General features: G+C 36.5%; 10 protein-coding genes across 18 annotated transcripts; 3 read left to right on the forward strand and 7 right to left on the reverse strand.

The window, feature by feature from the left end:
* The first annotated feature begins 37,953 nt into the window (after window positions 1-37,953).
* Window positions 37,954-115,065, forward strand: col5a1 (procollagen, type V, alpha 1). Of its 2 annotated transcripts, none has more exons than XM_046868453.1 (66): window positions 37,954-38,413; window positions 59,497-59,655; window positions 63,799-64,012; window positions 65,039-65,201; window positions 69,326-69,457; window positions 74,035-74,166; window positions 74,300-74,791; window positions 75,121-75,594; window positions 76,221-76,277; window positions 79,004-79,045; window positions 79,646-79,708; window positions 79,882-79,956; window positions 83,734-83,823; window positions 84,080-84,136; window positions 84,221-84,274; window positions 84,363-84,416; window positions 85,413-85,466; window positions 87,330-87,383; window positions 87,538-87,591; window positions 87,747-87,791; window positions 88,970-89,023; window positions 89,237-89,281; window positions 89,717-89,770; window positions 91,635-91,679; window positions 91,769-91,822; window positions 92,238-92,282; window positions 92,384-92,437; window positions 93,173-93,217; window positions 93,365-93,418; window positions 94,225-94,332; window positions 94,722-94,775; window positions 94,859-94,912; window positions 95,024-95,068; window positions 95,172-95,225; window positions 96,483-96,527; window positions 97,005-97,058; window positions 97,154-97,207; window positions 97,418-97,471; window positions 98,190-98,297; window positions 98,825-98,914; window positions 99,109-99,162; window positions 99,534-99,641; window positions 99,890-99,997; window positions 100,132-100,185; window positions 100,272-100,325; window positions 100,548-100,655; window positions 100,780-100,833; window positions 101,181-101,288; window positions 101,600-101,653; window positions 101,927-102,034; window positions 102,269-102,322; window positions 102,410-102,463; window positions 102,556-102,609; window positions 102,752-102,805; window positions 102,917-103,024; window positions 104,011-104,064; window positions 104,154-104,207; window positions 104,787-104,894; window positions 105,312-105,365; window positions 105,496-105,531; window positions 105,624-105,677; window positions 105,876-106,137; window positions 106,459-106,571; window positions 107,845-107,913; window positions 109,579-109,812; window positions 112,419-115,065. In XM_046868453.1, exons 1-66 carry the CDS (start codon window positions 38,302-38,304, stop codon window positions 112,563-112,565), a joined length of 6,066 nt encoding a protein of 2,021 aa, XP_046724409.1. In that variant the 5' UTR covers window positions 37,954-38,301; the 3' UTR covers window positions 112,566-115,065. The 2 variants fall into 2 exon arrangements, with proteins under 2 accessions (XP_046724409.1, XP_046724410.1); XM_046868454.1 differs by lacking the exon at window positions 107,845-107,913 and adding an exon at window positions 107,979-108,047.
* Window positions 115,066-120,382: 5,317 nt separating this feature from the next.
* Window positions 120,383-135,057, reverse strand: fpgs (folylpolyglutamate synthase). The gene is made up of 15 exons (XM_046868478.1): window positions 134,475-135,057; window positions 133,460-133,588; window positions 133,173-133,226; window positions 132,001-132,065; window positions 130,007-130,121; window positions 129,443-129,520; window positions 128,833-128,894; window positions 128,447-128,549; window positions 126,384-126,461; window positions 126,013-126,157; window positions 123,505-123,585; window positions 122,981-123,131; window positions 122,365-122,440; window positions 121,598-121,664; window positions 120,383-121,480 (listed from the first exon to the last, which is right to left on the reverse strand). The coding sequence occupies exons 1-15, from the start codon at window positions 134,655-134,657 to the stop codon at window positions 121,095-121,097; spliced, it is 1,773 nt and encodes a 590-aa protein (XP_046724434.1). The 5' UTR covers window positions 134,658-135,057; the 3' UTR covers window positions 120,383-121,094.
* Window positions 135,058-138,312: 3,255 nt separating this feature from the next.
* On the reverse strand, window positions 138,313-182,877 carry slc4a4b (solute carrier family 4 member 4b). Of its 6 annotated transcripts, none has more exons than XM_046867493.1 (28): window positions 182,515-182,877; window positions 168,880-168,950; window positions 166,631-166,804; window positions 163,847-163,982; window positions 161,643-161,803; window positions 161,088-161,267; window positions 159,984-160,079; window positions 156,396-156,472; window positions 154,109-154,266; window positions 151,578-151,665; window positions 151,160-151,314; window positions 150,901-151,032; window positions 150,545-150,719; window positions 147,101-147,234; window positions 146,475-146,743; window positions 146,151-146,206; window positions 145,784-145,969; window positions 145,031-145,144; window positions 144,463-144,624; window positions 143,874-144,052; window positions 143,265-143,337; window positions 142,845-142,913; window positions 142,620-142,727; window positions 142,307-142,372; window positions 142,033-142,194; window positions 141,792-141,885; window positions 141,340-141,410; window positions 138,313-141,257 (listed from the first exon to the last, which is right to left on the reverse strand). In XM_046867493.1, the coding sequence occupies exons 1-27, from the start codon at window positions 182,529-182,531 to the stop codon at window positions 141,376-141,378; spliced, it is 3,327 nt and encodes a 1,108-aa protein (XP_046723449.1). In that variant the 5' UTR covers window positions 182,532-182,877; the 3' UTR covers window positions 138,313-141,257; window positions 141,340-141,375. The 6 variants fall into 6 exon arrangements, with proteins under 6 accessions (XP_046723449.1, XP_046723448.1, XP_046723453.1 ...); XM_046867492.1 differs by having other exon boundaries at window positions 145,784-145,972; XM_046867497.1 differs by lacking the exon at window positions 159,984-160,079.
* A 5,748-nt stretch (window positions 182,878-188,625) lies between these two features.
* dck (deoxycytidine kinase) lies at window positions 188,626-195,342 on the reverse strand. Its single transcript, XM_046867873.1, has 7 exons — window positions 195,116-195,342; window positions 194,526-194,641; window positions 192,181-192,374; window positions 190,876-191,023; window positions 190,206-190,321; window positions 189,271-189,370; window positions 188,626-188,812 (listed from the first exon to the last, which is right to left on the reverse strand). Exons 1-7 carry the CDS (start codon window positions 195,204-195,206, stop codon window positions 188,786-188,788), a joined length of 792 nt encoding a protein of 263 aa, XP_046723829.1. The 5' UTR covers window positions 195,207-195,342; the 3' UTR covers window positions 188,626-188,785.
* A 139-nt stretch (window positions 195,343-195,481) lies between these two features.
* Window positions 195,482-203,916, reverse strand: mob1bb (MOB kinase activator 1Bb). The gene is made up of 6 exons (XM_046867874.1): window positions 203,761-203,916; window positions 201,811-201,977; window positions 198,497-198,590; window positions 197,690-197,823; window positions 197,237-197,400; window positions 195,482-196,569 (listed from the first exon to the last, which is right to left on the reverse strand). Exons 1-6 carry the CDS (start codon window positions 203,772-203,774, stop codon window positions 196,492-196,494), a joined length of 651 nt encoding a protein of 216 aa, XP_046723830.1. The 5' UTR covers window positions 203,775-203,916; the 3' UTR covers window positions 195,482-196,491.
* Window positions 203,917-206,848: 2,932 nt separating this feature from the next.
* On the forward strand, window positions 206,849-216,678 carry cacfd1 (calcium channel flower domain containing 1). Of its 2 annotated transcripts, none has more exons than XM_046868402.1 (5): window positions 206,849-207,499; window positions 215,201-215,273; window positions 215,415-215,540; window positions 215,734-215,841; window positions 216,147-216,678. In XM_046868402.1, exons 1-5 carry the CDS (start codon window positions 207,388-207,390, stop codon window positions 216,235-216,237), a joined length of 510 nt encoding a protein of 169 aa, XP_046724358.1. In that variant the 5' UTR covers window positions 206,849-207,387; the 3' UTR covers window positions 216,238-216,678. The 2 variants fall into 2 exon arrangements, with proteins under 2 accessions (XP_046724358.1, XP_046724359.1); XM_046868403.1 differs by having other exon boundaries at window positions 216,025-216,164.
* A 2,432-nt stretch (window positions 216,679-219,110) lies between these two features.
* Window positions 219,111-225,602, reverse strand: rexo4 (REX4 homolog, 3'-5' exonuclease). The gene is made up of 8 exons (XM_046868716.1): window positions 225,114-225,602; window positions 224,116-224,414; window positions 223,026-223,190; window positions 222,500-222,693; window positions 221,351-221,439; window positions 221,124-221,198; window positions 220,957-221,031; window positions 219,111-219,653 (listed from the first exon to the last, which is right to left on the reverse strand). The coding sequence occupies exons 1-8, from the start codon at window positions 225,324-225,326 to the stop codon at window positions 219,522-219,524; spliced, it is 1,242 nt and encodes a 413-aa protein (XP_046724672.1). The 5' UTR covers window positions 225,327-225,602; the 3' UTR covers window positions 219,111-219,521.
* A 3,035-nt stretch (window positions 225,603-228,637) lies between these two features.
* prodha (proline dehydrogenase (oxidase) 1a) lies at window positions 228,638-251,363 on the reverse strand. Of its 2 annotated transcripts, XM_046867797.1 has the most exons (15): window positions 250,936-251,363; window positions 250,407-250,615; window positions 248,775-248,816; window positions 247,118-247,152; window positions 236,625-236,774; window positions 236,482-236,546; window positions 236,301-236,417; window positions 236,102-236,181; window positions 234,788-234,869; window positions 234,590-234,682; window positions 234,015-234,161; window positions 232,158-232,333; window positions 230,330-230,428; window positions 230,135-230,223; window positions 228,638-229,602 (listed from the first exon to the last, which is right to left on the reverse strand). In XM_046867797.1, exons 1-15 carry the CDS (start codon window positions 251,269-251,271, stop codon window positions 229,412-229,414), a joined length of 1,911 nt encoding a protein of 636 aa, XP_046723753.1. In that variant the 5' UTR covers window positions 251,272-251,363; the 3' UTR covers window positions 228,638-229,411. The 2 variants fall into 2 exon arrangements, with proteins under 2 accessions (XP_046723753.1, XP_046723754.1); XM_046867798.1 differs by lacking the exon at window positions 248,775-248,816 and having other exon boundaries at window positions 250,936-251,360.
* Window positions 251,364-253,680: 2,317 nt separating this feature from the next.
* c15h5orf15 (chromosome 15 C5orf15 homolog) lies at window positions 253,681-260,843 on the forward strand. The gene is made up of 3 exons (XM_046868633.1): window positions 253,681-253,847; window positions 258,151-258,785; window positions 259,506-260,843. The coding sequence occupies exons 1-3, from the start codon at window positions 253,751-253,753 to the stop codon at window positions 259,635-259,637; spliced, it is 864 nt and encodes a 287-aa protein (XP_046724589.1). The 5' UTR covers window positions 253,681-253,750; the 3' UTR covers window positions 259,638-260,843.
* A 5,347-nt stretch (window positions 260,844-266,190) lies between these two features.
* On the reverse strand, window positions 266,191-276,202 carry vdac1 (voltage-dependent anion channel 1). The gene is made up of 9 exons (XM_046868288.1): window positions 276,069-276,202; window positions 272,544-272,613; window positions 270,793-270,842; window positions 270,267-270,419; window positions 269,510-269,562; window positions 269,005-269,232; window positions 267,834-267,984; window positions 266,776-266,833; window positions 266,191-266,339 (listed from the first exon to the last, which is right to left on the reverse strand). Exons 2-9 carry the CDS (start codon window positions 272,608-272,610, stop codon window positions 266,248-266,250), a joined length of 852 nt encoding a protein of 283 aa, XP_046724244.1. The 5' UTR covers window positions 272,611-272,613; window positions 276,069-276,202; the 3' UTR covers window positions 266,191-266,247.
* Window positions 276,203-287,500: the final 11,298 nt, after the last annotated feature.

A 287,500-nucleotide genomic window follows, 5' to 3' on the forward strand; every position in this document is an offset into this window, starting at 1 on the left:
CTTTTTACTTTCACTCATTACATTCTTACACAAATATATGTACTTTCTACTTCTTACATTTTAAAATCAGGTTCATTACATTAGTTTCAACATGTTTCCTGTCAGTCTACCACTGGTGTTTCATTTACTGGCTCTCACACACCACAGATGATATCTAGTTTACAAAGTGAACAACGAGCAAGGCAAGACAGAAGACAACAAGAAGTATTGGTTAACGTGGATGAGAAAAAAGGGAGCCTGCGATGTTAACATGACTGAGAACAGAGACATTCCTGATCACCCGTTCATCATCTTTTATCTGCTTGTGTTCTATATGGTGGATGTTCACCCTGGATACATTCATCAGGCAACAAAATTAGTTTTTTATTAATATATATTAGAGCTGTCAAAATTCAAACGCAAATTCATTTTAACGGCACAAAATTTTATTAACGCGCAAATAACGCAGCGCAAATTTCTGCTTGACAATTTTTATCAAAAAAACATAAAAACAAATAAATAACTAAATATAACAGAGGCAAAAATAGAACCTTTAGCACACCATACATTTATTCAGAACGTCCTTTTAAATATAAAATAAATAAATAAACTCTACCAAAAAATAATTGTAATCTGTGAACATTTGTTTTACTGATGCACCAAGTCTCAAATCAAACACCAAAATCTGCCAATTGTGCCAATTCGCACAATTAACCCTCTGGAGGGTCGACAAACGCACCGGCGCATTTTGTGGCATTGTTCCTCATAAACGAACTTAAATATTTTTTGATCGTACAGATAAAACAGAGCAATACATCATTAGAATCTGTAAAGGGTCACTCTTTTATTTGTATACACTCATAACAACAAAACACTGTGCTTTTGTAAAAAAAAAAAAACAGACAGGGGGCGATCTCTGCCATCTCTGTCAACTCCCATCACAAACGCATAAATAAAACAACCTAAAACTCAATGAATACTTGCCTCACAGACATAATAAATATATGTATAGAAAACTCAATATGTCTTTTACATAAACCAGTTCACATCAAAAACAAATATTCTTTGATTGTGTAATCAGTATGAAAGTTTGAAGAGGTATAGTTTCTCCAGTATCACCTCATTAACCATCCGTGTGGAAACATAGCAAACGTTCCCATTTGGTGTCATGATGATTTACGTAATTTAAACCACCATAATTACTTTTACATTTTTACAAGATTATTTTGTCTTAATGCTCTATGTTGAGTTTGGTTTTACTAATACAGTCATGGCTAAAAATGTTGGCACCCCTGAAATCTTCCCAGAAATTCAAGTATTTCTCACAGAGAAGTATTGCATTAACACGTTTTGTTATACACATGTTTATTCCCTTTGTGTGTATTGGAACAAAACAAAAAAATGGAGGGAAAAAAGCCAATTTGACATAATCTCACACAAAACTCCAAAAATGGGCTGGACAAAATTATTGGCACCCTTTTAAAATTGTTCTCTTTCACAGCATGTGATGTTCCTTTAAACTCACCTGGGGCAAGTAACAGGTGTGGGCAATATAAAAATCACACCTGAAAGCAGATAAAAAAAAGAGAAGTTTACTTATTCTTATGGACAACAGAAAGAGCAGAAGAGAACTGTGTAAGGACTTGAGAACCAAAATTGTGAAAAAATATCAACAATCTCAAGGTTTCGAGTCCATCTCCAGAGATCTAGATTTGCCTTTGTCCACAGTGTGCAACATTATCAAGAAGTTTGCAACCCATGGCACTGTAGCTAATCTCCCTGGGCGTGGACGGAAGAAAAAATTGATGAAAGGTTGCAACACAAGATAGTGCGGATGGTGGATAAACAGCCGCAAACAAGTTCCAAAGAGTGTGTGCAGGGTATCATGAAATCTGAGGATTACCAAAGGATTTTGGGGCGCAGTGTAGGGCCCAGAGTCAGAAAGCTGGGTTTGCGTCCTAGATCTTGGGTCTTCCAGCAGGACAATGACCCCAAGCATACTTCAAAAAGCACCCAGAAATGAATGGCAACAAAGTGCTGGAGAGTTCTGAAGTGGAAATTCCATTGAACACCTGTGGACAGATCTTAAAATTGCTGTTGGGAAAAGGCACCCTTCCAATATGAGAGACCTGGAGCAGTTTGCAAAGGAAGAGTGGTCCAAAATTCCGGGTGAGAGGTGTAAGAAACTTATTGATGGTTATAGGAAGCGACTGATTTTAGTTATTTTTTCCAAAGGGTGTGCAACCAAATATTAAGTTAAGGGTGCCAATAATTTTGTCCAGCCCATTTTGGAGTTTTGTGTGACATTATGTCAAATTAGCTTTTTTCCCTCCCTTTTTTGTGTTCCAATACACACAAAAGGAATAAACATGTGTATAGCAAAACATGTGTTAATGCAATACTTTTCTGTGAGAAATACTTCAGAAGAATTTCAGGGGTGCCAATAATTTTGGCCATGACTGTAATAAACATACAATTGCATAAAGCATAAATATTTCTTCATGTCCATGTTGTGTAAAGTATTAAAAACAAAGTACAGTACATTTATTAAAAATAGAAATGTGCGATTAAGTTGTGATTGAATATTTTAATTGATTGACAGCCCTAATATTAATATGAAGTGATGTCCAGTTACTAGCGTGACACTCAAACATGTAGTAATAATGGCTACTTTTTACTTAAGAACATGTTAGAGCCCAAACTTCTGTACTTTATCTTGATTAAACAAGTATAGTTAGTTTTTTAACTGATTATTGGTAAAAGTTTGTCATATAATATCAATCATTGTTAGTTAAGTGGACACTAGCATAAAGCGTGAATATGTAACAGATCACAGTGATACATTTGTCAGGACTATGGTCACATTTCCCAACATCCATTGCACTAAAAGGGGCCATGTCACATGTTTACACACCTGAATCTCATTGTCTGTTAATTAATACTATATAATATACTATACTATACTAATACTATAATAATGCTCACCATTCGCTGCACCTCTTATCTCTTTTTTGTCTCTCCATAGTTTTTGTTCATGCTTATTTTTGCAACCTTGTTCCAAGTTTTAGGTTTTGCTCTTTTCTATTTTGTTTATTTTGTGTTTAATTTCATTTTTTGTTTTGTGTGCACTTTATTAGATATTTTTGTATCTATATCTGCTTCACTTGTATTGCATGACAGAACAAGGCTGATAGCATGGATGCAGCAACAATGTTTTATAGAGAGTGCAAGTGGCCAGAAATAGCTTAGCCAGCTGGATAGACTCCTGAACCAACTCCTGTCAAGGCCTTATATCAAGTGTCACCTCAATAAAAGTGTATAGTGAAGACACCCTGATCTTGGCGGGCATAAGTGGAAATCACAATTTCTCCCTGCTCTGAGGAGAGCATTGCTTAATCGTCCTGTCTAGCTGAAGATGTCAACCTACCACCCAGCTGTGAAGAAACAGCTGAGTCTTCATATCTGACTGAAGATGTGACACAGCCTTCTGCCCAGCTTTGTCATGAATCCCTTTATATGACCCCACCCTGATCTGCACTACACTTTCCAACCCCACTTCAGACTACACTATTCAATTCAATAAATTTTATTTGTATAGCACTTTTAACAATAGACATTGTCTCAAAGCAACTTTACACAGATAATGTGATAAGAAAGAATTAGTAAGATTGTTATTTATAAGTAAAAGTTTGTCCCTAATGAGCAGCCGGTGGCGACTGTGGCAAGGAAAAACTCCCTGAGATAGCATAAGAAAGAAACGTTGAGAGAAACCAGACTAAGGAGGAACTCATCCTCATCTGGAAGGCACCGAATGTCCATTTATTGCAACTAAACAATGTTCATGTGTGCAGTTGACATTAAGTTCACTCTATATCCATCCTGTGTTCCTCTGCAATTTCATGGGTCCTCAGGCCATTGATGTCATCGGCTGATCTGAGGACATTACCCCATCATCTTTCTAAACTGAGGACATCTCTTTGTCATCCTGCTCAGCTGAGAAGGTCATATTTCTTCACCCTGTTGAAGGCATTGCTACCACCTACAGCCTCATGGAGAGTATCACCCCCCACCTCGGCCTCTCAAAACGTCCCGTCCACACAACAATGTTTGTGACACAACAATCAGACTTTATGGCCAGATACATACTATCCACTGCAGAAAGGGAACCCCTAGGTGGATCTATGCTGTGAAAGCAAACAACTTGAGGGACCATCTGCTGGGGAGGAGACTTTATTGGTTTTCAGAGGGACCTTTGCTGGGGAGGCTGCCTTGTAGAGTTTCTGAAGGGAGCTCTGCAGGAGAGGATAGCCAGTCAACCTCATGCTGGAACCTTTGCTGTGGAATCCACTGAGGAAGACTCTGGATTGAGCACTGCAGGGGAGGCTTGTTAGTGTCCTGAGGGAAATGTGCTAGGGAGGATGCCTCATTTGTCTCTAGAGGGAGATATACAATAGGGAAGCCTAAGCATAAAAGTCTCTAGGTTACGTACACTGAGGAAAATAAATATTTGAACACCCTGCTATTTTGCAAGTTCTCCCACTTAGAAATCATGGAGGGGTCTGAAATTGTCATCGTGGGTGCATGTCCACTGTGAGAGACATAATCTAAAAAAAAAAATCCAGAAATCACAATATATGATTTTTAAACTATTTGTATAATACAGCTGCAAATAAGTATTTGAACACCTGTCTATCAGCTAGAATTCTGACCCTCAAAGACCTGTTAGTCTGCCTTTAAAATGTCCACCTCAACTACATTTATTATCCTAAATTAGATGCACCTGTTTGAGGTCGTTAGATGCATAAAGACACCTGTCCACCCCATACAATCAGTAAAAATCAAACTACTAACATGGCCAAGACCAAAAAGCTGTCCAAAGACACTAGAGACAAAATTGTACACCTCCACAAGGCTGGAAAGGGCTATGGGGAAATTGCCAAGCAGCTTGGTGAAAAAAGGTCCACTGTTGAAGCAATCATTAGAAAATGGAAGAAGCTAAACATGACTGTCAATCTCCCTCGGACTGGGGCTCCATGCAAGATCTCACCTGGTTTGGTTTCAATGATCCTAAGGAAGGTGAGAAATCAGCCCAGAACTACACGGGAGGAGCTGGTCAACGACCTGAAAAGAGCTGGGACCACCGTTTCCAAGGTTACTGTTGGTAATACACTAAGACGTCATGGTTTGAAATCATGCATGGCACGGAAGGTTCCCCTGCTTAAACCAGCACATGTCCAGGCACGTCTTAAGTTTGCCAATGACCATTTGGATGATCCAGAGGAGTCATGGGAGAAAGTCATGTGGTCAGATGAGACCAAAATAGAACTTTTGGGTCATAATTCCACTAAGCGTGTTTGGAGGAAGAAGAATGATGAGTACCATCCCAAGAACACCATCCCTACTGTGAAGCATGGGGGTGGTAGCATCATGCTTTGGGGGTGTTTTTCTGCACATGGGACAGGGCGACTGCACTGTATTAAGGAGAGGATGACAGGGGCCATGTACTGCAAGATTTTGGGGAACAACCTCCTTCCCTCAGTTAGAGCATTGAAGATGGGTCGAGGCTGGGTCTTCCAACATGACAATGACCAAGCACACAGCCAGGATAACCAAGGAGTGGCTCTGTAAGAAGCATATCAAGGTTCTGGCATGGCCTAGCCAGTCTCCAGACCTAAACCCAATAGAGAATCTTTGGAGGGAGCTCAAACTCCGTGTTTCTCAGCGACAGGCCAGAAACCTGACTGATCTAGAGAAGATCTGTGTGGAGGAGTGGGCCAAAATCCCTTCTGCAGTGTGTGCAAACCTGGTAAAAAACTACAGGAAACATTTGACCTCTGTAATTGCAAACAAAGGCTACTGTACCAAATATTAACATTGACTTTCTCAGGTGTTCAAATACTTATTTGCAGCTGTATCATACAAATAAATAGTTAAAAAATCATACATTGTGATTTCTGGATTTTTATTTTTTTCGATTATGTCTCTCACAGTGGACATGCACCTACGATGACAATTTCAGACGCCTCCATGATTTCTAAGTGGGAGAACATGCAAAATATCAGGGTGTTCAAATACTTATTTTCCTCACTGTATGTAACCCTAGTTCACTGAGAGAGAACTAGTCACCCTCCAACACAACGGCTAGGTCCCAACAAGGCACTCTAAGTAGCACCAGGGGTCTCAGCCTCCGGGTGCGGCTGAGAAAACGCATCAAAAAGGGTCTATGCCCAGAGATTGGGGGCATGATATGCTTAAATGGCGAACGCATAGTCTTTTCAGGGGACGGGGCAACCATTTGGTACGTATAGAACGTGTCACATCTCGTGGCATACTACCTCCTTGTTGAGGGAGCTCTGGAGTGGAGAATGATCTCTACTACCTAGGTAGACCCCCCTTTAGAGGACACCATGCCTCCACAACTTTGGGCGGGGGTGGGTTATGGCGCTCCAGCTTGAGAGAGAAGATCCCATCTCAGAGGAATCTCCTAAGGAGAGTTCGCGATGAGGTCTACCAGGTCCGCAAACCATGGTTTGCCCGGCCATTTTGTGGCCACTAGGAGGAGATGAACTTCTTCGCGGTGAACTCTCTCCAGAACTCCCGGAAGCAGCGCGACGGGGGGGAAAGGCGTAGAATTTCTCCAAAATCTGCTACACCCGATACATTATAGACCTGCCATTCCCCAGGTCTCAATCCCCTTACAGTTTTGCCATTCCATAAAACAAGTCACATGTTTTTTTTTTTTTTTGTAAAATAAATGGGACTATAAATAAATAAGGAAAAAGAAAACCATTCTCCCCATTTCAAACACCACTGTTGTAAGAGCTTAAACAAACCTAGGACAGCCACAAACAAATGTATGAGAGTTTTCTCCTGAGTGCAAAATGCACAGCCCACCTGTTGATTAGGATTAAGGTGAGTTATGTGCTTATTGGTGGCTATGGCTCTATGCACTATTCTCCACTGGAGGTCCACAGTTTACTTATCAATAGGCAACTTATATAGAGACCTCTAGCAACCTTTTGTTGACTGATCTGAACCTCAACATGAAAAGCCTTTCATTTGCCACAGTTTACTTTTGCTGACAAGGCCTTCTCATAACAGTTGCCTCACAGTTGTGCATATGTAATTATTGTTTTGATAAAGATATTAATGTCATCTGCATATGCACTAGTGGAGAGTCAGTCATACGGCCTGGTAAACTAAAACCAGACAAATGTTTTTGTGAAACATAAGAGAGGCTTAATTGCCAAGGAATAAAGATGACCAGAGATGGGACAGCCTTGCCTTATTTCCCTTTTTATGGGTATTGTTCGACTGATAAATCTCTTATTAGAAATAGATTGTCCATTATAGTTCGAACAGAAACACAATAGGTCTGATCAATGTTGACCAGTAGACTTATATGTGGCTTCAACCTATTAGACAGAGCTCTGAAAAGCAATTCAATTCAATTCATTTTTATTTGTATAGTGTTTTTAACAATGAACACTTTATAAAAAGCACTTTATAGTCCATACATAAAAGAGCAACAGGTCTCCAGTTCTTAAGTGAGGTAAAAAAAAAAAAAAAAAAACTTTTACAAGAGGTCTTTTTCTTGAAGGAACTTACTAAAACCTTGTGCAAATCAGGTCCAGTGGTCCCCAGAAATGTTTATAAATGTCTGTGCTGAGCCCATCTATGCCAGGAGCACATCCTGAAGCCAGCTGATTAACAGCTGTAGTGAATTCCTCCAGGCTTAGTTTCTTGTCCAGCTCAGTTTGTCCATTTCTGCTTAACTGAGGAAGGTTCTCCAGGGGTTTCTTTGGCACATTGTTTATTGCATTGTTCATTGTTCATACAACTTAGAGTAAAATTCCATTGCATAGCTCCTTATTTTCCTTCCATCTGTTGTAGCTGTCCATTTGGGCCTTTTAGGAATGTCATGCGCTGATCTTTGATGACATTTTTCTCCAAGTTCAAAAGGAAAATGCTCGATGCCTCCATGTCTTTTAGCTGAATCGGGACCTCACTAGTGCTCCTTTCACTTTTTCCTGAAAAAAAAAAACTTAAAAACTTAGCTCCAGCCATTTTCTCTGCAGTGCCTCTTTGCCTGTAGACCCTGGGCCATTTAAAGAACTGTTTTCTATTTGTTGTGTTCCCCCCTTCAACTCCTTTATTGCCTGCTTTAGCATGACAGAGGAAAAATATGTGTATTGCTGACTGTAAACCCTAACTTAACTTTTCCCAACCCCCCACCATTGACCTAGGGAATTTTTTATTTCCATAAAAGAGAGGAAATGTATTGTTAAAGTGCCGCTGAGACCTATTGACTCTTTGCTTTAAAAGAAGATTGACAGTGGTAAGGTGGTGATTAGTAAATTTTACTAGTTTAATGAAACTTTCAGATAACTTTGTCCTAAGTCCTTGTGATATACAGAGTCTGTCTAGCCTGCTGTGCTGATTCTTCCATCCACAACCTTCACCTATGTATACTGTTTTGCATGCTGTTTTGTATACTGTTTTTGTTCTCCATACTTCTATTAAATCAAACTGAATTAATAGTTTGTTTAGGCTTTTACTGGATTGTAGATGTGGCTCTTCACTATGTCTATCAAAGTTAAAATCATCAGTACAATTCCAATCTCCACCTACACCTACCTTGAGAGGAACCCATCATCATTTGGGTGATCTCAAGAGTGTGATAATAAATCTTAAAAACAATACAAAACACCAGAGAGTAAGAACTACCATGTGTACCAGAGTGTGGGATTTTGAGTAATGTCCTTTCTACAGTCTTATAGAGTCTGTTGATGTTATGGAACCAGGAGCTACTTAGCAACTCGTAAAATAGTTCAACATTTGAAATCACCAACACCAACTCCTCCATGACAGAAACTTTAAACATTCAAAGAGTTCCAATGTCCAACTCTACATGAAGTGGGATCCAAATAGTGCTGGTACATCTCTAGATGGTTCAGGATGTTTGCGGGGTCGGCATCTACTTCTTTAAAGGTCCATAATCTTCATGAGATGGGACACAACTGGAGCTGGTGAAACCTCAGAATGCCTTAGGATGGATATATAGAGACAAAGAGAAGTGATGGAGCGGAATTAGCATAGCTGCTGTTCATAATTTTAACAAGCACAAGTTGATAATGTGCATTTGATCAGATGTACTAGAGCACAAGTTTATGATATGCGTTATGTAGGCCTTGCTAAAAAGATACGTCTTTAATCGGCGCTTAAACTGGGAAAATGGGTCTGAGCCCCGAACACTGTCAGGAAGGCTATACCAAAGTTTAGGAGATAATGTGAGAATGCTCTACCACCGTTTGTGGACTTTGCTATTTCAGGAATTACTAAAGTCCAGAGTTTTGTGGTCTAAAAGAGCATGATGGATTGCAAAGTGTTAGAAGTCTGGATAGATACATGAGAGCCAAACCATTTAGGGTTTTGTAAGTAAGTAGCAATAGTTTGTAGTCGATTCGAAACTTAACAGGTGGCCAGTGTAGGGATGATAAAATTGGGGTTATATGATCATATTTTCTCGACCTTGGAAAAAACTCTGGCTGCTGCATTCTAGACTAACTGTAGCTTGTTAAGTATTGATGCAGGACAACCACCTAGTAATGCATTTCATTAGTCCAGTCTGGAGGTCATAAATACATGGAAGCTTTTCTGCATCAGATATATACATGTTTTTTAGTTTAGCAATATTTCTAAGGTGGAAGAAAGCTGTTTTTGTATGATATTATGATATTAAAAGACAAGTTGCTGTCTAAAATAACTTCCAGGGTTTTTTTTTACTGTTGAATTAGTAGTTACAGTGCATCCTTCTAAATGCAAGTCAAATTGCTGGATCTTCTGTGTATTGGTTTTTGGGCCGATGAGCAAAATCTCTGTCTGTACAGAATTTAATAATGGAAAGTTTTGCATCATCTAATCTTTTAATTCGTAAACACACTCTGTTAACTGAGATGTTTTGTCTGGTTTTGATGAGATATATAGTTGGGTAGCATCAGCATAACAGCTAATTCCATGCCTTCTAATAATATTTCCCAAGGGAAGCATGTGGAAAGCAGAGGTCCTAGAACTGAATCTTGTGGCACCCCATAATTTACTTGTATTAACCTGGGTAGTTCTCCATTATAATCTACAAATGGTAGTGATCAGACAGGTAGGATTTAAACCATCTTAATGCCAGTCCCAAGTAAATCTGTAAGAGATCTAGGAGAAAGTCATGAACAATTGTGTCAAATGCAGCACTAACATCTAGTTAAACTAACAGAAAGATGTAGCTAAAAACAGGTCATTTGTGATTTTTAACTGGAGCAGTTTCTGTGCTATGATGGGGCCTGAAACCTGACTGAAACTCTTCAAATATATTGTTTTCTTGAGAGAAGGAGCATAACTGGTCAGACACAATTTTTTCTAGAATTTTAGACATAAACTGAAGATTTGAAATTGGTCTGTAATTTAAAAGTTTGTTTGGACCCAAATTAGGTTTCTTAATGAGGGGCTTAATAACCGCCAACTTGAGAGATTTAGGGACATGGAATAAAGATAGTGAGGAGTTAATAGTATTGTGAAGAGGGCCACCAGCTGTATGTAACACACTTCTTTTAGTAGTTTAGTCGGAATGGGATCTACTGTAACATGCAAAGTAAAAAAAAATTCTGGTGGTAGAATGAGACTCTTGCGGGTGATCTTGGCTCAGTTTATTTTGGCCTACTAAGTTTCCTCTACATTTCATTGGTGGCTTAACAGAAAATGCTTCAGCCTTTGTCAGCAGTCATTTTGGACAATGTGAGTGACAATCTCTCTTACAATCAGAGTTTGCCTGTTTTTGGTGGCTCCATATTGACCATGCCAAGTGTAATTCCTGGATCTAGTGCTTCTGTAAGAATTGTGCGTAGATACTAAAGTGAGATTATTTCTCTAATAACATTCATGGAGACCGACGAGCTCTTCTTTCCAGCTTCTTTTTCTTTTTTCCAATTCCTCGTGCTCCTCTGCACCACCCCCCAAGAGCACCTGATCGCTCACATCCCCCTTTCAAAATCCAAGTCCATCCAGAAATACATCACGTTTAGTGTCAAAACACAAGGTAAATTACTTTCTAAATTCAAAACAATCTTTAGATTCAATTCATATACATTTTCACACTTACACTACATCCCCCCTTAGGAAAAGGAAACGTCCTCGTTTCCAAAACTGAAGGAGGGGAAATAAAACAGGTAAATGAAGAGAAGAGTGAGAAAAAATAAATAAATACATTACACAAACTGTAATCTTAAACATGTCATTGCAAACACAATCAAAACCAATATCATGCAGTGAACATTGATATTTCAAGAACTAATTAATTCAAACTGTTCAATACACCCACACTGTGGAATATGTCAACCCCATTTCTAGCATGGTTCTAATGGTTCAATGTTAGCACCATTGTCCACATTCAGAACCCAACTCTATAGCACTGAGGAAAATGCACTAAACGCCCAAATCTCGTCTGATACCGACCCAGAGACTCAACAATAGGAGCAGGTGAAGGAAATGGTGTTGTTTGAGTCACGGGAATCTCAACCTCACACTGGCCCTTTTCCCTGGCTGAATAGGTGTAGGTGGCGTCAAAGGCTCACACATACTTGGTTGTTGGTATGCGTAAGGACAAGAGCCTAAAAACGCAGTGAGTGGTGGGGCTCCAACCATGGATGGGGAGTGCATATTAGTACTGTTTCCTTTAGAGTTTGGTGGCAATATGAACCGATAAGGCTTAAGGCGGTTGTAATGTAGTATTTTTAAGTTATCCCTAGGATCTACTTGATCCCGTACTTCATAGGTCACACCAATATCACCTGTAGGTGAGTATATTCTCCTTACAACTTTAAATGGATGGCCCATTTGGGATCAAGGTTCAAGTAACCCATTATACCCATCAACTAAACCTGCATCAAGGGCAGAAGATATAAGTGTGGCTGTACAATGCATTTCACATTGAGGGGGAATAGTTGTAGCCACCGAAATTTAGGCTGTACAGTAAACAGGGACAAGCTGGGCTGTGCTTAGTAGTGGTAAGGTTTGATCATAAAGGCAACAAAATCCTCTTCCGTGTCAAAGTGGAGAGCTATTATATGGTCTGGTGACATATTGTGGACTCTGCATGCCATCATCATAGTACTTTGGGTTTTCATCAGCCGAATATATTGAGGAATAAAAGGGCCCGGACCCCTCCCTGCGGTGTGGAGAAAAATCACCTCTATCACGTTGCCAGTATGTGTCTCTGCCATGTCTGTCATGATCTCTGCTCTGGTTGAGGAACCGGTCTTGTGAGGAATGACAAGAACCTGAATGCCTAGGTGGTGAACATTTCATAAGATGTGTTCCATGCAGTGGCATGTCCAGCTGGACTTTGTTGATATGGTGATAAGGGGCTTTTTGATTGACCAAACTGATCATAAAACTGTAATTTCAATGTGGTCAAATCTTTACTCAAGCCTTTTACCACATTAGTAAGGTCACGTACAGCTTGCTTTAGAAAAAGATTGTCAGTGTCAGACAGCATTGACTGTTTGCATTGCAGAATCATCTCTGGCAGTGTTAGCAGCTGAAATTGGATGTTTGTCGAGCACGTTCTGTTTGAGCTGCAACTTCAAATGCTTCTTTGAATGTTTTGGCTCCTCTCTCATGGCACTTCATTTGGAGTTCTTGGTCCAGACCGGCACGTGTCACGTGCTCTATTAAAGTGAGATTATTTCTCTAATAACATTCACGGACACCGAAGAGCTCTTCTTTCCAACTTTATTCTTTTTCTTTTTTCCAATTCTTCGTGCTCTTCTGCACCACCCCCCAAAAGCACCTGCTTGCTTGCATCCCCCTTTCAAAATCCAAGTCCATCCAGGAATACATCACTTTCAGTGTCAAAACTTAAGGTACCGTAATTTCCGGACTATGAAGCTTATATAAGCCGCACCCACTAAATTTTACAAATATTTTTATTTTTAACATAAATTAGCCGCACTGAAACTAATAAACTTTACACAGGCTTTACTGAAAGAGAGTGTCTGTTACACGGTGTAATGGGTGAAATATATATCGGCTCCTTTAAGAGCAGAGCGGCATTTTGGAAATAGCACGTCACTGCATTCTTCCGGTATTACTGCGTGTGTGTGCGTGTGAGACTGAGGATTATGTGCTTATTATTTTCTGATGCTCGTTTCTTTGACTAACCCATAACGCTGTTGCCTTCACCCAGACTCAGCGCGCTACAACGGCTTGTATCTAAACAGTAGCTGACCAAGAAAGTCATTGTTCACTGTCTTTCTCCTTCTTTTCACAACTATTTCTCTAGGGAGTTTACCTTTTGTCATCATCGTGCATTTAAAAATCAACACCGGTGAAAGTTTTTCTCCCAATGCCGTGCAGCTCAGAACACAGGCGAGGTGTGTTTTTTCGTTCGGAAATTTCATTGTTCTAATGTTATGTCGCTCACTTTTTTGGCTTGAAGTTTGTGAAACCGGGAAAAACCCAGGAAAAATCCATAAATTAGCCGCTTCGTTGTTTAAGCTGCAGGGTTCAAATGTGGGGAAAAAAGTAGTTGCTTATATTCCAAAAAATACGGTAAATAACTTCCTAAATTCACATTCAATTCACATAAATTTTTACTCTTACACTTCTTCTGGAGATCCTAACCATCTGTTTCAGGCATTTGTTATGTCCAGTGCATGCCCTTGGGACTGGATTTCAATAGTATATGTAGTAATGAGCTATTCCTTTGTTTCAAATCTACTCTAAGTGTCTAAGTGTCTAAGTGCCATGCCGGACATGTCTCAGTGGGTCCTTTCTCTACCCAAGACTGGGGTATGTTCCTAAAGTGCCCTCGGTTCCCCCACAACCTGTAGTGCTGCAGGCATTTTATCCTTCTTTTTTTCAGGCCCCTGACCAGATGAAGCTAAACCGACTGTGTCCAGTGTGAGCACTGGTTACAAACATCTGCAGGACAGAACTGTGGGGGAAGTCAGAGCAGTTGTTTATTTGCTGCTTGTGAACAAGCAGACCCTCAGTAGATCGATTGTGGATTCTATTAACTCCTCTTATGAGTCCTTTGGTTTTCCCGCTCCTTCTGACCATCATCATGTCCTAAAGCCTTATTGTCACTTAACCTTATTGTCACTTCTGAAACCTCTGTCCTTCAACCTTCCCTGTGAGCAATTCCTTCACTTTTGAAGCTAGTGCCGTCTCCACGTATAGCTTCCATATAGCTTCCTGGTCATGACGTCACCCCGCCAGTGACATTACACACGTGATTCAGAGCGCAGAAGCTTGGAAGCATTCTCAAAGCATTGTTGACGCAGCGAACAGGGAACCAGGGTTACATACATAACCTAAAGGCATTTTTATGCCTTTGAGATGTGGTTGAAGGCTGCTTTTTTAAAGCATTTGGGAAAACGTCCAAGCTCCACCTAGTTGCCTATTTATTTTTAAAGCAGACCTCAGAAGAATACAATTTATGATATCAGCAACTGGGAGTTCCTTGCAGTCAAGGTAACACTGGATAGAGGTAGCGATTCATGAATTTTAAATAAAAAAAAAAACATGTAAACCATCTGGATTGGAATAGTTTATTGCCCTTGTCTGTACAATAAAATAAAGATTGATGAAGAAAGAACAGTCAAGTTAATTTCAGCATTATGAGGGAAAAATGCCACTAAATGTGCTGGCACGTTAATCAAAGAAGGTTGCTTGCCGGATTTGTGCGTCATGGTGAATTTTGGGGCTTGATTTGATACTTTTGTTAACGATTGTAAAAAAAAATTTCTAACTGATGAAAAATTTAATTTGGTGGAGTTCATTTATTTATTTTATATTTGTAGCCTCTTTCTACATTGGCAGGACCCATTGAGACATGTCTACCCCACTGGCGTACCTACACAGCTCAAGCAGTGCCCAGAGGCTGTTGTAGAGGCCTTCTGGGAGGCGGCAAGCCATCCAAATCCGCTACGTTCCCAGGCGGAAGCTGAGGGAGGCACTTGCTGGAGACCGTTGTGCCTCCGAAACACAACAGGTGGCATGGTTAACAGACCATTCTCCTGAGGGCACTGAAGAGAGGCAGGCACAGAGGGTTCCTCTTTCTCGCTAAAAATGCCACAGACTGCCTTTTTGCCTCCTGGAACCTGTGAGAGACTGTATTAACCGCATCGCCGGAAAGGCCAGCAGGCACAACAGAGGCGTCCAAAAGACAGGCTCTGTCCTTGTCATAGTGCCTAGACAAAGACAGCCATAGGTGTCTTCTGGCAATCACCAGAGCTGCCATCCAGCGGCTTATGGCCCGAGTGGTCTCTTTAGTGGCCCTAAGAGACAGGTCTGTGGCCCCACTAGGATGTCGCCATTTTTTTATGTCGTCTTCCTCGTCCAGCTCTTTGAGCAGGTCAGCCTGATAGGCCTGTAAGTCTGCTATGATGCGCAGGCAGCCGTGGCTTAACCTGCTGCCATGTATGCTTTGCCCACCAGAGCCGAGCAGGTCCAACAGGGCTTGGTGGGCACTGCCAGGCCCTTAAGGGACGATGCAGCGCCTGGGGAGAGATAGTCCGCCAGCGTCTCTTCGACCCATGGAATCATCTCATAACCACACTCTTTCAGCCCCACCACATTAAAGTAGAGGGAGACATGAGGCCAAATATGGGTTATTCCATGACCTGAACACCTCAGTGTGCTGATCCGGTAAAAACAGCATGCCCCAGCATGTTTTTATAGCTTCCTAGTCATGACGTTACCCCGCCAGTGACATTGTTTCTTCATTGGAAGGATTACGCACGTGGTTCCGAGTGTGGTCACACAGAGGCGTTCCCAAAGCATTGTTGACGCAGCTCAGGTTCCCTTTTTATCTACCATGGGATTTCACCACAGAAATTTTGATCAGAGTGCACATTTCCCTTAGTGCTAATGCTAAAGAGGCTCTGTGAACTGCATTGGGCAATTAGTAAACTGTATTCTATTCGCATCCCAATAAATTTTTTTGTTGCAGGATGTTTCATCCATGCAAATCTCAACGCTCCCTAAATTCCATCAGAACATTGTCCATTCAATAAGAGGTAAAATATGCTTGCCATCAAAAACCATTAGAGGCTATCTACATCATCAAGTGCTTGCATCTGCCTCCAAGGACATTATTTTACTTTCTAGCTAGAAGCATGACAGAGATACCCCACTTAGTCCAGATTGGGATCAGTATCTCCAACGCCGCCAGGGCTGTGAGCTCTGTCCCATGTTGTTCACGGTTAATGATGCATGGCTTAAAACAACATAATCAAATTTGGTGATGACACAACTGTGGTGGGTCTCATCAGCAAGAACAATGAGTCAGCATGTAAAAAGAAAGTGCAGAAGGCATAGCAGTCATTTTTAAATTGTTGTCATGCCAAACAAATATGACTTTCTTTGTTCTGTACAACACAAAATATTATATTATAAAATATAATAAAATAAAATGAAAGTCAGTGGGAATTAAATAATATGCTTCTTTTGATTTAATTATAAAGCATTCTTCAAGATACCTTCTCTTTGCATGTGTGTGTTTCACACGTTTTTTACAGATTCTTTCATTGAACGTTTAATCACAATACACAAATGAATATTTTAATCAAACTTCCAAGTCCTTTATACACTTTTATACATAACATTTAAGGACTTTTTTGCTTCAGTGGAAAAGGTATCATTGAATTCACAAGCTCAAAATATATAAAAGAAAATAAATCAATTTAATAATATACTCTTAAAGTGTGTGTTGGGAAAAGGACAGTAACCAATGCACAGAAAAAAAGTTTGGATTTTTGTGTACTCAGTATTCAGGAAATGTGCAATGGACTAAATCTTCCTTATTTTAAAGTGGGGGGTCAAAGGGACCATGTCCAGTTATACCCCTGGCAGTGGCTAACAGGCTGGTAAAAACGGTCTGAATGTAGACAAGCAAAAGTGATACTTCAGGAAGACAAAGAGTAAGCATTCTATGCTAACTGAACTCTATGGAGATCATCAAGAACACCTCTTGTATTCACCTAGTGACGAATCATCAACTGGAACCTTAACACCAGCTTCAAAACCAGAAAAACTCACACATCTCTACTTTCTACAAAATCTGAAGAAGGCCAAGCTCCTCACAAAAGGGCACTGTTTAAAGCAACCTGAGCAACAAAATCACTGTTTGCTTTAGGAATTGCACCATCTCAGTCCCTGTAGTGGATGGTGAGGACAGCTGAGAAGGTCATTGGGGTCTCTTTCCTGCATCACAGACATCTACACCACATGCTGCATATGCCACCAGCATTGTGGCTGACCACACACATTCTTTACACTCCTGCCATCTGGAAAAATGGTACTAAACCATACAACTAGAATGTGTAATGGTTTCTTCTTTTAAGCCATAAGACTTAACACAAAGAGACTGGTCTAACACACACACACTTAAATACTTTTTTTGTGTCAAAAACTGCTACTAAACCAACAAATAAACAGTAAACAGTATTTATTATAACACAGACAATGTCTTTGCACTTTATTTTACATTTATTATTTCACATAGTTGGAGCTGCTCTGTCTCTGTGCAATTGTGACAGACAACATTTCCACAAATGTTGTTTGCACATGTTTGCAGTAGCGACTTCATGTAGGCCTGTGTGTAGTTCTGCTATTTCATAGTTTTCCATTGTCTAGTTTCAACTTACATTGTTTTATGTTGTTTTACAGGGCACCTTTTCCCCACAGGAATGTTGTTTAGATTCACTGTGCACTATACCTATGTATATAAATAAAACTGACTTAACTAAATCAAGACAACCAAGAGATTAATCATATGCCAGAGATACTGTGCTCTGTTTTTTGACAGGTTTGCATTAATGCCACCTTAACACAGAAGATACACAAAGCCCCTCCCAAAGATATACAAAAATATAGACAAATGTCTGTTGACACCTGACCATTTGATTCATATGTGCTTTATTAAACATCTTATTTCACATTTAGTCCCCAATAGCCACAATTCTTCTAGAAAGATGTTCCACTATATTTTTGTGTTGTGGAGATTTGTGCTTATTCAGCCATGAGGGCATTAGTACAGTCAGAAATACAATACATTAGTTCATATAATGTACCTCAAAAGACCATGTTCTCCCACAATCACACTTTGTACGGACTTCAACAAAAGACATCAATCAAGAAACTGGCAACTAGGAAATATGATGATTCAAGACAATAACAAGGACTGGGCAAATAACTTCCCTGCTAAAAACTCTGGGACCAAGTTGACCTTCATCTAGTGTGATCTGAGATATAAAACACTGCTGTTCGTTTGGAATAAACAGTATTCGACCAGCTCACTTCCAGTGGTTGAGAGCCAGTAGTTAAGGGCACAAGACCAACAACATCTTAAATACACAGCCCAGGAAACTAAGGAGTTTGCAGATTATTAGAGAGGGTATGCTCCATGTTACATGCTTTATTACTTGACCCAGTTGGCTCTTGCAAAAAAAAACTGGCTAGCCAGTAATACCAGGTTCCCCCACCAGCACCTTTTGACATTAGGAGGTAAAGAGCATACACCATAAATAAAATACTGGGGAATACTAGAGGAAGGGAAACTGCAGTACCTAAGCGAATGTAAGAGCTATGGACCTGAGAAAAGAAGCTGGGTTAATGACAATAATGTACTCAATGCTAGAAGTTTCATGCATGCCACTCAAACCACCAACATTTATGGGCAAAAAGAACTCTGAAGTAAGCATTTTCTCTTACAGTATGTGAGCCCTAAAAAAGGTACCCAATCACAATAACAATACTTTCACCTTCACTAACTTACCAAACATACATACATAAATGCACAATTCTAAATGATGCCTCTAATAACAGATTTTTCTATTGTGTGGGGAAGGAAGAAAAAAAAAACTAATTTCTAATCCTGTCCACTCTCATACCGCCCAATGAAAATCTCAGCATTTCAACTCTGCCACCTCCAGCTCTACCTCCTGTCTTGTAGTCAATGCCACGGTCACCACAGTCCTATATACTTTCAATTTCACTCTTGCAGATACCCTTCTATCACAAATCACTCTTGCCACTCTTCTCCACCCACTCCACCCTACCTGCACTTTTTCCTTCACTTGTCTAACACACTCTCTATTGCTTTGCACTGTTCACCCCAGGTACCTAAACTTATCCACCTTTCCACCTCTTCTCCCTGCATCGGCACCACTCCACTGCTCTCCCTCTCATTCACACACATGTACTGTTTTACTCCTACTGACTTTCTTTCCCCTTCTCTCCAGCGCCTACCTCCATCTCTCCATGCTTTTCTCAACCTGCTCCCTACTCTCACCACAAATCACAATATCATCCGCAAACACTATAGCTCATGGAGACACCTGTCTGACCTCATCCGTCAGTCTGTCCATCACTATTGCAAACAGGAAAGGGCTCAGAGCCGATCCTTGATGCAATCCCACCTCCAGCTTGAACCAATCTGTCATTCCTACTGCACAGTTCAGAATGAGAATGAGCCGCTTTAATAAAGGCAATGTTGCTCTTATTTCCAAACCTTCACTTATTGAAGCTGGTAGCTCACCAGTCTCCACAGTGTCCACCAGCAACCCCTGTTCCTGTGACATTAACCCACTGGTTGTATCTACAACTGATGCACAGTTAATATTAAAAATGCTCCAATATAAGCTTCAGAATTTCTCTTAATCAGCACTTTTAAAATCAGGATCTTGAAGTAGACAGCTATAACAAGCAAATAATCTTTCCTACATCCATCTTTCAAAAGCCTAATACCAATCATTATTAAATTAAATTTGACCCCAAAACCAGACCCAACACACTACTACACTATCATGAAACTTACTGAAAAAGCACCAATTATCAACAATAACACAATATCCTTTTGCTCGCCTTGTTTTCTTTCTCTTTCATGACAGCAATTATATGCTTGGAGCCCCACCTATCTTGGGCCATCTGCATCACAGCAATTCTCCTATGACACGACAATTGATAGAAACTGCACCTATGAGCATGTAAGAAAGAAGATGGGAGTGAGAGCAAAATAACAAACAAAAAAACATGTTCCTTTGGCATAACTCATAGCATGAATCAAAACAAAGATGCACATGGCTACATAAACACAGAGGAAATCCTCAGCAGAAGAGAATCCAAATGAAGCTGGAGGATAAGGGACACTGTTTTAATCAGTCTACACTGGCTTCCAATTAAATCTCGCATTGATTATAAAATACTACTACTGACGTATAAAGCACTTAACGGTCTCGCACCGCAGTATCTGAGTGAACTTCTGTACCAGTATGATTCTCCATGCCTACTTAGATCAAAAGGTGCTGGCTGTCTGTTGGTTCCTCAAATAACAAAGACTACAGCAGGGGGCAGATCTTTCTCTTATAAAGCCCCACAGTTATGGAACAGCCTTCCAACCAGTATTTGGGACTCAGACACAGTCTCAGTGTTCAAGTCAAGGTTAAAAACCTATTTATTTAGTCAAACCTATGATCAGTAGAATTTTTTTTTCTTAGGTAAAGGCTCAGATCTGGAGGGAACATGGATATAGAGTGTTTGGTGAACTGGGATATTTGTATGCTGTCGTCCCCTCACATTCACACGTTCACTCAGGTTTGTTGACGGTGGTGTGGTGGGTCGTCTCTTATTCCAGAGAGCCCTCATGTCTGTGTTACCTTCTGGTTCTCCCTTTTAGTTATGCTGCCATAGCGAGTCTTGCCGGAGTCCAAACTGCACAGTGACACTAACTTTCATACAACAGTAAGGACACTTAATAATCCATATCCTTCTCTTCCTGTCACCCTCTCTCTCTCTCTCTCTCTCTCTCTCTCTCTCTCTCTCTCTTTTGGTCGAGTCAAACATGCTCCTGAGGCTCCAGTGACCACTGTTCCTGCCCCTCTCCCCTCAGTGGATCTTCCCACTTTGTCCAGGCCTGCCTCTGGATAGTGTTCTCTTCGACTGGAGGCCACTCTGTGCAGCTCAGGACGGTTTCTCATCAACACCTTGGGTGGTTCCATGAAATTCCGGAGTAAGAACGGGCGCTTTGAGGATGGATTGGACTGTAGTTAATGTCAACAGTCTGCTACACTGATTTAGGAATACAGTTCGCTTCTGATCATCATCACTGTACCCCGCAACATTGTATATCTGCTTCAAATGGACATTCGGTGCAACCCAGATAAGGATGGGTTCCCTCTTGAGTCTGGTTCCTCTCAAGGTTTCTTCCTTATGCCATTTCGGGGAGTTTTTCCTTGCCACAGTTGCTCATCAGGAAAAAAACGAATTTACAAAGAACATATTTACTTTTAATCGCCACATTATCTGTGTAAAGCTGCTTTGAGACAATGTTCATTGTTAAAAGCGCTATACAAATAAAAATGAATTGAATTGAATTGAACAAGACAGTCCTGAATTCAAACATATAAGTGTGTGTAACTGCTGGCTTTCAGACTTTTTAAACACTTTTTAGATCCTGTTAAGAGACATGGATTCCTTACTTTGTTTGTACCTTGTTGTGTGAATACAAAAGGCAGGGTGTTTGAGGTCATCCACAATGCAACGCATGTTCTGAATGTCTGTAATAGATAGGAGGCCCTGATGATTTTCTTAGCTGTCATCACTATCTGCTGCAGAGTCCAAGAGGGACAACGGTACCAGTAACAGGAATGAGTCGTGTCCTTTGGGTTATTGATTGATTTGTGTAAATATTAGACAGAATAATAATATTCACCTCAAGTTGTTGACATTTAGGATCAGTTTTACAATGTGAATACCATACTTGCAAGGGGCCAACCCAACACTATATGCTGCAGAAATATCAGAGAATGTGGAAAAACACGTACATTAGTATCAAAGACAGTAAGGAAGCTAATGATAATATACATTGTTACATGACAGTATGAACCTAATCTACAAGACAGAGTCAAAAAGTCAAAGTGGGTAATGACAACTATTGTGTCATATTGTGTCACAGGGCTTCTCTGATAGCCTAAACACTATAAGAAGCACTGACCTATATTTACAACCTAAATTCTAATATTTGTTCCATGAAATTTTATTAATTTATTCCCAACAGTCTATGCTTTTCATTTCATAGCATTTCTCTTGGCTGGACTGCTTCCAGTACTTGCATGTGTTAGTTAGATTTTTTTTTTTTAGATCAGATTTCAGCCTCTATTTGCTGCCATGTCAATATAATCTGCCCAGGGCCTGCAAAGTCTGTTCTGCTGGCGTTTTTATACAATTGTCTCTGTAAGAAATAGCTTTGTTCCTTTAACCAATCAGCTAGCTGGCCCAGAGTAGCGTCAGCATTTTTCGGTCCTGTGATTGGTTGGCCAGAGGGAAACCAGTAGAGCCAAGTTCGACTGGCAAAACACGTGTAGCACTCTGCACACATGACTACGTCTAAGTTAGACTTTTCTATGCCTACAAAGTCAGAGAAATTAATTTGCCATTCTTAAAAATTCATTTTCAAGAAAAGCTAGACATCATGAGGAGAGGTCGGCCAACCCCCAAGCTAGCTAGCTTGTCTCTGATCAGGAAAAGGTTTGTTCACCACTGACAGACCGAAGAATACAAGCGGTTCTACTGGATTACAGCCTCTGAGGAGCGGTGCAAATGATGAGTATGCATCTCTTATGAGTAAGTTGTATTTTATTTACATTTTTTATATTTTTGTCATGTTATTAGACAACTATTGATTCTGAACTGCTCCAGATAATGTAGGTGGCACAGTTGCGGTTGTAGTGTAGAGGTTTGGAGTTGTCTTAACTGGGTTCCTTGCTTTAGTAAAATGGTATTCACCCTCCATATGTGAAATGCCTTTCTCTCTGTAATGCCATGTGTTTTTATATTGCGTTTTTGTATAGTATTGATGGTTTCTATAATCGCAACGTGATAGTCGTGGTATTAGGAGGTGGATTAAGCCGGGTAAGTCCTCACTGAAGGCCCAAGAACCAAATGCAAGCCCGCCACTGGTCACAACAATGTGTCGTTTTGTCAGGGATCCACCTGCCACCCATCCTGGTTTTTTTGGCTCTCATGCCTCCGCTCTTCCTGGAGCTCCAGGATTAACCACGCACACCTGGGGCTCGTTGTCACTCATGCCTCCACTCTCTCCGGAGCTCCAGGCTTAACTGGCACACCTGGGGCTCATCATCACTCCGCCCCGCTCCTACATAAGCTCCTCACTCCCACTCACTCCCTTGTTCATTATTGAATGTGTTGGACGTTACGTACTGAATATATGTGTTCATGGTTTCATGCAGGACTCTATGTGTTCCGTTCCTTCTGCGTGCGTGCTTGTGTGTGTGTGTGTGTGTGTGTGTGTGTGTGTGTGTGTGTGTGTGTGTGTGTGTGTATCTCTCTCCCTCACTCTCATCATTAAAACCCGAGCAAGCTGTACTCTGGCTTCCGCCTCCTGTTTAACTCGCACCCTGACACATTTATTGTGATGCACGTGTGTTTTAGGCAAACAAGAATGGACCTAAAAAGGAGAAATTACAGTCTAACCACCATACACACCTACACTGATCAGTTGTACCGTTAAAATCACTAACAAGTGAAGTGACTAAAACAGGGAAAGGGGTGTTATATATTTTAGGCAGCAAGTAAACAGTCAGGTATCCACATATTAGTAAGAATGCCAATGCTGACCCCCAGCTACCTGAGATTCAGAAATGGGCCGCATAGCAAAGGAAGACGGTGGCCCAATCTTAAGAATCTCTTTTTTTTTTTTTTCGCTGGTTGGGTTCAAATTAGTTGTTAACCTGGGGAAGAGATGGCAGCAGGCTGCACTATGGGAAGAAGGCATGCCAAAGAAGTCAGTGTAAAAAGACTTGCTAAGAAACCATTTATGTGGATGTTACTTTTACATTAATATTTTTCACCTTTTTGGTACACCCAATCAAGACAACAATATTCCCTAACAGGAGTGAATTCTTTAAGCAAGACAATGCACCCAGCCACACTACAACAATTGTTCAGGGATGAACCATGAGGAACATGACAAGGTATTATAAGTACTTGCATCTGTCCACATATGGACAATGTTGTTTTACACAACTTTTTTTCGTGTTACTAAATTGTTTAATTTTTTTTTTTTTATAAAGTTAGCTAACTATTTGGTTCAAGAATGTTTGGTCCATCATTTATCCATTTGGATAAAAAATTAAGACTTTTTTATTTAACAAACTGTATATTTAGAGTTTAATGGTACACATATTTGTACAAATGTTTTTCAGTACAGAGCCTTCAGTTGTAATCCTTTTTATGTGCGGAACATAGTTAAAATCTAAGTGGAAAGTTTCAGAAAAGTATTAAGTCATGGACTGCAAGTTAGTTTGGTCTCTGGCTCTCCCTTTGACCACATTATTATTATTATTATTAAACTTTAAAACATGCACAACACAACAATGCTAGGGGTATAAAAAAGAAACTAGAGTTAGCACAGTGTCAATGTGGCTACTCACTTTGCACCAGAAATTAAATTTGTTTTGTTTATGCATTAAAGCACTTAAGAAACCCATCCATTAGACATGTGCCAAATCAAATATGCGGATCACAAATCAGAAATTCATACCAGATCGGTCGAGGCCTGGGTTACCAACGACCGCCACAGGTATTGTTAGCCAAAAGGGAACCGGTGAAAATTTGGCTACTGTTGGCTGAAAGAGGAGAAGGAGAGGAGGACGAGGTCTACAAAGACGGCAGGAAAGGAGAAGTGTAGGAGAGTGGAGGTTAGAGTTTTTTAAATGTTGGTACTATGACTGGTAAAGGGAGAAAGATAGCTGATATGATGAAGAGGAGAAAGGTAGACATGTTGTGTGTTCAGGAGACCAAGTGGAAAGGGAGTAAGACCAGGAACATTGGAGGTAGGTTTAAACTGTTCTATCATGGTGTGGATGGAAAGAGAAATGCTGTAGGGTGATCCTGAGGGAAGGGTTTAGTTAGAGTGTAGTGGTGGTGAAAAGAGTTTCTGATAGAGTGATGAACATGAAGCAGGAACTTGAAGGGGTGATGATAAATGTCATCAGTGCTTATGTTCCACAGGTGGGTTGCAAGAGGAAGGAGAACAAACTCTGGCATGTGTTACATAAAGTGTTAGAAGCTGTACCTAGAAATGAAAGATTGGTCAATGGCCATGTTGGTCAAGGGAACAAAAGGGATGAGGAGGTGATGAGGTGTTCAAGGGCAGATGTTTTAAGAATAAGAAAGATCACAGGTTGACATATAATCAGTGCAGGTGCACACAGGTGGACTATATTCTATGCAGGAGATGCAACCTGAAGGAGATTGGGGGTTGTTGAAGGTGTTGGCAGGGACAGCATCGGATGGTGGTCTGTAGGATGGCTTTAGAGGTAAGGAAGAAGAGGAGTAGAGTGAGGACTGAAAAAGAAAGAATAAGATGGTGGAAAGTGAAGGAGAAAGACTGTAGTGTAAGGTTCGGGGAAGAAGAGAGACAGGGGCTTGGTGGTGGTGAAGAGGTGCTGGATGATTGGGCAACTACAGCATAAGTGATAAGGGAGACAAATACAAACGTACTTGGTGTGACATCTGGAAATAGAAAGGAAGACAAAGAGTGCAGGAAAGCATAAGGAGAAAGAGGTTGGCAAAACAAAATTGAGATCGACAGAGTGATGAGAAAAATAGGCAGGAGTAAAAGGACATGTAGCAGCAGGTGAAGTGGGATGTGGCTAAAACAAAGGAAAAGGCATATATACAGAGTTGTATGAGAATTTGGACACTGTTGGAGAAAATGATTTGTACCGATTGGCTAGGCAGAAGGACCGAGCTGGGAAGGATGTGCTGCAAGTTAGGGCAATAAAGGATGGAGATGGAAATGGGTTGACTAGTGAGGAAAGTGTGTTGCGGAGATGGAAGGAAAATTTTAAGCAGCTGATAGAGAATTGGTTGGATGGTGTGGAGATGGTGAAGCAAGAAGTGGATTGGATTAGTAAGGAAGAAGTGAGAGCAGCGATTAAGAGGATAAAGAGTGTAATTCTTTGTTTTGCTCTGTTGCCATCGTAGCATATATTGATGTAGCTTCCTGTTGTTGAGTGTTTGTATCAGCGTAAAAAAATTTTACAGTTTAGTTTTCTCTCTCTCGTCACTTTAAAATCTCAAAATATCATTTTGATTTCCTGCATTCTCTACTTTTCCGTTGGCTCCGTTTCTTCTTTTAGAGGAGCACTATATTCACTGTTTGAGGGTTTGAAAGCAGTGAGTGGAGACCATTACCATCATTTCTACGAACACACACTACAGTAACCACATTAAGGTACGTAATTTTTTTGCTAGGGCGAGCATCCAGCTAATTCAGTGTGTGAAGTGTGACATGTCTTTCTCTGTTGCTAGCGATAATTTTATTTGTGAAAAGTGTAAGTTAGTTTGCTTTTTGATGGAGAAGATCTTAGCATTAGAGGAGCGCATCCAGAGTCTAAAGAGAAGTAGTGAGTGCGAGAGCAGTCCAGGTTCTGCAGGGGAAAGTCTGGATGCCCTAGGTGGAGTTAGAGTAACATGCTCTGGCCCCATCCCAATGCGACATGGCAATGTAGCCTACAGCAGGTTAATGTTGCTGAACTGATGGATGTCTAAGTGGTGCTGCAAAAACAATGTGGGCTTCATAAATAATTGGAGCATTTTTTTGACGGCAAGGCTGGCCTGTTAGGGCGGGACGGTATCCATCCCACTCGGGAAGGTGCTGCTCTCATTTCTTAAAGTATAGGTCATAGTTTCAGAAGAGCACTAGTTAACAAGTGACTTTCCAGATACAAGGCCAGGGAGCAGACAGACAGTCTAAACCAACCGTCTGCTAGCTGCACAGAGTCGTCTCTCAGGATCCACCAAATTGAGATTGTGGCTGTCCCCCGAGCGAAACCAAAATGTAGAAATTCTCAGAAAGTCGGTTTAAGTAACCTGATTAACATTAAATAAAATAGGACTGAATGCATAGTCAGCACCTCTGGTCTAAAAATAGGATTGTTAAATAATAGATCTCTCACGTCAAAAGCACTGACCATAACCAATATTATTACTGACCAGGAGTTTAATATAATGTGTTTGACAGAAACATGGATTAAACCGAATGAATATGTAGCATTAAATAAAGCAAGTCCTTCCGGATATAGTTATATACACCAGCCCTGTCTAAATAGCAGAGGGGGCAAAGTCGCAGCTATTTATTATAATAAGCTAAGCATCACACAAACATTTGAAGTTCTTTAAACCAACATAAAATATTTGTGTCCAAAAGCAGGTCTAGTCAGCCAATTCCATTAATTATTATGTATAGACCCCCAGGGCCCTACTCTGGCTTTCTCATAGAATTTGCAGATTTCATCACAAATTTAGCTACTTCTTTAGACAAAGCATTAATATTTGGTGACTTTAATATTCATTTTGATAATCAAGAAGACTCCTTAAGAGCAGCAGTTGTGTCCATTCTTAATTCAGTTGGAATTAATCAGAATGTTATAGGACCCATTCATAGTGGTGGACACACTGTTTATTTGTTATGAAAATTTGGATTAAAAATAAATTTTTCAGTCATAATTCCACAGTCTGGAGCTATTTCAGAACATTACCTCATCTCTTTTAAAATCTGCCTCAGTCATTGCATTAGTACCTCACCACGTCACCGTGTTAAGCGTACATTAACGGCAGCTACAGCAGCCAGTTTTATCAATAATCTTCCTGAATTGTCAATATTAATTAGATCTCCGTCTGACTTCGCAGAGCTTGACTGGGCCACTGAATACCTAGAATCAACGTTCCATTACACTCTAGATGATGTAGCTCCCCTTAAGACCAAAATGATCAGGGAGAAAAAATTAGCACAGTGGTATAATGATCATATGCGCACCTTAGAACAGATCACTTGGAAATTAGAACGTAGATGGTGTCACACCATCAATAGGTAGTAATGATTTCTTGAACTTCTTTAATAATAAAGTTGAACACATCAGGCAAAAAATCCAGACGATTAATATAAATCCAAACTATTTTATAAATAACCCTATAGACAGCCGTGTAATGATAACAGACAATTAATTACAAAGTTTTACTACTTAATTTAATTTTTTCCCCTCATCAAAATCATCAACCTGCATTCTTGATCCCTTGCCTACAAGTTTCTTCTAACAGATAATTCCAGAGGTAAATGAACCTATTTTAAAATGTATAAACTCTTCCATTAGCACTGTTTATATACCCATGACCCATGTCAGCTGTTTAACTGCAGGCCAATATCAAACCTACCATTTATTTCCAGGATTTTAGAAAAGGTTGTAGCACAGCAGTTATGCTTACATCTACTTAGGAATAACATTTTTTAACTGTATCAGTCATGATTTAGGCCTCATCATGGCACAGAGACGGCACTAGTTAAGGTGGTAAATGACTTGTTATTGGCCTCTGATCTGGGTTTTGTCTCTTTACTTGTTTTGCTCGACCTTGGTGCAGCTTTTGACACCAGTGATCATACTATCCTGCTTGCTAGACTTGAGACAATTGTTGGAATAAAGGGAACAGCTCTCTCCTGGATTAGGTCTTATTTGACTGATCGCTATCAGTTTGTTGATGTAAATGGTGAGTTCTCCACACTCTCTGTGGTAAAGTTTGGTGTTCTGCAAGGATCTGTCTTAGGCACACTGATATTCTATTTTACTGTATATGCTGTCTCTGGGTAAAATTATACATAAACCTGGTTTTTGCTTCCATTGCTATGCTGATGATACACAGCTGTATATTTCAGCAAAGCCAGAAGAGAGAGATCAGCTTAAAAATGTTGAGTAGTGTGTAAAGGACATTAGACAGTGGATGCTTAATAACTTCCTTCTGCTCAACTTGGATAAGACGGAAGTACTTTTACTAGCACCACATGCAGCTAGAAGTAAACTTTCCGATTATGTAGCATCTCTGGATGGTGTTTCTGACTCAGTGTGTACAGCATTCAAAAGCCTTGGTGTGATTATTGACCCTAGTCTTTCTTTTGAGGCTCACGTGAATAATATTACCAGGATCGCCTTTTTTAACTTAACTTTTTTAACTTAAAAATTGCTAAAATTAGAAATATGATGTCGTTACAGGATGCAGAAAAACATACATTCTTTTGGTACATCTAGATTAGACTACTGTAATGCTTTACTGTCTGGGTGTTCGACTAAGTGCATAAATAAGCTTCAGTTCGTTCAGAATGCAGCAGCGAGAGTCCTTCCTAGATCTAGAAAATATGAACACATCACCCCTGTTTTAATCAGTCTACACTGGCTCCCAATTAAATCTTGCATTAATTATAAAATACTACTACTGACATATAAAGCACCTAATGGTGCACCACAGTATTCTGTACCAATATGATCCTCCGTGCCAACTTAGATCAAAAGGTGCAGGCTATTTGTTGGTACCTCAAATAATGAAGAATACAGCAGGGGGCAGATCTTTCTCTTAGAAAGCCTCACAGTTATGGAACAGCCTTCCAATCAGTGTTCGGGACTCAGACACAGTCTCAGTGTTCAAGTCAAGGCTGAAAACATATTTATTTAGTCAAGTCTTTTATCAGTAGATTTTTCTTATGTAAAGGAGCAGATCTGGAGAGATCATGGATATAGAGTGTTTGGTGAATTATTATATTTGTATGCTGTCGTCCCCTCACTCTCACACGTTCACTCAGGTTTGTTGACGGTGGTGTGGTGGTTCGTCTCTTATCCCTCATGTCTGTGTTACCTTCCGGTTCTCACTTTTAGTTATGCTGCCATAGCGACTGTCCTTAACTTTCATACAACAATAAGGACACATAATAATCCATATCCTTCTCTTCCTGTCACCCTCTCTCTCTCTCTCTCTCTCTCTCTCTCTCTCTCTCTCTCTCTGTCGAGTTAAACGTGCTCCTGAGGTTCCAGTGACCATTGTTCCTGCCCCTCTTCCCTCTGCAGCTCTTCCCACTTCATCCAGGCCTGCCTCTGGATAGTGTCCTCTTCGATTGGAGGCCACTCTGGGCAGCTGGAGATGCCTTGGATGGTTCCATGAAAGTCCGGAGTAAAAACGGGAGCTTTAAGGATGGACTTGGACTGTAGTTAATGTCAACAGTCTGCTACACTGACTCAGGACTACAGTTTATTTATGATCACCATCACTGTACCCTGCAACATCGTATATCTGCAATAAATGGACATTTGGTGCAACCCAGATGAGGATGGGTTCCCTTTTGAGTCTGGTTCTTTTCAAGGTTTCTCCCTTATGCTATCTCGGGGATTTTTTTCTTGCCATGGTCACTACCGGCTTGCTCATCGGGGACAAACTTATGCTTATAAAGAACATCTTTTCATTTTTATCACCACATTATCTGTGTAAAACTACATTGAGACAATGTTCATTGTTAAAAGCGCTATACAAATAAAAATGAATTTAATTTAATTTAATTTAATGGAATTTCAATTAAATGAAAGTCGGTTGGACCAGATGGCATGGAGATGTTTAGGAGAGATGGCAGTGGAGTTTTAAACCAGGTTGTTCAACAAGATTTTGGAAGGTGAGAGGATGCCTGAGGTATGGAAAAGGAGTGTGCTGGTACAGATCTTTAAGAATAAGGGAGATGTGCAAACCTGCAGTAACTACAGGGGAATAAAGTTGATCAGTCACAACATGAAGTTTGGGAAAGAGTAGTGGAATCCAGGCTGAGAGAAGAGGTGACCATCTGTGAGCAACAGTATGGTTTCATGCCAAGGAGGAGCACCACAGAATCATTATTTGCTTTGAGAATGTTGATGGAGTATAGAGAAGGTCAGAAGGAGTTGCATTGAGTGTTTGTGGATTTAGAAAAAGCGTATGATAGGGTGACAAGAGTTGTGGTATGGTATGAGGAAGTTAGGTGCGGCAGAGAAGTATGTAAGGATGGTACAGGACATGTATAAGGACAGCGTGACAGCAATGAAGTGTGCAGTAGGAACGACAGACTGGTTCAAGGTGGAGATTGGACTGCAACAAGGATCGGCTCTGGGACCTTTCCTGTTTGCATTGGTGATGGACAGGTTAATGGACAAGGTCAGACAGGATTCTTTGTGGTCTGTGATGTTTGCGGATGTTATTATGATTTGTGGTGAGAGTAGGGAGCAGGTTAATAAGAGCCTCGAGAGGTGGAAGTACGGGCTGGAAAGAAGGGGAATGAAAGTCAGTAGGAGTAAGACAGAGAAATTGTGTGTGAATGAGAGGGAGTGCAGTGGAGTGGTGCAGTTGCAGGGAGAAAAGGTAATGCAGGTATATGAGTTCAGGTACCTGGGGTCAACAGTGCAAAGTAATAGAGAGTGTTAGAGAAGTGAAGAAAGGAGCACTGGCAGGGTGGAGTTGGTGGAGAAGAGTGGCAGGAGTGATTTGTGATAGAAGAGTATCTGCAACAGTGAAAGGGAAAGTTTTTAGGACTGTGGTGAGACCTGCTATGTTGTTTGGTATAGAGACAGTGGCATTGAGTAAAAGAGAGGAGGTGGAGCTGGAGGTAGCAGAGCTGAAGATGTTGATGTTTTTGTTGGGAGTGACGAAAAAGGACAGGATTAGAAATTAGTTTATTAGAGGGACAGCACATGTAGGACGTTTCGGAGACAAAGTGAGGGAGGCACAATTGAGATAGTTTGGACACTTGCAGAGGAGAGACACGGGGTATATCGGTAGAAGAATGCTGAGGATGGAGCCACCAGGAAGCAGGAAAAGAGGAAGGCCATGGAGGAGGTTTATGGATGTGGTGAGGGAAGACATGCAGGCAGTTGGTTTAAAAGAGACAGATGTAATTATTTTGTTTCAGGAGACCTTAAAAAACCCTGGAAACACATTTTTATATACCCTGCAGCCAGGATTTCCTATTCCCAGACTATTTTTTTTAAATATTAGTTTTAATTTGTTTAATGTGGGTGTGAATAGCCTAGTGGATCATAATTTGGTCCTCTTGCATTAAAATGGCATTGGTTTAATTCCATCTCAAGTCTTTAATCTTTGTTCCTGTAGCATGTGAAACTGTACAGTCCCTTGTGATTACCCTTGCATGAAACTGTCCATTGCATGCTCTACTATTTGAAACATAAGTTGTTGAATATGAGTTACTTACTACTGCTTGGATTTGATATGCCTTTGCCTGCTGTTTCCTTTTAGATATAACATAAATGTCATGCAATTGGAATTTTCTCATTATTGTTATTGGAAAGTTCTCATTATTGTGAACTGTGCTATAGAACTCTTTTTGCACTTACAATGATAGCATTTTGCCAATACTTATGCCCCACACCTCACCTACAACGTGGCCTCTTGCCTGACTGTCAAACATACAGTATGTGTGTATATGTGTGTGCATCAGTGTAAGCTTTGGGTGTGTGTCTGTACATGCTCAGGAAACAGTGTAAAAGCTCTTTGGTTCAAGATGCTCATGCTGAAACAAGTCATGTCTCAAATCATGTCCAAGGACTGAATCATCACGATAGATTTGTGGGATGCGTACTTCCACTTCATCTACACAAGAAGTTTGCTTTTGGGGTCGATGCATACTAATACTGGATTCTTTCTCGCACTTTCATTCCACACTATCACAAAATGTTTGGATGCTGCTCTGGCTCCTTTCAGACTCCAGGGCATCCAAATACTAAATTATATAGATGATTAGTTGATATTAGCTTAATCTGAGCACTTTTCAATTGGGCTTCGAGATGTCGTTCTCACCCACATAAAAAAGTTGGGGTTAAGACTAAATCCCAAAGAGTGTTTTTTCATCAGTACAGAGGATCACCTATCTAGGTGTAGTGTGGGATTTGACCACAATGTGGGCACATTCGTCTCGGATCGAGTTGATCCTCACGGCCTCACGGAGAGTAAGAGAAGGCAAGTAACTTACTGTAAAGCATTGTCAAAGACTGCTGGGTCTGATGGCAGCTGCGTCCAATGTGGTGCCACTTGGCCTCCTGCACATGAGACCCCTGCAGTGGTAGCTCAGAGGGTTTTCCCAAAGGGCCAGAGGGTTTTCCCAAAGGGGCAACCCACTCCCCATGATCAAAGTCACATGGTGAGCCTTATGGGCCTTAGACATGTATACGAGAAATAGGGTTCCTCTCACTGGGCCCTGTTCGGTAGCTCCTTGTCGCATAACGTTAACAAAGTATGCCTCCCTCACAGTATGGAGGGCAGTCATGAGTGGCCACTTTACCCTAGGTCTCTGGAAAGGGCCCCATCTCTTGTGGCACATCAACTGCCTGGAGATGCTGGCTGTGCTTCTAGCATTGAAGCATTTCCTCTCAGACCTGAGGGGGCATCATGTGCTGATCAACCATCAGGGGGGGTCATGCCACCTCTACAAGCTGGCAGGACAGATTGTTTACTTTATTATGTGAGAACCCAAGGGAAGGTGCTCTCACTGAAGGGCAGTATACATCCCAGGACACCTAAAGCAGGCAGCAGACGCCCTTTCGAGGCAAGGGCCGAGGCCCGGGGAATAAAGGCTCCACCCAGAAGTGGTGGGGCAAATATGAAGCCCTTTGCTGGCCGGGCAGCCAATGGTTTGCGGACCTGGTAGCCCTTCTAGAACATCCTCCCTGGGAGATTCTCCTCAGGCAGGGTATCCTCTCTCAGACAGGGGGCATCCTATTTCACCCATGCCCTGAGTTGTGAAGGCTGTGCTGTGGCCCTGGAGGGCCTCTCACCCGACGTTGTAGAGACCATTTTCCAGTCCATAGCTCCCTCTATGAAGAGGTCATATACTGCGAAATGGCACCTGTTCACTATATGGTGTGAAAACTAACAGGTTGATCCAGGTAACTGCCCGGTTGGCCCAGTGCTGGAATTCCTCCAGGAACAGTTCACTAAATGGTTGTCCCCTTCCACCATATAGGTATATGTTTCTGCTATTGCGGCATATTATGCTCCACATGCTGAGCAGTTGCTGGAAAAAGACCCATTAATGACAAGTTTCCTTAACGATACCCAGAGGCTGAGGCCTCAGGTGCATTTGCAAATGCATCAGAGAAGCATTTGTGGGATCTGGCCATAGTTCTGAAGGCCCTGTACAAGCCTCCATTCGAGCCTTTGCATGAGGCTCCCTTTAAGTTTCCTGCAGTCAAAACTGTTTTTCTACTGGCCCTTTCTGTGTCCCCCTCTTGTCTATAGTTTACCCTGGGCATTGCCAGTGCCTTTCTCTACCCCAGGGGTATATTCCCAATGTGCCCTCTGTTACCCCAAGACCAGTTGTGTTCCAGGCATTCTATCCTCCTCCCGTTCGAGCCCCTGACCAGGAGAACCTTAATCGGGTGGTCGGACCATCTGTTTGTCTGCTACAGTCTGTATAAGTGGGGTCTTCCTGCAGACAACCAGACCCTTAGTAGGTGGATTGTGGATGCTATCTCCTTCTCTTATGAGTCCTCTCGTCTCCCTGCACCTTTCGGGGACTTTAAGGCCTTTTCCTCTGGAGTTTCTCTCCAAGACATTTGCAATGCTCTGGGCTGGTCCACCCCTCTGGCCTTCATTACTGGCCTTCATTAGGTCTTACAGCTTTGACCTTAGCATCACTCCTGGCCCCTCAGTCCGTCGCACTAGCTGTGCCCATCCACACTAGGCAGGGGTTTGTCAGTCTGGCAGTGGTGTACTCTTATTCCAAAGGGTTGTTGACACAGCTTGAGTTCCTGAAGAGGAACGTCTCTAGGTAACCTTTGTAACCCTGGTCCCCTGAAGGTAAAAGATGCTGCGTATCTGTTCCACACTCTGTGCATACCTGCAAGCACTTCCTTCTCTCTTTGAAACTCGCACCGTCTCCACTGCATGTGCGTTTATAATGTTCTGGTCTTGACGTCACCCCACTGGTGATGTTGCATCCTTCTATTGGATAAATTACACATGTGGTTCAGAGTGTGGTCACACAGGGGTGTTCCCAAAGCGTTGTTAATGCAGTGTCTCTGGGAACCAGGGTTACCTAGAGAAGGTCTTTGCCCAGGTGTGCATCTAAGATTGTGTTAATATGCCAATAGTTTATTGCGTTTAGACATTTTTCCTTTGTTATTATAGTCCATCTTTAATTTATAAAATCATATTATTTTTAACATGAAAGTACTTATTATGTGTTTGTATGTACTTGCTTATTAGCCTTGCCCCAGGGTCCAAGGAGGGCAGACTGGCAGAGTTGGGATGTGTATTTACCAGTGGTGGGCGGTCAGTCCAGCAAAGCCTTCTTTGTCTATTAGAAGGACTGACCTACATTTACAACCTAAATTCTAATATTTGTTCCATGAAATTGTATACATTTTTTTCTCTTGGCTACACTGTTTACAATATGTGTATGTGGATGTTAGATTTTTTGTCTAATAAGTTTTCAGCCTCTATGTGCTGCCATGCTTTGTAACTAGCTTCTTCAATTTCATATTCATATACAGCTAGCTGGCCTAGTGTCAGCATTTTCCCGTCCTCTGATTGGTTGGTCAGAGGGAAACTGTTACAGCCAAGGTCGACTAGCAAAACATGCCCATAGCACGCTGCACGCATTAATACATCTGAGTTAGACTTTTTTATGCCTACGGAGGAAGAGAAATTGATTTGGTCTCGGTCATACTCAAAAATCCATTTTCAAGAAAAGCTATACATCGTGAGGAGAGGTCGGCCAACCCTGAAGCTAGCTAGCTTGTCCCAGCCCGGGAAAGTGTTTGTTTGCCACTTCCAGACCAGTGCCTACAAGCTGTACCACTGGCTTACAGCCTCTGATGAGCGGTGCAAATTATGAGTCTGCATCTCTGTTGAGTAGGTTGTTTTTTGTTTTTTTACATTTTAAATGTTTTTGTCATTTTATTAGACAAATATTGATTCTGAACTGCTCCAGGTGATGTAGGTGGCACATTTCTGTAATGTTGTATTGTATTGTATTGTATTTTGTATAGGTTTCTATAATTGTGACGTGATAGTGGTAGTATTAAGAGGTGGGTTAAATCAGGTAAGTCCTCACTGAAGGCCCCTGTACCAAATGCACGGCCCGTCACTGGAATTTACAACCTCTCAATCGGAGTCCATCATCCTACCACTTTTGAGCTACCAATTCCCATGAACTGAGCTACTATTTCAAAGTAATTTGAAAAAGAGCCACTACTAATCTGCACAAATACATGATAATTTTTTTTACATCTGAATGAACTTGACAAATTAGCAATAAATGTAACGCTATCAATATATGATTAAAAATAAACTGTGTTTGGGCACATTTCTGTGATTCCATGTGATACTTTGTAACATATTTCTCAAGGGAGGTACTACCATCTACCAAAATTTAGGAAGATGCACTAAACGTGACACTTTCTTCACATTCCCAACATGGGGCAAAAGTCCTAATTTTAGCTGAGATTGACCTGTATTCTCGATCGTATAACCTTCTTGATCTGGTGGAATTCTTAAGCAGTTCATGTAGACTTCTAAAAAGATGAAGACTTAGAAAGTTATTTAACTACATTTAACAATTCATTTAACATCCATCCATATCTGGATAGATGGATGTGAACATACCATATCATATTAAGTCACTGGGTCGCTGAACCATGGCTCACCCTACACTCTGACCCCAGCTTCCTAAAGTTGCTGGGATATGCAAAGAAATAATTTTACTGTGCTCTAAAGTACACAAGGCAAGTATAACGCACCTCTCCTTCTTTTCCTTCTCTTTCTTTTTAACATGAAAAATATGGATGTTTCTTTTTTATTCATCTTACAAATTAATTGAATAAGAACTAGAAGCAATTAGACTAAACATCAAAGTACAAATGACAGAAAGTGACTTAAAAAGATAGAATACTACATGTTGTGTTCCTTTAATTGAACAAAATAACTGGCTGGTTTGACTTAAAAATGTAGATTGATATTGCTATATGTCTTTCGATAAGAGTTTATTGCTGTTTATTTTTTATAGTTTTATGTCTATGTATTTGGTGATACCCTATGCTACTCTAATGTTTTCATAACAGAAATAATTAGTTAGTGATAGGTAGATTTTTTTGCTCCCTCCTTAAATATTAAAACCAGCTTATACTAGGACTGGTACATGTTACTGACACTGTTTTCCCATCCTGGTCCAGTATAATTTAAACTCAAAGAATTTGGTTAATAAGCTGATATCTTGGCAGTCAGAATTTAGAGCTATAATCTGCCAATGGTTAGCACTATAACACTATTAACACTATTACTGCACAAATAACAACAATAATCAGATTATTTGTCACAAACTAAATCAGGGACTGGTGCCCTCTTTGGGGCATTTATAGCTCTTTACCAATGTGAAAGACTGTGACCCTTATGGCCCCGAGTGCTCAGCTGTTCTTAGTAGAACTAAGAATATATCTGTTACTACATTATACATCACTGAACACTCTTCTGGCTTATCTATTTAACAGAAACTACTAAGATAAATAAAAGGAAATATATAAAATATGCACACATTTTCACACAAATGCACATGCAACCACATATTCACATGCATTCACACACAAATACAACCACAAATTTACACATTCACACACACATGCAACCACACCTTCACATTCACAGATACCTGCACCCACATATATAAAAATCAAAAAATCATACACACACTCCGCACACACAAACACCTGCATTCAAATGTTCCTACACACATGCGCACACATTTACAGTACATGCATCGACACAACTAGTTAAAGAATGAGAAAACTAGTCATTCATTCTAACATGGATGCATCCACTGACAGACATTCACACCAAAAGTTAAAGAATGAGAAAACTAGTTTAAACCCCCTTCCAAAAAAATCCTTTGCGTGCCAATTAGATGCCATTTATTTCCCCGTGCGTGTCTCCTATTCGCCTAACAGAATGTGGGAATGTGCCCCCACCTCAACAACCCTTATGAACCAATGAGGCGCCCCTTGTTTCTCCAGGGGTGGATCCTATTCCACTGTCAGGATGTGGGAATGCCTTCTTTCTGCCTTTGGCTCGGAGTTTGAGTGACGCGCGGGCAGGAGCAGCGCATCATTTCAGCTTGGAAAGAACTACGGCCGGGCGAGAAGGAGAAGAAGGAGAGCTCGCGCGGCCCCCCGCCTCTCCGAACGTCACGCGCGAGGACTTTCCGAATTCTCGCTTGAACCGAATGGCTGTATGAGAGACTCGTTCCGGCCATCTCCTCATCTTCTTAATCTTCTTTCCCTCCTCTGGGACGTACAAGTCCTTCTTCTCTGCACCGGGCCGCGCTCGGCATAACAAAAAGTCCAAAACTAATCCAGTCCCAGATCGTCGCCGCCTCACGCGCGCTGTGTGTGGACGGTCATGGATAACCAAATCAAGTGGAAAGCGAAACGGAGGCTTAAGGGCGCGCGGCTAGCTTTAACGATGCTCTTGCTCTTCGCCTCAGCAACCACGTCGTCGCTCGCTGGACCAGGTGGGTGACGCGTGAATTGAAACCGGATGGGGTGTGAATACTGGTGGGGAATAGACAACCTGGAAGATACTTCCAAGTATTGCACTAGTAGACTTTTAGAGTAGACATGCTAATTCCAAAGTAACTGATGCAAAACTTTTTGCTCTTTTCTCACTTCTGCAACTTGCTATTTAGTAAAGAAAGAGATTGATTTGAGGAAAGGTTGAAACTTTTCTTGTGCACATCAGCAGACAGAAACCAGATGATTCACTGCGCCATCTGTTGCTAGATGACTCGGATACGAGCGCACGACATTTTTTAGTTTTAAACGTTTAAATTGCGTGCTCTGAGCATCCGTACCAGGGTCCCCACACACAGCAGATGCAATTTTTCTCTTTCTATGCTACTTATTAGGTCGCATTATGCACACGATCCAACAAAAGAAATTTAGCCATATTTTTGCGTCTTGTACTGTAACCGTGACACGTAAATAATTAAACATAAACATCAAACTCTTCGCTCCCTAAGTTATTGAGATTTTTTAGAGTAAGCTAGATCACTATAGAGCGAGAGTAATTTTTACTGGCAACATTTTTTTTTTTGTTTCCATGCGCGCTTTTAGTTTTTTGGCAGAGGGAACATTTTCCCTTTTCCAAGAACCCCGAACGTAATTGAAAAAATATGCGCACTCAGAAACAAGAGGTTTAGAGTTGTGCGTTAATTCTCTCCTCCTCCTTCTCTTCACCCTCCTCTTTTTTCTTCCTCTTCGTTTTGATAAGAAAACCATGTTTTTTGGGGGGTTTTTTTAGGATTTTTTTGTGTGTTACTTGTTAATTACGTCCATTAAAGAGTATGTACGGCACAACTGCCTTGAAGTCTCGAGCTCGAAAAGGGCGGAGTTCGGGAGCGCGCCCGCCCGTTATGTTGGGTGGAGCGGCCGCGTGTCATCTCTCTCGCGCAGAGATGCTGAAGACGGGAGGCGCTCGTTCCGTTCCCTTTTATTCAATTAAACGCCTTCTTTAATTGACTCTAAAAGTGGAACTGCAATGCTTCAAGTTTTTTAAGAATTGTTTAAATGTTCAACACATGTAGTACCTGCTATTCACAGTGGACTCTGTGTTACACCTGTTGTGGCTATTTATTTATCTATCATTGTATGTGTATTGAGGGTCTATATAGGTTTCTTTTTTTTTCTTTTTATTTTTTTTGCAAGCTCAGTATTTATAAATTAAATTCAGTTTAAACGATACAAGAAACAAATTCAGCCCAAGTATATAAAAGGTGGGTTTGAGGGTCTGGGTCAGTCACATTCACTACTGAATTGTCACCACTGAATTCCCCTTAATGCCTGAACAATGTTTATTGTTGCTGTGCTCAAACAAAATATAGAAAGAACTTAGCCTTTTGAAATGACTGTAAAACCTTAAACATTAATACTCTTTGAATCTCAACTTCTTTCACATTGCACAGCTTTCAATTCTCAAACATGTCAAACAACTTTCAGGTTTACACAACTGTCTTCACAATTTATAAGCAGTAAGAACATGGTTGTGTCAAATGGGATTTTTTTTTTATCCTTCCTTTCTCAGTCTCTCCAATCTGTCCTGGGGAATAGAGGGAGGGACAAAAGAGGGGAAAAAACTAGAGGAAAAGCGAAGGGGAGGTGGAGTTCTTTCCATTTGCGATTCCCCACAAATCTGTTCATTGCATAGACACTCTTAATTCATAACTCCTTTTTTGCCTTAACTTGAACATGAACCTTACCATCAGCAATTTAAAACTAAGGGTCCACAGGGTGTCTGCAAAATATTCCTACATGTTTTTTCCTGAAAGGTTGATATATTTGAAAGAGCATTACCAGTATGCAATTTGATCTGCCAGTATACTGAGCAACAAATATAAAAATATGATTAAAATGAGATTTGCATTAGATTTATGTAGAATCTTACCTTTAATTTTGGTTTTAAATGTAAATGTATATGTAAACTTAATATTAATGTAAAGAAAATTTTTAGCATTAACTACAGTATGAATTTAAACATTAAAAGTTCATCTAAATGTAAAACTTTTGTGAAATGTTGTGTTGCAAATCGATACCAACATATTCTCACATTTTTACAAACAAATGACACAACTTCCTAACTTGGATCATGACCGATAGCTTGAGTATTTTTGTGTTTCCCTTCTCTCAACACAACAGGTTGTACTAATCAGCTAATTAACAGTTCATCCTGAGTTGCAGTTTGCATGTTAGAGCTGTGAAGACACTAATATTTGCAGTACAGGGGCTTTTGCATTTACAGCATATGGTAAACACTCTATTTCAGAGTAGCTTACAGTTATCTAATTTAAACAATTGAGCAGCTGAGGGTAAATGGATTAAGGGCCCAGCAGTGACAGCTTGGTAATGCTGTAATGCACTTATAAACAAGATCTTATTCATTTTCATCACCACATTATCTGTGTAAAGCTGCTGAGGCAATGATTTTAACCTATAATCTTCAGATCAGAGGTTTTCAGGACCAGCATTGCATGGATTCAGGATGTTTGTATTAAAATTATTAAATTAAAGAAGTGGCCAAATATATAGATGAATAGGTCAATTTAAAAGTAGGTAGTACCTATTGTGTTAGCTAGTCAGGTAATCAACTTTTAGTACATTTTACTTACCACTTAAATGCTGTAATTATTTAACATTTATCAGTAAATTTAAATATCATTAAAAGTTAATTTTTTTTTATTTAAAATATGTGATCAATTTAATGGGAAAATGTTAAGCCGAAATGTTTTTTCAAATGCTGATTGCCTCTGCTCTTTCGATGTGTGCTTCCCTGGGAAACATGGTTATTGGTAGTTTTACTGTATTAATTATGAAATCAGTTTGCCTGCTTAAATTGCAAGTTTGTGGTTGGTGTTTCATTCTTTTGTTTGTTTGTTTAGGTTCAGGCCACACTTTTGGATCTGTGTTGCCATCACTATAACTGGTAACCTCTAAAAGCCTCCAGCATTACTGGAAGTAACTAAGCTGGTCACCAGACATGCAAATGCTACATGCATTTCATTTACCTATTTATTTTACACCTGTTATTTTGTATCAGGAACTGATTTCAGGATTTACCAGATTTAGTGATGACATCCATTTTTGTAATGAGGATTGTAAATTAAGATTGATAGTCTGTTTCAGTTAGACAGCATTGAAGCCATTTCAGGCCTTAGTCAAAAATAATTAAAATACAGTTGTTCTTTCACTCAACAGTTCTGATTCTCTATCATGGGAGTGATGACTGATGAGAGAGAAAACAGTGTTTGACACAGGAAAAATAGAAACAGAAAGAGTGTAATGTTTTACTTTGGTTTCTGTGATGTGAATGTTTCTGTGATGCTAAATTGTTGGACTGTTTCATAGAAACTAGTATTGACTTGTGGCACAGAATTTTACATTTCACATAATTCAAACAAAAGTTTAACATTTTTCATTTAAATTGAATTAATCCATAAAAACCTATTACAAACACTAGATCTGTCCCAGTATATGTATACTTTTTTACCTTTAATATGACTTAATTAGAGTGAATTGTTATTAATTTGCAAGTGTTTGTCAAGTTAAAATTCAGACTAGTCTCGCATAAGTTATTGAGTAAAAATTAAACAGTTCTAGAATAAGAGGGGGTTTATGGAATGCCATCTATGGGAGATTTGTTTGAAGCACTTAGTTTTCTCTCGTAACCACAAGAAGTAAGGTCAGTGTTGGATTTGATCATTTTACTCCACTACTGTGTCCTTTGCTATATATCTTTAATTTGAGAATTGAAGACTAAGGACAATATTTCAGGAAGATAAATAATAAAGAATAAAGTTCTAAAGAAGAAGCTAATAGGGTAGAGAAAGACAAGGAAGGACTAGGAATTCCTTAACTTGGGTAGATGTATAGAAGGCAAGGTTTCTGGGGCAAGGAGTCACGGGACTGGAGGGTCAAAGATCAGATATTTGGGGTCATGAACCCAACAAATTATGCATACACTAGAGATTTATAGTTGTCTCCATGGAGATGCAGAAAGTAAAAGATAAAAGCAAGTGCTTCTGAGTTTGGATCTATTTGTGTATTATGTTACCATAGTGTGTTTATGCATTATGCCACTGTTTTATCTATATTGGCATCTGTGTCTGTTCAGAGCTCCAGAATTTTTTGGGGTGTCTTTTTGTGTTAATTAATATGAACCCTTTGATAAACTGATTAATTAGTCTACAAATGTATGGGTAGATTAAAAAGTGCAAATAGTTTTTTGTTTGTAAATAAAATATTTTTTATAATTAATTTATTTGGTTCTAATTTATAAAATCCAAGCAAGGCAGCAGCTTGAATTAGACAATTATGAACCTAATTGAATGCACCATGCAATGACTCCCATCAGTTCAATTGAGTAACAAATGTGCGTTTTATTTGTTTTGCCTGCTTCAGTTTCCGATACCTTCAGTTCCAGTCTAAACCAAATGCCTTCTGAACTTTTATTTGTATCTGTGTTCTGTTTATTCTGAATAATATACTTACATTCAGTTACATCTGCAGTATGCCTTTCTAATTGGTTAAAGTACAACCCCAATTACAGGGATGCACAGGGATGCTGTGTAAAGTATAAGGAAATCAGAATGTAAACCCAATTGTTATTCACAATAGAAGATGCATATCAAATGTTAAATCTGATTAAATGTACCATGTTATGGAAAAAGGCATAATTTTGAATTTGGCAACAGGCTCAACAAGTTGGGATGGGCAAAAATAGCTAAAAAATAAGTGGAACAGCTAGAAGAACATTTTGCAACTTAACTGGCAACAGTTGTCCAACATGATTGAAAAAAGAATACTATCATAGAGAGGTATAGTCTCTCAAAAGTAATGATGGTTAACCAGTCATGAAAAAAATGCAAATTGTTTAACAAATTTAAAATAATGTTCCTCAACATAAAATTAGGAAGACTGTAAATATCTCATATTCCACAGTAAACAATATCATCAAAAGGTTTAAAGAATCTGAAGAAATCTGTGCTTTAAATCCACTGCATTAAATACAAGTTCAACATGTCATCTACAATTGCAGTTAAAGCTCTATCTATGCAAAGAAAAGGCCATATGTTCCAGAAACACTGCCATCTTCTTGGGGCTAAAGTTAATTTAAAATTGACTCAGGCAAAGTGGAAAACTGTTCTGTGGCCTGAAAATTATTTGTGGTAACCACGGATGCTGCATTCACCAGACTAAAGAGATGATGGACCATCCGGATTGTTATCATCACACATAGTGCATTAGTGCCTATAGAATGGGCAGCTTGCACATCTGGAAAGGCACCATCAATGCTGAAAGGTATATATGGGTTTTAGAGCAACACGTGCTTCCATTTAGACTGTCTTTTTCAAGGAAAGAATTGCATATTTCACCAAACACAGCATACTTCATCTATTACAACAGCATGGTTTCATTAAAGAAGAACTTTCACCAACAGAATGGTGCATTATGGAATGAAAAATATGACAAAGAAGAGGAGAACTGTTAAATAAATAGAATTCTGTATAAAAAAAAGGGACAGGATTCTTCTTCCAGAATTTCCAGAAACTGGTCTCCTCAGTTTGCAGAAATATATATGGACTGTTCCCAGGTATATAGTGGATGCACAGTGGTAAACGTTGGCCTGTCCTAACTTATTTGAACCATCAAATAAAAAGTGCCTTTTTTTTTATTTTTATTAAAATGGTACATTTACATAGTTGAAACATTTGATATGTGTTCTATAGTAAGTAAAATATAGGTTTATAAGATTTGTGAATCATTGCATCCGGTTTTTATTTAAATTTTACCCAGTATCCCAACTTTTTTTGAATTGGGGTTATAAGTATTGCTGCAAATAACGATTATTTTGATAATGGATTAATCGGACGATACATTTTTCCGATTAGTCTGATCATTTTTATTTTTATTATTCAATGTTTTGCTTATTATAACTATATTAAACCCTAATTTGGGTTATCTATGTATAAAAGTAAACAAAAAATAATGCAAAAACTACATATTGAGTTTAACTATCTTTGATTTAGACATTTTAAAGCTTATAGTGGCTGCTTGTTGAGGAGTGCATGGGGGATTTTTCCTTCAATCAAATTAAATAAAAACATAAAAACAGCTTTTGAGTATGCAAGGTGAAGCAATTTGTGTAAATCCACATCTATGTAGTACTTTGCAGATGACATATTAATACATTAATAATAATAATAATGCATCTAGAATATATAATTAATATAATTTTGTATAATAATTAGGTGATATATGCATAAATTAAATACACAAACATTAAAAACAAGCATCTGAACCTAGTAAAGCCACTGGAAATGACATTTGAAAACAGATAAGTTAACTGTTGTAGCAGGCAAACGCTATAAACAGAGTATGGAATAAAAAAACTGGCAAGCTAACAGGCTTGACTGAAAGAAAGTTAAAATATATGCATTGGTGTACAAACGCATAATGATTCCCTGAAAACTACAACAGTGACTTAATATTGTGAGCATTTACTGCTGCTGTTATTTGCTGCTTTTAGATTTTGTATTAGTTTTCTTTTCGTGTGCCCATGCAGCACTGTGTAACTTCCATGCCACATAAGCTCAGCTTTGCACAACTTCCAGGTATAGTTTTCTCTGTTGTGTTTAATATAAAATGTTCCTATGCCTTGTGTTTAATATAAAATGCTCCCGTTGCCTTTGCCCATTGTAATACTGCCGGTTGACCCTATATTTCCGATTTTTGCAGGCGGCTGTGTTCTCTTGCAGTCACGCTAAAACGAAACTTAAACAGTCCAAATAATCGATAACGCCATTCGTTGACAACGAATTTCATTATCGATTATTATTGATTAGTTGTTGGGATTTTAATTGTAAGTTGTAGCTGCAATTCTTATTGTGTTGCATTAAGTGGATGTTACTTGAATAACTTGAAATATTTGCTATTGGAATACATTTAAGTATAAAGGATCATTCTTCAAAGTATAAATATAATATTTATCCTGCTACAGTGCACATTAACCGCTAGACCCACACTAGTATGATTGTAGTCTTTACACAATACAGTAAACATATAAATGCAAGGCATGTGGCTTTCTTTAACAGTGAACATCATGAGGTCATACCATTTCATTATTCATGGAAGTGTTTTCCTTTTGCTGATATATAGCTGGTGTTTAATTTTATTATATTTTCCATATGCTGTAAGTTTCCAGCCTCCATGGAACAACCCTGTTGCAAGATTTTTCCAGAGGCTTTTTAGTGTGTGTAACGACTTTGTATAATGATTGAAAAACCCAAAAAGAATTCTGAACCATTCTGGAAAATATGTTTCTGGAAACTTGCTAATAGGTAAAACATATTTTATTCAGGAGTTTTATCTCTATTGCTGTGCATTGGCATTCAAGTAATACATTGAAGACAGCAATGAAGATAAACCTACTGAACTACTTTGAATTGTTCTGAAGTGTTTACTTGACATCATCTATAGACCTCTTGAACCACTACTTCATCCAAGATTCTCTGTCAAATACTAGAGCTGATTTTCAAGGTTTTTCCCTATTCCCTGAGCTATGTCTGTATAAGCGATAATATAATGTTCTGTAAAATCTACATAGGGTTTCCTAATGCCATTTAAAACACCATTTAGCACAGAAACATAGCAATCCTAATAATTGTTTGTTGAACTTACTTTTAGGACAATAGTTAATAAAAATGTATATAAATAGTTGTAAAGTGTAAATAGAACATAATTAAAATATTGTATAAATGACTTTTTTTTTGTTATTTTCAATTGACAAGAACTGATATGGGCCTCTGTGAGTGTGGCTGCATATTGGAGTGTGTGAGTTGTTTTCTTGGTTCCCAGACTGGGAACGCTAAAATTTGTGAGTTTTGTGTTTCAGGAGATAATATACACTATGAATAGTCTCTTTGACTGCTCTGTGTGTGAACCCCTCCTGTTTTATTATTATTAACAGGAAGAATGAGCAGGGTTTGGGACCCACACACAGCTAACATCAAACCATATCAAGCTACACATCTGCTTTCTTTGTAGTAAAATGGTGTGCTTGCTTGCTCTGCATTAAACCTTGTATCTGACTTCACAAAAAAGGAAGGAAGGTTGCATTGTGATATACAGACATTTTGAACAGTTTTCTTCTAATAACATCTGGATAGAGTCATGAAGTCTATGGATCCTGTAGAAAAAAGACCAAGGGGGAAAAAAACAAGGAGAAAAAAAAAGGGAAAGAATGTGTTCCAGATGTTTTTATTCCTCTTCTGGTGGAATGAGGGAGAGGCAGAAGAAATAGTGTTTCATTTACAGAACAAACATGTCTCTCATGCGGAAAAGGAAGAAAAACGTTTTTGGAAGAAAAAGTTTTGCTACCTGGGGGGCTGGTAGGTGGGAGCAAGGGGTGTGAATTTCACACAGATAATAAAACAGCAGAATGAATCAATGTGGTAGAAAGTGTGTGTGTGTGTGTGTGTGTGTGTGTGTGTGTGTGTGTGTGTGTGTGTGTGTGTGTTAAAGATTATGAGGACTTGGACTACACACTTAAAATAGTAAAATTTACATGTTGAATCAACGGTGTTCTATTGAATGTTGACCTTATAAGGGTGTGTGTTTGTGCATGTGTGGAAAATGTGTAATGCATTTTTTATTGTTTAGTAATTAAGATGCCAACTAAAACCTCAAACTCAATTGCAAGACTTTTCAAACAATACGTCATACTACTGCATCAGGAGAGTGAGTTGTGTCAAATTTATTCCACAGGGCTACTGCAAGAAGAGAGAGATTGTGTGTGTGTGTGTGTGTGTGTGTGTGTGTGTGTGTGTGTGTGTGTGTGTGTGTGTGTAAGCTCTCAGAGGGAAAGCCCCATTTGAGCAGTCTGCATCTGATTACATGCAGTGTGTAAAAAGCATGTTTTGTATCAGAGGGTATTGGGAGTCTGAATGACTTATAATGCTATAATGTGTGTATGTGTATGTATGTGTGTGTGTGTGTGTGTGTGTGTGTGTTTGCGTGCTGATGATGCTGGGCTTTTCTAGCGAACCCGGTGCTTGGATGCAACTTTTTCAAATCTAAACGAGGGAATTATGGTTCTAGGAAAACTTTATGACCAGAACACTAATAAAACTTGTTAGTTTCATGACTGCCAGCAAAATAGGGACACATTCATATGGTAAATTGCATGAAACCTATATCACTACTTGCTTTTATTGCTGAAACTATTATACAAAACTAATAAAAAAATTCTAGATAATACAAATACTCAATCAACTGACTTACATATAACCAATTGATCTCCCTCAGTGTTTTCAATTATGATACATTTATTTAATAGAAACTGCTCAATTATAAATCAAATGAGAGGATTGACATTTTTGTAAAGGCAAGCTTATTTCGATGAACACACAATTACCTTCCAGCACACATTTTTTGACAAAACAAAGCCAGGTCTTCTTTTTCTGTAAACTTTTGTAAAAGTTCCTATTTTCTTTTTTTTGTATGTTTTTAAACACTTTTTGATGTTTTGTTGTTTTGATATTATAAATATGAAAGGAATGAATAAATTCTATAAATTGGTGATTGCATAAAACAAGGCACCTAACATTAGATACATTTCACAGTAAAATGTAATTTACTGTATGACCTTAGCAAACACTTGAAGACTAGTGGCACAGCTGGGCTAAATGGGTCAAAAAGTACCAATGGTTATTGTACCCACCAGTTTTTACAGTCTATGAACAAATATGTGTGTGTGTGTGTGTGTGTGTGTGTGTGTGTGTGTGTGTGTGTGTGTGTGTGTGTGCGCACGTTTATATAGAGAGAATGCCACACAGGTCTGGACAGGAGAGAAGGACTGTTAAAGCTCTATAATAGCATGGAAATCTGGCACTCCTTTGTATAGAATTGGAAGATCTCTTTGTGCCTCATGCACACACACAAAGTGAAGTACTTTAAGTAATTGTACTTGCTTAAGTAATTGTACTTTATGAACTCCTTATACCTAAAATCCTGAGACATTTAATTGCTCATTGTAACTAGACACACATACAGCTTGATTTATTAATTTATATGCAACAGTTTGTTTGTATTCATTTTTTCATGCAAGTTCAGTTTTCTTTTTTGTTGTTTGGTTTAACACCTTAAAGAGTTAAGTTTCTATTCCAGAGCCTCCAATCCCAGACAAGCTATACAATACATATTTGCCAGTGCTGATGTGGTGAAGTTAATGTTTCAGCAAATAGGAAATTAAAGACAAGAATCAGGTTACAGAAGAAAAAAAGGCTTTATTTTGCCACGTTTACTTTTCAGTCTAAAGAGCATTAAAGCAAATATAATCACACATGCTTGCACACATGGTTTTGTGTCTATCTCTCTCTCTCTCTCTCTCTCTCTCTCTCTCTCTCTCTCTCTCTCTCTCTCTCTCTCCCACATCTCTCAGCTCTTTCCTTTTTATCCCTTTTGCTGCTCTGAGAACACTTTTAAGTAAAACTCAGCACAGGTGTGTGATCCTTACCCCTCACCCTCTGCGGCTCTGCTGTCTATTCATAAACTGGTGCTCCAGCATGCACACTTCCAAAGCTGATTAACAGTCACTGCCACTTTAATAGGAACATCTGCATTTTAATATAGTTACTCAATCAGTCAGCCTTTCAGCAGCAGCACAAGGTTTATATAATGTAGATAAAGAAGAAAATCTTCAGGTAATGTTTACATACAACCTACACATACAGGAGCAGATAAAAAATAACATAAAGTGAGCAGCCATTTTGTGTTGGGAATACCTTGTTAAAGAGAGTGGTCAGTGGAGAATGGCCAGAATTGTTTCAGACCAGCTAGGAAGGCTACAGTAGCTTAAACTGCCATTCTATCATGGCCCATCTATGTTTGTAGTAGATGGGTTGCAAGAGCAAACGATCACGTTAGGTGTTGGATTCTTGTGATATGTTGTGGTATGTTTTATGCTAAATAGTATATATATATCCACTCATGGGGTTTCTTCCAGCACTCATGTTATCATGTTTGAACGCTTAGTTGAGCAGTGCAATGAGTCATCATTTCTAACCACAGGAATGCAAAATTTTATTTTGGAAATCTGTCTCACACTACAAAACAAGTTGCTAATTCTTTCTTTATTACATCTTTTATTACTGTGTGTTTTAAACTGAAAGACAAAAGACAGACATGAAGAGTAATATTAAAGCCTAACATGCTGACTCCACTTTTTCAGCATTCAGCATGGCGGAGCAGATAAAAATACAAATGACAGAGCACTCAACAAATATACTATGTTATGGCCAGGAAGAGAAGAGAAGGAGAGGCCATGACAAGGAGGATGCTATTTTCAGGGTTTTGGGTGTAAAGGTTTGTTTGTCTCTGCCATACCAGAATATAAAATAGTAGAGCCAATGATGGATATTTTACCTAATTGAAAAGAGAGGAAAGGGGCTTTGAGCACATGGAGATAATGAATTAGCAGACAATGGCACTATTCACTGTGGTTTGGTTGCTCATGTCATGATCTATAACCCTGGTGCTGATGACCCAACATCATTTGTTAGCCTCTGAAGTAAATCTTAACTATTTAAACTCTGTCCCAATATCCCCCATTGAAAGAGCTGTAAACAAAAAAAGAAAAGACTCTGTTATAAGCAATATAAACCTTTTTTAATGGATCTAAATATGCACATTTGTGGATCCTCATGATAGCAGGTGTGTTGGTGTATGAGTTTTTTCAATTTTTATTTTAATGATAGAAATGGAGAAATTTCACTTCATGTGTTGGACAGATAATTTTTCAGATTCTTCCACTTCAAGTAAAAATTTAAAGGCATCATGCTTGTCTCAAAACAGAAGGTAAAGGTTAAGAGGAGCTGTCCATCACATGTTCAGGGCAGTCATTGAGCTGTCAGTAAAGGCTATAATCTCACCCTCGGCTACAGGTCAGCCTGATGCCTGGTCAAAATGCTCTCCAAATTTGTAATTTAATAACAACTCATGGTTTTCACCAATCTTTCACCTGGCTTATTTAGTGGATTAAATTATAATTATTAGTTACTTTTGTTAAATTCTTATCATGTACATTATTCAAATTGAGATATAAATGAGAAAATAATGTTTAAAAACTTCCAATTCTTTTAATCAGGCATGATGTATAATGTGTGTGTGTGTGTGTGTGTGTGTGTGTGTGTGTGTGTGTGTGTGTGTGTGTGTTCTTTTAAACATGTCAAGTCAGATTTTCCATTACAGATAGATAAAAAGGAAGCGAGAATGTTAGAGATGAGGGTGACAGGAAGAGAAAGCCTATACTTATTGGCTTACTTTCAATACCAGAATAAGTGAGAGCATGTTTTATGTAAACTAGATGCATATGAGGGGAAACTTGGCATGTGAATGATACATATGGGAATAAATAATTATTGTGCAGGAGCATGTTTTTATGCAGCAGAAACCGATTCATCATTTGGGCTCAATTCATGCCTTGATATCATACAACAGTTATTTGTTATAGTAACATTTGTTATGTTAACAGAAATCAGAAACAGCACTAAGAACTGCACTCATGTCTACACAGAGTTGTGAATGTGCGTGAGTATGTGCACCTCAACAAGATTTTTTCTTGCTGTGTTTGTCAGTAAGTAAAAGAAAGCAATGAGGGAGTTGGGGATTCTCTCTTTTTCTTTATTTGCTGCCAACTCATTTTCTGCCGTCTCCTTCATTTTGACATTTAACTCATGAGTTCCTGGAGTGATTTCACTGACTAGTCAGATTCCTTCCTTAAGAGCAGGGTCTTTTAGAATCATTGTTGTGAATAAAAGAAGCACTAGCTTCTTTTACATACATATTAAAATGAGTAACAATGCAAAACAAAACCTCTAAAAAGTATAATTTACTAAACCACATCTTAATCTTAACTTTTCAGCTGAGTTGACTTGAACAAGTGATTGCAACCAATAACTGGTAGCATGACACTGTTAAATTAATATGCAAAATATACATTATTCTATTTTTATTTTTAGGAAAACACTTCAGAAAATTTATTTCCCAAACTTTTTTGCGCCACGGACCGGATTAATGTCAGAAAATATTTTTACGGATTTTCATAGTATTTTCTAAATATAATAATAAATGTGAATCCACTGAGTAGTTTTTGTTTATTTTGTTAGCTTGAGAGTTTCAATTTAGCGGTAATGTATTATGTGTTAGTTGCTGGAGCAGCCCCTTTAAGAAGGTAGCGGAAGTAAGTAAGACATGTGACCGACACAAGCATCTTGACATGCATCAAGAGTGAGTCATAGACAGATGTGGCAGAGAGAATCCGGTAATTTTCCAAAATAAAACATTGTTCAGAATCAGATAATGAATAAAATAGAAATAATGTAAGTTATGTATTCTTTCTGTGCGGCCCGGTACCAATTGAACCCAGGGATTGGGGAGCACTGCTGTAGACCATGTCAAGCATTCACCTGGAGAATAGTTTGTGTGTGTGTGTGTGTGTGTGTGTGTGTGTGTGTGTGTGTGTGTGTGTGTGTGTGTGTGTGTGTGTAAAAGGAATGTTAATCCTGAGAAGTAAACTGCCTAAACTCACAGAATCCAGGGTTCTTCTCCTGCTGTTTATGTGTGTGTGTGTGTGTGTGTGTGTGTGTGTGTGTGTGTGTGTGTGTGTGTGTGTTCTTCTCCTGCTGTTTATATATGTGTGTGTGTGTGTGTGTGTGTGTGTGTGTGTGTGTGTGTGTGTGTGTGTGTGTGTGTGTGTGTGTGTGTTTGTGTGTGTATGTGTATGTATGTATGTCTGTGTGTGTGAATGAGCACTATCATAGTGAGCACATTTACTGGGACATGTTGTGACTCACTGCTGCTTTCTGGCTTCAGCAGATGTGGAGAACAGGAGAACAGGGCTGGACTGGCTTTCAGTTAAAATGCAGACTGGTCCGCCCCATTATGGGTGTAACTGTTGGATGATTTGGACTGATGCATTGATTTAATAAGCACCAATTTAGATGACTAAATAAATGTACTCAACAGCTTATTTTATTCCTGAAGAATGGTTTAAGCTAATGGCTTTTAAAAAAAATCTAGTTTAATCAGCTTTTAATAGATGTTTGATTCTACTGAGCATTTAGCATAATACTGAAGCTACAATGAGTAACAATGTACTTCTTGAGTACTTCTTGAGTTTTGGTCTGTGCCAGCTTCATACGTTCTCTTCTTGCTACTGCCTCTTTGTTTGAACCTGTCCTCACTGTACTAATGTCCAGTAAAATTATATGGAATTGATGCTATTTATAGTGTGCTCGCATATTTTTACATCCTTAATGTAATTAAACATAAACATTTTTGCTTGGCTGCAAAAGTAAAATTTTATATTAAGCAGTCGTTTTGTGACTCAACTTCATGATTGTTGAATCTAAACTCCATTTGCTGAAGCTGAAGCCTGATTAGAAAGAACAGTCCTGTACTGAGAAAAAAATGGAAACTTATATTTTCATTATATAAGGGGAGTTTTTTAATTTGAATTAAAATCATACACTGTCATTGTGAGATGAAAGCAAACAGAAAGGAAGGAAACATTGCTAAAGATTAAGGGTAAAGACTTTGTGTTGCATGCGGTTTTGTCTGTGTGTTGGGGGGGTCCTTGGTGCTTGGGGAAGTACCGTCTAGCACAAAGAGCTGTGATGAGAACCAGTTTCTCATTTTATGTGAAAAGCTGGAAAGAGAGAGAGAGAGAGAGAGAGAGAGAATAAGCGAAAGAGACGATGGTAACTCAATGGGACATTTCCAATAAAGAAAAATCTAAGTAATTAAAGGAATCACAATATAATGTCATTATAGAAAGTTCCAAGCAAAAATACATTTATAACTAAACCTATTCACTATGCCATCATTGTGTAAAATTACATGATTCACTGTTGTTGGTTTTCGCCACAACCAGGAATAAAATCTTAGCAGGCAATAGGTTAGATTAAAAGTAGATCCCAACAACAGAAAACTTGAAACTCTGTAAAAAAAAAAAAAAATGCAGACCATCTCATCCATATAGAAGCTGTTGCAAATAAGTTGCATGCAAACATTTGTTTTTGTGAGTCAAACATTTGTTTCTTGTGATTCTAGAAGATACTGTTTTACTAAAACAAGTGTGTAAACCATTCTGAATATGGAATATGCCAATAAGGTTAATTTGTTTAAAATACTAGATAACAGTGAATGTTTAAATATCATGATGGAGGGAATTGTGGTTGTGGAATCAGTGAGGGACTCAGGTATATCTTAGACAAAAACAACTAACACAATATCACCACATATTAGAGGGTGGCTGGAATAGTGCAGTTATGCAGCACTAATTTATTGGAAATACTTTACTAATACATGTCATGTTTTACATCAAATAGTAAATGTCCTCATGCATATCATAAAGTTAAAAGCTTTTGACACTTCCAAATATTCAAGTCCATACCAATTGTTATTGGTAGTTCTGTGGTACTAACATCTGATCGCCAAAAAACATATACTGGCTGCAATTATGCAGGAATTGCTGCAAATAGGGAGCTGATCTTATATGTAGGTGGAGATCATTTTCCCTATTATTGCAAGCATTTGTATAACAGTGTGAACAAATTACAGTGTTAAAATGTCTTTCAGAAAGCACACATAAACTGTCATATAATGTAAGTATAAGCAGATGCAAGTGTAGATATTTTTTTGATACATGCTAGTAAATACAAATAAACAAAACAAAACAAAACAAAAAAATAGACCACACAACAAAGCTAACAATGAAACAAGAACTATAGCCTGAACCATGAACAAGAAGCACTATTAATGACAAGAGCAAGACAGTGAGAAACACAGAATCAAGAACTTAAATAGTTACACTATTTAGTTGAAACATGAAACAAGTGTGATCAGTGTAGCATGTAACGTAGAATGTGGAGGTGCAATGGCTGATGTAAAACATAGTTCAGGGACATTATCCCGACAGAGGTCCCCTCAAATATGCGGCTCCTGACACGCAAATCCCTTCCAGGGGGTCCTGGGAGGCCAGAGGTGCTATCCCCTGCTCCATGTTAGCCTTAAAGCTCACAGGGGGAGCAGAGCCAGATGGGGAAATGATGCTTTCTGTGAGGCAAGTAGCGTGAGCAACGTCCTTAGCTCAGCAAGAAGGCAGAGCAATGTCATCAGCCAAGCAGAGCAGAGGACTTTCTGCCCAACCTATTTGCTAAGTGCTTAGATAAAAAAAAAAGTCAAATTTAAAGATAACATTTTTCCTGTCTGCAAATTTATTTTCACTTGTGTCAACAAGCTGAGTGTTTTGTGTGTGTGTGTGTGTGTGTGTGTGTGTGTGTGTGTGTGTGTGTGTGTGTGTGTGAGAGAGAGAGAGAAACAGAGAGAGAGAGAGAGAGAGAGAGAGAGAGAGATCAAGACAAATTGATTAATATGAATCAGAAAACTGGAACACACGCATACAAAAACACACACAAACGCACACCTACCTATCTACCTACCTAAGAAAATGTGCCGTGGTATCAATGTTGTCTCAGTATACAACTAATGCTGTTTTTTCACTCTTCTGTGGCTCCTCTTTAAGAGGGTAACACACACACACACACACACACACACACACCAGATACAAGAAATACAAAAGTGTAATAAGACAAGACTGAGGCCTGAACTGAACTGTACTTTGTGGTTGAGCTCTCATTAAAATCCTCTTGTGTGTGTGTGTGTGTGTGTGTGTGTGTGTGTGTGTGTGTGTGTGTGTGTGCGTATGTCTGGGACGGTTTAGATGTTGTACAAACCTGCAGATACATTTTATGTAACCACACTAAGCTGTAAAAGATAAAAATGTAGCACATATCAAATGTTTTGCATGTGCTCACACTCCAATTGCTGACTATATAAAAACACATACAAATATTGTGTACAATCACTTTTAATATGCATTTCAATTATTCTGAGAAAAATACATTCCAGCTAAGAAATGTTTGTTTCTAGGGTATGTTTTCAGCAAAGAGTTTTGCCTCAACTGATATTTAAAGAATATGTTAACCTTTGATAACCAAATTGTGTAGGCTTGGTTTAACTTATTTTACAAATCTTAGAAAGTTTTTAAGTGTTTATCAGCGATAAATTCAGATAAAATCTTACTCAGATAAAACTTATTTAAGAATTGTTTTAAGACATGTATATGCAATGCTTTGCCATTAGTAGAAGTTTGCTACTTTGCTGTGAACCATAAGAATGATTTCTATCTTTTGTCTGTCAGCAGGTCATAAAGCTGTCTTGTTGCTTGCACAAACCTACATAGACGAACAGAAAAAAAACCTCATTATATACTTCTCATTCTGATCAAATTATGAACACTGCACTGTGCTTACATGCTCTGGTTTATTTTGCAAACAGGGTTATGAGCCTAGGTTGGCTTGTAAGTAAGGTTAATGATCAACAATTAGCAATCATCAAACCGCACAATGTAGTTAACATACACAAACACACACACCACAAATTGAGCTCTGTAATAGCTTTTTCTTTTTTTTTTTTTGCGACATAACTTTAATAAGAAATCAGCCATTTTATACCTTTTAAAATGTAGTTATTAATCAATTGCATAGGGGGGTGTTTGATGCCACGCCAGAGTTCAAGGGTAAATGATTCAGGAGTGAATGTGTTTGAACCTTATATACTTTTGTGCTTAGCAATCCCAACATGGTCTTCAGATCCATGAGTCCAGTTTGGGGGGTCATGGCTCAGAAAGCAGTATTGTTTTTCTCAACATTATTTTAAGCAACATCAGTTTGGATTGGAATGCAAAAATGTTAAATTTTTATAATTTCAAAGTTGCTGTACAAACATTTGCAGAAGCTGACAAGAAATTAAATACACCAGAAATGTGTTAAAACATGTTGCTAATTATAGAAATATAACCCTGCTTTGCAAACCACAAGGCCTGTTATTCTGTTACTACATGGAGGACAATATAAAGTGATTCATGTTACATTAATCATCCACAGAGATTCAAACCAATGAATTATTGCATAGACAGAGCAGATTGTTCTGGCTTACATTATCAGTTGTATACTGAGCCTGATTTTATACAGGTGCAGGAGATTTTATTGGAAGAGTAAAGTCATAAGATCTTTGACAGCTGAGCTAACTTCAACAGCTATCCATTTTATACATTTAATACATAATGACCTGATTGTCCAAATGGAGAAACCAGTTGAGGGAAAACAGCTGCACATGATGCGTATATAAGCATGTTATAGGTATGTACTTACTGTAGAATCATTATAGTGAGACGTTCAGGTGACTCCATTAAACATCCCCTTGTGCATTTTGTGTGTGTGTGTGTGTGTGTGTATGCTCTGATGTGTGTCTGATGTGTGTGGGATTTGGCATAGGTCGTGTGGGTGCTGGCTGACCCCTAAATATCTCCAAATGCTCTCTCTCTCACACACACATAGAGAACCATGTATAGATACAGGTGACCGCTGCAGTGATATTTCTGAAATGCTGCTTGAACTATTTGACTCCAGCTAGTGAAAATGTGTGTGTGTGTGTGTGTGTGTGTGTGTGTGTGTGTGTGTGTGTGTGTGCACTTGCATGTTTATCAGTACAGATGGATTACTTTAAAAAGCATGTCACAATGTAGTCATTAAGTGTGTGTGGTCTGGATACCTAAAACCCCCAGGGAACAGTGAATGTAAGTGATTGAGAGACACTGACACACTGTGCTGGTTCACTCACAACTCCAACTATCACTTCATTACAGTAAAATAACATGTTAATGCAACTCATAACCCATAGACGCAAGTACGAACCATGGTGGTAGTTAATTTCACATGGTGGGAAGAAATTATTTATTCTAAAGGAGTTCATTTAATACAGCAGCATGTACAACCCAATTTCAAAAAAGCAGGGATGCTGTGTAAGATGTAAATAAAAACAGAATACAATGATTTGCAAATCTCATAAACCCATATTTTATTTACAATAGAACAAAAAATACATATTACGTATTGAAACTGAGAAAAAGGTAAAAGGTAAGTTAATTTTGAATTTGATGTCTGCAAATACAACAAAGAAGATTCAGGACTGCTGAGAAGGTAGAATTCTGTATTAAAAACAAATAGGACAACATTCCTCTCCTAAAACCCCAGCAACTGGTCTCCTTAGGTTCCAGATGTATACAGACACACAATATTTGTTTAAGAGTTTTGCTAAACATTACATTTTGTTTTTATTTACATTTTACACAGTGTCCAAACTTTTTTGGAATTGGGGTTTAGGGTAACATTGTTTAGTACTGTATTCCATCTTGTCCTGTTTCTTAATAAATTATTATTTTGATGGAAATGACTCTGGATATGTTGGTTGCAAAGTTAACAACATAAATAATTTTTGATGCGGCCTTGCTTGCTTGAAATTTCACATCACTAGAAACTGCCCAATCGCAGATAAGGTTTGTTTCACAATAACTGGCTTCAAAAGTAAAAAACTGACATTCTACCCATTTCAAGGAACACTTTATCCCCCTGCTATTGAAGTTAGTACAGAATTTCTGTGAACTTAGGAGTGTGACTATTTCCTAATAAAATAGGCTACATATGTGAGAAACAATATGCTAAATCTTGGTCAACCAGCAGTTGCAGGTTTGTACATAATGCAGTTAAACAAATGTGTAAATTAGCACAGCAAAGTTTTTTTTAAATACGGTTTTTGTTTTTACTCATTTTTATAAATATTTTCTGATCTTTTATATTTATGACAAAATGTGTAAAATTGCCAGATCATATTACATGACCTTTGTGAAAATGTCTAATGTCACTTTCTATAAAGCAAGTTTTATAGACAAAGTCTGATGAATGCTCTTAATAATGCTCTTAAAAACCTTTCTGAAAGAGTGGAGGTTATTATAATGGTAGAAGAGGGGGCAAATTGAATAGGTAAATATAGATATGTTGTTCAGGAATGCACTTAATTTTGGCTATTTCGTGTACGCCAACACATTGGCCAGCACAATGTTAATGCAGTCAACCATTGGAAAAATAATATACAGTTTATTTAATACGTGGAATTTTATGGATACATCCAGCGTTTTTATTCAAACCAAATAAAAATTTGCTGTATTATTGTTATACCTTTTACTGGTTTTGACATGAGATCATGCTTAAAAAAATTATTTTTACTTTTATTCTAATAATTTCTTTCATTACTCAATCTTTGTTTCCTTTTTTGACATCTCTGGTTGATCTTTTTTATCACTCCGTATCATAAACTATCATTCAACCACAATTTACACTTTATACAGTGTTTAGTGTACTTACTGTCTCTATCTCATCAGCTAACCTGTGTTTTTCACTTTCTTTTACAGTCCCTTTCTCACTAGAAGTGCACAAAAGATTTTGTGTAAACGTGTAATTCATATTTGTTTGTGTATAGTGTACCATATAGGATAATTAAAATGTATTTACTTTTCTTTTTTAAAACTTACATATATTTTTTTATTTAACACCAGCCAAATCCAAAACTATTATTGCAGACACAATTTACTTCTGCAACAATTTTCCATGTACTACACCACTTAGCTTTAGTAGTAGCTTAAGTAGTTTTAAGACAGACAACATTGCAAACTTCATTAGACCAGCTCAAAATTTTTTTTTCTAAAAGCCAGAGAAGGACTTTGTTGAAAAAGGTGAATGGAAAAACTTATGATAGACTTAGAGGTACAAATTTCTGACTAATATTCATATTTGTAAATCTTATTCCTGTAAACTGCTTTGGGACAATGTCCATTAAAGCGCAACATAAATAATATTGAAGTGAATTGAAAGAGTAATCTAAATGTACTTTTAAATCATGCTTGACCTTTGGTGTGTGGACCTATCATTGCAACATGCATCTTTTTTTGTATTGGTCTTTTTCCTCTCTGTGGGGAAAAAAGGCTGAACGTTTGACACATGTTTATCTAAAACCAAGACACTTGTGTATTGTTATGTAAATTATGATTTTCTTGTAAACTGTATATTTGTGTGTTTGTCTCTCTCAGCTGACCTTCTGAAGATTTTAGATTTTCCGAGTTTGCCTGATGGTGTAACAAAAACTACAGGCTTCTGCACACACAGGAAGTCATCGAAAGTGCCTGATGTAGCTTACAGAGTAAGCAAAGATGCTCAGCTTAGTGCTCCTACCAAACAGCTCTACCCATGTGAGTAGCAAATACATACACAAATACACACACACACCTGCACATCCCCACACTCTTGTAAAGAAAACTAAAATGCTCAACAAGTCCCAACTAATGGCTGACAAACAGCTGATATTACTTGGAAATAAGGTTTTGTGTCTCTTTTTTATCTATTAGTGATGTATTTGGCTAAGAATAACCTGCCATCATAATGTCATAAAACCTTGGCATAATTGTAATTCTGCATGTGTGTTTAGGCAAGAACAATTGTAGTAAAGTGGGAAGGGTTTTTGATTCAAGCACTGGAAATTAGACAAAGAAAGAGGAGAGAAACCACACTTTCAGAACTTTCTGCTGATGTGGCAAATACACATGCCTCTTTATTACATACACACACACACACACACACACTCTCTCTCTCTCTCTCTCTCTCTCTCTCTCTCTCTCTGTCTTTTTTTTTTATCAACCTAGCTTTGCATTTCAGTCTTTCATGTGTGTGTGTGTGTGTGTGTGTGTGTGTGTGTGTGTGTGTGAGTGTGTTAGGGTGGGGGGTGGTAATGAAGGCTTGGAAAGGGGGTTAGTTTGGAGATTGTGGATGATGGACATGTATGTGTTCTATAGACCTTTTATTGCTTATAGCTCAAAAATACAACACTGAGCCATAAAACTGCCCCAGACTCTCAATTTAGCAGGAATGCACCTGAGACAATCCAAAGAATTTGAATGAGGGGGAAGGGGCAAGAGAGAGAGAGAGAGAGAGAGAGAGAGAGAGAAAGAGAGAGAAAAAGAGAAGGGAAAGAACAAGTGAGACTAACTGAAAAAGACAGAGAAGCTGAGCAAAGAAGAACGGGGAGACAGAGAGACCGTTCAGCTCAGTTTAGAGTGTCTGGTTTCTCTTTTCTCTCTCGCTCTCTCTCTCTCTCTCTCTCTCTCTCTCTCTCTCTCTGTGTGTGTGTGTGTGTGTGTGTGTGTGTGTGTGTGTGTGTGTGTGTGTGTGTGTGTGTGTGTGTGTTCCAACAGCAGCACTATGGGATTGTGTACTAATGTTTTCCACAGACAGACTGAGGTCATTCTAGCACCCTTTCCGCTCTCTTTTTTCTTTCTTTTCACTTTATATAGACATGCTTTCTCTCTTTTACACTGAGACTTACACATGCAGGGACACAACCTATAATGCTAAATTAAAGTTGCCAGCATTCTTGCCTCAAGCAAAACATAGACACCACGAAGACAGCCAAACTGTAATGGAAAAGTTTAGGTGTATAATCAGAAGTGAAGCTTGTAGAAGATGCGATTTAGCAGCTGTCTAAACCTCCTTTAAAGCCCATTAAGTGCTTTTTAGCTTTCACTTGAAATGAGCTTCACGATGTTTGTAATGAATTAGAATGCCTTTTTATTTTTTAATTAATGCCATTGCTTTAATTCTACACACAAAAAAATCTTTATACACCAAACTAGAGCAGTTTGCATTTTGACTTCTAAAGGAAGTCTCTTTTCAAAACATTTTATTAGCCTTTTTATTTTTGCTAACCAAAATACTCACTTTAATTTGACCAAAACACAAATTAGGCAACTGGCATCCAGAAATTGCAATGTAATCCAGAAATATACAAACCAAACACACATATTCTTAGACCTTGATTAAAATTTAGGAGTCACAACACTGCTCTACATTCTGTGGTTTAAAATAGACACACACTACTCTTGTTGCCACTATCTCTGGGTAAAAGTTAGCTATATGCTTATTCTTGGTTTTGTACACTCCCTGGCAAAGGTATTTAAATGTGAGGATGTTTTAATGATTTTTATTATAGTTGACTCATTGTTATCAATTACATAAAAAGAACTAAAATAACTATTCCATAAAAATTCCAGATTTTTTTCAATTCTGATTTAATGACATTTGATCAAGTGTCCAGTTAGTCTTAAAAAGTCTTTGGTAGAGTAAGACTGTAGGTTTAACTGTCTATCAATGATTTTAATTTTATCCCTGCATTTTCACAGAGAAGATGAACATGACCATAATATTAACTCTAACCCATATAACAAACTCTTAGAATTAACTTAAACCCATAAGCTTTAAACCAATAGCTATTTAACATGTTCTTAATAACTAGTTGTTAATGAAATAATCATGCAACATTACTTTGTCAATCCCTTGTCCCTACACATTTATCTTAATGTCCCTTCTTCAAAGCTACAAGAAAATCATTCAGTTTATTTAGAACATTTTAGTAAATGTTCCTGAACCTTACTTTGACTATGTTTAACACCAAAACAGCATTTTGGCTTTCTGGAACATACCTAAAATACTTAAAACAGAACAGACAGCCACTAGGCCCAGACAAACAAAACTCCTCTTGTCTTAGAACTACCCACTAACAAATCAAACAAAGCTACCACTGTCACATAAGACACTGTTAAGAAGGTACAAAGCTACATTTGCACAAAACGTCAGTCGGTGCTGCATTGCATATCACAATATCAGAACAGAACACACACACACACACTCAGACACACACAGACACACACATCCTCCAAAATGAGGGGGGAAACTATTTTGAAGATAAGTCAAGAATGCAAGAGTGTGCTGTTACACGAACAAGCTGCACAGTTTTGGTGAAGTAAACTAAGAGACTGAAGGAGGAGAGAAATGAGGGATAATGAGAAAGCCAGACTCTCCACATGGACCTGGTGCTCCTTCCACCCCCCCACCCCCTATTTCTCTCTCTCTCTCTCTCTCTCTCTCTCTCTCTCTCTGCCTCTTAGAGTCTGTCTCTCTTTATCTATCTATCTTTCTCTCTTTTTCTTTTTCCCTTTCTATTTTCTCTTCCGGTCTTTTAGAGCTGAGTGCTGCTACAAACAGTAAATAAATTGTCTTGTTCAACTTTTGGTCACACGTGTGTGTGTGCGTGTGTGTGTGTGTGCAACCAACTTCCTTTTAACGGGCTTACAATATCCCAGAGGTCTTAGCAGCATCTGTTTGGCCAAATTCTGTGTGTGTGTGTGTGTGTGTGTGTGTGTGTGTGTGTGTGTGTGTGTGTGTGTGTGTGGGTGATTTACAAAGGAAAATCCTAAGATTGCAGTCATGTCTGGTTTTCTCTTTAAAGAGTCAGACTGCTTCATTCCACCCTCTCTTTTCTTTTTCACTTTTTTTTGGTCTGGTTCAAAGCTGTTTTGCCTGTACTTCTTCACATCCCTCTATTATTTCTTTCTTTATTTCTGTTGCTTGCTTATACAAGCACATACTATCCTGCAATAATTCTAATAAACACATTTATTCTCTTCCTAACACTTTCCCTCTCTATCTCACTCTCTCTCTTTCTGTCTTGTAGACATATTACAGTAATAAATTGTCTCATGAGGAGTGTGTGCTCATCTCCCTCTTTCTCTCTTACTGTTGTGGAAACGTTCTCTGAGTTTCCCATAGCCAAGAACACTTTATCAGTGCTCTTGTCACAACATTGTTTCTATTTACTATGCTAAACAGAATCATTTTATGAATATTTAAAACATTTATAACTCATCACTTTCAATTCCTGCTTCAAAATATAGAGGTGGGAAAAAAGCAACTTTTTTTTTTTTGTATAAGTTAGTCACTCTCGGAGAAGTGTAATTTATTCTTGGCAATAACCAGTATATTTTTATCCACGCCAATACTGAAAATAAGTCACATACTGTATGTAAGAAACAAAAAATTGAGAGTATAGACTAAAGATAGAAGACAGCCTCAGCACTCAGTCAATCAAATGAATTTTTGCTAATTAATTTTGCAAATGGGTTTCATTAGATGCAGTCATTCAGATTTACAACTTCAGTGCACACTGAGCTCTGCATTTGACCATACAAAATACTTCTTAAAACTGTAATTTGGCTACTGTAGAGAAGAACAGGCAAAGTAAATTAAACCGAAAAAAGTAAAAATTCAGCAACTTTTTTTAATTATTACAGTTTCGAATGTAATTATAAAATGACACATTACATGGTTAACAGTATTCCTGAGACAAGTTACTTCCAGGAATCACATATGTTAAAGCGACTACATAATTTCTCCAGCTAGGTATATAATATGCTATGAAATGGCACATTAACCGGAACCTTTCTCGTAGGAAATAACTAATTTGCTAATTATTTGACATTTTATTGTTTTGTATATGCCTGTAGCTTCAGTTTTTCCAGAAGACTTCTCAATCGTGGCAACTGTGCGACCAAATAAGGGCAGCCAGGCATTCCTGCTCTCCATCTATAATGAACAGGGCATGCAGCAGCTGGGTATTGAGGTGGGCCGTTCACCTGTCTTCCTCTATGAGGACCACCTTGGAAAGCCAGGCCCTGAGGACTACCCTCTCTTCAGAGGAGTAAACCTGGCTGACGGAAAGTATGATATGTGCAAACACACACAGTCCATAAATTCACATTTTCATTTATTTTGTGTACATGTCATTATTTAGGTTTTTTTTAGAAAACCTGTTCAACTGTTAACTGTTACCTGTCAACTTAAGTACAAAAGTTTTATCATATTTAAGCAGGAAAACTATGTGATCTAGTTTAGATGGTTGTTTATGTTTGTGTTCTGTTTAATTGTACTGTTCCCTGAAAAGTATTTTTGTTAGAAGAGAATTAGCAAAGGTGTTTTTTTAGTTAATTTACATTTAAATTGTGCACATTGTAACAAAGTGGTGTTTAAACCGCATGTTGCGTTTTGAAACAATTCTAATAATTTTTTTTGTATAGCGCATTTAACAGGGGTATTGTCTCAAAGCGCTTTACGTAGACAAAGAGGTTATAAAGTTAAAAAGTTAATATAACATTAAACAGCATAAAGACATATTATAATTAATATTTAGATATTGGTCATACTTGCAAATAAATTTTTGAAGGGAAGTGGTAAGACGAATAAAATCCACATGGTGAAAAATTCTGTAAAAATTATGGAAATGAATGAATTATGACAAAGGAATTAAATTCTGATTGTTTCAAATTCTAAAAAAACCAAAAATAATATTTAATATTTAAACTAAACACAGTTCAAGTAACTATATATGATATAGTATGACCCTAAATAAGCAATAAATGGTAAGTCATTAAAAGCTGATGTGCTACCTGATATACTATGTAATCATCTATGATTCAGGTTAAGCCTTGCACATACATACCCCCGAACTAGATGTGTATATGTGATATCCATGTGTAGTACTTTAGCACTACACATGGACAAAAATAAAATAATATCCATAATATCGTTAATGATTAACGATACCCTGACATTAACCTTAGTAACCAAAAGGAAACCATTTGGCTTCTTTGTTTTTCGGATATTAAAGCTGCATTTTCTGTCATGGGACAAGCAAAATGTCCTTTTGTTTAAATGTGTGCTTGTTTGTGTGTGTGTGTGCGTGTGTAGGTGGCACCGTGTAGCGATTAGCGTTCATAAGCAGAGTGTTACGCTGATCGTAGACTGTAAGAAGCAGACAACACGCAAGTTGGCACGAAGCCTGAACCCCGTCATTGACACTAAAGGCATTGTAGTGTTTGGTACACGCATACTGGATGAAGAAGTTTTTGAGGTGAGAAAACTACTTTCATGCACCTTCAAACGCACATCATGACTGCCAAATTTTCCTAGTAAGCAAATTTACTTGTAAAGTGTTTGCATGTTTGGCATTATGCTTAACTCATATTTGTGTGTGTTCCCCACACACATTGCTTTGCACTACCTGACACTGTGGAGGAGCGATTGTATTTGGTGTGTGTGTATGTGTGTGTGTGTGTGTGTGTGTGTGTGTGTGTGTGTGTGTGTGTGCGTGCTGGTGTGCGTGTGTGCAAAAAATATTTTCTCTTGGTTATGTTAATAATTGTAATAACAATAATAATAATTATAATTATCACTTTCCAAGTTTGCTTTGTAGAAATCAAGAGTCTGATTTTTATTAAGTTTGTAATCTAGCGTACCAATTTAGATTTATTCATTAATAGAGACTCAAATGATTTTTTTTGTATGTCCCTCTGGACAAGAATTATATTTATATCATGTGTGTGTGTGTGTGTGTGTGTGTGTGTGTGTGTGTGTGTGTGTGTGTGTGTGTGTGTCTCTGTAGTTTTATTGCCTTTACCATGCTCATAAAGAATTAATAAAAGATTTTCATTAACATCTAAAGGTTGAAAAGTTTTTATTTAACAGAAAAGTAGCTCCTTGTTTTCTTATGGATTGTTAGAAGTCTGGGAGCACTGTGAAGCTAGACTGCCCCCCACCCCCACCAACAAAATAAAACCTCCTATATGATAGTGGTGAAGATTGGATTTATTACCTAACATTTAGAGTGGGGGAGAAACATGGATTGGGAGTAAGAGGGAGAGGGAAGGAAGAATTAAGAAAGAGGGGGTATGTAAAATGGAAAAATCAGGTGTTCTGCATGGAAAGTTGTGGTCAGTATGACATGTTCAGGCTTTGAACTTCAGTCTTGTTTCATGACATCATCTGCAATCTGGAGTTTTCCATGCAACTCACATCTATCACCCTTTGTGTGTGTGTGTGTGTGTGTGTGTGTGTGTGTGTGTGTGTGTGTGTGTGTGTGTGTGTGTGTGTGTGTGTGTATTTTATCCAGCACAGGAAAAAACATCAAGTCATACTTGACTTAAATTTGATTTACGCTTGTTCTTTCTCTCTCATTCTGTGCCTTACTTTTCTGTGTTGTCTATGTCTCTGACTTTTCTATCGTTCATTTTCTACTCTCCCACTCTCTGTTCTTTTGTTCTGTCAATCATCAGCAAGAAGCCTCTATACTGTACTAGGATGCCGACTATGCATATGTGCTGCACACAGACAGATTGTCAGCAGACTTTCCATTGGAACTGTTTTGGTAAACAGGATTACTGCTGAAAATGTCAGCACAGCACTGCACTGTTCATCCATCATGCTGTTTAACGTAGCTAATCCTGCTAGCCTTGATAGCTAACTTTCAGCAAGTTTGCTCAACGCTGAATAATTTTAAATTCACAATGAACGCAAGTCTAGATAATGTTGACTGTGCTGTTTCATCCCAGGTCTTGTAACAGTGCTCTATACAGGTCTCTTGCATATTTCATAAGTTTAGTACATAGCTTTTATTGTTTTATTTGACCTTTCTTTCATTTACTAGATGTTTTACTTACTTTTAGCCTTTGCTGTGGCACATTTCTGGTGACATGCCATGAATCATGTTTTCTTGAGTGCTGGGGTGAGCTAACATAAGCTGTGCACATACTAAACCTTGCACACGCCAAACAATCACTCAGACAAGAAATTGTTTAAGGATGACTGAAAAAAAAGAACGGATGGGCGGATTGAAGGATGGACAGCTGGATTTTTTCTGCCGAAGATCTGAATTAGAATAATTCATTACAGATGTGTGTCTCTAATTTGCCCAGAAGTCTTGAAGTCTTGAAGCAGGCCATCTGCAATTTTTCTCAGCTCTTGGCAAAAATGCAAAGTTCAGCATTCCCACAATGCACCTCCGTCCGGTCAGCAGTGCAGACAGGAAGTAGGGCAAATCCCTGAAGACTCACAGTCCCTGCTGAGGGGCTGGAAATGTGAGATGCAGAGAGCGGAGAATTGGTGGGCATTACTGTTGTTTTTGGCAGAAAGTTTAAGGTCTCCTGTTTCTGTGTGTGTGTCTACAAAAAGACACAGTAGTTTTAAAGCCATGTGTGTGTGTGTGTGTGTGCGTGCGTGTTCTGGAACTTGCTCTCCTTTTGGCTCACTGCGGTCTGAGTTTATGTTTTCTCATGTGCCATCTGGTGGACAGGAGATGAACTACATGCGCAGGTGTTTTGTGTCACGTTAGATCTGTGTTTTAAATGTATCATAGACAATGTGTACAGATGTATATACATGCATATATCTTAACACACACATTAGTTTACAACTAGCTATTATGTTGGTAGTAGATTACGATTATTCGAATGATTGTTCTTCTAATGCGTTATTAATGCAATTAGTAGACTTTTGCAATGGGTTAAAATTTTGTGTTAAGCTTTTAATTCCTAATAAATAAAAAATGGGTCAAGCATTTAACTTTTTTTAACTTGAAAATTTTAAATATCAAACAGTTTTCTTGTGCTGGAGCACACCTTTCTTGCCAGGATTGTTTCTCTTTAAATGGTTTAAAATGCATCTTGAGCTACCATGTGCTTCTTGCAAGTGTTTCACAAGAGGCAATTTAGTGGTTCTTAAAGGGCGTCACCATTATAATGACATTTATTGCATTTTATTCCTCATAAAGGTATAAAAACATGCACACATGCATTATGCTAATACAAGAATAAAAAAATATATATGATAACACCTTTATGTTATTACTCTGTCAATTGTAAATTATTAAATATCCTCAAGCAGCTTAGGGGGGAATTTGTTTTCTCTCAGATGTACTGTATTCTATAAGAGGGAAAAAGGTACAAATGCTAACAAAATTCCACTTCTTTCACTTGTTCCACGTGTGCACTGTGAGATTGAGCTGTCTCTGTGTTGTAGAATATTATCTGATATTCTACTTAAACTTTTCCATTAGACCCCACTCTCCGCTCAGCCTAGAGAGCCTTCTGTTCCCTGCTTCTGCTCTCTACCTCACACTCTCTCTCACTTACTCTCTTTCTTGTTCTCCTCTCAGTGAACCTTGTAAATCTTCCTCATTAGATGATATGTATGTGTGTATGTATGTGTGTGCATACAAGTTGGTTCATGCCGAAATCTAAAAACATGTCAGTGCCTTCATTAATTTTCACAGCTGAGTTTAAACTCAATGTACTTTAAGCCGGGATGTCTTTGAGTCGGAGAGTTTCCAAATGTCACCATTCCAGAATGTGTGTGTGTGTGTGTGTGTGTGTGTGTGTGTGAGAGAGAGAGAGAGAGAGAGAGAGAGAGAGAGCAGGATTCTGTAAACTGTTATAACTGAATAATAAACACCAAGTCAAGAGATGTGACTGAATGCAAGTCAGCTGCTCTGATCAAGTAATTGCAGTGTATAAAGGAATGTGCTCTGTGTTTTAGGGAATGTGTGTGAGTGTGTGTGTGTGTGTGTGTGTGTGTGTGTGTGTGTGTGTGTGTGTGTGTGTGTGTGTTTGTGAGAGTGCGAGTGCGAGACAGAGAAAACTTGAGAGAGAGGTATAGTATATAGTACTAGTCATTTACGTTTTGCATAAATGTAAGATTGAGAGCGAGAGAGAGAGAGAGATTTATGGAATGAGTGCTCGATCAGCTGTTTGAAAGGATCACACTCCAAAGCCTAAAATCCTGTTTTGGAATTATTACTTTCTGTTTCCTGTGCTAGGAGGAAATCATACTTTATTTCAGTATTAATTGCAACAGTGCTAGAATTGTTGGGCATTTTTAATTGTCTAGTCATTTTAAGAAAAATAGATGTACTTTTACTAACTGTGACTGTGACTTCTAGATTGTGTCCATACATTTCCCCCTTTTGGATTTTAATGCCAGCCAAAAGCTAACAGGATTTGTTCTTTTTTTAATGGTTTTTTTAACTCTGCTGTGATTTAATGATCACTGCTGCCATATGCTTTGTGTTGCATGCAAGGTGAGTTGCATTCTGTGTTTTTGGTCATCATTCTGCCCTTTGTTTCTCAATGTTTTATCTGTGCTTCTTGAAACTAAATTCCTTTACTGCGGTTTTTTTATGTTCTTTCTGTGTTTGGTTTGCAGGGTGATATTCAGCAGCTGATGATTATTGCAGACCATCGTGCTGCATATGACTACTGTGAACATTATAGCCCAGACTGTGAGGTTCCTGCCCAGGAGCAGCCACAAAACCAGGACCCAAACACAGACGAATATGTGAGTGTTTTCTTCATTCACTCTCGTACCAGTGATGAATATGGGATTTGTCTCTGTGCATTTGAGTGCTCTTTCCATATAGACTTTAAGTAGTCATAAACAATATTGTCTGTTTTCATGAGATACATTATAAACTAAATAATTCATTTAAACATTCCTAAAAGGTCATAGTTTGGGATAGACTTTTTTTATGTACATACTCTAACCAGTAATTGTTTTATTAATTTCCAAACATACTCCATAAAATGCATATACACAAGTATTTTACCCCTAAACACAGCTTTTTGAGCATCCTTGAAGACACAAACCATAAAGAGACAAACATGCAAGTATTCTCTAAACATGGTCAAATACAGATGGTTGTCTGCTGGAAAGTTCTCAAATATTTAGAAATACCTAGGGATTCATTCTAAACACACAAAGCAGCTTTTAATACATAGTTTTAGGTATTGTTTTTTCCTCTATTCAGTGAACCAACAGAAACCTTGCCTGTCTTTAAGTCTCTATCATTGATGTATTACACATACATATATATTAACTAATATACATTTATGAAATTTGTAGTTATATTTGTATTAAAAATTTAAAATTATACATAGGTGACAAAGAAAGAAAAATTGTAGGTATGAAAATTATGTACATCATAATCTATGACCCTCCCAATCATTATATGGTGGTATAAATTATATTTTGGCATGTATATATAGTCCACTCCAAAGAGAAAGTCTAATTCTGTTTTTCTTTCATATACAAAATCTCATGAAAGTGAGTGGGCCCTTCACATTTTATTACATGTTCTCAAGGGACTATAATATAGAAATGAAAACTGGAAAGATTTACTCTAAAAATAACTCAACATACAGCCATTATTGTCAAAGTAGCAAGCAAATGAAGTGAACATGTCAAAACTGTGTCCAAAGTGTCAATGTTTTGTGTGAGCACCATTGTTATCTAGCACTGCCTTAATCCTTCTGGACATGAAATTCACCAGAGCTGCAGAGTTGCTGATAACCTCTTCCACTGTAATCTTGTCATCTTGGCGGTGGGATTGGGGTAGTTATCATGTTGGAAAACTGCAGTTTGGCCCAGTTTCTGAATGGAGGGCTTCATGTTCTACTTTAGAATGTCACAATACATTTTGGAATCCATGTTTTCCGCAATAGCACTCATGAAGCCCCAGACCGTGATGCTACCACCACCATGCTTAACTGTAGGCAAGATTGACAACTCCTCACCAGGGCATCGCCACACATGATGGACACCATCTGAGCCAAATAAGTTTATCTTAGTCTGATCAGACCAAGGGACATGATTACATTAAATTAATGCTCTTGGACCGGTTGTCTTCAGCAAACGGTTTGCAGGCTTTCTTGTGAGACAGCTTCAGAATAGGCTTTCTTCTGAGACAACAGCCATGCAAACTGACTTGTTGCAGTGTGTGGAGTATGGTCTGTGCACTGAAAAGCAGACCTTCTGCTTCTGACACCTCTAAAGTTATGCTGTCAGCACTCATGCGTCTGTTTTTTAAAGCCAGCTGCTGCACCTGATGCAGAACACAACACAACACACTTCTTTGATTAACCCTTGCATGCCTGAGTTTTTGTCCTGTCTATACCATGCTACCAGAACAACTTCTCCACAAAATAACTAAGGCATTAAAAAAAAACATTATTTTGCAGAAAACACACTGATCAAAATTAGAGAACACTTTCAGATAACCCCCAGTTATTGGTGTTAATCTGGTACCTGGTGCTAATTTTCTTGATTATCTGTCAACCCCTATTTAACTGGCAGCCTAACTTCCAGTTTCACTTACTCTGCAAGATGGTGGGCCGTTCTAAAGTGACTGAAAGCCTCCGGCAGCAGGTTGTCCAGATGAATGCCAAAGGGATCACCCTATCAGCCATAGCAAGACAAGTTGGTCGTTCCAAATCTGTGATTTCAAGAATATTGAATCTTTACAAAATCACAATCTCATTCAAGTCCACCAAGAAGGCTGGTCGTCCACGGAAGACAAATACAAAAGAGGACAGGATACTGCAGAGGATCTCAATGGGCAGCCGTTTCCACACTGCAGCTGGAATTGCTCACCAGTTCAGCGCTGAACAGGGTAAGGATCTGTGTCATCATACAGTGTCTCAACGTTTAAGAGCATTTGGACTGAAAGCCCACTCTGCAGTGACCAAACCTCTCATTAGCAGAAAGAATCAAAATGCTAGACTAAGCTTTGCTGAGGAGCATGTTGTGTGGACAGAGGAGAACTGGTTCAAAGTTCACTTCAGTGATGAAAGCAAGTTTAATTTATTTGGGTCCTATGGGAAACATTATGTTCGGCGACAAACTGGAGAAAGACTGAACCCAAAGTGTGTAAAGAAGTCAGTGAAAAGTGGAGGAGGAAGTGTCATGGTTTGGGGCATGTTTTCTGCAGCAGGAGTTGGGCCTCTTATACAGCTACATGGCAGAGTGAATGCAAATGTTTATCAGAACCTTCTTCAACGACACATGGTTCCTTCCCTGCGTTTATCACCCAATCAGCCCGCAGTGTTCATGCAAGACAACGTTCCATGTCACACAGCAAAACGGGTAAAGCAGTTCCTTGAAACTGAAAACATTGAAATAATGACATGGTCTGCCCAGAGTCCTGATCTCAACCCAATAGAGAACCTCTGGAAAATCCTTGGCGACAAAGTTATGGCCAAGAAACCCACTACAGTCACCGAACTGTGGAGGAGACTGGAAGAAGAGTGGACCAAAATCACACCAGAGCAGTGTGAGAGACTAGTGCTGTCCTGTGGCCGCAGATGTGCTGAAGTCATTCAGAGCAGAGGCCTGTACACTTACTACTAATTGCTGACTGTTGCAACCTTCAGAAAATTTTGTTGTAATTTTTTTCCATGCTACAGCCTCTCTAATTTTGATCAGTGTGTTTTCTGCAAAATAATGTTTTTTTTTTTTTTAATGCCTTAGGTATTTTGTAACCCAAGTCACAATTTGGTTCAATTTCATTGAAGTAAGGGGGAAGAAACGCAAAACATAAAATTGCTTGTCATTTTTTTTACGCAGTTTATTATTATTAACATTTCTGATCGTCAACATTTAAACAGTTTACATTTTTAGAACAATTCTAAGTATATACCTGTTTGGTTAAATAATATATGAAATAACTTTTCATGATATTTTACAAAAATAAAATAGAATACATTGAAATAAATACACACATATTGATTCAAGTGAGTAACCATTTAAATTGGCACAGATTTAATTGATTAAATAAAAATTTATTAAATTGAAAACTTTTATAAAATACTCTACATTTGATAGAGCCCATTTGGGCAATACAGATGTGTATGTATGTGTGTGTGTATGTGTGTGTGTGTGTGTGTTTTACATTTAATATTTAATTTTCTAAAGATATGTTCTGCTTAATAGTTCTTCTTTTTTTTTAGCATATTTTCACAAATGTGTTTATTCCTACTGTCCTTGGACAGTAAAGCTGTAAGCTGGACATAAAACGCCATCATGTTCCATGTTAGCAGTTAATGCTAATGCTGGATTCTTTAGCGTTTTCATGCATGCGCAGAACAAATCTTATTTCCCTTTGATAGAGTGACTAGCCACAGTGAGAGTGGAGGCGGAGACTAAAGAAAATGAATACGTTCCTGAGGGATTTTAACTCAGCTCAGAATTATTTTCTGCATATAAAAAGGATTGCATTACCAAAAGTCCTACAGCGAAGAATTCTGTTATGAATACATGTTCCATTACATACACGTCTTCTTTTTTTTGACTATTTAACATTATATTTACACACAGTTAACACTATTAAACCTTTTGGCATGTGTATCTAAATCAGAGAGGAACAGAACAGTGTTTCTTATGAGAGAAAATGTTTAAAAGGAAACATACCTTGATTAATTACTTCTGGAGAGAGAGAGTGAGAGAAAGAGAGAGAATTTCTTTTAGCAATTTTGTAAAAACACTTTTTTAATGAAGATTCAAATATAACAGATTAAATTGAGTATATTGATTATTGCATTAGTAAATATCAGCATATCATATGCAATACAATTTTGAAATAGGTTATAAATTTGTATCCATGCATGATAATTTACAATAATAATTGTATTGATTAGCCATATTGTCACCGTATCAAAAAAATTGTAAAGCAATATTGAAAAAAAAATTGTTTTAGCATATTCACCAAATCACATTCAGAGAATCAGACCAAAAATAATAACATGAGTAGACAGATAACGCATCTCCAATGTCGCATATCTCCATAATGAAAGTTATTATAAAACACATTGATATAAAAATAATAAATGTATGGTTTTAATTAATTTGGGATGATGTTAATTGCAGAGAATAGTGGGGGATCAAAATATGTTTACAAAATGTTTAAAAAAAAGAAGATACATATTGTAACTGATATATGTTACACTTATTAATATTTTTTTCCTAAAAATTTAAAAACTGTAATTTAGAACACCCTTGAAATTTCTTTGTTTATTGAAAAGAAAAATGTTTGAACATCTAATAAGTAAGCATATAAAGGTTAATTCATACACATGTTGTAGAACACTGAAGACGACACCTACTATTATGAGTATCCATACTATGATGACTTGGATGCAGAGAAGAACGAGGAGTCGTCAGTCACCCCCGGCAGGACCATTGACTCAGGCCGAGTCGACACAACCATAACAAGGGTAAACATTTTAGTTGCTCTTTGGTACAGGAACCTGTTAATTAAGCTTCAAACACAAGACATGCATAAATTTCAATGACAAAGAATGTTTTTTTGATTGTGTATTGATACTCTTTTTCTTTTGACTCACCCAGGAAACCGTAGTAGGTGGTGGAACAGGACATTCTGTTGGCTCCACTAGCAGTTCTACTAGTAGCAAGGACACAGGAACTGGCAGTGAGACATATGATGAATATGATGATCATGGGTATGATACAACATACTATGACGAGTCAACTTCCTCGCCTGGCAGCTCACTAACAATCACAAGCACAGGCACAGGCACAGGCACAGATACTGGGGATGACTTCGACCTGCCAGATGCAATAGATCCTGATCTGGGTGGAGATGTGAAGAAACACACCATCACTTCAATCAGAGAAGGAGGACGCATCCACACATCCAACACTGGTGGTCCTGATTCTAGCACTGGGTCTGGAACAAACATCAGAATTGGTTCAGGTTCTAGCACCGGTTCAGAATCCAGCTCTGGTTCAAGCACAGGATCTGCTTCTGTTTCTACTTCTATTACAGGCCCTGGATCTGTTTCCACATCCAGTACAGGATCAAGTACCAGCTCTAGCTCAGTAAGTTTTATGTGATGCTAAGTGAGCATATGCATCTTCTTTGTGTAGCAAATTGGGTTTTCATTTTAGTTCAATAGAACTTCCTAGTGTTCCAGAAAATTTCATAAAAAAATCCAGAAAATGATGTAATTAAGAAAAAGATCATTTGTGGTTGGTAACATATCTAATAATTGGTCCAGCAAAATAACAACATTAGCTTGCCAGTTTACTGCTCAGAATGTAGTTAGTTTGCATTTATTGTATATATTTGTTAAATTTAGATAAAAAAAAAATATTTGAAGAAGATTCATAAGCTTGTTATGTGACTGTTTGTGTGTTTTTGTTTGTAGGTGGATAATTATGATAACTATGGCTATGGGGTGACCTATGAGGATGAGTACACTGATGGTTTTGTTGAGGGTGTGGACACTGCTGGAGGAGGAAGCAGCAGCAGTACCGCATCTGTCGGGGCCGGATCTTCTTCTGTTGGGGGTGAATCTGTTTCTGTTGGGGGCGGATCTGTTTCTGTTGGGGGCGGATCAGTCTCAGTTGGGGGCAGCTCTGTTTCTGTTGGAGGTGGTTCAGTCTCTGTTAGTAGTTCGGCTGGAGGTGGTGGTGGTGGATCTGCTAGTGCTGGGGCTGGTGCAGGGGCAGGAACAGCCAAGATAGAAGGTGGCGAGGATGGAGATTATCCCGATTCATTTAACGAGGAGTCCATTACAGATCTCACTGACTCTGACCTGGACAAGGTTTACAACGATTACAAAGAATATTATGGTGAAGGCGATGACAAAAACTTGCCTGCCGAGACTGGAATTTACCAGGTAGTGCTCAGAACACGTCAAAACCAATAAGCATGCACATCTTAGTATGCTGAAAGCATTACAATTTCAATGTTTTCTTCTTCTCTTTTCGGCTGCTCCCATTAGGGGTCGCCACAGCGGATTATCTGCACAATTTAAATGTTTTCAATTAGCTGATTATTGGATTTACCCACATCCTTCAAACATTCTGATTTAGTTAGGATTTAATTGTTGGGAAGGAAGGCAGGTAATTTTGATTAAACAAATCAATCAATTAATTAATCAGTCAGATCATTCATAAACAAACAAGCATTTTGTGAGAAAATGTTGTCAAAACACTGTAGATTCTAAACACAACAAATGAATGGTCATGTATTGTAATTTTTTCAGCACAGCTCAAAACAGTACAGTACCCCTCAAAACATTATAGCACACCAGGTAAACACACAAAATTTGCATGGATATTACTTAATCTTTACAGTATACCAGGCAGACTGTTTTAAGTCAGCACAGTGTTGACTTAAAACATACCTGTTTTAGAGAGTATATAGTTAACAAAACGAACTATCTGAACTCTTCGCTGTGTGTACATTTATGTTCCGTGTGTGTGTGTGTGTGTGTGTTTAAACTTGTATTTGTTACTGAAGGAGGAAGGATCTAGAGGAGAGAAGGGGCAGAAAGGAGAGCCAGCCATCATTGAACCAGTAAGTTTGGACATCTGCCATCTTATGACCATGCCCATCCATTCATGTGGTAATCTGCACTCAAGAATGTATATCGGAGAAAGATAAACATCTTTACAGCTGTATGTTTTTCACCATAATCACAGTTCAGAGACAAAAGTATAAAAATTCTGAAAATGCTTCAACTACACTTTATTATGAGGCTTATAGCTAAGTTTCTCATTGTAATGTGGTTTTTAGTAGCTCTCAGGAACGGTAGCATGAATTGTCAAAGTAGGCTACTATTATTGAAGGTGGAAAAATGAAAGCATGCAATGTTGGGGCAGGCTATGGGTTTTTTATTCTAACAGTTCTAACATCTTTCATTTGACACTGGATCTAACTCAGCTTTAATGGTTTAAATTTTGTCTTCCCCATTTCAAAGTTTGCATTTTTTTTGACAGAACATACAATGCTGTTTCTATTGATTCTAAAACGTATATATAAAACATATATTTAATTCCTTTACCACTAAGGTGTTCTATTAGGAAACTTAGTAATAAGTAATAATCTAGAGAACTATATTTACAAATGCATCTGATTTTGCTTGTATAAATGGATTTACTGTACAGATATTTAGGATAGCTTGGTTAATTATACTTAGCAGATATTCTTAACTTGGTAAGTTAACCAGTTTAAAGTTGTTTTAATTAACTAGGCTAACATGGGTTAGTCTGGATTTTTGTGAAGATTAGCATTGAGGTTAACTGCAGTTATGCAGATATTTCTAGCACTATACGTTAATTTTTTTAAGAGTTCAAAATTAAAAATGTTACAGATTCAAAAATTGCAGTTTCTGACTTTGGACTCTTTGAGTAAAAAATGCATGCAAAATTGAAATAATTTTAAAACTTTTTTTTGTCTTGTTTGATTCACAATTGGATTGGAGCTCAATCAATGAAATATGGTTGTGGTTTGTGGTAAGCTTTCTAAGATTCTGATTTGCTAGAATATAAAACAGTCCAGACTGCAGACGTTAATTAATTACATACAGTGGAAATCTCTCCCTTCCTGCTTTGGACGGTTACACCCCTCCCTTTTCCCTGGTTTATCTCTCTGTCTCACCCCAGCCATAAAACCTCTGAAACATTTATTTATTTTTATTATTATTATTAGTAGTAGTAGTAGTAGTAGTAGATAGATAGATAGATAGATAGATAGATAGATAGATAGATAGATAGATAGATAGATAGATAGACAGACAGACAGACAGACAGACAGACAGACAGACAGACAGACAGACAGACAGACAGACAGACAGACAGATAGATAGATAGATAGATAGATAGATAGATAGATAGATAGAGATCAATATTTTATTTGTACCACAGGGAAATATAATACTAATAGTAAGTAATTATTACAGCAAAACAGAGTATACTATAAGTATAATATTCTTCACATATAAATAAAATAAAACAAAATAAAATATAAATATGTATGTATGTATATATAAAGAGACAACTACACTGTAAGATTGTGCTGAGGTTTTTTTTTGTTTCCTCTGGTTACTTCCCCCTGTGACTGGTGATGCTCAGCAGCTGTCTCTTTTAAACAAATGTCACTGTGTGTTTTTATCCTATATACACATTCTGTCTGTTATTAAATGAACTCAGAAGAATGGTTTTCATTCACACAGACACATGACTTGCAGGTCAGCTATATAATAATTCAGTATGCAATTCTCAGTATTTAACTGTGTTAATACACACACACACACACACACACACTCAGATACATATTCCCCAATTTAAGAAAATGTCCTTCCTTACAAAACCATTTCCTGTTTTGCCCAGTGGCATGTCCCCATATTTTGGGTCACAGGCCAGGCTCAGTCCTATTGAATGTTTCACAGCACTAGAATCACTTCCAGATGGCCAACTCACCATGCACCATTCTCCATCTGGTTTTCTCCTCTGCTACTTTGGAGGTTCCTTACTGGCTTAATAGCCCCAACCCCAGTACAGCATAGCTTTTAATTATTTCTTTATAAAAAATAACCAATAATTACTTATTTAAGCCATTTTTTACATGTATATATGCCTCCAAATTCATTTATTTTTCTCTCAGTTATTATTAGAATCTGCTGTATCTTCATACTGTGGTATCAAGTTTAATATCAACTGCCATATGCCTTTATGTGACATATTTAACACATGGCATTCAATCATTTTCATTATTATTATAATTATTATTAGTATTTATTTATTTTTTATTTTTTTAAAGAACAGGAGACAAGTGTTGTCTGTAAAAGTGTTGACCTGAATTAGGTTGGAAAAACACATCAGAGGCTTAAACTCTAAGGATATATTCAAGTAATTTAAATATACACCAATGTGATACAATAAGAAAATGGAGAATTTGGATATTGACAAATCAGTGTCAGATTCTAAATATGCTTATTTTTATCAATATTCATGGTATTCAACTAAAATAAAGAACATGGTGACATAGCAACAATATTACAAAGTTTCTGATATGTGAAGTTTTACTCATGTTTAGTAGTTTACCATCAGAGCCTTGGGGTTTCATGTTTATGCATGCCATGCACAGATGCATTATTATGCATACTATTTATGAATCATTCAGTGTTGTCTTAACTTGCTGTCTGTCTCTCACAATCACCTGAAGGTAGAGTAGTGATTAGGCTTTTGTTGATTACTCTCTCTCTCTCTCTCTCTCTCTCTCTCTCTCTCTGTCCTCTTCAGGGAATGTTGGTGGAAGGCCCCCCTGGACCTGAGGGCCCAACTGTAAGTATATCTTTAAACTGTGTGTTTGTGTGTAGTGTTTTGTAAATCAATATTCTTGTTGAACTAAATTACAATTCCTATTCAATTATATACACATGCTTCGGAAATTTACAAAGGCAGCAATATGTCTGTCTTTGTGAATTCTTAAGACGCACACATACACACACACACATGCGCACAAAGGGTATTGATTTGACTTTGGCTCTGCCACAGTTAGCTGTGGGAGATAAGGATGACATGCACAAGTCAAAGTCAGTCTTTTCTCTCTCTCTCTCTCTCTCTCTCTCTCTCTCTCTTTATCTCTCTCTCTTTCTCTCTCTCTCTCTCTCTCTCTCTCTCTCTCTCTCTCTCTCTCTCTCTCTCTCTTTCTCTCTTTCTTACACACACAAACACACACACACAAACTCACAGTAGTGTTTATTGGTTGAATAGTAAATTGACTACAAAAAGAGAAATACAGGGATGTCCATGTGCAAGTGTGTGTGTGTGTGTGTGTGTGTGTGTGTGTGTGTCTGTATCTGTGCGGACATGTGTGTGTGTGTGTGTGTGTGGGTGGGTGTGTGTTTATGTATTTATAACACTCCTCCAATGTTCTTTTAGGGTCTTCCTGGTCCTCCAGGAACATCAGGAGCCCCGGGCTCTTCTGGAGACCCTGGAGAGAGGGTAAGTAACTTAAAGTAGTAATTTATATTATATCTAATTCTGTAGAAAGCATGTTATTTGTTTCTGTAGTGGTAATAGCCAGTAACTGACTGTCCTAGTTTAATTAGAGTTAAAAAAAATTCTGAAATTTTGTTGTATATCATTTAATGACCCATAATGGTTTACAAATCTAGGGTCCTCCTGGTCGCCCTGGTCTTCCTGGAGCTGATGGACTGCCAGGACCTCCAGGGACTGTCCTGATGCTGCCTGTATGTGTAATTTAATTATAACCCTATACAGTAGATTGACAGGTTTGCACAGGTTTCTGTTTGTGTGTGTGTGTGTGTGTGTGTGTGTGTGTGTGTGTGTGTGTGTGTGTGTGTGTGTGTGTGTGCCAGCTTGACTGCGGAATGCCAGCCGGATTAAGGGCCAGCTTGTTAGCATCTTGTACTAAAGAATGCAGGAGGGGCTGTATGGTGCAACAGAAAAGTGTTTGCCTTCTTGTCCATAAAGCACGTGCTTGAAGCCACAGCCATCTGTGCTCTCAGTGTGGGATGGGTAGCATTCCCTCTCACTCATCAGTCTCAATGGCACACGTCAATCCTGGGAGTCTGTAAGCATGCACCTGGAATAGGCAGTTGATACTTGCCTCCGAGTCCGTTACACTGCATTCTGATGTTGCTTAAGGAGCAGGTAGAAAAGAGGCAGTCAGCTGGCATTATTTATGCCCTCCCTGTTTTAGAGCAATATACTACACTGGAAATTCTCAACCTTGTCCTGATAGTATTCTATTTAATCAGCCAAATCAACCCAGTGGTGTCAGGTGTGCTTTGCTACAACAAGGACAGTCTCGCTATGAGTTATAATTTCACTTGAATCAGAATTTCAGCTTTGGTATTTGAGTCCAGGAATGTTTTGCAGTTTAAGCAGTTCTAAGTTTCAGATCATCTGGCAGTGCACATAAGTGTTAAATTTTATTTGTATTTTTACATTTATATTTACTTTGGCTTTTGTAAGCTGTGAAATAACCCTATTTTTCCTATTCCGCTACAAATGCCTTCTTTATTTGAAATTTCTACAAGGTAATAAGTCTAAAATACGGTGGTATGTAAATCATGAGATGAAATAAATCAGGCAACTCCAACTCCAGTATTGTGGGGGTGTCTTAACACTCTGCACAATAGCATTTACCTGAATTAATAATTCATTATGCTAATCTTCTGATTTGTCAAACAATCAATGTTTTTGTCTAATACTAGAAAAGGGTAAATGCAAATCTCTGTAAGAGGGTAGTCTTGAATTCTTCTCCCTCTTCTTTCGGCTGCTCCCATTAGGGATCATCACAGCAGATCATCCGTCTTCATACCCACCTGTCATCTACATCTGCCTCTTTTAAACCGAATACCTGCATGTTCTCCCTTACCACATCCATAAACCTCCTCCTTGGCCTTCCTCTTTTCCTCCTTCCTGGGGCTCCATCCTCAGCATTCTCCTACCGATATACCCCATGTCCCTCCTCCAAACCATCTCAGTCAGGCCTCTTTCACTTTGTGCCCAAAATGTCCTACGTGCGCAGTCCCTCTAATTAACTTGTTTCTAATCACTCCTAATCGAAGTCCCCGCATCTTCAACTCTGCCAGCTCTGCCTCCTGTCTTTTAGTAAGTGCCACTGTCTCTAAACTATACAACATAGCATGGCTCACCACAGTCCTATAAACTTTTCCTTTCACTTTTGCAGATACCCTTCTATCACAAATCACTTCTGCCACTCTTCTTCACCCACTTCACCCTGCCTGCACTCTTTTCTTTACTTCTCTAACACACTCTTCATTAAATTTCACTGTTGACCGCAGGTACCTAAACTCTTCCACCTTCACCAAAAATTCTCCCTGCAACTGCACCACTCCACTGACCTCCCTCTCATTCACACACATGTACTCTGTCTTACTCCTACTCACTTTCATTCCCCTTTATTCCAGCGAATACCTCCAGGCTCCTCTCAACCTGCTCCCTACTCTCACCACAAATAACAATAACATTCACAAAGATCATAGTCCAGGGAGACTCCTGTCTGACCTCGTCCGTCAAACTGTCCATCACCACTGCAATCAGGAAAGGGATCAGAACCGATCCTTGATGCAGTCCCACCTTCACCTTGAACCGCTATCCTCATACATGTCCTGCACCACTCTCACATACTTCTCTGACACACCTGATTTCCTCATACAATACCACAACTCCTCTCTCTGCAGCCTTTTGTACGCTTTCTCTTAATCCACAAACACACAATCCAACTCCTTCTGACATTCTCTATACTTCTCCATCAACATTCTCAAAGCAAATAAAGCATCTGTAGTGCTCTTCCTCAGCAAGAAACCATACTGTTGCTTACAGATGGTCACCTCTTCTCTCAGCTTGGCTTCCACTACTCTTTCCCATAACTTCATGGTGTGACTGATCAACTTCATTCCCCTGTAGTTACCGCAGGTCTGCACATCTCCCTTATTCTTAAAAACTGGTACCAGCACACTCCTTCTCCATTCCTCAGGCATCCTCTCACCTTCAAAAATTCTGTTGAGCAATCTGGTTAAAAACTCCACTGCCATCTTTCCTAAAACTCCACTGCCATCTTTCCTAAACATCTCCATGCTTCTACTGGTCATCTGGTCCAAACGACTTTCCACTCTTTATTCTCTTAATCAACACATTTCCATCTGCATCCTTCATTGCTCTAACTTGCAGCACATCATTTCCAGCTCGGTTCCTCTACATTGCCAAGCGATACAAATTCTTTTCTTTTTCTTTAGTGTCAACTTCTGATACAGCTCCTCATAAGCCTTTTCCTTAGCTTTTGCCACATCCCTCTTCACCTGCTGCCGAATCTCCTTGTACTCCTGTCTACTTTTCTCATCTCTTTGTCTATCCCAATTCCTTTGTGCCTCTTTCTCCTTATGCTTTCCTGAACTTCCTCATTCCACCATCACGTCTCTTTGTCTTGCTTTCTATTACCAGATGTTACACCAAGTACCTTCCTAGCAGTCTCCTTTATCACTTCTGCAGTAGTTGCCCGATCATCCAGCACCTCTTCACCACCAAGCCCCTGTCTGAAATCCTACCTGACACTAATCTTACACTACAGTCTTCCTCCTTTAGTTTTCACCATCTTATTCTTCTTTTAATCTTCACTTTCCTCTTCTTCTTCTTCACCTCCAAAGCCATCCTACAGAACACCATCTGATTCTGTCTAGCTACACTGTCCTCTGCCAACACCTTACAGTCTCCAAGCTCTTTTAGGTTGCATCACCTGCCTAGAACATAGTCCACCCTTGTGCAGCTCATATATGTCATCCTATGCTCATCATTTCCAAAATATGTATTTACCACTGCCATTTCCATTCATTTAGCAAAATATATCACCATCTGCCTTTCCACATTCCTCTCCTTAAGGCCATACCTACCCATCACCTCCTCATCACCTCTGTTCCCTTCACCTACATGACCGTTGAAGTCTGCCCCAATTCCATTTAGTCTCCGGTCATAGTGACAACATTTAAAGTACCAACCCTAACCTCCACTCTCCTACCCTCTCCTTTCCCTGCTGTCTCTGTAGATGTCTTCCCCCTCTCCCTCCCAATTTCAACCAGTACCCCGTTGGCTAACAATACCTGAGGCCGTCGTTGGTATCCTGAGCCTCAAACGATCTGGTATGAAATTCTGATTCGTGATCCGCATATTTGATTTGGCATGTTTTACGCTGGATGCCATTCCTAATGTAAGACTCCCTATTTATCCGTGCTTGGGATCGGCACTAAAAATGCACTGGCTTGTGCAACCTTAATGCCTAGGGTGCAGTCTTGAATTCTAATAAATGTATTGCACGCTCTCGTTAAGAGTAGTGACTCTGTTTAGCCACTAGGTGGCAGCATTGGCACAAAGACGTTTACCTCGACCTTACAGTTTGGCTCGTAGTTAGTACATTTAAAGTAATAATAATAATATTATTAACAATTCATAATTATTACTCTATTATTTTTCTGTCTGTCTAGTTCCGGATGAGCACAGGAGGAGATGGCCATAAAGGACCTGCAGTTTCTGCCCAAGAAGCTCAGATGCAGGCTATCATGCAGCAGGCCAGGGTATGCACACAAACACACACTTTCAATCAGATACATAAACAGCAAAATCCATGCAAGGCTTGAGGCTAGAACATTGTGTTCTGAGGAGTAATCCATATGTGCAGAGCTGCTAGCCAAGACTTCACAGAAAATCAAGTTCTGTCACAGCAGCTTTCATGCTCTGGCATATCCACTTTATTTCAGTTCATAAGCATACTGTACTTGCACACATTATTTGCACTAATTGCATGCATTATCTTGTCTGTAATCCGAATAGCTGGCAATGAGAGGTCCAACTGGTCCTATGGGTTTAACTGGTCGTCCTGGGCCTCAGGTATGGTTGATCCCTGTTTAATTTTTCTCTAGGTGTGTTTTTTTGCATATTGTCTTCATATTTTATTTTAATTTTAATTTTTAGGGTCCTCCTGGTGTTATTGGAATTAAAGGTGAATCTGGGGAGCAGGGACATCAGGTTTGTGCAACTACTTGAGTCATAATTACCTACCATTTTCCATGTCTAGAGGATTTTGGAATTCTAAAACAACAATGTGTGTGTGCAGGGTCCTCGTGGTTTAATGGGTTCCATCGGCCCTCCTGGAAAGCCTGGTAGAAGAGTAAGTTTGTTTTCTTTTAAAAGCTGTTTCTGTGGTATGTTCATATAGAGGTTTAAATATAAATATACATAGGCATAAATATTATCATTATCCAGTAATATCTGTCTTGAATAACAAAGTATTCACGTGTTAAATATTTTAGCAATTGCTTTTAAATACTAAATAATATTCCTCACATAACCCCTCTTATCTCTTACACAAGTACTAATATGTTTTCATATCTTCAGCACAATCACAAAATCCTCCATGCAAACCTTCAATTTTATATATACAATTACATATGTCGGCAAAATATATCAATAATATTCCAAACAAAACCATAATATCTCACACACAAACACGTACTGTATATACCACACACAATCGGTAATATCAGTAATCGGTAATATCTTTATCATTTATCAATGTCCCTATTATTATTCACACTAAAAGGAGATGCTAGTAATATGAAAGCTATCTTGTTTGTTTGTTTGTTTTTTTAATAGAGGTTAGTAGGCGTGTTACTCTGATTAGGTGTGTTGGTTTCTGTATATTTTGATTATGATGAATATGTGTAAAATAATGTAGTCTGATTGATGTATATTTCAGTACATTTTGAATAAATGTAATTATTTAAGTAAAGGTGCTCCAAGATGCTAAATATTCGCATAAAGCAAAAAACTCTTCTCAAATTTGTCATGTTGCTGGACACCCACATCTAGCCACCAACAATTGCTGTCACTTATGCATAAAAAGGTGCTAGCTGTTGTTGAACTTGAATAGTCTCTAGATTTAACGTGTCAGCAAAGGTTGGGGATGTAATTTAGGTCTGGAGCATGAGGCTCCTGTGTTGCCATGGGAATTGAGCAGTCTGTCAGTGGGTGGGTGAAAGCTGGGCTCGACCTGGTGGTTAGTGAGCAAGCCAGAAGAACAGGAAGTGGACTTAGAGCATAGAGAAACAGGGTTACTCACAAAGCAAAAGGTTAGCTTTTAAAGTGTGTCTGTGTTTATCAACAGGGTCGTCCTGGAGCAGATGGAGCCAGAGGCATGCCTGGACAAACTGGACCAAAGGTAAAAACATACACCACTATAACACATGCCTAATATTGTGTAGGTCTCGTTCAAAACAGCTCTGATTCATTAAGGCTTGAACTCCACAAGGCCTCAGAAGGTGTAGTCTGGTATCAGGCAACAAGACATTAGCAACAGATCCAATACATCCCATAGACCAGATTGAATCTGGGATATTTGGAGTCCATGTCACTACCTGACGTAAAAAGAAAAATATCATCCAACCTGACCACCTTTTTCCTTTGCTCCTTGTTCCAGTTTTGTTTCTCACTTGCCCATTGTAGCCTACTTTGGCAGTCGACAGGGGTCACCATGAGCACTTTCACCAGTCTTTGTCTATGTAGCCTTATGTACAGCTCTGTGTTTTGACACCTTTTATAACATTATTATGAATCATTATAACAATGTTAACTTTGTAGAACAGTAGCTCATGTGTGGGTTATGTTGCAGATTTATGCTGAAATGCTTTACATAATTTTTGTGCACAATAGTCTACACTCTATAACTCATAATGACATAGCAAAAGATTTAATATTTATTTAAAAAAAAGAAAATAACGTTGACATAAATTTTTTGTCCCTTTGCTATAAGATTAACTCAGGTGTCTCCCATTTCTCTGGATCATCTCTGAGCTGTTTCTACACATTGACTGAAGTCCAAATGCAATTGATTGGACATAATTTGGGAATGCAAACACACCTGAGTATATAATGTCAAACAACAAATGCAGATAAGAGCAAGTATGTCATGTCAATAGCAAGTAGCATTAGCAAAAAGCTAGGCGATTACCATTGTTGATATCTCTATTGTTGTATTGATTAAATATATATATATATATATATATATATATATATATATATATATATATATATATATATATACAGTGGAACCCGGTTAACTCGACAACCCTATTAAGTCGACGTTTTTGAAGTGGAACCGTCCGTTATATCGATCCGCACTGTGCAGCCGCAGAAGAACTCGCGAAAGTGGCGGAAAAATCAAGCCTTACAGCTGCTACAGGTGTTGTATTGTATACTGGTGAATCTCCGCTGTTAGTTAGTGCACATATGCCTTTTGTTGTTAAATGTTATGCGATGAACGGGAGGCGAAAGTAGAAGCGCAGCGCTGAACAGCACACGGGAGAACGTGGGATGAGCAGCAAAAGCATAGAATGAACACCGGCAGGATCGGGGGGAATCCGCGATGCGCTTTGGGAAGAAAAGCGCAGCCGGTGAGAGAGTGCCGGTGGGAAGACACGTACCGGGATACGCATGAGCGATAACAACAACTGCCGTGAACCAACATATACCAACAATAACGGATGGTGAGAGTGTAGAAGTTTAAATAGGAGTTGGTGATGATGCTAAACGAGCACCATATGTGCACGATTGAAGCCAGGAGCTTCAGAGAAAGCGGCCGAGAAAGCACCTGACACGCTGAAGGGGGCGCCGAAGGGGGCGTGGCAGGCGGATTCCTGACAGATAAACATGTACTGTATGTATTTTTATAGCATGCCTTCATCAAACAAATCGCGGCAACGCTGTTGTGTAAAAACCTTCAAAAACACGTGCATGCACATTCTCATTTATTAACGCACATCATGTACATAAAGAAATTTCAAGCACATTAATATATTGCCGCCATTTTGATTTCCGTTTATCTCGATCATCAGTTATCTCGATGCTTTATGGCAACCCCCTAGGACATGGACATAACCGGGTTCCACTGTATATATATATATAATTTACTGTTTACTTACTTTGTAAGTGGCAAGTGGCTATGTTGTAGTTGCCTTGAATGTTACAGGTTTTAGGTATGACCCTATCAGCCGTACTGATGTGTATGTGTTTGTGTGGTATGCAGGGAGACAGAGGTTTTGATGGTCTGGCTGGATTACCTGGAGAAAAGGGACACAGGGTAAGTGGCAATTAATATGAGGTGTTATTATTTATATTAATATAATATTTATTTATTTGTTTATTTACTTACCCTGTTACGAATTATTACATGTTTACAAATCCTTTTAAAGCTCAGGATCACATGAAGTTTATGGCATTGTTTTGTATTATAGGGTGAGTCAGGACCTCAAGGACCCCCAGGACCCTCAGGAGAGGATGGAGAAAGAGTGAGAAATGAGTTTTTTTACATACATTTTTTTATTTCTCCTCCCTTTTCATTAACTCATTCTTTTTTTTTTACCTCCATGCATTTATCTCTTACTGCTGCAACTTAAAACTTTAATCTGCAATCTCAGCACTGTTGTAATTTCTTGTTTTCCAGGGAGATGATGGTGAGGTCGGACCTAGGGGTCTACCTGGCGAACCAGTGAGAACCTTTTATTATTATGATGAGAAATGCAGGGATTAAATATGCAGAATAAAAAAAATCTAGTTCTGTAGGTCTGTATCAGCCAAATAGGAAGCCAGAGAACTAAAGAGTAGGTCTTTGTTAAGCTTGTTTATAAAGCATACATAAACCCTTAAGGTAGATTCACACATTACACAGCACTTGAAGCTAAGTAATTGTGTATTACAAAATCCAGTCAATCCAAACACACAACAAGAAAGTCACAGACTGCACTAAAAATGTATAAAGGCACTAAATATGTAGCTACTTTGTAAAAATCACTTAAAATAAGACTACTATTAACTAGCAGTGAAATCATCTGCATTTATCAAAAATGTACTGTACAGAGAATGCAGATGAATAATAGCAAAACAAAGGCAATAGTATCCAGCAGGTATCCAGAAATAGCTCTGCAAGCCAAATCAGTGAAAATGTTTCATATTCTGAAAATAGTTCTAAAGCAATTATATGAAGCACTAATAAACTAATATAAGTTAGTTTAAAATTTTAACTACTGGGTAGTGTCCTGTCTGTCATTGGCAAAATGCAAAGACAGATCATTCTGTGAGTGGAAATTCCTTAATTTGCTGCAATTTAAAATCACAATTCAGAATCTTTGTAAGTAGTATATTCAGTGAGGCCAGTAAACCATGTCTTGGAGTAACGCAATTTGTTGAATGTTAACTTAACTTGTTAATTTACAAAATAAATTTGTTAATTAAGTCCTACAAAAGTGCTAACAGTACTTTAAAGAGCCAAATATAACAATTATATGTACAATTTATTCATAAATCAGTAATTCTGTATATTGTATAATTCTATACAATGGCCAGCAGAGGCTGCTCAAGGCACACTGTATGAGGTTTAATTGCTTTGAAATAAATATAAACAGTATACACACACACACACACACACACACACACAAACACACAAGTCCTTGTAATTCTGTATTTCCATTGAATTGTTCGTCTCTGTAGGTGATTAATGCTATGTTGGTAATGCATCAGTAAACATAATATTTTGGATTTAGATAATATGGATTTAACTTTGTTGCTATTTTATTAAAAATCAAATGCTAATAAACTATTAGCATTAAAGTATTGATCGAAATGTGGTTTTCAAAACTTATCACCAACATCATTCCTTCCTTAATCCAGGGTCCTCGTGGTTTGTTAGGACCCAAAGGACCCCAGGGACCGCAGGGATCTCCTGTAAGTCTCACATTTGAATGTTTGTTCACATACTATTCTGCTGCATTTCTCGTTTATAAACATTTGTTTCTAAACAGCATGTAACTGTATAACAGTATTATGTTGCATCCTTGAACATGATAAAGTACTACTGATGGGGAATAAATAATTATAACTCAATAAGGTTTGATTATAGGTTCTTGTAATGTGATAATGTGTAATGTTTGTCTACAGGGAGTGACAGGAATGGATGGTCATCCTGGTCCAAAAGGAAACATTGTGAGTGTTTCTTACTCACACACACACACACACACACACACACACACACACACACACACACACACACACACACACATACACACACACACACAGTCTCACACAAAACATTATTTCAAAGTATTTAAAGTATAATTAAGGTATTCACTTTCCATTTTCAGACTGATATTTAGAGTGTGTGTGAGTGTGTGTGAGAGAGAGAGAGACAGAAAGATTGCCACAGTTGCTCATCAGGGACAAACTTACTTACAAAGAACATATTTACTTTTAATCACCACATTATCTGTGTAAAGCTGCTTTGAGACAATGTTCATTGTTAAAAGCGCTATACAAATAAAAATTGAAAATGAGAGAGAGAAAGAGAGAGAAGTGCATTTGATCTGTGTGCTTTTATGTTGGTGATCTTTCATGAATTGGTCGTTTTTTATTTTCCATCAGGGTCCTCAAGGTGAGCCTGGTCCTCCAGGACAGCAAGGCAACCCTGGTGCTCAGGTAAGCATGTGTACTCTCCTACTGCAAGATCAACTGAACACTAATGGTTACTTTACAAACTACTCAGATACTCACAACCCAACTAGCAATATCAATTGAGCACTTGGGTACAAATCTTGAGCACTAAGGTTTTAATTATTAATTTAAACAGTAATATAGATTTCAATACACATAAAGTTAATTTATTTCAGAGGAAATTGGAAATAATATTATCTTAATGAATTAAGATAATTAATTAATAAATATTATTATCTTCAATAGGATGAGAGTGGACTGTGTCATTATGTCATATGTCTTCTGCTGTTGTGGTCCCCAACCTTTTTTGCGCCACAGACCGGTTTAATGTCAGACAATATTTTCACAGACTGGCCTTTTGTCAGGCGCTAAGAACGTACTGGAAACCGAGTGAATTCAACGAAGGCCTTTTAATAAGAAAGCAAAAGGGCAAGGCTGAAAGCACAACAAAAAAGAGCACCCAACTAGGGTAAACTGAACTAAAGGAATAACTGTGGCAGATTGAGCACAGATAACACACAGAAGCTTGGAAGCTAAGCAAAAACCAAACGGAGTAGTTTGGGCAGTCCTGAATGTTCGAAAGCCTAAGCTGTAGAACGGACGATGATTATGTGGGTAAACGGGGTCTTTATAGTGTGGTGTCTGATTTGGACCAGGTGTGGATGATTAGTAAGTTGGTGAGCTGCTTGGAGTGATTGGAGGGTTTGGCGAGGGTGTGGCTGGTGGATCCCTGGAACCTTTAAGGTGTGGCAGATTAATACAACAAAATAAAATTATATTACTGGCAAAAAACTGGTATTTTCTAAATATAATAAGAAAACAAAAATCCACTGTGTTGTTTTTTTTTCATTTTGCTAGCTTGGGGGTTTCAATTTAGCGGTAATGTATTATGTGTTACCGGCCGGTCCGTGGCCTGGGGGTTGGGGATCACTGTTCTACTGTATATAGATGACAATATAACAGGATAACAATAATAATTGCATGCATTTACATGTTCTCAAATGTGTCTCCTGTTAGCCAGATTGAAATCCAGTTACTGTATCATGTGTATTATGTAACTGAGCTCATAGTTGTCAACTGTGACTCTTATGCACTACATGATCAACAGCTTAGGGCCATTGTCAGCAGGTGTAAGTCTCCTAGTTTAAGTGAAAGGCACATTTAATGCTAACACACCCAAAGACATCATGTACAATTGTGTACCTCCAACTTTGCGGTAACAACTTGTGAAAGAACCATTTATGACTTGAAAAGTTAGATATCACAATACTTTTTATGTATAAAACTGTATATTAGAGATTTTAGTGAACAGGTTAAAATCTGTTGTATCAGTTGGTGGCTTGGCACTTTGTTCATCCCCTCTGCTCAAATCAAGATTTTCCTAGGGAATCCCTCAGACCTAAGAATGTTTTGGATTATCCTCCCCATATCTTTGAGCCTCTCCATTCTTACAATCCATCCCAATATGTTGTCTAGTACTTGTCTAATATAAGTTTTAAATCCCAAATGCAATTTATTGTAATCTGACTATACATGATCCAAGTATCTCAATCTTATTTATAAAGGCCTATTGTAGGTTCCGTTTTTCATTTTAAACAACCAGTAGCCACACATGATCCCACTTTTTTAAGCTGCTCGTTGACTTTAAGCCGACTCATTTGTGGCTTCTGCTTGGTTGGAATGAAAACCTGCAGTGTGCATTGGCCCTTTCTAGAAAAGAGTGGACACCACCTGTCTAAACTTCTGTAAGCCTAAGCCTAAACTAAAAGTGACATCACTCAAGCGATAAATGCTGGACAAACATTTATGAAATGAGATAACTCGAACTTGAATGGACATCCTTTTACAGGGACTTCCAGGACCTCAAGGAGCCATCGGACCTCCAGGAGAGAAGGTAATGTGTGTTTGTGTGGGTTTTAATTAATCATCATTATATGAATGAAAGAATGAATACCAAAAGGTTATCCTCTATTATCTTTTAAGGGTCCAACAGGAAAACCAGGATTACCAGGCATGCCAGGAGCTGATGGACCTCCGGTCAGTGTGAAGGAATAAACACACACACACACACACACACACACACACACACACACACACACACACACACACACACACAGGAATATGAATACTATGGAAGGAAAGTCCAGCTGTTAAATATAATAATCTGTTATAAATGTAATTTATGTAAAAAATGTATACTTTATACTCTATGCTTTATGCAAATGTATGCCTATTATTAGTAAACCGATTCTCAACATAGTGCATTAACACTATTTATTATTGTAAATGTTTTAAAGTAATTATAGTGTTTTAAATTTGTAAATCATCAGGACATCAAACTGTGCCTTGGTATTATAACTTAAATATATAAACCCTGTTTTAATGATTTAACTATAACTGTTCTTATTTTATAGTGATATTTTTGTTTTTTATCTTTTACACACACTCGCAGGGTCACCCAGGGAAGGAAGGCCCATCTGGTGAAAAAGGTCAAATGGTAAAAATTTTTATTTATATTCTTTATCTCTCTGTCACATGATGATTCAAAGTCTGATATGATCACTTATTATTCCTTCTTATCTCTTTTCTGCATCTTAGGGACCATCTGGAGCACAAGGACCAATCGGATATCCTGGCCCTCGAGGTGTGAAGGTCAGTAAATCGTGACATACTCTTGGAATTCTACATTCTGCTTGTCTTTCAGAATAGCAAAGATTGTTCAAGATTTACAAACCACAATATTTCTGTTATTCTATATTTATTGAAGAGTTCTAAAAGTAGGCCAAGTTTCCTTCAAAATTTAATGATTGATAGAAGTCAAAGTAAGTACTCCAGTGTATAACTATTAAAGTTGCTTCTCCTACTGCTAAAAGATGCCCCATACCAGTTTTTTCAAAAGACATTAATTTAATGTGATTTTGGCAATAATGCTGGATGCAACAGACCATCTACATCTTTAAGGCTAATGATAAATTGATTTTAAAAACATTATTTTCCAAAGAAACATTTCATTATTAATGTGGTGGAGTTTGCTATAAGTAGATATTTATAATATTCAAATATGTTTAAATATAATAAAAAAAAATTGTAAAGGAGTCTCTGTATGTATGTATGTACCAAAACAGAAGTCATCACACCATCCTGTCAGTATTTGCTTTACTACAACACCATGCACAGTGATGTTTAATTCCTTATCTATGTCTACAAATATAAAACTAGATAATTGAACTGGGGATATTGGTCTGTATGGTTTTGCTTTTTTTATTTACTTTAGTTGCACATTCTTTAGTCTTAAAAAATATTCTCTCTCTCTCTCTCTCTCTCTCTCTCTCTCTCTCTCTCTCTCTCTCTCTCTCTCTATCTCTTCCTCTCTCTCTCTATTTCCAGGGTGCTGATGGAGTTCGTGGGCTAAAAGGAAACAAGGGTGAAAAGGTACAGTATTTTTTCATGTCATGTTTGTATACTTTATACACTGATCCAAGAGGCCATTGATTTGTCAAAACAAAACTGTTTGTTTTTAGTTATTAAAAAAAAATACACATCTCCTTCTTCTCCTTGATTTCTCATACTTTTCCCCAGGGAGAAGATGGCTTCCCTGGATTTAAAGGAGATATGGGTATCAAGGGTGATCGGGTAAGTTGTGTATTATTTTGTTTATCTTTGGTGCATTTTTTTACTTTTAACTAAGCACATAGACACACAAATCTATATTTAATGTAGTAAAGCAAGTCAAAAACTTTATCAAGTAAGCCTATGTGTGTCACAGAGTGATGACCCAGCACACATACTTGGTTCAGTTTTTAACTATAAAGCAGGTGATAAAAACGTTTTACGTATTGTATATACGTATATGTTCATTTAAGATCATATTTCTTGTCATTTACTGAGATCCAGTTTGCAGATGTTATGGAATGAATAAAAATTAATTAATTTTAAACTTTTCTTACTAGATGTTTGTATGCTATTCATTGCACATTACTTCCAATGATATTTAGATTTTAAAATGTTTCACAGAAATATGTAGTTAAACCAGCATGTCATGCGGTTTAATTTTTACAGCAATCAAAATAGCCTTGATTTTTAAGCCAAATAGATTCCCAGATTTGTATGGATACAGTTAATGCACAAATTCGCACTCATTTATCCATGAAATATGGTCATGATATGATCACCATTTACCAAATATTAATTGGGTGATTGGTCATTCAGACCAGCAACAGGGACATAGTAACATGTGATACAGCTTCAATGCTGCACATTTCACATTTATTTTATCTACATATATACTATTAATATTTAGGTTTTTAGGTTTTTTTTATATTTACTATTTAGCATTTGATATTTAAATTGTAAACTAGTCTTCCAATTTTGATTATGTAATGTTGAGTTCTTAACATATTACTCCAACAACACTAATAATGTGGGTATGTGCATTTTAGGGTGAGGGTGGACCTGCAGGACCCAGAGGAGAGGATGGTCCTGAAGGACCTAAAGGACGTTCTGGCCTTCCTGGAGATGCCGGACCTCTTGGACCAAATGGAGAGAAGGTGTGTGTGTGTGTGTGTGTGTGTGTGTGTGTGTGTGTGTGTTTTTTACTTACTTTTTCTTGTTTTGTATGCTTTAAAATAAGGGATCACTTTCTAGATGCATTGCAATTTTTTCATTGATAGACAAAATGCAGTAATCAAGCTTTTTCATAAGCTTATGGCTAGCTAAATTTTGTTTGTCTATCACATTGAAGCAAATTAATTTTTTTTTTTTTTCTGTCATTATTTCCTTTCATTAATGTAACATGTAATGACACGAAGATTAGAATTGATGGAAATTATACTGTGTATAAAAAAACATTAAAATATATGTGTTGAGTTAGTTATTACTATACACCAAGGTACTATACACATTCACTGAAATAATTATAATATATATCATCTTTTAGGGCAAGCTTGGTGTTCCAGGATTGCCAGGATATCCTGGAAGGCAAGGGCCAAAGGTAGGTTTTGTGGATCTAATAGCCTATTTTTCCTTGACATACAGACATGTTCTTTCATCGTCTGTTTCCCCTTTGCTTTACAGGGTTCTCAAGGATTCCAAGGCTTCGCAGGAGCCAATGGAGAAAAGGGAACAAGGGTATGGCAGTGTGATGATGAGCAAACCACTTCATTCTATATAAACTAAAGTAAACTGTGTAACTGATTATGTCTCTAACTGTCATTTGCGTTTGTTTCTGTCTTCCTTTAGGGAATAGCTGGAAAGGCTGGTCCACGAGGACAGCGAGGACCTACTGTAAGATTCTTCCTGCCTACAAATAGATGGACATTTAAAAAAAAATTACTCCATGGAATATAGTGCTTATGCTGCCATCCTGATGTCTTTTTTTTTTCTTCAGGGCCCTCGAGGAGAAAGAGGCCCTAGGGGACCCACAGGAAAAGCAGGACCAAAGGTAGCTTTTAATTTCCCGGGAGACATGTTTATTTGTAAAACATTTTGATCCCCTTTATACACAAATTTGTATTTTACCAGATTGAATTGTATATTTGTGAAAAAACAAATATACTGCATCTTGTAATGCACTGCTAGTTTATAAAGACAGCATCAGTTTGCATTCCATACTAAGTAATACAGTTCCATCGCAAGGTACAGTAATGGAAGAGCATTGCCGTTTCTTTTGTTTTGCTATACACTAAGGACATCTGGGATTAAGTAAAATCTTATATGAGATGATCGATTGTAATTGTGGAATTTGTTTACTGATATACACAATTGGAAGTGTTAAACATAATTTATTTGAACCCACCATTAAAAGAGTGGATCCTTGTTTGAGTCCTGGTTTTTGCCTGTGAAGAGAAAAGCAAACCATTTTAAAACTGAGAAAAGATTTTTAATGTCCTAAAAAATAGAAACCACTGGAGTACTATCGACCAGAGATCAAACTGGTCAGCTAAGGTAAACAGCAGCAAAAGAAAGTTCCAGAAACAAGTCATTGACGTCACTAACCAACTCCACAGGGCAGGGGTTAAGGTCTTACTATCCACCTTTCAAAGAAGACTTTGAAAGCAGAAATATGGAGACAGATAAGGCTAGTTTGGAATTGGAATTGCAGTGAGTGGTAAAAAGTTCTGGAACCAGAATTAACATAAGGAAAGGATATGCGCATGGTCCCAGAAATATTTGATAAGCACAGTGGAGCTAGTACCATGGCATCTGGTATGATTTACCAATACTCATCATTTTATCTCAAATCCAAATCTGTTCAGTATAGTCAAAAAGATTGTTTTTGCTGTTCCAAAACTTTTAAAAGTGATGTCATCAATTTGTTTTGGTTTTTTTTTGTTTTGGTTTTTACATGCAATTAAATACATTTATATGAGTTTGTATTTTTCTGCAGTTCTGGTGATAACTGAGGAAGCTTCGTTTTGTCCAGAAAATGGTTGCTAGCTAACACTTCTGATTTAAATATATGTTCTGTGGATGTCAAACCTGTACTATTTTTAGATTTTTATTTAACTATTAGTATTACAATGACAAGGATTGAGTCTATTAAAAGGTGGTCAGCTGTAAATAGTTATAACTTTTTTAGACCAGTAAACATGTATTGGTTTGCTTTTTTGGCATTTTGCATTTTATGAACCAATTGGACAAAAAAAGCATGAAGGGGTGTGAACAGTGAACATAAACATTTTTCATTGTTTCTCCACAGGGCAACTCAGGAAGTGATGGACCCCCTGGACCACCTGGTGAACGGGTATGCATTTACAATACTTTTTACTTTTTACCTAGCAAATCTACAATCTATAAATCTAGGTGTACACACACAAAATGTAATTGAATATAATTTAACCAAATTTATTTATATAATTGCTCCAATTATTACACTTTTTTTTTTTTTTTGCTGATGCCATCCCATATCCAAACTCACATTTCTTCTATATTGCAATGTGCAAAACACACTAGTGGCACAACTCTTTACACCAAAAATGTACACTATTAAGAGCTGTCAAAATGGTCAAAACATGGAAAACAAGGTTTTTAACATATACAACACCAGGCATTGGCAATATGCCTGACAACATATGCAATGCAACATATAGAGCAAAACCCTTAAGTAAACAAGAAACGAATACTTCTGCTCATGGGTGTGTTGTTATGGTCCAGCTGCTTACAGAGGAAACTTTTACTCTAAGAGAATGTAATATATTTGTGGGTCATTTGTGTTCTGCAGGGTTTGCCAGGACCTCAGGGATCAACTGGATTCCCTGGACCTAAAGGGCCTCCTGTGAGTGACATTTGCAGTGGAATGGAAAAAGGAATAGTCGTATTTTCAAACTTTTATTTTTTTTCTCTGATCTATCCACTGTCTATGTTTCTCAGGGACCAGCTGGAAAAGACGGACTGCCCGGGCACCCTGGCCAGAGAGGAGAGACAGTGAGTCATGCTACACGCACACACACAGACTGTCCACCTGTCTGTCACCTGTCTTCTCTCTCTTACATGTACCTACTCTCCATGTCACCTGTCACCCATCTGTCCTTCAAACATTCCCTTTATTTACAATCCAAACATATTTCCCTCTTCCTGTATAATTTCCTGTATCTGCACTATTTATTCTGACTCATTAACTTGTCTGCTCCTCAGGGTTTCCAAGGAAAGACTGGACCACCCGGACCTCCAGGTGTGCTGGGACCTCAGGTGAGTCTAAACACACACACACAAACACACACACACACACACACACACACACACACACACACACACACACACACACACACACTCTAGCCCTTATCTTACAGCAAATGCTCCATATTATAAGCACCGCACAGACATTGTGTGGATTTAAATATAATTTTCGAAATAGTTTTAAATCCACCAATTATTTATCTGTCATGAGCTTGTTAGCTTTGTTCACAGTGCTGTTAAGGCTAAGACTAATGTGTAATAATGCCAGTGGTGGACGAAGTACATAAACTATGAACTTAAGTTAAAGAAGAGATACAATAGTAATAGTAATAAAATATTACTCCAGTAAAAGTGTACTTTTATTTGAGTAAAAGTACCAAAGTATTTCCCTTCAAATGTACTTAAGTATAAAGAGTACTATTATATAGCTATAATGTCCTATTTTTATTTTATTTTTTTCACAAGACTCTTGCTTAATCAACTCAGTTTATATGAAAAGACTCTAATATTACTCTTAGCATTCTCTTAATAGAATAATATTAATTAGTCAAACACTGAATGATATCTATTAAAATTATCATAAACCCAAAACTTTTTGAACTACTTAAAAAACAATTATGCAAGTAAGTTATTTGATATTGAAATGTATTGAAGTTATTACATTTACTTCCTTACTGTCCACCTACTACAGTACCCAAAACTCACTCATTACCAATTTATCACTGCATAGGGACCAACAGGTGAAACTGGACCAATGGGAGAGCGTGGCCATCCTGGACCTCCAGGACCACCAGGTGAACAAGGTCTGCCAGGACCTGCTGGTAAAGAAGGAGCTAAGGTAAGAAAACGATGAATGAATGATTACTTAAATCGGTACCACCACGCTCGTAAATATAATTCATGGTTGTAATGCTAAAACCATGAGAATTCATTTTTAATATATACATTTAAATGCATAATATTATAAATGCTAGCTACAAGATACAAATATGTTTTCTTGATGTTGCAGTGGATTGCTTCCTTATTCCTCCTGACAAATGCCAAATGTTTGAATAAGTGTGTGAATGTGTATACATGGTGGCCTGCAATGTAGATGAATTAAATTGTTACAAGTTTACAGTTTTAACATATTAATTTACAAATGTAATATATGCCCTATGTAAGAATCCAATTTGGTTGGCCACCAAGCATTGATTTTGTTTACACAGAAGTCAAGCTATTTTGATGTTTAATATATAATATATAATGAAAATACCTATTTTAGCTGTTTGTTTAAAAAAAAAAAAAAACTTTTATATTATTTTTTAACATTATATTTCTTTACAGTTAGCAGCATATATTTTGTCTGGTTGATTATGTATTTAGGGAGATCCAGGTCCTGCAGGGCCAGCTGGTAAAGATGGACCCCAAGGACTGCGAGGTTTTCCTGGAGAGAGAGGGTTACCTGGGCCTGTTGTGAGTTACATTTACAACACTTAGTTTAAATTTGATACCGGTGCAATTAAGATAAATACAAACATTATTTGTATAATTTTGCAACAAAATATTTTGTTACATAAGTTGCACATATAAATATACAAATAAAACAAGAAAATTAATTTGTTCATAATATTATCTATATCTATTTATAATATTGGGGTTTTTTGCAGGGAACTGCAGGTTTGAAAGGGAGTGAAGGACCACCGGGTCCACCTGGGCCTGCTGTAAGTAAACAATTTACTCCATCTGTCTTTTTCTCTCTTCCTCTATCATTTCTCTCTCAGTCTTTTTCTATTTTCACTGCCTCTTTTATATTCACTGTTTTACTTCCTGTTTCCTTTTTTGTGCTCTGCCCTACACAAAGGCTTTTCAGTAAGTAAATATGTGTACAGTAGGTTTGTCTTTTATTCTAAATTTCTCTCTCTCTCTCTCTCTCTGTAATAATGGATATTTCTGACATGACATTTAAAAAAAACTTTAGATAAATATTACAATAATTTTCCATTCTAAAAAGGCTTTCCCGACATGACTACTCTAAATTACTGTTGTTCTAACATTTATTACAATTTATAATTTTTGTGTGTTTTTTCTCCAGGGTTCACCTGGTGAGCGAGGACCTGCTGGTCCAACAGGTCCCACTGGACCACCTGGACGCCCAGGACCTCAGGGACCCCCAGGGCCTGCTGGAGAGAAAGGTGGACCAGTAAGTAGCACAGTCTTTGTGCAAATGTCCTGTTATAGCAGCAAATAACCCAGCCCTAACCTCAATCGTAACCATAGACCCATATTTTAAAGCTTAAATGTAACATTTGTTAAAACTCCTACTGAAGCCTGGAATATAATTTCTAACCCTAAACTTGAATCTATAACATACAAATTCCTTTTATATGCGTAAGTGGTAATTACCGTATTTACAGATCGTCCGATCAATTAGGCTGTTTATTTCTTTAGGGAGAAAAAGGACCTCAAGGCCCTGCTGGTAGAGATGGTATTCAGGGTCCTGTTGGTTTGCCTGGTCCTGCTGGACCTCTTGGACCTCCAGGAGAAGATGGAGATAAGGTATGGCTGCCCTTAAGGACCACAATTCTATTCTGCCTTTATTTTAAATAACATTTTATTTCCAAAAATGCCAATAATTATATATAAATACACATTGGTCACTTTTGCAGTAAAAACTATCTTGCATTTGACAGGGTGAGATTGGTGAGCCTGGTCAGAAAGGTGGCAAAGGAGATAAAGGAGAACAGGTGAGTATATATATTCTTTTGTTTCTGTTTATTTCATTCTCCCTTCAGTGGTTGTAATAAATAGTATTTTTGTTTTTGATTTTTAGGGTCCTCCTGGGCCAACCGGTCCCCAAGGACCAATTGGTGCACCTGGTCCTGCTGTGAGTATTGCTCATCTATTTGTTTATATATTAAAATATTTTTTCAGATATTTTATTATTCAAATATTTTAGCATCCTACAAAATATTTATTATATATTGTCTTGATATGCTACTACTAAAGACCAACATCAAACACATTGGCATTCTAAAAACCACTGAGCATGTAAAGTGTATTATAAACTATTTTATATTTTAAAAATTTCCTTTCTTTTTCACTGTAGGGAGCTGATGGAGAGCCTGGTCCAAGAGGACAGCAGGGCTTGTTTGGGCAGAAAGGAGATGAGGGACCGCGAGGATTCCCTGGGCCACCAGGACCTGTTGGCCTTCAGGTGGGAATCTACTAACACAATATACACAAAATTAGCATTTAATATTGCTGTCTTAATTGCTTATAATAAATGCAATTAATAAATGATGAGGAAGAATATAACTTCTGGGTACTTTTGCACACAGGGTTTGCCTGGACCTCCTGGTGAGAAAGGAGAAACTGGAGACGTTGGTCATATGGTAAGAATAAATTACTTAAATTCCTCAATTCATTTTTTGCCATTGAATAAAATGTTTTGTGTAAATTGTTTTACAGTACTTAGCAGTACATTTGAACAACAGTAAAACTTATATTCTAATAGTAAACATTTTAATACATATGTACTACTGTATATATTTTTACTTTTTTCAGCATAACTAAAAAATGCATTATAGTCTTTGCACTATTTATTCTTTTTTTTTTTTAAATGGAAGTAGGTCAGTTTGACCCAAATAAAAGATAATTTTATGCTTGAACAGGAGTCTGAATTTAATTCAATCCCATTTGCGTGTATCTTCTCATTTCTTTCTCTTTCTTTCTATCTCAGGGTCCACCTGGTCCTCCAGGTCCCCGAGGCCCCTCTGGACCCCCAGGAGCTGATGGACCCCAGGGACCCTCTGGAGGCATTGGAAACCCTGGAGCTGTGGGAGAGAAGGTTTGAAAACTGAAAAAAAAAAAACATTTTAAACAGAATTAAATGTTTTAGAAGAAAAATGGAATATCATTTATTTTTCAATAATCCTGTTGAACACTGCCAAGACAAGACTGCTTTTAGATTACCATGTAAAAAGTAGTTAAAAAATTGTAGTGAAAGGTTACATATCTGTATTCTAAAAGGTTTGGAAGTGTCATGGCAGAGTTTCATTTAAGTGACTGTTTCATAAACAGTTTCTATTTGAAGTTAAGTCTAGCAGTTGTTTCTAGAATAACATTGTGACATTCACTGGCACTTTGTTCCTTATCTAGGGAGACCCAGGTGAGCCTGGAGAGCCCGGTTTGCAAGGCGACGTTGGTCCTCCGGTATGATACAGTGATCTACAAAATAATCCTAACTGTGCTACATAACAAATTTGTACAAACTCTCCATATATACATTTGTACAATATAATGTATTTGTAAAAGGACTATCAATACACCACACAGTCTATGGGCAATAACAGAACATGTGTTTGTTATATTTAATACCACTTTAAAAACTTCACTCAGTTTAGATAATGTATTCTTCTTCAGTATAATATTACTTTTCGAGAAATGAAAATAAAAACTACATGTTGGCAAATGTGTGTGTGTCAGGGACCAAGAGGAGAGCGAGGAGAGAAAGGAGAATCTGGTCCTGCTGGAACTGCTGGTCCACCAGGACCTAAGGGCCCTCCTGGTGATGATGGTCCCAAAGGAAGTCCAGTGAGTTGCAGAATTGCAACAAATTAATTAGCTGCTAATAAAAATACTCTTTATATTTAATATTTCTTGTTAATTTAAATAATATATTTTTATTGGTGAAATCAGAATAAAAAGCTAATTTAAAAACAAATTAGAAAAATACAACTTTACTCAATCATCTGTTATTAATAAATTGAAATTGCTATTATGTGAGTTTATAATTTGATTATAAAAAAAAAAAACTTTTTCTTTTAGGGTCCAAGTGGTTTTCCTGGTGATCCTGGACCTCCTGGAGAGCCTGGCCCACCTGTATGTTTTATTACTGTCTTGACTGTAATACACTTATGTGTTAGTAAATCACAGTAAATAGTAATTTAAAAAACTAATTTATTTCAGGGTTTGGATGGTCCTCCTGGTGACAAAGGTGATGATGGAGAGTCTGGTCAGCCTGTGAGTTAACCTTTCAATCATCTGTTACAAAACTTTTTTTAAAGTTAAGATACATTCATTATATTTATTTGGGTTAATGTGGTTTATGTCAGGGATCTCCAGGACCAACTGGTGAATCTGGACCAACTGGACCTCCAGGAAAAAGAGTAAGCAATTTCTGCATATAGTAATTCTCGATATGAACTCACATCTATCAATCTATCAATCTGTTTTTGTCTGTCTGCCTATCTGTCTACATATCAATATTTATGTTTTGTTATATTTTTTATTCTATTTCTTTGTGTTTAGGGTCCTCCAGGGGTGGCAGGGCCTGAAGGACGGCAGGGAGAGAAAGGAGCTAAGGTAAACAACCGCAAGACATTCTTACAACCAATAAACTTAAAAAAAAATGTGTAAAACATTATATTTGCATTATTAGACTACTGTGGCAATATTGCTGTTTTTGTTTCTCAGGGTGAGCCTGGTCTCGAGGGTCCACAGGGTAAGACAGGTCCTGTTGGACCTCAAGGTGCTCCTGGCAAGCCTGGATCCGAAGGATTACGAGGAATTCCTGGCCCAGTAGTGAGTTCTGACACACACACACACACACACACACACACACACACACACACACACACACACACACAAAACGAGTTGTACAGGATTGAGAAACATGTATTTTAGTTATATGATTTAGATCCCTCAAAGATTGGTGTTTTTAAACATTCTCATAGTTGCATCTGTAACAGGATATTCATTGACCAGGCATAACTTTATGACCATCAGCCTAATACAGTGTTGGTCCCCCTTTTGGTGCCAAAACAGATCATTAAGAGCATTAACTTCTTCAGCATTTTGTGCTAAAGTAGCTGGTTTGTTGGATTGGACCACACGGTCCAATGTTGCTTCCTTGGACCACTTTTGATAGATACTGACCACTGCAGACCGGGAACACACCACAAGAGCTGCAGTTTTAGTTTTGGAGATGCTCTGACACAGTCATCTAGCCATCACAATTTCGACTTTATCAAACAAATTTAAATCCTTACACTTACCCGTTTTTTTAAACTGCTTAAAACAAATCAACTTAAAGGGAAAAATCTTCACTTGCTGCCTATTATATAATACTCACTAACAGGTGACATTATGAAGAGATATTCTGTGTTATTCACTTCACTGGTCATAATGTTACAATTTCATAATCTTATGCCTGGTTGGTGTATGTAAAGCTGAGGCAGAAATTAATCATTCAAATTCAAATAAAAATTGTATTTGTCACATACACATTTATACAGAGTATGACATGTAGTGAAATGCTTTTTTGACTGTCCGATTTGTAAACATGAACAAGAATTATAATATTAAGATAATAATAAAAAGATTAAAATAACATAAAAACAAATAAAATAAAGTATAATAGTATATTAAAATATAATGTTACTATAAAGTATACAAATGTTAAGAATACAAAAAAATATATAATATGAATATACACACTAGAAAAAAACTAAACAAATATAATATAATATAATATTTAAAAAAATTTATACAGATGTGTTTAATTTCAGGGAGAACAAGGTCTGCCTGGATCTCCTGGACCTGATGGACCCCCAGGACCTATGGTACCCACCATAACACCTACGCATTACCACACATACTGCTAAAGAGGCCACGCATACCAAATTAAAAATTCTCTTTCTCCCTCTGTCAGGGTCCTCCTGGATTGCCTGGACTAAAAGGAGACACTGGAGTTAAAGGAGAAAAGGTAAGCACTCCTTTTTGAGAATTAAACATAAAGATAGATGGCAAATTTTAGGAAAAAGCTGCTAGATTTGACAAAACTTTGGAACTGTACTGGAGAGATTTACCATTATTTGTGGTGTGATGACAGTGGTGGAGACTGCTGTATAATAATGTTTCAGAATCTCCTTTAGTAGCTTAGATGTGTTGAGATATGTAAAAGCCCATAGTTATTTGCTTTGTTCTAGATATCATTCCGTGTAAACTTTACAGACCGTTAGGAGTAAAAATTCCAAGTTCCAAGTTAAACATTTTCCCCAGTTTTGCCTGATATGAACATTTATTAAAGCTTTTGACATATCTATCTGCATGACTTTATGCATTGCTTGTTCTATGAATGAGTGTTTGGTTTTGGTGTGTCATCATAACTGTTTAGAAAAATTAAGAAATAAAGAGATTTCAGTTTAAAATAAGGATTTCTCAAATAGCTAATTATCTTTGTCTCATATTTAAATAATGTGTTAAAAAATATGTGTAATAACTAATTGCTTTGTGTAGATGCATGCAGTTTTGCTTGTTGTTTATTGTGTCAATTGTGTTTCAGGGTCATCCAGGTCTGATTGGTTTGATTGGGCCCCCTGGAGAGCAGGGAGAAAAAGGAGACAGAGGACTGCCAGGACCACAGGGAGCACATGGTCCTAAAGGAGACAATGTACAATGCACAAACATAAACTGTATAGACAAACTGTTTTCACATAGACAATGTTTAGTCACACATACAAAGACACACCTGCAGAATTCAGCCACTGGCAAACACAGAAACTTCATGCCCCACCCTGACAATGCCTTTGTACACACATTTGAGGTTCATTAAGGCATTAGTAGCCAAGATTTGCCTGCAGAAAACCCCAGTTAACACTATTGGGACAAACTGGACCTCTGGCCTGAACTCTCTAATGCTTTTCTGGTTGAAAACCCCCATAGATTTTTTCTGAAATCCAGTGGAAAGCATGTTCAGAGCTAACAAGTTCAACATATTCCATTATTCATGTTTATTCTTACATAGTCCTTATGGCTTTATTGAATAATGCTTAATAATTGTTTTGTTTGTTTCTCTCTTTCTGTACAGGGTATTGCTGGACCTGCTGGACCTCTGGGACCCATTGGGCCTCCTGGATTGCCTGTATGTTTTCCTCACACAATCATTATGCTTTATTCAACCCAGTTGTGTACACATATTGATGTTTGCGTGTGTGTGTGTGTGTGTGTGTGTGTGTGTGTGTGTGTGTGTGTGTGTGTGTTTTCATATGTAGGGTCCCCCTGGACCTAAAGGTGCTAAAGGATCATCAGTAAGTTTTCTCATTTAACAATAAAACTTATAAAAATTCTCGGGTTTTGACTTGTGTTTATAATTTACATCTATATCTCTCTTTCTCTGTAGGGTCAGACAGGACCAAAAGGAGAATCAGGAGTACCGGGACCTCCAGGACCACCGGTTAGTACCAACATTAATAATCCTGTAAAATACACACATTTTTACAGTTTTTACATATTTCATACCACAAAAAATATCACTCAATCTTATTTCTTCATAATGCTTTATGCTTCATGCTTAAAGAAGCCAGTTTGAATGCATTTGCAAATATGGAAAGCTTAATCACCAATACCATTGCTTCCCAATGCACACTTTCAGGGTCCACCAGGTGATGTCATCCACCCACTGCCCATTCTTTCAAGTCCAAAGAGAGCACGGCGGAACATCGATGCTAGCCAAATGGCAGATGATGCAGCTGATGCCAACTACAAGGATTATGAGGATGGTATGGAGGAGATATTTGGCTCGCTCAACTCTCTTAAACAGGAGATTGAACAAATGAAGCACCCACTAGGCACCAGGGCCAACCCAGCACGTACCTGTAAAGACCTGCAACTCTGCCACCCTGACTTCCCTGATGGTGGGTGTATATACACACACACATAATCACACATGCATACATACATACATACATACATACATACATACATACATACATATACATCCATATACAGAAATATAAAAAAGACCTGATGATGGACCTAGGGACAGTTTATAAAGTGGAACAAATGTAAGGAGTAAAGGGTAAAAATATAGATTTTTAAAATTAATAATTGTTGTCCAGCTCCCCTTTTTTGCCTACCTGTAGTAAATGCAAGCAACGTGTAAAAAAAATCACAAGAATTAAAATGTTATTAAACTTTGTTTCATTTTATGCTGTTATTTTATTTCCCGTTTGAAGGAGAGTACTGGATTGATCCAAACCAGGGCTGCTCACGAGATTCTTTCAAAGTTTACTGCAACTTCACAGCTGGAGGAGAGAGCTGTATTTTCCCAGATAAGAAAAGTGAAGGAGTGAGTATTCACATCACAACATACTTATAACTGTACTAATACTGACTGCAACCCAATTAGCCAGACCCCTCTATTGAATTTAATCCCTGTGACCAAATGTGATACAGCAAGAAGCTGGAATTTTTTAAACATCACTAAACAATTAACAGTAAATCTGCATACCTATAGGTAGACATACCACTGTGGCATACTGCCATGCGATAATCTCTCCTGTAGTGGTGCACAGCATTAGAAATTCACAAACATTGGGTCCAAAATAAGCTGCATCTTGAGAAGCACTGATTAACCTACTTCTTTCTAGATCAATCTGCGGAAGATTGTGAAGCCACACTGTACCATATGAAGGCCTGTTTTCTTGCTGTTTGTTACTGTAAAATACTTTGTGTAATGTATGTTTTTAGTCATAAGGTTCCAAATGTTTGGAAATAGGTTTTTGGTTTGATCCGTTTTAGCCACAGAATATACTTTTTTTTTAATTTAATAAATTGATAGACATTCTTTATGGCATTCAGTTATACAGATAAATGAATGTACTTTGACCTTATTAAAAATGTGCACTACTGAATTATTGTGAGTAACAATTGATTGATTCTACAAAAGAATCAAATATACAGGAAACATAGTTTTACATAGTTTATATATATATATATATATATATATATATATATATATATATATATATATATATATATATATATATATCATAGTATGAAACTATATTAAGTATTAACTATTAACGATATAAGAACCTAATAATTAATTAATTATTTATTGATTCATTATTAACACAGTCATGACGCAAACTTATACGATTTAATAATGATAATTAATTGTTTATAACATGAACCACAATTTTTTTCAGTTCTTTCCTCTGAGAGTCCACAGGGACCACAGGAACATTTGCATTGGGGATGCTCTGTTTTAAAATGCTCTGATTAACTAGTATAATTATATTATTTTCTCTTATATGTTGCCCTTCTCCAAAACATTTCTTTTATTAATTCCTTTACCTGTCTCATCTTTCTTTTCCTGCTCATGTGTCCTCTTCTACTTTTTAAAATCTGCTTCTTCAAATCCTTCCTTTCTGTATGTTGTCTTTTGTTCACTCCTTGTTCTTGCTTGTGTGTTTTTCTTTCTTTCTTTCTTTCTTTCTTTCTTTCTTTCTTTCTTTCTTTCTTTCTTTCTTTCTTTCTTTTCTTTTCTTTTTCCTGTTTTCCTGCTTATGTTTTCCATTTTTTAAACTTCCATTCTTTCTCTTGCTCTGGTGTCTCAGACTAGGCTAACTTCCTGGGTGAAGGAGACTCCAGGTTCCTGGTACAGTGAATTCAAACGGGGTAAACTGGTAAGAGCACCTCCGTGACCCTCCATCCACCTTCCACCTCCTGAACCACTTTTGTTATTTTACAGAGCAAAATGGCTCGCTGGCCCAAAGACAGCCCAGGCACTTGGTATAGTCGCTACAAACGTGGGTCCATGGTAAGTAGAAAGGCCCAAGATGGGATCCAAGAGATTGGACTTTGGTTCTGAGGTTCTGAAGGCCTGAGGTTACTCAGTTCAAAAGTTTTGATGCTGCCACAGTTGTGTGGTTCCAAAGTTCTTATGTTCTGAGGAGCCAAGTTTCTGAAGGTCCCAAGTTCCTAAGTACCAAGGTGTCATGGTTCTGAGGTTCCATCTCTTGGAAACCAGTGGTTCTGCATGATTCTAGCTCTGCTGTTGGAGCTCTTGGAATTGTGTCAAGTTTGAGCATGGTATTGCATGAGCCTCTCTGCACTATAACAGAAAAAGAGTTCTCAGGTTTATGGCCTATATGAGACATGAGGGCGGAAGTGTCAGTCTATCTGTGACTTAATTTAAAATTAACAACAGTGTCATTGCATTTTTGGGCATTAGCGAACTTCCCTTAATTGGTCTGTGGTTGATTTTTGCTAAGGCCTCTGTGTTCATCTTCAGGGTCTATAAACTGGAGATACTCTTTAACAGTACACTCTTTTAAAGAGTGATCTGGACCCTTGCATGTTGACTAAATGGCTATTTTCTATTCACTCTGGCAAGTCTCATAGAAATAGAGCCAGTTTGCTGGCTTTGAGACTCATGGTCACTTTTCTGCACATAGCTTCTGGGTTCAGCTGCTGATGATATGCGGCTGTGAACATAAGGTAATGTTTTCAATTGGTGGCTTCCATGCAAAGCGAAAAAATCTGTGGACAGTATACAGTCATACACATACATTGACTGGACAGTGTAATTACTTAGATGTAGTCAACCCTATTTAAACACAAAAGAATATTAACATAGTTCAATTGTACACAAATACCTCTGGGTCCAGTCTGTGTTTATGTTTGTGCTTGTAAGTTCACGTCATCTTGCATGTGTGAGGTCAGTGCATATAAGTTTATGATAAAGGCCACACGTAAGTATATTTGTGTGTATGTGCATGCATTGCATGTTCATTTCTTATGCTTTGCCATCGAAGTTAAGGTCATGTAGGCATAAAAGGAGGAAATTACTTGTTCTAACTCTCATTGGTTGGTATGGAGAAAGCAAACGTTTGTTTTATTTTAATGCATCACACCAGAAAGACATAAATACCCTTCTATTGTTGTACTTTTTCTTTGAGCATAAGCATCACTCAAGATTAGAGAACACATGAAAACCACATACCCAGTTTAAAAGTGTTTACTTTGTATTGTTTTGTCATTTTGGTACCTACTGTTATTTGTAAAGAATTCCTTAAAAATACAATTTTGAGTTCTTCACTGAAACTTTAAATTACATTTATTGTATCCTGGCTTATGTTTCATTTTTATTTAATTACCATATTATATAAAACAATTATGCAATAATTATGTTCATTGGACCTTTATACATTTAACAAATTGCTTTTGGTCATCTTTCATATATTTTCTCCAATTACCTGAAAAGGTGTGATGTATAATTTTCAAATGAACCTCAAGAGGGCACTGTATCCTTAGCTGTGAACTGGACCCTGTTTTCTTTGCACTTGCAGCTCTCTTACATGGACGCTGAGGGCAATCCTATTGGTGTGGTCCAAATGACATTCCTACGCTTGCTAAGTGCCTCCGCACGGCAGAACCTCACGTATAACTGCTACCAGTCTGTAGCCTGGCATGACCAGGACCTGGACTCTCATGACAAGGCCATCCGCTTCCTGGGCTCCAATGATGAAGAGATGTCCCATGACAACAATCCATACATTAATGCAATCATTGATGGATGTGCGGTGAGCAAAAAGATGCAATTACTCTCCAAGTATTTTATGTACAGTCCCATTTAAAAATGATTTGAAGTTTGCTATACATTGAAGGCATTTGAGTTAGAACATGGTTCCATATGTTTGAATCCACATATTTGAAATGTATCAAAAATAGTGAAACATAATTGACTGGTAATGATTGTTTAATCTATTATTAGCATACTGAACCTGCTCTTGGTTAAAGGAGTTTTATCTATGAAGGCTGCATGTGTTGCTAAAAGGGATACATGGACATGAAGAGAAGAGAGCCCTCTATAAAAGGAAATCAAGCTATTTTAAAGCTAAGAAAAAATCTAATCCAAAAATCATCCAAAACCATTGCACAAGCACTGATCACAGATAATATAATAATTTATAATGCCTGAAAAAGGCACTGTTGTACTAATGGTCAGATATTAAACAGGCTGTGGAGAGACAACAACAGCAGTTGATGACTTAATATTTAATAGAGCTGTGAAAAAAAACTTTTATTGTCGCAAAATGTGGTATAATATTCAAATGAATGTTAGAGGGCAGCATATGCCATAACCCAGAAGAGCATCACATATAATTGCTATCAGTGCTGGGGTGGCATAAGAATAAACAAAGAAGATTTTAAGAGCAGACATGTAGTGGCATATATATATAGATCGATATAACCCCCTTATCAGAATAAGAATGGGATGGCTTTGTTGGATCTTACAGAGAAAAACAGCTGAGCTACAAAAAATCTGGAACTAAAATTAACCTCAGTGTGGAGAAAGAAAATATATGCTTATGCTGCAAAAAATATAAGCCCATCTGCCAAGCCAAGTGGGAATCTTGTAATGGTTTTGGCTTACTAAGCTGCTTCTGGAACAGCTCACTAATCTTTAATGATGATGTAGCTGATGATAATGGCAGAATTAATTTAGAAGGCTACAGCAACATTCCTTTTTCAGTTTACAGAAATGCCAATTAGGAGGAACTTTATTATGCAGAAATGCAAACCAAAACACACTGTCCACACAGCAAAGAATTAGAATGGTCAAGTAAATCACCAAACCCTAACACAATCAAGCATGAATTTCACCTCCTGAAGAGGGCGCTAAATCGAGAAACCTGCAAACCATACAACAACTAAAACAAACCAATCAGCCATAAGATAAAAACCTGATATGAACTGAATAATATTGATTATCTCATTACAGTGGCACCTTTTAAGGTGTGGGGTATATTTGGTGGTAAATAAACAGTCAGAGATAGATTTGTTGAAACAGGAAAAATGGGCAAGAGTAAGGGTTCAAGTAACTTAGACAAGGGCAATAGGTACAATAGGTACACAACTGGGTAAGAGCCTAAAAAATGGTCTAATTTAAAATGTCAGGTTGTATGGGATGTATTCAGGGGTTTGTACTTAATAGAAATTATCCAACCGATGGATAACTGATAGATAGATAGATCTCTTGATCCAGGGTGTATTGTTTGTATAGCAGAGTACTGTTCTTACCGGAACAACAACCTCCATATAGAAGTTGCTGTAGTCAGTAGCTCAGTCAACAACCTCCTATATGTTTCCACTGTGGGACCCCTACAGAACATCCCAGTCTGTATTGAGCCTGCTCTGCTTTAGGAGACCACTTCCTGATTGAGCGTGTGGTTTTGGGTAGCCTCCTCTCTCTTCGTTTGTAGTGTGACTGAAGCAGAATAAGGTTGTGGTCCCCTTTCCCCAGCGCAGGCAGTGACGTGGCACTGTATGCGTCCTTTACATTGGTATACAGTAAATCAATAGTATTATTTCCCCTGGTGTTACAGTCCACATACTGGGAGAAAGCAGGTAGTGCTGTGTCCAGAGTAACATAATTAAAGTCCACAGAGATTAACACAAGCACCTCTGGATGCTGTGTTTGTAGTCTAGCAAACATTCTAGGACACCCATTGCAAAGGAATGCCCACAAAATGCAAAAAATAAAATGTGACTATGAAAGGTGTCCGAACACACAGTACATCGCATGTATGAACTTGCTGCTAATGTCTTGGTGCCTGATTTGACAGCACACCTTCAGAGTTTTTGTAGAGTTGACTACTTGACAGGGCAGTGGTTTTTACCAGCACAATATTAAGAAAGTGGTTTTAATTTTGTGGCTGATTAGTGTAAGCTGCAATACAAGCATGGAAAAAAAGATCAAAAAAGAAGAATGCAACAATTTAGTGATGTCAGTGGGTCGCTGGCTTGAAGTAGTTAATGCAAACAAGGAACTTGACATAAAAGTTTTATTTACTTGAATTTAATTGAAGGCTATATATTTCAAATCAAATCAAATTGTATTTGTCAAATACACATACATACAGAGTACGACATGCAGTGAAATGCTTTTTACGACGGTCCGGCATGAGGGAATAGAATGAGGGAAAAAAAAAAAAGAAGGTAGAAGGTTTTTGAATCCAGAAGTAAACATCAGGAAAGCTGAAAGTCTATTGTTTCAAATTTATTTTTGTTTATTGCCAAATGGCAATTTGCCTTGCCATCACAGTAAAATGTATATTTTTTGTCGAAATTCAACCAAATGTTTTTTATCTATCTCTTGACAAATTTCTTTGTCTGTTTTCTGCAGTTGAAAAAAGGATATGAAAAGACTATTCTAGAGATCAACACACCAAAGGTGGAGCAGATACCATATGTTGACATCATGTTCAACGATTTCGGTGGAGCAACACAGAAGTTTGGCTTTGAGGTTGGCCCGGCCTGCTTTATTGGCTAAGACTGTTCACTGAGTGTACCCGCCCAAAAAATTAAACAAACATTAATTTTCTCAGAACCAAAGAAAGGAATAGGACAACATATTTTCTAAAGATGTGTGTTTCCAAAATAAAACATCAACTTAGCATAGAAAGGATACAACAATTTTTTTTTAATTAAGAATGGAATTAAAAAAACACTCACATGTGCTAACACACATACACACACACACACACACACACACACACACACAAATAAAAAAAAAACCAGATTGTTTGACCTCAGTGTACCTGCCTCTGTCACATGCAAGTTTTGAAACTGGATTTGCAGAACGCTAGCTAGCTACCCCTGTGCTTTAATTTCTACGATCTTACCAACCATGCTGTATAGGTGTAGGAGAGCAACAGTATTCCTCCATCTTTGATGCACTTCCTGCAGGTGGAAACCTCCTCACACACTTCACCTGGTTTTAGCTCTGTTTGGTTTCTGCTTGCATTTATTCAGTGTTTCATTTTTCCCAATACTTCAATGAACTTTTTATTTTGTGCATATTTGTTTTCCCATTCTCTGGAATGGTGCTTATATATAAATATATATAAATATTTTTTGTATGTTTGTAAGTACGTTCTGTATATTTCTCTTTTTTCTTGTTTCTTTTTTGTGTGCTTCAAAACATGCATGTGAACCATTGAGCAAGAAGGACCGCAGAGATGCTGGATTTTGGTGCAAAAATACATTTTCAAATTTTAGCTCCATCTATCATCCTGGAGAAAATTTGATAGGAAAGAAAAGTAAAATAAAATGGCAGAACACCAGGAAGAAAGCATTATGTCCTATACCAGATGTGCCCCACAACTTTTTTTTTTTTTTGTTATTTCATATTACTAAATTAAATAATAATAAAAGTTAGAACAATCAAACAACTGTAAGTTCATGTCAGAGATTGGTCTTGTGGATTGTTACAATCACAGAGTATATGACCGATTCCATCCTTTATCCTTTTTCTATCAAACCTTGTGCCTGAGTCTATCAGAAAGCACACAAAATGAAAGACCATTTCATTGAGGAAACACTATATCAGTAAACTAGGTGCTATTTCCTTCTGCCTGTGGTGCTATATACATATATATTTTACTTTTTTGTTTATTTGTTTAAAACGATTCACTGATGTTGTTGATGCATCTTCCATTTCTTTCACCAAATTTTTTCTGGGTAGTGAGTCCTGTGTCTTGTGTGGGGAAATATTCTTATGCATGCCAATCCAACGTATACATTCATAAAATCAAAGATTTTGACCTCGTAACTAACAAATCCGTCTTTTTTTGCTGTCACCCTAAACACTGTTGTTGAACATGCAGTATGCAAACTGTAAAGTGGCGCTTTTATCTGGAGATTATTTATGTACTTTTGCATATTCCTCCATATCACATTTATTCCCATGAATTCAAAGTGTAGTTTTAAAAAAGCAGAATTTTTAAAGGTAGTAGGTGTTTTACCATTTGTTGGACCTAGAGCTTTACTGTGGACATGTGTGCAATCAGCAGTTCACCTCAAGCAGTCAGAAGTCCATAAAGTCTTCAGTGGAGAATTTTTTATTTTTTTTTATTTTTATTTTTTTTTACTTTTTTGTACAGGGAAGAACTTGACCTCTGTTACCAGAGCCAAATACAGAGGACAAACTAATCTACTGTCCTCCACTTCTCAGGCCAAATATATTTTCACAGCTTTGGACTTAATGTAATACACTCAATTATTAAAAATTTCTTTATATACGATTTTGTAACGATGGGGTAGCGGGGTAGAATTCCAGTTTATAATAATTTAAAAAAGCCTTGGTATGGAAAGAAAATCACTTAAATTGTCTTTTCCCGTTTTCCCTGCATTTCTTTGCCACTAGTCCCTAATGCACTAGACATCTTACACCACTATGCCAGCTACTTTGCTTTAAACATTTGCATTCTTTTAATTTGAAATATGACTTGAACTGCTTTAAAAGTAATATTAATAATTCACAACACAGATAAAAAACATTTAGTTTAAAGAAATAAACATTTTTGTACATTTCCAAAACAAAAAAGAAAGCCATGATGCTGCCAATAAAAGAATTCTGTTTTGTTTGGTTTTTGTAATATCTGTCTTGTGTTGTGATGTCTGTTTTAAGGTCTTGTTAAACCTGTGTAAGAGAGGAAAGAAGATATATTGTTATTTTGTGTCAATAAATTCAAGTTTACTGTGGCCACGCACCCTTGTATGTCTTTTGAAGCATTAAAGCCTTTCTGTATGCATGAAAATGATGAAAGTTTTTCATTCTCTTAATGTTATACCAAACTGAAAATGATTTGATTCCAATTACATCTTTTATTGCTTATGATATACGTTTCAAATGCTCCGATGAATAAAGGCATGTCCTTAATTGTGAAATGGTGACAGAGCCAGGATGTTGTAACCAAAGATGATGTTCAATTGTAGTATATTTATTGTATTATTTAAAAAATAAATAAAATAAATGTTAATTGATACCATTAGTGTTACCATGGCCCCCACTCTTTATCACTGACATGGATTTATTATTGCTAGCTTTGCTAGCAGGAGATACATTTTTCTGACTTGCTTTGTGTCTGATGACAGCTTTCTCTTGCAAATCTATACATAACATATTCAGGGGTGGGAGAAGTACTGAGAAACTGTACTTAAATGTAAGTGTAGAAAAAGGTGACAAAGTCCTAATTTGAAGTGGAGTATCCAAGATAGTTGGAAAGTTTATTGTACTCAAACTTTAAAATATAAAAAGTTAATGTTTGAATATGAAATTAAGCAATTTCTAATAGCTTTATCTATGCTGAATAATTTGACTGACTGCTTTTAAACTGAAACATTATTACAAATTGAAGCAAAAAAAATTATTAACCAGTTTTGGATGAAAAAAGGAAAAAAGAAACCTTTGAGATTTGTACTAAATAAAAATACACAGAGTAAAAAGAAAGCAAATTTACATTTAACAAATGTAATTAGGAATTCATCCCCTACAGCCATCCACATCATAACACTTAAGCAATAAGTTCAATTATTAGTACAAAGTAGAAATGCTGAAGTATTAGCCCCCCAACACAATGAGTTATAAAGCAAAGCTGTCAAGTTTGGAAGTCTTTTAATTGCATTTGTTTTATAATAATTTGTGACAGATTTTTAACCATTAAGTAAATAACATATAAGTAACAAATTGTTTAATATATCCATTTATTACAAAAGCTAAAGTAACACCTATTTAAGGAAATGAAATAATCATGGGTATTTAAACGTACTCCTCCTTTATGCAGGAGAAAAGATTTCTAGCATGTCTTCTCTCTAAGACAAAAGTGAACGATGCTCTGTCTTCATTCTTTCACAATATACCACAATGTGTGTGTCAAAAAGTGAGTCTTTGGGTAACATTTCATTTCTGACAAATTGAAACTGTGCCATAATGCATTTTACACAGTACAGACAGTGTTTTATTTCCACTACATGTTTCTAGTGTTGTTATCTGTTGGGCTTCTATTTATTATAAATCGTTCCTTCTCATAGCCAGATGACATTTAAATTTGATGTAGTTTACCAGGCAGTATCATTTTTAAACAAGTGTAATATAAAATGCATTGTGCCTCCATGGTCAGAATGATTTAAGTAAAACTTGTATAATGCACCAGATGCCACATGGGGGCATGGTTTCCATAGAGTTTACAGTGGATATGTGGTGTTTGGGGATCGAGCTATAGCAGAAAAGAATTAAGCGTCAGCAATAAGCCTCTTTCTCTCTCTCCCTTGAATGAGTTAACAATCCTTTTACTGTGCAACTCAAGAACTTTGAGGGTGGATTTGAACTGTAGTCAAGTCATTAAAAAGCTTTTATTGTCATTCCAAGCATATATAGCTGACGCTGTACACAGTGAAATGAGACAACGTTTCTCCAGAACCCTGGTGCTACATAAAACAACATAGAGCTGCATTACACAACATAGAGCTACATAACAGAACACAGAGCTAAGGACTGAAGTAAGTTGTTTTAGCCACATAAAGTGCAACCTGGTTTGTGGAAACAGTGCAAGACAAAGGACAGTGCACCGAACAATTCAAGACATATTGGGACATGTACAGAAAACACATGATAGCGCCAACCAGTAAACCTACTGTATATTACTACTACTAATAGTAACTACTAATGTGCAACTATAAACAAGAGTGTATTTGTAAACATACACAATGTTGTGCAAAAACAACAAGAGCAGCAACCAAGAGGTGTGCAAAACTGCATGTAAACAGTGTAATATGATTATAATATGGGTGGTGTTGAAAACATGGATGTTTTTGAATTGAAATGAGTATTGAGTGTGTGTTTGAGTTTATGTTGTAACAGTTCAGCAACACATATTTGAGTGAGGGTGTGTGTGAGTTTGATACAGTTCAATTCTGTGTTGGGAAGCCTGATGGCTTGAGGAAAAAAACTGTTGCACTCTGGACGTGAGGGCCCGAATGTTTCAGAACCTCCTTCCTGATGGTATAATATTAAAATCTTTCCTGTAATTATTATCAACAGTTTACTACAATTGTTCAGGACCACAGGTTGCATGAACAGTTTTGCATTTAAGTGCCCATCACTGCACAATAATGATAGACCTGTAATAAATGGACATTCTGTGCCACCCAGATAAGCATGGGTTTACCTTTTGAGTCTGGCTCCTCTCAAGGTTTTTTCCTCATGCCATCTAAGGGAGGTTTTCCTTGCAACAGTCACCACTGGCTTGCTTATTCGGGATAAACTTACAATTATAAAGAACAAACTTATAGGCACTAAAATTAAACAATCTTTTATACAAGTTTATCACCGCATTATCTGTGTAAAGCTGCTTTGACACAATGTCCACTGCAAGAAGCGCTATAAAAAAAATGGATGGAATTGAATTAAGTTATACTGCAATTCAAAACAATAATGTGCAAGATTCAGCAGTTTGTTATTACTAATGGCTTTAAATGTACCAACATTTAATATACTTGCACTAGCAGCCATTTCTTTTTAATAAACATTTGGTAAATCCTGATAGCATAACTAGTTTCATCAGGCAAAACTCCAAACATTCCAAATAGTTTAATTAAATAAATTTTTATTTGTATAGCGTTGAACATTGTCTCAAAGTAGCTTTACACAGATAATGCGGTGATAAAGAATTAATAATAATGTTCTTTATAAGTTTAAGTTTGTCTATAATGAGCAAGTTGGTGGTGACTGTGGCATAAGGAAGAAACCTTGTATAATCTAGATGTAACAAAAGCATGAACTAGTTTTTCTAATGTTAGCAATATTTCTAAGGTGAAAGAAGGCGATACTGGTAATGTTATTCACGTGAGCCTCAAAGGAAAGACTATGGTCAATAATCATACCAAGGTCTTTGACTGCTGTACACACTGAAACAGAAACACTATCCAGAGATGCTACATAAAGTTTTTCTAGCTGCATGTGCAGTAGTCCTAGGAAAAGTACTTCCATCTTATCCGAGTTGTATTATATAAATAGTTGTATTGACAGTTTAAACAAAATGCTGGAACTAACTTATAAATAAAAATATATTATTAAACAGAGAAGTTATCTGAGCTACTTTAGCCTTTCTGTCAGCATGACCCTCTTGATATTCTCTGTTGGCCTATTTGCATCAATAATTAATTTCTTTCTGCAGAACTGGCATTTTCCATTGAGTAATCATTAGAGGCTGTTGTGTGAGAGACACTCGCAGGAGTGAAGCAATTCTAGATATACAGCATTTCCAAAAAAAGTTGGGGAACTGTGTAAAATGTATAGTATCTCAAAGTAAGTACACCTCTCACATTTCAGCAAAAATTTTAGTTGGTTCGCACAATACTATAAAAATGAAACGTGGACATATTTTATAGTCGTCAATGTGCAGCTTGTATAGCAGTACAGATTTATTGTACTCTAAAAATAACTAAACAGCCATTATTTTCAAAATAACTGGAAACAAAAGTGAGTACACCCTAAGTGGCAACAGCTGTACGTTGTTTACCCATGAAAACACATATCACAAGTCCTATTCATCATGCTCCAGGACCATACAAATTTGTGTATCTTCTATTAGAGCAGGTACAATTTGGTGCTTTGAGGGCAATTCTCAATTACTGACCACTGGATGTTTAACATGGCACCTCATGGCAAAGACTGTCTGAGGATTAGAATTGTTGCTCCTCACAAAGATGGCCGAGGAAGAAGATAAGATGATTGGTAACACACTGAACTGAGTAACAGTACAGTGGCCAGTGTCATATTCAGGTTTTCCTAGACTGGTTTGACTCAGAACAGGCCTCGCAAGGGTCCATCAAAGAAGTTGCGGCTTCATCCTCTGTTTCAGGTGCAGAAGCTGGCTTCAAAAATCAGATGCATGAGCGCTGCCAGCATTGCTTTAAAGGTTGCAAAAGCAGCTTGTTTAAACCATAGGCCGCACACTGTAACAAGTCAGTTTGCATGGTTGTCATCTCAGAAGGAAGCCTCTTCTGAAGCTGGCTCACAAGAAATCCCGCAAACAGTTTGCTGAAGACAACCTAAAATGCATCCTAATAACTACTTTCTATTATTGCTAAGTACTAACATATGATCTACAAGTTGCCAGCAAGTAGTCTATTAGTTCTTAATGGAATCCATAACAGGACACCAATAGATGACAACAAACTACCACTCGAGACCTACAAGGATCATTACAGTTCAAATTAAAACTACTATTATGCTACAACCATTGTGAACTTAATTTTTTTTTTTTATGGAATATTAAAGTATATGTCGGTTTTGATTGTTTTATTCAACAAAGTGATTAAATAATAATAGTAACAGATCAAATGGGCCATTCACATATAATAATTACCATTATTTTATTCTTCTTTTAGGATACTTGATTCAAACTAAGCTTATCAGTAGTCTAATGTTAAAATATAAGATTATTGAAGAACTAAAGTAGTAACAAGAAAAGGAAGACAGCAACATTTATGAATAAACGTGCGCATGCTTGGGGAGTGGTAGGAGATCAAGGACGAAACCAATGACTGTACCAGGAATTCATCTGTAAAAGCCAGAATATGCTCTCTAATGGCTAATCTGTGCCCCATTTTATCTCTTTTTTTTTGTTTGTTTCTTGACTTTTATGAGATGAAATGACGGTAAATTTGGTGCTTCAGTTTTGTGCAGGAAAGCACATACTTATACAAACAAGCTAGCTGCTTGTTCCAGTACAACTAGTAAATCATGTAATGGCTTAAACCAAAAACACTCACATTAAATACATTTCCTAATAATCCTTGCCTAACAGGTATGACCTTGGCAATCACTCAAATTAGCTTGGTAGGTTTTTCCAGTCACTCCTTTTAAAGTCACTCCTTTTAAAGTCTGAACTTCCTAAAAGAGGCAAATGGGTTTGAGCTGAAGTATTTGTGACGGCAACCTTAAATGCATCCACTTTTCTGACCAGATTTATCAATGTTGTGTGTGTGTGTCATAAAAAACAAACAAACAAAAAAACCCCCACAGAATGACTTTGCTAAACAAATTTCTTCTAAACAAACTGTGGAAACATGACAGGCATAAGAATTGCACAAGCTGGGTTAGCATGTTAATGGGTCCCATTTAAACTGAGTTTAATAGTATTTTTGTATATTTACAAGATTTGTTTTTTTTCTCCCCTTTGACTCTAGGCAGCAAAATTAATTCAAAGGTGTACAATTCTTACATTTTTACACAAATATTGTATAGAACATTTAAATGTTTGAGATATAGGGCTATGTATGTATAGAAGACATGAGAAAATATTAAATTAATGCTTTAATAATCTGTTGAACAGTTATAGATGTAGCCCATCTCCGAATTGCAATGAATTAAAAGTTAATACAGAGCATACACAGCAGTGAGTACCAAGTTAGTTTCGAATTCCAAGATTTTTAACACAAACAAAATTGGGAACAGAGGAATGATCAGGGACATTGCACATTCAATAAAGAATGTTTACAGGTCAAAAGAATTCAGTCAACCATTATATGTATCCAAGCAATTAACCAGATATACACACACACACACACACACACACACACACACACACACACACACACACACACACACACACACACACAGATAGACAGACAGATATATAGATATGTATCTATCCTTCTATAAATGTATATATGTATGTATGTATGTATGTATGTATGTATGTATGTGTGTGTGTGTTTTTTAAGGTTTACAGCATCTGGATATCCTGAACAGATTAACCTCAGTCCCATTAATATATATAAGACTCTGATATCAAGAGACAAGTGGATTAAGACTAGGGTAAATCTGCTTTTACACAGGCCCTGTGTACATTCCCTACAGAAGGAAGGCACAGGTGAAACTCTAAGTGCTTCAGGTTCCTGCTTACTATTTAGCAGGTATATTCAGTGAGTTGTTCAAATCTTAAATAAAGCTTAATTTAGCTGCATACATTTTCATATTACAGTAATTCATTTATGCAAACAAAAGTTTGTGTTAGGATGACAGGGCAGGTAGCAGATGTTTAAGAGCTCCTCCTACCAAGTGCAAGCTACCTGTGATTAGCACATGAACATTAGCAGCCTCTCGGAGTGGCGCTGCTTTAGCATTGATGCTAGCTTTGACGGGCATGATGTGCTTTGTGGAATCAGACACTAGAGGATCACGACCCTGTGTGATCCACTGAAGAGCACTTAAGATGCAGGGGAAAACCAATGAGGCACTTTGCCTCTCTACTCTTCTAGGCAGATGGACACCACCCCCAATTAGAAGCTCAGACTTTGGAACTTCTTCCTCAATACCATTGAGAACGCGCCAGCTCTGCTGATTGTCCAGGCAGCGTGTAAGCATGTGCTCTACAGACACGTTAAAGTTCTGTTGGTCTAAATGGATACAAAAAATAAAAATAAATAAAAAGAGAGAGAGAACTATAGTTGAACAAATAACCAACAAGAAATAAATATAAATAAAAATGTAAATGTTACAAAGTGTATACTGACCTGCATTGCAATCAGCAATTGCCTCAGTGATGTTTGGACAGAAAACCGCAAAATCGAAATGACATCCCTGCAAAATTAAAATAAATACGGAAATGTTCTAAGAATTTAGTGCCAGTATATTGGAAGCTCTCACTATGCATCTACATAAATTGGCAACCTACTAGATGGGTCAATTCAAGACGCTAATTTCAAATAAACTTTAAAACATTTTCTTTAAGGTTTTAACAAAGGAAATAATTTTAAGTGACATCCAAAATTATTGGAAAAATTAGAGAAAAAAATTAAAGTCACTAATGTCAATAAATTCCACATGGCAGGAAAAAAGGTGACACAATCCACCATTAATACAATATTTCAAAAGCATAAATAGGAATACATTAGGAGAACAAAATGGGAAGGCCAAATGAAAATTAACAAAGAAATACACACAAAGCACTATATTAAAAAATTAGTGATGTTTATCCTTTGGAATAACAAGAGCACAGATAAAGTGAACAGGGCTATTTCAATATTGAAATATTAAAAATTGATACGGTCAAATAAAAGGCCCTGTAAAAAAATTTTAACACGTAGAAATATCATGAAAGTGGAAATAATTATCCATTATCTATGTTTATCTTTTGATCTCAAACCCAAATGTCATCCATGTTAAGAGAAAAGAAAATAATTGGTCTTACCATTCCAATACTTTTAGATTGCACTGTACCTCAAACTATTAGGTCATAATACTTTTTCCAATAACTACCCAACATATGCTGGCGTCTTACCTCAAGCAGCTTAAGCATAGCACCACAATCCCGCTCTCCAGTAGCATTAAACAGCAGCACCCGCACCACTGATCCCCTACACACACACACACACACACACACACACACACACACACACACACACACACACACACACACACACACACACACACACACAGTAAAGACCAATTACATGAATTTTGCTGTCTGATTTTGCAGGTATTACACTAGACACAATTTCTTATAATTATTCTTTCAATTCAATGCATTTCATAATTTTTATCAAGGTGATCTCAACTTTCCTTATACATTCATGTAAAGAGTATAATGGTATAGTCAGGGTTTTGCTCTCTCCTGAACCACTGCAGTGCAGAAATAATAATTATTATTCCTAATATCCTTACATTATATTTTATAATTGATAATATTCAAGCATTAAAAGCAATCATTAATCCATTCTGAGGAAACAATACAACTACAAATTAGTCAAGAGTCAAGTCATTTTGAGTCACTTAAAAATGTTCTACAGCTCATGTCCACACATTATTATACATCTATACCACATATAATGTCTTTTCATACTATTTCCCCCTCATTGGCAATAAAAGACATGAGAAAATGTAAAAAAGGAACCTACATGGCGTCTTTCTCATGTTGTGTAGCCGCTTCACTGAACCAGTTCACACATGCCTGCATGCTACGTGTGGTGTGAGCACCATCCAGAAAGTAAGTAACACTGCCATGTGTTAGGGTCTGAGTCCGGCCCAGCCATTCAGTCTCAGCCAGACCTACACACACACACACACACACACACACACACACACACACACAGACACACAGACACACACACAGACACACACACAGACACACACACAGACACACACACAGACACACACACAGACACACACACACACACACAGAATTGCAAGAAAATTAAGTCAAAGTCAGAATGATCTGAAACACCAAAAAAAGACTGTGCTCACAAGCAGCTTGATCTGTGTGAATTAAGTCTATATAGCACTTTAGGCAGTGTGGAAAATATAAAGTAGCAGAATGAAAAAAAAGTTTTTCGCAGCACAAGAAGAAAGAATAGGAAGCAGCAGTATGAAGCATCATATACCTTTAAATCAAACAATCTTTATGTACAAAAACTGTTCTTACCTTTCAGCATGTGGGGACTTGGCTCAAAAACTGATGCCGTTTGAAGTCCACTAAAACCAGGTCCAGAAGTAACAGCTGGACCTTTCGGAGAGAAAAAAATTATTAATTGAGAGAATACCTATAAACAAAAGGAAAGCTTATTTAGATCTGTAGACTACTGGATCAGGCAATGAGTCAGCCCAATATAATTCAAGAGTATCATGATCACCCACTGTCACAAATATGATAATTCTGCACAAGTCTTACCACAATTAAAAACAATAACATTAGCAACAGGAATACTGTATGGTCTCACAATCATTCATTAAAAGCTGTGTTAATAGGAAAAGTGAACTCAATACTTAAGGAACATTCTATTGTATGTGTATGTAATTATCAGACAGAATTTGACAATTAAACAGAATTAAATCCCCTTTTTGCAAAGCATAATTAACCACTTATTGTAATTATTAAAATAAGTGGTTAATTATGTTTTGCAAAATACATACATACAGTGGTGTAAAAAAGTGTTTGCCCCTTCTTGATTTCTTATTTGTTTTGCATGTTTGTCACACTTTAATGTTTCAGATCATCAAACTAATTTAAATATTAGTAAAAGACAACACAAGTGAACACAACATGCAGGTTTTAAATGAAGGTTTTTATTATTGAGGGAAAACAAAATCCAAAACTACATGGCCCTGTGTGAAAAAGTCTTTGCCCCTAAACCTAATAACTGGTTGGGCCACACTTAGCAGCAACAACTGCAATTAAGCATTTGCGATAACTTGTGATGAGTCTGTTACAGCAGCGGTCCCCAACCTTTTTTTTGCGCCACAGTTTAATGTCGAACAATATTTTCATGGACCATGAACAAAATAAAAATGATACGAACGACATAAAATCTGGCATTTTCTAAATATAATAATAAACGTGAATCCACTGTGTTGTTTTTTGTTTATTTTTCTAGCTTGGGGGTTTCAGTTTAGCGTTAATGTATAATGTGTTAGCGGCCGGAGCAGCCCCTTTAAGAAGGTAGTGGATGTAGGTAAGACGTGTGACCGAGGTATCATGACATGCGTCAAGAGTGAGTCAGACAGATGTGGTGGAAAGAATCCGGTAATTTTCCAAAATAAAACATTGTTCAGAATCAGATAATAAATAAAATGGAAATAAATGTAAGTTATGTATTCTTTCTGTGCAGCCTGGGGGTTGGGGACCACTGTGTTACAGCACTGTGGAGAAATTTTGGTGCACTCATCTATGCAGAATAGTTGTAATTCAGCCACATTGGAGGGTTTTCGAGCATGAACCACCTTTTTAAGGTCATGCCACAGCATCTCAATAGGATTCAGGTCAGTACTTTGACTAGGCCACTCCAAAGTCAAAGAGGTGGACTTGCTGGTGTGTTTTGAATCATTGTCCTGCTGCAGAACCCAAGTTCGCTTCAGCTTGAGTCACGAACAGATGGCCGAACATTCTCCTTCAGGATTTTTTGGTAAACAGCAGAATTCATGGTTCCATATATCACAGCAAGTCTTCTAGGCCCTGAAGCAGCAAAACAGCCCCAGACCATCACACTACCACCACCACCACATTTTACTGTTGGTATAATGTTCTTTTTCTAAAATGCTGTGTTACTTTTACACCAGTTGTAATGGGATACACACCTTCCAAAAAGTTCAACTTATGTCTCGTCAGTCCACAAAGTATTTTCCTAAAAGTCTTGGGGATAATTGAGATGTTTTCTGGCAAAATGCAGACCATTTTTGCCCAGTCTCTTTCTTATGGTGGAGTCATGAACACTGGCCTTAACTGAGGCAAGTGAGGCCTGCAGTTTTTTGGATGTTGTTCTGGGGTCTTTTGTGACCTATTTGATGAGTCGTCGCTGTGCTCTTGGGGTAATTTTGGTCGGCAGGCCACTCCTAGGAAGGTTCCCCACTGTTCCATGTTTTTGCTATTTGTGAATAATGTCTCTCACTGTGATTTGCTGGAGTCCCAAAGCTTTAGAAATGGCTTTATAACCTTTTCCAGACTTATAGATCTCAATTACTTTCTTTCTCCTTTGTTTCTGAATGTCTTTGGATCTTGGCATCCTGTCTAGCTGTTGAGGCTCTTTTGATCTACTTCACTTTGTCAGGCAGGTCCTATTTAAGAGATTTATTGATTGTGAACAGCTGTGACAGTAATCAGGCCTGGGTGTGGCCAGAGAAATTGAACTCAGGTGTGATAAACAACAGTTTTAACAGAGGCCAAAAACTTTTTCACACAGGGCCATGTAGTTTTGGATTTTGTTTTCCCTCAATAATAAAAACCTTCATTTAAAACCTGCATGTTGTGTTCACTTGTGTTTTTTACTAACATTTAAATTAGTTTTGATGATCTGAAACATTAAAGCGTGACAAACATGAAAAAAAAAATTTGAACTCAGGAAGGGGGCAAACACTTTCACACCACTGTAAATTATATATATGTGTGTAAAAAAAAAAATATCACATTTTCCATCATGAGAGAAACAGTTACACTTACCTGTACTGCAGCGCCTTTGGAGCCAGTTGTGTGTGAGCTGTAAAGCAAGTGAGGCATTGGAGTACTGGTGCTTTCCAGCCAGACCCAATTTCACTGCCTCTGAGCTCTGGTACTGTGCCAACTCAGGGCACACATTCAATGGGCACTACAGACACACCCACCAAGACAAGTATAATAGATTAATTACCTTCTGAGGACATAAACTTAAGTGTAAAAGCAAATCATCTTCAACTCTATAACAAAGCAAAAACCATGATATATAGTTTATTTTAACAGTTATTTTAAATATTATAATAAATATATTATTATTATAATACTATTATAATAATATATTTATATTATAAAAATAACTATTATTATAAACTTCTCACCCCAATCTCTTCTGCTCTCTCCTGAAGAACTGCCATTGGTCCCTCAGGTTGTTTCGCAATGAATGCTGGAACCCCAGGCTGTCCATAGACACAAACACAACCATAAGACCAAAGACCTTCTCAATCTATTTCACAAGACTGGAGTTACATTTTGCATTTTGCAAATAAATAAAAACACAAGACATGTACATTCTAATGCAGTGTTTTTAAACCACTGTGCCGTGGCACACTAGTGTTCCGTGAGAGATAGTCAGGTGTATCGTGGGAAACTATCCAATTTTACCTAATTGATCAAAACATTTTTTGAAAACAAATTAATTATTTTCTGCAAATATTATGTCATTTTCTAGTATCTGTGTCACTGGCAGAGTAAGTATGTATTACTCTTTCATATCAGTAGGTGTACTGTGTTGATTGATTGTACTTCGAGACAAGAGAATTGGTGATGCATGCATGCGACAGGTAGCGGTGACAGTAGTATTGTGGCTAACAGGACTATAGTGACAGTGACAGTGACAGTGTTTTGAAAAAGGAAAAATGTTAACTCTGAACTGGGCTCTGGATAAAATTCGAACCCAGATGAAGGCCCTAGTATGACTGGAGGTCAAAAGAAAACAGACGGTGAGCTTGAGGCAATACAGCAAAAGCTATCTTTTATTTGGATTTACTTTGACCGGGGATCCAACTACACCGAATCCATTGTTCTTGGTGTGTGGTGAAAAGCTATCCAACACTGCTATGGTCCCAAACAAAACACCAGTCGCTTCAAAACAAGAATGCAGATATTTTTGTTGGCCTGCGTAAACACACAGAGACACAGGCCATTTTTATGAGAAAAACCACGAAGGTAAATGAGCGAGCCCTTAAACCTAGCTACCGCATTGCTGAACTTGTAGCTAAAATTTAAAAAAATAAAAATCCCACACTGTAGCAGTCATTAATACTACCTGCCTGCAAGGCCATTGTAAATGAGATGTTCGGACCTGACCTGATAGTGAAAGAAATAGTCAAAGTCCCTCTCTCAGATAACACAATTGCCAGACTTATTGATGACATGTCTGCCGACATCGAAAGTGTGGTTTTGGAAAAGATATGCATCAGTAAGTACAACTTGAGTCTAAGGATATTAGTGGACATACTCAACTCTTGGCCAATTTACATTTTGTGAATGGAGACGACATCAAAGAAAACTTCCTATTTTGCAAGGCATTGCCAGAAAAAAACAACTAGAGAGAAAATTTTTCGGGTCACATCAGAAAATCTTGAAAAAGGAGGACTTAAGTGGGAAAATTGCACGAGTGTCTGCACTGATAGAACCACAGCTATGGTCGTCCGCACCAAAGGCTTTGTAAGCAGAGTGAAGGAAAGAAACTCAAATGTGATTGTTACACACTGTTTTTTACACTGTAAGGCCCTCGTTGGCAAGACTTTACAAGCAGACCTAGTTCATGTGTTGGATGATGTGCGCATGGTAAACTTTGTGAAGATCTTTGAAAAGTCGCATTCTTGCCTCTTTGTTTGAGGAAATCAACAGCTTTTGGAAACGACATGATTTTGCAGGAGCAGGAGGAACTAACAGAACTGAGACAAAATCGTGGTTTAAAGCTAAGCTTTAGTGATCTACTTTTGGGCAGTTTTTGGCTAACTGCTGCCAGAGTTCCCCATTCTGTCAAACAAAGCTATTTTGACATTGCTCCCATTTTCCAAGACAATCTGTGTGAGGTGAGCTTTTCAAGACTGACCGCTTTAAAAACTAAAAACAGAGAGACTAAGAGCTGTTGATGAAAAGCTTTGTGTGTGTCTTTCTTCAATTTCCACCAGGATATCAGCTCTGTGTTCATCCAAACAGGCCCAGATTTCACACTTAGTGAATATAAATAAATTAAGAGACAATATTGTAATTATATACTATAAAAGGCTACAGTGTGTCATTTTTTTATATTTTTGGTTGGTGGTGTGCCTTGTGATTTTTTCATTGAAAAAAGTGTATTGTGGTTTAAAAAAGGTTGAAAAACACTGTTCTGAGGAATCATTCACTCTTAAGACACTACACACAGACACACCTTAAATATTCCTCCTTTCTGCCAGGCAATCTTCTCAATTGTATCCCCAAGAATGCTGGTGTGGTCAATGCCCAACGATGAAATGCCACATACCCATGGCCGCCTGCAAACATACACATAGCGTTGAACGCAATAATATAGTATAATAATATGCTTGTGGAAAAAATGCATGCTTGGACGTGTGTGTGTGCTTTTAAACACTACTCTTGAGTCAAAATAAAGAAGAAATTTCTATTTACCGAAATATCTATTGAGAACATCCCTGTGTGATGGTATGCATTAGTCATAGTGCACTTTAGTCTAGGTTTGTCTGCTAGTGACATTATTTATTTAGAAAATACACTGTGACAAGTGACTATATCATTGGTTAATATCGCTTGTCTCACCTGATTATGTTGGTACTGTCATAAGCACCACCTATTCCCACCTCAATGATTGCTACGTCCACCTTTACAACACAAACACAAACACACACACACACACACACACACACACACACACACACACACACACACACAACCAGATTAAAGCTTATCTGTGCATACAGTGAAAGGCAAAGGTCACATTTGCTAGACAGAATTCCTGGTCAGGGTTCCAAGTCAGTGTTGAAATTTGACAAATGTTTAGAGCATGTTGAAATACAAATAGCAGAAGCTAGCATTCACAAAACATTGTCAAGCCTAACTTTTATATTTACTTTTGGAGAAAACTGTTTTCCCAAAAAAGCAAAACACATCAGAATCACGAGATGATAATTTTACTTATATCAATTTATTCACTTGGAAAATGAACCTGCGGCTTACATAAATTATCGTATATGCTCATTTCACCTCCATAGAGTTATAACAAAACCATTAAAATATAAACAGAGAAGCAAACATATTTAACATTATGACTTTCAGACTATACATTTTTACACCGTATAGCTAAACAGAACCTTAAGATAACAGATATACAGCAACAACATTATAACTGAAGTGACATGAGGTCACTCACCTTTTCCTGCAGGAAAACATGGAAGGCAAGTATAGTCAGGAAGCGAAAATACGCTGGCATACTTCCACCATGCACATCCTAAAGTTCAACAGGTAACAAGATAAATTAATTTAGTCAGCTTTCACTAAAGAGAAAACATTTGGCCACACAAGAATGAGAATACTGACAGTATTCATAATTACAAGAACATTTGTCTGGTCCCACAATGAAAAACAAAATCTTTCATTTGTTTACTGTGGTTATTGTTTTGGGGAAGACATAATTACTACGACCAAACAAAATTGGAAGACCATATAAGTATTTTTTGTAACAAAAGTGACAGCATGTATTTAAAAACAAAATAAAGTGCAATGAAAGGACATCAGATTAAGATATAAAAAACTGTGTGAATGCAATTTATATATTTATATTTTATTCTCAAATAACAGATGCTTTAGTAATTATGGAACTCTTGTTTTTAATCAATTAATGCAGGCAGCACAAACAGCAGCTTCAACACACACACACTTTCTCTATCCCTCCCTCCCTCCCTCCCTCCCCTGATAAAGATGCACACAGACATGCCTTAGTTTCGTTTAGTCGACTGTAAATCTGCCAAAAGTATTTGGTGAAAAGGTCTTTTCCAATAGGGCTGCCATTTAGGCGGATCCTCTCTCTGACCTGCACAAGGTGTGGAGAGCTAAAATGGGACAAATACACACATTATCAACAAACAATAAACCAAAGCAGGAAGCTAAATAAAATGTGTTTTATGGTTATTTTTAATATGCACTTTAAAACATTTAAAATAATCTCATTGCTCTCAGCATCATTAAAATACTGATCAGTATTTTATTACAAATTATTTGTATAGTACTTTTAATAAATGGTCATTGTCCCAAAGCATACATAGATAATGAATATACATTTTTAAGTAAGTCTGTATAATATATCCCTAATAGCAAGCCAGTGGCAAGAGTGGCAAGGAAAACTCCCAGAGAGCATATGAGGAAGAACCTTGTCATTAACCATGCTATGGTTATGTTACCCAACTCATTCTCTCCTTCCCTCCCTCAGATACCACAGCTTCTGCTAAGATTTTGTCGCTCAGATTTTGTCGCCAGAGATTTCAACCATGAAAATAGTTAAACTCATCCAAAACCATCCAAACTGTCCCGTGCTATCGGAGAGACGACGCATACACACGCTAAGAGAATCCACTGCCCCTTCCAGGACAGCAGAGACACCAGGCACATGTGGCAGGGCATCCAGAGGATTAGAGAGTAAACAACGAGGGGTGAGGAGAAGACTCAGGCAAAGTTTCCAAAGTTTGGAATCATTTCAAACTAAAACACAAAACACACACCATACCTTAATTTTTTTTTTTTTTTTTTTATATTTCTATTTATGATTTTTTTATTTATATATTTGTTTTTTCATGTAATATAGCAATTAAATACACTAAATAGGTTTAGTTTTCACAGATTGCAATTTCAGCAATAACTTTTTTTTTCTAAAACGGAAACAAATTATTTGTTCATTTTAAGAGACTGGTCCTATTTTCTTTTGCATATTTAGTATTGCACTTTAATGAAGAAAAAGTACTTCTTATCTGATTACTTGACTAATCGGTAGAATACTTGATTAATAAAATAATCGATAGCTGCATCCCCCAGTCAGAATCACAGAAAATCTCTACACAACTCTCAGATCTGCGCTTCAGCTACTACTCGCAATCTCGGGGTAACCATGGACAATCAACTGTCCTTTTCCTCACACGTGGCTAATGTGACACGCTCTTGTTGGTTTATTTTCTACAACATCAAAAACTTTTAACAGAGTTTAGACTGATGGTATTCTAAGTTTGTAAACTAGCAAACCAGTGTTGATTTCATCATTGATAGAGACTTAAAGCACTTTTATACATCACCCTGGATGAAGGCGTCTGCTAAATTCCATAAATGTTAAATGAAGGGAACCCATAATCATCTAAGTGACACTGAATGACTATTCATTATAGTTTTATCATTGCTGATGTTATCAACTGTTTACCGACTGGCACTTGAATGCTAAATTTATGGCAATTACAGCTGTAAGCCACTGTAGCAGACTGTTTATATTAATTACAGTCTTGAAATTAACCTTCGACGTTAACTTCATAGATCTTTAGACTGTTCATGTGGAACCATCCTCATGTGCACCGTGGTCTCTAACATTTCAGAGTACTTAATAGAAATATATTAGTCAATATGTATTCATCTGCTTGCATTTTGGATATAAATCTACTTATTCATACTATAATGAAGGTAAGTATTTAAAGAAACATCTATATTCACATGTGCACTGGTGTTGCCCATTAGAGTCTAAAGTCCAATTGAATTTGCAGAGATAATTTGCACAACTGTGCTCTAAACATGCATAAACTTCCCTTAGGTCAGGCAGAATATACACACACACACACATATAAATAACACTTAAATGTAAGAAAAATACAAATTGCTGACCAAAGTCAACACACAGTCACAAATCTCACAAACACAAATACAACAAAAATCACGCATTTCCCCTAGTTGCAGTACCTATAAAATCCAGTGCGGAAACCGTAGCTCCTCAGAATCTTCTCTGTGAAGGCACATGTTGATCCCTAACAAGACAACAATCATGTATGTTAATTATTTACCACAGAATCCATACAGATCAATTCAATTCATCACTAAAGCCTTTCACTTATCATAGAGTGAGATTAGTGTGGCAGTGGATTGCAATATGTAGATCTAAAATAACCATATGAATTATAATGAGAACTGTCAGTAAATCAGTATGCCTTGAAATTACACACAATTTTTAACATTTGAAAACAAAATGTTTTATATATAATGACCAAGAACTACCATAATTTCCAGACTATAAAGTGCACCCAAATATAAGCCACACCCACTGAATTTGGCAAAAAAAAATTATTTTGAACATAAATAAGCCACACATGGCTATAAGTCTATTAGCCGCAGTCTACACTGAAACTAATTAACTTTACACAGGCTTTAACGAAAGACAGTGTCTGCTACACGGTTTGTATCTAAACAGTAGCCTACCAAGAAAGTCATTGTTCACTGTCTTCCTCCTTTCTTTCACAACAATTTCTCTCAAGAGTTTTTCTTTTGGCATCGTCGTGTGTTTAAAAATCACCATCGGTAAAGCTTTTCTCCCGATGCCGTGCAGCTCAGAACACAGGTGAAGTGTGTTTTTTCATGCCCGGTTTCATGCAGCGTGACGAATAATTTGCATTTCCTGTAGAAAGTCCGAGTGAGCGGCAGGTCAAACATCAGAGGTACCTCATCTATATTTATGATGTGGTGCGGCCCGATTCAGTGGGAGTGCATCTGATTTAATATAAAGAGTTTCATTGGTTCACCTTAATCCGTTTGGTAATTTCATTGGTCTAATGTTATGTCCCTCAGTTTTTTGGCTTGAAGTTTGTGAAACCGGAAAAACCCCAGGAAAAATCCATAAATTAGCCGCTTCATTGTTTAAAGTGTGGGAAAAAAGTAGCGGCTTATAGTCCGGAAAATACGGTAATACCACTGGTCAAGATTTATAATCACATAGCTAAATACAAATACAGTTTTGCTGTTGGGTTTTTTCTAGTCTTGACTGAATGTGAGAACACGCTCACAGAAGCTTACCATCAAAATGAAATTTATTCCTTTTTGTTGCTTACAAAAAACTAAAATCATTCATGAACACTATTTACCTTTCCCTTTGTTCCAGTTACATGTATGATATTGAGATGATCGAGTTCCTCTACCTAAAAAAGCATTAAGAAATAAGCATACAATTAATGAGTCTTTAACAGAGCAGCTGTAAGATGAGAATACATATTTTCATGCCAGTTTATCATCAGTTGCTGAAGCATACAGGAAATACAGAATCCTCAGTCACAACATGATACTGACTATCGCAATATACTGCATAACATTATGACCGAATTATTTTATGACCGGTGTTCTGGTTTTATGCAATGCATCGAATGTATAATACCGTGAGGCCTGAGCGCTGCAGGAAGCTCTTCATGGCCTGCAGTTGGATTTGGGGGTGAGCTCGCTCTCGGCGGACCTGCTCCAGAGCGCTGGCATTGGTTTGTAGTGTGTTCAGGGTACAAATGGCATCCTCCAGGAGAAAAATAAATAAACAAAAACAGAGTTTAAACCTCAGAAAACATTATCAAAACATCACGTCAAAAGAATACAAATATACACACACACACACACATACACACACACATATATATATATATATATATATATATGTGTGTGCATGGGTTAAAAACATGCACACAAGATGTTCAAAGTGTCATCCTCAATTAAAAAATAAAGAATATTTAGAATCTCTGAGTTTTATTCTGGAGCAATCCTGAATATGTCCTGCCTAGCAATAATCGAGTGAAATCCTCGGGCTAAAATAAAGATGACACAGACTGGCACTGGCGACCACACGTTTATACAGTATTTAACTCCACTGAACAGTAAAACCAAACACATTACATGCTTTCCAAACAACCAAAGCTGCCCTGTGTCAGATCCAAAGCATGTGCAACCGATTCTTGATTTTATTTAATTTTTTAATGTATTGTGGTTTTACGTATGTAAATAAAAGTTAGCTTGTTTTAAAATTCGCTGGCGCACAGCCAATACAGCGCCCTCACCAAGCACGTGGTTGAAGAAGAACCCGTGAGACTCTGTTAGTTTATTCTGCGTTTGCAGGACTGAAATGTGAGTTGAGGATTTATCTTGTATCTCATACTGTCGTAGCAAAAAGTCTTCCATCTAATTTGACATGCTGTCGAAAAAGGCGCCATGACGCCCGGCTGACGCAACATATGCCCACATTATAACTTTAATATTCCTAAAAACCAAACCTTTACATTTCAGTATATAAGATACTTTGCTATAGAAGCTACTTTGTCTCTATTAATAAAGACTGCATGGAGTACCACAGGCTCTGTTTAAGCACTGTTCTCTTACATTCCTTCTGGATGACCAGCTAAATAAGTTACCTGATAGTCCATAGCTCGGTAGATCGGCGCGGCTTTAGTGCTGGAGAACCTCACCGCCAGCTCCTTCGCGATGCTCCGGAACTTCGCGCTCCGCGGGATACGACGAAACACGTTGAGGCTCCCGCGCGCGCGCACCAGCAGCGCAGTCATATTTCGAATGGCCGCGTGCGCGCCGGAAACCATTATTTACAATAACCAAATTTGGGTTGGAGAGACTTCCTCCTGTCAGTACAGGCTGCTCCCCTCATGCCAAGCCTCCCCCCTCAGTAACAGAAATGATATCCTAAAAGGGTCTCGAAAATCCGTTACATGAATAAACGTCACTGAGAGATGACTTCACAATGAGGCGCTGAGAAACGTGACAGCCTTTGTTGATCCCGTTAAGTTCACGGATATATGATATGTGCAGCGCGTTTCCTAAAACACAAAAAAAACGAGAAAATGCTAAATTCTTGGTCACATATTTTAGTAAACGACGATGACAATTTCAGACAAAAAAATCAGTGCTTTTAAGCCTGTCTGCGTATAAATGACAATGTAACGTTAATTCACGCGCATGCTTCTTCTTTGACAGCTTTACTGCGTGCTATAACGAGACATTAAGCTCAACACCGCCACCTACCGCCACCGACGTGGACTGTTGGTTGCATCATAGACTATTTTACAGAAGCAAACAATAACAAACGCGTTGCGATTATACTGCACATGTCTGGACCTAAAGCATTTTCTGTGGCGCCATTTTTAAAGCATGGACCTGTCAAAACAAAAATGACCAACCAGACCTTTTACGTTTAGCTTAAACAGAACATTAAATATATTTATAAAAGCTACAAATAGATGATGACGTGAAATTACCGGCCACAGGGGGCAAGTGTAATTAAATAATTGTAATCTATATAAATAAATACAACATTGCAGATTATGTTACATAACAAACTGTGCAAACTGGCAATTCAAAAATAAATAAAATAAATTAAATGTGCAAATTGTCAGTGTATGTATGTGTGTGTAAAGTGACAGTGAATAATGTGATATATGTGATGTGTATATTATTCTCAAAACATTACCTAAAGTTTTGTATCCAGACTGAGCGTGTCTGGATGATTACAGTTAATTCCTTACAATTGTTTCGTTAGCAGAAGCATTTGGTCATACAATGTGGACGACCTGCTTGTCTTCCTTCACCACATCCATAAACCTCCTCCTTAGTCTTCCTCTTTTCCTCCTTCCTGATACAGTAGCTCCATACATTTTCAGCTCTGCTACCTCCAGCTTTACCTCCTGTCTTTTACTCAATGCCACTGTCTCTAAACCAAATATTGTATTCTATTAAAACAGCATATAGTTTCTCTTTGTCATGTGCCACTGCCTGGTATAAGCCCTAATATATTTTTATACATTTAAAGTATTTTTCATATGGCATGACTACAAAAATGTATCATTTCAGTTTGATATGATAGGCTTTTAAAGTTTTTTTCTTGTATTTTTCTTGTTTTTCCTTCCTACCATTTCCTGGTTTGCTCATTATGCATAAATAAAATGTAATGTTTGATTTTTATATCTGTATAATACACACATAAAAACACACGCTAAAATATACATTTTAAATTAATTGAATCTGCTGTGTAGGAGCTTTTAATAAGGTCGGTGTTCTTTACTGCACTAAGGGCTTCCTCAGTGTTTGCATGATCTCCAATTTTGGGATTTGGGCTTTAACCACACTCAGACCCACATTGCATACTACATTGCATGACACCAGCAATATAACATAGCCAGTCTTTCCGAACTACTTCTTGCACTTCTTGTGGGCTTGGCATCAACAGTTCCTCTACAGTCTAAGTCATATGCAAATGAGGGGGAAGAAGGACAATTAAAACAATTTTAGTCATAACGAATAATAGAGTATTTGAAAGATATAATGCAGTTTTTCAGTGTAAAACGTTTTGATGGTGCAATACAACACATACAACAAGATATGTATGTCAGTTGTTATGTTGTAAACCAAGCACCATCGAATGTCACTGTGCTGTTATTACACATCTATCTTTATCTATGTATAGAGTTGTCTATATTTAAGGAAGTGATTCCTCCCGTTCTAACACTGTGTCAATAGGCTGGGAAGATGAATGCAGACTTATTTATCCCCAGCCACACATTTGAGTTCAAATATTAAATGTAGCTTAAAAAAAAAAGAAGCCTACTTTCTATATTAAATATATTGTTTGCCTGATACCTCTAATGTCTATTAATGTAAAATAAGGAAAAAGGCCTTTTGTGCAGATGTTTGTACAGAAATTCTTTGGACACAATTAATAACACCATTATTTGCTCATTATTTCCACCCAATAATCCTATGCCTAAGTGTAGCTCAGTTTTATTGCTAACAGCCAGTGTGGGTCAGTCCTTACCAACCAATCATCCCCCTACCTATGATGAGTGTTTATGACTTGGCTAGATATATAAAAAGCATTTTTACTCGCTAAGAAGGAATTATGCTATCATCAACTTTAAATGTATATTCAGTTTTACCAATAAAAGCCAGTGAGTTTAGTCTTGATCTGTGCCATGTGAACACATACGCTCCCTAGGCATACGCACAGGTTTAATCCATAGTGAATTAAAGCACCATGAAAAGGATTTGAAGAGAAGAGAAGGAACGAGTAAAAAAATAATTCTTTTGTTCAAGTCATGTTACAGCCACAATCCAACAAACGAGCTTGAGGTCAACATTGTGTCTTTTCTTCAAAACCTGTTCATGCCAGAGGCTGACTAGGCAGCCTCCCAAATTATGTTCCAGTCAGAGGTCATCAACACTGCTCTCCAAGCCAAGCCCCAGCCAGATGTCACGGAGGCAGCTTCTAGCCACAACCTCTTCACGCAAGGGCGCAATCACAAACCTTCCCAAACCTGCTCATGCTAGGGTGTGATACTGCCACCCCAAAAAGACATGCTCCAGCCTAAAGGCCAACAAAGAGTCCTCCAAAAACTTGTTCATGCCAAAGGCCAGTGAGGTGACCTCCCAAGCTAAGCCCCAACCAGAAGTTGATGAGGCTGATCTCTAAGACAAGCCCTAGAAAGAGGTTGACAAGGCTACTCTCCATGAACTGATCTGGCTGTGGTCTGATGGTGTGGCCTCTATCCACATCTTGCTCAGGCCAGGGGGCTATGGCGTGGCCTCTCCTCACAACCTGTTGACACTAGGGCATGCGACAGCTTGACCTTTTCCCACAACTTGTCTCTCACAATGCTATCTCAGTTCCCCAAAAAAGACGATGCCTGCCTCCAGATCCAGGGTCTAAAATAGACATTTGGACTGAAAAGGTCAGTATTTCCCTCCACTAGCACATTTCGGTTTGCAAAGATGAGAGATTTCTGCATTTCCATGTTTTTATAACCATGTGCTTTTGTATTGTTACATGTCTCCTATATACTGTATGTCAGTTTCATCACGTTTTTACCTGTCTCTTTTGTTCATCTGTGGCTATTTCATGTTGATTATTTTCTCTCATTCTTTCTCCTTATATATATCTTTATATACTTGTCTAGTCTTGGGAAATTAACCTTTTCAGTTTAGCTGCGATTACAGAGCCTTATTTTTTCACATTTCCTTGTTTTAGTTTCATGTTTGCGCTCTTGTTTTGCATAGTTCATGTTGTGTCCCTATTGTCTGACTATAGCCTGGATTACATTTTAATTTTGCTGATTTAGAATTGTTTGCTTTTTTATTTTTTATAAAACATTCTTATGCAGCAATAACATCTGCTTATGCTTTTGTGCATTCATTGCATTACCTTACAAATGGCACAATCACTTCTGCTAAAAAGAACCACGACAACAACACTGTTCAAAGGGACTTTTATTTTCCACTTCATGTTGAAAATACAGTAAAGCACATCATACAAAGTGTAGGCTTCCTTTTAAAGCCATAATGACTTGGGGTCATTGGGTAAGTCACACAGTATCTGATTGTAAAATGTATCTCAAATATTATTATCCATAATACACATCATCCGCTCATTATAACTCAATCATTGTCATTATCATCTATTCTACAGTGCGAAGGTGTGCACTTTTTTTTAAGGGTAGCACTTTTAGGCAACTGAGCTCATGAAAAAGCCAGAATAATGCCAGAATACAAAAAAACACATAAACGAGCAAATAAAAGAAATACAAAAAGATTTTCATTGGAAAACATAACACACCTCAATTAGTTTGATTAGTTAAAAAGTTTTTTTTTGTAGCATCATTTAAAAAATCCACAAATGCAGGGAACAGAAGAGAACCATAAATTTTACTCACATTCTCCATATCTTTACATTCAAGTCCACAATGTCTGTCGATGGTCAGAAATGTATATAAATGTGCTGGAAGGTTTTCTATTTATACAGTATATTCCCTCCTACTGTACATGACAGTGTGCTAACTACTTAAAGGCTGTAAAACATAGCCTCTGTTTCCCATATATATCAACATTTAATACGTTTTTATTTATTAAGATATTTGATTTTCTCATTTAGACTCCACTAAATGCAAATTTGTCAAAACCTGACTCATGGATTCTGACTCAAACCTGATCGAAATTGCCCAAACACAGACACAATAGGCAACAATGTTGCTTTTTTAAAGAATAGTGTTCTTCTTGTACTGTCTTTTTAAACGAATTACTGACACTGATCAACATTTATATACAAAACATAAAAATATTTTAATTACTGATACTGATTTATACCTAATGGACTGGCCACTAAAAGGAATGCTTGTACACCTGCTCATTCATACAATTATTCGATCGGCCAGTCATGTGGCAGCAGCACAATGCATAAAAGCAGCAGATACACACATACACAGATACTCCAGTTTACATCAAACATCAGAATGGAGAAAAATGTGATCTCAGTGACTCTGACCATGTTGTGGAGGCTGGTGTAAGTAAGTTTAGAAACTGCTGATCTTCTGGGATTTTCACACACAACAGTCTCTAAAGTGTCCCCAGCAATTCAGAGTTAATGAATAAATAAATACATTTGATTTTTTTAAAAACTAATTCTATTAATTTTCCATTGTTTTATATATATATATATATATATATATATATATATATATATATATATATATATATATATATAAAACACATAGTAATCCCCCGTTTATCACGGGCAGTTATTACATTAAACCGCCCCCGCGATTAAACGACGCCACCCCAAAAATGCTATTTTATGACTTAATTTTAAAATTCATCATTATATTTTTATTTAAAAATTTGATTATTTCAACATAAAACTACATGAAAACAATTCCCTATAAGTTTTTTGGTCTATCATGCTATCTGCGAGAGACTGGGAAAATGTGGCAAATGCAATTCCGAGATAAACCGGGATCGCGAGATTCCAACCGCAGTAAAGTGGGGGATTACTGTATAGACTATTTGCTAAATAAATCACAATCTTTTATTTGTAAAAAAATTAAGTACAATAAAAATATATTTGTACAGGTGATACTGAAAGTACACTTAATAAAATCACATTTGAATCACTTCAAGACAAATCTGACTAAGAAAAACACAGATTGTGTTTTGCATAGTTTATGGAAGATTATTATAATAAAATGATAATCTCTGTTGTGCCCAAAATAATGGGAACAATATTTGATTCCAATCATGCCATATCTGCATAGATCAAACACACTGTGCCTGGCACTACAGCGGTCTAAGAGGTAGAGCTATGATTCAACGCTAAATATAAGTAAAGAAATCAGTAATGTGTAAGTAAAAATATAATTTGTGTGATTTTGCTGAACATTGGTTCAGCAAAATAGCTAAAATAACAAAACATAGTTTAGTTTCACAACTGATTCTTTTCTATGGTTTTATTTGATTAATACATTCGATCTAGTTTGTTCATTCGGATTTCCTTTTTGGGCTAAAAGACAAAAGGGTTTCTGCAAAATTTAAGACTTATAATAAGTAATTATAAAGTAATTAATAATAATTAATAAAGTTTAATATTAAATACAAAACACTTTGCTTTACATTTGCCTTTATATGAAGACTACTCTGCAAAATCCTGGAACTTCTTTCAAACCCTAGTCTGTAAATGAATTTATTTTTTAAATGTACAGTATTGTTTATATACAGTATCTCACACAGTATCTCAAGCTGCACAATGACTACTCTAATGTCTCTAATATAGTATTGTGTCTTGAGAGGATTTACTAAAATGGTTGCTGAAATGTGAGGGGTGTGCTAACTTTTGTGTGATCCTGTATTAAGAGAAGGATTGTTATCTAGATTACAAAATATTTCCTGCTTACATCATTTTTTTAGTGCAGGTTTCAGTTACTGATACCGATTTAAATCTAATGTGAAAAATAGTTGATATGAAATATAATATATTAATGTCTAATGAATATTTAATTAAGAAGAAATCAGAATAAAGCTGGATGCTTTTTAAAGAAATGTTATGGGTGTGTAATGGTCTTTAAATTGTTCATTACATTAGGATCAAAGTTACCTATTTTGATATTACAATTTTTACTATCATTATTAAAATGTATACTGTGCATCCATTTTTATATTTTCTTACTTATATTTTATACTTATTAAATCAGACAAATAAGCCATACCTCAGTGTACATTTGAAATACATATAGAGTTGATCTGGACTTGTATGGCAGCTAGTGTAAAGAACATAATTGTTTTATCAATCTGAGATTTCCAGGAAAATCTGTGGTCCACATCAGCTCTGTTTAGAGGTACAGATGTCTTCAAATGGGCTTAAGTCGTCACTGTGAAGACAAATAAACATGACATTTTGTATGGCTTCAAATCATTTAAAGACATTTAAAATGCTCTGAAATGTGCATGTACCTTGACACAGGCTTGGAACAAAATAAACCAAGTGACTCAGTATGGAGTGAGAAATGACATTGGCTTATTTCCTGTAAAATATAAATAAACAGTGTTAAAGAAATTCCTACACATAAGCAAACAAACATTATCATGGATAAACTGCAAAAAGATGTAAGCAACATGCACACATAAGTAAAGTGACATACAAAGTAGTAATACGGCGGGTGTGTGAGTTCATCTGCGTGTCTACATTATGTTACTTAAAACTTTTCATAACATCAGGCAAGCAAAAATAGTTAAAGCTGATTCAGATCAGACCTGAGTGACTGAAGAAAAATAGGCAAGAAAATGAGAGGAAAAAGAGAGTGAGGCAGAAACCCAAGTCCATGGCAAAAGTGTGCAAGTTTTTTTTTTTTTAAGAGATTTAGATTGGCCCACTGACATTCCAGCAGAATTTTGGCCCTACTCACTCTCTGAGGGTTTCTCTCCCCTCATTTGCTCCTCATCCATTGTCTCCATCGATATCTTTATACTGGGAATATTTTCATTGGGTGGATAGTCTGACTGTGAAGTGCAGAAGGTGGACACACTAAAATTAAGACATACTGCTACAATATGCTCTTGTTTATTAATACAGTAATAAATCATCTGTTTTGCACAGCTAGCTTTCTTCCATTTGAGATAATCCCACACAGGACCCAGTTTTCTTACATAATTTATATCACTGTCAATGCTGCCCTTCTTCTTTTTCTTCTTTTTTTCATCCTCTTTCTTCTTCTTTTCTTTCTCTGGCATAATGTCATCCAGGTAGCCAAGATCGTGCTGAGAGAAAAGGTAATCCATTGCTTTTCTTACAGCCACCAGGGCCAAAATCTATAAAGAGTGAGAGAGAGTTAGAAAATAAACACTAAATAATTTCCCTCCCTGATTCTAGCTATGAATTCAATTATTTTCAGCAAGTGTGAAAATACATCATCAGACTCACCATGACCGGGAAGATTATGGCTGCAACAGTTGACTTAAGGATCCAAAGCAGGGCGAGGCAAAGGATCTATGAAAAAATATATGTTATATGAATGCATACATACAGCGTAATTATATAAATACTAAATATACCAAGGATGCCCAACTTTTTTAAATTCTCAGTGTGTAGATCAGTTTATTTCTTTGCTCTAAACAGCTATCAAATCTGTCTTTATAGCCTGTGATTTGGACCAGGTATTTCAGAACAGCAAAACAGTGCTACACTCTGATCTTGTGAGACTGAAGCTAGGCACTTTGTTTTACACGGACACAACCTGGATTAAGGTGAACAGGTGAACTCGGCGGAGGGGGACGTGGCGCAAGTATATCAGATCTGGCTGGTGTTTCCCTGGCATCAGAAACAGCTTCAATCGATCCATGAACTACACAAACATACACACACAGTGGCAATAAGACTTGCAGTCAAATATCTCACCCACATGTGGGTGGAAAAAGAGAACATTAACCTTGCTAATAGAAATGTGTGTCCAAACATTCACCTGAACTCCATTTAGAGATGCTACTCCCATATATAGGAAGACACCATAGAGCACTGGCATAGGAATGAACTAAAGAAAAAAAAAGAGGGAAATATATACATTTAAAAAAGGTATAATATGGTCATAAAATAAAAAAGTATTTTATATAGTTGAAATAACACTCAACAAATATATCACATCAATTAAAAAAGTAACTGCTACTAGTAGGCAGTTACTCAGAGTTGGTATAGACTGGTTAATTTGATACACACTGGAATCTGATTTCAGCTCTGTAAAACTTTGCTGGAACGTTAATTCACACAAATACACATCTACACAAAACTGACCTTAATCACATTCTTTAAGTTTCCAGCAGGCAGAGAGCTACGTAATCAAAGTCATTTAGAATAGAAAGATGAAGCTGTTTTCAGCCGTGCATACCTTAAGCACAGGCGCCATGAAGACTGATAGGCCAGTTAAGATGAAGACACTTACTCCAGTTACTCTCTGCTCCCTAAATCCAGAAGATTAAGAACACCTATTATTAATAAAGAAACATCTACATGATAGACATATATTTGTATGTAATTTATTATGTATATATGATGTATATATGATTATATTATATATGTTTGAAGAAATGGCTAAACTGCATCCATTAAATAAGAGTCTAAAATTGTTCTTTTACCATAAGGTTTGATTTTATTAAAGCAGGACAAAATAATAATAATAATAATAATAATAATAATAATAATAATAATAATAATAATTAATAATGTCATTCTGATAGACTGTATAATCAAGATTTCATTACACTGCATTATAAGACTGCCAGATTTCTAAACGTATAAATTAATACATATAAATAAACAAACAGATATGAACACATTTGCATTTTATATAGATTACACAAACAAATTAAACTTTGTATTAAATGGTAAAAGAAACACTGTTGTCACACAATATTTTCCTACAAACCTTTTGCCTAAGTTGCCTATTTTCCTCCAGTAAAAATGCAGTAATAGATATTATCTCTTGCTTTTTCTGTACCTGACTCCGAGGAATTTGGGCTGTTCTCCTGGTGCTGATGTCTCTGTCTCCATCTTAAGTGAGTCAATGTGGGCAATGGAGATGACGGTGGCTGCCACATACCATGGCAGACCCATGAAGGAGCACACGATCATCAGCACAGCCACCCAGAACAAGTCCAGATGGTAGCCGGCGCCTTTCTGCTCTCCACACAGACACAACATTTAGGTAGGGAGTAGAATGATATCCTACATTTATTAATCCCAATTTACCATTTAACAACACAATTCTATAGTGTTATCAGTGTAATCAAAAACATTTAGATGAATACACTCATTTATTCATTAACTCATATATTACTAATTAAATCATAAATTGCAAATACAATTCACCATATAAAATCTGGGATCCTGCTTACAAGACTTGGAATATTTATTGATAGATTCCCCTTTATATGTTCAGAATTTGAGTAGGAGATAAGTGGGATGCCATCTACTGTCTTGATTTATTGACACTTGGACCTCCATGACTATAAATAAGAATGTGATGTTGGCAATTCTAAATTCATCACTATGACCTAAACATACACACAGATATGACACACACACACTTTGAGTTTGTTCTCCTTTCTGTTGACGATGACGGCAGTGATCTGCTGGTCCATAAAGATGAGGATGGTAACAAGGAGTGCGGGGAGGAAGGAAGCCAGGTACACCCACCAGGGGTTTCCACCAAAAGGGGGCACAAACCAGCCACGATTTGGACTTGTCGGCTGGATACACACACACACACACACACACACACACACACACACACACACACACACACACACACACACACAAGTGTATTCAATGTAAGTATAAGAAATTCACATGTATGAGTCACATGAGAAGCTCAGAAGCAAAAAGCCAGTGATTCTTCTGGTAGGCACAAAGCTCTCTTTCTCTCTTTCTGCATATAATTCTGGTGTCATTTCCACCATAATAATTAGCATTAGACAGTAACAAAAAGTTTATTGTAGGACACAGAACAAAAATACACCACTTTTTCTTATGCTTGCTCTCAATACTCATGCACAAACACACACACACACACACACACACACACACACACACACACACACACACACACACAATCATACACACACACACAATCGTATACACACCTGTACCACTTACCTTAAATTCACTTGGCACTTCTAGTTTTGGTGTGTCCACACCAACCAGTGCATCTATTCCACAGAAGGTCAGAATGGCCAAAATGATTGCAAAGTCACTGATCAGCTTACGTACCTGTCAAACAATGAATAAATTAATCATTAAATTCCTTTCAATAAAATTTGTGTCAAATATTATAAATATATGTTTTCAAAACATATACATGGCCATACTCATAATGATTCTGATCACGTTAATACCAGTGATTAGTTTTTACAACTCCATACTGTATAGCTATATAATTAGTTTTTTTTATTTGATCAGCCCAGTGAAAATGCTATTAAGGATCAGGAAAAAGTACAAGGCTGAAAACTAATGGAGATTAATGAGCTTATAATGAGGAAGGATTGAAGGTAATTACAGATTTTTGGCAGGATTTAGTGATGGATATTTTCCACCTTTGCTGCCAAGCCATGTTCATGCCTGTTTCATCTCTCTCTCTCTCTCTCTCTCTCTCTCTCTCTCTCTCTCTCTCTCTCTCTCTCTTTCTCTCTCTCTCTCGCTCTCTCTCTCTCTCTCACATCAAAAAGAATACGCAGGAATTATTCATGGTTTCCTTTTAGACTTTCTTCCATATATGTTTATTATTATTATTTTGAATACTCTTGTTGTACACCACACACACAATCAAAATATCTCTGTGTGTGTGTGTGTGTGTGTGTGTGTGTGTGTGTTTGTGTGTGCGTGTGCGTGTGTGTGTGTGTGTGTGTTTACCAAGGTGGGAAAAAATCTGCTGGTTTTAAACTTCTTTAAGCCCATGGAACAGGTGTAGGTGCCCATGAACAGGATAAAAGACATCAGTGTGATATCAGGAACAAAGCCACAGGATTCTCCTTGCAGAACTCCACCCCACTCCAAACACTCAGAACGAGTTAACGATGACCAGGTCGAATTCCAGTGCTGCTGGACACACACACATACACACACACACACACACACACACACACACACACACACACACACACACACAAATATTTTACAAAACAATGTCCAAATAAGTTATGTAAATGTAACATTTTCCGACCGATGTTTTTAAACTGAAACAATTTAAAACATGTAAAAAACACACTTGCACACTTACCTGTTCAGTGGAGTTGAATAGCGGTTTAAATTTTTCAATAGTCACAGAACTGTTGCCTGTTTTATAAAAACAAAAACGCCCAGATCAATTAGGTAGATAGTTTAACACATTAAAGCTTAGATTTAGCTTAACCAGTAAGAAGACACTATGCATCAGTGCTTGTTTAGAGAAACTGAAATTTGATTGTAGAATACTGGGCAGAACCAATATTTTAGCAAAATTATGACATTTAAAAATATTTATATGCAAGAATATATTTACAATACTTTCACCAGACTAGTATCAGCAGGTACAAGCTACCCACACACACATATAGTGTCATACCCTCAGGAGGCATGCAGTGACAGGCATGCTGAGTGACCATCTCCCAGTTGTAGCCAGTGTCGATGGGGTAATGTTGTGCAAGCTTAAGCATTTTCTTGATTGCGTCATAAATAAAGATAAAGCTGATGAGAGATGCAAAGCCTTCCTCCGTGAAGCGTGTGAAATACTGCACAAGGAAGCTGGCATCCGTCGCCACCAGAACTAGACACAAGAAGCCTGACCACAGACCAATCCACAGCCGGAATTCCAGGTAGTCTAATGCGTGGTCCCTGAAAACAGCCAGTTATAACGACTATGTCAGGTGCTCAAATCACAATTATCACATTGCTGCTAATGGAATTTTAAACAAATAAATGAAAGCCACAAAAATATTTTAAAGTGGATAGTAATCTGTCATTAATCAGGAAGTTAGGTTTTGTGTGCTGCTTTGAGACAATGTCCATTGTTAAAAGCACTATAGAAATAATAATTGAATTGAATAAAATGATTTCTGTTTTAAAGAGCTTGATGGTGTGTATGTGTGTGTGTCTCTGTTTCGGTGTCTCTGTGTCTCTGTGTGTGTGTGTGTGTGTGTGTATGTGTGTGTGTGTGTGTGTGTGTGTGTGTGTGCATGCAGTTAAGCTCACTTGCTGAAGTTGAATAGCAGCCGTTCAAAAACAAGCACTGGTCCTGTACTGCTAAGGATAGTGAGGGGCTGACCACCTAACAGGCAGAACACTGCACCTGCTAATGCTGTTCCCACAAAACTCTCTATCACACCCTACACAGAAAGAGAGAGAATTTTGTATTTCACAAAACAATTATTAAAATACAACTTTTACAACAACCAACTTAAGGAATGCCTAAAAAAAACCCATCATCAGTAAACTTACACATCTCAGACAGCTTTTTTATACTGAAAACCACTTAGTATTATAGGTTTGACTAGAGGTCAGAATACAATTGCTGTGCTAATTTGGATTTGGACAGAATTTGGATTTTCAGCTAACATATAGTGACATTTTTGCTTGTTTTTGCTTGCTTTTGCTTGGGGGGGTTAGGGTTAGGGGTTTGTGTTCATCAGCCACAAGGGTATTATCAAAGACAGGTACTAATGTAGGTGAAGAGGCCTGGGGTGCAGTCAGCATTGCAATTCATCCCAAAGGTATTCAGTAGGGATGAGATCAGAGCTCTATACCAGGACACTTAAGATCTTTCGCTCCAAAGCATGTAAACCAGATCTTCAAGAAGCTCACATTGTGCACAGTGGCATTGCCATGCTGGAACAGGTTTGGGTTTCCAAGTTCAAGTGAATGCAACATTTTATTTTAGCGCATCTAAAGATGTCCTGTACATTCGAGTGCTTCCGGCTTTGTGGTCACAGTTTGGAAAAGAACCACATATAGCAGCAAAGGTTAGGTAACCCAATACTTTTGGAAATATAGTGTATGTACACTGCTCAATAAAATAAAGGGAACACTTAAACAACACAATGTAACTCCAAGTCAATCACCCTTCTGTGAAATCAAACTGCCCAGTTAGAAAGCAAAACCAGTTTGGGGGTAACGCGTAATAATATTACTTTTCAGGAGTAATGAGTAAAGTAGCGCTTTGCTTTATAAATTTACACATTAATATCTGAGTTACTTTTTAAAAAAAGTAATGCGAGTTACTTTTCAGTTAAATTATTTTGCATTAAAAAAAATAATAAATACTGAATTAAAACAAACATGTAGAATCGCGCACTCAGACGTGCGAGCAGTGGAAACAGAAGCGGGTCAGAAGCGGAGATGGCAAACCAGGGCATTACATTACTGTGATGGAAGTATTCTCATTATTTTGAAATAGTCGAGGAAAAGGAGAAAGTAATAATGGTTAAGTGTAGATTATGTGTTGGTGAAAAGCTCTTGTCAAATGCAAAAAATACCACTTAAAAATAAACAAACAAAAAAAACATCCGCATGCAAAGCACAGCACTACAGATGTGTGTGTGCGGGGGAAGCATATATGGAAATGGAGACAGAACTAAGGAAAACTTTTGCCGACTTGGAATATGTTTCCACCACTGCAGCTCCATGGACTGCTCAGAATAAAAGTTTTCCATGGGGGACACATGTACGATGCCATCGCAGCGGAGATAGAGAGCAAATTCACAGCTCATTTGCTCTTTGTGGGAAGATAAACTGCCACGGTCACTGATAATAGCGCAAACTTTGTAAAAGTGTTCAGAATGTTTCAAGGTGATGAAGAAGCAGAGAATGATGTAGATGAGGACAAGGTCATATTTACGGAACTGCACGTTTTACGTGATGACAGCGAAAGGTATGTTCTCCCTCCACATCACTGGTGTGCAGCCCACACTCTTAACCTTATATACACGAACGACATAGTTAAATTTTTGACAGTGAAGGCAGATTGCAAAGTGTACAGATGTGCGACTGGGAAGTGTTCAGCCTTGTGGTCAAAAGTTAGTCGATCATCTTGTTGTTCTCTAAGCAGTTATTAAACATTTTAAATGTTTGAGACATGTCTTTTGCTTTAATAGTACATCCGGAGATGAGGAGGAGGCCGTAGGAGGGCAACAACCCAGCAGCAGATACGCTACCTCCGCCTTTGTGCAAGGAGGAACAGGAGGATCACTGCCAGAGCCCTGCAAAATTACCTCTTTTTACCTCTGCTCAAACGGTCAGAAACAGACTCCATGAGGGTGGAATGAGGGCCGACGTCCACAGGTGGGGGTTGTGCCTACAGCCCAACACCGTGCAGGACGTTTGGCATTTGCCAGAGAACACCAAGATTGGCAAATTCGCCACTGGCACCCTGTGCTCTTCACAGATGAAAGCAGGTGTGGTGTGGGCCGCACAGCCCTCCATGTGCTCGGCAGAGGTAGCCAGACTGCCATTAGGTACTGAGATGAGATACTCAGACCACTTGTGAGACCATATGCCGGTTCGGCTGGCCCTGGGTTCCTCCTAATGCAAGACAATAATAGACCTCATGTGGCTGGAGTGTGTCAGCAGATCCTGCAAGATGAAGGCAATGATGCTATTGACTGGCCCACCCGTTCCCCAGACCTGAATCCAATTAAGCACATCTGGGACATCATGTCTCGCTCCATCCACCAACGCCTCCATGGGTGAATAAATTAGATTTTCATTTATAATTTTTGTGTGATTTTGTTGTCAGCACATTCAACTATGTAAAGAACAAACTATTTATTTTGTGTTGTTTAAGTGTTCCCTTTATATTTTTGAGCAGTGTATATAACTGATCTTATTTTCGATTATACACAAAACATGTTATACTTAAAAAGACATTATTTGTAGTTCCATACAGATATAAATATAACTGGCCTGGAAGATAGTAAGGAATAGCAAGAATGTTTGGTATTGAAATAGATTTTAATTTAAGAAAACATAAAAAAAAATTATTAAAACCAAATTTTCTTTTTTAATTATTATAACTTTTGAGCAATGTGTTATATTCTAAGTATATATATAGATGTGTGTGTGTGTGTGTGTGTGTGTGTGTGTGTGTGTGTGTGTGTGTGTGTGTGTGCATGTGCATGCTTGGTAATCCAATTTTATTTAAGGTGAGAGAAGCTGATCCTTCTTAACTTGATCCTTACAGAACACCTACAGATCTAAATAGATGTCACAACCCTCTGATTCCAGAACACGTGGCTATGCACCACCACACATACACGTCAAGACATACACATAAAAAATAATACATTCTATTTAATTGTACCACCCTTTGCATTGATTATGCCACACATTAGTGATGGCAAGCTTATGGATCATCACATCAATTATTTCCGCCAAGAGTTACAAGCCTCTCTTGGAGAAATCTTGTATTGATTACAGCACAGACGGAAAAGTAAAGTCTTCTCCAGCACATCCAAAAGCTTCTAAATGAGAGACATTTTTTTGGCCAGGTAGTGTACTGTATAGAAATATGGCAAATATATTTTTTCTTAGTGTTTAGGGAGCTCTCACTGGCCCCTTACAAAAACAGGCAATGAGTCTAGCACCAGTAATGCAAACACATCACCTCATTACATCAATTAACTGAGCAATAATCTTCTGTACCTGCATGTTCTCTGTGGCATCTCCAAGCAAGCCACCAAAAGTGATGGCATTGGTTACGGTGCCCAGGTAAATAAACAAAGTGGCAGACAAGGCCTGGATATTAAAGGCATCGTAAAAATCGCTTGCAAAGAATGGCAGCTTTCGCTTAACATCCATAACCAGACCACCGCAAAACCTGAGAAAACAAAAATAATGCAGCAGAGAAAGAAAATGAGAAAAATTAATAATAATAAAAATAATTGAGCAGTGTTAGCATGAGGCCTGTGTTAACAAAGACGTTAGTGTTACAGCACCACATACACATTTCTGTGTTTGCACTAACGGTAGTCTTAATTGTAGTCTAAGTAGTCACTCACTTGCCAGTGAACTTAAGCTCGTCTCCAACATGGTGACCTCCTCCACCTCCTCCTGCCCCACCTTCAACAGGAGCATCGCCATTAAGCTTGGCTCCATCACCAACCCCCACTCCTCCTGCTAGGTTGTTCTTACTACAGAAGAATAACAAATAACAAATAATTATACCCACATATCAAAAGCTCTGTATGCTCAGTACAATGATACACCATTTAAAACTGTATTGGGATAACTGAGTGTAAAGATAAACAAAGTATGTACCGTTTGTCTGAGGATGGTAGGGTTTTGGGGGGCTCAATCCGGATGTCAGGGTCCCACTCTCCAGGGGGTAACACAATGACCTCGTCAAGGAATTCCTCAATGCCAGCCAGTAGGTCACCCCGGTCTTTGGCCTTGTATGCAATGTCATGAAACACCTACAGCACAGAGAAACATGCAGCCTTAATACTCTGAGAACTGTGTTTAAAGAAAGTCACACGTAAATATTTATGATTAGACAGCATAATTGAAGTAAATGATTTTGTTCACTATATCTGTGATGGTAGACGCTCAGTTATTAGACAATAATCTACAAAACTCCACTGTTGATTTACTTCTACTAGACTACATCAGTGGAACACAATCTACTATGGTGCATTTCCTGTCACACAGATACACAGACACACACAAATACACACACCTCATCTGACATTAAGGTAGCAATAGCTCGTCCAATCTCATGGTATGATCTGGCTTTTCCTTTGGGTCCCAAAAGAACAAACATAAATCTGTAAAACATCACAAGTTAAAGCATAATCATTTAAATTTCTATTTCACATACTTAACATAAATATTTAATAAAGCCTCACATATAGAGCAAAAGTTTTCTAATTACAAGTCAGTGTATTAGGTCAAGGTCACTATTTAATCACAGCCCATTAGAACGAGTTTTTCATTTCACACTAGTTTAAATCGCTCCTTTGATTTCAAAGTCATATGAGTTTATCAGCTACTCCTAGTTATTATCTTAGCATCTATGAAACTTTCCACTGTGATTAATCACACTACAGTTTATTCTTGCAGGAAATGATAATGTAACGCCCCTGCATGCTGTGCACTGTGTGGTTACTTCAGTGAGTGTATGCATTTCAATGCCTTGCCACTGATAACTGTAGCGTATGTGTTGAATTCTCTTTAATCTGTTAAACAAGTATAGTGTGTGTATATGTGTGTGTATATGTGTATATATATATATGTATATATATATATATATATACACACACACACACACACACACACACACACACACACACACACACATTTATTTATTTATTTAATCTGCTATAAAGTTCTACTTTTACATCATCCAAAGTTTTATAAATATTATATATACAGTGGAACCTCGATACTCGACACTCGTGAAAAATCTGATAGAGCAAGAAGCTGCGAGTGACTTAAAAGTTCGGAGTAACATTTCAAAACAGAGTTTGTACTAATAAATGACATAAAAATGTGAAAAACTATTTTATTATTGTATTATTCATTTAAAGTAGTAAATATAAAACTTTTAACATGTAATTCACATTTTTTGTTGAGTTTACTGTACAGTACATGTACAAGTCCCTTGAAAAAGGAACCATCATATAGAGAGAGTCAAAACCTAGAACTTAACCCCCACGAGTAGAGGTTGCACTGTATATATATACAGTGGGGCAAAAAAGTATTTAGTCAGCCACCAATTGTCAAAGTTCTCCCATTACAAAGATGAGAGAGGCCTGTAATTTACATCATAGGTACACTTCAACTATGAGAGACAAAATGAGAAAAAGAAATCCAGAAAATCACATTGTCTGATTTTTATAGAATTTATTTGCAAATTATGGTGAAAAATAAGTATTTGGTCAATAAAAAAAGTTAATCTCAATACTTTGTTATATACCCTTTGTTGGAAATGACAGAGATCAAACGTTTTCCACAAGGTCTCCAAAAGTCTCCACAAGGTTTTTACATACTGTTGCTGGTAGTTTGGCCCATTCCTCCATGCAGATCTCCTCAAGAGCAGTGATGTTTTAGGGCTGTTGCTGGGCAACACGGATTTTCAACTCCCTCCAAAGATTTTCTATGGGGTTGAGATCTGGAGACTGGCTAGGCCACTCCAGGACCTTAAAATGCTTCTTACGAAGCCACTCCTTTGTTGCCCGGGCGGTGTGTTTGGGATCATTGTCATGCTAAAAGCCCCAGCCACTTTTCATCTTCTATGCCCTTGCTGATGAAAGGAGGTTTTTACTCAAAATCTCACGATACATGGCTTCATTCAATCTTTCCTATACTTGGATTAGTTGTCCTGGTCCCTTCGCAGAAAAACAGCCCCAAAGCATGATGTTTCCACCCCCATGCTTCACAGTAGGTATGGTGTTCTTTGGATGCAACTCAGCATTCTTTCTCCTCCAAACATGAAAAGTTGAGTTTTTACCGAAAATTTTGGTTTCATCTGACCATATGACATTCTCCCAATCTTATTCTCGATCATCCAAATGCTCTCTAGCAAACTTCAGACGGACCGGGACATGTACTGGCTTAAGCAGGGGGACACGTCTGGCAAGTCTACAATTTTGTTTCTGGTATCCTTTGACAGCTCTTTAGTCTTGGCCATAGTGGAGTTTGGAGCCTGACTGTTTGAGGTTGTGGACAGGTGTCTCTTATACTGATAACGAGTTCAAACAGGTGGCATTAATACAGGTAACAAGTGGAGGACAGAAAAGCCTCTTAAAGAAGAAGTTACAGGTCTGTGAGAGCCAGAAATCTTGCTTTTTTGTAGGTGACCAAATACTTATTTTCCACCATCATCTGCAAATAAATTCTTAAAAAATCAGACAATGTGATTTTCTGGATTTTTGTTTCTCATTTTGTCTCTCATAGTTGAAGTGTACCTATGATGAATATTACAGGCCTCTCTCATCTTTTTAATGAGAGAACTTGCACAATTGGTGGCTGACTAAATACTTTTTGCCCCACTGTGTGTGTGTGTGTGTGTGTGTGTGTGTGTGTGTGTGTGTGTGTGTGTGTGTGTGTGTGTGTGTGTGTATATAATCTTTAATATAGTTTGGCTTCATGTTATTATTATACTTTCCTTACCATAGGCTGGCAGTTAACTCACAGTAGTCATAATCCCACAATTTATAAACAGTAATTTTTCATACCACCTTAGCCATAATATAGAGTTTAGATTACCGTGTAGGCACAGGGACTTCAGTGATCCCTGCAAGCATGACAGCCTGCTGGAGTCTCACAAAGGCCACGAAAGGAGAATCTAGGAAGTCCACTTCACCCACCAGAATGTTAGATGCCTCTGCATCCCGTGGGATTTTCTTCATAAACTTATTATTCAACTGCACAGAGAAAGAAAAATATGACCAAATTTATAGTATAGTAGATTTTAGTATTTATATTTACACACGCTGTTTCTGAGTCTGTTCAGTTATTTTTGTTACTTCCAAAATAATATAGCTGAATTTAAAGAAAAACAGTTGAAAAGGACAGTGTTAAGGCAACAGATTTTTGTAAACAGTTGGCATTACAACTTTGTAAATGTTTAGTAAACAGATTATTTAAAGATATTTCTATTTTTAAAGAAATTATTTAAAGAATGGATTCAAGCAGTGTTTTAACAAGAAGAGCAAATCAGGGGTTAAGAAGAGGACATTATAATTGTCCACCTTAATATTCAATAGCAACAAACAAAATCAGTTTTGTACAAAGCAGAGTAAATCCAGTATGAAGGATTCCTCAGCTACCCAAAAAGAAACAGATTAATAAGCATAAATATATTGAGAAACAAAGCAAAAAGCCTGGCCAATGGACTCATATGCTTATCATCTATTTTAATCGTCAAATAGACCCATCGTGTCATAATTTCACAGACAGTGAATTTAAACATTATGAAAAAAGATGGATATTACAGCTTTGTACTACCAATGCTCATGCACTGAATTACACACAAAGCATTCTCGATCTTGCGTGTGAATGTTTAACCTTGAACTTCGGATAAAATGTTATCGGGGTTATCAGTGTAACTGTCACGAATAGACCACATGCCAGAAACCACGAGTGAAGTAGAAATAGCTTTATTTGCTGTCATACACAAAACAGCATGCTTCTAGCGAAATGGAGCCAAGAACTAGGAAGTACACCGAGCATAAGTAAGTCCGTGAGGATCTATGGAGTAATCTGTAGATCGGACGGTGACTGAGGGGAAACGGGGCCCTTATAAAGGGCAATGTAAATGGGGAACAGGTGTTGGTGATTATTAGGAGGGAGAGGCGGAGTGAGAGTGTTGAGTGCAGGAGGGAGGCGTGGCTGGTGGTTCTCTGACAGTAACGACCCAGAGGTGGGATTTATACAGTAGCATTGGTGTTTACATAACGAATATCAGGGTTCTGACGCAAGCAGACAAGGTTCAGGAAAACCAATTTCTCTGATTGAGAGTGAAAATTCCTTCAGACTAGAGTTAATTAATCTAAGAAAGGGACTGTGTGAAATTTTTAACCAAGATAATCACTGAAAAGTAATTTAGAGTTTGTGGTGTTCTGACAGCATTGGAGAAAGAGCTGTTTGTATTTAAGTGTGTGTGAGAGAACAAGAAGAGAGAGGAAGCATGTGCGCCAATTTTCATGTGTGTAATAGAAAATAAGATGCTTTGGAGCTTTTTTATGTACACTACATGGCCTAATGTTTTTGATAACCTGACCATGACATCCATAGGCGAGTTTTTCCACAATGTTGGAGGGACAGAATTCTATAGTATAGTCTTTGTAAGCTTTAGCTTTACGATTTTCCTATCTGGCAGGACAATGACCCTGTGTACAAAATGGTTTGCCAACATGGAAGAACTAACTTGTGTGGCCTGCAAAGAGTCCTAACTCAACCTTTGAGACAATCTGAGACAACGATTATACCTCAGACTGATGTTAAAACCTGACCTCACAAATTCTCGTGTCTGAATTAGCAAAATCACACAGCTACATTCTGACAAACCTAAAGATTTTGAGGTTACAACAGTAAAGTGGATATAAAATCTAGAATAATTCTAGAATGGGATGTTTAAACATCACACATGTTGTCCACACACATATGGCATTATAGTGTACACGAGTTAAGGAATAGAGAATGTGTGTCTGTGTGTTTGTGTGTAAAGCTAATAAAAATTAAGTATGCATGTTTGCATATGTGCTTGTACATTAAAAAAGATACACCTTTGGAAACAGGTGTAAATAACAATTGTTGACTTCCTTCACTGGCATTCATGATGAAAGTTTAAATAGGTCTTAAATATCCCAAGCTTCACTTTTATTTCACAAACGTTTCTCTTATCCATACTGAAAGACCTGCTTTTATAAAATCAGCTCAATTGCATGGCAACTCAGAGCAATCATGCTATTAAATCCTAGTTTAAAGCAGGTTAAAATAGAAAATGTGCAAGAACACCCTATTTTTCTTATGGACACACTCCGGATCCTACCTGGTCCTTCTCAGGCTTGTCAGAGAGGTCATTAAGGCTGCTGGAGGTCAGGTTGTTGGGAGCTGTATTAGGACTACCTGTAGGAATAAAACAGAGCTCTGAGATTAACCTCAAAACAATTAAAATATTAAAGAGAATGAAACCAAACAAATGTACCTTATGCACCTTAAGGGAAAGTTCAAGTTGCTTTTTGTTAATTTAAAGCTCTGCTATGTGAAGCTTGTCTTTAAACTTTAGTGCTTTCTTTTTTATGGCCTCTGATCCACTATTATAGAGTATAAGAGTTCATATGATTAATATTTCTAGTCAGCTGTTATGGTCAGTGGTCAGATATCTGACCACTAAAAGTTATACTGTACCAAATATTTGAAAAAGAAGAAAAAAAGGTTTATTTATTTATTTATTTATTCAACTTCATAATTTTCTTTAAAGTCTAAATCTTTCAGCTTGAATATTTAAATTGTTATATAGTATAATATGCTTATAAAACAATCAGAGTAATATCTATGTGCCAATCTCAAGATTTCACAATTTCCTTCCGTTACAGAAAATGTTCTATCATTGAGTTATTTGAAAGGTACTTTTGTACTGTGTGTGTATGTTCACATAGTTCTTTAGCATCAGTAAGGATGCAAAAAAAAGTTTCTATAAATGTGCTACTCTACATTTAAACTATGATGTACTAAATGTACCTTGGCACAGTTTTTCAGGAACAGATTAAACCTTTGTGTAAATTTATACTTTGCATATGTCTTGTACAAACCACTAATCAGCTGATGCTCTCATGCTATTAGCCGTTAATAATAGTCAGCAATGGCAGGATTAAAAGTGTGTCCCAGGCTGTCTAGCTTTTTTGTTGTGTAATTAATTAGGATGGTTAGTTGTAATAAATCTTGTGCCAGTAAAGAGTAGGGCTGTTATCTCATGGTGTAAGCAAAAATAAACCACAAGATGATGGTGTTATATAATCTTATGATCGTGGTGATTCTGTGGTATTGAGTGCAGCTGGAAACATTGTGAAAATGGTTTAGTTAGTAAGAAGGTTTAGTTTCAATGAACACTGAGAAGTGTACATAATTAGGCATGAAGATATAATATTCAATCAAACACGGTGTGTGCTTGTGGCTCAGCGTATAAAGCCATATGATTATGCCTGTGATGTCTTGTGTCTGCTGTCACTTAAAGATTTTACATCTACATTTTAGTTGTTGTAGACTTACGAACATAATGAAAAATATGCACAAATATAAAAGGAATGTGTATCTATTACAAGAGATGTGCGACTAATTAATGTCTTTGTGTTTTGTGTTTTTTTTTCTTTCTCTAATCCGACCTTAATTCTCAGAGTAACACTGTCATGACAACAGGGAAAAGTTGCAAAGTCAAGCAAGTGTGAGATCATGACAGGGATAAATTACTGACTGATGTTACGACAGGTTGTCTGCCACTCTATGCATGTTCTTTGTAATCACTTACATAAATAAGTTTAAGCACATTAACATCTTCACCTCACCTATTTAACTGAATCTGTTAATTAAACCTCTGACATGGTAACATTCTAAATCACATGTAATAGCCTCAACTAATTTGTTTATTTGTTAGGAATAAAATTATTTGGTTTAATGAAGTCACCTATTTATATATAACACAAAAACTAAAACAAGTGAAATACAGTGAGGAAAATAAGTATTTGAACACCCTGCTATTTTGCAAGTTCTCCCACTTAGAAATCATGGAGGGGTCTGAAATTGTCATCGTAGGTGCATGTCCACTGTGAGAGACATAATCTAAAAAAAAAAAAAATCCAGAAATCACAATATATGATTTTTAAACTATTTATTTTTATGATACAGCTGCAAATAAGTATTTGAACACCTGTGTATCAGCTAGAATTCTGACCCTCAAAGACCTGTTAGTCTGCCTTTAAAATGTCCACCTCCACTACATTTATTATCCTAAATTAGATGCACCTGTTTGAGGTCATTAGCTGCATAAAGACACCTGTCCACCCCATACAATCAGTAAGAATCCAACTACTAACATGGCCAAGACCAAAGAGCTGTCCAAAGACACTAGAGACAAAATTGTACACCTCCACAAGTCTGGAAAGGGCTACGGGGAACTTGCCAAGCAGCTTGGTGAAAAAAGGTCCACTGTTGGAGCAATCATTAGAAAATGGAAATAAGGTAAACATGAATCTCCCTCGGACTGGGGCTCCATGCAAGATCTCACCTAGTGGGGTCTCAATGATCCTAAGGAAGGTGAGAAATCAGCCCAGAACTACACGGAAGGAGCTGGTCAATGACCTGAAAAGAGCTGGGACCACCGTTTCCAAGGTTACAACCTCTTTCCCTCAGATAGAGCATTGAAGATGGGTCGAGGCTGGGTCTTCCAACATGACAATGACCCGAAGCACACAGCCAGGATAACCAAGGAGTGGCTCTGTAAGAAGCATATCAAGGTTCTGGCATGGCCTAGCCAGTCTCCAGACCTAAACCCAATTGAGAATCTTTGGAGGGAGCTCAAACTCCATGTTTCTCAGTGACAGGCCAGAAACCTGACTGATCTAGAGACGATCTGTGTGGAGGAGTGGGTCAAAATCCCTCCTGCAGTGTGTGCAAACCTGGTGAAAAACTACATGAAACGTTTGACCTCTGTAATTGCAAACAAAGGCTACTGTACCAAATATTAACATTGACTTTCTCAGGTGTTCAAATACTTATTTGCAGCTGTATCATACAAATAAGTAGTTAAAAAATCATATATTGTGATTACTGGATTTTTTTTTTTTAGATTATGTCTCTCACAGTGGACATGCACCTACGATGACAATTTGAGACCCCTCCATGATTTCTAAGTGGGAGAACTTGCAAAATAGCAGGGTGTTCAAATACTTATTTTCCTCACTGTATATGAAACATATGTGAAATATATACTATATAATATACAGCAAGAAGAATTGAGCCGAAAAAAAAAGGCTTTAAAGCTTTAGCTTGAAGCCAGAAAAATACTGGTGTAGTGTTTTGCCTGTGCTTTAAAGGAGGGTTGTCATAAATAAGTTGAAATATTCCACTGTACTGCCAAATGATCAATTCTGTTGGTCTGCTCCACCCATATCAGTAGCAAACTAGCAGCATTTATATAATTTGTGGAATCAGTGTCAGGGACACTTCTTGTTCCCTGAAAGGTGATAGAACAGACATATCTTTTGTTCTGTTACTCTCAATTCATTCTTGCACTGTGTGAAACACAGCATCATCTCTGTTCATATTGGATTTTTTCACTGGACCAAATTTATAAATTTAATGAGGACAAATTTGACATTGTTTTGAGATTATTTAAGGTTTCTCACAACAAAATGTTATAATATTCCATTTTCTAGGAACTGTTCTTTCTGATTTAAAGCCTGTGTTTACCATCCTGAACCTGAATAATGGGATACAGTCTTCAAAAATGGAGCCCAATTTAGTGTTTTTTTTTTATCCTTCACACCAGAGTAATCTACTCTTAGGTTAGATTAGATTTGTATTAAGCCTAAAAAGAGTGTGAAGTTTTACATCTTGATTTAATCTCTTGCTCTAGACTTACAGGGCAGACCTGTGCTGTTGCTTCTCTGCCTCTGTATTTGTCCTTCAATTTCAGAGATGCTAAATCGTGGAACGGAGTGGTCAATAGAACTACGTACTGTCATGTCACACACACACACACACACACACACACACACACACACACACACACACAGAGAAAAAAGAAAACAATGGCAGGAGGTAAACGGAAGGGGAGAAAAAAGAAGAGAACAGACAGAAATGTAAATTTCGATAACAAAGTACAGAAAAGCTTTATGCAGAACATGCTCTAAATTATATTTAAAAAATACTCTTAACTTGAACTCATCTCTCTTTAGTGTTCTTACAAGAATGTCAGTCATGTTCATTGTACAGAAAGTATTTAAATATAGTCCATCTACACTGATAATTCACATGTTTATCACAGGTAATGGACATGGAAATATACCTGCACTGCTAAATTGTGTCTAATAGAAATGATCATAAAATAATATCTGCCTGTCCTGAGCATGAGCTTTACAGCTATTGAACAATTCTAATAAACAACATACTCATCACAACTAACTCTAGTAATAATAATAATAAATTAAACTCAAATTGCACAATTATTTATAAATAAGTATAAATGTCATGCTACAAATTCTGTGGACATAAAATTAGCTGTAAACTTAAGCTGTAAGACAACATACCAAAGATGTATTTCATTACTGTATTTCATTACAAAATTTTTATTAAAATTGAATTTGTGCTAATTAAAACTAGGGCTTTTTATGCAATATTATATTAGAAATAATATCAACTGCTGTTAGATCTGTAATTGCAAATTTGCAAACAAACAAATAAATAACAAACTTCAATCATCAGTCTGCATTTTCTACGCCAAGAATGCTGGGCCTTAAATGTAAGTGCCTCTCTTAAAGCAGTATTGTAATAAAATACATAAATAAACAAAATCTGACATTCTGATAAAACTGACTATTCTAGTATTTGGAAAAAATAGTATTAAAATAGTAGTGTTAGCAATGAAATGTAAAGCCAAAGGTCACGATAGTGTTGAAACACGGATATGGAAAGAAAGTTACTAAGAAAGAAATTGTAGTTAAAAAAAGTAGTAAGACAGCTTTACCATTCTCTTGGTTTGAAAACAGCCTACTTGCACTCGATACAGTTCGACCAATGTCAGCCAACGAGCGCAGGTTGGACTTCTTTGTCTGGTGGCGGTGTTTACGCAGCAGCGTGTATGTAACCTTCTCCTTCAACTCGGCCTTCAATAGCCCCATCTCAATCTGAGTGTCTGTGATCATGTCTGAGAGAATGAGAGAATGAGCGAGGTGAGAGGATGACAGACAGAGAAACCGAGAGATTTAATAAAAAACTAGTTTCCCTACTTAAGATATTGACCTACAATTAATTTTTTGTAATGTAGCAATATTACTACATGTAAAGCTATTTCACCCTGTTTTTATTTAGCTTACTTGCTGAATACATTAATTCATATGAAATTGTATCCTATTAAGTGTCAGCAGATGAGTGTACTGTATAAAATAAACTTCTGGTTCACAATTACAAAAACATTTTCTTTTTAATCTGGTGTTTAAAGCAGAATCATGCTCTTCTGTGAATTACATCCATTCACGTATTTTTGTGTTGTTCTGATTTTAGTAAATAAGTAATTTTTTACCGACAATCTGCTGGAGTGAGTTAGCCTCCATGTCAAGCATGACAGTGCCCTTTTCTAAACACTTCTTTAGCTCGAACAGTGAGTGAAGAGACAGTGTGGCCACATGAGGCTTACTCCACCTCTCTCCACCTTCTTCCACTTTCTCTTCAAACTTGATCCATCTACATGGAAAAACACATACATTAATACATTCTAAATTTGTTTAACTTTTTTAATAGCAGTACTTATAAATTCATTATTCACGAAACCGAGTAAAAATGTTTTATATCAATTGATAGACACGGGCGCATTTTGCACATTAATATTTATATATTTGTGTAAAGCTGCTTTGGGACAATTACCATTGTTAAATGGTATATATAAAATTTAATTGAAATAAACTATGAACTTTTAGTAAGATGCAAAGACACAGTGTTCAATTTTACATATACCGTACTTTGCAGTAAAGTAAAATTTGTATAACTTAAAATTACAATAATGACTAACATTTCAAATCCCTGATTTAAAAGTTGTACATAAGATATTCAGAGCACAGGCTCATCAATGATATGCCATTCCTTGAACAGATAAGCTACATAAGTGAATTTCCCGAGTTTATAGTTTTTAACTATAGGAAAAGTAAATGACCAAATGGTAGCACATGAGGCCTCAGGAGTGTATTCGTTTTGGGTTAGGGTTATTACAATAATAACATTTTTGCCCATATTCTAATCAATGACTTGCTGTTAAGACAATTCTATCTTAATAATTGCTTAATATTTTCCTTTTTGGGTTCACCTAATTTTTGCATGGGAGCATACATAATTAAAAACGTTTTACTGAATTTCAGAATAATATTTTGATAGCAAGGAAAAAACATAAAATACCTAGTGTTTGTGTTATAAATAAATAAATACATCAATAAATGGAATAAAACAATAATTTGCCAATAATATATCAACATCATATGCCAATACTTTATTTTTTAGTTCATTATCGAATTACACTTGTTGCAACAATTTTTTTCAACTGTTTATTGTTACATTTAATGTTGTTGAACTTCCAGGATTTTTACTTATTTGCTGTAAACAGTCACTCCCTCACCTGTCTGTTTGTCTCTTTTTAAGGTACTGAGGTTACTGAGAAACAGAAAAACATAGAAAACTCTGTCCTAAGAACTCTTCCAGCCATGAAAAATACAAATGATTAAAAATAATAATAAAATCGGCTTGGGAGATACAGATAAATAATGGAAAATCTAAAAAAAAAAATTCCCTTTTTATAATTGTTTTAATTTTATTTATTTATTTATTCTCATATTCCATTAGCCAGAGAGCAATGCACTGTAAAATTAATAACTGTACTATCAGTTTATCTCTGTGACTCAAAAAGCTCTGTTTGTCTAATTCCCCTTATACACACACAGGTTTGCAGGAACACAGGGCTAAAAAGTAATAGGAGTTTGTGACTGAATTGCTTCTTGAGAACAGAATTGTTCTTCAACAGAGAACAATATATTTTTCACATTGTCAACACCCCAAGATTTTCGCTGCTGGCTCCATTAAACCAACATTTGGCAGTGCCATGAGTGACCAAAGGTTTGGCTTTAGCAGCCTGACCATGAATACTGATACTGATACTGCAGCTCCCAACAAACAGTATTGGTGGAGTTGGCAGCTATGGTTTTATGTTTTTTTGGATACAATTTGGCATAGTACCCAGACATCCCTTTTAGACATGATGGTATGCTGATATTACCCTGGATCTCATTGCAATATTTTATTTACTGCTGTGCAATTGCTCTGCTAATTCAATCTTCAGACTCTTCTCATGACTTGTGAGTGTGCAATCAGTAAAGCCTTAAAGCCATAAATATATATATATTTACACGTTTATATATCCGTACATATACGTAAAACATCAAATTTTCTAGTGGACAGTGTTTTAGTTTTATTGTCAAACCCCATGTCAAATCATAGAAATTTAAAGAAATTCTCACAAAAGGTTTAGTGGTATAGGCTTGTGGGTCTTTTGGAAGGAGGAACTGAGTGCAGCAAAGTAAATTCAAGTCAAACAGAAAAGATACACTATTAACTGGATTTTCTCATTCCTTTTGTGTACTTTGTTATATAATGTGTGTGTGTGTGTGTGTGTGTGTGTGTGTGTGTGTGTGTGTGTGTGTGTGTGTGTGTGTGTGTGTGTGTGTGTGTGTGTGTTAATGTTACCTGGCTGTCTCCTTCCATTCAACCTCATTGCCATCAGTAGTGAGAAGCTCATCAAGTTCAGTAAATAACTGTGGAGGGGCCGGGCCGCTTTCTTCCTCACCCAGAATAAAGCGGATCCGTTCGGCTGCCGGAGAGACTGTAGATAGAGAAGATAAATTGAAGACCAAAACCAAGACAGCATGTAATAATTCATGTGTGCTGTAAAAACAATGTAAAATGCTGTATTATTTAGAGAATATTAAATAAAAATTTTTATATAAATTAAATAATAATATCTTTATTACATTTATAATTTCATTTGACAAACCTATAAACAAACAACTACATTATTGTTTAGCTGTACCCAACATGAAACTGCATATCTGCATAATCTCAATGTTCTGAGAAAATCATCTTCATCTACACTGAAATTTTATGAGCATTGAAAATGTATACATAAGAATTGCGTTGCCCTGTTTCTGCACTCACATTCAATTCTTAGAATTTTTCTGTTACCTTCATTTTATCTAGACAAATGTAGTGAGCAGTAGGGTAGCGTTTGATTTTGCATATGTGCATTCATGCTGTGGAATTGACATATCATGCTAGATCAGGGCAAAGCAAAGGCCTCCCAAAAGTCAACACATCCTTACAAACACACATACACAAACAAACATGTCAAAGACTGGGGAGGCTATGCTACAAGAGCAAAAAGATCATGGCAGTATATATATATATATATATATATATATATATATATATATATATATATATATATATATATATATATATATATATATATACATATATATATATACACATATATATATATATATATATATATATATATATATATATATATATATATATATATATATATATATATATATATATATATATATATATATATATATATATATATATATATATATATATATATATATATATATATATATATATATATATATATATATATATATATGTATATGTATATATATATATATATATATATATATATATATATATATATATATATATATATATATATATATATATATATACATATATATATATATATATATATATATATATATATATATATATATATATATATATATATATAAGGCTCTAGTTAACACAGATTCCCCTAAACTCGACAGTTGAACGTAACCTGGTCTGATAAATCAGAACTTAATGCTATTTAAATGAACCAATGAACCCAACAGTTCAGACTGGTAGAGGTGGTGTAACGGTGTGGGGAAAGTTTTTGTGGTACACTATGTGCTTGTTAATACCAATAATTATTCAATCATTGCTTGAATGACACAGCCTATTTGAGAATTGTTGTTGACCATATATCCTTACAGGACCACAATTTACTCATCTTCTAATGACTTGATGATATGAGCATGATATGAGCATTTTAATGAGCATGATGATACACCAGTTCATAAAGAAAAAAACAGCAATAAATTGGACCTAAAAAAATATACAGAAAACGGACAATGCAATCATGACAAAATCTACCAGAAGGAATGGTTTGAGAATTCATGCCAGATTTACAGCATTTTAACAGACACCCATATCCAGATTGAAATATGTTAGCATTAGGCAAGGATCAACCTGCATAACGTATGGCTATAATGCTATGAACAACACAACACCATTAAGACTAAGCAACAAGTTTGAAGAAATGACTAGTGTATGCTGAAAGAAGAGATGCAGAAAGAATAGATTCTCCTCATAAAGTGGAATGTCATATGTCATAACCAGTCCATATGCAGACCATGATGATTTAGACATACATTTAGCCATAGACATCTATAAATATTTGCTTAATGATGGGGGTCAATGACATCTAATTAATATGGCGTAATTTGCAGGAAAAAACTTAAAGTGGTACCCAAGAGAGATAATGGTACTGGTGTGCTGCTTTGCTTAAACCCAAGATGTTTTTCTGTCTTAGTAAGCAAAAAGAATAGGAAAGGACAGGATACTTGTAGCTATGACCATAATTACAAAGCTGCTAAAGCGCCTACAAGAGACATATTGTGTATGAACACTATAATGTGGTCTGGCATGTATGAGATAAAGAGAAACAAGGCATTATGACAGCTGAATTCATTACAAATATTTGTAATATTGGACACAAACACTTTTCTGCTGAACCGTGAATAAAGGCCAGATCAAACAAATAACATACACATTTGAACTCATCTAGTCATATTCATGAACAATTACCTGCTTTCCTAACCCCTCATCACTTACTATAACCACACACATTTTATAAGAGAAAAACAAGCCTAAAGTCAAAGACGTGCTAAAAAAGAACCACTTGAGGAAAAACCACACTGTGCCTTAATGCAGCTTAATGTGGCAGAAGAGGACAAAGAACGAGAAGAATGTCCTTTTGCAAACCATCCCCTTAACAAATGAGTCATTTTGGACTGTAAGTTAGGGATAAGTGTGTGAGAAATTCTCATTAGTTTTGTGAATAAGTGTAATGGGGGATCTTTTGATTTAAAAAAGACAACCAGTGACTTTGGGCAGTCTAGATATAATAAATACAGCGCTGGATTTATTCTTCTGGGCTATTCTACTCAATAAACTGGCAATATTCTCCAAAAAATGACAGTCATTTCATTTAAAGTGGGATTTTTATATTCTAATCTTACTTATTTACTTTAAATGGACTACAATCAAAGCAAGTGAAAAAAGCCATATGAAGTAGTTATTATTGTTATTGCATTGTAGAGGAGACAAAGTCTAGGTGCATGCTAGATAGTTTAGCACCATGTCACTTACTGAGAGGTTTGAGGATGCTGGAGGCAGAGTCATCCACATTCTCAGTGTCTGATTTGTCGCTTACTCCTTCGTTTGATCGTTCTTTTTTTTCTTTGTGACTTGAGCGTCTTCTGTGTCTCCGTCGGCGACGATAACTCTTAGGCACATTGACACCGATGTACACTGTGTGATGGCCTGTACACACAGACACACACACACATAAAACATTATAATTGCACTTGGTTAGCACAGTTTAAAATAAAAATCATGATCTCATTAATCAAACAAAAATCTAATAATCTTTTTTTATATAAAAACAGGCACTACAAGTAAAAGGTAGACATTTAACTGTAAAAGTAATTAACTAATCTGTTAAAAGTATTTTTCAATAATTCTTATTATTGAAAAGAGGGAGAAAGAAAGAGAGAAAGAGAGAAAGAGAGAGAGATAGATAGAGAGAGAGAGAGAGAGAGAGAGAGAGAGAGAGAGAGAGAGAGAAACAGAAACAGAAACAGAGACAGTTGTTTCTGTGTGAAGTGAAGTTAACAGGCACAAAACTCTCCTCTGTTATTACTGCTGAACAGGAAGTAGTTGTTGTTTATTTATAAACTAATGAGTGTATGATAGTGATCAACAACATATGCAAACTCTCTCTCTCACACACACACACACACACACACACACACACACACACACACACACACAATTCTGACCAATTGCAACATTGATAATGACATCATAAAAAGTTGTATTTTTAGTGGTGTTACAACCTGGATTTGAAATAGACTTAAAAGTTAGATTTACCGTTTTATCTGCACACGTACATATTTAACATTAGTAGATGCAAAGTATTTTTTGTGATGCAAAATTTATTAATTATACATCAAAAGCTGACATTTATTAGTTGCAATTTTTATCTACCCCCTGGGTCAGACCTGCAACTTGGATACCTTATCCATCTACAGTTTGTCTCTAGCAGCTGACATCAGATATTTTTGCAAATTTTTTTTACAAATGCGTTCAAATGCTGATTGGATGAAAGATATTGGTGACAAGCAGTTTTTAAGCCTTGCAACAGATTAATAGGATTGATGTCTGGGTTTTGAAGAAGTCATTCAATCAAATTTAGTTTATTGTTTTTTAACAAATGCAGTGTAGCACTTGCAGTACACATACGATCATGTACAATGTAAACTCTGCCCTAGTTTCTTTATTTCTCAGATTGCCCTGTATTTGACATTTATGAAGTGTCTCAGTCCCTGCTGAGTCTCACAACATAATGATTTCACCACCAAGTTTGTCTGTGAGGACAAACTGTGTGTGTCTGTTCTTAGGTTGAGAAGCAGTGTTGGGCTTCGTAGGATAATTTCCTCCATTTATATATATATATATATATATATATATATATATATATATATATATATATATATATATATATATATATATATATATATATATATATATATATATATATATATATATATATATATATATATATATATATATATATATGCACAGATTTGTATGTCTATTATGTATCCATGGACAACGGTGTACCCATATTATTAGCCTGATCTTTACGTAGAAAATGTAGAAAAAACAAACTGTAGGTAACTCCACAGGCAAGCAGAATGCTTAAAGGAAAATGTTGACAGTAAAATCATCACAACTACTACGAAATGTTTTGATGTTTTTCTTCTTCTGAGAAAGTCAGCAGATAGATACCGCACCAGCAAAGCTGTCGACATTCAGTCCAAAACACTGGCTGTGATTTGTGTCTATATATAATGTGTTTATATGCCCATGTTACTTGGAAGGAGTAATATTTAAAATGAGCTATTAATGTGTCACTCTTGTTTTAATTACAAATAGGACAAAACAAGAAACACCTAAAAGGAAAAAATTTGCACAAAAAATGCTCTGCCCACAATGACTAGTGTTTAAGTGTGTGTACTGTGGTTAGCGGCTTTTCTATAAATGGCCCTACCAAACACCCATTCTTGAAACACTAAAAACATACACAATTCAACACTTACGTAGATCTGTGTGTGCACTGAGGATTAGAATAGCAAATGTCTTTACATGTCTTTAGCGTATGATGTCCGCGTACTCGCTATCTTTATTCCCCATAATCCACTGTTAGCCTAATATATGTGTCATTACCGCATCAACGCCAGCAAAAAGAGCAAAGAAAACAAAGCAACACAAAGGAGCAAGTATAGCTTGTTAGACAAAAGATGAGTGTGTGTGTGCATGTGTGCATGTCATACTCTCAACCTCCTCCTTGTCACAGTGTTTGACATAGGAAGCGCCTCTGTCCACCACAGCCTCATCGTCGACCCTGCAAAAAGAGGGAGATGCAAAAAAAGAGGGAAAATTTAAAATGCAATGATGAGAAAACAGTTTTTTTGTTGTTGTTGCTTAAAATCGTAATAATACTTTTTTAGCCATGTGCAAAGAACTACAAAATTGATGCCCCTCTCTTTCTAATCATGACTTTAGGAGAAAAAAATACTCAAATACATGTATGTGTGTACATATAAATACATTAACTAGGAAATAAAAGGCTAAATGTATTTTATATGTCTATTGATTCTTTCATTTTTTTCCAAGCTTGTGGAGTCATGTACTGTTATTAGCATCTGATTTCTGATGGGAGGCTCTTATCTCATCTTACCCTAACTCTTGTTAGCACACATGCAGACACAGGCAAAATTTTACACACACTGACACAATATAACACATCCCCACAGATGGCACAAACATATACACATACAGTCAACACCATAATTATTGGCACCCTTCAGGAGAAAGGGGAGAGTTATCAGTACACACAAAACAAAATCTAATTGCTGGACTAAACGAAACAAAGGATGAAGTGTAGTTTTTAATTGCACTTAATCTGCAAAGTGAGTATATACATACATGCTCTCTATCAACATGGGACACAAAAAAAGACAAATCATTGATGTCACAAAGACAGTTTAATATATATAAAATACACAGACAATTAAAAAAACAATTTGGGATAGTCAGGATTATTTTATAAATATACCGCCATTTTCTTCCTAAATTTGGCAAGAGTGGCAACCAGAGAGAATGAAGGTTATATTTTAGGACATATGAATCCAACCAACTGCATTTTGGCCAGCTGTTGCTCATGCATCCTTACACAGCATGGTAACACAATCTGAGGAAAAGCTCTATCTGCCCTAGTCAGCATACTGTACATACACTCACAAATATCTAAAATTGCCTAGCGTTGCTGTTATTATCAGGGGTCAGAGCATGGCCAGTTTTGCTCACTTATTCCAAATAAATTTTTAAAGCCTTAAAAAAATCCACACCAAAACAAACTAAAAGATGACAGTTTGTTTGAGCTCAAAATATCACTCACTGCATGCATTATTCATTTTTATTAAGGGTGCCAATAATACTGGAGCTACAGCTATAATATAACACACTTACTCGCAACAAAAGCAAAAAAAAACACACAACGATAAATGACACACTAGTACTAAATACATAAATGTATACGCACATAAAAAAATCACAAAGCCACAACACACACACACACAAAGACACACCCTGACAGCATACACACACATTAAGTAACTATTCCTTTAGATTTTGCACTCTGCAGCTGTTCTCGTTGTCTTCCCATGTGTTTAGTGAATACATTAATCCCCCGTTTTATTGCGGTTCAAATCTCGCGCCCCCGGTTTATCGCGGAATTGCAATATGTTTGGCTGATTTTCCCGTGCGTTCACGGATAGCACGATAGACCAAAACACTTAAAGGGAATTGTTTTTATGGAGTTTTATGTTAAAACAATAAAATTTATAAATAAAAATATGATTATTCATTATGAAATTAAGTAAAATGTTAATACAGTACTGTACTATATAAATAAAATAGTATTTTTGGGGTGGTGTCCGTTTAACAAGGTTTTACGTTTATTGATGGCAGTTTTGGAACGTAAATGAGGGATTACTGTATCAGAAAGACATTTAATCAAATTGAAGTTTAGTGTACTTCCATTGACTGTTCTATATTCTGTTATATTCTTTGAGGGGAGCAACAAGTTGAAGCCACCCAAACACATTCCCAGTAATTGCTCTCCAATTCAAATCAAGGTCCATATGCAGGTCTGTTTTTTACAATGGTTGCACGATTTCATTTTTAATTGGCATTAACCAGTTCGATTTGTTTAATCTCTAGTTCTCAAATGCAGATTTTGCTTATTCCTGTCTTTGCCCATCAACTGTGACACAGAATAGTAAAAAAAAAAACATCTCAGCACCATGCTATGTCCAGTACACTCCCATTTTTGTCTCACAAACTTCTAATCAGTGTGCAAGTTTCCCACCTGCATGTTATGACTTTGTTGTTGAAGCCTGTGAAATCCCAATCCTAAAATTGGTGGTAGATTAGTGTTTCATGTTTAAGGGTTTAACAGTCTAATATAATGCAAATATTTATTATTTTGGATATTTATTGGACAATTTTTTTCCTAGTATAGACCAAAATTTGTTAGAGTTGAAAATGTAATTTGTAGTTTGCATGAGGCTGTTCACTTAGGTGCAATGGGACATGTACTGTATTGCTGTTTATCAGCATTTTCACTGTGCTGCACACCTGACAGTTGTGGTCGAAATGTTCATAGAGGGACTGAAAAACACAATCTACCCCTATCATTTTTATACTTTTACTCCAAAACTCCTAAAAAAAAAGTTCTATTTAGTCTTCTATAGGAGTCTGTGATGTGTTCCACTGGGAAACCACTACAAGTTTTGGAAACTTGTTGTGGTTTGTTATTGTTATTAGCAGTAACAGTACAGTAACAGTACCATATAGCAGTGGTCCCCAACCTTTTTTGCACCACAGACGAGTTTAATGTCAGACAATATTTTCATGGACTGGCCTTTAAGGTGTGGCGGATAAATACAACAAAATTAAGTAATACGACCTGCAAAAAAAATTATTTTATAAATATAATAATAAACGTGAATCCACTGTGTTGTTTTTGTTAATTTTGCTAGCATGGGGTTTCAATTTAGCGGTAATGTATTATGTGTTACCGGCCGGAGCAGCACCTTTAAGAAGGTAATGGATGTAGGTAAGACATGTAACCGAGGCAAGCATCTTGACATGCATCAAGAGTGAGTCATAGACAGATGTGGCGGAGAGAAATACAACATCGTTCAGAATCAGATAATAAATAAACCGGAAATAATGTAAGTTATGTAATCATTTTGTGCGGCCCGGTACTAATTGACCCACAGACTGGTGCCCTGGGGCTGGGGACCACTGCCATATAGAACCCTTTTAAAACATTAGATCCACTAAGTATAGACAGAATTCTTCAATAATTCATTACTTTAACATTTAAATGTCTACATTCAGGTTTTTCTTTTTCTTCTTAAATTTCCACTTTTTAAAATATACTTATTTAATACCCCACATGGTACTGTATAGTCATATCTGAATTATGCTGCTTCAAACAGGAAAAGTGAGAGAATTCATACTGCCTCTTTTTTTAATCAAAAAAGAAGAAACCAAGCAACTGGAAAAAGAAAAAGGAAACACAGTAATTTGTTCAACGTCAATAACTCACACTCATTTTATGTTTTTTCTTTTTGCCTAATATAGAAGAGAACAAAAATGATTCCTGAGAATCACATTGAAAGCTTTCTGGCAGGTTAAAAATACTCCAAGCTTGTAGCAGATCAATATCAGGTTTCCTACACACGCTGTGTGTAAAGTGTATGGAAGCTTGTGAATGGTTCACTCGAAGCTCTAAATCAGGAACATGGGGGTTACAGTACATGTAGCTACTAAACCTCAATCTCAATCTATGGCTTCAACTCTGATTATTGCATGTGCTGATTTAACATCTACCTCAGCTAGCGATTTTGCATAATTTTCATTATTTCTGGGTTACCTTAAAAACAGCTTCTCAAATTAAACATGCATAGGCATCAAAGGCTTCTGAAGGATTTTTGACATCTATGTTGCTTTTATTGTTTAGCTTATGGATGATATAACCCTAAAATATTTGTTTTAACTCTTTTGTCTTCAAGTGACTAAATAACTTTACAGAAAACACAAACTAAAAATCCAGTGTGGCATCAATCATTTTTGTAGGGTTTTGTCAACCTTAAAGACGAACTTTATTCATTCCCAGTGGAATACAGACAGGAAGCAAGGCAGCATGAGTAGACTAGCAGCTGTTCAAAGTGATCTTTAAAGCAAACGAGAATTCAATCTGACAAATACCACAGTAAATACACAGAAACTTTTAAAATATATTTTAGAACCTTTCAAATAGATAATGTAACAGCAAGCTTTCAATGTTTAAATTATCAGTCAGACCATGTGATGAAACTGAAAATATTAGCTCTGTTCAAGAATGGATCTTTCAAAACGCCTTCCAAGCAGCTGCAGGCTTTTGAAGAAGGCAAGGAAGTCAAAGGTCAGGATTGCATCACTATAAAGCACGTAAATTGTGAGAGTGATTTAATATGGAACAATTACATTTCTCCAAAGCTGACAGTTTCTAACACCATATCAGGAGCCTGATTAGCATTTCAGCATAGTTAAGATTATATCAGCACCTCCCACTGTCAATACCGCTATCAGCAAATGAAAAGGGCACACAGATTTTAAAACAACTTTTAAGATGGCACAACAGCTTAAAGTCAAAACCTTGAACCCAAGTTGTCTCAATGTGTTAAAGACCCCGATGCTTTTCAGTCATTTCTTATGAGCTTACACATGACAACGATGGCATAATAAAATGTTGTTTCAGAACTTAAAATTCACAAATTTTGTTTTAACATGCACAACTATCACACCAATCCATCTCCATACACGCAAACACACACACGCGCACGCACATGCAGGCACGCACACATGCACACACACAAACAGGGTATCATTTCATTTTATTTCTTTTTTTCTCTCGGTTCTCTCGGTCTCCCTGCTGTCCAGGCTTTCAGGATGCAGCGTTTAGCATGCAACAGATCAATGACATTAAATGTACTGGAGCAGGTGAACTTTACAACATAGCACTTAACAGAGACCGTCATGTAAAACATTCATCCTGTTCCCTGGGATCAGTTATCACTTTGACCAGTTATGTGAACTTTCTCTAGTACTACCCATGTGTAAGCCAGGCCCTAAAGTGAAACTGATGAGGATGCTAGCATTAGCATTATCATTAACCTTAGGTGTAGTATTTCAGGAGAGGATAGGTTACAGGCAGACTGCTGCGTTAGGAAACTTAAACACCAGTGGCTTTGGGCTCAAATAACTATGGCACAATACAGTTATGGCTTCATCCAGGAAAGACCCATAATGCTTTTTTAAAATTCCATTTGGGGTTTTCTGTTGCAGTACCAGAAACTCAAACTAGTGTAAATATAAACTAAATACCCAATTTATGTTTTATAGCAACAAAAACTAGTGCTGGAATACGTTGGGATATGAATTTGGATATTTTACTTAAAAAAGCTGTAGCACTTACTATGGAAAATTCTATTGTACATGGTTTACTAAGTCATATTATAGAATAGTGTGAACTAATCTGTAATGGTGGCATACTACTCAAGCCCCTGGACCACCCATATTTCAGAATTAATTATAAACCTCTTTTTATAAGCTATACAAAGGATCTTAACCCTACATTAGTTTTAACTCTATTTTACTGTAGACCTTAATAGATGTTAATAAATATTTTTCCCAGCATTCTGTGAAACAGTTACAGTGTACAGTGCCTGTCAAAGGTTTAAAAACACCTAGGCATTTTACGGTTGATGCAAAATATTTGCAGGTTAATTTTGTTTATATGCAAATTAATTTTTATATTTTGTGTACATTTAGCTCAAATGCTTTGCCATGCTTCTTGTAAAAGTTGCCAAAAGTACGCTTCACTAGTCTGATATTCTTTCCTGATCCAGTTTTTCCCAGAGCAGTTAAACAGGATTTACATTCATTAAATTAAACACTCCAGCCAACTCTTTGCTCTTTAAATAACACTTACAGAGCTTGAAAGTATCTTGCAGGTCATTGCCTTTTATATGGTGAAGATGGTTCCAATTAGCCGTAGTACAGACAGAATTGCATGGTGTTGAAGTATGAAATGGTAACAATGCTGGTTCAGTATTGCTTTCACCCAGAAAATGTCTCTAACCCTCCCTACAACCCAAACCATGAAGCTTTCACTTCCATATTTACTTGTGGGTGTGAGGCAATCTGGTCCCATCTCTTCTGTTCTCCGTATTACATAAGTTCTTCTGTTAGAAACAAAATGAAAACAAAACACAATTCTTCTGTGTTTCTGCCTTTTACCTAGTTTGCTGCATATCATTTAAATGCATGTATCTCAAAAATGATAACAAAAAATAGCATTTCAAACTTTTGACAGGCACTGTCTGTTCTAGTAATGTGTCAATTATTTTTTTTTTTTACATATTATGTATCACTTCCCTGAGCACAGATGCTAATAAGCAAAAATATCTCTCTAGACTAGAAATTATGCTGAAAATTATATTGTGTGTGTGTAATAATATGCCACAAAAGTTTTTATATTTACAGTTTTAACAAACGCGCTTATACAACCCGAAATCCAAAAAAGTTGGGACACTGTGTAAAATGAAAATAAAAACAGAATGCAATGATTTGCATTTAAATCCCCATTCTATTGACAATAAAACAAAATACAAATAAAATGTTTAAAATTAGAATATATACCACTTTAAGTAAAAAAAGTTAGGACAGGGCCATGTTTACCACTGTGTTTGTATACATCTTGGAACTAAGAAGACCAGTTGCTGAAGTTTTTGAAGAGTAATGTCCCATATGTGTCTGATACAGGATTTTGTGCTCAACAGTTAGGGTCAAGACTACAGGCAAGCCAGTTCAGCACACATAACCTTCTACTACAAAGCCATGCTACTGTAATAGATGCAGTATGCAGTTAGCATTTCCTTGCTCAAATATGCAAGGCCTTCCTAAAAAAAAAAAAAAACCCTTTTTCTGCATGGAAGCATTTGTTGCTCTAAAACCTGTATATACCGTGTAACAGTGATGGAGATTTTCCAAATGTCATTCCACAGGCACAAGAGCACTCTTATATCATCAGAGATGTGGCTTTTAGAACTGAGCGCTGATAACAAGCATTTGCTCAATAACACCTGCATGTCTTAGGGCATTATGAACATAATTTTACAAGCTCCCCTATTTAGACACTTACTTGCACCAGCCTGTTAAAGTTCTGTCCCAGGTCATTTCTGTTTATAACCATCAGTGGCAGTTGATTTCTCTCTGTGAACTAAATGCTGCCAATTTTAGAGCCAAGGTCCTACAATAATGGAGCAGCAAAACGTTTTCCTTCATTAATAAATAGTACAGTAAAAACTGAGTTTAGACATAGGAGTGTGCAATCTGTGTCATTTGTTTTAATCCCTACTGTAGTGCAAGAAAAAAAACGCAATCATTAGTCCACATGAGTGGTGATAAGCAGAAAAGCATGATCAAAGACTGATTACATTCTTCTCCTCTCTTTATACTAAGTCTCCCTTCCTTAGCAGTCCTCACATTTCATTTTCACTTCCTTTTACAGTGTGGTTTTTAAAGGGGCAATGCTCATATTAGGAATGTGCAGGGGTGGACAGTAATAAAGTATTTTTATCTAAGCTACCTAAACTTTTGCAGTAATTATTACAAGTATCTGTACTTTATCAGAGTATTTATTTCATTTTCGTCACTACATTGTATTGCATAATATTTAACTATTTACTCCAATGGATTTCAAAAACACATCCTGTTCCTCAATACTTTGAAGTGAATAAATAATTTGTGTTAAAAGAGAACCTGTCATGAGATTCTCACAAGATTCCCCATGGGTCTTGTATGGAGTAAGGGTTCTTTCATTTATTGTGTCTTTAACAATAGAAACCTCTCTGATGCACATTGAAATGGAAGAATAAATTGCATACATTATTATAACGTAGCTCTCAAGGTTCACTGGGTTACATTTGATACTTAATTACTTTCCAATGCAACTACTTTTATAATTTTGCTCAAGAAGAAATGTATGAGGAGTACCGTTACTTTTACTGGAGCCATATTTAAACGAGGGATTTGTACAGGAAGAGAACATTTCCTTCATCAGGAAATTCTGGGTTGTGAAGTTGTAGTTATTTAACAGCTAATCATGACACAACAATGAAGAGACAAGCATTCCAAATATCTTCCAAGTAACGCTGTTAGACATAAGCACTACCTGGTAGGTGGTTGGAATGTTGCTCTCTTGATTGTTGTCTCATGAAACGCTATTAAGAAACTTTTTCCATAAGCATTACTCAGAATGTTTGCCACTGAACTGGATGTCTGTTTATAGCTAATAGCGCAAAAATGGGTTTGAAACACAACAAGCCAGCCTTTCTACCTACTTATAGTTACAGTTGTTGTTGTGAGACAGGCACAAAAAATACAGTTGTACCCTCAAAAGACTGTCTTCTTGAAAAGAAATAAAAACGCTTTAGGTCGTCATGTTGTACAAAGCACAGAATGTCCTGAAGAGTACTTTCATGGAAAACCTCAAAGTAACAGATTTACCTACAGTAAGTGCTCTACATATATTTTTAATTCTGCTTCTTATTTAAGCTTTTTATGACAATCGCTTCTTTATCAAGTAACAAGAATGTTAATCTGTTTGATGCTGGACTTAGACAATTTTTATACAACTGAGTAGTAAGGATTACGAACCCAAGTACCTCCAATCATCTGCCCCTCACCACAAGGGACAATTCAATTTTATTTATAGCGAAATGTTAGTAATCCTCTAGATATCAGAGAATAAAAGATTGTTTAACTGAATTAAAAACAAAACCACAGCATTCTATCTGGATACTAGTTATCAACGTCTATCATCAGTGATCTAACCATTACTAAAACAAACAACACAAAGAAACACAGCAGGACTAAACTGTATAATGTATATTAACTGTATAATTACTGCATATTTTTTATAGACAGCCTTTTCATTGGTGGAGTCTGTAACACTAAGTGAAATAAATAATGTCCATTTACAGTTTAACATGAAAACTCATTATGATGGGTCTTTGTATTGCATTATTTTTTATAGGCCTTTAATTTATTTTTGTTCTAAGTACACACACTTAAGTGGATATCAATGGTTATTCCAGAAGTAATAAGAGCATTTAAAGGTTCTATATGGGTTATAAGGGCCCAAGGCTGCAAACTGTCTAGGAATGTATGCGCGTGGGAATGCAGGTTTCAGGTGTTCTCATACATAGCACTACACACCCATTTGCTTAACCTTAGTTGTCACATTTAGGAGCTCTTCTAATGTTTATTGTCATTACTTTTGCTATTCTTGTTTGATTTTAGCTAGGCAATAATACTACTCAGCATGTTGTTCACTAAGTTAGCTCATTTGCTGTGTATATATTTGCTCTCCACTCAGGTAAGATGTACTTACCTCCCATCTCTCCCTTCTAGGTAAGATTTTCTTCATGTTGGAGTCTCAAAATATTCCACATTCCCTGCCATCTCACCTAACCTGAAGCTATAATGCCCCTTATTGGTTGAGCGTTTTGTCCTCTGACATGCAACAAGCTGTGTGTTGCTGTGTATGCTGAAGTAACTGCATTTAGATGGATTATTGCTACATACCCATACCCTACACACCGGCTGGTCCTTTACGCAATGTTGATTTTCAATCCACTATGTGAAACTTAAAGATTTTACTTATAGCTGTAAATAGTGATTTGAGGAGTCTTTAGTTTGAGTTCTGGTCAGGTGCAGAAATACTGGAAGCACTCTATGCCCACCTCTGTGCTGAATGCAGAGACACTGATGACATCCTAGTAAGGACATATTTACTTGTAGCAATGAAGCTATAGAATCTACCGAAATTGATCCCTGGAGAGGTGACTGATACCTCACTCCCAGCAGTGGAACACATAGGTCCAGATATAGTGTGACTGTCTGCTAATTTGGTTTACACACAGTGTCATGTATCATTAGAAAATGCACATGACCCTGAAACCATTTTTGAGCTTGTTGCCAAAGAGGCCCTGGAAAGAAGGGCACAGGTCATGGAATCATGAATCAGACTGTTTATGTTGCTCCTTTAGGTCATTTAGACTCATCTCTGAATTATTGGGTTTAAACAGGGGAAATCCTGCCATTAGGCCTGAGGTCCCCAAACACTCGGTCACAACCTAGCACTGAAACACGGAGGAGATGCTACCAGGTCACAAGAACGTTCTAAGAACAATGTCAATAGTTATGACACAAGTATTATTTATAGTACATGCAACCCCTTTAAAAGTAACTATCCAAATTTAGATAGATAGATAGATAGATAGATAGATAGATAGATAGATAGATAGATAGATAGATAGATAGATAGATAGATAGATAGATAGAAAAAGTCAACCCTAGGTTTTCACTAACAAATCTCATAAAAAATTTGGAAAACACATTATTGTATTAAAGCAACATGATGTCTAGATAAATTCCCTAATGTACTATAGAGGCTGCGGGGGTGCGTCCAAAATTTGCGGATTTTGGAAACTCACAGGGGTCTTAGAACGTAACCCCTGCAAGTTCTGGGGGACCATTGTGTATACACACACACACACATGAGGTGGTCCAAAATAATAATTTTAAAACAAAACTGGTCTTTTAAAAAAAGGTCGAGTCCTGTTTTGCAACCAAATGCCCCTTGTCCAATTGTGTTGGACCCTAGACAGCACCCTTGCAATTATACTAATGAGCCTTGCAAAGTTCTGGTTCATATCAATACATCTGTGTGACACTCATTTTGATAAGCACATTAATACAGTATATGAAGGAATACTTTTTGGCTTGTTTTGAGTGTAAACACATGAATTCGACTTGCATAATGGCCACTGACTACAGGTAAGTAAAATAATTGTAGAAACATAGTAATATATGTATAATTCCATTTTTACATGCTTGGCTACTTTAAAAGCTTTGGCATTGCAAATCCAGACAGTGACATTAGAATTTTTTGCATTTGCAGTGTTTGATAAGTTCATCAAATAGTAAATTGTAGCATAAGAAAGAAAAAAGTTTGTTTAGCACCAATCATTCAGCTACTCATACGGATGCTGGGTCACAAGGTTTCATTACAGTTTTTGGTTTCTTCCCTTTGCTCAAACATTCTCTTGCCAGCACTCCAAACATTGTTCTTCATTTAGATTAGAAATAGCACTAGTCTAATGCATCAACTTAGCAATGGAAGAAATGTGTACATTCTTTCTGAAGGTCATTTCCCATCAAGTCTGAGTTAATTCTGTTAACCTCTCCCGGAATTTCAAGTCACACTACCTGTGTGGATAGAACTGCTTGCAAAAGCATACCAGGAAGTGTGTATTTAAGCTATCATTACTGATAGAGTTTTACACTGTACTATATTATCAAGATAACAGCCTGAAACCAGATGAACAGGTGAGGAAAAAGTATTGTAAAGAGTTATCTCTCCATCTCAGTGAGTCACACTAACGCATGAGGATTAATGTCTCAAGACTTGATTTTAATGGTTTGATCAAAACCCGTAAGCCTCTGGGATTTCAAATGTCAATTACTCTGCAAGCCTTTCCAGTAACCATTAATGGAAGAACCAGAAATTAAGGTTGAAACAAAAGACAAAATGTGGCAAAGATGCGACAATGATGTGAGGAACAGATTTTTTAAGATTGTATGTAGTCTCTCTAAAATATTGTTTTTTTTGAAAATGTTAGACATAGTACTTTAGATGTTGAGACATTTTGAAATTTGTTTCATTTTTTTGGTTAATCGATTCTTCATTATAATACATTTTCATCATTTGGCGGAGGACTTGTTTAATAGGAATGTTTGCATGCTTTATGCCTATTATTATCCCTGTCTCTCTGAGCCAGATATTAGAAGTAAAACTATGTTGCTTTAATATATGTGTTAAAAACTTTAATATGATATAAGTGTAAAATCCTTTAAGATAATCTATTCTAACGTACAGTCGTAAGGAAAATACAAAAGAGGAAAGTTTAACTGTCAATGAAACAAAGTTTGGAAATCTAATCCTAGATCAGCCTGTTACATTTCCCACCATTACATATTGTTTAGTTTTTAGTCCTCAGAGACCACTGCCGAAGGGCTTGAGTCATGAATAAAATACACAGAGGGGAAAACACAAATGGATCACGTGCTATTTCACAAACAGTAAATGCATGTCTGATGCACCAGTTTTTCTATTTCATACATGGGTGTACAAGGCACTGAATAAGTTAAGTTTTAGTTTAATGTTTCAAATATCCTTAGTGTCTTTGCATTATTGTACATATAAACAAATGATAAAAGTTTACTTCAGTCCATCCTACCCATCTACCACATTAAAAATGCAAGTGTCTCTGTTGTCTTGTGTGGATTGTAACAAACTTTAGCTGGAAAAAAATGTCTTTTTATCATCATCTACAACACTGTAGTGGATACATTTTATAGTGCTTGTTTGCATAGTCTAAATGCACCATCTTTTGTGAATAAATATGATCCTGACTAGGTTTGTTTTGACAGAAGACTTACTGAGAGAAACTAAACATAAGTTGCTTCACAATTGCTTAACAATATACAGTACACTATTATAAATAACATTATAAATAGGTATGCCATTAATGTTATCTAAATAATGAATATTTGCAAACTTTACCTTTAATTTGAGGATGTTTATTAGTCAAATCGGTGGTGATGTTGTAGAAATTATAGCACTTTTAATATATTGCTCCCAGCTTATTAAGTGACAAAACATAATTAGACAATTGGGACTTCAGCTTTTCCATGGTTAGATGAGTTATTCCGTCATTATTTCACTTACAAACAGATAAAAGTATGGTAATCCTCGAAACAGGAAGACCAGATTAGTTTTCCAAAAAATACTATAAAACCACAGACAGTTAGGGAACAAAATTCTGTGGACACATCAAAATAAATACTGTGAACGGAAGAGTAAAGGGTAAGGAAGGTTGTGTGGCTCCACTGAAACAAATTCTCTGACAAAAGCAGGAGGATGACATCGGAAGTGTCTTTAAAACGTATTGGATGGCACTTCACAATGCGGACAATGACCCGGAACATAATTTGAAAGCAACCCAAGCTTTTTAAGGCAAAGAAGATGAATGTTCAGCAAAGGCCAGGTCAATTAACCAGACCTGACTCCAACTGAACATGCGTTTCACTTTCTGAAAGCAAACTGAAACAGCTGCAGTAAAGGCCTGGAAGGGAAGAACTTCAGACTTCCTGCAGATATCCACTGTACTGAAAGTAAAAATGACCATGTCATGAATGACTCTTAGTTTATCCTATATATCTTGGCCCATTAAATAGGGGGGAGATATAGGGGGGTGTGTCCTGTAAAATGTCCTGTATTTCACATATTTGCAGGTTAATAATTGTAAATTAAAGCTACAAGTCTGACAGTGTAAGATACTTCAGTATTTCACAATGTCAACACTCTGTGAAACACACTGTTTAACAAAAAGTTATATCAGTTGCGACATACTGCAATATAGTGGTTCTGTCGTACACTTACTTTCACCTAATATTTGTTACATACAGGTGTGTATCCAGTAGTCCGAGTATTTAAGCCTTAATTTTGAATATATATATATATATATATATATATATATATATATATATATATATATATATATATATATATATACGTATACACACACAAATATATATATAAACACACACACACAAACGCACACACACACACGCACATAAATGCGCACAGCAGCAGGTAGCAAGCTCCCTACAAAACATGCAGGAGGCTGCTGAATATAAGTCTTAGGACTTGAAATACTTACTTGTTTTTATGGCTCATTTCGGAGTGTCCTGCGTCTGGTATCTCAGAGTAACGCACGCCGTGCTGTCAGTAAGTGAAAACAACCGAGTTCTCACTATTCTCAATGTCGAAACTACCAAGAACTGCAGAGAAATAAGTGCTGAGGAAGCGCCAGGCACGATAGCTTTTCGAAGTTTTCTCACTTCGTCCTGTCCGCAGTCTATCTGCAGGGATCTAACGGTATCTCACTGGCTATACAAACTACGATGAGATCGGAGTCCCTGCCAGTCATAACTCAAATTCTCTAGAGTCTAAAAAAGAAGGAACGCTTTTCCTGCCTGTTCGCTCGTATCGAGCGTTAACGGCACTTCTGCCTTTGCGTCTCCTTTCCATATTTAAAGAGCTGTCCCTCCTCCAGCGTGACGGAGAGAGAAAAAAAAAACAGAGAGAGAGAGAGAGAGAGAGAGAGAGAGAGAGAGAGAGAGACTGACTGACTACTGGCATAAATCCAACAGCAGCGAACAAGATAAGCAATGGAACAAAAGGTTGCCTATTTCCAACATAGATTTCATGTCAAAGCAGGTGAATGTAAAGGTTTCGCTTAGGACAAAATAAAGAAACCAAATGAGAACCATTTAATATAATATTAATACCAACAATATATTTATTGTATCAGGATTAGCATATATATATATATATATATATATATATATATATATATATATATATATATATATATATATATATATTTTTTTTTTTTCCTTACTACTGTGTGGTATCATACATACACACACACACAAACACACACACACACACAAAATTTGATAATCTTTATATCTGTAAAGCTGCTGTGACACAATGGCCAAAAAAATTCAATTGCAAGTAAACTGAAAACCTTCAGACTTTTGTGTTATCTGAGCAGCTAATACATGGTAAAATGTCAACTATAAGTTTTCTTGAATCTATTTCAATTGTTGAAAATGTTGCTTGGGCAATATTTACCCCATTTTTCTGCAAACCTTTGTAAAGTTTTTCTTTTTTTTCCCACCCAGAATATCCAAGCACTCTAGCTTTAAAGTAGTGCACTTCTCAGAAACTGCCCTTGAAGCTTCACACAGCTAGATCAGCTAGTCAATCATCGGTCCTAATTCTTCCTGATCTCCCGAAAGCTGCTGGGTCTCTGTCCTCATGGGACCTGAAGTTTCCTACTTAGATGAAGGGTCAGATCAGGTAACATAGAGAAGAGCCATGCATGTCCATACATACATCTCCTCCAATGGAGCCCTATAATGCTTACTGCTTTTTTTGTATACCTGTGTAAAACCCCAGTGTGTGAGAATGTGGTGGAAGGCTCAAGCTAAATTAAGCCATGCTTTGTTTATCTTTGCAGTGCATTTTCAAAAAACTCATCAAAAAACTGTTCACTGCTTTAGATTTAAGTTGTCACATCTCACTATCTCTCATCCACACTATCTCTGCCATGGTAGGAGCCACTGAAAGCACAAAGAGCCACCAATAAGTAGACAGGCAGTAATAAGACACAGATGAGAATCATATTGTGTGCAGCTAGCCCCCACTCAATCTTCAGGTGACACATGACCAGACCCCAACTGCCACACCTTGCTTTCTCAGTGAGATTATATTCCCACGTGTCTTTTTATACCAACACGATGCTCCCTCTTACTCATCTCCTTTAGTCGCTCATGTTATTGCTCTGATCTATGCATGTCTGGCTATCTCTGTCAGGTATGTGTTTATCATCTCATCACTTAAAGCCAAATCTTTCTAAGAGTAAGCTGCTGTGTGTCCATGAATATATTTCTTCACGTAAAGATCTTGTCTCCTTGGAAAACCCCTAAAACACACCCTTGTAACCTGATTTCCTCTTTTGGCTGTCTGAACAGGTCAGTCACTGTCTTTAAAAGAAGAATGAAGACTCTACTCTTCACCAAGAACTTAAATGTACTGTATATTTAAATATTAAAAAACTACTGTCTTTACTGTTCTAGTTCTTGCATTAAGTACCACGTAACAGCTTACATGTATGATATTCCTACACTATAGTGTATTTGCAGTAGTTTGAGGACATGACAGTATGTAGTGTCCTAAAGTACCTTCATCAAATCAGGTCTGCAGAAGGAAAGAGTCAAAACCTTTCATTTGGTTTGCTTCAAATTTGCTAGAAAAGTGTCTGATTTCCGAATGCCATCACCATGATATTCTACCTAGAATTCTACCGTAGCTTCCTACCTAGATTTTCATAAGTTAGCAAACATTTGCAATAGCTTAAACCTATGAGCATGTTGTTTGGAAGTAGTTCCTGTCAACGTTTGGAAACACCTAGTCTTTTAGCGCTGCCCTTCCATGGTGTATTCCTGTGTCCATAGGTTATAGAATAGGCTCCAAATTCACTGCAACTGTGACCAGGAGTAATGATTACTAATGGGAAATGAAGAATAAATGTTTTTTTAGGGAATGCAGCACCAAATTCAGACATGCTCCCTACTAAATCTGAAAAACAACAAGTTGTAAAAGTCATTGATTGATCAATTCTTTTTGATCACTCTATGTTGCAGGGATTAGGGAGTAAAAATTCTAATCTCGTAAATCCTGAAAACACAGGATATTATATGGTGTGTGCTATGCATTTACATAGAGTAGGAAGCCACAAACTAATCCCTAAGCAATAAAGAATGCACTATATAGGGTGTAGAAGCCTGTCATGCTTATACTCTGTGGTGCATTTATGTAAGAAACAGGACATTAGTAACTGATCTCTACTGGACATAAATCACTCTACAGGCTATCAAAGCCAATTACAGTGCACTATTTAGTTCACGTCATAGGAAATGTAGTAAGCTGACTGACAGTTGTACCTACTTTATACCAATTTATTTTCATTGTCTTCAGCTAAGTAGACCTCTGTTGGTCTTTAACTGCATTGTTGCTAATGTTTTGCATCTTTACCTTTTACCTGTTTAAAATTAATATTTCCACTACTGTGATTTTTTTAACCCTTTGCACACAAAAAAAAGAAAAACATTTTTTTCCTTGAGCACGAAGATTTTTTTTCCTTTTCTAGTAGGCCAAATAAATACCAGACAGCTTACTCAAAACAGAGGACTCGGGCCATTCTTGAAAAACTGCCCAATTTCCCACTAGAATCAGCACAGAATGTTTAAAAAAGCTTTCCAAGAAGGCCTAAAGAGAAAATGCAGCAGAGATCTGACAGGTCTTAATCTTTCCATTGTTATATGAACATGATTTATTGTTTTCCCCTGCTGGATTATTAAAATACATGTTCACACAACAAAATGAGCATGAACTAGAACCATTTTATATAAATATATTTTCCAGTTGTATCCTAATATTACCAGTAAATGCATATTTTTATAACATTTATTAACAATATAAACAATATTTAAGGCAACTGACACACATTCTTAGAGATCCTTCTGGTGGCCAGTGTAGACCGGTTGAAAAGAAAAAAAAAAAATGGGAAAAATGTGAGAACATTAAATGTTATATAAATACAATTTATATTATTGAAAATGTAAAAATGTATAATAAATTTCAAATGTATAATATAAATTTAGTGTGATTAAATGGTTTTGTGTAATTAATTAAATTAATTAATGTGTAATTAAATGGTTTCGTGCTTAGTAGTGAAACCAAGTACCAAATTTCATAATATAAACTGTATTTATACTGTAACAATACGATGATTGTAAAACTTTTAAACAGGACAGCAATATGTTTAAGGCTTTGTCTGGAATTTATAACTAATTTCACAATTGTCAGGTCAGTTGAGGTTGGAATGAGATTGGATATTATGTATAATTTTTGATGGGAAGTTTTTGGACGGGTCAACAGGTTCACTGCAGTTTATTCCTGAAAAGTTGTTTTTATAGGTCATGTTTTTCCCATATTACACTTTTTACTTAGAATAATTTTTTTACACATGGTGTTCAATTAAAACAAATTGAACATGGTGTGAGCTTTTTGTGTTTACACCTGCATTTTCTGAGTAATATGTGCATGAAAACTGTAGCTATTTTTGAATTACTGAGCACAACATCTGCCATAACAAACCAACTGTGCCCTTGGCAGATTTTAATGGAAATGTATATGCATGACAGGACCAAACCAAGAAAACACAAGCTGTAATCAGACAAAAGAAAGTCTTAACACAATTCATTTACCTTTGCATAGTTGCAGAGGCAACCAATCAGACTCTCAGTTACTCATTATTAAAAATAAAATAATTAATTTCAACTCTAAAAAAAAAAAAAAAGTTATGTAGAGGTGGGTACCGGCGTTTGAGTTACACTTAAGTTGCATAAAAATAGACTTCAGATTTGACTTGCAACTTATTCTTTATTACTCTGCCTTTGACTTACATTGACAAAGTTGATCTCCATGATTACCCAGACAAAGCGTGTGTAAATTGCAAAAAAAACTTTTTGCAACTACAGTTGCTTTGTTTTATTCATTTTTGGTTACTGCCTCCTCCACAAAACAACCACCAAATGTAGTGACTCATCTCAACGGCTGCTACTGCCAATGTAAACACAGCAGTGCATCATGACTTTGTGATAACAGAATGATTGCTATGTGTAAAGAATGTGGCAAGAAAAAATTATAATAGACTGGATCGAATGCCTAGAATTGAATAGCATGCCAAGAACACACCCAGACAGGTTTTTTTGAGTTTGCTTTAGAGTCAGTGTGATTTTGCTGTTTTTAATGAGACACCCTTCTGTTTATATCAGCAAATATCGGCATTTACCATAACATATTCACTTTGCTAACACTAAAACTAAAAAAAAAAAAAGCATCTACGGTGCCTCTGTAAAGTATTTACAGTGCTCCATTTTTTATGTTATGACATGTTTTATTCCAAAATTGATTAAATTCATTATTTTCCTTAAAATTCTACAAACAATATGCCATAATGACAATGTAGAAGTAGTGTGTTCAAAATCTTTGCAAATTTATAAAAAAGTAAAAAATAAAATAAAAATCACATTTACATAAGTATTCACAGCCTTTGACAACAATAACACTTAAAATTGAGCTCGTCCTTGAGTGCATCCTTGTTTCCCTGTACAACTTGATTGGAGCGATCTCGACTTCAGATTGGGGCGAAGTTTCATCTACCAACAGGACAACGACCCTAAGCACACAGCCAAGATAACAAAGCAGTGGCTACAGGACGACTCTGTGAATGTCCTTGAGTGGCCCAGCCAGAGCCAAGACTTGAACCAGATTGAACATCTCTGGACAGATCTGAAAATGGCTGTGCACCGACGCTTCCAAACCAACCTGATGGAGCTAAAGAGGTTTTGCCAAGAAAAATTGCCCAAATATAGGTGTGCCAAGCTTGTTGCATCATACTCAAAAAGACTTAAGGCTGTAATTGGTGCCAAAGGTGCTTCAACAAAGTATTGAGCAAAGGCTGTGAATATTTATTATTTTTATTAAATCTTACTTTTTAATTCATTTTGCAAAGATTTCAAACAAACTTCCTTCACATTGTCATTATGGGGTATTGTTTGTAGAATTTTGAGGAAAATAATTAATTTAATCCATTTTGGAATAAGGCTGTAACATAAAGGTCAGGAAAAAGGCATTGTTCTAATCATGGTTCCTTGCAATAGAAATTATACACAACACCTTTCTAAATTTCTTTCCTACAGATATTGGAATATACCATGCATGTACCTTTACTTTAACAATAGCCTGTAATCTTTATTTAATTGCTTTATTTGAGTCAAACTTGAAGCTAGGCCATTCTGGTGTAATATTAGCATGCAGATAATCATCTGATACACATTGAAGGCACCTGCCACCTGTCAATATGATTTACATCCAGCGCTGAGATCAGACTAAAGCAGCTAATATTACAGTCAGCTCCATTTTCAAGTCTAAGAAAGTATTGCTTTAGTAAAAGTTATCCTGTTGTTCTGACAGACATGCCTTTAACACTAAAACCTTTTTGTGGTGAGCCCTTTTTTCCATCATGACAAAATAAAAACAACTGTCCCTTAAAAAGGGCAGCACGTGTATTTTGAATTTATTGTTGAATTTACCTGGTACAGCTCAAAGGTCAGATGAAAGCAAACCACAATGACACTATTAATTCTTTTTAATTTTCATTAAAAATTTCCAGACATAAAATAGAAGAAACAGTAAGGTAGAAGAAACAGTAAGGTAGAACACGAACACACACACACACACACACACACACACACACACACACACACACACACACACACACACAGAGATCCGGTTCATAGAGTGTTAAGAAAGTCTTTGACCTGTGGAGAAGAAAAGGAAAAAAGTTTTACTCTACATTTACATGTTCAGTACTCTTATCTGATATGAAAGACAGGAAGAATAATATTGTGTGTACTAATGAAAAGATGTGTATTCACTCTCTTCTTAAAATTACCCCATGAAACAAAATCTATTTAACCATTCAGCTCTGCTTCATTTTAAATATTTCTAACTCTAGCACACGCACGCACGCACGCGCACACACACCCACGCGCATGCACACACGTGCAGGCACACACACAGACTCTGTTGTGTACAGATGTGCAGTATGCAGACTAAACAGTCTACTGTTCTCTCTTAGGAGTAGTCAATGTGTAGTTCACTCAAAATAGATTTACAGACACTTAAATACACTTCCTATGACAGAATGCTACATTTATTGTGCTTGTCTGTGTGTGTATGTGTGCTAGAGGGGGCAAAACAGGAAAAAATATTCTACCTTTTCAATCATGTCAGCACATTTCAACTTATCATCTACAAAGTCATCGTTTACGTCCAGCGTGAGAACGGGAACCTCAGACAGATAGTCAAAGTCCATACTGCACAAAACACACACCATAATTACGATAGGTATTATACATACAGAAGTATAAACATTTGAAAAAACACTAAAGCCCAGGGAACCTGGAACTCATTGTTTAAACATCCACACCCCTGCCTCAAACCCAACACCCTTTAATACTATTATAATAATTATTATTACTATTATTTTTTTTCACACACAAGCTATAATGTATTCTACATGCTGTATCACAGGGCAGTGTAAATCTAGCTTTTTCACATACTTTGACAAAAAACTTTACTAGGAACCACTTGTACACCAACTTATTCTAATCAACTGATCAATTTGAAGTGCAATGCATAAAAACATAGATACAGGCAGCAGCTTCAGGTAAAGTTTACCTCACCCATAAGAATGGGGAAAATTTGCTCTTAATGATTTTGAAAATGTAAAGATTTTTGGTGCCACATGGGATGGTTTGAGTATTTCTATAACTGCTGATCTCCTTTTTACACACAAGTCACTAGTGGCTACTCAGAATGCAATAAAGTAAAAACATCTAGTAAGTAGCAGTTCTATGGACAGAAATGCATTGTTGATCCGAAACAATCATTCTGTACAAAATGAATATAATAAATAATAAAATAAAAAATAAGCTTTTCAGAATGCACAACATATTAAACCTTAATGTGTATGTGCTACAACAGCAGACCGAGAAGTCAGAGTTGAGTTCCAGTTCTGTCAGCCAAGAACAAAACATTGAGGCTGCAACATACACAGGCTCATCAAAATTAGACAGTTGGAAACTGTCATGACCTTGGGATGCTTAGATTGGTGTCCATGAATATAGATTGGTGTGTGTGTGTGTGTACCTCAGCGTCCTGTCCTGCAGCCAGCACTCATGCTTGTAATGGAGTTTCTCCAGATACTCCAGTGGAATCCCTTGCTCCTCCTCTCTGCCTCTCTTATGCAACCTCTCCAAACACCTCTGAGCAACACACATTACCAGAATTTCTCATTTATAATTTATGAACAGCAATGCACACCACAACAATGATGGAACTATAACGAATGGACATTTAGTGCAACCCAGATATGGATGGGATCCCTTTTGTGTGGTTCCTCTCAGGATTTCTTCCTCATGAGAAGCTCTTTATTTTTGTAGAACTGCTTTGGGGCAATGTCCATTGTTAAAAGCACTATACAAATAAAACTGAATTGAATTTTTCACATATAGTTATTTAATCCTAAAGACAATATTCAGCACTGTTACATAAATAAACTTCAGAACAATTACTTTTACATAAAGCATATACTGTATAAAGCTGTAAAAAAAAATGTGTGAACCAGTTTACTGCTTCTTGCAAAGTTTTTCAGAAAAGCTCAGGTTATAACATTCAAATATTTTCTTCACCTTTAAGTGATAAATACAAAGTTAAGGGTAAATCTAATTGATTGAGTCCCCCATAATTTTGAGTTAAGGCAGGCCAGTGAGTCTGCGTGTGTGTGTGTGTGTGCGCAAGTGTTTTTGTGTATGTATACCTCTGGTTTGGCCCGCAGGTAAATGATGCCATCCAGCTCAATGAACTGGCCGAATGTGTTATGCAGCCAGCTGTGCCAGTCCTGATAAATGGCCCACTCAGTCTCATTTAAACACTCACCCTCATACAAATTTGCTGCAAAGATATACCTGCATAAGAGAAAGAGATTCAGATTCAAACAAATAATCTAATATCCATCAGATAAAAAAGAAAATGCTTAATTTACTATTCACTTTTTTGAAGATAAAACTTGCTAGAAATGTTCACAAACCATCTCAATGTATTTTTTTTTTTTCAAATTGTAATTCATTCTTATAAAATACATTACATTTTTAAATGATATGCCAAATACACAGGGACATTATTTCAAAAAATCTAAAACAATAAATCTCTTCATACAGCCTATTTTAAAAGTGGATTATATTTTGTTTAATGATAATGAACAAAACAGTAAATAAGATTGCAGCTTCAGCCTTGCCAACCATTTATCTTTTTAAACTCCTACTTAACTGGATTGACAGCTGTATTATAAAGAAATATGTGCAAATGGATCTATGAACAATTCAGCGCAACTACAGAACCATTTCCCTGCTTCTAAAAAAATAGGCATTAGTGTGTGTGTTTTATGTTGTGGTGGATTGTGGTAGGTCTCATAACTTTTGACACTAAATACGAAATAAACCATTATACAATTAACACAGTGTTTCAGTACATTTTGTACATTTGTATGAACTATTCAGCACTGTCAAGATTTGAAAGAATTAAGAACTTGTTATATAATTATTTAATTATAAGTTACAATTTAACAGCTTATATATATATATATATATATATATATACATACACACACACACACACACACACACTGAGAAAGAGAGAGAGAGAGAGAGAGAGACCCCATCATAATATATCGTAAGTCGAGACATGGCCTAGCCTACCTACCCAGGAGTCTTAAAGAAAGGTGTATTCTTATTAATTGAACAAATCACAGTACATTATTCAGCAAAACAGTTTATATAACAATTTATAGTTGCATATTGTAAAAACTTAACAATATATATGTACATGATGTTGCAATGGGTATGTGGATAAGCGGCATTTACCGAGAGAAGGGCGGCCCATACGCTGCTTGGTTTCCCTGCCATGCGAAACTTTATATATTTTATATATCAATTGTGTCATATCGCTATCGTAATATTAAAAAATCTTAAGTCAGATTGTCAAAACTGTATATATAAAATATATATAAAGTGCAATGTACCACAGAACAAATAGCCTCAACCCACATTCATGACCACCCACACACCTGTCGCTGTAGACAGATCTCTCAAAGAACTGCACAGGATTCTCAGCTTGATGTAGTTTGTGATTGGTCAACTTGCTTTGTGCACGCACGCGGCTCATGCATGCATAACTCTGGAATGTGTATGCCCAGCGATCCGGCTTCTCATACATCATCTGCAATACGTTTCCTCCACTCTTCTGTGATGTGGTCAGCTCCTGACACACATAAAACACCAAATATGAACAAACCAGTAACTTGCTCTTCACGGACATCTCTGTTCATTATTCTTCTTGCAATTATAAACGCCATATTAATTATTTTAGTCTTAACCCTATTACATACTTTACTGCCTTAGTTCCTGTTATACAGTCACTCAATACTCATTTGAACAGAAACAAGCTAAACCATCATTTATGGAAAAAGGGTTTCACAGAAAATAGTAATTTTCTATTTGAAATGCAGTAATGTCAAGGCAGAAGCTTTGTCTAAAACTGGATTGCTTTGCAATAAAAATGTATCTGGATGCAGCATAGAACTCTCTGGTGTACACTTAGTTGTTGACTGTACCATCTGCTGACTCCCAAGGGATGTGTGGGTGTAGAGTGTATTATTGCCTCTCACAGCTGTTGATGGTGATACAAAACTTTAACAACGGTTGCTCTGAGTGGCTCAAGTCCATTCCACACTATGACATGCAGCCTCTTAGCCAACACTTCGGGCTCCAAGCTATCAGTACATGCACCAGTTTCACCGAAACCTGATCCACATACTGGTAGCATAGAAACAATATTTCTAAATTATTTCCAATATCTCACATTAAATAATTAATAAATATACCGAGGTGTTACACGTGTCGTGCATTTTGTGTCATAAAAGGGTAAAGAATTATAAACAAAATATAAAAGCAATGTTGGGAGCATTTCTTCGTTTTATTAGGTTTTTTATCTTATTTATTTATTTATTTTTTAAAGAAAAGAATGTTTACATATTACATATAGTACTCCATAGCTTATCTTCTGCTTCATTAGTCCTGCCCCTTGTTTCTTCTAATTGAATAGACTAATAATGTATGGCTTGTATTGTATACACATAACTCACAAAAAGTGGGGATAGTATGAGATTTTTTTGTTGATTACTAAGGCCAGGACAATTTTTTTTTCTTTAAAGCATCTAATGTAGTAAACAAGAATAGTTTGCTAACTGCACTATAATACTTAACTCCACCCATTCCCATGTTAGTGAATAGTTAATTTATTTTTAAGGTACTTCTAAAAAAAAATAATAATAAATAAAAAAAAAAAAATATATATATATATATATATATATATATATATTTTTTTTATTTTTTTTTTTTTTTTTTTTTTCAAGAACAATGCTATGTTGTTTTTACAAATCCAGCTGAAATTTTTATCCCCCATTTATCCCCTGATAAATGCGTTTAATATCAGTGATTTAGGGAAAAATTAAAGGGAGGAGGTGATTGAAATGTTAGGGTTTGACAGTGGAGGATTCTTAAATGTGGACACACTATTTTCAACACACACCTGAAACTCATGCCAGGTCTGTAACAAAGCGATGTCATGATCTGCTGTAAACTGTTATAACATACTGTCTCAAATACAGTCATTACCACAATCATTAGTTTGGTGTTGGACTGCTTTTGCCTACAGTTTACCCGGCATCTATTTTCGAATTATACAAAAGTTGTTCAAGCGTGCAGTTGTTTTCCCGCAACTAGAAATTCAGTTTATGATTCCAGATTGATCTCAGATTTCAAATGTGGATAGAATGATGAAAAAGAATTTACTTTTAAAAAGTCACTGACTCTGAAAAGTTACTGACTCTGATTTTTGCATTTCACTTCAAATTTCTAAAGGACATTCTAACTGACGAGATCAGGGTTGCCCAAACTAGGCCTCTAAAGGCCAACGCCCTCTGATTTAGCCCGCCATGCCAAATATGAGAAAAGGCAAAAAATTGGGGGTTTGGTAAAACTTTTGAATACTAAGGACCAGCTTCATTAGAATAAACTGATTTGCTGTATTATTGAAAATGTAACTGTATTGCATGTATGAATTGTATTCTATTCTATGTGGGGAAACGATGGGAACTTTAATTTTAATAATCATGTTTGATAAAATGCATCATTTAAAAAAATAAATATAATAAAAAAATAATCAAAAAAAGATTTTTCTCTCTTTACAGGACAAAATCTTTTGGCACCACTGCATCCGATTATTTTGCATGCACACGACAGCTGGAGTACAGAGTTTAGTTCCCACTGTGTGTTATTGTAAGAGCTGCTTCCAAAGAACCGCCAACAAGTCCAACCAAAAGTCATAATATAAGAATTAATTTTTAATCACCTCAAATTCGCCCTGTTGAGTTTGTACATTGCACCATCTGGCGATGGGCTCAGGTACAACATCCCACTCTTTATCATGCTGCTGCAGGAGGCGGACAAACGTGGACTTTCCCGCCGCTAACACCAAACATACAACAAAAAAAACCCGCATTGTTATCGTGGCTTCTGAAATATTTGATTATATATCTATATCTATATCTATATCTATATATATATATATATAGAGAGAGAGAGAGAGAGAGAGAGAGAGAGAGAGAGAGAGTCTAGACATTATTACGAAATAACGTATAAAATTGTTATTCCTGTGGTACTCGTGTGATGGTTCTGAAGCTACGTATATTTTAGTTCCATATTAATCTATTATTAGTAATTAATTTTTTCTGATAAATATTTACCACACGGACGGATAAACATCTTAAAACAGCAAACATAAGCACTGAACAGATATCCAAATACTATTCTATTTTTTTTTAATTATTCAATTAAAAATATTACTACAGACAGCTGGATAGACAAATGCAGAGAGATATCAAGTAATATCAGCAAACCAAAGACTGATTCATACTTGATATGTTACTGCTCACTACTCACCGATATTCCCCTCAATAGAAATCCGCTTTAGTCTCTTCTCTAGGCTGTCATTCAGAGGACTGGAACAAACTCTTTTCGGAGTGCGAAGCATTTTAATCCACAAACGCTGCTATAATAAAACCGACTGTAAAGTTAAAACAGACCGGAAATCTTTAAGCGCGGTTCAATTTTTGGCGCTTAGTTGAAGAACTTGACGTTGTGTACAGATCATAATAATCGCAACCAATGACGGAACAGCAGAACTACTACGACTGCGGCGCTCATTGGCTGGGATCCGCCCCACGATGAGCGAGCGAGCATTCTGATTGGTCATACACTGTAGGCGGTGCGTTTACAGCTGATACGAAGACAATGGGTTGAAGAAGCTTGATAATTCATAGCCTTTATTAATGTAAAACACATATCAGTCACTGTGATTTGTAAAATATCCAATTCCCACTGCCACTCTACTATATACATATTAGATCTAGTTAAAAATGTCTTTAAATATTATACAGTCTGGGGAAAATATATCCATCTTATTGTCACTAGGAAATATGTCAGCTTTCACTGAAAATCATCACTTGGCACCTTAAATTACAGTCAAAATGCTAAATAATGAGTCAAGCCAGAAAGTTCTGAATTGTGGAGCAATAACTAACAGAAAACGCTATTAAAAAAAAGAAAAGTTGAAAAGGGGAATTAGGAGTTTCTAAATAATATTTATGAAACTAAAAACAAAATTCCTAATTTAACATTAATATAGTTAATTGACTTATTAACGTTGTGTTTATTAGCTGTGTAAAGAAAGCAAGGTAGACGAAGCTAATGATGGAGTGTAATAAGATCTGAGGTAAAAGGTATAGATAAAACTAAGCCTGGATAAACAGTAGCATTATGGGACAGGTAGCAATAACAGTTGAGCATGGCAATTGCATAGGAAAATAGACTAAGTATGACTCTTTACAGTTACTGTTTGCTGTTACATTACTGCATTGAAAACTGGGACATGCGCAGACTCAACACACTCAAACACACAGACAGGCAAACCAGCACACATTAACATTACTGCACCTCACTGCTGGTGGATACATCACAACAGAGATAAAAAAAAAAAATGTTATGTCTTGTGTTTTACTATTGAAACTAAAATCAGCAAACTGTTCAAGGACACTAGCTAATGCCCTTTTCAGCCATTAGCATTGTGCTAGCCCATTTTATGTTGTTACAGGATTGTATTCCCTGTTGCCCAGCTAATGTGAGCTTAGCATGTGCTCTAGTGTAAAAGTCAGAGTAGGGCATTTGTACAAAGAACAAAAGCAACAGAAAGAGAAATAAAAAAGGAAAGATGAAAATCAGTAAAGTGACAGAAGAATGATTATTTTGTACATGTCAGTCTATCTGTCCTTGGTGGTTAGTTTGTCAATCAGGTCTTGAAGTGGTGCAAGTTCCTTTCGGTCAATTAGGTTAAACTCCTGCACAAAAAAAAAAGATATAAAATAAATACAAATGTTAGAATTACAATATACATTTTTACATCAATAATTGTAATAAATCTGATGTGCACATTGATAGCCCTATTAGTAATGTTGTAAGCCAGCCCATCGTTACTTCTGAGAAACTATGCCTCTAAGATAGTCCTTTTTATACCCAATCATTATATGACCTGTTGCTCATTAACCTAACTATTTAAAAAAAATTGAAAAAAAAAATTTTAATGAAAAAAAAGATTGCTAAAATTGTGAGGTGGAGAACTGATTCAGATTTTAACTTTGTTCTGCACGTAAATATGATTGAACCGAAAGCCACGTACCGGAAAAGTTTGGTACGAATACGTGTACCGTTACACTCCTAATGTCCCACATTTTCTAGAATTGGGGTGGTATTAAAATGTAACATCGGGACATTAACAATGGCTACTTTTTTGTGGATAATTTTAACTTCAATAAATCAGAATCAATAAAGATTTAATATAGCTCTAACCTGAGATTAAAGATTTGTCTTTATTCTTTTTTTTTTTATCTTTGACATTTGAACCCACACTTCTGTATTGCATTATGACATGCGGAGTATGCACTGTGTTTTGCATACAACAAACGAAAAAATAAAACAAGAAAAAAACAAACAAATTAAAAATGGCACCTGAACAAAAAAGATGAAGTGCTTAAAAGAGGTGTTGAGGTGAGCTTCCTCCTGCAGCTGCATGACTGAGTCAAAGTGCTGGTGATAAATGTGAGCATATACACGAAAAAGACGCTTCAAAATTGTCTTGTCCACAGACATGAAGTTCTTAGGAAAGGGGACACCTGAAGGATAAATAAAAGTGAGAAAAATAAATAAAAAAAATACACAAAACAGGACAATTATTGCTGCACTATTATCATACTATTGCTTGCCTAAATTATCTCTTTGACACCTTTATGCATCGATTGTGTTAAAATCTTCCTATTCAGTACATACACTAATTACTTTTTATTTTATTATATTGCTCACTGTAAAATATTGTGTGTCCAAATACTCGAATTTGAAAATGTATAATGGACTTAAATTGTTATTACTAAGCAATTAAAATTCTAAATGTATTATCATAATTACCAATTTTAGATGGAAAAAGTGTTTCATCATCAAGCTGATCCTGTACCCAGGTCATCAGGTAGTCAATGTATTTAGGAGCAGAGCATTTGATTGGCTTTTTGATGTTAGTTCCATCAGCCCAGTGATACTCATATCTGTGAATGGAAAAAGAAAACACACAAAGACTGTCATATGACTGTCACCAATAATGAACCTTATGCTTTAGAAAAGCCATATAAAATAATCAGGATAAGGACTAGAGAGAGTCTTATGTAATATGTAATTAATATGTAATAATAATAATAATTACATAATCTCCCTAGTCTGTATCCTAATTATTTTATATGTAATTATTAATAAGCATATAGGGTGTTTAATGGTACAAATGTTAGTAATACACTATGTTAATATTGCTTATAACATGGTCTGTCCGAATACTTAATTCCGATTGTCTGGAAGGTGTGCGTTGTAACTACTGACCAAACAGTTCCTGCCATAAATACTGTTCTAAATGAATGCACTGCTTTATAAATAGCTCAAAACTGGTGTCATTCAGAAAAAAAACAATAAAAATAAAAAATCAATGCTAAGAAATATAAGAAGGAAACCTCAATCATCTCTGGTTCTACACCCCACACAAAACTGCTCTGCTAAAAAGAAGCATAAATACATGTATACAATTATTGAGACTAATAGGAATTCTTCAGGATCTATATTAATAGTATACTATCCATTGGCTCATGTTACCTAATTCTCTTTCTTACACACATAGTTGCTTTTAGAAACACACTCTCTCACATACACGCACGCATGCACACACACACTTACTTGGGTCCAGCGGACATAACTGGACAGCTGTCCGCAGAGCAAAAGTCTGTAATAGTCCCATAAAGCATGTTGATTTGGTTAAAGAAGTCCACCGCTGCACACATGCAAAATATAAATGTGTTTTAAATATACAGCAGCCAAATGCAGTTTTTACAACAGTTTACATAAAAAGCCATTACCATTAAAGACTCGGTGTGCATCTCTTTAAAATGTTAGTTTATTTGCAAGTGGGAATATTCTATGCATGTATCTATGCATGTGTGTTTTGTAAATGTTTGTCTGGCCCTAATCAACTTTGTGAATCTCTGTAAAGCCATTTTGCAGGAGTAGAAAACAAGACAAAGAATCCTGTTTAATATTCAGGACATGGCCAAGCACAGCTGAACACATGGCTCTCAGAACAGAAGTTCATCCACAACTCACTCACAACCCAAACATCATCAAAACACCAAAACAATACAAACTCCAAATAGAACAGTTTTCAGGTTTATAACATCACACATCTTATAACAGCACCAGGCACAACAGGAGACCTCATTTAACCAAATGTATCACTGGTGGAAGCTACAGTACAAACATTGCTTAATTTGCATATCAGAAATGACAGACAATTTCACAATGTTAAGTGAAAACAGAAGGTCAATCGAAACAATTTAGTTTTAATTACCTTCTAAATTCAGTGGTAATTTTTAATTAACATACACTTACAATGCACAGGCTTACATTTATTTCAATTTGCTGTAATGCTATATGTTTCATTTAAAAATGGGTACACTTCTGTTCTTATTTCCTAACAACCAGCAGCTAATTCCCATTAAGAAGAGTGAAAAAAGTAAAACCCCATCAGCATCAATAAATCATCTGGTCCTTAGCGGGTCTTAAAATTAAGTACATACAACCTTAGATGAACAATATATATCGTATTAAACTGTCTCATTATTTATTTTACCAAAATGGAAAATCCATGTGTGAAAAACTATGTACACCTTTACTGCTTCCATAGCATTTAAGAGGCTAAGTAGCAACTATGTGTTGCTTCTTAAATGTCTTTGATTAATTGATCATAAGTGTAACCACCTCTATAAAAGCCTACTTTTGCGATCTGCTGGTCTGGAACATTTGGGTATGCGCTAACAAAAAAATCTAAATTGATCTTGGAGAAGGAACTGTTGCTGCCATCAATCTGGAATGTCCGGGAGAAAAACGGCAAGATGGCCCCCAAGAAGTGCGTGCCGAGGAACCGGAAGTGCGCGAAAGTGCCCGGAAGATCCTGACAGTACCACATCCCCCCACTTCCCCGGAGAGACAGCAGTTTCAGGAGGTTATTTAAAACCAGCTGGTTTGCCACAGATTGTACATGACACACCCGGAAATACTCAGTTCTCTGATGGGGTTCTCCCAGTCTGAGGCAGAGCAAGCCCAACGCTTTGAAACATCCGCTGGGTCCATCTTTGGCCAGATTATTCTGTCAGAAACTCACAGGACACGATACAAGGCCAGATTATTCCGTCAGTAACTCTTGCGGGTGACTAGGTGAGCACGGACCCAAATGCAGGATGCGACAGGGAGTAAGGAAAATACAGGCTTTATTAAAAGTAAGCAGAGCAATGGGGCAAAGGCAAAAACAAAGTCCAAAAACAGCCCAGGGTCAAAAACAGAGGCAAACAGGGCGATGCAGGGAAGAACAAAAACTAAAATCCAAAACAGTCCAAAATTCAGAGAGCCGGCAAACAGAGCGACATAGGCAGCGCAGAACAAAAACCAATAAACAGTCCAGAGTTCAAACCAGGTAACTAGGGAGGCAGAGCAGACCAGGGATCAGGATCAGGATCAGGATCAGGATCAGGATCAGGAGCAGGATCAGGAGCAGGATCAGGAGCATTAGCAGGCAGGGTGGCAAAAGTTCTCAGGGGCTAAAGAGCTGGTAAGATAATCTAGCCTCAAGCTAAAGTCTTGTGTGTCCTTAAATACAGGGAGGCGCGGGATAAACGGCAAGATGGCCACCTACCCCAAAGTGTGCACCGCAGAACCGGAAGATCCTGACATGGAAAGGATTATAAGGCCATTTTCAGACAATATAAAGTAAAACATATTGTACAGTCAGGAAGATAATTCACAAATCAAAACATTCAAGAGAGTTGCCAATCTTCACAGAGTAGAACTCTACGAAATAAAATAAAAAAATAAATTAAGAAAATTACCAGTCAGAGAAATGACAGAACAACCAAAGAATTACATCTCAGCTGTAACATATCTGGTCCCAGTTAGCATGTTAAATGTTAAAGTTCATGATAATACATGTACTCTCTTAAAGAACATTGCAGCATGGCTTAGGTTTGCAAAGTTGCATCTGAACAAACCACAAGACCTCTGGAACAATGTCCTTTGGACAGACGATACCAAAGCTGATCATGTTTGGCCATATGCAAAGTGCTACGTTTGGTCATAACCAAACACAGCGTATCAGCACAAACACCTTATATAAATTTTGAAGCGCGGTGGTGGTGGTGTGTTGATTTGGGCTTGTTTTGCAGACAATTGCAGTCAGTGACTTGGCCATGATAGTCCTCTGTATACCAAAGCATTCTAGTGTCAATTCAATTCTAGAGCCATGTGTCCGACAACTAAAGTTTGACCAAAATGAGGTCATGAAACAAAACAATGAACCCCAGCACACCAGCAAATTTACAGCACATGACTGAAAACGAACATAATCAAGTTGTTGCACTGGCAAAGTCAGGGTCCAGACCTAAACCAGACTGAAATGCTATGGGTTCACCTTAGGAGAGCTAAACAAACAAATGCCCACAAACCTCAATGAACTGAAACGGCATTGTAAAGAGAAATAAGAGTAAGTTGAGAGTAAGCCAAAATTTCTACACAACGATATGAGATACTGATAAAGTAATCGTGTTCTGTTTGACTTTAAGGTACCTTTCATTTGTAAAATGCAGACATCCCGCACACAAAAGCAAACCATTCACAGTTACAAATTAATGAATTTTAAAACACAATTACATTTACATGAGAAATCCCTAGCTTTTCACTAATGAGGTCAAGTTACATAACAATGCCACGAAGTTTTGTTTTTCATGGTTTCATTGTGCATGCTGCAAATGAATAGCAACTTTCCAGGCCTTTTAATACGTGTTATTACTTTTTTATTTCTGAATGTAATATTCTCTGTGGTCTGCAATTAATCAATAATAGAACTTCTTTATAAAATGTGATGAAACTTATGTACGTATGGACCTCACCTCATGGTGGAAAAGATCTCTGTGGACATGAAAAAGGGCCTGAGGTGTAACACTTACTGTTCACTGCAACCCATTCATTCAGATCCTCTCCATCGGGCAACATGACGGCCATGCGCAGGTTCCCACTGCCCAGTGTCGCCTCAGCATGTTTCAGCAGCTCGTATTGGTGAGAACCTTCTGGAATGTTCTTCTTGGGCTTGAATGTCTTGGATGAGCGATTTCCACTTAAAAAGAGGGCAAAAGACCAGGTTTGCTTAAAAAAAAAAATCACATTTTCTCTGCTCACATATAATACTTGACAGTTAAAGCGAAAAACTCATGTCAAATTATCGACATCTATTTCAACCCTTACCTATAAATAAAATCTAATAACATTTAATGCTGAGGTTAACCTTCAATTAATAAACATATGACTGAAAGAGACAGAAACATGAGGCTACTGTGGATGGCTCTACTTAGGTATCATGAAGATGGCTTTGGAATGTAATTAACATGAACAGTTCTGCTATAACGGCTTAGAAAAATCTTGCTTTCTCTGTCTCAAAGTCTCTTACTGTTTTTATCTCTGTCAAGCAACATATGCTACAGCTGATGCTCTGTATCTGCCTGATTCTTCCTGTTGTCCTACATTTAGTTGTAGTTAGGATCACCTAAAAAGCATTTACTATTGCTGAGGACGACTTCATACAGACAGCCAGAATTTCAATGAGATTACTGTGGCAATAAAAAGCTATAAAAATGTCTTGAACTGACCGCAGCTGCGACAAACAGTTTCCCTACAAAGGCTTAGGACTGCGATTGCTACAGACTTTCACAATCACTAAACAGTTGATACCTTCAACAAAATAGACTTCAAATGAAAATAATAATTAATTCAGTAATAACTCTGGTGCTCCTATTAGTAGTTAACTGAGCAGTAAACTGTCAAGTTAATGGTTTCACAGTTAAAACGTTTGAGTATAGTATTCAGTTATATAAGGAAAATCAATTATCAGGTGTCATATCCTGTGTTACTCATAACACATTTGTGTTGATGAAGCGAAATTGTGTAACAGTCAGAGGTAAACCTGTAAGTTTACTGACATAGAAAAGTTCAATACACAATGCAGAGAGTAAGTCCTCCTTTCTGTCCTGTAAATCTAATAAAGTTATCATTGTGTTTGGATCTGGATGAAATCACTGATGAAACATTATCTGAATTCAGGTGCGTGTCTGTAATGTTTATTGACCTGCCTGCCTGTTTAAAAAAAATTTAAAAACAGGAAAATGTGTAATGTTTCTCTTTGTTTTGACACTACCCCCTGTTCCACTATTTATTTACACTTTACATCGCTTCAGTAGCCTGTTAAGAAACTGTCATTTGATGACAGTTAAGAAAAATTCATTGATTCCTCATATGGCCTCTTATTAGTTTGCTGTATTTGTTTTCTACACTGCACTGTATATAGTTAGAACGCGTTGAACTTTTGTTAATGCGGTGTGAACAGATCAAATCAGATCAACAAATCAAGTCCTTTACTTTACAAGTCACTTACCTCTCTAGGATTAGCTGCTGTTAAATCAGTAGGTGATTTGAATAGAATCTTAACTCAGTTATACGTTTTTACAAGTATTTTAAGATGAACACTAAACTGTACACAGAGCGAGATACATAAACAAATCATAAACATTAACTGGCTAATCAGGTAAATGTTGAACTGCAGCCAGCTAGCATTTGACCATCTAAACATCACAGCTAACTTACATAAAAACACAAAAGCAACTTGGCTGGACAATGTTGTGGTTTGAGGTTAATGTTTGATCCGTTTAAAAGTGACTGGTGATTATGGTTGAACGGAATGAGTGAAGTTTCTGAAGCTAGTTATTATTATTAGCAAAGCTGGGCGGCTAAGCGGCAGCAGGAACACGGGAGCTCGTGGGTGCTAATCGCCTCGCGAGCTCACGCGTTCACTGTCGGGTTCAGTCGTGTAAAGAGAAAAAGTGCGACATTAATCAGTAAATACTCACAATAAGAAACTCATCCTCCTGGTTAATGTTCTCGTGGAGATGCACAGCTGAGTGGTGTGTGCGCGCAGTCAAATCTCTCTCGCGCACGATGCCAGTGGAAGAGGATCACCTTTAAACCTGACTTATTTACATACTTATCACCAGTGGTCACATGGCAGTAATATCTCATTAATACACAATCTTGGTAAAAAAAAAAAAAGAAGAAAAAAAAGAGGAAAAAAAAGACACAGTTGTATTGGAAGACCAACGTTTAAATTATGACTTGTATATACGTACAAAGAAAATCACAAATCCGAAAAAAAAGACAATAGAAAAAGTCACATAAACATCACGAATTTAGAAGACAGTATACATTTATACACTATATCCTTAGTGACGATATAATGATCCACGTCCTAGACTTCTTTAGATAGTTATGATCACCAGGGGCCACATCGAAGTAGTATTTCATTAATGCATAATTATTGTCAAATACGTTGTAGAAAGCTAACTTTTAAAGTGTGATTTGTGTATAAATACAAAGAAATTAATTAAATAAATAAAGCACAAATACATCCAAAAGAAGACCAAAATTTAATTTGTGTCATAAACGTCACACATTTCTTGGATAGAATAACTCTGCCCTTACCAGACCTGTTTAATGTTAAAAATATAAAGGTCCACCTTCCCAGACTTCTTTAGATTATCACCAGGGGTCACATCTCAGCAATATCTCATTAATACATATTCTTAATCAAAAAACATTTTTACTGAAAAATCAACTTTTAAAGTATGCTTTGTGTATACATATAAAGAAAAAGAAAGGAAATCACAATGCATAAAAAAGACAGAAATAAAATATATTCACATAAACATCACTAATTTATTGAAAAGTATAACCTCAGACCTGTTTAATGTTCAAAATAAAAATGTATGGTAAAAAATAATAAAGTGATATGCAATAGGGTTTTCACTGAGATAAAAGTGTGCCAGATCTTAAATCGTACCATTTAGACTTTATCATAAAGTGTATAATTGATATCAATTTTTCAAGCCATGATTTTACAGTGTTAGCTTTTTTTTAAAGAGCTGAATTACAGAAAAAAAATTAATTTGAATTATGTGAGGTAAGAAGAAAACAGTTGACATGATAGTCAGTGGGTATAATGGGATATAGATTACACCTCGGGTCTTGAAAGTTTTTCAGGTCAAAGACCATTTAGGCGATAGACACATGGGGCAGGGACACCCTGATATCAAAGCCCTGTGTCAAACAGAGCTGCTGATATTAATAGACACCAATCATATTACTCTAGTTATATTATGTTAAGACAATTAGAACTGTGTTGTTGTAATAAATGCATCATTGTCTGTATATTTTCATATATTTTCAAATCTTTCAAAAGATTTTGCATTATAACAATCAGGTGGACTATTATAAATTTACAAGAACATCATCGTTCAAGTTTAATTGTAATTGTAAACTTTAATGTAATAATTATAATAGTGAAAAAAATAATTTTTGAAATTTATCTTTAATGTTTTTACCCATGTTTATTTTTTTAACAAAAAATTTTAATAATTAAAAATTAATTAGCAGACCCCCGCTTAAAGACCTATGGTTACACTGTAACTGACTGGTACACATTCTGGTGGCTCTATTGATGCTATGCCAGCATTAAAAAAAAAGATGCCATGGCAAAAAGTTGGTTGATGATACACTTAGCCCTCTCATAATCCATAAGTATTTAATGAATAACAAGTATTTAATTCAATAATTAAATGAACTTTCTTTTTGTTAACCATACAGCAATTGACGAAGAATTTCATTCAACAGAATTGTGCAAACCCTGAATATAGAATTAATTTTTCTGCATATGTTATATTCTTAAAAACAGTGTGTGAAAAGAATTTAAGAATTGCTGAAATTGCAAATTTACCAGGAGTTTCACACTCAGTCTCTACAGTTTACACAAGATGGTGTAAAAAAAGAAACTTGAGTGCATAGTCTGCAAGCTGAAATACTTTGCTTATGAAAAGATCTAGAGCAGAATGACCAAACTGGGAAAAGCTGAAAGAATGTCTATGGTCTATAACTCAAAGAATGACACTTTACAACCATGCTGAGCAGAAAAGCATCTCACACAACACATCAGACTGAGGTATCAGCTCCCAGTAGTTTACATATAATTGAACATTTTTTGAACTTCAAGCTCGATGAGTGTTTAGGCAATGTATTTTTTTTCAAGGTTTGAACACGAGTAATAATTATGAGTTTTACTAAAAAGTAATAATAATTAAAAAAAGCATAAACCTGATTTTAAATTTTGAGCGTTTCCATCACCTGAACTCTCTCACTACTGCTGAGGACGACCCTGTATGGACAGCATGAAGTTCAAGTCTCTATCTCAAATCAGTTAATAACTTCAAATCAAAACTATAATGAATTCAGAAATAATACTCATTCTAAAATTCCTAAGTTGCCCATAAGCTCATTAGCAAATGGCTTTACAGTTGAGCTTTTTAAATATATAGTATACAGTTATACATCTCACATCTACTATATAGGGGAAATTACAATATTTACAATCGCACTATTCTGTGTCACTCATAAGGATGAGTTCCTCTTTGAGTCTGGTTCCTCTCAAGATTTCTTCTTCAGCTTGTTTTTTCATGATAATATCTTCTCTGGCTTTTTCATTAGGAACAAATACATTTATAAATGACCCTGCATTGACAGCCTAAAGCTTGATGAGTGTGTAGGCAGTGCATTCTTTGAGCATAATAATATAAAATAATTATAAATTATACTGGTGGGGGAAAAAAGTAATAGAGATGCACAAGCAATACAGAATGTACTGTTTAATTACATTGCAAAGTTTACTGGTCATGCGCAATTGCAGTTGTTGGATACAATTTGCATTTCCATCTAACCTATTATCCAGACTTCTTCTTCTCCCCCCACCCCCGTCCTCTACATCTGCCTCTTTCAGATCAATAATCTAACTTATGGTCCAGTGAGTGGCATAAACCGCGCCTTAAATACCTGCGCAACGACGCGTATGTTTGACGCCCTTGAATGTACTACGCCTTAACGTGATGTCATAATTTGGCTCCACCCACAATCCAACGCAGGCAGGGGAACCTCCGGAATAAGTCTAAGAAACAATGGGCTACTGAACTGCGGCTCTGTAATTAAATGTATTGTTAAGGCGCAGAGTTTGACTTGGGGATCTATTTAAAGCGATCGAGATCTGAGTGGAATACCAGAACGACAGGAATTGTGTGTTTTGTATAGTTCGGCAGGGATTTTAATCAGCTGTTGTGTGTGACAACGATCAAGCAGTAAGCCGCATACAGACAAATCCGATCGTATTGTAAGCAGCTACTAGGGAGCTGATAGAGGCAGTGGCAACATATATTTTATTTTATTTGTATTCGTTGCTTGTGTGTTGACTTGCGCAACTTGAACATTTGTCAGTCACTATTTTTAGCTCCTGCGGCTTTAGAAGAAACAACAATTTGCGCAGGTCGGAGAGGAGAGAAAAAACGTCGTGATAGACACGTAAAGTGTTGACGCCACCATTTTTCTGTTCCCGGTGGATCTGTAAGCGAGATCGCCTCCCTGAATAATTAAATAAGTGTAAAATGAGCTCGGAGGAAGTGGCAGCACCGAACAAGAACACAGCTAACGATGGGGATGGCATGTCCTGGTGGTACCGGTGGGTATGCAAGACTGCTGCCGTACTGGGTGGAATCTGTAAGTGTAATTTTTACACACACACACACACACACACACACACACACACACACACACACACACACACACACACAATGCATCTGTAATTTAGCGCGTAAATGCTGTAAAAATGCTATCAAGAATTTAACAAATCTACACAATTTCTCAACCTCAGATATAATCAGTTTGTCTCATATATTTCACTATTTTTTTTTATCAAAAACACTGATGGAAGAAGCAGTGGTGTTTGTTAAAGACATGAAAATAATAAAAGAAAAAATACCAATGGAAATTGTATTGTAATATGCCAAGAAGATATACATAAAAGAAAGAAATGTGCACGGGTTCGACAAACAGCGTTGATCAGTGATGTTGAAAACAATAGTAATCATTGATTGGCCAGTGCATAATGTCAGCCTGCTCAGGATTTACACACTGATGGAAGCTGACATGGCATCTTAAGCTCAGGACTTCCATTAATGTCTGCTTATAAAAAAAAAACCAAACAAACAAACAAACAAACAAACAAAAAACATTTGTTTAAAAGTAACAACAAAAAGGTTCTTACAATTTGAAATGTTTGCACATCTTCAGCATCAGCCCCTTTGTCTTGGAGACTGTGCAGATAATCCCCACTGAGTTGATCTGAATGCAAAGAGTCTAAAAAGACTTATTGGCAAATTTTTGGACACTAAGCATTTGAGCAATTAATCACATTGGAAAACATGAAGAATGGAGTGTTTGGATGCAGGACTTAAAGCAAGATAGTGAGACATGTTTATTGTTTATAACACAATCGGAGTTCACAGTTATGATTGTGAGACATTGTTCTAAAAACTGAAAGAGGTTCAGCAACAAGGTGTAAATTTTTGCAAATGTTCTAACACACTTTCTGCAGTAACCCCTTCATGTTAAAGTCACATGTAAGTCACTGCACATAAACATAAAAAAAAAAAAACGTTGTTCTGAAAGTAGACAAAGTGAACCCAATCAAGCAAATAAAAAAATATCATTTTTCGTAATTTTGTCATTGGGATACAGTAAATAAAATTTGTGAGTTGCGAAAGTATTGAAGCTTTGCTTGCAGTATCTTTATTGGCCATCTTCTGCTAATAGTTGGTCAGTCCTGCACGATGGCTTCGAGGAATTTTAGCACATTTCTCAGTACAGAATGACTTCAACTAAGTTGCTGGGTTTCCTCACATTAACTACTTGTTTCAGGCTTCTTGCTTGTCCTTCCACAACATTTCTATTTGATTAAGGTCAAGACTTTGACTTGGCCATTCTGAAACATTTACTTTGGTCCTCTTTAACCATTTATGGGTAATGTCTTAATGCATAAACCTATTTTTTTTTAGATGCACATCATGGACAGATTCTCTGACGTTTTCATTTGTGTTGGTATAATTCTACATTTATTGTTCCATAAATAATGCCAAGCCCTGGCTAAATGCAGCAAAAGAATGTGTCTTTGTTGATCAGACACTCCTGGGGTGGGTAGCAGTGAACTTAAATGTACACCATTTGTACACATTCTGTCTCACTGTGGATTTGTGAAGTCCAAAAGCTTTTGAGATTGTTTTTTTAAATTTTTTCTAGCCAACAACTCTTTTCTGATGTCCTCAGAAATTACTTTTATTCCTGTCAATTATACACTTCCACAAACATGTTGTGGTGTTAAATAATGTTAAACTTATTTCACAGGCATTTCATAATATAATTTGTAGTTGTGTCTAACTTAACATTCTGGCAATGATTATTTTAATATAACAGGAATTTTAATGTAATTTTAATATAACCTTGTTGTATTACTTACATAAAAGCATGGCTCTTAAAATAGTTCTGACTCAAGGCACCCTACAGGCTTACATTAATCTGCTCCTTGTAATTCAGCATTGTTGAATATAATCATTAACACAATAAGTTGCATGGTGGACTGGTGGACTCTAACTATAATATTATATTTTTAAAATAAAATATATTTGTATCTCCTGCGAAATCAGAAATGTAGGACATTTGTAACAAAATACTTTTGCAATCAACATAAAGTGAGTCATTTTTTTATCATCAGTGTAGACCACTGTCTACCACACTGAAGCGGTGCATAGTGCGAACTGTTTAAGCCTCTGGAGCCCAGCAACATTATGTGGCAATAAAATGAAGTTGGCTGACCTGTATGTACTGAGAAACCAGGTTCCCATTAATGACAGCACAGCCATCTTCTAATATCACAATGTTAGGATTCCTTTAAATTGTGAAAGAGTGGTTCAGAGAGCATGAGCAATCATTTTTACACATTGAATAATTTTTACCCAGTGAAAGTTTAGGATGTGCTGTAGAAGACTTTGTTGAGTGAAAAGACTCCTCAGTATAAGATCTCGGCCACAGATTTATGCAACTCTGATTGGAGCTGATTAAATGTGTTATTGCATAAGGTTGTTGGAACAATGCCATGATAAATAAAGTAGGTGCAACAAAATATTATTACTACTATATTACTATTATATGATGCTTTTATTGGCCATTCATGTAAATATTTTCTTTAAAGTGGGCTTTATACTGTCCAAACCAGTACCTTCCAAACCAGGTGTATTTAACAAAATTAAGGTATCAGAAATAATGTGGAAACAAAGGAAAAGAAATTCAGTAGTCAGATGTTTCTGATTCTAAAATGGTAACAAAGGGTTTTCCTAGCTGTTGAATTCCCAAACATAGGGTGCGTTGTTGAGTATTTAATTAAATAAAAAAAAAATTTGTATAGCACTTTTAAAAATGGACATTGTCTCAAAGCTGCTTTACACAGATAAAGAATGAACAATATTGTTCCTAATAATTGTTTGTCCCTAATGAGAAAGCTGGTGGTGACTGTGGCAAGAAGAAACTCCCTGAGATGGCAGAAGGAAGAAACTTTAAGAGGAACCAGACTCAAGAGGGAACCCATCCTCATCTGGGTGGCACAGACTGTCCGTTTATTACAGTTAAACGTTGTTGAGGTGTGCAGTGAGAGGTGATTAAACTTGATGCGACTTGTGGTCCTGAGCGATTGTAGCATACTGTTGACATCAGTAACAGTCTAAATCCACCCAAAGCTCCTGTGTTGCTCCATAATTTTATAACCCCATCTGTGAACCATGGCAAACCATCCCCAGCTGCACAGAATGGCCTCCAATTGAAGAGAACCCCATTCAGAGGCACGGTGCCAGGACGAAGCGGGCAGATCCAAGGAGGGAAAAGGGACAGAAACACTGGTCACTGGTACCTCAGGAGCATGTTTAACTCGACAGACAGACAGACAGACAGACAGACAGACAGACAGACAGACAGACAGACAGTTATATGGTAGAATAACTAAAAGGGAAACCCAGAAGGTAACACAGTCATGAGGAATGTCTGGGATAATAGACAGCCTGCCACACCACCTTCAACAAACCTGAGTGAACAAGTGAGTGTGAGGGGACGACAGCATACCAATATCCCATTTCATCGTACACTATATCCATGATCCCTCCAGATCTGCTACATTACCTAAGAGAAACATACTGACACAAGGCTTGACAGAATAAATGTGTTTTCAGCCTCGACTTAAACTCTGAGACTGTGTCTGAGTCTCAAATGCTATAATAAGGCTATACTAAACACATCTTAAGAAATCAGTCTGGATTTTCATACTTGGTTGTATTAAACAATTATTGAATTTTTATTGAAATTATTTATTGTAGAAATCTAAAAATAATTTTATTTTTAATAGCTGCAAAATCCAAATCTCCCTGTGCCTTAAAAAAATCCTCTTCAGGACATTAAAACAAGATTTAAATTGATTTTAGGACTAGCTTACTCACAATACTTGCGTGTATATGACATTTAGATTCCACACTCTCATAATACACACCCCACACAGAATTGAGGAGGACTGAGGAAATTTTTTACAGCATTAGTTTATTCACAGAGACACAGAGGGGTAGTGTATACAAATGTGTGTGTGTGTTTGTCATTGGTCTGCATGAATAGCTCTCAGTTCTCATCTGGTGGCTTATAGTGTTTGTGATACACTACCGCTCAAAAGTTTGGGATCACTTGCAAATTTCTTTGTTTTCCAAAAAAAACAAAAAAACATTTTAAAGTGCAATTCACAAACATTTTATACATTTCACACATAATTAAAGTTAGTCAAATGATTTATAAAGAATAGAGGCCCATTATTAGCAATTGTCAGTTCTCTGCATCAATCTCCTGGTATGGCTGCTAATTCAAGTTAATCATTTTATATGGCTAATTGATAATGGGAAAACCCATTTGCAATTGTGTTGCACAGCTGAGAACCGATGTATTAAAAGAGCAAACAAGGGAGCATGGCATTCTTTAGGTTGGTTTTGTATCCGAACATTAGCAGTTGTTTGTTTGTTTACGGGTTCAAAATAGCCAGAAAGAAAGAACTTTCAATAGAGAACCGTCAATCTATTGTTGTCCTTAGAAAGGAAGGCTACTCAAAGCAAGAAAGTGCAAGGAAACTTAACATTTCTTATCATGCTGTTAACTACTTCCTTTGGAGAGCAGCACAAACTGGCTCAAACAAGGACAGAAAAAGAAGTGGGAGGCCTCGATGCACAACTGTATAAGAAGACAAATATCTAAGATTGTGCAGTTTAAAACAAAGATGCCTCACAGGTACTCAAGTGGCAGCTGCACTAAATAGTACCTGTCACACCCCAGTGTCAGCATCAACAGTGAAGGAGACTTTCATGGCAGAATTAACATAAAGGAAAAGCCGTATCTTTTATCATTATCATGACTTTTATCATTACCACAGGATAATGACCCAAAACACACCTCCAAAATGTGTCAGCATTATTTAAAGAATAAGGAGTCAGCAGGAATTCTCACTGTAATGGAGTGGCCAGCACTGTCTCTGGATCTGAACCCTATTGAGCTGTTGTGGGAGCAGCTTGACCATATGGTACAGAGGAAGACTCCATCAAGCCAATCCATCTTGTGGGAGATGCTCCAGGAAGCATGGGGTAAAATCTCATCAGATTATCTTGAAAAATTGATAGCTAGAATGCCTAAGATCTGCCAGACTGTTATTGGTGGGTTTTTTTTTAAGGAGGCAAAGTTTTAAGAAAATATATATCATTTCCTTCAAAATCTTTATTTTTAACTCTGACAATCTCAGCATGTCCTGTTCTTATGCTATATTTTTTTATTAAAACTAATTTTGTGTGTGTTTCCTTGGAAACGAGTATTCCATCGATGAATCGAGTAATAAGTAGTACCTTTTCTTTATTAAAAAGCAATACTAAATAATAGAGAAAAAATTAGACAGCTGTCTTAAACTAATTTTGTTACCTTTTTGAAAAAAAAAAATGTTATTGCTGAAATTGCATACAAGAATAACTGGGAAAATGAAACCCATTTAGTGCATTTAATTGCCATATATCAAAATGCAAATACAAACACATTCAAAAAGTCCCTGCGCAGTGATCGTGTAGAGTAGGTTATGGGAACATTTTTGTTTAATTAAACTCTATATTATTCTTACTTATGGATTTAAATGATAAAATCTCTCTGGTGATTCATGTCTCCAAAGAAGCTGCTTGAAATTGTCCCCGCACTAAATACGTTTATTTATCGCCAGCTTTAAAAATTTGCTCCACTACCTACTATAAAAATGCACTGTATAATTAAAAATATATAAAAATCTATTTCAAATTACTTTTAAAAAAGTATGCTGTTTTCTTTATGTTTTCGTTTGAAATTATCCCAAACTTTGGAAATCTTCTGCAGTTTCCTTTGGCCTGAATCTTCTCCTCAACCTTTGCTGTTTTCTCCCTGTTCTACAGCATCTCTTGTGTGTTACCTGTCCAGAGCACGCCAGAGTTTAGCGGGTGGTGCGTCAGTAATAATGATCTGTGGGAAATGCAATACACCGTATGTAGTTAAATGGACTAAACGAAGATGTATTTTCAATGTATTTTCGCAATCGATTTACTCGAGTTACTTAAGGAATTTTTTCAGCCCTAATTTAGAGGTTGTAATGGTACACGTATTCGTACTGCGAGACATAGGTAAAATCTGAGTTCTCACAGAAACGTATTAAGTGGCGGAAGTTTGTTTAGTCTCCACCTCCGCCATTATTAAACTTGAAAACATACACAACAATGCCAGGGGTATAAAAAAGAAACTAGAGTTAGCGCAGTGTCACTGTCGCTACTCAATCTATACCAGAAATACACCAAAATATGATCTGTAATGCATTGTATTAAATTATAATATATGATTTGATTATTATTTATTTATTATTCAAATATATTTATTGTTTTAAAAATATATACTGTTGATGTTTACAAATGTTAATATAATAAACTGCATTAATAAAGAACAAGAAATTTCATGTTTTGTATTTCTTATATAAATATAAGATCCTTCTTCTACGCAGCCATGATGTTGTAATTGAAGCAGTATGTGGTCTGGCATTGTCATGTTGGAAAATGCAAGGTCTTCCCTGAAAGAGACGACATCTGGATGGAAGCATATGTTGTTCTAGAACTTGGATATACCTTTTAGCATTGATGGTGCCTTTCCAGATGTGTAAGCTGCCCATGCCACACGCACTCATGCAACCCCATACCATGAGAGATGCAGGCTTCTGAACTGAGCACTGATAACAACTTGGGTTGTCCTTATCCTCTTTAGTCCGGATGACATGGCAGCCCAGTTTTCCAAAAAGAACTTGACATTTTGATTCGTCTGACCACAGAACAGTTTTCCACTTTGTCACAGTCCATTTTAAATGAGCCTTGGCCCAAAGAAAATGCCTGTGCCTCTGGATCATGTTTAGATATGGCTTCTTTTTTGACCTATAGAGTTTTAGCCGGCAACGGCGAATGACACGGTGGATTGTGTTCACCGACAATGTTTTCTGGAAGTATTCCTGAGCCCATGTTGTGATTTCCATTACTGTAGCATTCCTGTATGTGATGCAGATCACGGGCATCCAGTATGGTTTTCCGGCCTTGAACCTTACGCACAGAGATTGTTCCAGATTCTCTGAATCTTTGGATGATATTATGCACTGTAGATGATTATAACTTCAAACTATTTGCAATTTTTCTCTGAGAAACTCCTTTCTGATATTGCTTCACTATTTTTCGCTGCAGCATTGGGGGAATTGGTGATCCTCTGACCATCTTGACTTCTGAGAGACACTGCCACTCTGAGAGGCTCTTTTTATACCCAATCATGTTGCCAATTGAGCTATTAAGTTGTAAATTGGTCCTCCAGCTGTTCCTTATATGTACATTTAACTTTTCCGGCCTCTTATTGCTACCTGTTCCAACTTTTTTGGAATGTGTAGCTCTCATGAAATCCAAAATGAGCCAATATTTGGCATGACATTTCAAAATGTCTCACTTTCAACATTTGAAATGTTATCTATATTCTATTGTAAATAAAATATAAGTTTTGTAACTTATTGCATTCCTTTTTTATTAACAATTTGTACAGTGTCCCAACTTTTTTGGAATTGGGTTTGTGTGTATATATATATATATATATATATATATATATATATATATATATATATATATATATATATATATATATATATATATATACACTAGAGTCAGGTGTGTGTTTTTATTATTATTGGTGTAACCAATCTTTATTTGATATGTTGCTTGATTTACTGCACATTGAGTTACATGTTCTTTCCCTCTTGATCTCTAGCCTGTGCTGTGATGGGTATTTGGAACTGTGTAACTGTGTACCCCTTAAATATCGCTGCAGGAGTCTGGATGGTGTGAGTGTACACACACATACACACAGTTCATTCCATTTGTATGTGGCATTTAACATGAAAATAAAGACATAATCGGCAAATTTCACTTCAGGAGAATATTTTCAGCATATATTTATCAAAACACCACTTGTGTATTTGCAGATTGACTGCATGTGTGTTATTCATCTGTGAAGTCCCATTCTGCTGTCAGTTTGTGGAGTTTGCGAATGCCGTGGCAGACCGAGCGGACAGGATGCGACCGTGGCAGAAAGCAGTGCTTTACTGTGGGTAAGTGTAGGTTAGCAGTTTGTTACTGTATTGTGATACAGGTCTGATTTCTGTTTATACTAGGCAAAATGTTTTTGAAAGATCTTGTTGTTTTCAATTTAGACCAAAAGGTGTCTTTTGCTCGGAAGTGCCTGGTACTCCACACTGAAGACAATGGAATGAGTAATTAATTATAACTCTGTTTTTCTACCAGGATGGCACTGTTCCCTGTATTTCTCAGCCTGTCCATCACTACACTGTTTGGGAACGCTATTGCCTTTGCAACTGGAGTGCTTTATGGACTTGTTTCCCTTGGAAAGAAGTGAGACTTTTCTTGATATACCAAAATTTATTAGACAATAATATTATACTATATGCTGTGATAAATGTGCATGATTGTGTGTAAATATTTAAATATTTCCTCTTTTTTTTGTCTCATGACCAACTTAAAATGCCTTTTCACAATTTTTTTACCATTAACACGTCATAATTTGCTCATCAAAAGGTTTAATTTTTGACTGACTCCAGGCTTATACTCCAATAATACATTGACTCACTCACACACTTACCCTCAATATGTTTTTTTTTTTTCCCGCTGTGTCCCTGTTTTGCCTTTTATTTGTTAAGGGGGGACGCGGTTAGCTACGCTCGGCTGCAGCACCAGAAACAAGCTGATGAGGAAAAACTTGCCGGCACGACAGATGGCTCAGCTCCGTGAATCCTCTGCCTTCTTCCGTTTCCTCTCGTTCTTCTACCTCTCCCATCCTGTTCTCCATCTCTGTGTCTGGAAGATTCTTGTAGACTCATGATGTGATTTTTATTCATGCTAAAATGTACTTTTCCATCAGGGCTGAGATCTATGGTCTCTCAATTATCATGTTGTATATTCCATTTTTGGTGTTTGAATTTATTATCTGCTGCAAGGGTGCTCTGCAAGGGTTATGATTTCCCTTTTTATTTATTTGAAATAATTGTTTCGGTAACTTAACCAACCTCATACAGAGTCACCTGAACTGAAAACCAGAATGCATGTTACTGACTTTTTCTCAATTCTCTTTTGATGCATATTCAAGCCTTTGCTTACTGCAGCTGTTGAAAGTTGTGATGTGTGATTTTTCACCTAAATTCTCTACTTTGTGGATTAAAACTGTGACTAGAACATTTTCAGAGATGTTATTTATTTCAGTGTGGAATGGAAATTTCAGAGTTTTATAGTTATGATTAAGGGTGACACCTGGGTGCATATTTTATATTGAAAATGGAAGTGGGTTTTGTGTGTGTGTGTGTGTGTGTGTGTGTGTGTGTGTGTGTGTGTGTGTGTGTGTATACATGCAAAGACAGACATAATGCAATGACTTCCTAAATGATACATTTTCCCATTGTGGTGTTTAAATGGAACTGGTGAAACTGTAAATTTGACTTAGGTAGTTAAAGGCATATGTTAAAGTGGCTAGTCATAATAAACTGTTCCTAAGCATTTTAAAAATCATCATGCTAGTATCATCATGAAAGATCATAATGCTAGTTAGCTAGAGCACATGCACCCAAAATGACAAAAATGTACCTAGCTAGCATTTGGCTTTTAACTTTATTTACAACGTGTAGAAGGACTAGAAATCTAGTATGTAGAAAATCTGCAAGTAACAGTGTTATTACACTTAACTTTAACAACCAGTCAAAATTGTATTAAATCTGCCATTATGATGGTGTTGTATATACAGATTAGATTTCAGCAACCATTTTCTTATATCTTCTCAAGGGACAATACTATAGAAATAAAACTTACATATATTTTAAAGTAGTCAATATGCAGATTGTATAGCAGTACAGATTTACTGTCCTCTGAAAATAACGAACATACAGCCATTGTCAAAACAGCTCACAACAAAAGTACACCCTAAGTGAATGTCACACCTGTGTCCAATAGTTTTCACAACAGTGCCAATGTTTTGTGTGAGCCCCACTGTTTTCTAGCACTGCCCTAATGCTCCTGGGCATGAGATTCATTAGAGCTGTACAGGTCGTTGCTGGGATCCTCTTCCACGCCTCCATAATGACATCATTGATCTGCTGGTTGCTAGACACATGACACTTCTCCACCATCCACTTGAGGATGTCACAAAGGTGCTAAATATGGTTCAGGTCTGGGAACATACTTGGCCACTCCATCAGCTTTACCTTCAGCTTCCTCAGCAAAGCAGTCGTGTTTGGGGTCGTTATCATCTTGGCAGTGTCATTATTTCGGAAAACTGCTGTTCGGCCCAGTTTCTGAATAGAGGGCATCATGTTCTGTTTTAGAATGTCACAGTGCATGTTGGAATCCATGTTTCCCCTTAATGAACTGCAGCTCATCAGTACCAGCAGCACTTGTGCATTGTGCAGCCACAGACCATGACACTACCACCACCATGCTTGACTAGGCAAGGCACAATTTTGGAGTTTGTTAGAATGTAATCTTTTAAATGTTAGCCTGTATAAGGAGCAAAAACACAAGATGAAGGCTAGGTATTAGCCAGCTAAGAATTTATTTATACCAGCATTGAACCAGTATATGTATATATATATATATATATATATATATATATATATATATATATATATGTGAATGAAGCTAGTCAGTGAAGTCTAACTGCAACCAAATTATTTGATCGACACAAGTTGAGTTGTGTTTTTAAAGAATTCAAAGCCTGTCAGTTCTAAATACGGAATGTATAATTACATAGTTAATATAGCACAATGTACTTGCCAACTGTGGCGGAAGCTAGAACAATGTATAAACATGCTAACTGTCTTGTTCTGCTAGGTTCCCTTCTCACCCCAATCTTAATATTGCTAATACTGAATAAAAAAAACATGTTGAAGCCAGTTGGATGTTTGAAGTGTTTAAAACTGATTCACAGGATAAAGGGTAAAATACTAGATCTCTTAAGTAAACATGAATAAACATAATGGTCATTTTCTTTGTTTTATTTTGGTTTTGTTTGTGTTCTCTTAGGTTGTGTGCATGTCCATTAGGTGTAATCATAGAAATCTATGTAAATTCATATTTGTTCCCATGTTTCAGACAATAAAATCTCCTACCTTTTTCAGCAAAGGCCCTAATTCTTTATTTAAAAAGGCAATACTAAATAATAAATTGGTTTCCACATCACCCTGATGAGAGTTTTTGTTAACTTAAAGATGTTACCACTGACACTGTATAAGTTAGATTTAAGTAATAGATGAGAAAATCCAGCATCATAACAGAATTGAAGCTGGTCTGTACTGAAAAATGTGCCACTCACAGATATGTAATACTGGAACATTTTTAATATTAAATCATTCTTGATTAAAAAAACAAAACAAAAATAATTTATCTAATTTGTTTGATTGCATTCACTTTTTCTACTTTTGGGACTTTGGAAAATTGGATGTTTTGGGTAATATTTATGCATTAAATATAAACAATTTTAGAGAGTTTCAAGCACCATCATAGATTGATATTTTACAAATAGTTACTACTTACATTTAAAAATTCAATAGGTATATTCTAAATTTGGAAAGAATGTTTTCCATCTGTACTAATATAAGACTCATGTGTACACACACATATACAGCGTCCATGTCTTTTAATAAAAAGCACTTAAAATGACTGAATAAAATGAATAACAAAACAAACTGTGAGAAAGTTCCCATTAGTTCTGAAAATCAAAAATATGTTTTATGTATGCACAAATATGTGAAACATTTGTATAGGGTTGCAAAATTAAAGAAATATACCAGTGAAATTGCATATTATTCACTTCTGCATTCCCCTATGATGTGTATACGATCCTTAAACTGACCCAATATTAGAGATGCCAGGACAGATGTTAAGTCTGACAAAACTGTAAGTTCTGCATTCATGTAATGTGACAGACACACTTGTCACTTGGAACTCATTTACCGTGGTGTGTGTTTTTGTTTTAGCTGCATTTTATTAATTTCCATTGTCCATTTGTGTTTGGATTTTGAGTTTTTTTTTCAAGTTGGCTTTGGTTTGGGTTTGCAAGAGCTTTTCTGGTCCATGTTCTGAGTCCTGCTGACTTTAAGCTCTGTCTCCCACTTCTTCTTCACCAGTGTGTATAAACGCATGGTAGCCTGAGCATCTTGGACCTAGAATATATACGTGCATTAATGCACAATAACAAAGCATGTGTTTAGTACCAATGTATGCAGTGTGTTCCAAAAGTTTTAGAATGGCAAAGTCAATTCTACTCCTTTTTTTTCTCTCTATCATCTGAAGACATATGGGTTTAAGATTAAAGATAAATATGAATAACAGCTTTCATTTCCTGAAATTTACATTTAAATGTATTAATCCACACAGAACATGAAACATTTGGAAGCAGACCACTGATTTCCTTTTAAGAGAAAAAAAATGTAAAATGGGTGTCTTGTTGCATGATCTCACTTTGGATGGGATGGATTTCTTTATAAATTAGAAACCAATATTTTTATGCAGTCTTTCCAAATCATCAATAAAGATTAGTAATCTTATATATATATATATATATATATATATATATATATATATATATATATATATATATATATATATTTTTTTTTTTTAACAAAAAAGTCCTCACAGGTGAAACGCCAGGCTCAAACCAGATTTTCTAAACAATGTAACAGGACATACAGTAAAACCTGTCATTCACCAATGGTTCAATATCTTCCATTACTTGGATGGGTTCAACCGAAGGTGCCAAGTTTTAAGTTAAAGGGTCCCAAACCACATTATTTTTAATGTCATAGACCAGTTTCACACAAGATAATTTTTCCAAAGACCAGTACCATGAATCATTTAGTACAGAAATAATAAAAACCTTTAAATTATTATTTAATTTCCATTTTATTGACTGATTATGTGAATTTTCCACACTTATTTCAGTCACAGTGTTTTTTTTTGTATTGATTAATTAAGATCCCACTGATTCTGTATAATAATGAGATAAGTTAAATTTTTTATCATATGTGTAATGAAATATAATAGTAATATAATACTCATTATTGTGTTTAGTTGTGACCCCCAAATCACCAAGCCTTTGGAAAATTTGTCTTGGAATAAAAAAGCCATGGTTGCCAAAGGTTGGGAAACGTTGCACTAAGTTGTTTACCACATCTATATGTAAATATAAAAAATTAGTAACTGAAATTCTGAGCTCTCTCATCATTCGTCTAGTGAACTCAAAGCCAGATGTCTGCAGTGTACAGCTGAACTGATCTGCTGTTCCAATACTTCTACACACTTAAATAAAAAAATGCTACAATTATATTACGCATCCACTGGCCAACTACAGTAAAGCTTATGAGTAGCACAAGAGGAACACATGCACGATCACAAACACTGCACCCCCACACAAACACACAACTCAGACAGTATGTGTGAACTTTAATTAAACTAAAAGATACATACAGACGAGTGCTCTCCCTGTTGAACTTTCACATTCAGAATCTCCCGACACAAAACCCTCAGCGACGGGCGTCCACTCTGTCATGTGTGATAAAACAGACATTCAACAGATATTAACATTAAACAGAAAAAAAAATCTATTTAAAGTATGATTAGAAAACTGTCACTACCTTCGCTATCTTCTTAAATGGTTTGTATTTTTGAGTGTCTCTTGTATTTCTTTTTGGGTGATCCAGTAATAAAATCTATAAGAAAGAAAAAAAAATGCAGATCTTTCAATATTTTACACACACACACACACACACACACACACACACACACACACACACACACACACACACACACACATACATAAAATATATAGTCAGCATGAAACTCAGTGGTGTACACCGAGTACCTTTAAGTCATTATGGATGGCATGTCCAACTAGTATTCGTCCCTCCAGTATCTTTGCCACCTCCTGTTGTACTGTTTTGAAGCTCTCCCCTGTAAAACATACCGTTGGAACTGAATACCAGTTAAAGATACAATGTGCAGCAAATGTATTACATCACTAACAAATCAACAATTTTTTTTTTAAAAAGAGGTATCAAGAGGTGTTGCTATTTAAATGTACATTTCACAACAATTTAGTGCATATTATCACTAATAATAATACACTGCATGGGCAAAAATTATTATACACATTAATATTTTGTTGGACCACCTTTTCCTTTGTTTACAGTTCACCGTACATTCACCGTTTCATTAATTTCTTGGCAAGATCTTACTAATAATTAAAGAGAGTCAACCCACTGCATAAAGTGTTCTCTAGTCATTGCAAAGTTTCTTAATGGGTTTAATGACTGGACTCTGTGGTGGCCAATCTTTATGTAAAAAATGCTGTCGCATGATCCATAAACCACTTATTCACAATTTGAGCCTGATGAATCCTGGCATTGTCATCTTAGAATATGCCTGTGTCATCAGGAAGAAGGAAAAAAAAAAAAAAAAACCCTGCTGTGAATTCTGTTTATAAAATTTGATTTAACCAAACATTTAAGTAATCTCCAATCATTTCTTCAAGATGATGGCTCACCACTATACTTCCAGGTTTTAAACCAATTTTAGTGGTTAAATCCAGCAATCTCCTTAGTTGTTTTCTCATTTCTCCAACCTGGTTGTTTGTGAAATGAGAAGCTAGGCACTGCATCGGTTATAACCCAATGGAAAACTCTTATCTATATGATTAGTTAAATTCAGATGGTGACTTGTTTGGCCAGACAATGTATATTCTGCTTGAACTATATAGTTTCTAACTTAGGAACTTAGCAGTGGGCTTCAACTGGAGTTGCATTACTAAATGACTAGAAGCAATTAAAAATAAATCAAAGCAAAATATTTTGCACAGGAAGTGAACAATGATTGCTCATTACAATAAAACTATTACGATATTTGGGCATCCAGATGACAATATTAACAAGGTCATTATTAACATATTAAGATTATTAAGAAATTAAACCTGCTTAATATTTTATGATACCAAAAAACATTTTCTTTTGCTCACCGTGCTGGATGTCAGCAGGCCGAATGCCGCTCACGGCTGTCCTGTAATCGGTGACTTTCTGTGTTGATTTAACATATTTGTCATAGACACACTTGCCAAAGTAGTTTACAATGGAGACACGTGCCAGCATGCTTTCCTCTCCTCCAGGACCCACACCGACCATCTCACAATCCATAGCAACAGCACGTGTCAATCTGTCAATCACGATAAGCAGCAAGGAAGAAAAACTAAATAAATAACTAAACAATTCCTGTTAGAAAAACTAGCTAGAAATACCAGTACACAAAAAGGTCAAAGAAGGTCATCAAAAATAGTCACAGGCTACATCCAAACTGCAACAACCAATATGGGTTATACCAGTAGTCTGCAGTTTGGGAATTAGCTTCTGTGTTCCATCATATACATCATATGCTGTAGTCTATTAGCTTGTCTTCTGTCAACAACACTTAGCAGAAGACAAGCTGCTACAACTTCTCTCTAGAGTTGAAACGAGGAAAAGCAGTTATTCAGAGATTTTCTTCTGTACCCATCACAAGTGCTCTTCTTGACTAGCAACATTTCTGTGCTCTGCTGTGTATCTTTAGCATCTGTTTTAGTCACACCGGTCCTCTTCCTCATAATGTCAGCAGCCTCCGAGCCCACAGCGGCCTCAATGTCATCAGGGTCAACGTCATCAAACCAGATTTCTGCCCTTCAGAGGAAAAGATAGAGCTTATTAGTGGTTTTCACCAGATATGTAGCATAGTTTGGCTCAGCAATTTATCTTTCAAACCCATTATCTTTCAAACCATGCAAGCAGTGAAGTACCCGTGTTGAATTTCCAGATAGTAGGCAAGTCAAGTCAGGATATACAGATCAAGCTAAAAAAAATGTAATAATACAGACTGTGGACTGCTCAAGTACAATCTCACAGATGATGTCCAGATTAATTCCTCAAGCTGGAATCTTCATTAACAGGCAAGTGTACAAACTTTTTCATTGGTTTTAAACATCCTTCCTCTGGTGGGTGTAAAGGCATCCAGTTTAATAAACAATTATGCAACTGTAAAGTCATTTTCTTTATTGTTTCTGATCGATTTCTATTAATTTAACGCAGTATATTGTGTAGCTTCCGCTTACACTTTTTGATTACAATCTGCTATTCCTTCCTGTTCACTCTGCGATTGAGCCTGAGAAAATGCGGTACAAGTGACCACTTATGTGTGATATTAATGTAATGAGAGTATTTAAACTGCTTGCCAATTATTGGCTGTACTTGAGCACATGGGCAGGAGTTTTTTCTATTTTCAGTCATACAGCTAAAATAGAAAACAAACCCACTGTGTCTTGAGCTTATTTGGAGCCTAAGTGACAAAAAATGCATCCATGCAACAAGCATAAAAAAATCATTATTGTATTTAATTGTAAATGTAATGCAATCTTCCTTAGAGCGGTGTAACTAAGGTTTTTTTTATGATCTATTACTTGAACGTAATGCCATAACAATCCAATGCAATGGCTAACTCTAAGCAAAATCTACTAGTCACTGTAGATAAAATATTATTAAATATGTAATCAACTTAATAATTAAAAACATATAATATGCATGATAGTATGTTTAAAGAACGTATACATACTCCGTTGGCTTCTTTTCCAACTCTTCAAATTTCTTCTTTTTGTCTCTCTCTTTTTTTCGTCCTGCCTCTTCATCGTTCATCATCCTCTTTTCAGTTTTGTGTTGTTTAGGATGATTCCCACTTTGTACTGTTCCAGTCAATTTGGATTTTTGCAATTTCCCCCTGTTAAATGATTTATTTAAGTCTTTACGTGCTGGTTTTTGTGTGTGTTCATTTATGCTTTGTGCAACTTTGTGGGATTCTTTAATAGGTAATGATGAAAGCTTTTTTGCATTTGAGTTCTCTTCTGAGTTGAGCACCTGCAACACACAGGAACATCAAATTACACAAACCATGCTCCACTTTGTATGTCAATAACCTTTTAGTGTAAGTCACTCTGGATAAGGGCATCTGCCATATCCCATTAATATAATGCCATTCTGAAGAATAAAACATTAAACTTTTACAATTAGCTACTATTTATGAACTATTATATTATAAACTATTGTTGTACCAATAAAGTTCTATATGCTTTCACACTTTACGGTCCTATCCAAAAGTATTGGGACAGCAAGGCCCATTATGAAACTAGTCAAGGGGCCTGAACACACTGTAAATATTGGAAAAAACTGAAGATGAAATTCAGATCTGTCGTTCCATAGTTTCTTAGTTTTTAATCTCAAACCCAAAGCTCTTCAGTTAATAGCAAAGGTAAAAGATTTGTCCTTGCCACTCAATTACTTTCAGATAGGACTGTATATAGTGATGTATTTGAACAGATTTAGGCAGTCATTAAGCAGAAGAATTAAGGCAAATGCTTGCAAAGAAATGGATGTGGACAACTCAAGAAACTGTGTGAGAACTGTGCTAACATGTGACAAAGCTTTTATTTTAATAAAGCATTTAATTACTAACTTATTACACCAGTGGCCACTTCGTAGGGATTTATGCATAATGATGAAACATGCTTACAGGCACATTAATGCCTACATACAGGTGACCGTGTCGCATCTACTCACCATAAGAAGAGTCTTCCAGTTAGCCGAAAACTCTGCAGAATCTCTGGGCGGAAGAAATGCGTTTTTCTTCGCTTCTTTCGCTTTAGGCTCCATGTGTTGGTAGAAGTATTTTCGTTTCTTGCCAGCTTTGTCTTTTCCCTTCACGCAATTAGTTTGCTTGTTTGTTTGTATACTAATAGCCGAAGTGGCCTCCTTTATCTTTGCTTTAGACATTTCTAACAGTGGATTAAAAAGTAAAATTAACACGCAGTTTAATTCTGCTTAAACCACCACATACACGAAAAAGTTCACACTAACATTCATTATCTAGGCCATCAATGTTTTTCTTTTTAAAGCTATAATGATAACGACGACCGATAACAGACTGCCGAGTAAAACAATGAATATTTAAATGAATGTCTCTATTAATAAAAAGAAATCTGAGTGCAAACACGTACAACTGTCTCTACAGCATGTACCAACCATGCAGTCAGTCTTTCCGGTTTGTGTGTAACATTTACAACAGTCCGGTCAGAGGAGACAGACAGTTCCGCATGATTCTGCATCAAGCGCGTAATTAAATTATTAGTTGAGTTACTATTGTTAAATACGTGTATAAAAAGTATAATTTTTAAGACTTACTCACTATAAAGGTGGGAAGTCTGTGTGTGTTTTAGCTGAAATAATGGAGCTTTAAATTTGACTTTTAAATTAAGAAGCTTTTTAAACAATTAAAAGAAAAGCAATGCTTATCTTAATACATCAATCCTGACTATACATTTTTTTTCTCTTGACAAATCACCCCTTTAAAAACGAGATATGTTCTATTAAAACGTAATTAATACGTTAAAAGGTAAAAATAATAATAAAAAAAAAAATACATGCCGGGTTTCCTATTTTATTCTGATTTTTATTGCGTTGGCAAAAATAAATGTCTGTATTACAGTGCCCCTTTCTGGTAGAATTGCTTTTATTTGACGGATTAAAACATGCGGCTGGCTATTGAAAATTTCTGATGTGGATAAATAAAAAGCGGTCCTGCATGTAGGAAAACATTAAAGATTAATGAATAAAAGAAATGTCGTGAAGGATGGTCAAAATGCTACCTCTGTTAGTTCTGGTGTCTTTTAACCAGTGAGCAATAACAAAAACAGTGAACAGACAATTAGGTTTTCCCATTATGATAACTAAATAACAGTCATAACAGCCTTGTGTACCCATTGCTTTTTACACAGTCATATGCAGGATATTATTATTATAGAAAAATGATTATAGAAAATTATATAATATAAAATATATATAATAGTTTATCATTTGACCCCATGGATTGGTTTTTGCAGTGGAGGGTGGTCAGGGCCAGCAAAGTCCTCTCTGCTGGTCTTAACACTATCAGAAACACTGACCTACATTTACAACCTAATTTCTAATATTTTTTCCATGAAGTTGTACTAATTTATTCCCAACAGTTTATTCTAATTTTGTAGCGTTTCTCTTGGCTGCACTGCTTCCAGTACATGTATGTAGATGTTAGATTTTTTTTGTCCAATCAGATTTCAGCCTCTGTGTGCTGCCATGTCAAATTAAACTGCCCAGGGCCTGCAAAGTTAATACTGCTGGCGTTTTTTACCATAGTCTTCCTAGGAAATGGCGCTGTTTCTTCCAATCAGATTTCATATTCGCCTCACCATTTTCTGTCCTCTGATTAGTTGGATGGTTGTATGGATCTCTGGTGAGTAGGTTGTATTGTATTTAGATTTTAATGTTTTTGTCATGTTATTTGACAAATATTGATTCTGAACTGCTCTAGATTTGGATTTTCTTAACTGGGTTTCTTGCTTTAGTAAAATGTTATTCGCCCTCCATATGCGAAATGCCTCTCTTTCTGTAATGCCACGTTGTGTTTTTGTATATTATTGATGGTTTCTTTAATTGCGAACTGATAGTGGTTGTATTAAGAGGTGGATTGAGTTGGGTACATCCCCACTGAAGGCCCAAGTAGCAAATGCACGGCCCACTGGGTTTTTATTCTGATATGCATTGTCGGCTGTGAGGCCCCCAATAAGGGAGTATTTGCCTTATCAAATCATGTCCAATCAATAAACCTTTCCAAAAGTAGACTCCATTCAGGAAGTAGAAAAATCTCAGCAACAATCAAGAGGATTGAGAGGCACCTGAACACATTTTTAAGTGTTGTTGTGAAGGGTCTAAATACTTATGTCCATGTGATATTTCATAGTAGTCATTATGGAGTATAGAGTGTAGATTTTTTTTTTTTTAGAAATAATCAGAAGTAATAGTAGTAATTTAAACGATTGTAGTATCAGGCTGCAACATAAAATTGTAAAAAGTGAAGGGGGTCTGAATACATTCTGGGTTCCACTCAGAACAGGCCTCGCAAGGGTCGATCACAGAAGTTGAGTCCTCGTGCTGTATGTCAGGTGCAGAAGCTACTTCTAAAAACAGATGCATGAGTGCTGCTAGCATTGCTTTAGAGGTTGCAGATGGGGACCTTCTGGTTTGCATGGCCGTCGTCCCAGAAGGAAACCTTTTTTAAAGCTAGCTCAAGAAAGCCCACAGTTTGCTGAAGACAACCTGTTCAGAAGCATGAAATACTGGAACCATTTCCTTTGGTCTGATGAAACTAAGATAAACTTGTTTGGCTCAGATGCTGTCCAGCATGTGTGGTGACTCCCTGTTGAAGAGTACCAAGAAAATTGAAGCACGGCGGTGGTAGCATCATGGTCTGGGGCTGCATGAGTGCTGCTGGTACTGGGAAACTGCGGTACATTAAGGAAAACATGGATTCCATCATGTACTGTGACATTCTGAAGCAGAACATGATGCCCTCTCTTCAGAAACTGGTCAGAACGGCAGTTTACCAACATGAAAATTACCCCAAACACACCTCCAAGATGATAACTGCCTTGCTGAAGAACCTGAGAGTGATAGACTGGCTAAGTATGTCATTAGACAGTCACTTTTGTTGCCAGCTATTTTAACAATAATGGCTGTATGTTGAGTTACTTTCAGAGGACTATAAATCTATACTGCTATACAAGCTGCACATTGACTACTCTTGCCAGAGTTTAATTTCTATAGTATTGTTCCTTGAGTAGATATAGTAAAATCGTTGCTGAAATGCGAGGGTGTGCTTACTTTTGTGAGATACTGTGTGTATATAATTAAATATTTAACTAAATTGAGTTAAATGTGTTATAATGAATAATAATTGTAAAAATGTTTTGATTAAAAATAAATACGCAAGAAATTCAGACATACAAAACATTACACAAAGGGGCAGCACATATTTATTTGGAATTGAATATCCACAGCAGATCATGAAAGTTAAAGACTTAAAAATAAATTGTTACTTCTAAACATAGCAGTTCTCAGAAATTAAAATGAAGACTAAAGAAATTGAACAAAAAAACTTAAAACATCTACCTGCTACAGTCTGCATGTTTGTTACACACAAACAAAGACACAAACAAAAAGAACAAAACAACAAAAAACAGCAAAAAAAATAAAAACACTTTTGGGGTGGATATGCAATACTTTCTGTAGGTAGAATAATAACAACGCTTTTTCAATTAGCACACAGAGTCATTTTGCATGTCTGAGTGTATAGATGCTTTGGTGCCTTTTACCTCTGCCAAGATTATACTTGTGGAATTTTTTAACAAACCCACTACCAAACAATTATGTGTGTGCTTTGAAAGCAATGTACTAATATTCAGCATTAGCATCTATTTTACACTTTTCTTAACAAATAAAAAGGAGTTTGCCAATGACTTCAGTACAGCAGTAGGTGATGTCTGAGTAATTCAACAAGACCTTTTTTCCCCCTCACACTGCAGAGTAAGAATAGGAAAATACACAGACATGTATATTACTGAACTTTTCTTGCCTGCAACTGATCACTGATGAAACAAATCGTCTTTTAAACCAGCTGCTCCCAGTAAAATATTGCACATCTAATTTCAATATTTATTCTATAGTTGAGTTATAAAATCATCATAATCCTTTGTTACAGAAAATCTTCTCTGTTTAACAACTGTAAGCACAATTGTACCTTATAAAACCTTGATAGGATTTATAGCAGCAGACACTGTAGGCTAAAATGTGATGTGATTCACTAACAAAAAAAAGGTTAAACTATGGCCAAGTTCCATCAATGGCAACAGCAATGGAAAATCTTACCTGTAACTTGTTACGTCTTGAGACGGAGTAAATGTATGCATGTGTGCCTGTCTGTGTATTTATCAATAAAGATATGCTTTAGGACAAGAGGCGGTGAGGAAAAAAGTGGAACTAGAGATTCAGTAAACCGGCTTGTAGAGCAGTTGCCCAGTAAGCAGTCTACGCTTGATTTCTTTCCACAGCAGGCGTCGCTCTCTTTGGGAGCCCTTCATGATGCTACGATTTTCCTGAGCTCTGCGAGACAGGTACGGGACCACCTCATTCACTGGGCCATAGGGCACATACTTATACACAGGAAATCCGGCCTGACCTGCTCTCATGCACACACAAACACAAAAACACATCAGTCAGACCTTTTCTATTTATTACATAAGTATGCAACTGCATCCAATTGAACAGAGTCTAAAATTATATAGTGTCGAACCATAAAACAAAATTGTTCTAAAACTAGCTTTTTAATATATAATTAATTAAAGAAATAATGCATAATCTAAACAGTCTTTTCTTCTTTTTAAATATGTACAAATATCTGTCATAAACAAAAGGTAACTTAAAAGCCAGCTCTTCTTTATCAAATAATATGTAAAAAAATGTGATTACAATTGTATTTGTCACACACATTCATACAGAGTACAACATGTAGTTAAATGCTTTTTCGACAAGAACTTGGGCCAAACACTACACACAATATGAGTGTAATTTAAGTATGCATTTAATTTAATACATTTATATGGGATTTAAAATTGCATTTTTTAAAAAAAATACAAATAAATATTTTATGACGTTAAAAATGATGAATGTCAGCTCTAGATAATACGATTCAAGTCTGTAGGAGTTCTCACCTAGAGGGAAACTGATCTGGTCACACATTCCAAGCAACTGGCCAAAATAGACCTTGTTTTCCCTGGGAGAAATTCCCATCTCATTCATCCTGCATCCCCAAAACAGAAAGCCTTCGTTAAAACATCACACCCACACGGACAGAAACAGTAATTGCAAGCAGGTGTATATCAATTTGTGTGTTGGTCCAGACTCACTTTTCCAGCGTGAATTTAACTGTGTCTTCATTGTGCGATGCCACCATGACATTGGCCATCCTGTGGTGGTAGATCTCCTCCAGGACATACTCCAAACACCTTTTGCACAAAAATATTTATTTAATTAAAATATGTAAATTAATCTAAATCTTTAAATATATTGTTTTTAAATGCTTTTCACATTATGATGTTTCTGATGGCTATATTCCATTAAATTCAGTTTGGCCAAAAATGGGTTTTACCCATATAATTTTAAGAGTATCTGCATGTCTTTACACATTCACTAGTCAAATCAAGTCAAGTCAAGAGGCTTTTTTTGTCATTTCTACTATACACAGTGGTACACAGTACACAGTAAAGACAACGTTCCTCCAGAACCCTGGTGCTACAGTAAACAACATAGAGCTACAACACAACACAAAGCTACAGAAAGTGCATCGAGTGCAACCTAGTGCAAACTGTGCAGACGAAAAACAGTAGAGACCGACAGTACAAACAGACAGACAACAGTACAGACAGACAGATGACACAGGACAATACACGTAACACAAGATAGCACCGACCAGTAAACCTACTGTATACTCTATATATAGAGTACTGTGCAAAGAGAACTATAAAAACTATAACCAAGATTATATGTAAACATACACAATGCAGTGCAAAAAACAGCAGTAGCAGCAGTCCAGAGGTGCGAAAAACTGCATGTAAACAGTGTAATATGGTTACGTTTAAATAATAAATAAATGATGGTGGAATGAATTGAGATGAGTAATGAGTGTGTGTTAAGTTCAGGTTGTAAGCACCATGTTTGGATCTGGATTGGCCGCTGTGAGCTACTGCCGCGCCGCCATCTTGGAGCAGGACTACTACTAAATGTAACTAAATAAAAGTGGTGCATGTAGAATGAGATGATGAGGGCTAATAAGGGAGGGTATGAACAAGATGTTCCAGTCAAATGTTTGAACAGAAAAGAAAACATTTTTTCATTAGCTTGTGATTCTGTTGTGCATGTTATTAGTCAATATGCTCTGCCTCATTCACTGAGCATAAATAATGCATATAGCCAGTGGAGTAGCAGGCGGTGGTACATGAGGGACAGATGTAACTAGTGTAAAAGGATTGAATGCTTGTTAAAAAAAAATTTGTTTTTAATTTTGTGATTTCTTATAACTTTTAACTCTAAACAACTCCACTTATTTTAATTTACAGAAAATACCATTAATTTTTTCCCACAATAATGTTGTGTTGAAACCTCAGTATGACTTTTTTCTGTGGAACGCACACACAGAAAGTGAAGGTATCATGAAGAATATTTTATACATATTTTAGTCATCACTGACTCAATATATGGACAAAAGTATACTTTAAAATATAATATTTTATCTTTTACAGAACAAATAAAGTCAATGTGTGTGTGTGTGTGTTAATTTGACTTCATTCAATGTGTTTACTCGGCTGGTGAAGGCCATTAGGATGAGATAAACAGAGCAGAATATTGTTATTATTTATAAAAGAAACATATATAAAACTAAATATATACATGTGCATCTTAATAAATTAGCATATTTGATTTATTGAAGTAATTCAAATCATCAAAATTAAAAGAAATAAACATTTGAAATATCAGTCTGTGTGTAATAAGTCTATATAATGAGCTTCACTTTTTGAGCTGAATTACTGAAATAAATAAACTTTTCGATGACCTCCTAATTTATTGAGATGCCCCTACATTTTTTACAAATGCTGCCTACATTCTGTTTCTGTTATAGTCAAATTAAATGTTGTAGCAAAAAAAAAAAAAAAAAAAGGAGAAACAATGAAAGATGACCTGTGGTACATTCTGTTTGTGGACTCGTAGTCAGGGTTAATTGGATCATTGTATCCAATCTCAGCTGCTCTTTGTCTCTCCTGGTGCATGTAAGCCCCACGAACCAGTTTTGCTCCGAAATACCAGGCTTCCCGTCGTGATAGCTCCACATCCATAGTCACGTTATCATAAGCCTCCTACACACAATTAATAAATAGTTTTTAATGATTTGCTAGTTCTACAACCACTGCTAGAAGACATTCAGATCAGATTGTCAATCCATAAAAAAATTTGCACAGAATTTTAGGCAGGTATGGAACATCTAAGGGAGTTTTTCCTTGCCACAGGCTTGCTCATCAGGGATAAATGCACACCATTCACCTTGATTTCTGTAAAGCTGCTTTGAGACAATGTCTCTTGTGAAAAGTGCTATAGAAATAAACTTGACTTGACTTGACACTACAAATCATGCATTATACTTTATGGTTTGATGCTCAGATTTAAATGGTGTTTTTGGTAAGTTCATATCATATAACATAAGAAGTTACTGCACTTTTAACATATGGATTACACTGTCAAATTTATTTCAATGCATGTTTGTGCCACTGTTTTATATTAATGTCATATATATATATATATATATATATATATATATATATATATATATATATAATGTTTTCAGATATAGTTTTTTGCAAAAGTATCAAACCCATTCACTTAAAGTGAACCAGAAAGGGAACCAACCAAAAGTGACCTCTGTCCTTTTGGTGTTCACAAAAAGAACTCAGTTTTTTTTCTCAGACACCTTCTTGTTCACACCAAACTTTATAAGAACTCAGACCCCAGCTTTCTGCACAGCAGTGGATTTTGGGTATTCTTATTATATTGGTTATTCTTAAAATATTTATTTATTTCTCTCCACTGTGACAGATTTTGTCCAGGGTGCTCATGTACTTCTGGCGAAGTTTTTTTTTCACTTTAACGTGGCACTGTTGCGCGGTTCTGTTATATCTCCTTTCCTTAATTTTTTGGGCAAACTAAAGAAACACTTTTATGTTTTTATGGGTTGAGGAGAGTTGGCGTTTAATGTAATCATCTTTCCAAATTACAATAAGTGCACAACTCTCCTCCTGGGACCACACAACCCCTTGACCGGCCTTATTAACCTTATTGGTTTTTTTTGTTGTTACAGCAGTGATGTAAAATGGCTGCAGGTACGGCAAGCCTCCAGGTAGACATGTCGAAAAGAAACGCAAAGCGGACGGGGATCTCATTGCTTTTGCATATCACAAAGATATTGAACCACAAATAACCCACAAAAAGAACCATACTCAGACCACCTCCAAAGGTTAGCTTTTGGGTCCTTTTAGGGGGTTCTGAGATCACATGGTTTGCTTACATACACGCTGAACTGCTCTGAAAGCTTTTGAAAGCGTTAAACAAACTAGGTGTAGAAATACCCTAAAACAGGGGTCTCAAACTCAAATTGGCTGGGGGCCATTGCTGTGATTGACATCTCATTGGAAGGTTATTTTAACATTAAAGGAAAACAGGAAAGCGCAAAATCTCTGGAAATGAGTGTGTACATAACAGTTTTGGAGTAAACTTGGCTGTACCTGCAATCCAACCTGCTGCAGGTAAATTGTAAAAGATTGCAATGGAATTGCTGGTTGATGTAATTTATTTACACCTGCATGTGCATTTGGATACATTAAAAATAAATGACAAGCTAAATCTATTAAATTAATTTACTGATAAAACATAGAATTTTATTAAGAGTGCACCTCTGGCAAATAATGTCATTTCTTTTAATTCATTTAGTATTTATTTAAGCTGCTATCATTGGCAAATTTGTGTACCTGTTTGTGTATGCCTTACTTTAAGATAACACTGGTAAGTGTTAAAAATGATGGGGCGTTGCAGGTTGAAGATCCTCTGCATCTCTAGAGTCAGTCTGCTGATTGCTGGCTGGAAATAAGTCTGCTCGGCATCCACCATCAGCCTCACCCCATTCTCATTGGCATGCTAACATGCACACACAAAAAGGTTGCTGAAATATGGCATCCCTTCAGAGAACTGTTTGTCAAAGCTACACATTAAAGTAAAATCTTCTTGCAATTCTTGCATTTTTTGTTTTCTTTTATCCTGTGGGATCTCAATGCACACCCCTAGTCTTACACTTTCAGTCAAGCAAAAAAACTTGAATCCCCTACTGTTCTTTATAAGGCATTATCTGTCCAATTTAAATTATAAAAAATTGCCTTGTTATATATTGCTATATACCAATAATGTATAAAAAAATTCTATGACTGTTCAATGTTAACATGTATCTAAATGATTATATTATTTTCTATTGTTTTATATAACAATTTTTTATATGGTTATATATTTTTTGTGCACTGGATCACCTTCATTGTATTCTATTCATATGTATGTATGTATGTATGTTGTACCTTGGCTAGTGTGTCCATTCTCTGGAGCATCCTCTTCATCTGTCGCTCTTCTTCATCAGTAAACCGGGACAGTAGAGGCTCCAGATGACCAGTCTGAGATCGCACACAAAAAAATAAGTGTATACAGGGAACCATGATATTAAAAATACAATACATAGAAATCTGGTTATTGTTTGGTAATAAAAATGCAGTAAATACCTCCACATTGGGCACTACAAGCAGGTTGGAAATCTTTGTTCTGTCATTGATGAGGCTATTCCAGTCCAACAAGTCTATAGTCCTGCCAATAGACAAAAAAGTGTTATGGTATACCGGTCAAACTTAGTGCCACAGTGGTACTGCAGTAAACTCTTATTTACCCAAAGATTAGCCCTGAATATAGAAGCGGTGATCTGTCTTGCTGATGCTCACTGTACTTATTATGAATAATTTATGACTTTACAGCAGTATGTAAATTTAACAAATTATGGCACCTATTACAGCATATTAGCATTTACTGTTTACATCAGAGGTATTTCATACCTTGCAAGTGGGGCTTGCACGAGATGGAAAATACCACAAATTACATGTGATCAAAATAAATATATTAAATATTAAATTACTATTTTACAATCATTACACATTCACTGTAGGAGCTTTTCATTATAACAACAGAATACATAAAATATTATAAACTCGAGTAAATAAAATCATCAGGTGAGCCAGTCAACATTTAAAACCAGAATTACTTAAAAGTTGCATGTGTTGTTGTTATTATTTAACACATTAACTAGAGGCAACTAATTATAATGTTTTGTAATTCTAAAGTTAAGTATTCCTGCATTCTATGCAGTTGGACTCACAAGCGTGATATTAATAACATGCAAAGAAAACTTTTATTTTTGTGAAATAAAGCTTGTATCTAATTTAATCATCATTAATTAAGTAAATAACATCAGTTATACTATTTATTAAAGAAGCAACCAAAGTGGTGGCCAGTGGAATGGGTGCATGAGTTCTGAAAAAACAAACCTGGAAAAAAACTTGGGAATTGGCACTTGCTGGGAAACAATGTGAATGTATCAGGTTTTCAAGAATTGGATTTTACTATGCATTCCCTTACTACCTGATATTTTAATTATTTTTAATACAGTAATCCCCCGTTTATCGCATTCAAAACTAAATAAAAAAACACGATAAACGGACAACACCCCAAAAATGATATTTTATGTATACAGTACTGTATTAACATTTTGATTATTCAGTTTATGATTATTCAAAAAATATTCTTATCAATCATAAATTGTTGTCAATCAACACAGATTGTGACTAGAGTGTGTTGATCCACACCAGCTTATAAGGAATCATTTATTAATCTCTATTTGCAAGAAATGTCTTATTCCTTATAAACCTTTATTTCCTGTTGACATGTGCACAAATAAAATAAAATAACAATTTTGAACTATGTATTAAAAGTCTTAGTAGAGGTATAATAACTGTAATAACTACAGCGATTTATGAAAAATTGTTCACCCAGATGAACCCAGCTTCTCCCCAGTTAGCCAGTTTTCAATGTCTTTCTTTGATGCCACACCCAGCTTAGCCAAAGTATCCTAAGAAAGAGCAAGATGAGAAAGACTGAAACAAAACAACATACATATATACATATATAAAATATAATACATACCTATAAAATATATTGACGGCTATTTAAGCTTTAAAGTAATAATACCTGTAACTGCTCAAGCTCAAGTTTCTGCTCCAGCACAGCCATTCCATCCTTCCCCTGCTGCGCAGCCAGCAAACTGAAAAAACCCCTCCATTTTATGAGCACCTCAGAGAACTGCAGCTACAAGGACACACAAATTTAGCACTGAGAAGATAGATAGTGAAAAAAAAGTTATATTATTTACCAAAAACTGAGGTCGACCCAAAGCTGTCATCTTAATGGCTGAAAATCCATCCACAGAGCTGCCAGCTGAAACACAAACCCAAGTCAGGTGCTGACAGGTATTTAGTGCATTAGTAAATATCCACAAAACAGCTCAAATCTAACCAGATGCTTTGATGCATTTGATGAAGGTTTCCATGTGATCATCACACTTGGCCTCGTCAGCGTAGAAGTACGTACGGGCACTGATCACACCACCACGCCGATCCCCAAACTGACGATGGGCTTTGAACTTCTTCTCACGATGGTCAGTACCTACATGAATTATTTATGGTACAGCAGTTGGGTATGCTCAAATTAAAAAAAGTAGGGCTGCAACAACTAATCGATAAAATTGATAATGAAATTCATTGTCAACAAATGCTCTTATAGATCATTTGGTCTGCTCAAGTTAGCGTGAAGGTGAGATAACACAGTAGCTTGAGAATGGTAAAGAGTACAGGGTAATTATTATTATTTATTTTCCGGCAGCAGGAAAATAAAACACACTGGTGTCAGGGATGAAGGCGAAACATCATCACGGTAAGCAGAAACTGTATAATCATCATCATGTCAAAATGGCGTAGTTTTAAATTAAGTGCTATTGTGTAAACTGGTTGTTTGCTAACTTCAGAACAGCAGCACTGGATCTGTTCTGTCATGACTCGCGAGCATCAGGTTGTGCAATCAGCACGCTCACGACAGAGTGATGGATTCAATTAAAACGGAATAGACACTAAATCTAAAAGCAGCAAATAACAGCAGCAGTAAACGATTACATTTTAAGTCACTGTTGTGGTTTCCAGCGAATGCTTTCTTTTGTTTAATCAAACCTTAGCTTGCTGCATTTCTCTGTTTCATTCTCTTTTATATAATTTCTCCACTACAACAGTAACTTATCTGTTTTCAAATATTTACTGCAGCTTCACTATGTTCAAATGCATATTTTCAATGTTTTTATTTATTTGATTTATGCATATATTATTTAAATATTATACAAAATTAAATAAATTATAAATTTATAAATTATAAAAAATATTCTAAATGCTTATATATTCACAACTAAACAAAATGTCAATCAACTTGGAATCTTCAATTATCATTAAATACAATACAAATGTTTTTTTTTTCTTTACAGAAAAAAAACCCTATCCCCTAAGGAAGCCTGTTTCCACCACTGAATAAAAAATTTAAAAAAGCAAGTTTTTATCACGTAATTCTGAGAAAATAATTGTGATTGCAATAACCTTTTTTTTTATTCAGTGGCAGAAACAGGCTTCCATACAACTGTTTTGGTTAAAGCAGAAATCCCCCATGCACTCCACAACAACCAGCCACTATAAGCTTTAAAATGTTTAGACTTTTGTTTGATATAATGTTTATATAGTGTGTATAAAAGCTTTTAGAGGTTAATAATCTTTATTGAGTTCAACTGAATGTTGACATTTTAAAGCTTATAGTGGCTGCTTGTTGAGGAGTGTATGGGGGATTTCTCCTATTTACAAATTCACTCATGCTTGCAGTAATTTTGTGAAATCAACATTTGTATTGTATTTTGCAGATGGCAAGTTGAAAACCATGCCTTAAAAAAATCAATATAAAATATAGTACAACATTGTTTTGAAAATAAAAAAATACACAGATATATGTGTACCACAACAGTGACTTAAAATGTAATCGTTTACTGCTGCTGTTATTTGCTGCTTTTAGATTTAGTGTTTGTTCACTCTTTTAATTAAAAGCATCATGTCTCGAGCGAGCTGATGCTCGCGAGTCATGAAAGAACAATTCCAGTGCGACTGTCCTGAAGTTAGCAAACAAAACAGTTTACACAATAGCACTTCTTTAAACTACACCATTTTCACATGATGATGATTATACAGTTTCTGCTCACCGTGATGATGTTTTGCCTTCTTCCGTGATACCAATGTGTTTTGTTTTCACATGCTCGTGCATCACTGTGGTACTTTCAGACCACACAAACTCCGCTTTGCATAACTTGTAGGTACACTTTTCTTAGTGTTTCAGTTGTGTTTATACACACACACACACACACACACACACACACACACACACACACACACACACACACACTTTATTTTCAAAGGTATTGGGTCACCTGACCTTTCCTGCTATATGTGGTTCTAATTCAAACTGTTACCGCACAGCTGGAGGCACTCAATTGAACAGGACGTCTTTATATGCGCTATAATAAACTTTTGCATTCACTTGAACTTGGAAACCCAAACCTGTTCCTGCATAATGATGCCCCTGTGTACAAAATGAGCTCCTTGAAGATCTGGTTTACATGCTTTGAAGAGGAAGATCTTGAGTGGCCTGCTATAGAGCTCTGATCTCATCCCTACTGAACACCTTTGTGATGAATTGGAACACTGACTGCACCCCAAGCCTCCTTACTTACATCAGTACCTGCCTTTTGTAACACCCTTGTGGCTGATGAACACAAATATCCGCTTCCCAGAAGAGTGGAGGTGACCCAATACTTTTAGAAATATAGTGTATGTATGTGTGTGTGTGTGTGTGTGTGTGTGTGTGTGCGCGTGCGTGCGTGCGTGCGTATGTATATATATATATATATATATATATATATATATATATATATATATATATATATATATATATATATATACATACAGTGAGGAAAATAAGTATTTGAACACCCTGCTATTTTGCAAGTTCTCCCACTTAGAAATCATGGAGGGGTCTGAAATTGTCATCGTAGGTGCATGTCCACTGTGAGATCTAAAAAATCTAAAAGAAAAAATCCAGAAATTACAATATATGATTTTTAAACTATTTATTTGTATGCGACAGCTGCAAATAAGTATTTGAACACCTGTCTATCAGCTAGAATTCTGACCCTCAAAGACCTGTTAGTCTGCCTTTAAAATGTCCACCTCCACTACATTTAATATCCTAAATTAGATGCACCTGTTTGAGGTCGTTAGCTGCATAAAGACACCTGTCCACCCCATACAATCAGTAAGAATCCACCTACTAACATGGCCAAGACCAAAGAGCTGTCCAAAGACACTAGAGACAAAATTGTACACCTCCACAAGGCTGGAAAGGGCTACGGGGAAATTGCCAAGCAGCTTGGTGAAAAAAGGTCCACTGTTGGAGCAATCATTAGAAAATGGAAGAAGCTAAACATGACTGTCAATCTCCCTCGGACTGGGGCTCCATGCAAGATCTCACCTCGTGGGGTCTCAATGACCCTAAGGAAGGTGAGAAATCAGCCCAGAACTACACGGGAGGAGCTGGTCAATGACCCAAAAAGAGCTGGGACCACCGTTTCCAAGGTTACTGTTGGTAATACACTAAGACGTCATTGTTTGAAATCATGCATGGCACGGAAGGTTCCCCTGCTTAAACCAGCACATGTCCAGGCACGTCTTAAGTTTGCCAATGACCATTTGGATGATCCAGAGGTCATGGGAGAAAGTCATGTGGTCAGATGAGACCAAAATAGAACTTTTGGGTCATAATTCCACTAAACGTGTTTGGAGGAAGAAGAATGATGAGTACCATTCCAAGAACACCATCCCTACTGTGAAGCATGGGGGTGGTAGCATCATGCTTTGGGGGTGTTTTTCTGCAAATGGGACAGGGCGACTGCACTGTATTAAGGAGAGGATGACCGGGGCCATGTATTGCGAGATTTTGGTGAACAACCTCCTACCCTCAGTTAGAGCATTGAAGATGGGTCGAGGCTGGGTCTTCCAACATGACAATGACCCGAAACACACAGCCAGGATAACCAAGGAGTGGCTCTGTAAGAAGCATATCAAGGTTCTGGCATTGCCTAGCCAGTCTCCAGACCTAAACCCAATAGATAATCGTTGGAGGGAGCTCAAACTCCATGTTTCTCAGCGACAGGCCAGAAACCTGACTGATCTAGAGAAGATCTGTGTGGAGGAGTGGGCCAAAATCCCTCCTGCAGTGTGTGCAAACCTGGTAAAAAACTACAGGAAACGTTTGACCTCTGTAATTGCAAACAAAGGCTACTGTACCAAATATTAACATTGACTTTCTCAGGTGTTCAAATACTTATTTGCAGCTGTATCATACAAATAAATTGTTAAAAAATCATACATTGTGATTTCTGGATTTTTTTTTTTAGATTATGTCTCTCACAGTGGACATGCACCTACGATGACAATTTCAGACTTCAGAACTTCAGATTTCCATAATTTCGAAGTGGGAGAACTTGCAAAATAGCAGGGTGTTCAAATACTTATTTTCCTCACTGTATATATATATATATATATATATATATATATATATATATATATATATATATATATATATATATATATATACTGTATATATACACACATACACACACACACACACACACAGACATACATACATAAACACAAACAGAAGTTTCTTTCAATATATAAAGTGGCAGATCTCAATTTGTTTAGTCTCCGCCTCGCCCTTTGAGCATTTTTGTTTAAAATGTTTTTTTAAACTTCAAAACAACAATGCCAAGCCTATAAAAAAAAAAAAAAAAAGGAGTGTCACTGTGACTACTCACACCGTACCGGAAAAAAACAGGAAGTGGCTTGAGGCTAACGTTAGCACTGTGGATTCAAGATTCAAGAATTTTTATTTGCCACATAGTTCTAATGCAGAATACAACTTGCATCAAAATAAAAAAGTGTACAAAAATACTATATACAAGTATTTTTGTACACTTTTTTATTTTGCTGCAAGTGCCCTTGATCAACTAAACATTAATCAGCAAGTGTAACCATCCAGTAAACATTCTGGTGTGTGCTAACACTAAGGCAGTTCCCAATCTTTCCAGAAGTGTACATCCTAGCAAATTCCTAGCAAGGTCAGTTTGTACAATGCTTAGAGAAATTGCTAAACATCCTAAATTTATCTCAATCTCAGACTCTACAGGCCTGATTTAGCATGTTAAATGTTTAAGCCTCTTAAATTATTTGAAATGACAGCACAGCTTAGGTTCGCATTTTTTAAGCAACCACGAGACTTCTTAAACAATGTCCTTGGACACACAGGAACAAAGGGGAGAGGTCTGGCCATAATGCACAATGCTACACTTGGTAAAAACCAAACAGGGCATATTAGCACAAACACCTCATATCAGCTGTCAAACATGGTGGTGTAGGGCTGATAATTTAGGCTTGTTTGGCAGTCACAGGACCTTGCAGTGCACATGATATCTTGGGGCCAATGAGTTGGCCATTAACTTCTCTCTATACCAAAGTATTTAGAGACAAATGTGTCCACCAGCTAAAGCTTGGCTAAAACTGGTTCATGCGACAGGACAATAATGCTAAGCACACCTGCAAATGTCCAGCGGAATGGCTGAAAAAGAACATAATCAATATGTTGCAATGGCCAGTCAAAGTCCAGATTAGGGCTGCACGATGTTGTGATTATTGTGGTCAATATTGCGATATGTGATTGCGATATAATAAATGGTATCATGAGTCCACTTGATTGATCATCAAGGAAATTGCACACATTAGTGATAATGCTGAAAGGTGTATTTGTAAAACTACAAACACGATTCCAAAGAAGTTGGAACACTGTACAAATTGTGAATAAAAAAGGAATGCAATAATTTACAAATCTCATAAAATTATATTTTATTCACAATAGATATAAATATATAAAATATATAGAATATAGATAAAAAAAATCAAATGTTGAAAGTAAGACTTTTTGAAATGTCATGCCAAATATTGGCTCATTTTGGATTTCATGAGAGCTACACATTCCAAAAAGGTTGGGACAGGTAGCAAAAAGAGGCCAGAAAAGTTAAATGTACATATAAGGAACAGCTGGAGGACCAATCTGCAACTTATTAGGTCAATTGGCAACATGATTGGGTATAAAAAGAGCCTCTCAGAGTGGCAGTGTCTCTCAGAAGTCAAATGGGCAGAGGATCACCAATTCCCCCAATGCTGTGGCAAAAAATAGTTGAGCAATATCAGAAAGGAGTTTCTCAGAGAACAATTGCAGAGAGTTTGAAGTTATCATCATCTACAGTGCACAATATGGGCTTCTAGTAGTTCCTAGAATAGCAAAGTCCACTAAAGGTGGTAGAGCATTTTCACATTTAGCTCCTAAACTCTGGAATAGTCTTCCTGATGGTGTTCGGGGCTCAGACACACTCTCCCAGTTTAAGTGTAGATTAAAAACATATCTTTTTAGCAAAGCCTACACATAACATACGTCTCACATCATAACCTTGTGCTCCAGAACATCTGATCACATGCACATTATCAACTTGTGCTGTTAATATCATGAACAGCAGCTATGCTAATTCCTCTCCACTGCTTCTCTTTCTCTCCCCATCCTGAGACACCCTGAGGTTTGGCCAGCTCCAGTCACCTCCCACCTCGTGATGATTACGGACCTTTGAAGAAGTAGATGCCGAACTCACAAACATCCCGAACCATCTAGAGACATACCAGTGCCATTTGGATCCCGCTACATGTGTGGAGTTTTGACATTGGACCTCCTGGAGTGTTTAAAGGCTCTGGCATGGAGAAGCTGATGCTGGATCTGTGGTGATCACAAATGCTGAGCTCATAAAACTCGGAGCTACTAACCATATAGACTGTATAAGACTGCAGAAAGAACATCACTTATAATCTTATACTCCAGGAATCATGTTAGTTCTCACTGTCCAGTGTTCTGTTGTTGTAAGATTTATGATCAAACTCTTGATGTCACCCAGATGAGGATGGGTTCCCCTTTTGAGTCTGGTTCCTCTCAAGGTTTCTTCCTCATAACATCTAAGGGAGTTTTTCCTTGCCACAGTCGCCACTGCTTGCTCATCAGGGACAAATTCACACCATTCACCATCACTGTTAATTTGTGTAAAGCTGCTTTGAGACAATGTCTGTTGTGAAAAGCGCTATACAAATAAACTTGACTTGACTTGACAATATCATCTAAAGATTCAGAGGATCTGGAACGATCTCTGTGCGTAAGGGTCAAGGCCGGAAAACCATACTGGATGCCTGAGATCTTCGGGCCCTTAGACGTCACTGCATCACATACAGGAATGCTACTGTAATGGAAATCACAACATGGGCTCAGGAATACTTCCAGAAAACATTGTCGGTGAACACAATCCACCGTGTCATTCGCCGTTGCTGGCTAAAACTCTATAGGTCAAAAAAGAAGCCATATCTAAACATGATCCAGAAGTGCAGGCATTTTCTCTGGGCCAAGGCTCATTTAAAATGGACTGTGGCAAAGTGGAAAACTGTTCTGTGGTCAGACGAATCAAAATTTGAAGTTCTTCTTGAAAAACTGGGATGCCATGTAATCCGGACTAAAGAGGATAAGGACAAGTTGTTATCAGCACTCAGTTCAGAAGCCTGCATCTCTGATGGTATGGGGTTGCATGAGTACGTGTGGCATGGGCAACTTACAAATCTGGAAAGGCACCATCAATGCTAAAAGGTATATCCAAGTTCTAGAACAACATATGCTCCCATCCAGACGTTGTCTCTTTTAGGGAAGACCTTGCATTTTCCAACATGACAATGCCAGACCACATACTGCATCAATTACAACATCATGGCTGCGTAGAAGAAGGTTCTGGGTACTGAAATGGCCAGTCTGCAGTCCAGATCTTTCACCCATAGAACATTTGGCGCATCATAAAGAGGAAGATGCGACAAAGAAGACCTAAGTAAGACCTTAGTTAGGCAACTAGAAGCCTGTATTAGACAAGAATGGGACAACATTCCTATTACTAAACTTGAGCAACTAGTCTCCTCAGTCCCCAGACGTTTGCAGACTATAAAAAGAAGAGGGGATGCCACACAGTGGTAAACATGGCCTTGTCCCAACTTTTTTGAGATGTGTTAATGCCATGAAATTGCATCAACACTTAACTTATTTTTCCCATAAAATTATACATTTTCTCAGTTTAAACATTTGATATGTCATCTATGTTGTATTCTGAATAAAATATTGAAATTTGAAACTTCCACATCATTGCATTCTGTTTTTATTCACAAGTTGTACAGTGTCCCAACTTTTTTGGAATCGGGTTTGTATAAAGATTTGAAAATGAATACCTTTTTTTTTTTTAAAAGAACATTTCTTTTTTCAAAAGAACTTTTTGACAGAAAACATTTACATTTAATGTAAAAAAAAAAGTAACCGCTGAATTAAATACAACTAAATGACAACATAAATTTTCACAAAAATAAGATATTTGAAACATTTTATCGAAACAAACAGAGAATGCCCTGCCGCTGCCCGCCCTATTGAAATGATTTACCTGTTTTTCTGTTGAAGTTTACGATACAGATATAATCGCACAACCCAACATTGTGATTACGATAAGATTAATCGAATAATCGTGCAGCAATAGTTCAGACCTCAACTTAAATAAAAACGGTCTGGGAGGACCATAAGAGAGCTGTGCATAAACAAATGCCTGCAAACCTCAATGAACTAAGGCAACATTGAAGAGTGAACCAAAGTTCACTGTGTGAGAGACTGATAAAGTCATACAGTGAGTGTTTTTTGTAACTGCATCATCAAATTATATACAAAATTTAATGTGTATAAAAACAACATCCTACCTTAGTAAAGTGCTAAACAATGTCGACTAGGGGTGGCATCAAAGCGATTACCTATCTTATCCAAATCTATGTGAATGGTGCATTCAGTGGTATGTACTGCAATGTCAGAGAGTCTCTCCTGGCTCATTGTGTTTCTCATATATTTTATATACAAAAAGCACGATACTATATTCAAGCCATTCATAATTTGCATACTAATTTTTCCCGAATTTTCTACTATCCGATGCTGGAAACTAAATGACTGCTTGAAATGGCCCGATTAATTTATTTTTTCAGACATTTTATTTCATGCACCGGATCTCATTCAGGATGCTCTCTGTCTGTGGATGCTTGACTAAACGCTCTAAATTTCAGCAAGGCCAACATCAGCTCACAGAAAGAATTCTTCTCTTCTGAACGAGTGATACTTAACTGCTCAATTACCTGTCCTCCATCTATAATATCTGTTTAGTTATCAAGCATATTGGGACGCTTAGCCAATTTGGATGTTTAGCATTTTATGTTTAGCATTTCTCTTAAAAGGAGAAAATCCTGACAATTCCGCATATCAAGAGAGTTAATGAATGAAGGATGGAAGGAATTAAGAAATGATATATTAAATAAATATATTATATTATACACACACACACACACACACACACACAATTATATACACATCTGTACTACCCAAATGGGGTCTAAAACACGTTTAATTTTTTAATTTAATTTCTGAATTTATTTAATACATTTTATTTGTGCCAATTTAATCGATTACTCAATTTATTTAAAATAATAAGTGTATTGCATTAATTAGATTTATACATTATACATATTTATATTTTTTTATTTTTTATAAAATATTGATTTTATTTATTATTTAAGCAGGCATTTTATTTTAAATTGTTTTAAAAATATAAAACTGTTGATGTTCACAAATATTAATAAGAAAAATGATGAGCAGTTTTATGTTTTGCATTTCTTCCACCTAACTGTACCAAAATTGAACCAAACTGTGACTTAAAAACTGAACCGTGAATTTTGTGCACCGGTACACCCCTAATATTTTATATACAGTTGTGTGAAAAAGTGCTGGCCCCCTTCCTTATTTCTTATTTTTTTGCAAGAACTTGGGTTCTGCAACAGGACAGTTGTCTATATGCAAACTATATATCAATTTGCTCTTATAATTCCCTCCACTCTTCTGGGAAGATTTCACTAGATTTTGTATTTTATAGCAGATTTATAGCAGGCCACTCAAGATCTTTCTCTCCAAAGCATGTAAACCAGATCGTCTTTTAAAGACTATACAATTGAGTGCCTCCAGTTTGTAGTAATAGTAGTAAAAGGGAAGGTGACCCAATAATTTCCGCAATATAGTGTGTGTGTGTGTGTGTGTGTGTGTGTGTGTGTGTGTGTGTGTGTGTATATATATATATATATATATATATATATATATATATATATATATATATATATATATATATATATATGACCGTGTCATTGGTGCCCAAGGCTCACTGAGGTATATAGGGAGCAAAGGTTAGCCCATCTACTCCAATCCCCCAGAGAAGAGCTTCCAAATTGGTAATAATACTGGCTATGACAGACAGGTGTCAGAAGATACCGTGCATTGCAGCTTGAAGTTTATCCATCTGATCTCCCATAAATAAGGGAAATTAAAACTTACCAAATATCTTCCAATTTTTTTTCATACTTAGACTTCATTATAAATATTTTCAGATAGCCTTAATGAATGACTTAAAGAAAAATCCTTATTCTTAGGGTTGTATAAGGAAGCTCTCACAAGGTTGCAATGGATTTCACCAGGAAACACATCACACACTGAACTACTGACACTTATAAACAAACATGAAAAGACTAGTAGTCGAAAAGTAGATATGAATTGGACATTCATAAGCATGCATTAATGAAGGCACAACAAATGTAGTGCTGGCATCCATAACCCTTTATAGAAAACTGGCTTTATAATCATATGGCCTTTAAAAATAAATATATGCTACATACCATGGCTTTCCTTTTCAGCTTGAGAGACACAAGAACTGGAAAAATAAGAAAATATAGCAGGAAGAAATAGGCATGAGTGGTGAAATATTACATTCTGGCAACTTAAACTTTTGACACCAATCAAAAAAGATTTCTGGTCAAAATTCTCCAACTCCTCTAGACATTTGTTTACATGACACTGCTACACAATATAGACATACATAGCATTTTTCTGAGCTATTATTGTGGAATTATGATTGTCATCTATAGTCAACACCAAAATTATTACCACTCCAAGAAAATGGAAAAAAAAAGGCTGTTTATAAAAAATTTACATATAAGAATTTAAGTTTGCTATTTAAAAGAGCTTATAAGAAGCTCGCATTTTAAAGTTGTTTTTCTTCATAATGTGGCAAAATTCTTGGAACTGTTAAACATATTTTAATTTCAAATACTCTATAACAATGGTGCAATGGTGGTCCAAACATTTTATTCTGTTTTCAAGTCCGATTAGAATTCCTCAAAATAAGTCTGAGATTTTATGGAGGCCCCATCTCATGACTAATAGGATTTAAAGGATCTGCTGTTAATGTCTTGGAGCCAGAAACCATGGTACACCTTCAGAGGTCATGTACAATCCATGAGTCCAAAGCTGTTTCAGTGGTACCATACACAATAAGCTCTGGCATTCAAGTGATGCATGACTGGAATTAACATATTCAAAGTGTGCCACACCATTACACCACCTCCACCATCTTAGACTTTTGAGACAAGGAAGGTTGAGTTCATGGATTCATGGAGTTCTGACCCTACCATCAGTGTGCACCAGTGGAAACTAAAATTCATCAAACCAGACAACAGCGTTCTGGTCTTTTTCTGCCCAGTTTTGGTGAGTCTGTACCCACTGCAGACTTGTTTTGCACTGCAGATGTTTTTTCTTGGATAACCAATGTGAAAGTGTAGACCAATGTGGTCTTTTGCTGTTTGTAGACCATTTTGTGGTCACCACAGAAAGGTTATTAGCATTACTGTAGCCTTTCTGTTTGCTGTTGTTGTTCTCTGATGACCTCCCAGTCAAAATTCCTATTATTTTGGGTATCTACATCTGGGTGGACAGCACGGGACTAACAACATTACAACATTTTACATTCATCTCTATTTCAGCAACCAAATGCAATCCATCAACATAATAAATTATATTTTATATATATTATATATTATTATATAATTTATTATTATTACTCTCCTTGTCTACATTCATTCACATATTAGATCATTCTATAAAAGATCATTAATTCACATATTAAATGACTAGCATAGAATATAATAAGCATAGTATAAGCATAGAAACATGTTTTAGTATAACGTGCTAATCTATTTTGCTGCCCCTGTCAGGTAAAACAAAAAGATTGCAGCATGTTAGCCAGAAGGCCAGCAAACATACAGTCTATGAGAGAAGCCAAAGACCATTTAAAAGCTATCCGTTTGCCAGACCAAACTATGGATGGCCGAGAATTGAGAGTATTAAACCACTATCCTGTTTGTGTGTGTTTAACACCATCCCATATACCTAAAGCAGACTATAAGCTTATACATGCACAGACATGTGCCACCAAAACACCCTTCCCTTCACCATTACAGCCATAAAATAGGAAATTCACCTAAATTTTAAACCTACAGTGTGTGATTTCCCAGCTCACTACGCATCACTGAGCTTGACCTGGAAAAATGCATTATCAAGTTTTCAGTAATGACCCTAAAAAACATTTTCTAATAGTCTATTTCAGTATTTGTTTCTGGCATTAATTGTAATGACTCAGTTTTATGTTCAGTGGAAGAGTATTTTATAAAGGTTTCCTCTCTGCTTATGAAACAAAATACTGGTTCATTATGTCCTCTTTCTTTTTTGTTTTCCCTCCCAGAGGCCACTTCTGTGTTCCCATGATGAACGGTTTCGTTTCATGCTGTGCCATCAGAAAAGCACATCTCATCTTACCAAAAACATGTTGCATAACATTCACTGCTGCTTGAGGGTGTGTGTGTGTGTGTGTGTGTGTGTGTGTGTGTGTTTTACATGGTGTTTGCACATGTTTAAGACTCCATTCAAAGGGACAAAACACTTTCCAATTTCACCGACCAATCATGTGTGTGTTGGGAGGGGGGTGTGACAGGGCGCAGAGAGGGGCTTGGCCTAACTGACCATACAGAATTTAAAAACAGGTCCAATAACTGTGGCCTAATTATTTATTTTTTATAAGCAAGGACAAGAACAAACCTGCCTGATATTAGTTATAACTCAGTTGAAAAACTACTAAGGTATTTGAAATATATGAGAACAGTTTATTCCATCTATCGTTGTATTAGTTCATAAATACATTAAAGGAAACACTACCCATAAAGGATACACCTGCTATGATTACAGTTAAAAGTCATGTAGTTTCTTTTATGTCTTTCAAATACAGTATGTCTGTTACAGATTTAATGGATCTATTTATATAAGGGGGAATTGGTTGCGAAATGAATGCGAAATAACAAAATCATCTGAATTATAAATAATTAAATGTAATGTAAAATGTAATTTTAAAAACAAGTGATACAGGGAATACCTTTTATTTGTTTACCAAATTTGCTGACATTTTTACTGTGCTACAGTAAACTGCACTGAAGAAAGTTCCCTTTTAATTCTTATTTGCCCTTTCTACACCATATATAGAAATTAGAGTGCTTAAATATAGATTGTGGAATTTACTGAATAATACATAATTAAGATAATTAACTTATCTTAAAACAAGGGTATTGCTCCCTGGTTTAATAGTGGGAAACAGCCACTCAAGTCAGTCAAGTGCTCTTAGTGCCAAGCCCTGAATAAAATGGGAGGGTTGCATTAACTACATCTTAAGGCATAAGCAGGTTGTTTACTGTAAAGTAATTTCTTTTTTAATTTACATTTATTTATGCTGTTATTTATGCTGTTATGCTATTAAATGTTTGTTACACTGAATCATAATGGAACAGCTATCAAAGACCTCATTATCCTCCACATTGAACCGCATTGTTTTTTTTTAAATTTGTTTTATAAATGACCCAAACGGTATCGTTTCTATGGAAATATAAACATACATACAATTCACTATTTAGTCATTTAACGTGACTTTTTTGTGACTTTTGCATGCAACATTAGGCATGCCTTTTGGGCATGAACAAACAAAACATTTACACAAATTCAACTACCCGCATGTTCATTAACAAAACAGTCATCGCCTCTCTCCTCACTCACAAGCTGGCATCCTCATAGCACCACTATACTCACTCCATCTCCTTTTTCTCAGCCTCTTCCTGTGTGAGGTCTTCCTCGACGCTGTAGTCCAGAACCGAGCCGACACCAAAAGCCTGGTTCTTCTGCACCAAGGGCTTAATAGAATCCTGGTCCTCCCCTGCCACAAACTGCCCATAAAATGTCATCTTCATCAACTTTTCGAATAGACGCTGGCCCAAGATTCTCCTACTTAAGTCCATTAACTGCAAGGAAACAACAGTAGTGCATTAAATATTGATAAATATGTTATGCAGGCCATATGAAAGAAATTAGCTACAATATATATTTTTGTGGTATATGTGGCAGAATGGTTCCTGCTTGATACTGTAAGTAACTTAATAACCACCATTTACCACGTACTTTTATTTTTTAATTATTTGTGAAATATGAATACATTGTTCCTATACAGGTAATATTGATACTATGGTGGTGGTGATGATGATGATAATGCTGCTGATATATTATATAGATGAAACTATAGACAAATACTGATCTACATAGCAAATGCCAAGCCCCTCCTCACCTCCTTGTTCTTTTCCACGAGGAAGTCAAACGTACAGAGTTTAAACACGAGCAAACTTCGCAGCAGCTCGAGCGTGTCTTTGCTCTTGTACGCCTCTTGCGTGTTCCCAAAATCGATAAAGATCTTCTGGTCATGGTTATAAACGTGTCTTTTCTCGTGGCTCATCAAGTCCACCGTACACGTCTTCTCAACAAGCGGACACACCGTCTGCCTCTCGTCAACTTTCTCCTGCGGCCGGTGTGATGCTCCAGTCGATCGCAGTCTTTTCGGCGCAAACTGATCGGTGCGGATCAGTTTGGCTCTGCGCAGAGCGTGAATCGCATTGGAGCACCACATTGCGGAGTTTAAAATGACTGGAAAAAGTGCATCTGCTCAGTTTCCGCTCCGCCGATACACGCACACGAGGGCGTGGGGAGGGAGAGGGTGGTCACGCATGCCTCACACGAACCAGTTACAAAGAGAGATTCGGGACGCGCCTCTCACAGCATTTCCGAAACGCAGTTATGTGTAGCCATACGGGCCAAAAAAATTAAAACACCTCCCTAAATGGAGATTAGAAAGAGAATGTAAGATGTTTACCAAAACTCTCCAGACAAAAAGCCTAAATAGTTCACAGTCAGATACTTTTTGTTTCTCTCTCCCAATAACTAAGCGTTAGCTATAGGCAGAGAAGGCAATGGTCTAGGGTCTAGGGCTTTGAGGCAGGGCCTCCAAAAACGTAACAAACCTATACAGTAATTCATCAATCAAGACATTAGTATTATGCTGCCTGTCTTGATTGGTGAATTACTGTATAGATTTGTTACTTAAGTGACATTTTTTTAAATATTTTTTTTTTAACATTATCCAATAGACAAAGATAAAAACATTTATTACAAGAAGTCCCTTACCTAAAGTGGATTCAATTAATATCACTGTTTATATGTGGGTCCCGACCTCTGAATGCATGAAGAGACTGTATATAGTGATGAAAGAAACTTTTCTGCATACTGACCTGATTGCACCAAAATGAAGGGGGCAGGGGGCTACAAAGTGAAAAGCTAAACAGGCATGTAAAAAAGCACAGCTTGTAATGCAGCTATGTGAGCTGTCATCATGTACTTTTCATTATAATGCATTATTAAAATAAACAGAGCTTTATTCTGCCGCTTCACGTGTGAGGCATTAAGACTTTACAGTGATCACCTATGTGTCTTGAAGGACACCACAATATTCAAATCATTTGTTGAGCCATTCAGTAATTATTTGGTTGACAAATTTATTATGCAAAATAAATTAATACATGAAAAACAAACAAAATATGACAATGACTACAGCTATCCATATAGATTTAATTTTGCTGTTTTATTGAAGCCCCACCTCATAAGCATGGCACAGAGAAGAAACCAGATGTCATGGATGACAAACAAAAACAACAGCTTTATTAGATTTTCTCCTTCCTTTGTGAGAGGAAATCACTTTTGCACTTGCTATTAAATGTAGTAATGCAAAAGGGTGTACTGTGGGTTATTGCTGTTATTTATTATAATAAAGGTACTATTGTTAGAGTTTTTTTGTTGGAAAGGCATGAACAGCTAAACCATGTTTACAGTCATAGAGCTTTCATTTATTGAAACTGGTCACTAACTACAATTAGTCAGTTCTTTAACTATTCATATGTTGGACTGTAAGTAATTATGTACTTCAACTCAAGTGAAAATGTAAATAAAACACCTGAATTAAGTTTATCCTTGCTAAAACCAGGTGCTTCTTGAGAACATGTCTGCTTATATGCCTTCACTAGTGGGCAGAGAGGTGTGTGCCCTTATACCGACATAATATCCATAACAACATTACGACAGCAAAGTTATTTTAACTATATCTTAAACGAAAATAATTATCTTTGCTTATCTGTAACACTAATAAAGAAAGTCATTTTCTTTATCTTTAATTTATCAGGCTTGTTTGAGGAATCAAGAAATGGTCCTAAACTTCAAATCTCAACAAAATGCAACATTACTTATCTATTGAACCCTGTGGAGCAGTGAAGTTGAGCTGAAATTCATTTATGGGTGTGGAGGAGAATGCCTGGAACTCAACACAACAGGTCGAGCAGGTTCTTTAGTATATCAAAACGTTTCCATGTAAACTCCAACTACAGCTGAAAGTAACATTATTTTATATATAATATAAAATAAGTAATTATTATATATAATTACTCGTAACCTAAATGACAAATAATCTTTAACCATCTCCCAACTTCCCTGCCCCACTGAGGATGGATTATAGCATGCTCCCGCCCCCTGCTTTGTGAAGGACATCGCTCCCCCAAGTGATTCAGATCTAAAGAGTATGCTATAATAATAATAAAGAAAAAAAAAGATAAAAAAAAATATTTTTATATTTTGTTTCTGTATTTCTGTCTTTTTATTAAATTCTATTTCCTGATCGCTCATTTTGAGAACTGTAAATTACACAACCGGATATGAATGCTCTCTCTGCGAAAAAAAAGCGGAAGTGAACGCGCACATAGTCAATTAGATACACAATCAGTTAAACATATATTCCTATTGACAAACTGAAATTGATAAATGGATATCTCTCTGAAACACACACAATATTTCCAGCAATGAAACATGTAAATGAGAAGATATCCAGTTTGAATTTTTTTTTACCAGTTCCGGTTTTAGATCGGAATTACAACTTGAGACTTCTCCTCGAACGCGCCATCAAAAACGACGGTCAAACGCAAAACAAAATTGCGTCACTGCCTGTGACGTAGTCGATTGGTGATCGAGTCGACTTGCTTACTAACACCCGGGTCAAGACAGCAACAATGACAAAGCTCAAGCAACAAGACTTCCACATGTTTTTAGCCGCTGTTTTTGCCATTTTACAGCTTGCTTGTGTTACGGGCTTCCCGACAGTCGATCGTGAGTTATTTTCCTTTTGTATATTTTAAATGAGTTTTAATGTTTCTAGTGCAGTGTTCAGCAGCATGTCGATGTGCCTACCGTAGAGGGCTCTGGAGAGATTGACGCTAACCATGGCTGTCCCTAAACGTGGCACTTTTAGTTTTCATTATGTGATTTTGGGCATACTCACTCGATCCTGTATTACTAGCGAACCTGCTGTTCTAAAAGTCAGCCATAATAAGAACCGAGATCTATTATAAGATCTGTTTGTAATTTTACGCAATAACTGGTAAATGTACCTGGTACCGAGTGTTTACAGATTTGTATCATTCACATCATATCCAGCAATTGCGAATGCTTAAATCGCCGACATCAGTAACCAGTTATGCGCATTGTTCCACTTTTTATACATTTTTTTTTTACATTTTATTAACGCATTTTACTTTCGTTACCAAACTTTGATGCTTCCTGACGAGGTTATTGCGGAAGCAACAACATACGACGAGCGCTCTGTTACCGGAAATGAATCAACACCCGGAATGTGTGATATGCAGTCACACCAAACAGAATCATTTGTTTATTTTAACTTTGCGATGTACTGCTGCTATTGCATTTTACCAGGGATTTACAGCATGTCCTATTTTTTTAAACACATTGTTTTTCTATTTCAACTTATTCTGAGACAATTACATACGTATTTTAAGGAAAAGGAGGATCATAGGGTGAGGAGGAAGTGTGGAAGAGTGGAGGAAGGTGCACACAGGTGGATTATGTTCTATGTAGGAGATGCAACCTGAATGAGATTGGAGACTGTAAAGTGTTGGCAGGGGACAGTGTAACTACACAGCATCGGATTGTGGTCTGTAGGATGGTTTTGGAGGTGAAGTAGAAGAGGAGGAAAGTGATGACTGAAAGAAGAATAAGATGGTGGAAACTGAAGGAGGAAGACTGTAGTGTGAGATTTGGGGAAGAGGTCAGACAGGGGCTCGGTGTTGCTGGATGATTTGGCAATTACTGCAGAAGTGATGAGAGACAGTTAGGACGTGGTGGTGGAATGAGGAAGTGCAGGAGAGCATAAGGGAAAAGATGTTAACAAAACAGAAGTGGGATCGACAGGGTGATGAGAAAAGTAGTCAGGAGAACAAGGAGATGCGGCAGCAGGTGAAGAGGGATGTGGCAAAAGTATGAGAAGTTGGACATTAAGGAAGGAGAAAATTATTTGTACCATATGACCAGGCAGAGGGACCGAGCTGGGAAGGATGTGCTGCAAGTTAGAGCAATAAAGGATGCAGATGGAAATGTGATGACTAGTGAGGAGAGTGTGTTGAGAAGATGGAGGGAGTATTTTGAGCAGCTGATGAACGAGGAAAATGAGAGAGAGAGAAGGTTGGATGGTGTGGAGATGGTAAAGCAGGAAGTGGATAGGATTAGTAAGGAGGAAGTGAGAGCAGCGATTAAGAGGATAAAGAATGGAAAGTCGTTTGGACCAGACGACATACCAGTAGAAGCGTGGAGATGTTAAGGAGAGATGGCAGTGGAGTTTTTAACAAGATTGTTTGTTTAACAGAATTTTGGAAGGGGCGAGGATGCCTGAGGAATGGAGAAGTGTGCTGGTAACGATCTTTAAGAATAAGGGAGATGTGCAGACCTGCAGTAACTACAGGGGAATTAAGTTGATCAGTCACACCATGAAGTTATGGGAAAGAGTAGTGGAAGCCAGGCTGAGAGAAGAGGTGACCATCTGTGAGCAACAGTATGGTTTCATGCCGAGGAAGAGCACTACAGACGCATTATTTGCTTTGAGAATGTTGATGGATAAGTATAGAGAAGGTCAGAAGGAGTTGCATTGTGTGTTTGTGGATTTAGAGAAAGTGTACAACAGAGATGTGGTATTGTATGAGGAAGTCAGGTGTTTTAAAGAAGTATGTGAGGGTGGTGCAGGACATGTATGGACAGGTATGAGGACAGTGTGACAGCAGTAAAGTGTGCAGTAGAAACAACAGACTGGTTCAAGGTGGAGGTTGGGTCGGCTCTGAGCCCTTTGCAGTGGTGATGGACATGTTGATGGACGAGGTCAGACAGGAAACTCCGTGGACTATGATGTTTGCGGATGATATTGTTATTTGTGGTGAGAGTAGGGAGCAGGCTAAGTAAAGAGCCTGGAGAGGTGGAGATATGCGCTGGAGAGAAAGGGAATGAAAGTCAGTAGTAGTAAGACAGAGTACATGTATGTGAATGAGAGGGATGGCAGTGGAGTGGTGTGGTTGCAGGGAGAAGAGGTGGAGAAGGTGGAGGAGTTCAGGTACCTGGGGTCAACAGTGCAAAGTAATGGCGAGTGTGTTAGAGAAGTGAAGAAAAGAGTGCAGGCAGGGTGGAGTGGGTGAAGAAGAGTGGCAGGAGTGATTTGTGATAAAAGGGGATAGATAGATTTTATGATAAACAACAAAGGGGAGAAATTGATTATTATTATTTATTTATTATTTTTAATTTAAATTCCAATATGTGACATTTAATGCCAAGTCTAGCACACTCTCGAAGAGGTAGGTGTAACATTGTCAAAGTCTACAATTAAGAGAATTTAAATAATGAGGATTTACAATTATTTTCAAACAGAACCCTATTTAAACATTCTGGAAAGTTATAACTCCTAGACCTCTCAAGCTGTTTCTACCAAACTCAGCAAAGTCCTTCAGACTGATCAGGTCTGATCTTTCAAACTGATTAGACTTATGTTTTTTCTGTAGCGGATGATCAAAAATCCCCAAAACTCCTAATCATTTGCATTTAGAACCTGGCTTAAAAAAATTGCCTCCACCACATGAGTTTTATAAACCCATGTGTGAGTTTCATAAAGGCCCGGGTGCACAGGCCTTATACACCTCTTATCTTATTCATTCTTTCACTGTACTTGTATCTTTGACCAATTCTCTTTCTCTCCCTCTCCCTCTCTCTCTCTCTCTCTCTCTCTCTCTCTCTCTCTCTCTTTCTCTCACAAACTTCCTTCCAACATAGATTTAATGGACAAGCAAGGTTTAATGCAATTCTATTCTGTGTTTGTCAACTTGTTCAACAGATAAATAAAATGAAATCAGTGAAATCTACATCACTGATACTGTTCACAAAATGGAGGTGCCTTTTACACAATGTTGCATTAGAATGAAAATCCAAAGAATCTAAAAACTTCTGTTTGGTGAGTGAAATACACTAAACAAGTATGACATTAGAATGTCATTCAGAAATTCTATTCAAGGGCCTTGATATTTTTGAATGTAGTAGTAAAGTTTGCAGTTTCATAGTGTAATAAGGTCAGTTAAGCTTCATAGATCAAAGTCAAGTCAAGAAGGTTTTGAAATGAAACAACGTTTCTCCAAAACCCTAAAGCTACATAACAGAACTAAGAGCTAAGGACTGAAGTAAGTGTCCTCACCACATAAAGTGCATCCTGTGCAACCTTGTGCAAACAGTGCAAGACAAATGACAGTGCACCAGACAATACAAGATCGTGTGGAACATGCACACAAAAAGACAGAATTGCGCCGAAGATTATACCTTCTATATAATATGTTATACAGTACAATGTGCAAAAAAGTGAACTGTGCAACAAGCGTGTGCACAAAATGTTGTGCAAAACAGCAACAGCAGCAATTGAGTAGGTGTGCAAAAACAGCATGTAAACATATTATAATATGGGTGGTGCTATAGACATGGATATGTATGAATTGTTTTGAGTATTTGAGTGTATGTTAAAATTCAAGTTTGTAACAGTTCAGTAACACCCATTTAAGTGAGAGAGTAAGTGTGTGTGTGAGTGTGGTACAGTTCAGTTCTGTGTGTTGAGGAGCCTAATGGCTTGATGGAAGAAATTGTTACGCAGTCTGGATGTGAGGCCCAAATGTGTCGGTACCTAATTCTTGATGGCAAAAGGGTGAAGAGCGTGTGTGTGAGGGGTGTGTTGGGTCGTCCACAATGCTGTTGTCTTTGTTGATGCGGCGTGTGGTGAAAATGTCTGTGAAAGAGGGGAGGGATACTCCAATTGTCTTAATTACTTAAAAATTTTTATATATATATATATATATATATATATATATATATATATATATATATATATATATATATATATATATACACAGTACAGACCAAAAGTTTGGACACACCTTCTCATTCAAAGAGTTTTCTTTATTTTCATGACTATGAAAATTGTAGATTCACACACAGCAAAACAGCAAAACAACTGTACTTTTAATGTATGTATATGTCAGATATTGTAGCTTTTAAACAATAATTCTTTCTTGACCTGTTTTTTTATTTTTATTTTTTACAGCGTCAAAAGCCATCCAAAATATTACTATTGCCAGTGGCCCCCCAAGCATCTCAAACAGGAACACATCAGAAACCCAAGACTTGATGAATTTGAATAAAACCGTTACTGCTCAGCTCACTACAATCGCTTCAACAGTGGTCAGAACGTCAGCACCCCTTAAACCAACAAGTGCAGCTAAGGTGTCTTCAGACACATCCAAGCCTATTGAGTTGAACACAAGTGAAACAAAGTCAACAAATCTTTCTGAATCCAAGTCACACGATTTTACTGACGTTGCTAAAGTAGACCCAAGTCTCACTCCGGGTTTTGAGTCCACCACCTCTCTTTTTGAAATTGACACCACTGTCAATAAGGTCTATAAAAGTAATGGAGACCCCAATGAAGAACATATGAAGGATGATAAAAATGGTCAGCAGGAGGAAAATAAAATCTTAAACCAAGACACTCAGAATGATGATAACATTATTAAGGATACTACCAAAGATAATCTTGTGAGATCTGAAAAAATTGATATAAACATAAAAGATTCCACCATCTATGCCACTCAAGATGAAGACTCGCATTTCTTCTTCCATCTGGTGATCATTGCTTTGCTGGTGGCCATAGTATACATCACGTATCACAATAAAAGAAAGGTTTGTCAGTCTTATGTTTTAATTTAACAGCACTAATATTTTGGTGCATGGTTAAAGAATTGCAAACATCCTCAGTAAATGAAACACAACAGGGAGCCACCAATTTGTGTTTGGTGGTTTGTAGGATCACAGTTCCATTGTAGACGTCTTCCACTTTGACTCTTAACAGAATTTTACATGATTCAGTACAAAAAAATGCTTAGGGCTTGGATCAATATAAAGCATGTACATACTCTCTATGTCTAGATTGTGAATGTATGCGTGTGTATCAGCCAAAACATTAAAACCACCTACAGATGAAGTGAATGACAACTCATTACAGTGCCACCTGTTAAGGAGTGGTTTAGAGTAGGCAGCAAGTAAACAATCTTGGGTGCTGAAGGTTTATTAATGATATATGATTTAATTATGTTTAATCTATAATAACAATGCTGCAAAATTGTGCACACTGTTAAACTAATAATTTGTTAAAGGAACTCAGTCTTTTTGGGTAATCACAATGTCTATCAGATCAGCACATCTTGTTTGACAATATAATATTTCCACCCTTTCTAGCAAAAACTTTCTAGATTCATTTAAGTGTAAGAGCATCCCCTGTGCCCTACAAAAGCCATAATTGTCTATTAAGTAATTTCTTTGCTGGTATTTTGTTATACAGAAAATAATTTTGCTTAATGTTTTTTTTTTATATTTGTATTTTTTATTTCTTTGCCTATACAGATCATGCTCCTGGCTCAAAGTCTGCGCTGGAGGGAAGGCCTTTGCACCCGCACCACAGAGTACCACCGGCTTGACCAGAACATTGATGAGGCAATGCCTTCATTAAAGATGACCAACAATTATGTGTTTTAAAGCAACCATATTCCATTATCAACATTATAATCTTAAAGATAAAGACATGAGTATAATAATTGTGAATGCAAACTGCTGATTATTATTGAATGCACAGTGTATTATGTATTTAATGTTAATCAAGAAACCTTGTTTATCTAGTTTGTGTTATTCTAAGTCTCATTTAGTTATCTGATTTCTTTACCTTTTTTTCCCTCTAGATATTTCAGGGATAGGCATCTGCTAGTATGTTTCTTCATGGCTTTTGAAAGGGCTAGATCATTGTTAGTTTTATTAGTGTAATATATATAAAATATAAGATTGAATGTAAGCAGTGCCAGAGCACTTATTTAATTTCAAATGATTAATATAGAGCACCTCAATAAAATTCCAGGGTTAAATTTTATAATTAATCAAAATGATCACTCACAGTTTTGCTGGCTGTAATTTTTTTACATTCAAATTTACATATAGGAATTAATAATCTTGTCTTATGATGTACCATTGTAAAGAATACAAGAAAAGGATAGTCTATGGTTTTTTATGCAGTCTTGGGGCGGGACCCTTTGTTATTTTTCTTGTGACATGAAATATCAGTCCTACTGCGTAGTGTGTAAATACAGGGAAGCGTGGACAATGATGATGGCATTTATTTGCTCTGTATTCAGCTATAATTTGCCCAGCGCTTTGTGTTAAATCTAATGGCAGTGCTGTGCAGGACTTAAATATTTGCTGTATTTTGGGTGGGTCAACAAAAACTGTTATTAAAAAAAAATCTTTAATAATAATTTTCCTTTTGTTTATATGCAATAAACTAGGTGAAAGCCAAAAACACAAGAATTGGACAGTAAATGAATGGAAGAAAGTTCTGTGGACAGCTGATTCCAAATTTGACATTTTTGGTTCTAACAAGAACTTTTGTAAGACTTTGAACAGGAGAGATGTTATCAGATCACCCACAGTCAAACATAAAGGGGGAAACTTAATGGTATGGATTTGTTTTATGGCTGCAACTAACGATTATTTTGATAATCTATTAATCGGATAAAAAAAAGTTTTTATTAGATGTTTTGCATATTATAACTATATAAAACCTTAATTCAGAGTATTTATGTATAAAACACACATTGAGTTAAACTATTTTTGATGTTGACATTTTTAAGGTTTATAGTGGCTGCTTGTTGAGGAGAGTATGGGGGATTTCTCCATTAAACAAATTCACTCATGCTTGGTTGTTTGTTTCTGTAAAAAAAACGAAACAAATCTGCATTTGAGTATGAAAGGAAAAGCAATTTGTGTAAATCAACATTTATTATTTGCAGATGGCAAGTTGAAAACCATGCTTAAAATATCAATATAAAATATAATACAACATTGTTCTAACAATTTTTGTTACATAAATACACAAATATTTTGGTAATTTGTGAAGATATAAGCATCTAGAATATATAATTAATTTAATTTTGTATAATAATTAAATGATATATGCATAAATTATACGTACAAACATTGAAAACAAGCATTTGAACATTTGAAGCTGCAGTAAACACAAGTTAACTCTTGTAGTAGACAAATGCTATATAAAGAGAATGGAACAGAGAAACACAGCAAGCTGACAGGCTTAAATAAAATTTAAAAAAATTACAAATTTATATATATATATATATATATATATATATATATATATATATATATATATATATATATATATATATATACAGTACAGACCAAAAGTTTGGACACACCTTCTCATTCAAAGAGTTTTCTTTATTTTCATGTCTATGAAAATTGTAGATTCACACTGAAGGCATTAAAACTATGAATTAACACGTGGAATTATATATGGAATTATATACATAACAAAAAAGTGTGACGACAACAACAACTGAAAAATGTCATATTCTAGGTTCTTCAAAGTAGCCACCTTTTGCTTTGATTACTGCTTTGCACACTCTTGGCATTCTCTTGATGAGCTTCAAGAGGTAGTCACCTGAAATGGTCTTCCAACAGTCTTGAAGGAGTTCCCCGAGAGATGCTTGGCACTTGTTGGCCCTTTTGCCTTCACTCTGCGGTCCAGCTCACCCCTAAACCATCTCGATTGGGTTCAGGTCCGGTGACTGTGGAGGCCAGTTCATCTGGCGCAGCACCCCATCACTCTCCTTCTTGGTCAAATAGCCCTTGATGCCTTCAGTGTGAATCTACAATTTTCATAGTCATGAAAATAAAGAAAACTCTTTGAATGAGAAGGTGTGTCCAAACTTTTGGTCTGTACTGTATATGTGCATTCACTGGTAACCACAACAGTGATAAATATGGAATCGTTTAAAACTGCTGCTGTTATTTGCTGCTTTTAGATTTAGTGTTTGTTCTCACGCCGTTTTAAATAAATCCATCACTATGCCGTGAGTGAGGTGATTGCCCGACCTGATACCAGACAGAACAGATCCAGGGTGACTGTCCTGAAGTTAACAAACAGTTAACAAAATGAAACTTCAATAAACTATACCATTTTCTCATGATGATTATGCAGTTTTTGCGTACCGTGATGTTTCACCTTTACCCGTGACACCTTGTGTTTTCATTTCATGTGCTTGTGCATCACTGTGGTATGTCCATACCACACAAGCTCCGCTTTGCATAACTTCCAAGTATAGTTTTCTTTGTTGAGTTTAATATAAAATGCTCCCATGCCTTGGATGACTTGGGACGCACATTTTTTCTGGCTGCCGGTTGACCCTGTACTCTCCGCCATTTTCGTAGGTGGCTGTGTTATCTTGTCATCATGTTAACCCGGTTTATGATAAGTGGTATTTAGAAAGCAAAAGGTCAGCTGGAGTGTTCTGTATCATGGAATGGCTTGCTCAGATTAATCAGATAAGAAGGTTTTTTTAATTAAAGTAAAAAAATAAATCCATAAGAGAAAATGACAAGTCTCTAAAAATGAACAAGTAAATTGTTAAAAACATTTTAACATCTTATTGCTGAAATTGCATACAAGGGTAAATGTAAAAATTAAACCTTTTTAGTGCATTTAATTGCCACATTACATCAAAGTGCAAATATATAAATAAAAAAAATCATACATAAAAATAAATCAGATTACTCCAAAAAAGAGAGAAAAAAGTAAGTGCACTGTACAGTGTTTCCTTTCTTTTAGTTTGAAATTATCTCAAACTTTGGAAACTTTCTCTCGTTTTCTTTGGCCTGAATCTATGAAAGCCCGGTTTTGCCACATAATTTTTTTTTTATTAAACATCCATTTCTGGCGCACACAACTTTGTTGTGGGCCTGAAGGTTGAAGCTGTTGCTGTATGAACAAGGCTCCTCTGCTTCATCTCTTGTTCTGTCTCCTCCAAAGCAGATTGTTAGACAAAGTTCACTACAGGGATCAGAGGCTTAGTTTGATACCATGTGATTCTATTGATTGTAGCCTATTTAATTTTCAATGTGTAAAGCTTTCTGCCACTGGGGTAACGTGGAATTGCGAGAAATAAAGTCAAAATTGTGACAAAATTAGGCAAACTTTTTTTTATGTGATGAAAATGGGCTTCCACATGACTTATTATTTATAATTTATAATTTAAAATAATGTGCCTGGATGATTTTTTGTATTGTAATTATTCAAGGAATCATTTTAGCCCTAGTATATTTATATATGTTGGTTTAATCAAAGTAAATGCCCATACAGTTAAATTACCTAGTTTGTTGCATATTAACAGAAGAAACATGCATTTGTCTATCAAAACCAAAAACTAGCTGTTTCAAACTTTTAACAGGCACAGTATTTTTATGTAAAGTAAAGGTTGCAGGGAGAAGAGGTGAAGGTGGAGGAGTTCAGGTATCTGGGGTCAACAGTGCAAAGTAATGGAGAGTGTGTGAGAGAAGTGAAGAGTGATTTTTGATAGAAGGGTATCTGCAAGAGTGAAAGGGAAAGTTTATAGGACTGTGGTGAGACCTGCGATGTTGTATGGATTAGAGACAGTGGCATTGAGCAAAAGACAGGAGATGGAGCTGGAGGTAGCAGAGCTGTAGATGTTGAGGTTTCCGTTGGGTGTGACGAGGATGGACAGGATTAAAAACTAGTTTATTATTTACTAGTAATGCGCGGGCATATAGGACGTTTTGGTGACAAGGTGAGGGAGGCAAAATTGAGATGGTTTGGACATGTGCAGAGGATGGACGAGTTATATTGGTAGAAGAATGCTGAGAATGGAGCCACCAGGAAGGAGGAAAAGAGGAAGGCCAAGGAGGAGGTTAATGGATGTGGTGAGGGAGGACATGCAAGTAGTTGGTGTGAAAGAGGCAGATGCAGAGGACAGGGTGGTATGGAGACGGATGATCCGCTGTGGTGACCCCTAATGGGAGCAGCCGAAAAAATAATAAGAAGAAGATATGTCAACATAACAGTTATATTCAATATAAAAAATAAAGCAAAGATAGTGCTGTGGCAAATATGCCATCTAATGGTTGTTTATTGCTACTGCAGGAACAGCTCATAGCATGTTTAATCAATCTGTTCGGAAATTATTCTATTAATGTCAGTGAACTTGTGACAATAAAACCACTGGCTTTCTACTCCTGTACTGAAAAATCTAACCTGAAAATCCAGAACTACTACTACTACAAAAAAAAACCATTATATAACACACACACACAAAAACTCAATACTCAATTGAAATCAATTCAGTTTTATTTGTATAGTGCTTTTAACAATGGACACTGTCTAAAAGCAGCTTTACATAAATAGATAATGGATATACATTTAAAATTTATAAGTTAGTTATCCCTAATGAGCAAGCCAGTGGTGACAGTGGCAAAGAAAACGTTCCCGAGATGGTATGAAGAAACATTGACAGGAACCAAACTCATCTGAGTGACACCATATGCCCAATAATTATACAACTTAAATTCCAAACAATGGTGGGACACTATGTAAAATTTAAGTAAAACCGGAATGTAATAATATGCAAATCTCATCAACCAATATTTTATTCACAATAGAACATACCAAACATAAAATGTTATTGCCTGTTACCAGCACTTAGTTCAAAGTCTTAAATCTATGATGGTATAGAGGTGCATTAGTGCCCATTAAATGGGCTTGCACATCTGGAAAGGCACCATCAATGCTGAAAGGTAGATACAGGTTTCAGAGCAACATATGCTAGCATCCAAACAATGTTTTGTAAGGAAAGGCATTGCATATTTCAGCAAAACACTGCTAAACTGCATACTAAACTGCATCTATCACAATTAAGTTGAGTGCTTGAGGGCATTTTGCACATCATGAAATGAACAAAATTATTAAGAGACAAATGGGACAACATTTATCTCTCAGAACTCCAGCAACTGGTCTCTCCCAGATGTATAGGGGACGCTACAGTGTTAAGCTTGGGCTTTTTTTTTTTTTTTTTTTATGTTGCAGCCATCGAATTCAAAATAACCTTATTTTATTTTCCAGTACATTTCCAGTTAAAAAGAAATGATGCTTTATTGTGAATAAAATGAAAATCTTTGCATTTTATTTTATTTTTGCATTTTTTGGAATGGCAGATGCAGTTTGATCAGTTCTGGGGCTATTCAACTAATTACTAAACAGTTATACAATGCTCATTGTATGATTGAGCTTAACATGTTATTCACTGCATGTAATTCTTTTCATTTTATTATTTTTTCATTATAATAATATTGATTTTCAAGATACTGTTCACAAACATACACCAAGGGCACATACACAAAATCACATAACTATTTTTTCACTTTTTTATAATTGTGTATTGACTTGATAAATAACTTGCGTTTAAATTAAATACAAAATCTACAATGCCTGGCCAAAAAAAGTCGCCACCTGGATTTAACCTGATAGGTCACGCCCCCACTTTTGGGACTCCCAGCTGAAAATGACTGACTTAACTTTAAATAGTAACAGTTCCTGACAAAAGTGGTCTAACTCTTTCATCATTAATAAGATCTTGGATAGAAATTAATGCAACTCTGGACAGAAATAAATGCTGTAACATGGCAGAAGGTTATTGAAACAATGTCAAGGTGAACATGTGCAATAATCTAAGCAAAAGAGGTTAAATGAAATATGTGTGTGTGACTTTTATTGGGCCAGGCAGTGTACAGTACACTAGACAGTATCCCTATCAAACTGGTGTAGTTTCAATCATATATTTACTCCTTTCCATTATAACTTTGAAATTTATACAGCTGTGCTCGGAAGAGCAGGACAATGAGGAGGAGGAAGAATTTGGTTCCACAAACAACTAATGGAGCAGACACAGCACACAGAACCTGCACAGAACCACTGACATATTTATGTGTGGATTGGCTTTGAAAACTTTATTTTTCCCTTTTACAATCACCCTTGAATGAGTATAATTGTTTATGAATAATTGTTTGGTGGTTTAGGAGCATGTGTTCGACTGTAGGTTTCTAGTAAAAAAGAGACATTAACATTACTTACAAACCTCTCGTCTTTTGTCGGCTCAACCAAGCACTTTGATTTTCAGACATAAATATTACACTGTAGTGTATTGGAAAACAAACACCAACTCATGACACACATACATAAAATCACATGAGTATGCTTATTTTTTAATTAATTTTCCTTTCATTTTATTCTTTTCTATGCTTCAAACTCCAGACCTAGTCCAAGCTTGTGTCCACCTGTATTTATGTTCTTTCCATCCAGAAGGGTAGAGAGGGTCAGCTTAACTCCTAAAAACAGAAATAAAATATAAAACATTTCTCATTCTTAATATAAAAATGTAAATGATGAGCATAGCAACATGTTAACCTATGAGGTTAATACATATTAAAAATTATTTATTAGCACATATAATCAGAAACACAAAACATGATCATATAATTAGTGATCCTAGTAAGACTAGATATTTTGAATTCGAAAAAGTAGGAAAAAGAAAAACAGTCCAGAGTTTCAGGTCAATATTTAACCCAATTCTGACATCTGAGAATCTGAGTGATATATGCCAAACCTTACCTTACTTTGGCCTCATATAAATGTAAATATTTCAACAAACTTGAATTCATTATTAATAAAAGACAAAATTTTATACTTGTGATTGTTATTAAGTTTACTTGTACTCACTATTACAAATAACATTAGGGTGAAATTAGGATATGTTGGTGTTACCTGGTTTCAGGGTCTGAGTGTATCCCATACCAATAAGACTTGAGTTGTTCACTTTGGCCTGTTTACCAGACACAACACATTAGCAAAACACTTTCAAAATAACATTATGTAACAACCTGTTTTTTGTTGGGTTTTTTTAACCATAACATTTTGCCAGCAAATAATTGAGTTTATAATCACTTGAGTTTTTGCGTGTGAAATAATAATAGGAACACTGTCCCCATCTAAAGTTTCATTTTATTTCTTATGTGTCAAAGGTACTAGGTTAAAATTATAGGGTGCAAACATGGCTTCTGCAAATAATCAAGTCAGACAGAGACGTGGCAGCTCTGCAGCAGTCAGTTATTAACCAAATCCTAACAATAATTGGTAAATATTGTAAACATATATAGAATGTTATCATTGTTATTAATTAATATTGTACAATTAATAAATATTGTAAATTCATTTAGGTTGGTTTGATTATTTATTAATTAATTAATTTATTCATTCTGGATATCTTGCCATTACTATCTTTCTTCAGTTAGCTGGCAAGCAGTTGACATTTTAAAGCTTTCATTTATAATGAGGAATAAAAAAAAAAAAATTAATACATTTAAAAAAAAGATAAAAAGGTAAATACAAACAGAGCAAATGGAGAAAACAGAGTACACACACAAACTTCAGTAATATACCCCAATACTTAAAATCTACTATTCAAAACAAAAACACACTCTAAAAACACTGGTGAAAAGGTCACTCCTTCTTCTTCCGGCTTCTCCTATTAGTGGTCACACAGCGGATCATCCATCTACATACTCTACATCTGCCTCTTTCACAACAACTACTTGCATGTCTTCCCTCACCACATCCATAAACCTCCTCCTTGGCCTTCCTCTTTTCCAACTTCCTGATGGTTCCTCCTCAGCATTCTCCTACCGATATACCCCATGTCCCTCCTCTGCACATGTCCAAACCATCTCAATCGTGCCTCCCTCACCTTGTCTCCAAAACGTCCTACATGCGCTGTCCCTCTAATAAAACACTTTTATTTGTCACTTCATAAAACAAATACATACCGAGAATGAAGCATTTTCATCAGTCTGATACCTCGCTGCTATTCCAAACTGGGTGTTACTGTTTCCAGCAGTCCAGGCCAGATTGACTGCAGTCTCCAGCTTGTCATTCACCTTCTGGTAGATTGATCCACCAAATTCAGTTCCATCATTTCTGCAATTAAAAAAAATATATTGGGGTTTTTTGTTCGGAGGTGAATACAGAATTTTCAAAAAATGTTAACCTTTAAACAGTCACTTTGAATTAATGTCATGGAGCCAAAAGACGACATAATTGACACAAATAGCTCATTGGATGAGAATTTATCATTGATTTTTTTTTTGTTACTGTTGCATATTTGCATATTAACTTTATATGTTAGAGCCAAAATCTACAGAAATATGGCATCAGCATGAACACTATGAGGCAAGCATAGAGGAACTGTACATCTTTGAAAGAAATACACTGATTAAAATGAGTGGAATTGCAACAATGCAATGACATGCTACAAGACAATCAGTACTACATGATTTAAGTTAGCACCTTCCTAGCAAAAAGAATAGTACTTAATCTCATGTGACCAGTAATAAGATTTTGTAGTGAACACAAACAGTATTTTGCAAAAGACTCATCTTGCTTCTGTGGTGTAAAAAAAACGTGTTGGTGTTTGTAAACAAAATCACAAGATCAACACGGACTCGCTTTTTTTACATGATGCACTTCATCCTCCCTTCATCCATCTTCCTTTGACATGAAAAGGAATATATTTATAAACACGTTTCTGAATCTGATATCCAGCAGTGTGTATGTAAGAAAAAGTACAAATCCCCTGTAATATAATTTTTATATATATATTTTTTATTTTACATTTCTTCTTGAAGAACTCACTTCAAAATATACCTAAATATTAAAATTAAAAGTACTGATCTATATATTCTAATAATTTAAGCAGTTCAATGTTCCAGAAAAACATGAATTCTGTAAAAGTGTCTATGTTGAACATGCAATACCGAGCAACAGAATAATCCATAAAAAAATATATTCTAAAATTCTAGTTTTCTGCAGATAGCTATTAGTTAAATGATGAAATGGTATGCAAGACTATCCAATCTGACTTACTACTAAAAGTAACTTCAAGATGAACTGGATGACTAAAACAAAAAAAAAAAAAAAAAAAAAGTTTATGAAACATACACATTAGTATGAAGTTGAAATTCGTTAGTCTTGTAGCCAATAGCAAAATTGCTATGAGTGACTCTGTTCTTCCTCGGCTCAAACGTAGCCTGGTAGCCAGCAAGCCAGCCCTCATAGCCCACCACTACTGCACCATGCACAGCAGTGCCATTAATGTCGTAGTCTACATCACATCCAAGATTTATGTGCTCTCGCTTGTAGTTAGTCTTCATCTTCCCACTCTTCTTGCTAGTTAAAAGAAAAAAATATCAGTTGAAGTTATATTCATAGTATTCATAATGACAATGTTCAATTCAGTTACATTACATTTACATTTGCGGCGTTTAGCAGACGCCCTTATCCAGAGCGACAGTTAAGGTATATGGAACCATGTAGTGGAGCTTCATGCACAGTTTTTGATAAAACAAACAAAATAAAAGGTTTTGTACTCTATATTGTTGTATACTGCAAATAATTTATACTGGCCTTTATAGAAAACACCACAGCACAAGATATTGTTTCATACCCTGTGTTTGGAGAAAAGGATGCATCAAAGGTCAGCTTCAATCCCTTCGCCGGCTAGAGACAGCAAATGATAATAAATCATCAGAGTTTCTGTATGCAAGTTTTGTATAAAAACTTTGTATCCTTGGCTTGTATCCTTAAAAATAAGCAGACATGCTGAGAGATATCAACATCTGATCCTTTCAATTTCATGCTTCTTTTCCCTGTCATTCTACGGCTTTCAGCCAACACAGCAAGAGAGGAAATGTTTTAGTTCTTCGTCTTCAGCAAGCTTTAGCAAATATGCTCCACACCTTAGATCATGCCCTGGTGTTCGTTACTCTTACCCTCCATGTCCTGCATGACATCAAATATTCATGCATCTCTCACACTTCCTGCCTTCACTTCAGCTTTTACCTCTGTAGCTTCCAGCACCCCATCAAGCTTTTTAGACCCTAAATACTTTTTACTCTCTACTGCCTGAATTATGCTCCAATACTTTCTGTTCTTCACTATTCTTGTCCATAGACCTCCTCTAAGCCTAGGAAGTGTTTTCGCTGCTTGGCTGTCAATCAGAGAGAATTAAGAGCTGCTCTCACTAAGAAAATATTATACAGCTCTCTTCTGTTCTGTCTGTCTGTTTTCTTCTGATATGAAAGCTAGTAACATCTTGTTCTAGGAGGGGAAGCTAGAAGCTTCTGCACATGTTCACTCCACATCTTTACTTCCTCTCCAGGTTTAAATGTGCTGATTGCATTACACTACACACAGTATCTCACCTGGTCTTCTATGGTGATCTCTGTGCCCAGGGTGTTGTCGGTGTTCCACTTCTCTGTTACGGTCAGCCCATTTTCAGCCCATTTGTACCTTGTCTCCAAAGCACCGGTTATTTTGCTCGTCTCAGTGTTGGCAGAACCCATGCTTTTAAATTCCTAAGGTTAGATTAACAAAAGAGATAAAATGGAAGCCTGTTTATACAAATCCACAATAACACCCAATAAATCTGGTCATAAGAAAAGAATCTTATACACTCAGGAGAAATCTTGTTGCTCTAACTATTTTTTACAACAATATTATTTTCTTAACAATATTTTAAGTAAAACATTAAAAAAGAAAAGGTCAGCAATAACAGACTCAAAACAGATAAATGTACAGCAAAAACTGTCATTTTAATGCAGTTAAACTATATAACTATATGGCTAATATAATGCTGTTGTTTTACCATTTACTTACTTTCTTATAAATTGTTGCGTCTACTTAATTATTATGACTGTACACAAGTGTTTAATACTGTTTATTACTTACAAGTCCATTTTCTGACTTTGTTTTCAAATCCAACTTGATAAGACCGAAGCCTAAAAATGCAAAAGGAGGATATTAGTCTCTTACACACACACACACACACACACACACACACACACACACACACACACACTGGTATCCTTTTATACTACACCATGTTGTGATACTATTATATACTACACTGCCTGCTGAGATTTAACTCAGTAAATAGGTAAGAGGATGATTACTACTGGATAATTACTGGGCTAATTAATATGGTTTTGCTGGCAATTTCTTATTAACCATAACTGATGCAGTGAGTAGCTTGGAATACATATCCTGTGGTTGTGGAAACGATAATATTCTGTATCAGAATGGCCAAATTACTGGCCTGAATCAAGCAAAACAAAACACACAAAACATCAAGGACATTGCTGAAGCAAGAGAAAATCATGATAGTGGTGAGCCATCATTTTCCAAGAATAAATGTAGCCAGAAAAAAAGTTTAAATGATCATAGATCATTTAGGCGAAAAAATAAACTAAATACAACAGTAGAACTTACTTTATTTTTACATATTGTAGCCTTTAAAATAAAGAGCATTAAAATTAGACTGTGGTCTGATGAGTCCAGATTTACCCTGTTTCAGGATGATGGGTGCAACACTGTAAAAAAAGGTTAACCCATCATGCATCCACCATTTACTAATCAATAACAGATCTTGGCGAGAAATTTGAATGGAATTAAATGTTGTGATATTGCATAAGCTTAATAAAACAATGCAACTATAAATATGTGTTCCACATAATAATACGGTGTATTTGTTTGGCCAGGCAGTATAAATTACTACAGTAGTATGTCATTTAGAATTCTACAATATTATAGCCACAATAATACTGTAACAAAAACTGCATATTACTAGAAATCTAGCTGCCAGATTTTAGCCATGGAAAGAGTAGCTAGCTCACTAGCACACTAGCTCGTCATCCTGCTCAATTTTTGCCATGCAGCAAAGCCAAATGATTATTAATGCTGATTATTGATACTGACGCAAATGTCCTGGTTTACAACTGGTCTTAAAATCAATTCCCACAACCATGTATTTGGTTTGGAACCCCATGCTTCCAAATAGCTAGATACATGTCTCTTGTTTGCTCATTTATTCTTTTGTTCATTAATTAATTTATTGCCATTTTGTTTATCTGTGGAAGAAAACTGGAGAAACCTGGAAAACGTAAAGAACTACCGTAATTTCCGGACTATAAAGTGCACCCATATATAAGCCGCACCCACTGAATTTTACAAATATTTTTATTTTTAACATAAATAAGCGGCACCTGTCTATAAGCCGCATATACTGGCTTTAATGAAAGACACGTTGCACTCGGTGTAACGGGTGAAATATGTTGCGCTTCCTTTAGGAGCATAACGGTATTTTGGGAAAACCCTTAACGCTGTTGCCAAGAAAAAGTAAAAAAGCACTAGTTTTGGAAACCTGTCTGTGCTTATATGATAGGTTTAAATAAAAAATATTTCTCCTGATGCCGTGCAGCTCAGGTGTGTTTTTTTCTTTTCCGTTCGGAAATTTCATTGGTCTAATGTTATGTCACTCAGTTTTTTTGGCTTGAAGTTTGTGAAACTGGGAAAAACCCAGGAAAAACTCATAAATTAGCCTCTTCGTTGTTTAAGGGTTCAAAACGTGGAAAAGTAGCGGCTTATAGTCCGAAAAAAAAAAAAAAACGGTACTTTGTATTTAATTTGTAATCAACCCTTACCATATCCTTTGCTAAAGACATCCTTGGCAGACTTGCCGAGGTCGATGTACGCTGGAGGAATGTCCATAATCTACAAAACACGCAAACACAATTATAACTACAACTAAACAGCAAGCCATAAGATGTGGATAGAATATTACTATGAAATATGTAAGGGGTAATCCATAAATTTTAGGGCAAGACATGGAGCAAAGCATACAAAGAGATAAAGCAGTGTGATGTGTTTTATTTAAATGTATTGTAATAAATAGTTTGATAAAGTAGAAAAATGTGAGATGTCCATGTGTGTGTGAATTACTTGAATCCAAATACAAGAAGAAATTATTTATAGTATTTAGTTAATTGACAAATAATTTTAAATAACAAAAGCAGGCATTCATTGTTTTTTTATTTTGATTAACCTTTTATTATTTTAGGCTTCAGAAAGTAGTTTTCCTCAAGTATTTTCCACATTATATTCTGACTGGTGTAAATTTAAAATACTATCCGATTCAGGTACACTCTTCAGGAGGTAGGTGTAACAAAGTCTACAATTAAGAAATGCTTTGATTAATATTTAAAGGTAAATTACGTTTACCTCAAGATTCAAACCACTAGTAACACTAGAAAAACTAGAAAAAAAGAGATTAGACATTTAGGCTTCATCACAGTACAAAGGGATAATGACTCAAAACGTTCTGTGCAACACCCCAATAGCCTCTTAAAGCAGAGAAATTCTATATTCTTAAATGGCAACTGTATATACTTGACTGTAGAATGCTCATATAAACAATGTGAATTACACATTTTCATAATGCACGCAGTCAAATTTTTTATTGCAATGTATTGGTGCACACACATACTACGGTAATGTTAGTAATGTTTCCACTATGTGCTGTGGGTGAAATGGGCATTAATTTCCACTGAGACACAGGAAGAAATTTATTTAACTGTAGCTTTGAAAAAATTGGTTCCCCCTTATGTTTTACAGTTTCAGTATTTTTAAAGCATTACTGGTGATATATTTTAATGTTTACATCATTACATGTATGAAGTTTCATCTTTTTCTTGAACAACTACCTTGAGCACACCAGGAAAAGATTTGAGCAAAATCAGGAGAAACGTGTTTCCCCCATATACACTACAGATGAAGTAGAATTAATGTAATAATGATGTTGGTAGTTTTTCCACTTATATTTTTTTCTAATGAAAGAAAAAAAAAACACCAGCCAATTTGCTAATTTATATCAAATTGGGTCATTCATGTCGATTCACAAATTCCAAAAAGTTGGCTGAATCCATGTCTTCAAACTACTTCAGACTTTTTTGAATGCTAATATTGGTATTTGAAATGGGTAATTACCAAGAACTGCTGAGCAGATGTTGATGCTTCACAAAATATAGCTGGTCTAATAAATGGATCAGATTTCTTGTTCTTATTCAAAGCTAAGTTACTTTCCAGAGATACCAAATAATGCCAAAGATGTATCAGTCTTATATATTCTTTTTGGATGCTCACAGAAAAGACATACTGTAGATAGAATCTAACACTGTATTCACAAATGTACATGTAATGTTTACATATTAAAAACTAAAGTAACAGGTGAAATGTCTCAGATTCAAACCTATTTAAATCCAACAGTTGAGAGAGGAATGTTTAAATGTTCATAACATTAATTTCTTCAAAGACCTTGCTGTCGATCTTGCATTTACACCCCTAGTTTACAGCATCTGGTGCTAAAATTCCATGCAAAATTTATATTAAAGTCACCAAACAAATATCATCTCTCTAAAGTCGTGTGCGCACTGTGCTATTTTGGCCACGATTTGGTCTTCTGAGACAAATGTAGGAAATCCTAAATGATTCCTATAATCCTAGGGTAAAATCTGTAGTCTTTGATCACTGGTTTGACATTTACACCGACAGCCGATTGCTGGCCATTGTGATCATTTTTTTCCTCTGATGAAATTCTGGCAGTGTCAGAAGGTTTTAGACACTTTTCTGCAACGTGAATTCTCCTATGATGAGCGTCACACAAAGAACCAATGGGAGAGCTGAACCTGATAATGCAATTAAAGCAACAACTTCAAACCACCTCAGAGAAAATGTTGAAGTTATGGAGGGGAAAGTTGTGTTTGCATGATGGTTTTATTATTAAGAAACAAAATTAACGCTGATAGTTTTTGTTTGCTGCTAACTAACATTAGCATGAGAATGCGAGGCTCTTTTTCTTTTGTGTGTCAGTTTTTGACTGTCGTACAGTCTGACATTATGACAACTGAGATCCTACAGTGATACATGGGGATCGAGTTCAGTACAGTCTGACAAGCAACAATCGCAAAAGACTACCAAACATTGTACAGTGTGCATCTGGCATAAGGCCACTTGAACAGTGGGAGGTCCATGTTTTAACCACGAATAGAAATAAAACTTTACCTTCTCAATAGGCATATTCTAAATCTTAAATATAACTTTTTATTTAATTTTATTTGAATACTGTAGTATATTGGGTTACTGGCAGCCTCAGAGTGACATCTTAAACATTATTTTATTTCCAGGTTTCACAGCTGCTTTAAGGAAGGCACGATTGAGATGGTTTGGACATGTGCAGAGGGGAGACAGGGGGTATATCGGTAGAAAAATCCTGAGGATGGAGGTGCCAGGCAGGAGGAAAAGAGGAAGACCAAGAAGGAGGTTTATGGATGTGGTGAAGGAAGACATGCAGGTGGTGAATTTGAAAGAGGCAGATGTAGAGGACAGTAGTATGCAGACAAATAGGAGCAGCTGACAGAAGAAGAAGAGTTGTACAATACAATAATAGTAATTATAAATATTACAAATATATATAATGTACAATATATAATATACTTTGTAACACAAATTAATTCAATTTTGATTTTGGCTACATTAGTTGGTATAAACATTACAGCTGTTTCAATTACTCTATGGCTGTATTCAGCATTAAAGACTTCACCAGCAGAGTAAGACGAATTGTATAACCTGGTGTTATTGCGATAGGTAAAACTTATTAAGCTTGTGCTGATTTCATTATTGCAAAGAGTGATGTATATTAATGTAAATGTATTTTACTGTCTCTCTCGTACCTTTTGTTTGAAAGGTGCAAAATTGCCCATGTCAGGCAGTTAATGTATTTTTGGGTAAATAACGGTACTCCTTTATATCCATGTAAATGATCAGGGAGCTTCTTCTCCAGCACTGAGCCTGACCTACTGTCCAATCCTAATACAATAAGCGACATCTCCACGTTAATAACGTGAGAACAGCAGCGTGATTCTGCAGAATTTTGAGTGAGCTAGGTGTATTCAGATAAAATAAAATATTTAAGAAATTCAGACTACAGTTTTTAGCACATTAAGACAAGAAGAGACAGTATAACCCGAGACCCGAGAAAATACCTGATATCTAATGGTCAAATCGTGTTTAGGCTTCAAAAAGCAGAGACAATAAATTCTTGAAATATCTATACTCAGCAACTTTAGTGACAATACATAATTTAGTGATTAAAATGAAACATTGATAGATACCTTAATTTTTGGCTCAGCCAGGTGGGATTTCCCTGTTAACTGGGCAAATAGAATATTTCCTCTTCAAGGGCAACGCCGTTTGCGTTATTTTGCAAGCACATGCGTAGTTGATGTCGGCCTAATACCGCATTCGAGTAGAGGTTGTAACTCGTAATTCTCTACCTCCGATCAGAAAAAAACCAAGACGCGCCTCACCTCAGAATTCCTACTCGGGAACTCAATAATAAATATGCACTGATCAGCCATAACCTTAAAACTGAGGGTGAAATAAATAACAATATAGTACAGGAAAGTGAACAGGTAATTCTCCAACTGGTGTATTTTAAGCAAGAAAGAAAGGATCTGAGCGACTTTAATAAAGGACATATTTTGACTCAGGACTCTGTGTTTTCCCTGTATGCAGTGCTTAGTAGATTTAAAAGTGATCCAAGGAAGGACAACTGATGGAACCTGTGGCAGGTCCATGGGTGGCTAGGGGTGACAGTGGGGAGTATATGTGAAAGCCTGTCTGTTCCGATCCCACAGAAGGGTTGTTTAAAGGGTTGTTTGTTCATGGAAGCTACAATAGGAAGGTCAGAACACACCATGAATTGTAGATCGGAGCTGGATGGCCCACAAAACAAAGTATCGATGCAAACTCCTTTCCAGTGACTGAAACACCTACAGTGGCCATGTGAGAAACTGAACCATGGAGCAGTGGCCTTATCTAAAAAATTATGTGGAAGGCTGGGTGCATTGTTCACCTGTGGAACATATGGCACCAGGATACACTATGGGAAGAAGACAAGATGGCAGAGACAGTGTGTTGCTCTGGGCAATGTTCTTCTGGGAAACTTAAGATAATATTTAAGGGATTTTGTGTAACTGAAGGGTTTTTACAAACTTTTTACCAAATATTATATGCTTTCCATCACCCATATCCCAACTCTTTTGACATTTAGGTTGATGAAAAATCTGTAAAATAAACAAACAAAACAGCATTTTTTAAGTGAATACTTTTATAAAATAAAAATGAACTTTTATTATAACACTGTTGTGTGCACCAGCGATTTAAAAGATTTAAACAGCAGAGAAGATGAGACATGAGTATGGATTAAAGAAGAATTGCAAATTATATAAATAATTGAAGAAGAAAAATGCATGTTTGAAATAAATAATTTTTAGCAACATTTGGGTCAGGTATATTTTTCAGCACAGTTTTTATCATTGGTTTTAGGATCCTATATTAGGATTCACAGCTGTAAATGTACCACAAGAAGATAATACCAGAAATCATCTGTTTTTGGAACTGAGGTTGATTGTTTCAGTACACTTGGTTGAAAGCTAGTAAACTAATGTCTGTGATGAGCTGATATTGTCTGTAAGATGATTGTAGGTTTGGTGTCTGCCACAATGTCTTATATGTATTATGATCTTTGCCAACTTTTGGCACTTTTGATAAAAAAAGTTTGAGGTTATTTGCTTTGTAAAAAGGGATGTAAAAATCCATTCCATAAATAAATTATTTTAGTTCCCTAGTCTAATTTATTGTAGTAAACCTTTAATTTGATTTATCAATTTATTTTTGTGTGAGATGTGCATTTATTTAGTGGTGTAAACGTATCTCTATTACCAAATAGCCCGTGTGAAAAGCCATTTCAGCCTGTGAGATGCTTAATATGTGCATGTGAAATAAGTTACTTATTAGCTCAGATATCAAATTTCTTGGCAGGTAGGGCTATAATAGATGGCCAGTGGCATTGGCCCCAGAAATAAGTGAAGGTTTTGATCTTACTTTGGGTACTATTTTGGGTCTGCTATATTAATTATTAATTAAAAGCATGCACCAAAAACAATCATTTAACAACAAGTCGATAAGTATTCCGTTTAGTTCATGTAGGTAAAATGTGTCATTCTAGTCATGTTTTGAATGTATCTCCATTAGGCTAATTTAAATATAAAAGTAGAAGAGGAAGAGGAAGAAAAAGGAAGAAGCTGAATTGTGAAGTTCCCATCTTCTCATATCTCAGCTTGTTAGGAAGCTGGGTTAATAGTGCTTAAGAGCCCACCAGTGGCAGCTTGACAGTGTTAAGGCCTAAACCCCCAAACTCCTGGTAGGTAACAGAGAGCTTTACCTATTTAGCCACCAAAATTTGAGCAATTGTTTGAAGATTTATAAGATTTGAAAAAAATGTAGTTATCCCTTACCTTTCCTGGCTCTACTGATATATTTTACCATATGCTACAGTATGTTACTGAGTATCTCCCAGGTAATTACATTTTGTAAAATAGCTAAAAATCGGAATACTGAAAAGATGGTATTATGAGTTAGACAGAAGGTGGCAGTGTGCACACAATCCAATAAGTAAAATATCTGACAACGATCATCTCAGAGCAAAAAAAATTGGAGGTATTTTTTATTTGTGTTTCTGTAATTGTGTTAGATCATTTATTTACCAATAGAGCAATGACCATCTATTCCAGGCATTAGTGCTCGTTTATTTTTGGTGTTTATTATTCATGAATAATTATACACTTATTGTATTTAACAAAATATTTTTTTATTGTAATTACAGAACAATGATTTGGAAGCAATACTAACTTTGTAACATGACATTCCAAAGTAAAATTTCACTAAATGCTGTCAGTGACAGTTTATGAATCATTAATTTTCTTTTATATTTGATGTTTGATTATGGGTTTAAACATAATTAAGGTCTATGATGTAAGTGACTAAGCAATTAAACAAAATCAGTAGAAATTATTTGCTCAAAACACAAGTTTGTTATTTGTTCTTTTTAACCCTATAACAGGCATAATACAATAATGTTAACTGTTGAATGCTTATTTTTTCTTAATCGTCACAAATTGAATCATATTTTCAGTGGTTTTTTTTTCTTTTAAATAGCTGTTTTTTAAATTACATTTAAATATTAGTTATATAGTTTAATAATTATGGATGTCTATAAATTACTCTTTTAGGGTAGCAGTAAAATCACTTACTCAACACGATGGAACAAGTTCATTTTTGAAATAGATTTTTATTGCACACCTATCCAAGTACTCAGATACTTAGAAAAGGTTAGATTATTTTGTTCAGTATTTTTGGGTGTTTATTCTTACACACACTTGGGATGATCGTGATCATGACTAACAAATTTTATTAGATTTAGCACTTTCTATAACAATTTATAAAAGAAGAAGAAAACTTCTACATGTTTTAGTAATCCATAGCTGAATCCATAATTCTTGAGAGTGGGTTCCTTGTTTAATCTTTTTCATAATTGTAGTATTTAACTTCTTCACTTTAATAAAATACTTTGTGAATAATAAAGTGTAGCACAAGAGTAAATATATGGATAAAACAGGATTGTAACAGTAAATGCAATTTGTTCCTGTATAGTGGAAAAACATGTTGGCAGTTCTTTGGATGTTGTTTATATTGCTGTATTTTATTCACAATAGAATACATAATACATGTCAAGTGTTTAAACTGAGGAAATATACTATGATGAAAAAATAAGGTTAATTAGAACTTGATGGCTGCAATATGTCTCAAATTGGGACAGGGCAATTTTTATCATTGTGTAGCATCCCCATTTCTTTCAACAACATTATGTATACATCTGGGAACTGAGGAGACCAGTTACTGGAGTTTTGGGAGAGGAATGTTGTCCTATTCATGTCTGATACAGGAATGTGGCTGCTCAACAGTCCAGGTCTACTATTGTCATATTTTTCATTTCAAGATTCACCAAATGTTTTCAGCTGGTGAAAGATCTGGACTGCAGGCAGGCCAGTTCAGCACCCCGACTCTTCTATTAGGAAGACATGTTGTTGTAATACATGCAGAATGTAGTTTAGCATTGTCTTGCTGATGTGTTGTGGCCTTCAAAATTACGTTATTTTTTCTTTAAATAGTATTTATTTTAAGCTACTCATAAAGGGGACCCACAAGCAGTAATTCAGAGAATAGTGTTGCCACATCACAACTCATTGGCTTCTGGATTGATCCTGAACTTGCGCTTCTCTTTGTGTGGTGTTTTTATTTTTGCATGTATGCATATCTCAGTGTTTACTTAATTTTCCTCCTATTTTGCCAAACATGCTGGAAGTCAATTGGCGAATCTAAATTGCTCCTAGGTGTGAATAGACATGTGGTGCCCTGCAATTGACTGGCATACTATCAGGCCATTATTCCAGCTTGTTCTTAGGAGAGGTTCCAGGTCCAGTGTGACCCTGACTGAAAAGTGTTTACTGAAAACGAATAAACAAACTCGACATAAACTGCAACAGAGAAGCACTTCACAAAAAAAGTATACACTGCAATTTCCCCTAATTCAGTTAAATGAATTATTGCATCACCACAGTTGTTTCAAAAGTACATAAAATGAAAGACAGATTTGTGTTGTGTTGACATTTTTATTCTGGAATGATGTACTCATTTGACTCATTTGTTTAATCACTTTTTGTTGGATGCCTGCTGTTGTGATGAGAAGCAGAATTTGCCACTTGGAATCATGCAAACTCTTGCCAAATATTATATATAATTTATTACTGAAACAGAGAAGTGTATCAGAATTTGTAATATGAGGTGTAATTGCTTCATACTATTTCTTCCTTAACTATCTTATTATATTTGCTTCCTATTATTAACATTTATAAAAATAAAAATAATTCAGTGAAAATGTCACAAAAGGTATTTTAGGGCAATATTATCAATATTTAAAGATTTTATTTTAGATTTGACTTTAAATTATTAAATAAAATGTATACATCTAGAAAACAGTCTAAAACATTATTTTATATTTTATATTTCATCGTTCCACATAAACACATTTCTTGTTAAGCCACTGCAGGCACAACGCACAAGGTGCTTTAGAATCATTTTTACATTCAAGTGTGACTACCATCAAATGCAGCACACAGCCATTTACCCCACATTTCAACTGATCACATTCAACTGATTTGTGAAGAATTTTGCGAAATTAATAACAAAGAAAAAAAACCTAAATGCCACATTGACAAGCATTCATATTCTTTGAAATGACACTTGCAATGTAGCTCAAGTGCCTCCCATTTCTCTGTATTATCTTTAAAATTATTCTACCCTGATTGATTGCAGTCCATCTGTGGCGAATGTAACGGATTAGGCATGATTAAGAAAAGCTCACACCTGTCTAGATATAACACTTGAAAATGCACATCAGAGCTAAAAATAAACCATAAGGACAATGGAACGGAATACAAAGCTCAGAGAAGGGATTTTACTGAGAAAGGGGTAAGGCTACATTTGCCACAATAATTCTTAAATGAAAAAAGTTTGGAGCAACTGGACTTTATCTAGAACTGACCTAGAGGCCAAGATAAGCAACCACAGGAGAAAGGTTAAAAATCAAAAATATTTGTTTTGTTTGTTTATTGCAAATATAATGCAAATACCCTGTAAGTCTTTGTTATTAAATATAGATAATAGCACTTTACCCTAACACTGACAGCTGAGACAGATGCAGTTGCTCAATGTGAGTAATTAAGCACAGGTGTTCTCATTCAGAAGTTCCGTGACTATGAAGGGTGGATTGTGTATGTAAGCTGTGGCAGACATATGTGAAGGCCACAGTATCTGCAGGGAAGTGGAGTTTGAAATATTTTATGAGGTCAGTCTATAAAATTTGTATAGCCAGGTGATAAATATATTTTTTTTCTATTGAATATAGTGGAAGGTACCATAATGGTCTGTAGGTACCATGCTGTCTGAGATCCTCCAGCACTGCTCGATTGGTACCACCTTCTCTCAGAATGAGAGGTAAGTACAATTCAAGGCTCTTCTCTGTTCTGGCACCTAGGTGGTGGAATGAACTTCCCCTAGATGTCCGTACAGCAGAGTCCCTGATTATCTTTAAGCGACGACTGAAGACCTACCTCTTCCTAAAATACCTACATTAGCACTTTCCAAGTTTGTGGAATTCGAGTTATAGTTATATTGAGTTTGTAATCTTGCGTACCAGTGTAGATTTATTCACTACTAGAGATTTAAAGCACGTTTGTACGTCGCTCTGGATAAGGGCGTCTGCTAAATGCCGCAACTGTAAATGTAAATGTATTCACTTAGTACTTGTAGAGGGAAAAGTCAACTGCAAATCAATTCTGAGGCAAAGTTAAGAAGCTGGGGTCAGAGCGCAGGGTCAGCCATGTTACAGCACCCCTGAAGTACAGAAGGTTATGGGCCTTGCTCAAGGGCACCAATAGTGGCAGATTGGCGATACCTTAGTTTAAACCCCCGACCTTCTGATCAGTAACCCAACATCTTAACCAATGAGCTATCATCTCCCAAATGAGATGTTTATATCTTTATAGGATTTAAGAGTTATGAATGAAAAATATATAATAATGTAAAAATAAATAACATTTTAAATTTATTTGGAGAATAATAACCAAGAAGAAAAGACTTTTAAACTGGCTCTTAGACTTGAAATACTACATTTTCTAAACTATGGATTGATAAATATTTATTATGTCTTTGAAATTTTTGAAATAACATAACTAAAATGACATATCTCAAATTGTGACTTTGTTTTGTTTTATTTTTTTGTTCATTAAATGATATGGCATGATTTTAATAAAGCATATTTTTATAAACTACGTTAGTGGTTTGGGCTCTGTTGTTATGAATATTTTGAATATGCCACTAAATAGTTTCACTTTTTAAATATGATTACACATTTAAAATTGTATATGTTAATTATAATTGTATTTACATTTATAAGAGATAATCCTAATTGAATTATGTGGAAACTTTAAACTTTTATGAATAAAAACAGATGTATAAATATATTCTGATGTAGCTCATAATAGACAAGTACAGTAGACAAGTACAATTTTCACAATTTCTTTGTTTAAAATCTTTTAGTTTGTATTACTTTAATTTGTAAAATATTAAAAGAAAACGTTCAAATAAAAAGAAAGTAATTATTATAAAGGGTAAAATAAAACAGAAATAAATAAATAAAATATTTGGCAAAATGTGATTTAATGCTTAATATTTTTTTTTTCTATTCAGGTCTTCAATATGCATTCATTATTTAATGTACACAAGTGTACACAGTATTGTTACTGTCATGGTAAACAAAAAAAGTTTAATTTAGTACTTTACATTAGCATTTACAATTATAGAGGGATTGTTGACAAGGTTTGTCAAATTTTGTATTTCTTTGCAAAATAAAAATTCTTTGATAATTTTTTTAATTTTGTAATTATAATTTTATCTAACATTTACCAAATTAAAATAGATTAAAACACAGAGAGGGAGCACTTTTCACTCCAATGTTTAAAAAATAAAAAATAAATAAAATAAATAAAATAAAATCATGATTAAAATGATTAAATGTCTTATTGTGTTTAACTGTTGGATTTTCATGGTAAAATGTCTACAGCAGCAGAATATCGGCAGATGTGTAGCAAGAATATTTTCCATTGCAGCTTAGTGCTTTGCACTTTCATGTGATTATAGCCACAAAGTGCTGCATGCGATTACAACACAGAATCAGGAAATGCTCAGTGCCAGGTAACCATCTGAGTGGCTGTGTATGTGGAGGGCTTCACCACCCACACATCTCTCACCTCTGCATACTGTAGCTCCTCACTAAACATACTTCGTACTAAGATTTTCCACTTGCTGTCTACAAACTGACATACTAAAACGTACAAAAATGGTGGAAAATTGCTCGAACAAGAAAATGTGTATATCAGCAACTATATAAAGCATTATTTTTAATAGTGCAGATAAACATGCAGTGAGATACTGGAGCTACTGATTTGCTAACTAGGCCGAATATGGAAAGTAGTATGCTTCTGATAGCAAACAAACAATGTTTAAATCCTATATGCCTGAAGCTAAAAATATTAGTCAGTGCATGTGTACAATTAATTATTCTTATTTATTTGGAAGACCAGAGAAATGTTTTCCACATGTTCAATGAATTTATAAAATGATTTTTTAGCTAACTTGAAGAGGTGATATATAACTGACTGATGAGGGAAATCAGGTAAAAATGACACTTAAGAAAGGGCAGTACATCCTATTGTATCAACAGGATATTTAAAAGCAACATTTACATTTAAAACAACAACAGTAAAATACTTTGTAAAAGAGTCACCTTTAGACAAGTATATGTACTTTACAAAAATAGTACCACGTTTGACATAAAAGTGTACAATAAACTTTACTATACATTACATTTTACTATCTGAACACTGTACATTATATGAATGATAATCCCTGAAGTTATTATTTGCAAATTGCAGAATGAGGGAAAGAAAATATATGGTAAGCTTGAACCTAACCTAATGGCTGCTGCAAAAAAAATTGCAAAAGGTGCTAGAATAGTAAAATACTGCAAACCACATACTGACATGGGGAAAACCTAAACTATGTTGACAAGGAGAAAACATATTTTTTCAAGAATGAGCATATTTGTTTCAGTGTTCTATGCATACAAACATGAAAAGAAAAAGCTATACTAGATTTATTAAATATATCACAAAAAACAGCTCTTTAGTGTCTATTATTCAGACAGTGGAAAAGTCCTTAGACACAGGCTTTTAAAATTATTTTACTAAATATAAGAATATAAATGTGTATATATATATATATATATATATATATATATATATATATATATATATATATATATATATATATATATATATATAAAATGCTTAAGACTAGTCAAAAAACTATTTTTAATACCAAATTATGTTTTTCATAGGAAGGGATATCCTCCCTGCCAAAACAAACACTTTTGATCAGATTCGAAAGACCACTCAAGGGCCTAAAATTTAAACATGTGATAAACCATGTTGTGCTTGGAAAAAGAAAAACACTTGTAATTGCACGTTATTCTAAGAGAAATAGAAGAGATCCTTAGTTTGTATCTGATATTCAGTATAATGAACATATTCTATCCAATGTTGACTACTGTTACAGAGTGTTTAATGTACCACAAACATTTAAGGAAACAATGTGTGCAAATAAGTCACATGTTTAGGCAATTCTGCTGCCAGTAAAAATGACTTACTGAATGTTATTCACAGCAAAATAAATAAGGACAGAGAGGAAGCTGAAACATTTCCTAGGTATATCTTTTTTTGTATTTTTATAAAACTGGGGATAATAGATACATTTAATATGTAATCCCAGATAAACAACAAGTAAACAAAAGATAGATTACAGCAGTGATTGTGATTTTGTTCATCGGTAACAGTATTGTGAAGAAGTATATAGTGTGATCTATATGATGTACTAAACTTGAAAAGTACAAAATCTTTAAAATGCCACAATACTTAGTCTAAAGCAGGTGAACAGTACTGGTCTACAGCCAAAAAGTTACTTAAAAAGGTACAGACAAACAGACAGTTTGTTGTTGTTACCAGAAGAGTGATGTTGCTGATGCTGAATGGCTGTAAATAACAGGTGAAGTACAAAAGTACAATCAGTTTAGAGTTTGGTATATAAATCCAAAAAAAGAGACAGGTAAGGAAGTATCTGTATGTTATAGAGATGTTAGTTGTTATAAGTGTGGGTTTGACACCATACTGTGTGTACATGACATGCTTTTTTAAAATGTATAAATAAATAACTTCTTCTGGGTCAAGCAAAACCAAGGAGTGAGAGCATGATTTAAGGCATGCTTAATATGAATAATTTGCAGATTATCATGCGCTGGAATGGGTTAAATATCGGGAAATAAAAGTTTAAGTATTAAAACATCTCTAAATATCTTAATCTTTAATTCAAAGTCAAGATTTTTCAGACCGTTTCTTTCACAAAGTTAGCATTTCACTACTATCCACATTATTCCTTTTAATAATGGAATATGTCTTTAAACATGCTTATTTAAGAAATGAGAAGCTGCATGTTGCATAGGTTACAAATATTGTTTGGGGTTGAAAGAATTGTTGCTAATCACTACAAAAACAATCCAGTCATTAGCATATGTATATACATTTAAAAATCCAAATAGCAACCTTATTAGTTGGGTACATACAATAGCAAATGATTTAAGAAAGAAAGTACACCCTGTTTGAATTCTATGGTTTACATACAATCCCAATTCCCTAAAAATTGAGACCACAGTCACAATAGAGCATAGAAAACATATTGAATGATTAAACCGAGGAAATGTACTATTTTAGAGAAAAAGATCATTTTTAATCTGATAGCCACAAAAGCCATGTTTTCCGCTGTGTTGCTTCCTCTCTTCCTTTCATGTAAGTCTGTATATGTCTGGACTTACAAGAGTTACTTACAAGAACAGTTGCTGGAATTTTGGGAGAGGAATGCTGTCACATTTGTGTCTAATACAGGATTAACTGCTAAACAGTCCTGGGACTTCTTTGTGGTATTTTTCCTATCATGTTGCACTAAATGTTTTCAATTAGTGGAAGATCTGGACTGCAGGCAGCCCAGTTCAGCACCCAGAAACATCTACTATAAAGCAATGCTTTAATATATGCAGAATGCACTTTAGCATTGTCTTACTGACATATACATAGATTTCCTGAAAAGGGCATTGATAAAAGAATATGTTGCTCTATAAGCTGTATATACCTTTCAGCATTGATGGTGCTTTTCCAGATGTGCAAACTGCACTAATGCTCGCCTGTACTGATAACAAGCTATATGGTCCCTCTCCTCTTATAGTTCAGAGGATGTGGTGTCCTTGGTATCTAAAAAGAAATTCTAATTATATATTCAATTTCCTCTGACCAAAGAAAAGTTTTCCACTTTGCATGATAGCATCTAACTTGCGTTTGAGGATAGCACAATTAACCATGTTCACTGACACTGATTTCTGGAGGTGTTTCTGAATCCATGCAGTGATTTCTATTGCTGAACTATGCCTGTTTATAACATGGACCTAAGGGCCTGATTACATGCATCGAGAATTAATTTTCACTTGTGCAAAATCCCTACATCAGATTGATGATCCTGAAATTTTTTCAAATGGCAATATAACAGGACTCTGACTGCTGGGCAGCAACAATGCTTCTCTAAGATCATTGTTGATGTCTTTCTTCTTTGGAATAAAAAAAAATGCATGAGTGCTGCCAGCATTGATTTAGACCATATGCCACCCACTGCAAAAAAGTAAGTTCCCTTTCCGGAACTCGAGCTGCGTTGAAATGCTTTGGGAACGCCCGCGTTGTCCATGCTCTGAATCATGTTCAAATCTGGCTTAATGGGCAAGTAGTGACGTCATCGGTGGCGACATTACGCAAACCAGGAAGCTACAAAATGGCGATGGATGAGTCCTCTCCAGCCTTCCCTGCCGGGCCGTGCTCCCGCCCCCCGGGGAAGGCTCCCGCTGATGTGGGTCTTTCTCCAGATGCATGTAGCGAGGAGCTCCGGTTCTCTTCCTCCGAGGAGGGAAAGTTTTTGGATGCTAGCTGGT

The sequence above is a fragment of the Silurus meridionalis genome, chromosome 15, assembly GCF_014805685.1.
Source record: "Silurus meridionalis isolate SWU-2019-XX chromosome 15, ASM1480568v1, whole genome shotgun sequence".
NCBI classification, from domain to species: domain Eukaryota; kingdom Metazoa; phylum Chordata; class Actinopteri; order Siluriformes; family Siluridae; genus Silurus; species Silurus meridionalis.

Coding starts and splice junctions, on each gene's coding strand:
- col5a1 (XM_046868453.1), top strand. CDS start 38,302: ATGGATAACCAAATCAAGTGGAAAGCGAAACGGAGGCTTAAGGGCGCG. Junction 87,592..87,746: donor CAGGAGAGGATGGAGAAAGA/GTGAGAAATGAG, acceptor CTTGTTTTCCAG/GGAGATGATGGTGAGGTCGG. Junction 101,654..101,926: donor AAGGCGACGTTGGTCCTCCG/GTATGATACAGT, acceptor TGTGTGTGTCAG/GGACCAAGAGGAGAGCGAGG.
- fpgs (XM_046868478.1), bottom strand. CDS start 134,657: ATGGTTTCCGGCGCGCACGCGGCCATTCGAAATATGACTGCGCTGCTG. Junction 133,227..133,459: donor TGCAGCGCTCAGGCCTCACG/GTATTATACATT, acceptor ATGCTTTTTTAG/GTAGAGGAACTCGATCATCT. Junction 129,521..130,006: donor GTCGACTAAACGAAACTAAG/GCATGTCTGTGT, acceptor GTTGAACTTTAG/GATGTGCATGGTGGAAGTAT.
- slc4a4b (XM_046867492.1), bottom strand. Junction 142,914..143,264: donor TCATGGCGCCTGTGCTTAAG/GTATGCACGGCT, acceptor TTTTTTCTTTAG/TTCATTCCTATGCCAGTGCT. Junction 142,195..142,306: donor CCATAATCTTCCCGGTCATG/GTGAGTCTGATG, acceptor CACTCTTTATAG/ATTTTGGCCCTGGTGGCTGT.
- dck (XM_046867873.1), bottom strand. CDS start 195,206: ATGCTTCGCACTCCGAAAAGAGTTTGTTCCAGTCCTCTGAATGACAGC. Junction 194,642..195,115: donor TTCTATTGAGGGGAATATCG/GTGAGTAGTGAG, acceptor GTTTGGTGTTAG/CGGCGGGAAAGTCCACGTTT. Junction 188,813..189,270: donor GTGCTGACATGATTGAAAAG/GTAGAATATTTT, acceptor TCTTCTCCACAG/GTCAAAGACTTTCTTAACAC.
- mob1bb (XM_046867874.1), bottom strand. Junction 198,591..201,810: donor TGAATGGGTTGCAGTGAACA/GTAAGTGTTACA, acceptor GCATGTGTGCAG/CGGTGGACTTCTTTAACCAA. Junction 197,401..197,689: donor ACTTTTTCCATCTAAAATTG/GTAATTATGATA, acceptor TTTATCCTTCAG/GTGTCCCCTTTCCTAAGAAC.
- cacfd1 (XM_046868402.1), top strand. CDS start 207,388: ATGAGCTCGGAGGAAGTGGCAGCACCGAACAAGAACACAGCTAACGAT. Junction 215,274..215,414: donor GCTGCAGGAGTCTGGATGGT/GTGAGTGTACAC, acceptor GTGTATTTGCAG/ATTGACTGCATGTGTGTTAT. Junction 215,541..215,733: donor AAAGCAGTGCTTTACTGTGG/GTAAGTGTAGGT, acceptor TTTTTCTACCAG/GATGGCACTGTTCCCTGTAT.
- rexo4 (XM_046868716.1), bottom strand. CDS start 225,326: ATGTCTAAAGCAAAGATAAAGGAGGCCACTTCGGCTATTAGTATACAA. Junction 224,415..225,113: donor ACTGGAAGACTCTTCTTATG/GTGAGTAGATGC, acceptor TGTGTGTTGCAG/GTGCTCAACTCAGAAGAGAA. Junction 219,654..220,956: donor AACAGGGAGAGCACTCGTCT/GTATGTATCTTT, acceptor TATATATTCTAG/GTCCAAGATGCTCAGGCTAC.
- prodha (XM_046867797.1), bottom strand. CDS start 251,271: ATGTGGTGCTCCAATGCGATTCACGCTCTGCGCAGAGCCAAACTGATC. Junction 234,870..236,101: donor GAGAAGCTGGGTTCATCTGG/GTGAACAATTTT, acceptor GTCTATTGGCAG/GACTATAGACTTGTTGGACT. Junction 230,224..230,329: donor GTTAAATTCACGCTGGAAAA/GTGAGTCTGGAC, acceptor TTGGGGATGCAG/GATGAATGAGATGGGAATTT.
- c15h5orf15 (XM_046868633.1), top strand. CDS start 253,751: ATGACAAAGCTCAAGCAACAAGACTTCCACATGTTTTTAGCCGCTGTT. Junction 253,848..258,150: donor GGGCTTCCCGACAGTCGATC/GTGAGTTATTTT, acceptor TATTTTTTACAG/CGTCAAAAGCCATCCAAAAT. Junction 258,786..259,505: donor CGTATCACAATAAAAGAAAG/GTTTGTCAGTCT, acceptor TTGCCTATACAG/ATCATGCTCCTGGCTCAAAG.
- vdac1 (XM_046868288.1), bottom strand. CDS start 272,610: ATGGACATTCCTCCAGCGTACATCGACCTCGGCAAGTCTGCCAAGGAT. Junction 270,843..272,543: donor TGTCTTTAGCAAAGGATATG/GTAAGGGTTGAT, acceptor TTGCATTTTTAG/GCTTCGGTCTTATCAAGTTG. Junction 267,985..269,004: donor TTTCAACTTCATACTAATGT/GTATGTTTCATA, acceptor TTTTAATTGCAG/AAATGATGGAACTGAATTTG.